Source organism: Geotrypetes seraphini, chromosome 14 (assembly GCF_902459505.1).
Source record: "Geotrypetes seraphini chromosome 14, aGeoSer1.1, whole genome shotgun sequence".
Lineage (NCBI taxonomy): Eukaryota > Metazoa > Chordata > Amphibia > Gymnophiona > Dermophiidae > Geotrypetes > Geotrypetes seraphini.
In genome coordinates this window covers 59,685,438-59,889,153 of record NC_047097.1, presented here as the reverse complement: position 1 = coordinate 59,889,153, position 203,716 = coordinate 59,685,438, and the positions used below count along the sequence as shown (strand labels likewise).

The window sequence follows — 203,716 nt, the reverse complement described above, 5'->3', positions numbered from 1 at the left end:
CAGCCCATGAGTTCTGGGTTGCAATACATCCTAAACATGGATACAGCTTCTCCACAGCGTCATAAAAACTAATAGAATGCAGAATGTCAGCCAATTTCAGCACTGGTTTCTATGTGTTTCATATTTCCCCTTTTCCTCTGTTTGCTTAATGGTATTATTACAGAGATAGCACAGGCATGCTAGACAACCTCGTTTTAGTAAAAATAAGAGACTTGCACCACCATCATTTTGTGGTTTTTTTTAATTTGAATACAAACACTTTTTTATATATATAAATCTATAGTCCACCCTAAATCTGCCTGCTGCGCAGACATCAGTCTTTCCTCTATTCCTGTTCACACCGTCCATAATGGAGCACTGGATGCAAAGAACTCTCACTTCTGCATCTCACTCATAGATACGTCGGGGCTCAGTCAGTACAACGCCGCCCTCCTTCATGGCATTCCGGAATCGTTGCACCTGCAAGTCCAAGCCATTGTTAAAACAAAACATAATATGCCAAAAAACACAACTATTAAACAATCCTGCTCAAGCAAGCACAGAATCTGGCCTACGTAGTCCAGTGACTGAACACAAATTGTCCTGTTGCTTCATGAACATAAGAACGTGAGCGGACCGCTGGGCATGACGGATCCCTGGTCTGACCCAGCAGAGGCATTGCTTATGTTCTTATGCTGGGTCAGACCAGGGGGTCCATCATGCCCAGCAGTCCGCTCACGCGGCAGCCCATCAGGTCCAGGACCTATATAATAGCCCTCTATCTTAAACCCTTCTATCCCCTTTTCCTTCAGGAAATTGTCCAATTCCTTCTTGAACTCCAATACCGTACTCTGCCCTATCACACCCTCCGATTGCTTCCTCCATCTTCACTCTATACATCAGACACAAAAAAGCAAACGGGGGAAATGACATGCGTTCTGGTGATAAAACTAGAAAGCATCCTTCACTGTTATAAACTCAGGACCATTTCCAAGGAGGGATCCTTTTTTTTTTTTTTTTTTTTTTTTTTTTTGTATACAGGAGGTTCCTTCCCTCTCATGAAACTGAGGGACTAGTGGGCCTGAACAAGATTTAGGGCTCCTTTTACAAAGCTGCGTTAGGGAAAGTGCGCGCTACACTGCCCCGCGCGCTAGACCTTAACGCCGGCATTGAGCTGGCGTTAGTTCTAGCCGCGTAGCGCGCGGTAATTTCCTGCGTGCGCTAGTGCACCTTAGTAAAAGGAGCCCTTAGTTGGCAGAAAATGCACAACTAGGCCAGAGCAAGACATTTTCTGGGTAAGAAATCTTACTTTCAGTCAGGCAGTGTTTGTAAATGTTGGAAGTTTGTGAAATTCTTAATTCTAAGGTCATTTTATCTAGATGATATCTAATTTTACTATGTTTTTGTTTTCTGTATTGTAAACTGCTTGGATTTCTCTCATTTCAGATAAAATAGTAGGTCAATTATACTACTACTAGTGCCGAAATGCATGGTTCACAAAAGGCACAATGGATCAAGTTGCACCTTCTTGGAAAGAAGCATTTCGTCCCTCATCACAACCTCAAGGGTATTCTAGAGCATTTAGGATGAGTGAAATGAAAGCGAGACATGTTGCTGTGGGACTCTCGGGAGACAGCGACTGACTATGAGTGTTAAGCCTCTACCTCACTACATACACTCTTATTTGGCAATAATCGTATTTATTAAAAATCAACAAGCAAAAGGACACTTATGCTTTGAAGTTGTATATTACCAAGGTTAAATTCTTTAGACATGAAACTACATGCAGCATCGAAAGATCCCAGTACAGAGCTGCCTCAGTTCCATTGCTGAGATACACAACAGAGAGCTAACCAATAATTTAAGATACTGAAGTGGATAGACTTAGTAGATAAGGAGAGGTTGTTCACCCTCTCCAAGGTAGGGAGAACGAGAGGGCACTCTCTAAAGTTGAAAGGGGATAGATTCCGTACGAACGTAAGGAAGTTCTTCTTCACCCAGAGAGTGGTAGAAAACTGGAACGCTCTTCCAGAGTCTGTTATAGGGGAAAACACCCTCCAGGGACTCAAGACAAAGTAGATAAAGACAGGTTATTCACCCTCTCCAAGGTAGGGAGAACGAGAGGGCACTCTCTAAAGTTGAAAGGGGATAGATTCCGTACAAACGTAAGGAAGTTCTTCTTCACCCAGAGAGTGGTAGAAAACTGGAACGCTCTTCCAGAGTCTGTTATAGGGGAAAACACCCTCCAGGGACTCAAGAAAAAGTAGATAAAGACAGGTTATTCACCTTCTCCAAGGTAGGGAGAACGAGAGGGCACTCTCTAAAGTTGAAAGGGGATAGATTCCGTACAAACGTAAGGAAGTTTTTCTTCACCCAGAGAGTGGTAGAAAGCTGGAACACTCTTCCAGAGGCTGTTATAGGGGAAAACACCCTCCAAGGATTCAAGACAAAGTTGGACAAGTTCCTGCTCAACTGGAAAGTAAAAAGGCAAGGCTGGGCTCATTTAGAGCACTGCTCTTTGACCTAGGGGCCACCGCGTGAGCAGACTGCTGGGCACGATGGACCGCTGGTCTGACCCAGCAGCAGCAATTCTTATGTTCTTACTTCATATTTCTGGGAGAGCTTTATGACTTACTGTAAATGGTATGCATGTATATGGCAACAGATGGAAGAAAATCTCGATGGGGCACGTATCATCTTTAAATTGAGCCGCATTTACTATAGGTCAAGTTCTGCAATATCTGGCTAAATCTTTTTACATATCAGCACAAAGGTGTCCTTGTAAAATCCATCTATTTCTAGTTGTAAATTTTAAAAATATCATGAGCGCACACTTTCCTATCAGGCCGCTACCTGGGATAAGGAGTTTAAACATCTATTATTATCTTCTGCTTCTTATTTACATTTTAGGAAACAATTAAAAACTTATTTGTTCTCCAAATACTAGTAGAATTAGTAATAGACTTTCAAGTTCCTTCATCCATTTGTAGTCTTATTATTAATCTTTTGTTAACTGCATAGATTAACTTAACGGTTATATGGTCTAGATCAGTGGTTCCCAACTCTGTCCTGGAGGACCCCCAGGCCAGTCGGGTTTTCAGGATATCCCTAATGAATATGCATGGAGCAGATTTGCATGCCTGGCACCTCCATTATATGCTGATCTCTCTCATGCATATTCATTAGGGCTAGCCTGAAAACCCGACTGGCCTGGTGGTCCTCCAGGACAGGGTTGAGAACCACTGGTCTAGAAATTGCTTTTATGTTATGTTTTACTAAAGTTCAGTGCGTGCTAAAATGGGCTTCTTAGCATTTACCACACTCTATTTTTCTTTTTTTTTTTACACACATATATGTTACATTTCAAAAGTTCAACCTTATAAGCTGCTGTGATGCGCGAATTTGAAAGATGACACAACAAATCCATAAATCAACTAACTGAAATCTTGCAAAGGACAAGGCAGACAGGTTTTTGTTGTTTTTTTTAAAGTACTTGCCCCCTCATGATGGAATTCACAGGGGATGACACTATACACCATGTAGCTGATGCCTGCCTCCAGGCAGCGCTGGGCCAGCACACGCCCCACACTCTCACTGGCTACTGCGTCCCGGGTGCTGTAGAGATGTTTCTTCACAGCCCATTCTTGAGTAGAGGCGGATACGACCACATGGCCGTCACAGTGCTCCACAAATGCTGTCACGTGGTTTTGAGTGCGCTCAAAGCGCAACCTGAGGCAAGAGATGCAAAGAAACATTAGTCGGGTTGGGAAAAACCCAAAAAGTGAAAGATACTACGGTGAAGAATAAGCTGGAAATTGAATGCTGGATATATCTGTGAAAAATGGGCAGGCTTTGTGGATAAACAATGTTATCCATACAATGTAGTCAGAATAAGCAAGGGTCAAAGCAAGTCAGCCCTCAGGACACATCAAGCCAGTCAGGTTTTCAGGATATCCATAATGAATATGCATGAGATGAATAGTCATACAAGGAGGTAGTGCAGGCAAATTTATCTCTTGCATATTCATAGTGGGTATCCTGAAAACCTGACTGGCTAGGTGTGTTCCAAGGACTGGATTAAGAACCCCTGGGTCAGAGGGATGTGAGGCTGTAATGATCTTGAAATTCCAGCCTCCTGCTCTGCTGGGATCAGGGGACTCCCCTCCTCCCCCAATCCTCAAACTACTGGTTCCACCAGACCTCCAACATAGTCATGGCTCCCAGTGCGGCCCTCACGATGAAAAGTGTGCTCACTTCTCTCCTATGAAACCCAACATGTATCCATATCGCAAGGATTGCATTCCCTTTGTGCAAAAATTGACCCTCTCCACATAAAATTTAGGTTGCAATTAGGAACCCAGGCTCCCAGTGTGTCAAGATCCTCCAATAATTTCTCATAGTCTTATATTTTAACCACTCTGAATAGTAAAAACAGCAAATGACAGTAGAAGTTGACAATGCAGCCTATCCCATCTGTCCTTATCCTACATCACCTGCAAATCTGGCCATGTCACTCATGTCTCCTTTTCCCAGATCATTAATTAATGTGTTAAATACCAGACCCAATAAGAGCCCTGGGACATGCCCCTATTTACCTTTCTTGGGAGAGCTGACCATTTTAAAGGATATTAATCAAAGAATAGGACTAACCAATTACTAGTGCACAAAAGAACTGTTTTTGACCTCCTAGTGAATCTTATGAAGGAGTTTAATCAAATGTTTACTGAAAAACCAGATACACTGTGTCACTTGGCTCCACCCTTATTGTAGGAATGTCACACAAGAAACACACACGCAGTCTTAGAGTCGGGATGGAGGCGCTCTAAATGGATGGTCTCTCCCCCTTTTATTGAGAATCATAGCTCCATTAATTACTTAGCTAATGCTCTACAAGGTTATAATTTCATAATGTATTTACAGTGAGGATTAGACCAAGGTAATTAATTGTTTACATATTTCATGTGCTTCTCAAAGCTACTATCTCAATGAATACATATGAATACATAATAACAGTTACAATAAAGTGATTCCCAATGTGTACATTTCTGATATGTCTCAAATCTTACTATAGCATGTGACAGTCCAAAGGTTATAATGCATGCTCCTTAAACTCTCTTGATTAGCCTAACTCAGGGCCTGCTCAGGCAAAGTCTGATTGTTGCCCATATAAGGGATGCTTAAACAAGATAAGAGATAAGATAAGGGTAAACCTGTGTCAGATTAATATGTGTCAAGAGTCTTGTGACAAAAGGTAGAGGGATAGTTTCTAGATCATATTTCTCTTTAGCTATAAATTACAATATTATTATTAAGACTTAGCTAAAAGGAAAGATTTATAAACTATAAAGAATTTTACCTCATGCAAAATTTTTTTAATAAGACATTAACTACTTTTTCTGAGGCCCTCCAAGTACTTACAAATCCAAAATGTGGCCCTGCAAAGGGTTTGAGTTTGAGACCACTGGGCTAGATGCACCTCACAACAGATGCACGCAGAGACAGCAGGTGCTATCAGATGCACGAGTACAGAGCACAGGGGCAGTCAAAGGCTGAGTGGTGGATGAAACCGCAACCAAAGACACTGCCACCTGAAGACAGAGAGGGGCAGTGGGAAAGTACAACATGGTAGAGGTGGGGGATGGGGAAGACCCCACCACTTGAAGATTGGAGTTACTGGCTACAAGCAGATGATAGGAAGTTGGGAGGGAGCTGAAGGGGAGAAAAGAATGGATGAAAGAAATGGTGCCCCTACCATCATTACATAAGCACTGGCAAAGTAGGGAGGGGGTAAGCTCTTTTCTATTTATTTTCTCTCTAGATACCCTTTCATTTTTGTTTATTAAGTAAATCTTTATTTTATTTTTTTAAGGAAGCAACTTTTCACAGCACTTGTTAGCCTTGTTGGCAAACGTATGGTCATCTTTTGAACCAATGCTACTTAAGAATAGATATTACCAGCTGGTGCCATGTAAAAGCAGGCATTACTCACCTATGCCAAAACTTTCGGCTTGGCCATAGCGTCGCCCAACCACGATCTTTTCTCGCCACTTCCATGCGCTCCAGATTGCGTGGATTGCGGTTCACAAAATGCGAGCTCACTACCTCATTTTCCCTTGTGTCTACTTTGCTTTCGGGATACTGCTGTACATTAGCCCCAGCTGCCAGGAAGCGAACTTATGAGACAGAAAGAGGGAAAAACAGAACTTTTTTAAGCCAAGTCCCTGCAAGTTTTGGTGAATTCATGCTCTATAAGGACACACATTTCTCATAAAATACAACATTTGCATAGCCCAAATTAACCAAACAGTGCTGCAAAAATTCCCTGTCTATGCTGAACTGCCAATATTCAGCACAACCACCTAAGCTAACCAGATAAAGGAGACTACATAAATTGCAGTCCTATCTTTATTTCGATTATCAGATAAATGTTGAGCATTGTACATAATTGGATAAGTGCAGGCAGGCCGCACATTACCATATATGGACATGGCCCAGCATTAAACATGTTACATTTATTAGCTTAATCTACTGCCTTCCAGACAAGCCATAAAGGCAGTTTACAAAACTAAAATCAGGAACAGAAAAGAACTCTATAATATAAATAGGATAGTGACACAGTGACAGAATTCATCACCGTTCCCGTCCCCGTCTCCACGGATAACCATGAGAAACCATCCCCATATCATTCTTTAAGGAGAGAGGGAAGAATCAGAGTATGAATGGGCCCAGCCACTGACCCTCAAGCCTTGCATTGAAGAATGCTGGTGTAGAAGGTCTGAGGTTGAGATAGACACTAAAGAATGACAGTCTCTGGTATCCAGAGCAGATATTGTGATGTCATAATGCCTCATTCCACCAATGCCTAAGAGCCAACCTCATCAGTGATGTCACAATGGCTTCATTATCCTATACTTGGCTCACATAAGAATCAGAGTATGAATGGACATAGCCACTGACCCTCAAGCCTTGCATTGAAGAATGCTGGTGTAGAAGGACTGAGGTTGAGAGAGATACTAAAGAATGACACAGGATGGTTTCCTGGAGTAATCCGCAGGGACGGGAACGATGATGAATTCTGTCACCGTGTCATTCTCTAGTATAAAGTTAGGAAAGGGAAAGAGGGCATAGAGCACCATGGGTATATTCAGTCAGTGGTTTAAAAAAATGCTGACCACCGCTGGCTGAGTATCTGCTCCATTGGGTATACCAAACCCTATATTACATTACATTACATTAGTGATTTCTATTCCGCCAATACTTTGCAGTTCAAGGCGGATTACAAAATAAATTATCTGGCCATTTCCAGAGGAATGTTGGAAATTACACAGCGGATACATTTCTTATTTATTTAACATATTAACATAGTAGATGACGGCAGATAAAGACCCGAATGGTCCATCCAGTCTGCCCAACCTGATTCAATTTAAATTTTTTTAATTTTTTCTTCTTAGCTATTTCTGGGCAAGAATCCAAAGCTCTACCCGGTTCTGTGCTTGGTTTCCAACTGCCGAGATCTCCGTTAAAACCTACTCCAGCCCATCTAAACCCTCCCCAGCAAATCCTCCACCAAATGGCCATATACGGACACAGACCGTGCAAGTCTGCCCAGTACTGGCCTTAGTTCAATATTTACTATTATTTTCTTATTCTAGATCCTCTGTTCATCCCACGCTTTTTTGAACTCCGTCACCGTTTTCCTCTCCACCACCTCTCTTAGGAGCGCATTCCAGGCATCCACCACCCTCTCCGTAAAGTAGAATTTCCTAACATTGCTCTTGAATCTACCACCCTTCAACCTCAAATTATGTCCTCTGGTTTTACTATTTTCCTTTCTCTGGAAAAGATTTTGTTCTACGTTAATACCCTTCAATATCTGAACGTCTGAATCATATCTCCCCTGTCCCTCCTTTCCTCTAAGGTAGACATATTCAGGGCTTCCAGTCTCTCCTCATACATCTTCTGGCGCAAGCCTCCTATCATTTTCGTCGCCCTCCTCTGGACCGCCTCAAGTCTTCTTACGTCTTTCGCCAGATACGGTCTCCAAAACTGAACACAATACTCCAAGTGGGGCCTCACCAATGACCTGTACAGGGGCATCAACACCTTCTTCCTTCTACTGTCTACGCCTCTCTTTATACAGCCCAGCATCCTTTCTTATTTCTACAAAATCAATAATAACATACTGTAATCAACTACAAGCAATCGGTTCTTTTTCCACGAACTTGCAAAGGTTCCTTCAGCATTCACATCGCAGGGAGCTCTTCCCTCATAATTAATCAACAGCTGAATCATGATTTTCTTAAATGCCCCCCCCCCCCCAAGACTTTCATCAGATTCATCGAGGCGTTGTTACTTTTTGCTCTTCCTGTACTGTTCTTTTGCTGACTGTGATTCCATGTCTGGACCATTTGCCATTTTAATCAAAATCATGATTTTCTCTAATGCCATTACCCATGCTGGTTTCCTGGAGTCTGCCGGTGGCAGCCAGCAGCTGCCTGTTGCCCCTCAACAAGGCCATCCCGGTAAACATTACCCAGAGGGATAGCGCACTCTACGCTATCACCACCCCCAGGATGTCTATTTTCTCACTCTAGCTCCCTGCAGGCCGCCATAGGCACGAAAGACACCTTCCGGTTAGCCAGAACCCGCGAGCCAATCGGCTGCCGCGCTCAGTGCCGCCATCTTTATTCGGGGCACGCTCCCTGCCAGAGCAACTTCCGGTCCGGCAATGCGGACACTGACGCGGATTTCCCGGCGACGTGGTTGTTGGGGGTTTGTGGTTTTTTGGTTTTTTTTTACCAGCTGGATTTTGACCCGTTTTCCACGCGAGTCAAAGAATGATGAGGTAATTCCGAAGCGGGAATGGAGAGAGTATAAGAGGGGCTGCCGGAATTAGGTGGAAGAGAGTTATGGGATAGCCTAGGGAGGGGGGAGTGCCTACATTTCCAAAATTTTGGGGTGCGCTAAACACCATACAAATTAATGTTTTCTTCACCTCCTTCGAAATTCTATGCCACTGCCTTTGTTCTCATACAAAATGTTGGTGTCCCCCCCTCCCCCCACTTCATCACCTATTCAGGTATCCACTCTGCCGAAAGTTTTGGGTGAAGGAGGGCAATAAAGTAATTATCGGCATGTAGAAAGGATGGATAAAGTTTTTGAGGGGTTTCAGGAGAATGACTCAATGCATTGGGAGTGGAAGAGTAAGCCAATGGTTCTAGCTGATGACTGGGGAAGCCCAATTCAAAGCCCAATTCAAATGTGGTAAAATTTTAGAGCAGCTAACCTGTGAGTTTGATTCCCTTCAGCTCTTTCTTGCTCCAGATACAAAATAAAGTACCTGTCTAAAATATATAAACTGCTTTGATTGTGACCATACAGAAACCCCCTCAAACAAACTGGTATGTCAAGTCCCATCCCCTTTACACCATGATCAGGCACCAACACTGAATATCTTGTTCTGTATGGTAGGCTATCATTTATCCAGGATAGGACTGCGTTATTTGCAGACCTCTTTGTCCGGTTAACTTATCCAGTTGTACTGAATATCAGTACTTAACTGCATAAGTGATGACTCTGCCTCCCACATACCACCTACAAAATCACCAGCTTTTTGTTTTGCAGTTAGTGCTGATTCAGCTTCACTAATGGTTAAGTGCAGCTGTCAGCGGGTAGCCCTAGTTAAATTGCTTTTAATATTGACCCGTTAGATTTATCATTGTCTCTCCAAAATCAGTCTGAACATAAGAATTGCCGCTGCTGGGTTAGACCAGTGGTCCATCGTGCCCAGCAGTCCGCTCACGCGGCGGCCCCCAGGTCAAAGACCAGTGCTCTAAATGAGTCTAGCCTCACCTGCATACGTTCCAGTTTAGCAGAAACTTGTCCAACTTTGTCTTGAATCCCTGTAGGGTGTTTTCTCTTATAACAGACTCTTGAAGAGATTCCAGTTTTCTACCACTCTCTGGGTGAAGAACTTCCTTATGTTTGTATGGAATATATCCCCTTTCAACTTTAGAGAGTGCCCTCTCGTTCTCCCTTCCTTGGAGAGGGTGAACAATCTGTCTTTATCTGCTAAGTCTATTCCCTTCAGTATTTTGCATGTTCCGATCATGTCCCCTCTCAGTCTCCTCTTTTCAAGGGAGAAGAGGCCCAATTTCTCCAATCTCTCTCTGTTCAGCAACTCCTCTATCCCCTTAACCATTTTAGTCGCTCTTCTATTTGAAAGCCTCCAAAAAGTCTCATTGACGCCAGGTTGTTAGCCAAGTGTCCGCAGATAGGAGGCAGGCTAACAGACTATTGGAGGGAGTGGGTGCACATCAGTTCCAATTGGTGGGTGCCAGACATGATCCAGAATTTATCAATTCAAGTTCTGGCACTCCCTTAGCAAACCATTTTGTGAATTCATCGACCAGACAACTGGAAAATGCAGCCAAAGTCCAAGCAACAGTGCATGGGCTGTTAATAATTTAAGGCATAAAGCCCATGCCGCCTGAAGAATTAAGCTTGAGCAGATGCTCTATATATTTAGTTGTACCCAAGAAAGACTCACAAGATTGGAGACCGATTCTGGATCTAAAGTCAGTGCGGCCTTGAAAGTGTCACAGTTCTGCATGGAAACCATCCGATCAGTCATTGCAGCATTCATCCCAAGGGAATTCCTGGTATCCTTGGCATACCTCCACATTCCAATTTATCCAGACTTCCGAGATTTCATGTGCTAGGGAGTGCTTTGTGAAATTTGAGCCTTCTTACATGCTGACTTTATTTCAATACATCCATGTTAGTCTCTACACTATTCATTTAGATAAATTAGAGCTGCATTCTTCCACATAGCTAAGAACATCGCTGTTTAAAAGACAGCTTTTCAACTTGGCTACTTCTCCTTTATGGAATTCTTTGCCAGTAAGAATTAGATGCAAGACAAATTATCTGAAATTTCAAAAATTGCTGAAGTCTTGGTTATTTGAAAAATAGATTAGGTTCCTAAATTTATATTATTTTGTTTGTGAATCTATTTTATAATATGTGCATAATTTGAACTTATTCTAAACTGTTTTTGAGCCATTAGTATAGATGATATATAAAATCACTGTTGTTGGAGCCCTGCTGCTGAGCGCTGACTGCAGTGCCACTGATTCGGCTCTGCTTCTAGGCAGGTTTTGTAAGCAAATATTTTGTTTTTGGTTTTTTTTGGGGGGGAGGAGGAAAGTCTTTTGGGTTGAGAGATTATATGTTGGGGCCACCAAGCCTCTCTTGGCTGTTTTCTCTGGGAGTGGGAGCATCCCAGCCTCAAAAACAAGAGGGGCTTCGCAATCCCAGCCTGTCACCTCCAACTGAGAGATGATGTGATGGAGCTGCCAAATCCCTCTTGCTATATCTTGGCTAGAATGACTTCAAGAAAAATTGTGTGGGGGCAGTGGCTAGTGGTGACTGCTTGAACTTTTTCTTTGGAACAGATAGCTGTGGACTACTTCCGCCAATATCACCCACTTGGAGACGTGGAAGCACAGCTGACGGCAACATTTCCACAGATCACCACTACCACCTCCATTTGAATCGACATGGGAGCAGAGCAGAGAGCAGCCTTTCTCCAGCACCATCATGTTCACTCACTGAATAGCTGTGGGAGCAGAGCAGAGAGCAGCCTATCTCCAGCACCAGCATCTCCACTCGCTGAATAGATGCAGGAGCAGGGCGGATTTCATCCCCACCCTACTCCATAACTATAAATAAAGGGCCATCTTGTTTGATGTGACCGCTGTTCTTTTCAAAAGAGTTTAGGCACTGCACTTCAGGATGGCACGCTGCAGTTACTCTACAGAACACTCAGATGTTAGCAGCAGTGATAAAGATGAAGACATTGTACAACATTTGATTAAAGTTCCTTTCTCTAGCTTAAATGTTGAAGAGAAACAAAGCATTATTTCCAAAGGAAGAAGCACCCCAGATCTTCCGAAGTTAATGCAGGATGGAAAAGAGTTTGTCCGCCACTTCCAGAGAAGTAGGTATGATGCAACAGAGTGGTTAACAGGAAGTGTTACTCTGAATAAACTCTTCTGCTGGCCTTGTCTGCTTTTCAACATTGACAAAGGAACGTGGAACTGCAATGGATTTTCTCAACTGAATAATTTGACAAAATCATGCCAAAAACATGAATGCTCTCTGGCACACTTACGAGCTACTTTGCAGCTCAAAATGTTTGAGCACACTCGTCTTGATCTTCAACTTGATGAACAGCGCGCGCTTGGAATTCTGAAACACAATGAGAAGGTCCAAAGAAACCGAGATGTTTTGAAGAGATTAATTGATGTGATTTGTTTTCTCAGTCAACCAGAACTAGCATTTCAAGGTCACAATGAATCTGCACAGTTGCTCAACAGAGGGAATTACATGCAATTACTTCAATTTTTGTCAAATTATGACTCCATTTTGTGTCAGCACTTGGAAACAACTACGGTTTTCTCAGAAACATCGAACCATATTCAGAATGACATAATCTCGTCAGTTGCTGCAGTGATTGATTCTTCTGTTAAAGAAGAATTAAAGAACTCAACATTTGTTGCTGTCTTGATTGATGAATCTTCTGATGTAGCTAATCTATCTCAACTTTCTGTATCTGTGAGATATGCTACAGATGACAGTGGACCAAAGGAGAGATTTTTGGGATTCATCAATGTGACAGATAGAAGTGCACATGGAATTTCAACACTTATCCTCCGAACTCTTAAGGAATTCAAGTGCTTGGAAAAGCTTGTAGCACAAACATTTGATGGCGCTCCAGAAATGGCTTCAGATTTGTGTGGCATGCAATCCATGATTCGAAAAGAAGCACCGGATGCAATATTTGTTCACTGTTATGCACATATCTTAAATTTAGTACTGAGTCAAAGTGTTGGATATATTCGTCAGTGCAAAATTTTCTTTGCTACTCTACGTGGAATAGCTGCATTTTTCACAAAATCAAATAAGAGAATTCAGTTATTAGATGAGCTTTCAAAAGTAAGAATTCTTACAATGTCTGCTACAAAATGGAATTATAGTTCACAGATTGTCAACATTGTGAAGGAGAATAAAAAAGGATTACTTGCGCTGTTTCAAGATATAATTAATAATGCTCAGGATTGGGATGGCGAAACTGTATCCGCTGCATCAGGTTTTCATCACAGACTTAATGATTTTGAGTTTTCCTTCCTTTTGACAATTTTTGATGCAGTTTTTGCTCGCACAGATGTTTTGTTTTCTGTCTTACAAGCAAAAAGATTTGATATTTCATATTGCCAACAAAAGGTAAAAGACGAAGAAGAATTTTTAAGTGGTCAGAGAGAAAAGTTTCAGGATATATATGAAAGCTTAGAAGAGGACATGGGCCCTCCAAAGAAACGAAGTTGTGGAGCTAATTTTGAAACTAATGCCCAGTACAAATGGTTGTTCTATGAAATAATTGATTGCTTGTTGCTCCAAATCAGAGAGAGGTTTTCTGACATGGTTAAGCTGAAATTTATAGCTCTTCTAGATCCTTCTAAATTTATAACACATGCTAAAGCTTTCCCAGAGGGTGCATTCTCCTCTTTGAAAGAAACATACAGTCGGCATTTTGATTTTGTCAAGCTTAAGAATGAGCTGTCCGTGATGTATACATCTAAAGAGTTCCAAGGGAAATATCCACACGAAATCCGTAAAGTACTAAGAGATACTGGGTTAGGTTCAGTTGGCTTCAGTGAAACTTACAAACTTGTCACACTAATTCTTACAATCCCGAGCACTACAGCTACAGTGGAAAGATCATTCTCTGCTTTAAAAAGGATTGAAAACTATTGCCGGAATACAACAGGGCAGGAGAGACTTTCATCCCTGGCAAAACTATCAATTGAAAAAGAGCTGCTCCTGACGTTAAAGTCAAATACAAAATTCTATGATGATGTCACGGAACATTTTATAAAAAACGAGAGGAGGATGGAATATCAGTTTAAATGAGCATTTTCTGAAAGCTCTTAACTCTACGCATACTTCAGCCCAGGCCATCATTTACTGACAGCTTCTTAACTGGTTCTGTTTCGGGATTTTCATGGATGTTTCAGGCTAATAGACCAGCAAAGCAGCCCAATGCCCTAGTGTTTGCAGTCTTGTTAACTGGTTCTGTTTCCAGTGTTAAGGACATTTTCGTGGATGTTTCAGGCAGCTGTGCCATTGGTTTAGCCCAACGTGACAAATGACTTTTCTTTGTCTACTCTCACTTCTATGTGAGCATGTACTGAAGAAGGAATGGGTGACAAGGCAAAGCTCATTTTATTTTGCTGCATGCACCCTGGAGGTCGTGTGTCTGTTGCTCCTTACGTTTGCATCTTGTTTGTGGGTACATAGTACCATTACTTCTTATCATTTCTATAACGCTTCTAGACATACGCAGCTCTGTACATCAAAACATAGAAGAGCCAGTTCCTGCTCAAAAGAGCTTACAGTCTAGTCAAGACAGACAAACTGGACACATTGCTCCTAGTGGGGGAACCATATACAGCTGCATTATGAGGTCATCAAGAATTCTGGGCATGACCTAGCAAGATGCATTGTGATGTCACTGAACATTCAGACAGCTTCTACTACTACCAATCATTTCTATAGTGCCACTAGACATACGTAGCGCTGTACATCAAAACACAGAAGAGACAGTCACTGCTCAAAAGAGCTTACAGTCTAATCAAGACTGACAAACTGGATAAGAAGGTGCATCAATATATAGTGGTCAGGTGGGGGAATTACAGTTACTTGACAACTTGCTTCAGCTTCAGAATATCACAGAACGTCTGTATTACTCAAAGTTTTTGATAGAATCTGCAGTTCTACACCATATAATGCCAGTCTGTGTATAACTCTGAGGGATACATTTTGGAAAGGTGGTGGTGATGCAGAGCTTCTGTTTCTTCACATCAACACAGAAGGCAAAAGGAGAAGTGGCACATGTTATAGGTGACTCAGAAAGAGACCAAGAAGTGACCAATAGTGAGTATATTAACTTTGATTAAAGGTAGATATTGCTCCAATGTTTAGCATAAAAACATAAGAATAGCCTTACTGGGTCAGACCAATGGTCCAGTAACCTGTTCTCACGGTGGCTAATCCAGGTCACTAGTACCTGGCCAAAACCCAAGGAATAGCAACATTCCATGCTACCGATCCAGGGCAAGCAGTAGCTTCCCCCATGTCTTTCTCAATAACAGACTATGGACTTTTCCTCCAGGAAATTGTCCAAACCTTTCTTAAAACTAGCTACGGTAACTGCTTGGTCCTCAAGGGCCACAATCCAATTGGGGTTTCAGGATTTCCCCAATGAATATGCATGGAAATCTATTTGCATTGCATTGCTTGCAGATAGATCCCATGCATATTCATTGTGGAAATCCTGAAAACCCAACTTGGCAAAGGCTGGTGTTGGACACCCCTGGTTTAGCACATCTACTGAATCCCCTGCTATAAATATCACCATACACCACTGTTTCTCATCTTTAAAGTTTCAAGTTCCATACTGATAATCTACAACTGCATAACCTAATCAGTAATGACAGAATTTGATAGGTTTTTTGTTTTGTCCTAAATTCCTCTTTATATTTTAATGTGGGTTTTATTGCCAGCCTTTATTGCTGTATCAGATTATATACTATCCGCTTATATTTTATGCATAATTTTAATAAAAATTTGTTCCAGCTGTAATAGATCAGTAGTTATCAAATCCTATCTAAGCTGATTCATTCCTTATATGAGAACATAAGAATTGCCGCTGCTGGGTTAGACCAGTGGTCCCTCGTGCCCAGCAGTCCATTCATGCGGCGGCCTTCTGGTTAAAGACCAGCGCTCTAACTTAGACTAGCCCTACCTCCGTACATTCAGCAGGAACTTTGTCTTGAGTCCCTGGAGGGTGTTTTCCCCTATGACAGACTCCGGAAGAGCGTTCCAGTTTTCTACCACTCTCTGGGTGAAGAAAAACTTCCTTACGTTCGTACGGAATCTATCCCCTTTCAATTTTAGAGAGTGCCCTCTCGTTGTTCATTTTATATCAGTGGTGATAACAAAATACATGATTGAATTGATATTCACTTTACATTCTGTTATCAGTGGAGTATCTCACCCTATGCTTATGCAGACCATGCTTCTTTTACCAATTTGTGTATTCAGTTTCAAGAAGATGCAATACAAAGATTTAGAGTTTTTTCATTTGCTTTTTTTGAATGACTAATCTAAAGCTAATTTCCATGAATGTCAATGGTCTAAATCCCCCAGTAAAAAAAAAAGTACATTTCTTTATAACTTAAGAAAGAAAATTCCAATATAGTTATACTGCAAAAATCACATATAAAAAGAATATCAGATTTAAACCTGAGTACCTAATGCGAGTCATAAGAAAATATCTACCATCTTGTTCTTTGAGGTCTGAATTAGAGAATGACACGGTGACAAAATTCATCACCGTTTCAGTCCCTGCGGATAACTGCGGGAAATAATCCCATGTCATTTTCTAGTGTCTGTTTCAGCCTCGGTTCTTCTACACCAGCATTCTTCAAAGCAAAGCTTGTGGGACAGTGGTTGTGGCCATTCATACTCTGATTCTTATGTGAGCCAAGGATAATGAAGCCATTGTGACATCACTGATGTGATTGGCTCTTAGGCACTGGTGGAATGAGGCATTATGACATCACAATATCTGCTCTGGATACCAGAGACTGTCATTCTGTAGTGTCTGTTTCAGCCTCAGTCCTTCTACACTAGCATTCTTCAAAGCAAAGCTTGCGGGTCAGTGGTTGTGGCCATTCATACTCTGATTCTTATGGGAGCCAAGGATAATGAAGCCATTGTGACATCACTGATGTGATTGGCTCTTAGGCACTGGTGGAATGAGGCATTATGACATCACAATATCTGCTCTGGAATGTTGCTGCTCAATCTCAGCATTCTTCAAAGCAAAGCTTGCGGGTCAGTGGTTGTGGCCATTCATACTCTGATTCTTCCCTCTCTCCTTAAAGAATGACATGAAGATGGTTTCCCGCGGTTATCCGCGGGGACGGGAACGGTGATGAATTTTGTCTCCGTGTCATTCTCTAGTCTGAATCTGTCATGAGCTTAAGCCTTGAGCATGGGTGTGAGGTGCATTATAAAAAAAGCATTCTTTAAAGTGTTGAATATATTTAATTTTCCACATTCAGGGCCTGATTCTATATATGGTTCCTAAAAAATCAGCACCGACTAGAACAGTGCTTACCTTTTATAGAATCGCACTCACCTCCTCTTTTACTAAGGTGCACTAACCGATTAGCGTGCACTAAATGCTAAGGCATCCATAGACTAACATGCATGCGCTAAATCGATTAGCGCACCTTAGTAAAAGAGGGCCTAAGTGCCAATGCATCGTATAACTTTTAGGTGCACCCATTTAAGGCAGGTAAAACCAGGCCTAAACGCCTGCTCCTAATTTGTATGCTGATCAGACATATTCTGTAATAACGAGCATAACTTTTAGGATTGCCTATAATTTTACCCATGATCCTCCCTTGGTCATTCGTGTACTGCGACTGGCGCATACTTTTTATAGAATTGCATTTTCCAAATTGTGCATATAGCTTTAAGTTAGTGCCGCTGCAATTGGTGTCAGTTACAGGTTTTAATTGCCCATTATCAGTGCCAGTAAGGCCAATCAATTTGCGCACAAAACTTAAGGCACCATATACAGAATTTGGGGGTCAGTGGATATTAAAAGGTGTTTGGATTAAGGATTTAGATATAAAATATGATGATATTGAATGTCTTTTTTTTTCTGGTCCAAAGTATATAGGCCAACTCACTCCACCAATATGACTCGGTCCCTATATGTTTATGTTTATTAAGATTTATTATACCGCTCTTGCATATCACTGACCTAAGTGGTTTACAATGCAACAATTGATTAAGGAAAGAAACTCAATTGACGATAGGAAAGATAGAGATAAGATACGTAAGCATTCAATGAGGATGAAAACAAAGATTACATTAAAAATAAAAATACTAGTTAATTATAAATTAAAAAGATTAAGAAATTAAAATTAATTAAAAAGCGGCCCGTCCCGGAGAACGTACGGAAGACAAAAAAAATTTATTTATTTTTTTTAACTAAACTAATGAAAACAAAATAAAACGGCGATTCGTGAAGAAAAAACACCAACCGCGGTCGTAGAGAAGGCAAAAAGTGAACGAAGTTGAACGCAGAAAGTCAAAGAAGGACTTCTCGGCTCCGCAGAAAACTAAGAACCGAGGAGACGCGCCCTGTGCTGGGCGGGAAGGCACTCGCGCATGCGCGGTGCGGGCGACTCGAAACTTCTAGTTTCTTCAAGCAAGTCTGCTTGTGAGGCGTCTGCATCGGAGCTCCGTCGGATGACGTCACCCACATGTGAGAATAGGCTGCCTGCTTGTCCTGGGATAAAGCACAGTTATCCACCTCGCTATATTCCTCTTTCTTTCATCCCCCCACTTGTAGGAACAGCATCTGTTCCTCCCATCGGTCTGGGTCTGGGTCTGGGTCCCTTCGGTCGGTCCCTTTCTTTCCCCACCCCCTTCTTTTCCTGGTTATGGGTCCAACATCCATCCATCTCCCCTCCCCTGCACCCTATTGAACCTGCTGGACACCCCTCCCCCCACACACACATTTCTGGTCCACCTCTTCTTCCCCATCCCCCACAGTCTGCCCTCCCTCCCTCCCTCCACGCAGGTCTGGCCTCCTGGATCCCCCCTCACTTACCGAAGTAGCAGTGGTGGCAGCTGGTGCTGCTGCTTCAGATAAGGGAGGGTCAGGGGGGGTTGCGGCTTAGGATTGCTACCGCTGCTTCGGGGCTGGAGGGAGGACTGGAGGGAGGGGGGTCATCGCTCATGACTGCTGTTGCCGCTTCGGGCCTTGCTTTGGGGCTAGAGGGAGGGGGGGTTCACGGCTCAGGACTGCTGTCACTGCTTTGGGGCAGGAGAGAGGGAGGAGGGTTTGTGGCTTAGGACCACTGCCACTGCTACTTTGGGGGCTGGAGGGAGGACAATTTTTTTTGCCAGTTGGGTGTGAGTGCCGGTTGCTTGAGTACCAGCTAATTGGGATTCTACTGTATATTTCATTGTACTACAGAATTATCACTTTAATAAGATCAATGCACCCTCAACTTGATATGCAAGAAAAAGATCTCAAACCTTGTGATATTTTAATCTTTATTGTCTTGCAGATGATTTTAGGTAACTGGAAAAATTCACATATGTTGGATGTTACATTTTGATGGAATACAGTCTGCATGATATACAAATTTGAATTAAAATCTGCTGAAAAAAGCAACAACTCGCATGCCATCCTTAAGACTTGCAAACCTTTGGAACTTTATTTAAAACAGGACTTGTTATCATATTGACATTCTTGATATGGATATACAAAGGATCAAGGAGATAAAGTGATCTCATTTTTTCACCTTCTGACATCAAGTGAAACTTTTGTATAGTGTCTTTTTTTTTTTTTTTTTTGAAAATGTATTTGAATCCGTATTGTTCATATCAATTTATTGATGCATCATTTTGCATAATTGTATTATAATTTTATAAAATTAAATGAAAAGATTGGAACTTAAAACTATAGCTAATGGGTCAGGTTTCTTAATCCCAACACAACCCACATAAATGAGAAATATGTTCTTTTTCTTTTACATTTCTGTGTAACAGAGGAACTTGTGTGTTGATTTGGGGCACACTATATACATAAAATATGAATTTTAAAAAACATGCATTAATTTGAGATGAATAATTGAAACTTGAGTATTTAACCATATTATATTTACAGCCATAGTTTTTGTTTTTGTTGATACAATTCAATTTTTTTAATCTTATCCTTATTGCCATTCTCTTAACACTTCAAACATTGTCAGCGTTTGAAGTGTGTTAAGTTTAAGAGATTTAAGGTTTCCTTGAAATCAAGGTGACTCGGCTTTCTGAAGAAGCGTCAGTGAAACACGGCTCGTGTCAAAGCCGAGGTTTATCCCTGTTACTTCACCAAGCTAACATATTTATAAATGATCTTGAAATCGAAACAAGTAAGGTGATTAAGGGCTCCTTTTACTGAACCGCAGAAGAGTATTTACCTCGCTGGCCCACGGTAAGAAGATCTTCCATGGTTTAGTAAAACCCAGCGTAAATTTGCGGATTACACAAAATTAATCAAAGTTATTAAAACACGTGGATTGTGAAAAATTACAGGAAGACCTTAAAATTGGAAGGCTATCAACCAGCTGGTGGATCAAGGGTGTCAAAGTCCCTCCTCGAGGGCCGCAATCCAGTCGGGTTTTCAGGATTTCCCCAGTGACTATGCATGAGATCTATTTGCATGCACTGCTTTCATTGTATGCTAATAGATCTCATGCATATTCAATGGGGAAATCCTGAAAACCTGACTGGATTGCGGCCCTTGAGGAGGCCACCCCTGTGCTAGATGAAGTTTAATGTGGACAAATGCAAGAATAATCCAAAGCATAGTTATCAGGTGCTAGGGTCCACCTTAGGAGTTAGACCCAAGAAAAAGAACTAGGGATAGACAATACACTGAAATCTTCTGCCCAGTGTGTGGCAGCAGCCAAAAAAGCAAACAGGACGTTAAGAAATTAGAGAAGGGATGGTAAATAAGACCAAGAATATTATAATACCTCTGTATCACTCCATGGTCTATATTGCATTCATTTCTACACGCTAACCCATTCATAGAGCTTGCGTTAGTGCACCCTAGTAAAAGGAGCCCATAGTGAAATACGGTTTAAAGAAGAGCGAACAAAATGATAAAGGGGATGGAATTTATCTCATATAAGGAAAGGTTAAAGAGGTTAGGGCTCATCTGCTTGGAAAAGAGACAGCTGAGGGGGGATAGAGTTGAGGTCTACAAAATCCTGAGAGGTATGGAATGGGTAAAAGTGAATCAATTTTTGTTCTTTCAACAATTATGACGACTAGAGGATGCCCAATGAAATTACATGGAAATACCTTTAAAACAATTAGGAGGAAATATTTTTTCACTCAACAAATAGTTATGCTCTGGACCTTGTTGCCAGAGGATGTGGTAATAACAGTTAGTGTATCTGGGATTAATAAAAGATTTGGACAAATTCCTGGAGGAAAAATCCATAGTCTGCTATTGAGACAGACATGGGGGAAGTCACTGCTTCCTCTGGGTTTGGCAGCATGGAATATTGCTACTATTTAGGTTTCTGCCAGGTACTTGTGACCTAGATTGGCCACTGCTGGAAACAGGATACTGGGCTAGATGGACCATTGGTCTTGCCCAGTAGGGCTATTCTTATGTTCTCTAGAGCAGTGATTCCCAACCCTGTCCTGGAGGAACACCAGGCCAATCGGGTTTTCAGGCTAGCCCTAATGAATATGCATGAGAGAGATTTGCATATGATGGAAGTGATAGGCATGCAAATTTGCTTCATGCATATTCATTAGGGCTAGCCCATCCCTGCTCTAATGGCAGTCTCACATTACTACCAAAATACCTGAGCAGGGATTTTGCCTCTGAGGGGGGGTTGGAGGGAGGAACTCAGAAAGGGGCTATGCACTTTCAGGGGGAGGGACAGATGATTATAGGGGGGCCTTGATCTTCTTTGAGGGGTGGAGAGGGATTGGAATCGGGGGAGTAGAAGGCACCTGTATCTTTTTTCATGGGTCCGAACCAGTATTCAGCTGGGGCCTGCATAAGTGTTTTATGTGAGCCCTGGTTGAATAATAGCTGGGACTTGCATAAGCTCTGGCAGCCAGCACATAAGAAATTAGCCCCAGATATTTGATGCCAGTGCCCAGATATGACTCGGCACGGAATACCCAGGGCTAATTCTGCCCACGGTGGTCAGAATTTTTTTAAAATGCTGCATATCTATGAGTCTATTTTTAAGTGAGCCTTGAATTTAATGAAAGAGGCTTCCAATCTAATGTATAACGGTAATAGAATGCCTTAGAGTAGAAGCAGTAACGGTAAAAGTGCTAGGGATGGTGAACAGTAATTGTTGTGAAGAACAAAGCGATCTGACCAGAACATACAGAATTCGACAACTATTAAAAAAAACTAGGTGTGCTAGAATAAACCTGGTGTGTAGTGACAAGAATCTTATAAGAAAGATGATAAGATATTGGCCAACAATGCTTGCTAATGTGGTCCTACATACATTTGTTATATGTGTACAGTAATTTAATAGCAGTTGGAGCACAAGAGAAATGGGAGACCCTGGTTCTGAGAAGCAGAAGGAGATTTTAAACACAGTGGCTTCAAACCCTTCCCTAATGTTTTGCCCATTTATGTTCTTTTCTTGAAAATTGCATTTCTACCCTTCCCCCCCTTGCAAGTTTGTCTATAGACCATATTTGTTATTAAATGTTACGATAAGTTTTTTTATTGTTAATCGTTTAGAAATCTTTTATATAAACGTTTTATCAGATTTTAATAAAAACTTGATAAAGAGAACATCCCTGGGATCTACGAAGAGAAGAGGACAATAGTGTTTTCCATCTGGAATATACCATCTAAGAGAAATAAAGAGAAGTCTCGCAGGCGCCTGAGCTGCCAAGGAGGCCAACCTCCTCTGTGGGAGATTCAGAGTCTACTTCCAGTCCATCTGACCTACCCACATACTCCTTTCTGCTCCGCACATTGCTCTGTCTCTGGCACAGCCAGTTGGCAGCCAGAAGCAAAAGGAGTTGCCTCCCCATGCCGCAGCAACAGGAAAGGCCTTCAAAATAGGTCATTTCCTGCTGTCCTGGGATTAGCAGCAGCAGGAAATGACCTTTCCTGAAGGCCTTTCCTGCTGCCATGGCATGGGGAGGCAGCTGGAGATCACAGTTTATTGGTTGGAGGGTGGGAGAAGACCCGCAAAAGCGGGAGATGTGGCAGGTGGAGAGTCCTGAAGGAACAAATAAGTGATTGTAAGTGTTTACTATTACTTCTTTTAATCTGGCTATAGTTTTGTCCCTTGTGATTTTTGTTCCTTATGCTTAAAAACTATTTTAAGTAATCCTCTTGCTTCAGAACCCAGTGTCGTAGCCAGATATCCAATTTTGGATGGGCCTGAGCCCAAGGTAGGTGGGCATCTCTCTCCCCCATCTCCAGCCTGTACAGCAGCCTCTCTCTTTCCCCCCCTCTCCCCCCCCCCCAGCCTGTGCAGCATTTCTGTTTCTCTTCAGATTGCCGGTATCAGTTTCTATACAGTGCTGGTGGCTGACCCGGAAGCCTTCCCTCTGACACAACATAAGACTTGCCATACTGGGACACACCGACAAGCCCAGTATCCTGTTTCCAACAGTGGCCAAACCAAGTCCCAAGTACCTAGCTAGATTCCAAGTAGTAAAACAGATTTTATGCTGCTTATATTAAGAATAAGCAGTGGATTTCCCCAAGACATCTCAATAATGGCATATGGACTTCCCTTTTAGGAATTTATCCAAACCTTTTTTAAACCCCGCTAAGCTAACTGATTTCACCACATTCTCCGGCAACAAATTCCAGAGTTTAATTACACATTGTGTGAAGGAATATTTTCCTGGATTGTTTTAAATCTACTACTTAGTAGCTTCATCGCATGTCCCTTAGTCCTAGTAGTCACTCATAATTGTATAGACCTCTATCATATCACCGTCTCTTCTCCAAACTGAAGAGCCCCAGCCGCTTTAGCCTTTCCTCATAGGGAAGTCATCCCATCCCTTTTATCGTTTTTGTTGCCGTTCTCTGTACCTTTTTTAATTCCTCTATATCTTTTTTGAGATATGGTGGCCAGAACTGCATGCAGTATTTGAGGTGCTGCTGTATTATAGAGCGATACAAGGGCATTATAACATTTTCATATTTGTTTTCCATTCCTTTCCTGATAATTCCTAACATTCTATTTGCTTTCTTAGCAGCCACCACACATTGAGCTGAGGGTTTCAACATATCCTCAACAATGATACCTCTCAGAGGGAAGACTTTCAGGTCAGCCCGTAGCAGTGTGTAGGAAGTGAAACCACTGCCAGCGGGCTGTGGCTGCTGGTTAGGCGGATATAGGCTCAAACTGGGTGGACCAAGCCTGCCTGTTGCTACACCCCTGTCAGAACTGTAGTTCTGGCCTGGACTAAGGCCCAAATTCACTAAGCAAACCAAAGATTGGCCTAGGAGCAGGAAGGTCCGGGCACCCCTCCTGCTCCCGAAGATGGGAGCCTTGTCGGATGGAGCAGGAGGGACCGGGCAACCCTCCTGCTCCCAACTATTTTAAAGGTACCAGGGTGGGTGGGTGGGCCTGGGCCGACCAGGGGTGGGAGGCCTAGGAGCAGGAGGGACTGAGCACCCCTCCATCTCCCAACGTTTTGGTGTGGGGGGGTGGGCCATGCCAGGAGGGGAGCGAGGGCCGTGCCAAGCCGAGGGAGGGCAAGGGAGAGATTGGAGCAGAGCAGGGCAGGTAGGAGAGATTGGGGCCTGGAGGGGGGGCCAGTGTGTCGGGCCGGTGGGTGGGGCTAGTATAGGCTTTCCTGTCTGCCCTGCTCTGCCCCGATCTCTCTTGCCTACTCGCCGGACTCTCCTGCTCTCTGCCGCTGTTCCCCACAGCGCAGGCCCGCTTTAAAACCACGGGCTTGCACTGCAGGGAATGGCGGCAGAAAGCAGGAGAGTCCGGCGAGCAGGCAAGAGAGATCGGAGCAGGGCAGGCAGGAGAAATCGGGGCTGAGCCCTGACAGCAGTGACAGGAGGCTGCTTCTCCTGTCACTATTGTCAGGGTGTGCGCATGAGCGGGGATCGCTCTCTAGTGATCCTGGCCGGTGGTAGGGGTCATGTTAACGATCGTCCCCATTTGCATGCAGGCCTTTAGTGAATTTGTCAGCCGGCATGCAAATGGAAACGGATCGCACACTGTTTGAAGGTTTAGTGAATCTAGGCCTAAGTTACTGAGTGCCAAAGGTTTGCGTAGAATGTGGAATGTTTTGCCAGTGGCAACCCCAGTGATTGCAAGACACCCCCCAAAAATTACCAGTAATATATTTTAAGTAAGCTAATGTTGCTTGGATTACATTGGAGTACACATCCTCAGAAGGGGTGTGTTCAATAGATCATATGAGCACTATGAACAGTAATTCAGAAACAGAAAGCTCCTAGTGAAAGGGAGAAGATCCGGCTCGGCTGTAAGCAGGTAAAGACATTTTAATTCCTTCAAAGATCAAAACAAATTTAGTATTAGGTGGAAGCTCTGGACTGATAGTGGACAATAAGTAAAAGGAATTATTTTAAACTCTTAAAGGTAAAAGGCAATAAATCCTTAGATTCAAGGTGCAGAAGTGAGCTTTACAAAACGTCTCAGGATTAAAAAGCTGGGAGGATAATAAATATCTGGAATAAACACCAGCAGTGGTGATTGAAGCCAAAACTGTGAAAGAGGTTTGTTACTGAGAGAACAATAATATCTTTGAGAACGTGAGTCTATGAAACATGACCTAAGTCCAACAGCAAAATGTCCTGCAGCTAATCAGTCTTTCCAGGCAGGACTATTGTAACTCCATCTAAGTCTGACCAAGAAAAGCCTTCAAAGACTTCAGCAGATCCAGAATACTGCGGCTAGGTTGATCTTCGTAAAAAGCAAATTTGATCATGTTTCCCCGCTTCTGTCAAAACTTCACTGGCTTCCAGTAATTTCTAGGGTTCACTTCAAGTGTGCCTGCTTAACATTCAAGATCCTGCATGGCATTCTTCCTCCTCTAATTCTACTATCTTGGAATTCTACGAGACCTGACACTACCAGATCCATCCAAAAACTTAAACTTTCTTTCCCCTTGCTAAAAGGCGTTATCTATGCTGGAAAATTAGGGGAATCTCTTTTCTTCAAAATCACTGAGCTTTGAAATAACCTTCCTGTCCTGCTGTGGAATCTGGGCTCCTTCCAATTATTCCGAAAGCATCTGAAAACTTGGCTAGTCTCAAAAATATAAATCTCACTGCCCTCTTTATAACTACTAATTCTTATTATGTTTTTCTTTCCTTAGTTTAAAGTTCCTGTAAACCGTGCCAAGCTCTATCTTTATAGAGAGGTTGCGGTATATAAACTTAAGGTTTACTGTAGTTTAGTTTAAGGGATTGCTGAAACTAAACCTGTTCTGCTCTTAACATCGAAGACCAGTGCTGTAGTAAGGGGAGGGCGGTCCATGGGGGCGCCAGCACCTGTCTTCTCCACCTCCCCCCCCCCCCGTTCCTTCCCCACCTCCCCACTACCGCTTGCGCCACTTCCCTTTCCCCGTACCTCAAACATTCATGGTGCGAGTAACTCCAACCTGTTGCTCATGCCAGCATTGGCTCTTCCTCTGATGTCACTTCCTGGACCCATGCCTAGGAAGTGACGTCGGAGGAAGAGCTGGCGCAAGCAGCAGGTTGGAAGGGAGGCCTGATGGACAGGGGGGGGCAGGAAAGAGGTGCTGATGGACCGCGGAAGAGACAGGGGGGGAGAAAAAGGAAGGGAGGTCTACTGCTAGACAGGGGGAGTAGGAAGAGGTGCTGATGGACAGGGGGGAGGTAAAACAAAGGGAGAAGGGCTGCTGTTGGATAAGGGGAGCAGTGAAGGGGTGGTGGTGGACACAGGAAAGGTGAAAGGAAGGGAGAATGGGCAGGGGGAGCAAGCAAGGGGTGGTGGTGGACAGCCAAAAGAAAGAAAGAAAGAAATACAGAAAGAAAAGCGGCTAAGGAGAGAGAGCGAGAGAAAGAAATAAAGACAGACACACACACATATATTCTAGCACCCGTTAATGTAACGGGCTATAAGACTAGTCCGTATATAAGATTTTTAAAGTAATATCAAATAAAATAAGTAATATAGGGATCCTTTACTAAGCTGTGGTAAGCACTAGCATACGCTTACCATGGCTTACCACAGGATGCGCTCAGGTGTCCTGCGGTAATTTTGTGATCTGTGTGCACAAGCCACATACTAAAAAAATATTTTTTATTTTATCTTGGAGAGCTATGTCTGGGGGTGCAGAGTGAGCGTGTTTGCACTAATCAATTAGTGCAACAATACAGCACACTAACTGATTAGCACGCATTTAGCGCATGAGCCCTTGCCACCTACAAGATAGATGTCAGAAATGCTCACATACTCATTTTTTTATAGTGACCATAGTAAAGGCAACATTAACGGGTGGCCATTAATTGAACAAAATGGAAAATCAGACATTTTACTGCGGTGGTGAAAATGTCATGGCGTGCATGAAAAATCTGCTAAGGGACACTTTATACTATGGCTTAGTAAAAGGACCCCATAGTAATCTTAGAAGAAATTCAGTCTACAAGGAGAACATTAAACCCCTCTCCCCCCCCCCCCTTTTTTTTTATCAAGCCGCATTAGGGTTTTTTATTGCAGGCCACGGCAGTAAAAGCTCCAACGCTCATAGAATTCCTATGGGTGCTGGGAGGCTCAGGGATTCGGAGGCTCCAAAGCAACACTGCAGGTAACTTGGTCCTGTGTGGATGCGAGATTAGAGAGTTGCGCGGGGACAAAAATGCCACCCATCCCCGCCCGTCCCCGCCAGGATCCTCTCCGTCCCCACCCATCCCCGTCAGGATCCTCTCCGTCCCCACCCATCCCTGCAAGGAATTACCTCCATCTCCGCCCGTCCCCATAAAAAGCAGCAATTACTTCTGACAGGATCATCAATTCCACAGTTTCTTTTGTGTTTGTGTTTCCTTGTGGAATCTCGTTGGTGGAACCCTTTTTTTGTTCTCTGTTCAGGTAATTAACTTATAAACCCCCTCTTTTACTAAGGCTGACGTGTCCGTTATATTACCCTGTTTCCCCGATGGTAAGACACTGTCTTATTTTTTTTGGAAGGCCAAAATATGCTCTAGGGCTTATTTTCGGGGGGATGCCTTATTTACATTTTTTTCTAAAAAGGGGGGGGGCTGTCTTATTTGACGGCTGAAGAATCGGTCGGCCGAAAAATCGTACCGTGTATGGCCAGCTTTATCCATCATACCATATATTGTACCATTTAATGTCCCCAATGTTCTCCATCAGGGAAACACAGTAAAGAGATTATTCTGTAGTGCAGCATCAGAGGGGACTTGACAATGTGAAACCATTGTTTATGTACCGTATGCATTTTAAACAGGCTTTATATACAGTAAGTGGTATTGCTCACAGCAAAAGAAACCTGTCTGCGTGTCTCACTTTTGGATGTTCTGGCCGTGAACAAACTCCTGCAGTCTCCGTTAGGGAGGGATGAGGGAAGCTGCCTGTGTTTCCTTGCGCGGAGTCACGTGCGCGCGCTGCAGTCCTGTCACTTCCTCCTCTTCACTTCATGACGAGGCGCGGCACGCAGCCATGGAAGCAAATACGGTAGACGGAGGGACCACATGGAGTCACCCACCGTACCACCCGATTCGGGTAATCGCAGGTATCGGTGGGTGGCTTATTTGCGGGGGGGGTGCCTTATTTTACATTTTTTTCTAAAAAGGGGGGGCTGTTTTATTTGATGGCCCTGCCTTATCATCTGGGAAACACGGTATATGGACGAACCCTGCTTCCAAAGCCTTCCATCCCTGTGGGAGTCCCGTTGGCTAGAGGGGGGTCTCCATGGGAGTCCCGTGGGCCAGCGGGGGGTCCCTGTGGGAGTCCCACGGGTTAGGGGGGATTCCCGCGGGATTGCCGCGATCCTCGTTCCCGTGCAGACCTCTATGCGAGATGGTTCCTAGGAGACCTGTGGCTGTAGTAATTCTTGTTTTGTCAGCCGGTGGAGCTATTCCGAGATGATAGATGGTCTGGGTTGCCTTCTTGGAATTATACAACTGTACCCAACTTCTCCTTTACTCCTATACCCCAGGAGTGGGTATAATAGGTTCCCTATTTCCACCTATTTCCATTACCCCAAACATTGTGAAAAGTTTAAGCAGCAAATTGCTCCAAAGTTTCCCATAATTAGGGGTCTGGTTTGAGTAAATGGAACTCTTTTCTGTAGGGGCCATTGGGTTGGATGGGTCTCCCTTCACATGCAGGTCAATGACAGAGGAAGCAGGAGACAAAGATTAAGATTTGAGAAGGAAAGGGAGAAAGGAATCATGAAAAAGGCATTTAAATACCTAAGTGGTATAAATGCACAGGAGGTGAGTTTCAATTGAAAGGAAGCTCTGGAGGGATCATGGGCTGAATGTAAAAGGGGATAGACTCAGAAGGAACCTCTTCACAGAATACTTCTTCACAGAAAGGGTGGTGAATTCATGGAACCGTCTCCCGGTGGAAGTGATAGAGGTGAAAACAGTATCTGAATTCAAGAAAGCTTGGGACAAGTGTTTAGGATCTCTTAGGGAGTGATAGGGAGAGTTCCATAGATGGCATGGATGGGCAAACTGAATAAGCCTAGAATGGTCTTTATCTGCCTACAGTTTTCTCTAGCTAGTTCCCTCCAAAACTAATCCCATTCCCCGATCCTCCTTAGACTAGAACAAGTAAACTAAAAGTAAAGAATTTGTTGCTGTATTAGAGCCTCTAGGTATCACTGCAAGTACCCTTATGGCAGAAACCTAGGTCTCAACATATGTTTGTCCAATACATGTGGTAAGTCTTTCTCATGCATATATGCTCCATGACGACCTGTATCTAACGTGGGGACAAGAAACATGCGATAAATACACCATATGCTTTTAGAAAGTGATTACAGAAAGCGAGTTACACACGTATGGATTAGAAAGAAGCACATTGAGCAATCCATCGCACACTTTTGTCTGTATGCGTACAGTTGATTTCATTGTTTCTCCATCAGATAATCAACTGCATTTTGGACTGAATTCCTGGCTCTTTGTCTGCTTTCAGATGGTGGAAACGAGGAGATGGTAAGAAGCTGAAGCATGGAGGACCAGGAGGTATCAAAGTTCAGGTCGAATACATCACTGGGACAGAGGTTCTCAACCCAGGCCTTGGGACACACCCAGTCAGTCTGTTTTATAAGAAAGCCACCTTAAATATACACAAGATAGATTTGTGTACAGTGTAGGGCGTGCAGGCAAATTTATCTCATGCATATGCATTGTGGGTATCCTGAAAACCATTGCACTAGAGCCCTCTTTCCAAGAGAGCTTTCTGTTAGTACCAGGGCTTGTGCAAGCATTATAACAGTGCATTGAAAACTATGTTCCTCCTGAGATTTCAGGTGTGCCACGGCACAGTGGGGAGGAGGAGAGGCATGAGCTATAGGCAATCAGTTGGCACTAGCGCCTCTCCTTCTCTCCGTCCCTCTTCCCTACTGGCAACCCCCCCACTGGCATCTCAGGGCCTGTCTGAAGGGCCTTGGCGCATGCGCAGAAGTCAACGTGATGACATCAAACATGCGCGTGGTGACGTCCGCGCACTTTCGGATGCCTCGAGCCGCAGCCACTATGTTGAGTGTGCCGCAGCTGAAGAACGTTTGCGGGACACTGCATTATAAGCTTATAGAGAAGTGTATACATTTGCTAACCTTGCTCCTCAGCCCCTTGGCTCTACTTGCTATCCACTTACCTACTCCATGTCCTTTATACTGCACATAAAGAAACTGAACTTCATAAGCACATAAGCATGGCCTCTGCCGAGTCAGACCATAGGTCCATCATGCCCAGCAGTCCGCTCCCGCGGCGGCCCCCCAGGTCAATGACCTGTAGTGATCTATTACTCAAGAGCATTTTGTCTTGTATAGTAACCCTCTAATTGTACCCCTGGATTCCCTTACCCCTCAGGAATTCGTCCAATCCCTTTTTGAAACCCAAAACCGTACTCTGCTCAACCACCCCCTCTGGAAGTGCATTCCAGGTGTCCACCACCCTCTGGGTAAAGAAGAACTTCCTAGCATTTGTTCTAAAACTATCTCCCTTCAATTTTTTTGAGTGTCCTCTAGTTCTTGTTGCCCCCGCCAGTCTGAAAAATCTGTCTCTCTCTACCTTCACTATACCCTTCATGATCTTATAAGTTTCTATCATATCCCCTCTAAGTCTCCGCTTTTCCAGGGAAAAGAGCCCCAACTTCTCCAGCCTCTCAGCATACGAGAGGTTTTCCATGCCCTTTATCATTTTTGTCGCTCTTCTCTGGACCCTCTCGAGTATCGCCATATCTTTCTTTAGGTACGGCGACCAGTACTGGACGCAGTACTCCAGATGCGGTCGCACCATTGCCCTGTACAGCGGGAGGATAACTTCCTTGGTTCTGGTAGTGATACCTTTTTTGATAATGCCCAACATTCTGTTCGCCTTTTTTGAGGCCGCTGCGCATTGTGCTGCCGGTTTCATTGTTTTATCCACCAAAACCCCCAAGTCCTTTTCTAGGTTGCCCTTTCCCAATGTCATCCCCCCCATCATTTTCCAAATCCCATAACATTCTCAAGGCCCGACAATGCCTAGTAGTGGCGGCGTAGGGGTTAGAGCACTAGGTTTGATACTCCTTGTGACCTTGGGCAAGTCACTTAACCCTCCATTGCTTCAGGTACCAGATTAGATTGTGAGCCCGACAGGGAAATACCTACTAAATCTGAATGTAATTCACTGTGAGCTACTATTGAAAAAGGTGTGAGCAAAATCCAAAAATTTAAATAAAATAATGTAGGGGGAAACGTGCAGGGACTGGCAGTTGTTCCTGTGCAGCTCTCCTTCTGCCTATCTTCAGCAGGCCCAGGAGAGGGTGATGCAAGCTGCAGTAGACAGTCAGAGAAAGCAGAGAGGACCAGATGTAAAATGCAGAGGGAAGAACATAAGACTAGCCATATTGGGTCAGACCAATGGTCCACCCAGCCCAGTATCCAGGTCACAGAATCTGGCAGAACCCAAATAGTAGCAACATTCCAGAGTTTAGATTGTGATGTCATAATGCCTTATTCCACTAATGCCTAAGAGCCAACTTCATCAGTGATGTCACAGTGGCTTGACTGTCCTAGACTTGGCTCATATAAAAACATAAGAATAGCCATATTGGGTCAGACCAATGGTCCACCCAGCCCAGTATCCAGGTCACAGAATCTGGCAGAACCCAAATAGTAGCAACATTCCAGAGTTTAGATTGTGATGTCATAATGCCTTATTCCACTAATGCCTAAGAGCCAACTTCATCAGTGATGTCACAGTGGCTTGACTGTCCTAGACTTGGCTCATATAAAAACATAAGAATAGCCATATTGGGTCAGACCAATGGTCCACCCAGCCCAGTATCCAGGTCACAGAATCTGGCAGAACCCAAATAGTAGCAACATTCCAGAGTTTAGATTGTGATGTCATAATGCCTTATTCCACTAATGCCTAAGAGCCAACTTCATCAGTGATGTCACAGTGGCTTGACTGTCCTATACTTGGCTCATATAAAAACATAAGAATAGCCATATTGGGTCAGACTAGTGATCCATCTAGCCCAGTACCCTGTTTCAAGAGTGGCCAATCCAGGTCCACATATTAGCTTAAATTTGATCACATGATCACTGATTCCCAGCGAACCCAACACCCTCACCTCTCATACTTTGCCCCACATTCCACTAAGGACTAGATCTAAAATAGCTCCTCCTCTTTTCGATTCCTGAACCAGTTACTTCAAGAAGCAGTCATTTATTACATCTAGAAATTTTAGTTCTTTAGCACTCCTTGATGTAACATATATCCAGTCAATATCGGGATAGTTGAAATCAAAGACACCAAACAATTTTACTCTCCTCTATTGGTGGAGGAGGAGCACTGGCTACCACACTCAATATAGCGGAGAAAAACGGCCTCGCCAAATGAAAGGAGCTTTACATTTCAGCAATCTGCTGTAGCATAGTAAACTCACTGTCATCATAGGCCTAGAAAAGAAAAACTCTACTAAGTCTTAGAGCGGGAAGCATAGGTGGATATCACTAATTACTGTCCAACATAGTCGTTGGAAAGGGGGAGGCCACAGGGGCCATGATCTCCCCAAAAATTGGTGGTCGCTGGTTGGTGCCCCCCCTCCCACCCATTTCCCGATGTTGTACTTTAAATCTGCGGGGCAGCCATCACGCAACGTCAGCGAGCAGGCCTGCCCCCAAACCCTTCATTCTATTTCCAGGGGCAGGCCTACTCGTCGATCTGCCCCGATGATTTAAAGTACAATGCCAGGAGGAGGTAGGGGGTGGAGCCGGAAGCTGGCGACAGGCTGTGTTGCAGGATTCCGCTGGGGCTAGGGCGGAGCTCCTGGGTTCCCCCCCAACCAAACAGCATTCTGCTCCAAAATAATGGGACAAACAATCTATGTACTTATCTTCTGATTGATGAAACGTAAAGCTCCTTTCTTTTGGTGGTCTTTTTTTTCTTCACTATATTGAGAGTGGTAGCCTATGGGGCTCATTTTCAAAGCTCTCAGACACACAAAGTACCATAGGTTACTATGGTACTTTGTGTGTCTAAGTGCTCTGGAAACGAACCCCCCGGTAGAAGAGAGTAAAATCATTTGGTGTCTTTGATATTAGTCCACTCTGCCCTGTGATTGATTTTCTCACAGGAGTTAGCTGAAATCACCCATTATCAAACTGTTATTCAATTTGCCAGCTTTTTTAATTTCTGTAAATATTTCTTCGTCTGTCTGTCCATTCTGTCCCAGTGGATGGTAGTACAGCCCCACCAGTATACTCCTTCCCTTCCCACCTGGGAACAGTGTACGTAGGAAAGATTTTTGAACTGCTGCTGCTGTTTCTGCTCTATGGCTAAATGGAAAACTCCAGTTTTATGTGTTGATTATAAAAATTTTGAAAAAACAGGCTAAAGTCAAACTTATACCCTACCAAACAATAAGCACGCAGAATGGAATGTAGTGTTCTTAATTATAATAGCTGTCTGTTAATGCTTCCTCTTGGAATCCAGTACAGATCATTAACTGTGTGCATCTGTCTTCTTTCTCTGCCTGCAGGATCCATCCCTGGAGTGGGATTACATGGGAATCAAATGGGAAGAGATCCGTAAGTTACTCTCGATATCAGGGGTTTGTAGCTGATGGAATGCTCTGTAGCCATAGAACCAGAGTGTGTGCTTTTTGAAGCAGGTATAACTCTTGTTACCTCAGTGAACATCGGAGGGGGGTTACTTAAAGAGTTTTTTTAGGACTACTTTGTGCGGTCAGGGTCTGACCCAGCAAGCTGAAAGGCACAGTACATCAACTAATTCACTGCATAAAAACAGAATGCTAGGATTGATAAAGAAGGGGATCACGAACAGATCGGAGAAGGTTATCATGCCTTGGTGCAACTTCACCTGGAGTACTGCGTCCAGCACTGGTTACCAGACATGAAAAAGGACATGGTACTACTCGAAAAGGTCCAGAGAAGAACAACTAAAATGGTTAAGGGGCTGGAGGAGTTGCCGTACAGTGAGAGATTGGAGAAACTGGGCCTCTTCTCCCTTGAAAAGAGGAGACTGAGAGGGGACATAATCGAAACATTCAAAATACTTAAGGGAATAGACTTAGCAGATAAAGACAGATTGTTCACCCTCTCCAAGGTAGGGAGAACGAGAGGGCACTCTCTAAAATTGAAAGGGGATAGATTCTGTACAAACGTAAGGAAGTTCTTCTTCACCCAGAGAGTGATAGAAAACTGGAACGCTCTTCCGGAGTCTATCATAGGGGAAAACACCCTCCAGGGATTCAAGACAAAGTTGGACAAGTTCCTGCTAAACTGGAACGTACGCAGGTGAGGCTGGTCTCATTTAGAGCACTGGTCTTTGACCTGGGGTCTGCCGCGTGAGCGGACTGCTGGACATGATAGACCACTGATCTGACCCAGCAGTGGCAATTCTTATGTTCTTATGTCCATTTCCCTTGTTTTGCTCCATTCATAGTTTAGATGTTTCAATTTATAAAATTGAGGCTCATGCCAGGCTGGAGGAAATTTTTTTTTTAACTCAGAGAATAGTTAAGCTCTGGAATGCGTTGCCAGAGGATGTGGTAAGAGCAGATAGCGTAGTTGGTTTTAAGAAAGGTTTGGACAAGTTCCTGGAGGAAAAGTCCATAGTCGTTATTAAGAAAGGGGGAAGCCACTGTTTGCCCTGGATTGGTAGCATGGAATATTGCTACACCTTGGGTTTTGGCCAGGTACTAGTGACTTGGATTGGCCACCGTGAGAATGGGCTACTGGGCTTGATGGACCATTGGTCTGACCCAGTAAAGCTATTCTTATGTTCTTAGTCAGTAGATCCTTTTCTAAAATACATGATACATTGATGTCCATATCTGACATACAGACTTGGATATCCTTATTCTGAGTTGGACACCCTTTCTAAAATTCCATTCAAAGTTACTCCTGCCTCACAGATTATTTGAGAGGTTACAGATTAAAGAAAAAAAGAAAAACAAAATTGTTCCTCAAAGAACAGAAACAGCAAAAAGCAGAACATAAAAAGATAAGAGTTGCCATACTGGGACGGACCGAAAGTCTATCAAGTCCTATATCCAGTTTCCAATTCCAACTGTGGCCAACCCAGGTCACAAGTACCTGTCAAGATCCAAAAGAGTAAAACAGATTTTATGCTGCTTATCCTAAGAATAAGCAGTGAATTTTCCCATCCATCTTAATAATGGGTTATAGACTTTTCTTTTAGGAAATTATCCAAACGTTTTAAAACCCTGCTAAGCTAATTACATCATTATCCTCCTGGCCATCTCCACTTTTTGCTGCTGACGCTAGTTACAGGTACATATGTGTCATTTAGTAAATGCCTTCCCTATTGGAAAATTATCTCCCTCCCTCCCTCCTCCCATGGAGAGTTATATATACTTTTTTTCTCTTCTCCTTACTTCTTATCCTACAGGTGGGGGAGAGGCTGTCTATGAGATGAAGGAAGCTATGGAGTACTTTCAGAATCTTATGAAACAGCGCTTTGACTCCTTTAAGAAGTGCATTGCAGAGCTGCGTCAAATTGCCGATAGCATAGATGAATTCCACTTTGGTGCAACAGTCGCCAGTATCACTGGAAGTGCCGTGAGTGCAGCGGGAGGTATAACCAGTATTGTTGGTCTTGCGCTGATTCCAGTCACTTTTGGGGCATCCCTGATTGTAACAGGGGTGGGACTTGGTGTTGCAGCACTTGGGAGAGCCACCAGTGCAACGGCCACTATCTCGGACACAGTGAAGGATAAAGCGGAAAGAAAGAAGGTGGAGGAGCTGGTGCAGCAGTATGAGAAGGACATGAAAGATATTAATAAGTGCTTGGAAAGTATTGCGCAATTAGTGGAGTGGATTAAAAAGGATTCCGAATTCAAAGTGCAAGATTTCAATTCAGTTGCAGCATTGACAGTGTCCAGGGCAGGAACAGGAGCCATTAGCGTTGCAGAGATTGTGCGGCTGGCGCAGCTCTCAAAAGTAGCTGGAAGTGCGGCCAGAGGCGTCCAGGTTGTAGCTGCAGCTACAGGTGTGCTGGCAGGGATCTTCCTGGTGATAGATGCCATCTATATTACCAAGGATGCCGTTGACCTCCACAAGGGGGCGAAAACGAAATCTGCAGCCAAGATCCGGCAGGCAGCTGATGAGCTAGAGGAAGGCTTGGAAGAGCTGGATAAAATCAACAAGAGGTTTGAGAAGATGTTGGGTCAACATTATTCTTACCATACAAGATAGGCGCTATCATGAACCAAACAGTGAGAACAATCGTCATGTATTTCAAGTCAAATATTTTTTAATGCAATTTTATAGATGACAAACCCTGGCTCTACTGACCTGTCAGAAACCTTGGATTCAGCTGGTAGTTTCTGGAGGAGAACTTAGCTAGAAGCAGGGGAGGATTTGGACCTATTGAAGGAATGTTGCTAGTGGAAGTAGTATATTATTATTCAAAGATGCTTATAATCTCTAAAGGTCCTTGTTAGGATGAAATTGGCAACTTTGTTTTATTCTTTTTTTTTTCCTGGAGAACCTTTTTTCAGGAGAATGCTTTTCGTTTATTCAACCTACCTTTTGTTCTTGCCTTAATTGTTCTTTACTATTCAACATTGTAGTTCTCCCCTCATACCCCAATGTTTAAGTAAGTTGGGGGGTTGTCATGTCTAGGGTCCTTAAATGTATTTATTTATTTATTTATTTATTCAGTTTTCTAGACCGTTCTCCCAGGGGAGCTCAGAACGGTTTACATGCATTTATTCAGGTACTTAAGCAGTTTTCCCTCTTTGTCCCGGCGGGCTCACAATCTATCTAACGTACCTGGGGCAATGGGGGGGATTAAGTGACTTGCCCAGGGTCACAAGGAGCAGCGTGGGTTTGAACCCACAAGCTCAGGGTGCTGAGGCTGTAGCTTTAACCACTGCGCCACACATGTATTGGTTATTGTAAACTTACCATGTATAGGCGATTTATCAAATTTTAAAGAAACTTGTAGACTTGTATATCACATTTTCTGGCATCGAGTTCCCGAGCTTAATTATCCATTGAGTGAAAATATATTTCTTCCTATTTGATTTAAAAGTAAGCCATACAACAGGGACATTATAAGAATTGACATTGACAGAATTCTGCAAGGAGTGATTGTTGATTTTGCCCTTTCATCACGCACGTCTAGGGAGGGGGGGGTGAGGAGTTATTTTTATTTAGTTATGTATAAAGGGGGAGGTTGATATATGTATTTGTCATAAATATAATTTGATAGAATTTAAGTGTTGTTAAAGTGTAAAATGTCTGTAAAATATGTTGCACTTATTTTTGGCTTTAAAATGAATAAAGATATTTTTTAAAAAAGTAAGTCTATGTAATTTTATTGAGTGTCCCCTAGTAGATCTCAATCATACCCCCTCAGCTGTCTCTTTTCCAGGCTGAAGAGCCCTAGCTTCTTTAGCCTTTCCTGGCTAGGAAGGTTCCCCTAATGGTTGCCCTGCTAGCTGCAGACTCAATCCAGAGAGTCTGTGTCTTCTCGCAGTCTGAGCTGTCCCACAATCTGGATACAAGTCCCGAAAATAATAAAAAATGATCTCAGAACCGATCAGAAAACTACCTTCCAACTCACCTGTAGAAGGAACAACTGACGAGGAGCTGGAATGCAGCCCAGAGCAGGAGGAGGAGCCGAAAACATTTTAACTCCCACACAAACTCGCAGGTGGGGGATACATAGCCCAAGACTTGTCAAAATTCCTGTACCATTTGCACCAGAAGTTACAATACATAACCCCCATCCCCCCCCCCCACACACACACAGAATAAACTGTTTACCTTGCCAATAAGTTACAGTACACTAGGTTGTTCCATTTATAAAAATACAGTTACACTTATAGTTAAATCATTTATATTCCACTATTGCCAAATGTCTCTAATCAGAAAGAACTGCAAATGCTGCAAGGATCCACAATGCCCCTCTCTAATTATCAGCTATAGAAATGGTTAATTAATTTATATCTAATATTGTTTTCCCATACTAGTTTCCTATAGTCTGCTGGCTGATGATAGAAGCTTCCACCTGTTTCAAGGGTACCTGAGCATAGTGTGCCTTGCCCAAAATATATCAGGAGAGCTTCAGCTGAAAGCTGCCCATAAGCCCTGCCTCCCATCACCCACCTATCACCCCAGCCAATCACTAACTGAGCCTGCTTAGATAAAAAAAAAAGTCATAATAAAAGCCATCATTGGATTGGTTGTTGACCTAGATATGTGACAATTTACTATTGGCTGATTCCAAAAATTCTGTACCGTTGGCATGGTGTCAGGAAATGGAAGGTAGTTTGATACAGCTGGCAGAGCCATGGAAAATAGGTGGCAATGGCAGTGGGGTTTTACTTATGTGGTCAGTGCTCTTGTGGTCTCTCCTGGATGGCAGTAGACGTGGTTGGTTTCACCGCAAGTTAACAAAATTCTTCAAGCTGCTTCCAGGTCTTGTGGGTTATAGGGTTTAAGTTTGAGTTTTTATTTTCTGTCTTTTATACTATGCAAAACTATCTTGAATGATAATTATTAAGAAAACGGTCTAAAAAAGCTAATACTTAAATTAAATAAGTTCTTAAGTAATGACAAAGCTAGAGCTTGGGCTAGGTTTACTCCATGGCATCTTTGGATTCACAGTTTCAGTGAGTCTAAGTTTATAACTGTAGTGGCAGAAAACCAGTCCTCTGTGTCCCTCCAGACCAGTCCAGACATGTAGATATATGCTTTCCTACTGGCAAATGGAGACTGATTCAAAGTCCTTATCCTATAAAGAGTCCTGTGCTGTCCACAGCCAATATTTCTTAGTCTTCAGCATATGTCATAGGAGTGTCTGGGTAGTCAGTAACAGGCTTATTTTGGAGGAGTTCCTGGGTAAATCAGTATGCTGCCTCATGAAAACCAATAAAGAAAAAGAAGAAAGGCATATATATATGGAGAGGGATAGGTTTGATCATGCTATTCTGTAGAGCAGTGGTCCCCAACCCTGTCCTGGAGGAACACCAGGCCAATTGGGTTTTCAGGCTAGCCCTAATGAATATGCATGAAGCAAATTTGCATGCCTATCACTTCCATCATATGCAAATCTCTCTCATGCATATTCATTAGAGCTAGCCTGAAAACCCGATTGGCCTGGTGTTCCTCCAGGACAGGGTTGGGAATCACTGACTGTAGAGCCTCTCCCCCACCCCTCTCTCAAATAAGGTATCCTGTCGGAGTCCTTGTGTTGGAGTCTCAGATTCCCTTTCCCACTCCCGAGAGGGGGGTCCTTGACGAACAAGTGGCAATAGCTTATAAAAAAAGAAAAAAAAAAAAATTAAAGTTGCAAAGTGCCTTGAAGCAACTGGGACAGTTTGCTGGGTCTTTGGAGGAGGGAACCATTATTGCAGTGTGAGTGCAAAGGAAAACCGTGACTGAGAGACACCACCAGTGAGGCGATGCGAAACGTGGCTTCACAGGTAGAGTATGGTTGGCGCTGCTCAGCCTGTGGTACCTGGGGTGTTGTCTAGCCACCAATGCCATGGCTGCAATGAGGAATGGTGAGAAGGCCTTGGCATGGCTCCAGGAAGTATTATGGGAGTCGGCAAGCTAGAGTGGACCACACGGCAGAGACCCAGACCTGGCTGGTTACCTGAGTTTGGTAGGAACTTCTGCTATTTTAAGGCTGGATTCAGTGAGGAAAGCTCAGGGGGAGAGCCCGCTGATTCTGAGTCCTGTAAACTCCCAGGTATCGCAGCTTGGAGCAGCAGTCAGGACAATACTGAAGAGATAGTGAAAGGTTATACCCCAGAATTTGTACAGTTTATGCAGTGGGCCTTCTGTTTGAAGAATGGTTGTGAGTACTGGATTCCTCTTAAGGGAGGATCCAATAGAAGCTAAGAGACCTTGTCTTTTGGCAGACCAGGAGAATGACAGGGAGTCTAGAGTTTCATTCAGCTCTTGAAAAGAGTTCATGGAGCCCCAGGTGGAATTTGAAGAAGACCTCATGAATGAGAGAAACATGTCTTCCTTGATTTCATAGGTGATGATGGTGCTTAAAATATCAGAGGATCACACAGTCCAGAGACCCTGTTATAGAGGGCATCAAGAAAACATCCATAGCTTTCCTAATGCATAGAGCCATTTACGATATGATCATAGCAGAGTGGAAGATCCCAGGTTCAGGTCTAAGGTTTTGGAAGAAAAGGAGATGCTGTGACTTCCAAAAGTGGAAACAGTGGTGTCGGCAGTGACGAAAAAGACCGCAGATTGGAAGTGCTGTTGAAGCAGTCCTTTGTATGGTGGCCCTTCTGCGGAAGGTTTGTGGCCTGAGCTTGTTTTAGGTAGGCCAAAAACCGGAGAGATCGCTGATGAAGCCTTTGCAGCAAGTTTCAGAAGTGGTACGGCTTCAAATGGGTACAACCTTGACAGACACCCTCTATGACTTGTTCAATTGATATGGCCTCAAAGATCTGCCTCAACAAGTTCCCCTTCAAAAGCAAACAGCTTTGTGGTAAAGACTTGACTAACTTATGAAAGACCTGGGGAAGCCTAAGGTCTGAGGGGGGGGGGGAGGTGGCGAGCAAGGAGGGATAGAAAACTAGACAAAAGAAAGTTGCTTTCTTTAAGGAAATCTTTTTAGATTCAGCTGTATTTGATGTGGAAAGAGGTGAGTGAAATTCTGATTGTTTTGAGGGGGGGGGTAAAAGAAAACCAGGAGTGTTTAGGAGGAGGGGTTTGAGAAAAGCAGGTGAAAGGATTGATTCTTGAATTAAAAAAATCTGCTTGGTATGTGACCTTCCCAAAGAGTGTCTCTGTTGCCAAGTAGGAGGTGAGAGATTCTTTGGGTGTACAAGTAGAGAGGTTGAGTGAATGGAGCTAGAGGACCCTGACCAAAATGTGAGGGAGTGTAGTGAAATAAAGGGAGATATAGAACAGAAGTGGGGCTTTTGGTTATCCTGATTTCCTTCAAGAGCCCAAGTATCAAGAAACACTCCTGGAAGTGCTGACAAAATTCTGAGTGGTGTAGAATGGGTATGAGGGACACTCAATGAAATTATATGGAAATACTTTTAATACAAATAGGAGGAATTGTTTGGGTTTTATTCACTCAAAGAATAGTTACTCTGGAACTCGTTGCTGAAGGATGTGGTAACAGCAGTTAGTGAAGTTGGTTTTAGGAAAGGTTTGGAGGAAAAATCCATAGTTTGATATTGAGACAGACATGAGGGAAGCCACTGCTTGCACTGGGATCATAGCATGGAATGGTCCTCCTATTTGGGTTTCTCCCAGGTACTTGCGACCTGGGTTGACCACTGCTGCAAACAGGATATTGGGCTAGATCAGTGGTCTCAAACTTGCGGTTCGGGGGCACATGCAGCCCGCCAAGTACTATTTTGAGGCCCTCGGTATGTTTATATAATCACAAAAGTAAAATAAAACAGTTTCTTGATCATATGTCGCTTTTGCTATAAATTATAATATTATTATTAAGACGTAGCCAAAAGGAAAGATTTATAAACTATAAAGAGTTTTTTACCTCATGCAAAATTGTCTTTTCTTTAATAGGACATTAACTATTTTTTTCTGAGGCCCTCCAAGTACCTACAAATCCAAAATGTGGCCCTGCTAAGGGTTTGAGTTGGAGACCACTGGGCTAGATGGACCATTGGTCTGACCCAGTGTGGCTGTTCTTATGTTCCTAAGAGAACATATGGTTCCATTATGTACCTCATGGGAAAGATTTTGGAGTTCTGACAGGAGGATCTATTAGAACATTTGCCTTGTTTTCTAAGTATTAATTGTTCAATGCCACAGGAGTCAAAGGAGATATTTTCCAGCAGTACCTGATTAAGGCCACCAGATGTCTCCACTCAGCATGGTTTAACACCCTGCCCCACATCACAAAGGAACCATGATTTAACATGGCATAACCACTTTTGCTAAAGCAAGAGGATTAACCCTTCCTGCTGGAAGATTAAATAGATTGAAAAAAAAAAATATTAGCAGAAAACTAGGTCTGAATCAATGACACATAGCACTTGGCCTAAACTCACTAGTTGGCAGCTGGACTGCAGGAAAGGCCAACCCCCAACCACAAATAAGCCGTGTGGAATAGCAGAGTTTGTTTCTCAGTCTATTAAAATACAAGGAGCTGCCGCTCCTGAAAGCTAGTGGAGAAATGCATTATGTTAGTTTCCAAAAAAATGGTATTTAAATGCATTATGTTAGTTTCCAAAAAAAATGGTATTTAAATGCATTATGTTAGTTTCCAAAAAAATGGTATTTAAATGCATTATGTTAGTTTCCAAAAAAATGGTATTCTTTTCTCTTTGGTTAATCTTAAATTGCACACTTTCGTATCATCTGTCAACAGGGCAGACCCGACAGCTTTCTCAGCCTCCACCCGATCAGCTGCTCTGGTGTCGGAACCAATAGGCCCCGCCCACCGCGGCCGAACAGGCTGAAAAGCGAAAGTAGAAGTTGAGAGAGGGAAGAAAGCTGGATCAGCTGCACCGAAGTAAGTCTTTCAATGTTAAACCTGATTTTGGTACCTGTTAGAGCTCAGGGAATTGGTGGAGAGTCTGCAAAAGGAACTTTTGATCGGATGTTCCCAGATTCCCCAGTTGTCTGAAACTGCACAGACCTCGCGTACTGAGCAGATCTAGGGTAAGAAAATATGAGGAAAGAGATATTTACTAAGGGTGGAACAGCCACCGCATATCTGTAGGTGAAAGAGGAGAGAATGAACACCATCAAGGAAGTGAAAGGACCAAGTTAAACTTAGCAGTAGCAAAAAGTGTCTTAAATCTTCCAAGGTTGTTGAGCTGTAAACAAATATTCTGTCTCCAGTGCATTGTTTTTTGAGGGTTTTTTGTTTTTTTTTTGTTTTGAATTATTATTCCAAACACAATTGCTGTGTTTCACTTTATGGACAGATTGTTTTCGGTTTTTTGCACACACACATTAAAAAAAAAAAAAAAACCAACAACAACCCAACCAAACCTGTTCTGTTGTGGGATATATGTCATCTTTGTTTACTAAAATATTTTCGCATAAAATATGTGCAATAAAACCAAACATACATGTGCACTTTATTAATTTCGGACCAGCTTGCACTCTTTCAAAACTCGGTCCATATTTTTTGTCAGTTTTGAGTTATATGACTAATTTCACTTATCAAGGCAAGATTCATTTACTGTACTTTATTCCTGTGCCAGAATTCATAGGCTTAGGGCTCCTTTTATCAAGGTGCGGTAGGTGGTTAACACGCGGAATACCGCGCGTTCAACCGCCTGCCGCGCTAGTCGCTAACGCCTCCATTGACGAGGCGTTAGTTTTTTGGTTTGCCGCGGGGGTTAGCGCGTGCTGAAATGTCCGACGCGCCATCCCCCGTAGCGCGCCTTGATAAAAGGAGCCCTTAGTGAGTTTTGCTACAGGAATAAGCTACAGTAAATGAATCTTGCCTTCATGATCAAAATCTACTGTAATAAAATGCTAAGCGCGCATGCACACTCTTACCGCCGTGTTCCCTGATCCCTGATCTGTAATTCTGTGGTCGGCAGGAGTGCGCATGCGCTCTTACAACGCATCTCTCTCTCGCAGACCCCCCAAGGAGATGTGCGGCCTTGCCGGCTCCGGATCCCTTACACTTCACGGACTGCTCAGCACACACAGCACCTGCACTGGGGAAGCGCGCAGGTCATCCAGCCAGCTTGAGGAGGGGCTACCAGCTTCCACCTCGGGCTCCACGTCGCCTCCTGTCACCGCGGCTGCCGCCTCGCACTTAGGTAGTTCTCGGTGGCGAAATCTACCCGTAGGCTCACCCTTTCGCATGAGGAAATCAAGGTGCAGACGGCACGCGCATGTTGAGCCCCAGCTGGCACAAGAACGCAGGGTGGAAGAGGCGCTTGCGGTGGGTAGAAGGGGCGCTCGCGCTGGCCTTTTTATCAATAGAGCAGGAAAAAAGAAAAGGTGCCAAAACCAGGTGATAATTTTATTAAGAACTTATATAAACTAAAAATGAATCGCTTGTGTTTGGAGATATACATGATCTGAAAGGGAATTAAAGCTTTCTGGGCTCATTTTGAAGCTTGCCTAGGTGCTTTTTGCTATATAGGGTTGGTGCTTTGCTTTGAAAGTATAATATGAGCCTCGATGCAGGTGTATACACTGTTCCCTGTAAGCTGTAGTCCTATGGGACTGGGAAGCAGATGTTGTTTTACTATTACGTTTTAATAGCGAGGAACTGGCAAGCTCTATAGAACTCTGGGGAACCTGCCTGTTCCTCGCAATTGAAAACACAATAATGAAGGCCCCTCCCCCTTCAGCAGCATTGTAGGTTGAGGGCTCCACTCAATTTAGAGTGCATAGTGAACGTATAGCCAAAAGGGTCTAGAATGGTTCATCGCGGCCAGATTAGCGTGGTTGTTTCAGTGCACTGAACTAGCTGCAATGAAACCAAAGCAGAGGATCACCTGCTGCGGGTGCCTCGAACCGGTCTCTTCAGTGATGGGCTCGATGGAATGGGACTAGCCAGGGAAGAAGGTCCATGTGGAGGAAACTGCCTTTGGCCTCTCTCACGGTGCCTGCCCTCGTGCGCCTGGTGCGTGGAGTTATGAACGGTGTTGGTGCCCCGATTCAGCATGTGGAGGGGTGATGCTTCACCCACACCCCCTAAAATTGTTCCCTCCTCCTCTCCCCCCCTGGCCGTGATCCAGAGCTTCTCCTTCAAGCATTCCCACCGGAAGGGGAAGATTCAGTGTGGCCGTTTCATCACAGCCGTCCTGAAATGGCCCACGATGAAATGGCCACAGTGAATCGTTCCGTTCCGTAGGCAAAACAGCCATTGCCGGGTCTTCTCAATCATGGTCACCTATGTGGACTTTTGCTATTCATCTGTGCACCCTTGGTTTAAGTAATTTTTAAATAAATGTTATCATTTTCATCACTTAATTTTGGCACCTCCTGCTTTCCTCTTTATTGTTGGCCTCCTTAAATTTACTGCAGAGTCTGTTAACTGGACAATGTAACTGCATATACGATCGGGGTCTGCGCAAGGATGTTAGGCAGTCCTTCGGCCTTCTATCCCCTCTTGCCCCCATCCAACAATTGTGATCAGCCTAATACTAACTGTCTTAGAATAAGCTGGGCCTGGGATATTTGAAAACTGCCCACCATCCTACTGGTAAAAGAACTTATTATTTCTTTGACTATATATGAAGTCCAAGTCTGTTTTGTGCTGTTGCTTTGACTCCAGCTGCTCTTTGGCATCCACTAGAATGGTCTTATCTAACCTATCGGCCCTCCGTGTGCTTTTTTTTCTGACCCTCGGAAGCTTCATAATTCATGTAGTACTTATAGCACGATTTCTGCTTCTCCACCTTGACTCAGATCTCTGTACGTTTGAGCCGAGCAGCGCCGGAAGTTTTGGATTGGTCTCGTGGTTTCAAGTCTTGTGAGTCTTGAAACCGTGAGACCAACCTGAACTTCTGGCAGCTCAGACGTGCGGAGAGCCAAGTCAGGGCGGGGAAGCAGGAAGCCCGTTGTTTGTTCTGCAGCTCAAGCCAGTTGAAGAGAAAGAGACTGGGTAAAGCCTGAGGAGGGGGAGGTACATGAGAGAGAAAGCAAGTAGACTGGATGAAGGCTGCAGGTAGACAGAGAAAGGTGAGGGAACGATACACTTGTGTTTTTCCTCATTTTGACAAAGCATACGGCAAACCACAACGGTGCATGTTTTGGCCCTCTGAATGTTATGTAAAATGTGGCCTCTGATGGAAAAAGTCTGGATAGGCCTATACTAGAAGCTGCTTCCCTAAGCAACTGGTAGTTCTGCCATCCCTATCTCCTGCACTGGAGCAGACAATCATCCAGCTGAATCCTGTGTGCTTCTGGTGTTCTTTTGCCAAAGCTGCCTGATCAGGGGAGCCAGATACATGCAGGACAGGCTCTGTGTTGCTGCCCGTTTAGAGGCACAAATTCCCTCTACTGCCAAAGCTGTGTACCATGGGTTATAAAGAAATGGGAGAAAATGTGTTTTCACTCAATGAATAGTTAATCTCGGGAACACATTGTGGTAATAGCATATAGCGTAGCTGGGTTTAACAAAGGTTTGGACAAGTTCCTGAAGGAAAATTCTATAAACTGCTATTAAGGTAGAAATAAGGAAAGCCACTGATTATATCCCTGGAATTAGCAGCATGCAATGTTACTACTCATAAGAACATAAGAAACGCCTTCACCGAATCAGACCTTTGGTCCATCCAGTCCGGTGACCCGCACACGCGGAGGCCAAGCCAGGTGTTCCCCGATGAAGACCTGTTTACCCATATCCCTCAATGTGATTTGCAAGAAGGTGTGCATCCAACTTGTCCCTGAAACCCGTCACAACCTCCTCCGGGAGAGCATTCCAAGCGTCCACCACTCGCTGCGTGAAACAGAACTTCCTGGTATTTGTCCTGAGCCTGTCGCCTCTCAACTTCAGTCCATGACCTCTTGTCCGAGTCACATTTGACAACGTGAATAACGATGCTTCTTGCTCTATTTTGTCGAATCCTTTTATTATTTTATAAGTCTCTATCATATCCCCTCGCAGTCTTCTCTTCTCAAGGTTGAATAAGCCCAGTTTTCTGAGGCGTTCTTTGTAGCTCAAATTTTCCATACCTTCTACTCTTTGGGATTCTGGCAGTACTTGTGGCCTGGATTGGCCCCTGTTGGAGTCGGGATACCAAGCTACATGGTCTGACCCTGTATGGCTATCTTTATATTTTTAGGGGTCTCCTAATCCTGTGGGCCCAACCAATATTTTTTGCTGCCACCAGTCTCTGCTGCAATTTTGTACAATACAGCTCTCCCTCCAGATTTGCGGTTTCACTACTCGCAAATTCGATTATTCACAATTTTTTGCAGGCTGCCCGAACCTCCCCGGACTACTTTTTGCAGGCTAGTTTATGGGCTGTTACACTCAAGTTTGCTGCAATGTTATGTTACTGAGCTGATGCGGTTTGAATGGGATTATCAGAAAGAATCCTAAAAATCCTGTTTGCCCGAGCTGATCCTGTAGTACAGAATATAGCACTTACTGGTGTTCTAAGCTGTTGTCTTGGTGGTCTAGCGGTGACGCGGGGCAGGAGCGAGCTTTCTATGCTCCTGTCCCGTGCAGAGCCGTCATCAAAATGGCTGCCTTGAGTTCCCGTTGTAGTCATCAAAATGACTGCCCTGAGTTCCTGTTGTAGTCTCGAGACTACAACGGGAACTCACGGCAGCCATTTTGATGACGGCTCTGCACGGGGCAGGAGCATAGGAAGCTCGCCCTTGCCCCGCGTCACCGCTAGACCACCAGGTAAGGTCGGGGACACAGGAGGGAGGCGGGGGTGGGTCAGAGCCAGCCCAAAATATTATTCGCAATTTTTCCATATTTGCGGGCCGGCTTTGCCCCTAACCCCTCATACAGAGGGAGAGCTGTAGTTTACATTTTATTCTCCGCCTTCCCCCACATTCCATTACTATCCTGGGTCGGAAACCTACCCTGTGTGGCATGGCCCTCCTTGAGCTCCTATCCTGCCCACTGAGTCACAGCCATGCAGAGAAAGCAATGGACAGGACTCAATTTTGGAGTCGCTGCCTCCTTTATGTCCTGTGTGGCTGCACTGACCACACATAGCTTGCTATGGCCCTGCCCTTCACACAATATTCTCCTCAACACCCCCCCCCCCCTCACACACACACACACAAATTCAGAATAAGTTGGGGGTGGGGAATGAGATGCTAGTAAGGCTGAGAAAGGGACGGAGTAGTAAGACACAGGTTAAGGTTGGGGGGGGGTGAGAGAGAAATGAGTGGAAGTCATGGGACAAAGAAGGAAGAGATTGATTGCGACAGAGTAAAGGGCGGCTGGGTTCTGTTGCCCCCTATGTGGCTTTTTCACATCAGATGTTTTGCACATGCCAAGCGGATATGATGACAGAGCAGATCAACACATATCTTATGATCACGGGGGTGCACATCTTAGAGATTAGGCTTCTGTAGTTCTTGGTGACACATGATATGGAAACTGAAATTGATCATGTCTAAGTGTGTCTGTAGGAGAAGCAGTAAGAGCAGCAGCGGGAGACTGGCACAGTGAAAAGGAGCCAACTGCTCTGGGGACAGACACTTAATGTGTATCACAACAGATGTTTAAAGAAAACCAAAAAAACTCTGTGGAGTGACGATGTTCCCAAATAGACTTTATTTGAAAGTATCAAAGTTCCAAAGGTACACTAAAATCATCCACATAAAATAATTCCATCCACATAAAAGTAAATCATCCACATAAGAGCCTTAAAGGACCTAGTCCGCTAGGGATAGAGGACCCAACACGGTCCGCGTTTCGACAAAAGTCTTCTTCAGGGGTCCCTGGGGGTCCTATAAAGGTGAGTACATGGGAAACAATTGTGTGGTGCAAGCAGTGTCTCACTTCCGGTTCACCACACAATTGTTTCCCACATACTCACCTTTATAGGACCCCCAGGGACCCCTGAAGAAGACTTTTTGTCGAAACGCGGACCGTGTTGGGTCCTGTATCCCTAGCGGACTAGGTCCTTTAAGGCTTTTATGTGGATGATTCATTTTTATGTGGATGAAATTATTTTATGTGGATGATTTCAGTGTACCTTTGGAACTTTGACACTTTCAAATAAAGTCCATTTAGGAACATCGTCACTCCACAGAGTTTTTTTGGTTTTCTCTGGATTTTCTTTTTTATGGATATTTCGGGGTCCATTCCTTTTTTTTTTTGGTGTAAAATTCAAGGCAAATATATTGCAAGCAGTGTCTCACTTCCGGCTCACCACACAATTGTTTCCCACGTATTCACCTTTATAGGGACCCCTGAAGAAGACTTTTTGTCGAAACGCAGACCGTGTTGGGTCCTGTATCCCTAGCGGACTAGGTCCATTAAGGCTCTTATGTGGATGGAATTATTTTATGTGGATGATTTTAGTGGACCTTTGGAACTTTGATACTTTCAAATAAAGTCCATTTGGGAACATCGTCACTCCACAGAGTTTTTTTGGTTTTCTCTGGATTTTCTTCTTTGTGGATATTTTGGGGTCAATTCCTTTTGTTTTTCACAACAGATGTTTAACATTTCCCTTGTCATTTCAAATGAATGCATATCCTGGTATCCTCTTATGTTTTTTCTTAATCTTCAATGTTGGGCTAATATGTGCTACTTTAGCACAGATCCCATTTCATGCAATGAGATGTAGTTACTGATACTTTGGCGTTAAATATGTCACATATTAACTAGGCGAGAACCAATGCAAATACTGCTATTACCCAGCACTACACTTCTACATATAAGCCCAGACAACTAGAAGGGCTTGGGTCTCAGAAACGGAGCCTACGCACAGCAGTGACACTCACCAACTGGAAGAAATCAGCGTAGTACAATCGCTCCAACTCCAATCATTGACCCCCATACATATTTTTTTAAAGCATTTTCAAAAAGCACTTAAAACAGCTAACCCACAGTCGGGTTGCAAAAAGGAAGTGTAAGCTAGACACTGAGAAAAACAGCAACCAAATTACTTAGCTTTTTAGTGGTTGACTTTGCTGATTTAACTTTATAAAGGAGTGCAGTCACTAGTGTAGATTTGCCCAGGACATTCAAGAAGTCAAAGCTTCAATTCCAGCACTCGGTCACAGAATTTCAAACTATTAACTAGGCACCATCAATCCACAACGGCATATAATAAACTTCAAAGTGCCTAATTTCTAAGTGATCTTTTTTTCAGATAATACCTTTCTAAGTACCTCTATGGTCTTCAGTGCACTATATTCTATGTTTTGTGCCAAACATAGAATATAGAGCACAAGCACTTTAAAAAAACTAAGGTCTGATGATGAATAAAAGCCAGAAAGAGAAACAAGCCTTCAAATAATTTGGCTGGTGGTTGGCTGGGACTGAAGACCATAGAGGTACTTAGAAAGGTATTATCTGAAAAAAAAGATCACTTAGAAATTAGGCACTTTGAAGTTCATTATATGCCGTTGGGGATTGATGGTGTATATTACATAGACAACGTCATAAACAACATTGGGCTATTTTTAATACATATTAACTAGGAGCACAGCTACGAGTGGGTCTAGATGAGTACAGGCGCGCCCATTTTTAGCTCAGGCCCATGGAGTCTGGCAGCCAGTCACATGCTGCTTTTGCCTTAGGCAACTCTCCCCACGCTCTGTGGATCTGGTATTTCCCGTATCCCAGTGTTCTTGAGTCATAGAAACACAGAAACATGATGGCAGATAAAGGCCAAATCCAGTCTGCCCATCTGCAGTAACCATGAGGACCAATATAGAGAATGGCACGGTGACAAAATTCATCACCGTTCCCGTCCCCGCGGATAACCGCGGGAAACCATCTTCATATCATTCTTTAAGGAGAGAGGGAAGAATCAGAGTATAATTGGGCACAACCATTGACCCACAAGCTTTGCTTTGAAGAATGCTGGTGTAGAAGGACTGAGGTTGAAACAGACACTACAGAATGACAGTCTCTGGTATCCAGAGCAGATATTGTGATGTCATAATGCCTCATTCCACCAGTGCCTAAGAGCCAATCACATCAGTGATGTCACAATGTCTTCATTATCCTTGGCTCCCATAAGAATCAGAGTATGAATGGCCACAACCACTGACCCACAAGCTTTACTTTGAAGAATGCTGGTGTAGAAGGACTGAGGTTGAAATAGACGCTACATAATGACTGTCTCTGGTATCCAGAGCAGATATTGTGATGTCATAATGCCTCATTCCACCAGTGCCTAAGAGCCAATCACATCAGTGATGTCACAATGGCTTCATTATCCTTGGCTCCCATAAGAATCAGAGTATGAATGGCCACAACCACTGACCCACAAGCTTTACTTTGAAGAATGCTGGTGTAGAAGGACTGAGGTTGAAATAGACGCTACATAATGACTGTCTCTGGTATCCAGAGCAGATATTGTGATGTCATAATGCCTCATTCCACCAGTGCCTAAGAGCCAATCACATCAGTGATGTCACAATGGCTTCATTATCCTTGGCTCCCATAAGAATCAGAGTATGAATGGCCACAACCACTGACCCGCAAGCTTTGCTTTGAAGAATGCTAGTGTAGAAGGACTGAGGTTGAAATAGACACGAAAAAATGACATGGGATTATTTCCCACGGTTATCCGCGGGGATGGGAACGGTGATGAATTTTATCACTGTGTCATTCTCTAGACCAATAGCAGTCTCCGGAGACATCTGTTTTTATTTATGCCACCATGCCTCTCTACTCAGGCTCAGGACAGAAAGGGGAAAGTGGATGGGGGGGGGGGGGCAGGAATACCCACGTTCTTGAAGGACAAGGCATTTCTCAATAGACAAAAGAAAATGCATTTGGAAATGCTCATGCCCGTGACCTTGAGGATACTCCCCAATGAAGTTTGAAGGTGGGCTGGTGGGGATGGGTGTCATCAACACACACCGGTCAGCAGTGTTGCGGCCTCTCATGGGAAGATATTTGGAGGCTCTCGTTCAGCTCATTATCATCCATAGTGGCGCCAACTTAAAAATGAATGAAAACTACTTCTTTATTCCGCGAAGGTCCAGTATCTCTCCCCCTGCTCTTCAAATGTGCATGGTTTTTTTTTTTTTTGCCAACAGTGGTAAAGTCAAACTGCCTCTGCCCAGACCAGGGGCCTACCGTCTGCTGCAGCCTGCTTCCTTTTGCCACACGGGTGAGATACAGCAGAAGAAGAGCCCTAGAGTTGGTCAGAGGCTGTTTGGCTTCATTGCTGCTGGTGAAAAACATGCAAGTTTGAAAGGTAAGAGAAACACCAGATCTGCAAGGAGGCAGAGGGAGAGACATTTAGTATCCACTACTGGTCTTAACGGTAGCCTAAATTAATAGCGTCCTCCCTTAACTTCCACATTTTATTTATATATTCAGTTCTCCCAGGGGAGCTCAGAACGGTTTACATGAATTTATTCAGGTACTCAAGCATTTTTCCCTGTCTGTCTAATGTACCTGGGTCAATGGAGGGATTAAGTGACTTGCCAGGGTGGGTTTGAACCTCGGCGTGTTGAAGCTGTAGCTTTAACCACTATGCCACACACTCTCCAATCTCTTCTTTGTTGGCCTGAGAACTTTTCAGCAGTCCCTCCTATTGTGATGTCATAATGCCTCATTCCACCAATGCCTAAGAACCAACCTCATCGGTGATGTCACAATGGCTTGGCTTCCCTATACTGTACTTTGTGCCCATTTACTAGATGCATTTGCTTCACTAAAACGAAGTATGTCAAAAGTGTGGAATAACTTGTAAGTTTCATGACTCCACATCATTCTCTTCTTGGTTGGGCTGAGAAGTTTTCAGCAGCTCTTCTTACTGTGATGTCATAATGCCTCATTCCACCAATGCCTAAGAGCCAACCTCATCTGTGATGTCACAGTGGGTTGGTTTCCCTATACTTGTGCCCATTTACTAGATGCATTTGCCTCATTGAAATGAAAAATGTCAAGAATAACTTGTAAGTTTTTCACGGCTCCACATTATATTTATTTATTTAGTTTTATATACTGAGCTCAGAACAGTTTACATGAATTTATTCAGCATTTTCCCTGTCTGTTCCTGTGGCTCACAATCTATCTAACATAGCTGGGGCAATGGGAAGATCAAGTGACTTGCCAGGGTCACAAAGAGCAGCGTGGGTTTGAACCCACAACCTCAGGGTGATGAGACTGTAGCTTAAACCAGTACACCACATATGCCACACTACTTTTTCCAATCTAAACACAGTCAGTTGCTCTAAGAAACCGAACAGGTTCCACCCACAGCAGCCAGGAAACAAAGTGCAAAGAGAGCTCTCGCTTTGCTGGCCTCCTTTCCTCCTTTCTGAGCTTGCAGCGACTCAGAATTGACAAGCAGGACGAGTTGGTCATTGGTACCATGGATGGATTAGCTCTGCTAAAGCTCAGAAAAGCCTAGAAGCCCGGTGGGTGGGGGAGCAAATCCCTTCTTACTCAGATGCTTCAACCTATGTTGTGGTTAATGGATGGGGAGGAACTCTTTCATTAGACTGGTTTAAAAAAACATATATTTTCATGGTTAAAGGTGTGAGGCTACTTAATTCATGCAACTGTGGAAGATACCTCAATCACCAAAAGGCCTAACATAGCCCCGCTGGTATATATCTTCCATATAACATCACCTCAATACTATATATGTGGATCCATGTAGAGCAGGGGTGCCCACACTTTTTTGACTCGCGAGCTACTTTTAAAATGACCAAGTCAAAATGATCTACCAACAATAAAATTTTAAAAAAACACAACGCACACTGTACCCATAGAATTGTTAATTATCATTCCTATTCCGGGGTTTTTTCAAAGAGGTCAAAGCAGATGACTATGTGCACTGTCACCTCAGTAACAACCATACAAAAATAGACAAATACCCACCCCCTCCCTTTTTACTAAACTACAATAGCAGTTTTTAGCGCAGGGAGCTGCACTGAATGCCCAGCACTGCTCTCGACCCTCATAGGCTCCCTGCGCTAAAAACCACTATTGCGGTTTAGTAAAAGGGGACCATATTGTAAAATATAGACAGCAGATATAAATTCAGACACATTTTAATCACTAAATTTAAAATAAAATCATTTTCCTACCTTGTCTGGTGATTTCATGAGTCTCTGGTTGCACTTTCTTCTTCTGACTGTGCATCCAATCTTTCTTTCAGCCTGTATGCTTCCTCTCCTCCACACCTCATTCCCTCCCCCAACTTTTTTTTCCTCTCTCCCTGACCTTTCTTTCTTTCTCTCTTCATGCCCCCTTTCTTTTTTTCTGTTTCTCTTCTTTCCTTCTGTCTCCCTGCCTGCCCCCTTTCTTTCTCCCTGCCCTTCCCTTCCCCAAGCCACTGCCACTGCCATCGGGGAATAGGACCCAAACCGCCACCAATGGATAACAGGCCCCAAAGCTGACGTCGCCGACGCCCCATGCTCTCCCTGCTTCGGGCTGACCAGCAATCCTCTCCCCGACGTCAATTCTGCCGTCGGAGAGGAAGTTCCGCCCAGCCAGGCAGCGATTGGCTGGCCCGAACTTCCTCTCCGACGGCAGAATTGACGTCGGGGAGAGGAAGACTGATCGGCCTGATAGATTGCCAAGGCAAAGTGAGTCCTGGGTGATCGACTCACTTTGCCTTGGCGAGCTACCCGTCGATCGCGATCGACCTATTGGGCACCCCTGATATAGAGCCTTATCAACAGAGCCATATGTATAGCTGCACTGACACTCACCATCCATCCTCATATTCTTCCCATGCAATGATATTATAGTCACTGCTAGCTCAAGGGAAGCAGCTTTTCCCCCGTTGTCACGGAGGCTAGTCCTGTAAGGCTCATGCTACACCCTTTAATGCATAACGCTATGAAAGGAAGGCGCAGAAGTTTACAAAGCAACAGTAGATGTACGGAAGTGGGTGAGGTCACCTAATCAGCATGACATGGTATAAGATTTGATTGTAATCCCTAAGCCAGAGAGGGATCCTCTAGAGGTGTGCAGCTATAGACCGATATCTTGGATTAATGTTGATACAAAAATTGATGCAAAAGTTTTATCAAGCCTTATTGCGCCAGAGCAGACTGGCTTTATTTCAGGGCGTCATTCTGCAAATAATACGAGACTTTGTTTCCAATTGCCTCAGATTGCAGAATCCCTTGAATCACCTGCTTGTATGATATCTTTAGATGCTGAAAAAGCATTCGATATGGTAGAATGGCCCTATTTGATGAAAGTGTTAGATTGGTTTGATCTAGGGAAAGATTTTTGTAATATGGTTGGAGTTCTTTATGTGTCCCCATGTGCAAGACTGTATGTTAATAATTGCCTATCGGATAGTTTTTCCTTACATAAGAACATAACAATTGCCGCTGCTGGGTCAAACCAGTGGTCCATCCTACCTAGCAGTCCGCTTACGCGGTGGCCCCTAGGTCAAGACCAGTGCTCCAAATGAGTCCAGAGGAACTAGGTAAGGTTGCCCTCTGTTTTTTCCTTACACAGAAGAACTAGGCAAGGTTGTCTCCACTGTTATTTGACCTGGCATTAGAACCACTGTTGTTGGCAATCCAACAGGATGTTATGACTGAAGGTATCCTGTTTAATTCCAAAACTTACACCCTTAATGTGTATGCGGATGATATATTATTATATCTTACAAATCCATCTAATTACATTCCCAACTTATTGAATGTTATAAATGAATTTGGGACGTTTTCAGGATACAAGATAAATTGGTCCAAATCGGAGCTTATGCCTGCCAATGTATTTAGTGTTAAAGAACTTTTTGCAGATTTTCCATTTAAATGGGCACCAGGGGGTTTTAAGTATCTTGGCATGCAAATATGTTCCTCATTGTATGAGACTATTAAGGTAAATGAAAAGAAACTATTGCTTATTGTTAAGGAGTTAATTAGAAAATTTTTTATTTTTTAAAATCTTTATTAATTTTCTAAACTAAATCAAAGTACCGTGAATTTTACGAACAGTAATAATCAACCTAAGCACTTAGATTCCATCAATAACAATAAAGAAGAAAAATATCCCACCCCTTCCTTCCAACAATTCAATCAAAAAAATAAACCAAAAAGATATCCCCCCACCCGAGAAGAGTGGAAACTGTAAAAATGACAATATCGCCTACTATTATGTACTGTTTGAACATGATTCTTTTCAGCATCATTATATAAAGAATTGGATAAGGAGATCAGTAAATTTATTTGGCAAAATAAGCAGCCGAGGATAGCATTCAAGACCTTGCAGCTAACTAAAGACTATGGAGGAGTGAATTTTCTTCTTTTCTTTAAGTATTATTGGGCTTTTATTCTAAGACAGGCCATGTATTGGCCAACACCTGAAAAGTTTAACTTGGCAAGTTGGTGTTCTTTGGAACAAGATTTGTTTTTCCCACTTCGTTTAACTGATTCAATAGGAATTGAATTACCTAAGCGATTGAAGTCAAATCCAATTATTAGTTCCATGCAAAGAGCACTTGTTGATTTTTATAAACAACTGGTCATCCCCTATGGAAACACGTTTAGATGTCCATTGCGGAGTAACAAAAAGATTCGTATTGATAGTGAAGCCTTACTATGGAAGAATACAGTGGAAAATGTCATGATATCAGACAAGCTGAAATCTTTTGCGGAATTAAGAGCTAGTCATCAAATTAAATTCACTCATAGATTCATTGCAATACACAGGTTGTATCAGGGGCAATGAAACCAGCAGATGTAAAGACCAAAGACTTCACTAACTGGTAAGCAATGTTTCCTCTCCTGGTTCAAAGCATGAAAAAGATGTTGTAAAAGGTACACCAGTGTGTGTGTGTGGGGGGGGGGAGGAATTTGAGAGGCCAAGGGATATGCTAGCTGGGGAGAACCACTGGGGAAAGGGAGGACAAATGCTGACTCTTTGACAACTTGGATATCAGATACACTTTCCCCATTTGTGAACACTAGATCCAGCATCGTTTCTTCCCTCGTGGGTTCTGTCACCATTTGCCTCAGGAGAGCATCATGAAAGGCATTCACAATCTCTCTGCTTCGTTCCGATTCTGCAGATAAAACTTTCCAATCCACATCCGGCAGGTTGAAATCACCCAGCAGTATAAGCTTCCCTTTCTCTCCCAACTTCTTAACTTATAAGTTGCTCAGATTGTGTCGGAGGTCTATAGACAACTCGCATGTAGATAGAAGTTCCATCTTCTCTTTTCAAAGCTATCCATATCACTTCCTCCTTTCCTCAGGCCCCTTGCATTTCAGTCGCTTGGTTATTGTTCTTACACAGAGTGCTGCTACTCCACATTTTCGGCCATCCCTGTCCTTCCTGGTATACATCCCATCCATGGGAATCACCAAACCATGTCTCTGTGATAGCAACAACATCTGAGGCTGCCTCTAACATCAGGGCCTGCAAATCATGGACTTTGTTGCTTAGACTGTGAGTAGAGAATGACACAGTGACAAAATTCATCACCGTTCCCGTCCCCGCGGATAACCGCAGGAAACCATCTTCATGTCATTCTTTAAGGAGAGAGGGAAGAATCAGAGTATAATTGGCCACAACCAAGCTTTGCTTTGAAGAATGCTGGTGTAGAAGGACAGAGGATGAAATAGACACTAGAAAATTACATGGGTTTATTTCCCGCGGTTATCTGCGGGGACGGGAACGGTGATAAATTTTGTCACCGTGTCATTCTCTAACTGTGAGCGTTTGTGGTCATTGCTTTCCAGTTCTCTTTTCAGTAGCACCATAGTTTTTTGCCTAGTCTCACTTCCTACTGCATTGCTAAGAAGTGAATTGCTAAGACTATTTACATTGCTATTGCTATCTTTACTGCTGTGTCATCCTGCCTTTTGCTGGGAGTGGTCACCAGGAGTGACCTGCATCCGTATGCCAACCCCACCTTCTAGTTTAAATGCCTAGAGACATATTGTCTGAATTTCTCAGCAAGGATTATTTTACCTGTCATAGTAAGATGCAGCCCATCATTACAATATAGTCTCTTGCTTTTCCATGTATTTCTCTATCCTCCTATGTACCTAAAGCCTTCTTGATGACATCAGGCTCTGAGCCACCTATTGAAGATCTTGGTATGTATGTATGTATCTTTCTATCTCTACTTCCTATTTGGCATTTAGAAAATTTATGAAGACTGATCTATTTGGTAAATATTTTAATTAATTAATTGTGTTTATAATTTTTGTTAACCGCACAGAACCGCGAAGTAGCTGTGGTATATAAGAAATTTTGTTATGTTTATGTTATTTTAGTATTTGGTACTCTTCCCTCTCCTTTTCCATAAGTAGGCAGTACTTCCGAGTTCCCGAGAAGCTTTCCACCCAGCAAGTGGCGTATTGCTGGCTAGGTCATTTGTTCCCAAGTAGATAACAACATCAGCTTTAGAATTCTTAGTTTCCTCTCTAATTATAAACGGTGTCAGGTCAAAAGCGCGCCGGGACAAAGGCGCATGCAGACAATTGAGCGCAGCGCGGAGGCGTGCGCCGCAGAAAATTACTGTTTTTAGGACTCCGACGGGGGGGCGTGGGGGGGAACCCCCCTCCCACTTTACTTAATAGAGATCACGCCGCATTGTGGGGGCGTTGTGGGGGGTTTGGGGGGTTGTAACCCTCCACATTTTACTGAAAACTTCACTTTTTCCCTGTTTTTAGGGAAAAAGTTAAGTTTACAGTAAAATGTGGAGGGTTACAACCCCCCAAACCCCCCACAACGCTGGCGCAATCTCTATTAAGTAAACTGGGGGGGCTCCCCAACAAAAAACCCCGTCGGAGCACCTAAAAACTGTAATTTTCTTCGGCGCGCGCCTCCGTCTTGCGCTCAGTTGTCGGCGCGCGCCTTTGTCTTTCGCGGGGTTGTCTATGAACCATTATAAACAGCATTTGGTTGGTCCTCCTGGTAGCCGAGGATCCTGGGAGACACTTTACTGTTTTAGGCTCCTTGACTTGTGTTCCAAGGTTAATGCCAATGATAATGGAATCCCCCAACGGTTTGAGCTTTCTTATTCTTCCTTTGGGGGTGCTTTTCTTCATGAGTTACTTTCACTGGTTTAGGAGAGCTAATCCATCCTTGGTGTCATTGGGATGAAATTACCCATGGGTAGCTGACATCCTGTTGTCCACTGAAAACTCCTGTTACAGGTAAGTAACCGCACTTTCCCCTCCACTTTGCCACAATCCTGTCTTTATCTACCTGAGACCAGACCAGAATCCCTGGAGGTCTACAGAGGTTGTTGGGACAGTTAAAAGATGCCCACAGAGAGCACTGTTTATAATCAAAAGATGTACCTTTTGTTTCTTGGAAAACCTTTTGCACAGATAGGTTCAAGCAATCAGAAACTGAGTACCGTATTTTCACGCATATAACGCGTGCGTTATACACGGTTTTTACAAACCGTCATAACCTTGCGCGTTATACGCGTGAGTGCGTTTTACAAATTTTTTTTTACATAGTTCCCCCCCCCCGTGACGTCCGATTCACCCCCCTGCAGGACCGCTCGCACCCCCACCCCGAAGTACCGCTCGCACGCACCCGCACCCCCACCCCGAAGGACCGCTTGCACGCACTCCCACCCGCACCCGCACCCCCACAGCCTCCCGACCCCCCCCCCCCTCATCATGTAGAAGCTCCTACCGGTGTCCTGCTGCTTCCTCTTGGCGGTCCCGGCCCTTCTGTGAGCCCTGCGTCTGCGCTGCTTCGTCTTCCGATGTCTTCAGATGTCAGAGAAAGGGCGGGACCGCCGGAAGACGAAGCAGCGCAGACGCAGGGCTCACAGAAGGGCCGGGACCGCCAAGAGGAAGCAGCAGGACACCGGTAGGAGCTTCTACATGATGAGGGGGGGGTCGGGAGGCTGTGGGGGTGCGAGCGGTCCTTCAGGGTGGGGGTGCGGGTGCATGCGAGCGGTCCTTCGGGGTGGAGGTGCGAGCGGTCCTGTGTGTGGGGGGGGTGAATCGGACGTCGGGGGGGGCATCAGGCTTTCAGTGTGGGGACAGGACTTCAAGGGGGAGAGGAGAGTCGGGGCGGGGGAAAGGAGAGTCGGGGTGGCCAGAGGAGAGTCGGGGCGGGCGAAAGGAGAGTCGGGCGGCGACGGGAGAGTCGGGGCAGCATGCGCGGTATACGGGTGTGCGCAGTATATAAAATTTTTTTTACATATATGTTGGTTTCCCGTGCGCTATACCCGTGTGCGCGTTTTACACGGGTGCGTGTTATCTATGTGAAAATACGGTAGTTAGCATTTTTAAAGTGATTTCCCTAAAACATAAATAAATTTAGCTGGTCAAGGAAGGGCATCTTTGTTTTCCTGTAAACTTGTAAGTTAATCATAGTTTTCATCTCTTCAACTGCTTTTCCTTTAACATAGAAACTGGTGGCAGTTTGTTGTTTTATTGTTGCTTTTGATTTTAGGATTTAAATGATGGAACACCATTAAATGCACCAATGCAAATAAAACAGGATAAACCCTGGAAAAACCCACTTCTAATATTCGCTCACCCCATTCCTGGGTTGTCTTGTATCTTCCACTCAGGTTTTGTGCCTTTTCTGCAAAAACAACCCATACGTAAGTGGGTACTCAACCAATAGTACCCGTGTTGCAAAACCGTCAATAAACTGTAAACCTTTGTACACTCAAAAAAATTCCTACTTAGCTGGAGACATTCAAATGCACAGATTATAGACACCTAGGAGTAGAAGCCCTAGACATGAGATGTTGAGAGCAGATAGAGTTGATGCAGCACATCAGGAGAAGATAACTGAAAAGACTTTTCCAAGTAGCCCGGGCACAAGTGTCAAAGCTGGTCCTTGAGGGCCGCAGTCCAGTCGAGTTTTCAGGATTTCCCCAATGAATATGTATTGAAAGCAGTGCATGCAAAGAGATGTTATGCAAATTCATTGGGGAAATCCTGAAAATCTGATTGGATTGCGGCCCTCGAGGAGGGACTTTGATACTACCCAGATGAATCTGTAGGTTTAAAAATCTTTTCCTCCTCCAGTCAGCAATTAAATTTTAACCGGCCAACTTAGCTGGCTGCCTTGAAAGAACAATGCAGATGCCTGTGGGGTCTTCTTAAGTGTACCCACTGTCTAACCGTCTTGATTCAGTGTTTTTGTTAATTATCACTAACTGTTCATTGTCTATTGCAGAGGTGGGGAATGAGGGCCGCAATCCAGTCGGGTTTTCAGGATTTTCTCAATGAATATGCATGCAATCTATTTGCATGCACTGCCTTCATTTTGTATGCAAATAGATCTCGTGCATATTCATTGGGGAAAATCCTAAAAACCCGACTGGACTGCGGTCCTCATTCCCCACCCCTGGTATTGATGTAATCTGCCTAGAACTTTGGATCATGCAGAATAGAAATATGGAAAATAAATAAAATGTTCTAGGGATAAGGGTTTGACTTGAGCTTCTGTAGATAGCGATGATATTTCTGGCACATACGCACCCTTCACCAGCTTTAATGACTCTCTGTAAAGGATATTATGCTGTGCTTCCTTGAATCTTAGCTGCTTCCTGAAGGTCTCTGTTGTTAAACTGGTTTGTTAAATACTTATGGCATATCTTCTGTTACTGCCCTCGTACAGTCAGGTGGTAGAAAACTAAGAGAACTGGAAAGAAGATCACTGTGCACCTGTCCCATACTTTGTCTCTCTGCTCTTTGCTTACAGTTTGATGTAACCATTTTTTTTGTTCAGATAATTGACCTCGTCGTGGACTGAATTCCCAGCCCTTTGCCTGCATTCAGAGAGTGGAAGCAAGATCATAAACTGAGCCATGGACGACCAGGTATCGAACTTCATTTTGTATATATTACCAGGGTACCCTGTACAAGAAAGCTTCACTGCTAGTATCCAGGTTTGGTACAAGTACAGTACTCCCCTGATATTCACGGGGGTTCCGTTCTAGGAACCCCCACGAATCTCAAAAAAACGCGAATACAGTTTTTCATGGGGGAGCCTGAAGAGGGCAGCCGGAGAGCAGCCGGAGCACCGCAAGTGCAGGAAATCATTCGCAATATGCTCCGACCGCCTCTTCATGCACTAAGTCGAGCCTTATCCAATCAGGAGCTGCGTGTCAAAGTAGCTCCTGATTGGATAAGGCCCGACTTAGTGCAGGAAGAGGTGGTTGGAGCGTACCGCGAGTGATTTCCTGCACTCGCGGCGCTCCGGCTGCTCTCTCCTGCATCTCCCGCTGCCCTCTCCTTGTCGGCGGTTTGCGGTCGGAAAATACCATGAATGACCGAGACCGTGAACCGCCGACCGCGAACAACCGGGGGAACACTGTATATTTGTTAATCTAGACAAGCGTACAGATATGCCAGTATAGGGTTACCAGATGTCCGGATTTCTGCGGACATGTTCTCCTTTTGGGGATATGTCTGGGGGTCTGGACAGCTTTTCAAAACCCGGCACTTTGTCCAGGTTTTGAAAAGCTTCCTTGAAATTGCGGCGGGCAGGAGGACATCTGCGCATGCACGAATGTCCTCCTACCCGACGAGAGCAGGCAGCGGTGGGCGGGGCTAGGGCAAGATTGGGGGCGGGACTGGGGCAGGGATGAGTGGAACTGGGCAGGCCTGGGGGCAGGTCTAGGTGATCCGGATTTTATTAAAGTAAGATCTGGTAACCCTATGCCAGCATTCACCACTAGCCCCTGGCTCTTCACGCACTTACCTCTGTCTTCTAGCAGCATCAGTTTGTGATATTGTGTTGTGTGTATGTGCTTTCATCTGTGTCTGTGGGTATAATATTTTGAGGTGATGAGACCTCAGTATAACTCCGAGTATGGCACAGATTTGGAGCCCCATTTTATACAGAACGTAGAGACTGGAACTGAGATATCCCAGTCAGGATGTGCTTAATTCAGAAAAGGATCTGCCAGCGTACCTGCACTAGCAACTCTATTGAATGTCTGTGTCAAACTGTCCATTGTAGCTTCTTGGGTAACTGACCCAACCTCTTGTAATGTAATCCGACCTTGAACTGAATAGGTAAAGGCGGAACAGAAAACCTGATTAGCATAATATAGTGTGCAGGAATGCATATATGTTTACCAATGCATGTAGTAGCAACAGCTAGTTTGCAATGTGGAAAAATGAACGGAGGAAACTCAGCAACTTACATGAAACATACATGTGTAGATTTAGGACCCACCTAGGACGAGACCACACCCCATCCCCAACACTCCTTTCCAATTTCTTCATAAGGCGTAGGGAGACAGACTTAAAGATCTCAATCTGTATACTTTGGAAGAAAGGCGGGAGAGGGGAGATATGATAGAGACGTTTAAATACCTACGTGGCATAAAAGCGCACGAGTCAAGTCTCTTTCATTTGAAAGGAAGCTCTGGAATGAGAGGGCAAAGGATGAAGTTAAGAGGCGATAGGCTCCGGAATAATCTAAGGAAATACTTTATTACAGAAAGGGTGGTAGATGCGTGGAACAGTCTCCCGGAAGAGGTGGTGGAGACAGAGACTGTGTGTCTGAATTCAAGAAGGCCTGGGATAGGCAGGTGGGATCTCTCAGAGAGAGGAAACGATAATGCTTACTGCGGATGAGCACACTGGATGGGCCATTTGGCCTTTATCTGCCGTCATGTTTCTATGTTTTTCGCCCTGTATTTGGTGCTCCTAATTGCGCGTGCAAATTTGGGTATGCACCCAATTTGCATATGCTATTTAATTGATAAGTGAGACAGATAGTGCTGATAATTTGGTGCTAATCAATTAGCACTAATTGGCATTCATTCAAATTTGCACATATTGAGGCGCCAGGATTGGTGCAAATATTTTGTGGATTTAAAAAGGGGGTGTGGCCATGGGAGGAGCTAAAAGCCTACTTTTTCAAGGCTGCTTTTAACTCCTAGAGACACCACTAGAAACCAGAGAAATGTTCTTATCAAGGAAGAGAGAATAGGATCAGACTGGGCGGGAAGGGAGAGAGACCAGAACCAATGCTGACCACCCACAGCAACCTTTTTTTTTTTTTTTCTTTCCTTAAATTTTATATTTCTGTTAATACCTGAGCCAGTTGCTACTCAGGCATTGACAGGAAAGATGTTATTTGCAACAAGCACAGCCCCCATTTTTTAATGAGGAAGTAATTTGCATTCTGATTGCATACTGCATAGCTCAACATCGATAAATCCTGTGGCCTCCTATTTCCTATCAAAAATAGTGAGTCACTACTAGGAAAGATTTTTATCAAATCCACCCCTATAAAAATCAAAACAAAAATAAAATTACTGGGAGTAATCATCGATAAGGACCTTACTTTCCACGATCACATCAGCTCGGTGGTAAAAAAACATATTTTTACAAGCTTCGACTTATTCGTTCTCTAACTTCTATACTAGACACGGACGCTATCAAAACTTTGGTCCACTCCTTAGTTATCTCCCACCTTGATTACTGCAATTCTCTATATAACGGAATTCTCCAAAAAGAAATCCGACGTTTACAGTTAATCCAAAACACGGCAATAAAACTTATATACAAACTAGGTAAATATGATCACGTCACCCCTCTCCTGAAAGAAACGCATTGGCGTCCCATTACACATTGTGTTATTTATAAAACCATCTTGCTGACCTTTAAAATTAAACTCTCTCATCAGCCTTCCTATCTTGATAAGCTTCTCATTCCACAATGCCCAACACGTACACTTAGATCAGCTGACCAGAATTTCCTTTCAATTCCCTCTATAAAGGATTTTTTTCTACACTAGAAAAACAAATTTTTCAGTAGTTGCCCCAACATTGTGGAACGCTCTACCACATCAACTCCGCCATGAAAAACAACTTGATAGATTCAAGATTTCGAGATGCTTTCATCTGCTCTTAAAGCATTTCCTTCCTACTCAACCAACCGCTTCTATGAAGCGATCCCACCCTAAATGTTTTATCCTTTCCCTCCATTTTTCTTTCAATCTTCATATCTTTTTTTTTTCTTCTTTTCTTTTTCTCTTCTTCTCCTAATTATGTAACTTTACTCCTCCCTTCCCCTTTTACCATCACTTTCAAGTTCGTCCAGTTCATGTCCTTAATGTACACTTTTATTAACTCCTTTTATAAATATAATCTTTTAACCCTATTTTTAACATTTTACTGTAAACCGGCTAGATACCAGTTGATGGTCGATATATTAAAAGTTAATAAACTTGAAACTTAAAATTCAGTGTTGTGGTTTTGCTAATTTCGTGGTAGAAGCTGCATGTTAAGCTGGCTCAAGCTTGCGTCTTTCTGCATTAGCCTCTGGGCTCTACAAAAGGAGCAGATCCATTCACTTTCTTAATCAGGCAAAGAAACACTTCCTCTCCCTTTTTGTTTCTTCAGTAGATATCGGACTACTTCGCTGTGGTAGAGATAAGATGTAGATGCAGATGCTTCTGCTTTCTGCTCCTTAAGACCAGAATTGTTCTGCTTTCTGTTTCAGAGAAAATGTGCAGATACTTCTACTTTCTACTTCCTAAAACAGGAATTGTTCTGCTTCTGGGTTTCATCCTATGCTTCAAGGATCCTGCTTGCTTAGCTTGCAACCCTTCTCTTCTTGCAAAATGCTTACGTTTCCCCCCTCTGTCACTTCTCCCATACTAATGGGCAAGGTTCAGAAAGGCACCTTATACATAAAAGATAAGCAGGGACTTCATATACTTCTTTTGATATGTAGAGTAGAGGTCTGCATGGGAATGGGGGTCCCGGGACTCCCACGGGGATGGAAGCAGGGTTTGACTTGCTGAGGCCTACTTAAATTCCGACGCAGGTGAGAGACCAGTCTGGCGCCGTGGCAGAAACAGCCATGCTGAACAGTGAGCTCGGCACGCATGCAACTGAAAGCCTTGCTGATTGGTCCGGGGGCGGGAACAGCAAGCAAAGTTCTCAGCTGATTGGTCGGCAAGTCTAGAGCGGGAAGGCACAGGATGTATTTAGTGATCCGCCCAGCACCCCGAAGGCCCTGATACTGGCGAGACTCAAACTCGAAGAGGGTGACCCGAGGAAGCAGGAGACATGGAATTAAGCAATTTTTTTTCAGACCCGAGAACTTTCCTTATCTTTTTCTCATGCTCTAATTCTTCCATATCCCGTCTCACTTTTACTTGGTCTCCTATTCCCCATGACCACATTCCTATCCCCTGTGTTCACTATCTTCCTCTCACTCATGTCCTTTCTATTCCCCCAATAACCACATAGTTCTACCATTTTCACTTCTCTCCTCACTCCTTCTCTAGTAGCTTTACATGTCCTTGTTTCTTCCCCTTCACCCACCAACATCTTTTTCTCCCATCTCTTTCCTCCTGCCCCCATCTTTCCTTCCTTCCATCCTCCCTGCTGTCCTTCCCTTCACACCCATTATCCAGTATGTCTTCAGAGAGGCAGGAGGATTCGGCAGCTAGCGGAGGGGATCCTGGCGGGGACGGAGGGGATTCTGGCAGGGACGGGTGGGATTTCTGTCCCCACGCAACTCTCTGGTTTCTTCTCCAAACTGAAGAGCCCTATCCGCTTTAGCCTTTCCTCATAGGGAATTCATCCCATCCCTTTTATCGTTTTTGTTGCCGTTCTCTGTACCTTTCCTAATTCCACTATATCTTTTTTGAGATATGGTGACCAGAACTACATGCAGTATTTGAGGTGCGGCCGTATCATAGAGCGATACAAGGGCATTATTACGTTTTCGTCTTTGTTCTCCATTCTTGATAATTCCTAACATTCCATTTGCTTTCTTTAGAGTCTAACTAACACTATGTTCTTTCCATGGAAAGAAGACAAAACACTTTCCTCTCCTATATCTATTAAGGGCATTCCTTTGCAAATGGCCAAAAACATTAGAATCTTAGGAGTAATTTTTGACAACAAATTATCTTTTCATGATCATATAAGCCAAGTGGTCAAGTCAACTTTTTACAGACTCCGTCAGATTCGATCTATTTCAAAATTTTTATGTACACAATCTCTGAATATTCTACTTCATTCTCTTGTAATTTCTAAACTTGACTATTGTAATTCCCTATTCATTGGTTTGCCACAAAAAGAGCTTAGACAATTACAGATAATACAGAACGCCTCCATTAAAATTATATATAATGCTAAAAAATTTGACCATGTGTCACCTTTACTCAAGAAAGCACATTGGCTTCCGGTAGCACACCGTATCATTTACAAACAATGCCTACTCACACATAAAACCTTAGAATCTAAAACTCCTGCCTTTATTTATAGAGTATTAATACCGTATACTTCCTCTAGATCTCTCAGATCACAGGATCAACATCTATTAGCTATTCCCTCATTGAAAGTCATCAATACAAGACGTACCACAATCTTCTCTATAACAGCCCCTCAGTCCTGGAATAACCTCCCACTTTACCTAAGACTAGAAAAAAATTTAGGAAAATTTAAAGCTCTTCTTAAAAGCTTCTTATTTATAGATGCATTTAATGATTAAGTCTACTACTGACTAAATCTCTCTGCTTTGTCAATTTAATTCTTTGAATTTATTGTTTACCCCTCCTAATGTATTTCCCTTGAATTTTTAAACATAATAACTGTATGTAACCCTCGAATTAAATAACTTTCCTTATGTTTTAGTATTGTTAGTTATATCCCATTTAAGGTTTAATTTTTCTTTTTTGTGTTTGTTTTTAATGTAAATGATATATTAATTAACTTTTTGAATAATTTGTACATCGCCTAGAAATGTGAATAGGCGATAAATCAAGACATTTAATAAACTTGGAAAACTTGGAAACTTGGAATGAGTTACTTTGGATGAATAAAGATATTGGATTAATCAGATGAGTTGAAAGACACTTTTTGTGCACCATTCTGATTGGATATTTCCACCTTGGTTTTGCTCTCTTGTATTTTGTGGATTTGTTTCCCCTGTTCCTGTGTGCTTTCTTAGCAGCCACCACACATTGAGCTGAGGGCTTCAACGTATCCTCAACAATGACACCTGTCAGAGGGAAGGCTTCCAGGTCAGCCGCTGGCAGTGTGTAGGAAGTGAAACCACTGGCAGCGGGCTGTGGCTGCTGGTTAGGCGGACCTAAACTCAAACTGGCTGGGCTAGGCCTGCCTGTTGCTACACCCGTCAGAGCTGTAGTTCTAGCGTAGACTGAGTTTCTGAATGCGTAGAATGTGGAATGTTTTGCCAGTGGCAATCCCAGTGATTACAAGACACACCCCAAAAATTACCAGTAATATATTTTACGTAAGCTAATGTTGCTTGGATTACACTGGATTACACATCCACAGGAGGGGTGTGTTCAGTAGATCATATGAGCACTATGAACAGTAATTCAGAAACAGAAAGCTCCGAGTGAAAGGGAGAAGATCCGGCTCATCAGTAAACAGGTAAAGATATTTTAATTCCTTCAAAGATCAAAACAAATTTAGTATTATGTGGAAGCTCTGGACTGATAGTGAACGCAAAGGGCTAGATTTCACAAAGCAAACCCATCGTGTACCGATCGGTTTGCGACCCGATTTTACTCTGGCCCGATTCACTTACCTCTCTGCCGATCCGATTCCGATCTGCGCATGCAAATGAGGGGAACGGCATGCAAAGTAGGCAGGGACGCGATTCACAAAACAAATTTTGCGAACCGACTGGGCTGGCCGATCAACCCAAGAAGCGGCTGATGGGGACCAGTCGCAAACGTCCTTTCCCATTCTCCAGCTCCACTGCTGCCCTGCTCTCTGCCCTTCTCATGCTTTTCAGCCTCACCGCCCCAAATTCCCCCTGCTCTCTGCCGCCCAGACTGATCTCTGCTGCCCCAACTTTCCTGCTCTCTGCCTCCTTCCCTGCAGTGCAAGCCCAAGTGTTTAAAGCAGGGCTGCCCTACGCACTGAAGCCCCACTTTAAACATGTGGGCTCGCACTGCAGGGAAGGTGGCAAAGAGCAGGAGAGTAGATAGTTGCACGGGGACAGAAATCCCACCCATCCCCGCCTGTCCCCGCCAGGATCCTCTCCGTCCCCACCCATCTCTGCCAGGATCCTCTCCGTCCCCACCAGGATCCTCTCCATCCCCACCCATCCCCGCAAGGAATTACCTCCATCCCTGCCTGTCCCCATAAAAAGCAGCAATTACTTCTGACAGGATCATCAATTCCACAGTTTCTTTTCTGTTTGTGTTGCTGTTTTCCATGTGGAATCTCTTTGGTGGAACTCTTTTTTTGTTTTCTGTTCAGGTAATTAACTTATAAACCCCCTCTTTTACTAAGGCTGACATGTCCATTATATTATATGGACGAACCCTGCTTCCAAAGCCTTCCATCCCCATGGGAGTCCCGTTGGCTAGAGGGAGGTCCCCATGGAAGTCCCGTGGGCCAGAGGGGAGTACCCGTGGGAGTCCTGTGGGTTAAGGGGGGATTCCCGCGGGACCCCCGTGGGACCCGCAGGATTCCCGCGATCCCCGTTCCCGTGCAGACCTCTACAGGAGAGTCAGGGCCAGTGAGTTTTAGCCGAGCTTCCTATCCAATCCCCATCACTTACATGAAACCCAGTAGCAATAGAGAAAAGGACTCTTGTGCATGGAGAGCGCCTGGCACTCATCCCAAGCAAACTGTTGCAAACTTTTTGATCGACCGTCTCTGTCATATGGAGCCCGAGGTTGGACAGGGGGAGTTTTAGCCAAGGCTGCTGCCGCTGGGGATCGCCCTTCTAGACAACTTGTTGAAGAGACAGGAAAATCAGGGCCCCTCCCCACAAAAAAATACAGCAAAAACGAATACGAACGCATGCGCAGACCATCTACAGGGAAAGCAGATGGGCTCAAAGAAAATCCTAGGACTAATCCTAGAACATGCTGAGAAAAGTTAGATCCTATTTTCGCCAAAAGCATTTCACCGTCCTTGTACAATCCATCATCCTATCCAAACTCGATTATTGTAATGCCATCTACTTAGGCCTAACGAAAAAAAGTCTTCGCAGACTCCAGCTTATCCAGAACACTGCGGCTAAGCTGATTTTTGCTAAACGCAAATATGACCACGTCTCCCCTCTACTTACCAATCTTCACTGGCTCCCAGTACTTTCCAGAATTCATTTCAAATGCTCCTGCCTGGCTTTCAAGATCATTCACGGCATCCTTCCGCCCCTAATCCCTCTATCCTTCCTCGCCCCGACACCAACTACCACCAGATCTGCCCACAGACATAAACTATCCTTCCCCTCTCTACACGGCATCCTCCACGCAGGTAAACTGGGTAGATCCCTCCTCTCCAAAATCACCGGCCTCTGGAACGACCTCACTGTCCCGCTGCGGAACCTGGACTCCCTCCAACTATTCCGAAAACAACTGAAAACCTGGCTTTTCTCTAGCATATAATAATCTCTTCTCCTGATTACATCCCCTCTTTTTATGCTTTGTAAACTCTTTCTCTTCTCTCTTCCCATATTTTTTAAACTTTGTAAACCGTGTCGAGCTCCACTTCCGTGGAGAAGATGTGGTATATAAACCTAAGGCTTTGTTTAGTTTAGTTTAAGCAAAAGAAATTGCTTTCCATGCTTTTCAGTTTCTCTAGAGATGTCGGGAAAGATCCAGTACACACCAAACTATTAAAAAAGGAAGTATTACAATATTTAAAACAAGCAAACACAAAAAAGTTTTGATAGCAAATATTGGTCAGTGACAAAAAACCAAAATCACTATCGTACTACAATCCAAGTGTTCCAAAAGAACAGAAACCTTCTCTATGCCTCCTTACGAGAGGCATAGAGAGATATGGGTGACTAAAATTACACCAGAAGTACACCTGGCTGGGCCTCCGTGTGTGTGGATCGCCGGACTTGATGGACCGAAGGTCTGATCCGGAGATGGCAGTACTTATGTTCTTATGTTCCTGATCTGGAGATAGGTAAATAACGCTTCACAATTGGTAGAATTGAAGCTTCTGAAATTTTAGCACTCCTATCATAAATTTCTGAAACATCATGTAGTTAAACTCTGGAATTCATTGCTGGAGAATGTGGTGAAATGAGTTAGCTTAGCGGGGTTTAAAAAAGGTTTGAAGAGATTCCTAAAAGGGAAGTCCATAGGCCATTATTGAGATGGCTTGGGAAAATCCACTGCTTATTCTTAGGATAAGCAGCATAAAATCTGTTTTATTACACGGGATCTAGCTAGGTACTTGGGACCTGGGTTGGCCACTGTTGGAAACAGGATGCTGGGCTTGATGGACCTTCAGTTTGTCCCAGTATGGCTATTCTTACGTTCACCAAGTATAGGACAGTCAAGCCATTGTGACATCACTGCTGAGGTTGGCTTTTAGGCATTGATGGAATGAGGCATTATGACATCACAATCTCAGCTCTGGAATGTTGCTACTCTTTGGGTTTCTGCCAGGTACTTGGGAACTGGGTTGGCCACTGTTGGAAACAGGATACTGGGCTTGATGAAAGGGAATGGGGACTTGTATACTTTGGCATTTCAAAGCTGACATTCAATGTGGTGGGCACTGGAGGATTAAGTGACTTGCCCAGGGTCACAAGGAGCAGCACTGGGATTTGATCTCACAACCTCTGGGTGCAGAGGCAGCAGCTCTACCAGTGAGCCACATCTTCAGTCTGTCCCAGTAGGGCAATTCTTATGTTCTTAAGTATGGGACAGTCAAGCCTTTGTGACATCACTGCTGAGGTTGGCTCTTAGGCATTGGTGGAATGAGGCATTATGACATCACAATCTCAGCTCTGGAATGTTGCTACTCTTTGGGTTTCTGCCAGGTACTTGGGACCTGGGTTGGCCACTGTTGGAAACAGGATACTGGGCTTGATGGACCTTCAGTCTGTCCCAGTAAGGCAATTTGTATGTTCTTATCTCTCACGGGGACACCATTGAAGTCTTAAGAAGAGCTTCTCAAGTTCAAAATTACAACTCCTAATGGTATTTTCCAGAGATTCAGCCTTCGTTCTTAAATTAACCATCTGGCCAATATTCAAAGCTTGGATTGCATATGCTTTTGTGGAGAAATTGAGAACTTCTGTTTTTATTTGTTGATTAGAGAATAAAAAGAGGATAGAATGAAGTTGGCTTTATATAATAGCTGCCTGTTTTTATTCCTTTTGCACCCCAGTGCAAACAGATGAGTAACTCTGTGGATTTATCTCATTTCTCTGCCTGCAGGATACCTGCCTCTTGGATTGGGACTATACGGATGTTGAATCAGAAGAGATTGGTATGTTTCCCCGTCAGAAGTGCATGTTGCAAGGTGTACTTAGGCCCATCAGCTTATGCCTGCCATTGACCAAACATAAACTGTCATGCCTAAGTGTCGGCGTGCCAAAACAGCTCTGCACTAGTATTCTCTAGTGGGTTGGGTGCACCTTAATGCTGTCAGAGAATTGGCCCTAAGCAGGCTTCAGTGCCATGCCTGCGTTTAGATGCTACTTTATAGAATTCTCCGCTTGTATTTTATTAGTACTGTGTGTCCCCGAAAATAAGACAGTGTCTTATATTCATTTGGGGCCCAAAAAAGGCACTAGGTCTTATTTTCGGGTAGGGCTTATATTTTTCATGTACATGATCATCTCTCCCTTCCTCTCCCTCACCCCAATTCTTTCCTCTTTGCTTTCCCCCACATGTGCAACATCTTTCCTCCCCTCTCGCCCATTCCCTTGTGCCTTCCCTCTGCAGAATCTTTCTATCCCTCCCATCCCTTGTGCAACAGAGCCCTTTGCCCAGCTTCCAGCCTTCCCTCCCTCCCATCCCCTTGTGCAGCAGAGCCCTTTGCCCAGCTTCCATCCTTCCCTCCCCTCCCATCCCCTTGTGCAGCAGAACCCTTTGCCCAGCTTCCATCCTTCCCTCCCTCCCATCCCCTTGTGCAGCAGAGCCCTTTGCCCAGCTTCCATCCTTCCCTCCCATCCTTCATGCAGCAGAACCCTTGAGCACCTGTCCCCACCGCATAGCCGAACCGCCGCTGATCCTCCATCCTTCCCTCCCAACCGAACCCTGCCGACTGCGACCATAAATGCCTTTCTGCAGAGGAGCATCGGGTCAGCAGCACTCGCAGGCGGGGGCAGGGGGGTGGGGAAGCGAGGCTGCCTACGACTAGGGCTTATTTTCAGGGATAGGGCTTATATTAAGACCTACCCCGAAAATCATGCTAGGGCTTATTTTCGGGGAAACACTGTAAATACAATATATGTTATATTGCCTTCACACAAGGGGTTAGCGTGTGCTAAATGCTGCATGGGCTCTCTTGTTTCTTAGCGCGCTTTATTCTTTAGTAAAAGGGCCCCATAGTAAATAGGGCTTTCATTGATAAACATCTGATCCTTTACTCATCAACCAGAACCTCATAGGAATTCTTTCCACTTGCGAAATGTTCTTTGATTCCACCCGAAAGGCCATTTTCTCAGGCACCGCTACTACACTTACCCTCCACATCGAGCTAGAACCCTCGCTGCAACAATTCAAATCCAAAATCAAAACCTTCCTCTTTTAAGGACGCCTTTAACACCTAGAGTCCACTCTGCTTTCTAACAAAGGACAACCTTTCTGCCCAGAATAACAAACGCTTCTTTAGAAGTGACCTCCCCCCCCCACCCTTGTACTCTCCATTACCTACTCCCTCCCCTTTTAATTTATTTTAATCTCAATGTACTTTTTATCCCCTTATGTCCTTCTCCTCGTGTCCAATGAGTCTTGTCAGTCTTGTCTACTCCCCCTCCGAATTTAATTTTAATTGCCATTATTTTATTCTATTTTTACTATGTATATTTTTACTTGATATTCATTGGAAACCGTTTAACTATACAGTAAACCCCTGCGGTTCGAAAATCGCAGACTCAGTAATTTGCAGTATTTTCTGACCGACTCTTCCTGGTACTAAAGTCATGGTTACACCAATCAGGAGCTGCTTTGACACGCTATCTGGCGTATCAAAGCAGCTCCTGATTGGTGTAACTATGACTTTAGTACCAGGAAGAGACAGTTGAAAAATGTGCCCGGCTTCATAAGTACAATTTAAGCCCCCGCCGGCACCCCAGCTGCCCTCTCCTGCCTTCGATCAGCTGAAAAATCGTATTCACGGTTTTTTGTTGGTTTTTTTTTTAAATTCGCAGGTGTTCCTGGAACGGAACCTCCGCGAATATCAGGGGAGTACTGTATTATGATTAAACGGTATATCAAATCTGAAATAAACTTGGAAACTTGGCTAAAGAAGCCGACGTACTAACCGAGCCAGTAGCAGACCCTGTTCAGGATTTCCCCAAAATTGTCTTTGTAACTTAATAGCCAGTCGGGTTTTCAGAGTGTCCACAATGAACATGTACTCTGGGAACAATTTGCATACATCACAACCCATCACCAACTCTCTTGTCATAAGCCGCCTTTCCCCTTTGTGCAACCCTCTTTTTAGATCAGTGCTTCTTGGCCCTCCCCTGGAGGCATGCAACACTGAATATGTATGAGATAAATTTGCACATAATGGAAACCTGTCATATGCAAATGTGCATGCAGATTTATCTCATGCATGTTCATTTTGGATATCCTGAAAACCTAACTAGCTCTTGGGGGATCATAAGTGTAGTTGCCTGCTTACTTTGAAGGAGGTAAAGAAATCCATAATGACAATGAGGGAGACCTTCAGCAATAACATCTGCAACATTTGGAGAGTGACCCATCAAATGCAGGCGGGACATTGGCACGCCGACATTTCCACGCAAGACAAATGCGCACTGCCCCCTATGCCTTCCTGTTTGCACTCTGAGGGAGGGTGTGTGTGGGGGGGGAACCCCCTCACTGCAATCGCGCTCTCGTTAAGGGGGATGCCGACGCGCAGATTGCCGCAAACCCCCCCCCCCACACACACACACACACACTAAACTTACAATTTGATAGAGTGGAATTGTCGGGGCGCAATTATCCTGCGTGCTGTTGATGATGTACCATTTTGGAGGGGTGCTGTTTTCCAATGGCTACTTCCAAATTACTCCTATGGTGGGGGGCATCAGGATAGGCTTAGGAATTAGTGCTCTGTTTACTTGTTACTATGGCTTGTCATATGCCTTCAATTTTCTTTTTGCCTTGTACTTAGAGGGGAAAAACACAGAAATAAAGTGTTCCATGGAAATGCATTGGGTAAGCTAATATGGAGAATAGATGGCCTTTACAGCCTTATGTTCTAGGTGGGAGCAGAATTTGGGGTTACTGGTATTAATTCTTTGTCCATGTGAAGGATGGAAGTTGTGAAACATTAAATTGCTTTGGATACTCGTAAGGCAGTTTAAGATGTGGCCTTGTTGACCGGAGGGTTGGATTTACCTTTTGCTTATCTTCTTTCTTCTCATCCTGTAGATCTTGTGGAGGCTGTGCAGGCGACAATGGATGGCATGAGACACTTTGTGAAACTCATGGACAGGCACGCTGACTCCTTTGAGAAGTGCATTGCTGAGCTGCGCCAAATTGCCGAAAACATAGATGGCTTCCACTATGGTGCAACTGTCGCCAGCATTACTGGAAGCGCTGTGAGTGCAGCTGGAGGTATAACCACAATCATTGGGCTTGCGTTGACGCCTGTCACCTTTGGAGTATCCCTGATCGTAACGGGAGTAGGACTTGGTGTTGCAGCACTGGGGGGAGTGACTAGTGCAACGGCCACCATCTCCGACACAGTGAAAGATAAAGTAGAACGGAAAAAGGTAGATGAACTGATGCGGCAGTATGAGAAGGATATGAAGGGTATAGATAAGTGCTTGAAAACCATTCACCACTTGGTGGAGCGGATAAGAAATGATGAGAATTTCTCTAAATTCAAGATGGAAGATCTTAAACCGTTCATGACGATGGCCATGCCCAGGGCAGGAAGAGGAGTCGTTAGCGTTGTAGAGATTGTGCGGCTGGCGCAGCTCTCAAAAGTAGCTGGAAGTGCGGCCAGAGGCGTCCAGGTTGCAGCTGCAGCTACAGGTGTGCTGGCGGGGATCTTCCTGGTGATGGATGCCATCTATATTACCAAGGATGCCGTTGACCTCCACAAGGGGGCGAAAACGGAATCTGCAGCCAAGATCCGGCAGGCAGCTGAGGAGCTGGAGAAGAGCTATAAAGAACTCTGCGACATCAGTGAGATGTTTGAGGAGACGCTAAGCCAGGCTTAAAACCACCAAACAAGAAAGGCTATGTTATGTCCCAAGGTTGCCATAATCTTAACAATGAAGGCAACTGTACTCCCAGTCCAGATTAAAGTTAAATGAAAGTCTAATTCTAGCTCTTTACTATAATCGTATCTAATTTAAGATTGCTGTAAGAGTAACAGAGCTGTCTTTCCTTATGATTCTGCACACAGTAGTAGTAAGAATATCAAAATATTGTATCGGATGAAGTTAGTTCTGTCAATGATAGGTCTGTAATCGTGTGAATTGAATCTCAATCTTGAAAATTACAAAGCTGCTTTTTAGTCCAGTGTCTAAAATATTTGTTTAATGAATTCTTCAATAAGAAGCCGTCAATCCAACATATTTAGAAAAGAATTTGTGATCGCCAAAGATTCATTTTGACTCCTAAAGAGAGCTTGTTCCAGGTTAGAGTTCAATTTTCAAACTCCTAATAAGAACATATTGGGACAGACCGAAGGCCCATCAAGCCCCAGATTATATGTACTCGATCAAATAGAGACTACTGAAATAGAAACCGTTGTTAATTAGGCAGATGACATTGGAAGAAGTCTTTTAAAATACTGCCACAGTTTCTGCACCGTGGTCAGATAGCCGAATACAGACAGGAAATGATGCATCTTAGATGTTTTTGGCTAAGAAAGACTATGTGTGACTAAAGACTATGCTTGGAACAAGTTTGTGTTTGAAGGGCTTGACGTGTTTAATGTTTGCGACTCTTTCCCCAGTCATGCGCACTCTTTTGGCCCCTTTTCCAAAGCCATGGTAGCAGCTTTGTAAAAGAGGCCCTTTGTAAATAGTGCAAGTCTCCTCAGTCGTGCACACTCTTTCCATAAACAACATGGCGCTCGTTCATCAGCTGTTGTCAGTGCTGGAAAATTGTTAGGATATGCACGCCTATATTTATATTTGATTTATATATTTGATTTTACAGTCAATCCTCGGTTTATGATTAACCCGGTTTGTGAGTGTTTTGCAAGACGAGCAAACTGTAACTCGCAAACCGAGCATTGACTCGATTTCCGAGTACCCACCGGACCCGACCCGACTGCGGGAACCAACAGTATTGCTCCCCCCGAAGCCACCGGCGCTGCTCCCTCCCTTCACGATTGTCTCTTCCCCATCTGCCGACCGGCCCTGTCCTTACCCGTGTGCCACCAGAGTTAGAAAGGGCCTGCCGCCAGTCTGCTGCTGAGCCTTGAGCATCTGCGCATGCTCAAGGCCTTCTGGATCTCATCCTCACCGAGATCTCATGAGAATCTCGGAGAGGGTGAGATCCAGAAGGCCTGAGCATGCGCAGATGCTCAAGGCTCAGCAGCAGACCGGCGGCAGGCACTTTCTATCACCAGCTGTGCAGGGGTAAGGACAGGGCCAGTCGGGGAGGGGGGAGAAGAGGCGATATCAGCACCGGTGGCCTCGGGTGGAGCATGGGAGTCGGGGTGCATCCGGCAGGAGTGAGAGTCCCGGCAGGGGGGTAGTGGCATCCGGGGGGGAGGGGGGAGCAGCGTCCGGGAGCGGCAGAGCCAACAGTGTCCAGTTGGGCTCTGTGGCAGCAGTGGTTTGCTTACAGCCAGCACCACCCGCAGTGAGAGGCAACGAACAGCAGCAGAGGAGGAGAACTGGAGAAGCCGTGTGGATAGGTCTGTGGCAGAGGCAGCGGTGGAGGCGTCGCTAAAGGTAATTAAGTTTTGGGGATGTGGAACGAATTGTTCTAGTTTACACTAACTCTTATGGGAAAAGTTGCTTTGATATACGAGTGTTTTGGTTTACGAGCATGCTTCTGGAACGAACTATGCTCATAAACCAAGGTACAACTGTATATCTGTCCTACATGAACATTTGAGGCCAGGGATATGTCAGCCAGTGCAAGCATAAGATGGACTGAAGGCTCTTTGGTAAACAGTGCTGGAAATGTTCAATATTTGCCTTATTTTGAAAAAGAGGTTTGGTGGCAACTTTATAATCATTTGGTCTGTCTCTTTCTGAATTAACATTACTGTCAGCCCAGCCGAAGCTTTCAGCATTTTCTGGTGGCCTTAGCGATGTCAGCAAAGGCCTATGGGAGATCATATCATTCATATCTGACCTTAGGGCATGTCAGTGCAGACAGCCTCAGATTGCCCCAGAATGCCTAAATTACATCAGTGGTTAAAGGTAACAGAGAACCTTGGTACAGCTAAGATGTGCTAAGATATATGTTAATGTCTGGTGCTTAAGATGGACAGCTTGAGTACCTAAATGTAAACCACTTAGACTATAAGTGGTATATAAATGCTTAAATAAATAAATACAGTAAGCCCAGCTGCGTGGTCTAACACAGATAGGTAGGGTTAATCAGAAATCATTGTCAGAGTGATACTGGAAATTACATTCAACTCTAGTCTGTGAGGGACAGTTTCTCCCTCTTTTCTTCTCCAGTCTCTCACACCCCACTCACCTTATTCACCATTGTTTCAAACGGTTTATTTTTAGAACAGGTCTCAAACTTATAAATATGAGATGAATTTTCCCTGAGGCTTGCGCATTGAGCCACCAGGAGTGCAGCAGAAATTAATTTACCTGTGCCAGCCCCGGATGCACTGCACGACCCTGGCAATCCAAACAGCAGTGGGAGGAAAAAGGAAGCTTGGAGGGGAGAACTGAGCTTAGCTGCGTCAAATTGAAAGTTCTCATACCTCTCTGAGCCCCTCCTCCAGCTGCACCTCTCTACAGCCACAGCACTATATATAATGTGCCTTTGAACTTCCCATTAGACCTTGATAAGATTGGCTGCAGACCTTATCATAAACAAACTGACCTCGTGACAGTCCACTTGCTGTTATAATTTAGGTTTATTAGCAATAAACAAAAGGCAGCTCACATGAAACAACATTATATAGCACATTGGGCTAAAAGGATAACATACATACAAAGTGTCCAGCTTCTGTTCATGGATCCGTTCTCCCTCTCTCTTCCCCCTGTCTCTTTGGGATATGCCAGCCGATACGCCACTTATATACTTTTAGTTCAGTAGCCTAGGGTACCACCTAGTTACAGATTACATACTCACTTTCCATTGGTTTGTCACATGCATCATTTCTATTGGCTATATGGCCTATACACTTATCATGGAGCCATATTGAAGCATGCTATCACCTAGTGTCAAAACTGACCTTTCTATTTCCCTGACACTACATTCTTAATACTAAGGCAATAATTGCTGAGGACAGGCCTCCTCTGTCCTGAGCTTGATTGTAGTTCTGTCAATAGTTCTAATAATTCTTTGGTAGGACATTGTATCCTGTACTGTTGCTTGAGTTTATCCAATGATGTCACAGTCTGAAGATTTCTACCAGTTACTAGAGCAAAGGTGAATCCCTCATAGAGCATATCGTCTCCTGCTGACAGGCAGAAATATGATTGTCCAGAGGCTTGAATTCATAAGCACAATGTCTCTCTTAGAAGTATAACTTTATTTTTTTAGGGTCTCAGGGGTCTTCGCCTACATTTTCTTGCAGGTCGTATTCCTGATTCTTTCTCAACCTGGTAGCTTTGAAATTGAAAGTATTCATGACCCACTCTTTCACCACCACCCCCTCCCCCCCCCACACACACACACTTACAGGCACAGCACTTCAATGTGCAGAGGGGGGAGAGAAACATAGAAATAGAAACAATTAAGAGTATAACACCAAGCTTTATTTCTGTTTCTATACCTAAAATAATTCCTTTCATGCAAAGAGGGGTGTAGTCCAGTCTTTTGCACTGTCTCACATGTTTAATGATCTCTCAGTGGGTGAGAGGTCATGTATGTGTACTTGATGCAAAAAGCTCCTTGCACTCAGGGGACAAGTGTGATTCCAGAAGGCTAGAGTAGCAGACTTGGAGAAACTGATCCCATCTCCAGTCTGGCAACCTCTATGCTGCCATGAAGGAAAACCAGTGATCTGAAAGGAGAGCATCACCTTGGAGAGGCGGGAAATAATCCTGTAGCCCAGACCTGCCTTCTAAGGGATGCAATATCCTCTCATTTTAGGGCTTTCAGATACTGTGACTTGGAGTGGCCGCTCTTGGAAACAGGATGCTGGGTTAGATGGACCTTTGGTCTGATCCAGTACAGCATATTCTTATAGGATACTGATTAGCTGAATGGCAATAATGGGTAACTTTCAATCTAATCATAGATGGCGCTGTTGTCACTAGAAGTCGACATAACTGAAGGGCTTACCTAGTCTTGCCTTTTCTGTTTTCTTTTCTCCAAATATTGTAGTTCTTACCCTTCTCCCTTATGTCTACATTCGTCTGTGGATTAAGTTATTTGTTATACTAATAATCCCTAGTGATGTCTCTCATTGTTCATTTTTAACATTGTTTTATTAAACCTGAATTTGTATCTTTTTTTTTTTTTATTGTACACCGGCTTGAAGTCTGATTAGATGGTATAAGACATCTTAAATAAACTTGAAAATTGACGATTTGCATACCACAAGTAGATATGATAGATTATAGATGACCCAAATAGTTTTAAATTGTAGTATTCATTATTCTCTTCTTATTGTATAGTTTTAATTTGCATGATTTCTTGGTTTTTACTATATATATATCATTTAGTTTTATTGTATTCTAAATGCTTTTGCTATAGGCGTTGTCTATGTTTCATGCTGTGGTTGTGTTTTGTTTTTATCTTTTGTGCGATTATTTATGGTTTCGCTAGGCTCTTGCTAAAGGCGATTCCTGCCGAAACACTGTCATTGATAGTTGCAATAGTTGACTCGACACTAACGTTTCTCCTGATTGGCCCACGCTTGACATCTCTCCCTCACGGCTCTTGTGTTTGGTTTGCTGCTTTCGTCGTAAAGGTCTCTTCGGCTTCTCTCCAGTGTTTTCACACCACTGGAATACTAATATCAAGATCTTGAATTTTATTGTACAAGCAATGCATAACCAATAAAGCAGTGTATCGCAGCATACCCATGTGCCTCCTAAGATTTCAGGTATGCCGCGGTACACTGGGGAAGAGGAGAGGTGCAGGTACCGGAACCTCTTCTCTTTGCTGGTTCTTCTCTCAGCACAAGGCCAGTTTGAAGGGCCTTTATTGAACATGCGCTGACGGCGCGCTGAAGGGTGGCTCGAGCTGGGGACACTAGGTTTAGTGTGCCCGGCTCACAAAACTGTACGAGACACTGCAATAAAGATTCACTAATGGGCAGAAAAAAGTTGAAGGTAGTATTGAGAAATCAGCACTCGGCCTTCTTCTAGAAAGGGCACGCCAGGATGAGCACCCAGTGGCGTAGTAAAGGGGGGGACGGTGAGGCGGTCTACCCTGGATGTCATCTTGGGGGCATAGGCACCCCTCCTTCTCTCTGCCCACTCCTCCCCCCATGGGTGCAAGTTGGTGATGCTGCTCCCACTGGGAAAGTTAAAGAGGTACGTAGGAAGGGGTGTGCGACAGGGGGTGGAGCGTGGGTGGAGAAGTGGGCAGGGAGGGGCGCCACTGCCTCGGGCACCTCTCATACCGCGCTACGCCACTGTGAGCACCCTTTATCTAAGAGCACCTGGAATTTGCGTGCCCCAACAAAACCTCCAAAATCCTTGGGGGTCCTACTAGACTCAACCCTCTCCTACAAACCCCAAATCTCTAACATACGAGAAAAGACCTTTTATAGCATGAGACAACTCTGACTGATCAGACCCTTCTTCCACAGTCACCACTTCATGATATTGACACGGATGCTGGTACTGTCCCAACTAGACCACTGGAACTCACTTTATGCAGATGTAAACACGAGCCTCACTGATTCAAAACATGGCAATATGGCTAATTTTCAGACTGAAAAAAATATGACTCCATTTCTCCATACTTTCAACAAACTCCACTGGCTACCAATCGATGCTCACATTAGTTTCAAAATATCTTGCATTATGTACCACATCTTGTATGCAAGCTCAGCTACACCTGTCCTATATCTCTTCACCAATTCAACCAGAAACATCAAGACACTCCTCTTCATCCTTCCATCCCCTAAAGGAGTAAAATACAAGCGCACACATTCACCTACCTCAGCACAAACCCTCAAACAAACTCCTGACAGCAATCAGAATCTGAACCCAACTATCTCAAATTTTGAAGAAAAAAACCCAACACCACCCTGAAGACTTCTCTCTTCGGGACAATGCATTCCATTGATCAGTAACCTGCACAGATTAAGATTTCAATTTCTTCAATGTAAATGTTTCGCTAGATTCTCCTCTCTACCTCATTTTAGAAGACCTTCCCTATCCTCTCCTGTCTCTTCTCTCCCCTCCCCCCCCTCTCTTCTACTGCATTACTCAAACTGTACGTCACTTTGAACCTACTTAGGCAAAGAGCGACTCACAAATTGTAGATAATTAGACTAGAACTTTGAACATGAGAATTAGTCTTATAGGGTCAGACCAATGATCCATTAAGCCCAGTAGCCCGTTCTCACGGTGGCCAATCCAGGTCCCTAGTACCTGGCTAAAACCCAAGGAGTAGCAACATTCCATTTATCTCAGAGAGAAGCAAGATTCCGGAATCCCAAAGAGTAACAAGATTCTAAAATCCCAAAGAGTAGCAACATTCTATGCTACCGATCCAGGGTGCAAGGACTTACACCAACTGAAACCTGGTGTAACTACTGGTATGCAAGTTGGGCACAGATCCCCAGAATTCTGTAACCCTGGGCACCTCATTTGTGAATGCCCCATACCTGTCTATGCCCCCTTATGTGTTGTCCACAAGAAGATTTGGATGCCGAGATTTACAGAATCGAGTGCAGATAGATCCATGCTCAAATCCAAATTGGTGCCAATAATTGCTAGTTAATAGCCAACTATTGATTGTTAACAGCTTGTTATGTAGTTAATTTGCATGCAGATCTCAGAAACACATGCAAATTTGGGCAGCATTTACAGAATCTGGGGGTTTTAGCTTGGTATCCCTTAAATTTGCAAAATCTTTGGTTCTATTCTACAGTATTCCCAGACCACATAGCTTGCGATATTTTAGTCTATTGTATAAAACTGAAAGGTGAATATTAGAGTCAACTTAACCAAAAATATAGTCGCAATAATATATAAGCTAAAAATTGGCATCAAAAGAAAAAGTGCACCAAAAAGCATAATAAACACCACAGCTTCCATGATAATCACATATCAACGCTACGGAAAATGACGTTTCCTAAAAACATTTACATAATTTATGTGATATAAGCACTGGACCAAAAAAAACCCAAAACTCCTGCAAATGACATATCAATTTGATTCACAAAGTGCTATACTGTAGCCTCTAGCAGGGGTGTCAAAGTCCCTCCTTGAGGGCCGCAATCCAGTCGGGTTTTCAGGATTTCCCCAATGAATATGCATGAGATCTATTTGCATGCACTGCTTTCATGGTATGCTAATAGATCTCATGCATATTCATTGGGGAAATCCTGAAAACCCGACTGGATTGCGGCCCTCGAGGAGGGACTTTGACACCCCTGCTCTAGTGATATATGTTAATTAAACTAAAGAAGCTACTACAATGACATTCCTATACTGACAATGTTTTGGCCATTGCAACTGTAATGAACAGTTTAATAGTTAATTAAAACAGGTTTCTGTTGATTACAGTTGCATGCATACAAGGCTCTGAAAGAAACCTCAGCCTCTGAAACCTGACCACGGGCACACAAAATTGAGAAAAATCTTCCGTTAGTTGCAAGTGAAGATTCCTGGAGCTAACTGAACTTCAAACTTCAAAGAGCAAGAGAAAACTGCCATGCTGAAACAACTAAAAAAAACTTGCAGGTTGGCAGATTATACTGGACATCACAAAATCAGCAGTAACACCAACCTGTCTATAATTATAATTATAGGCAAGTTGGTGATACTGCTGATTTTGTGATGTCCATCTCAAGAGCATTTTAGCAAAGCAGAAATTATTGCTGCAACAGATTGGCACTGATTGATGTGTTGAAATTATAATCCAGTTATAAAAGAAGCGAGCAAAGAAAGTTATGATATTGGAGTTTCTCCAGTATCAGTTGAACTTCAGCATACGCCCATCCTCTTTCCTTTCTCACATCAAGATTCTGTGTCATCCGTAAAGATCCTTTGTAGGATTTCTTTAAAGAACTGCGCAGATCTTTGCCTTCTGCGATTTCCAAGATAGAAATAAACAAAGGGGTTGATGGAACTGCTGACTGTTGACAGCAGAATGCAGCAACTGACAAAGATTTCACTGGGTGAGTCGGCAAAATAGTTCTTGACGAAGAGGATGATCCTGAATGGTATGGAACAGATAAGGAACAAAGTGACCGTAACTACGATGATAATGTAGAGCTTTGGTGGCTGGCGTCTCAGTGAGCAGCTCTGGACTTTGCGTACAAGAGTCAAGCTGGAAATGACCATGATGGGCGTGAAGACCATGAAGGTTAGAAGGAATGTGAAGATGGAAATAGCATGGCAACCATATGTCTGTATTTCTGGATATTTCAGCAAATATAACTTGTTCATGCAGATGAAATATTCTGTCCCAGCCAGAAGGAAGGCGAGAGCCCACAGGAGAGCACACAAGACAGTGGACAGATGTTTTGGGCGATGGCAATGGTACCAGATTGGGTAAAGTATGGAGAGACACCTCTCGACACTTATGGCTGTCAGGAAATATTGGCTGGTGTTGTAACTAAAGAGATATAGGAAGAGACTCGCTATTAAAACATGTTTAGAAACCTTGGAAGAGAAGACTAGATTTTCCAAGTAATAAAGAAGTAATGGCACTGAAAGGCTGAGGAGGAAAAGGAAGTCAGCTGTGGCCAAGTTCAGGATGTAGATGGCAAACTTGTTCCTCTTAATCTTGAAACCAAGGAACCAGAGGACGATTCCATTCCCAACCAAGCCAAAGAAGATGATGATTGGGATAACAACACACTCTATAAAGAAAACTATTAAATAGCTGGTTTTATTCTCTGAAAAATTATCAGGGTTTACTGTGGTGACCATAGTGTCCCTTAAGAAAAATTCTAACCAGTTCTCTGGTTCTTCTATAGGTTGCACCCATATCCATTCCTCTAGCATCGACTTCGCCTTCATCTTTCCCCAAGGCTCCGTCATCGCCAATGGGTCTGCAGTGCTCAATCCAATCATCATGGGAACTCACGGCTGTGAGAAAAGATCTCAATTCCTGCCAAGAGAGAAGAAATTGCACTGCATAAGAATCATTGGTAGACAGTGGAAGAATGACTTAGCATGACAGCAGAGTGAGAGTGAGGGAGAATTACTGTATTCATCTTTACAGTGTAATGCAAGGAGCATAATGAATATTATTTCATGTACTGGTAATCCTTAACAATTGCAGTTTTACCTGAGCATCTCCGCTGGCAAAAACAACTGAGTCATGGTGAGCTCTTTACCCCATCATTACTTTATTTCAATGTATAATTCCTAATATATTGTTTGCAAGTCTGAAACTATAAGAGAAGTGTACATTAAGGTACAAGAGGTATTTTTAGGTCCTTTGCATATCGTTCAAACTCCTATTACTAACCTACAAGTGTGTTCATTCTGCTGCCCCTCAATATCTCTCCTTGCTTCTCTCTCCTTATACATCCCAGAGAACTCCGTTCCTCAGATAAGTCGCTCTTAGCATTACCCTTCTCCTCCACTGCCAATTCCAAACTTCATTCTTTTCATCTAGCTGCCCCCTATGCCTGCAATAAATTACCTGAGTTTGTCCGCCAAGCCCTCTTATTCGGTTTTGTTGTTATTCAACTTTTAAAGCATTTATCGTTATTGTAAACCAGCACAATACAAGTTGATACTTGGGACAGGGGTGAGTGGAAAGAGACTCACTTTCTTCAGAATTGTCCCTTGCTGTGTGTCCTCTTCGTGTTTCTCTGTCCTCAGTCCTCGGCAGTTCTTGTCTCCTGTTCTCGACCTGTGAGAAGTGGCCAAAAAACTGTAAGAACATCTCTGCATAAATAAGAATGATCTCTTCATTGTCATATGCTCTCCTAGATAACATGTCCATCAGTGGAAGATACTGTCTCCGTGTTATACCCACTGTATCTGATCAAACTTTTCAAATGTCAGATAACATTTACACGACAAACTTATGAACAGCTGATCTGCCATTATCTCACCCTCTTTACTTCTTAACGGTCACTGTGTGCACCATCGCCTTTAACCTAATGCTACCAACAGAAATAGAGAGTATGATGGGAGATAAGGACCAGAAATATCATCCACTGTTCAGCTTCCCTTCTGGTACAGTTCCATAAACTTAAATAGATACTTACGGCTCCTCTGTAATTCTTCTCCATCACCTTCAAGGGTGGTAGCATGCAAAATATCCCTATCTATGCAATGGTGGAAAAAACATTCTGAGCTCCTGCTCCGGAAAAATGGTGCCAGAATTCAATGGTAGGAGGTTTATTCTGAGCAATGGCCCAATAATATTTGAACATAAGTTTTTGGAGAGAAAGAGAAAGCCCTATGTGCAGGGGAGGAATCAGGTTCTTCTTCCCCTGAGGGGATAGAGAATGACATGGTAATAAAATTCATCACTGTTTCCACCCCAGTGAATAACCTTGGGAAACTGTGTCACTCTCTGCTAAGAGGTTCTTCCCCACCTAAAGGGAGTCCAGATAAAAAGGATGTAGAGGAGCAATGGGTGGTGAAGGGGGAGGGGAATGGGGGCTTATATACCACCTTTTGGTGGCTTTGGAATTCAAAGCTGACATTCAAGGTGGTGGGGCACTGGATGATTGAGGGACTTGCCCAGGGTCACAAGGAACAGTACTGGGATTTGATCGCGTAGCCTCTGGGTGCAGAGGTGTGGCTCTACCAGTGAACCACACCTTCCCCCTCACCTGGTTCTTCACAAGAGCCTTAGCTCCCCGCCCAACAGGCTTAAGAGAGATGGAAAGAGGAGAACGTCAACACAGCATGCCAGTCTGCTAATCAGCTGTTCCCTGGAGCAGTGATAAAGGTTTTCCACTTTCAATCAACTGTTCAGAGAGGTCAGTCTTTCTGAGGCACAGAGAGCCCTACAGCACCAGGTCTGGTAAAGGAGAAATTGTATCTCAAACCTTACTCAAAGAGAACAAGGGTTGACCCTGCTGACTACAGACCGTCCCACACGGGGAAAGGATTGAAAGCAGAAAACAATGGAACCAGTGAGTGCATACCACATAAAGCAACAGGGGATAAACCAAAAACAGTGCTAATTTATCTATCCCGTCAAGGGAAAGGGACTTGTATACTGCATTTTCTGTAATTTTACAACCATTCTCAAAGCGGTTTACATACGGGTACTTCAAGCATTTTCCCTCTCGGTCCCATTAGGCTAAAAATCTATCTAACGTACCTGGGGCAGTGGAGGATTAAGTGAGCAGAACTAGATGGGCCACCGGTAGAATCTATGGCCAAGGTGGTGATCTGGGAGTGGCAGGAAGGGTAGATTACAAGGGGGTGCTGAAAAGTTCTGTGGCTGCTATGCTGTCATTCACTGTTGAAGTTTAGGATAATCAAATTTTTTTTTGGGGGGGGAGGGCTACCTGAGTCATGATAGAGATGTCTGACAAGAAGAGAACATAAATGGAGAAAAGCTGTGTGAAGGGGCAGAAGTGGAAAAAGGGAAAGAGTGGTATGGAGGAGAGAAGGGCAAAAATGGAGTTGTCGAAGAAGAGAATGGGAAAGAGGTGGCTGAGAAGGGAATTATGGAGAGATGGGAAAGAGTGAGTGGAACAGAAGAACGTGTGCAAGGAGGAGGGAACAAGGGTGTATGTATAGAATAGAAAGGGGATGAGAGGAGAATGGAAGCACGTAGGCAGGGTATTTTGAATTAGGAGGGGTGGAGAATAGGGGAAAAGAGAAAATTTTGTGCTCACCCACTTTGGGCTCAGGCCCACCCAAAATTAGGTGTCTGGCTATGCCATTGGTTATACCTGGGAAGTCATAGAGAATGGTGCTGGTCAATTCAGTGCTAACACAATTTTCAAATTCTCCATGTGAGAAAATAATGCTGGCCTCGACCAGAGTTGGGTGTAACATATTACAAGGATGAAAAAGAAAAAACTGCAGAAATGTTGCACTGGAAACAGGAATTTTATTGAAGGTCAACACATGCTATTTTCCGAAGAATGGTTCTTGTGGAAAAACGCCGGGACCCGACATGGTCTGTGCTTTGAAGAACACTCCTTCCTCAGGGGTCCCGGTTGTGAACCATACCAGGTGTGAGAAGAACCATATGGAAATAGAAACCATAAAACATCTAATTCTTAAAAACGCAAGATTCAAATAGGCGGGTATGGGATCTTCTGGAAGCAATGGATGCAGGCAGGCATTTGTATATTAGATGATGTTATAGCTAATGGGAAACTGCTTGATTTTTCACGACTGCAACAATCATATAGGTGGTTGCAGTTGAAGCAGGCCATTCAGAGTGGGTTCCCTGATTGGCCGAATCTCAAAAATCATTATAGCTTGCAGGTCCTATGCTTCCAGACAGATTTGCTGGGGCATCAGGCCGCCCAGTGGTATAAATTAATTCCTGAATTCTTGAATAAGAAACCAAAAAATGGTCTTAGAGACAGTTGGAGCATTGAGATAAAACAGTATATTTCTGCATCTCGATGGCAACGAATTTGGACTTGGAGGATGCATCTATGAGACAAACATGTTTTTTTCTGATACATAGATCTTTTTGGACCCCTATTAGGTTACATAAGTTAGACAGTTCTAAATCTAATGGATGCTGGCACTGTCATTTAGACATTAGGACACTGGATCATCTGTTGTTCTGTTGTCCTTTGATACTCAACCTTTTGAAGTCAATATGGGGACAGATTAACCTCATACTGGAATCAACAATCCCTTTGACATATGTGGAACACTGCTGCATATTAAGCCTCCCATGGATCGCTACAATTATGACAGGGATCGCTATCCAAATGATAACCTGCAATTGGAAAAATTGCAATCGCCTCAACTTTTCGTTTTGGTGGGCCAGTTTATGTTTAGGTTACAAATATGAAAAGATTAATGTGGATATGTTGGGGCATAGCAATTTTTTTTAATTTGGTTTGGGGCCCGTTGACATCTTTTGTTACTTCAACATAGTTGTCTTTTATTTTTGTTTATTTTTATACATATCCAGGATGGGATGAGGTGGGGGGGGGGATATCTGTTTGGCTTATTTCTTAATTAAATTGTTGGATGGGAGGGGAGAGATATTTTTCTTCTGCATTGTTATTGATGGAATTTAAGTGCTTACGTTGATGAATGTCTTTATAATTCCTGGCACTTTGTATTAGTTTTGAAAATTAATAAGTTTCAAGTTTATTAAGTATTTGATTAATCGCTTACTCAAATATCTAAGCGATGAACAAATCATTCAATTTACAGATAATACAGGGGTGATAAAAGAAAGATGGACACTAAACAAAACATATTAAATTAACGACTAACAGAATAAACAAAAAAAGAAAACAAAGGGAAAGGCAGGGTAATGAAATACAATAATAATGATAGAAAGAAGGACGATTATGGTAAAAAAAAACAATAGGAGGGAAATAAAAGAAGTAGCCTTATGAAAATAAGCGAAAATAGGCTGGGACTCCTAAATCTCATAAGCGTCTTTGAAAAGAAAGCTCTTAAGTTTACTTTTAAATTTATCTAAGTTCTTTTCTTCTCTGAGTTCCAAGTTTGAGGAGCTGTAACAGAGAAGATAAAGTACCGCCGTGTATTAATAACTTTAAGTGAGGGCGTAACTAATAGATGTTGGTCAATAGATCTCAGCAATCTGATTGGGGTATAAGGGATCAGTAACTTGTAGATGAAAGCTGGGGTTTTATATAACAGGGATTTGAAAGTAAGTAGATTTAGTTTATATTGAATTCGATGCGCTACTGGAAGCCAGTGCGCTTTCTTAAGAAGAGTGACGTGATCAAATTTCCTTGCTTTCATTATGAGTTTATTTTTTCTGTAACGGCTCCTCAAACCTGGAACGCTCTCCCAATCTACTTAAGGAATGAGCAGGACCTGGGAAATTTTAAAAGTAATCTAAAAACATTTCTTTTTAAAGATGCTTTTAATATTTAATTAAACAGTTCTTAAACCAACGAGTTTATTATATTATACTATGCTCTGTGGTTACTTATTTCCCTATTGTATTTTCCCTTTGTTTTGCTTTCTTTATTAATTGTATTTCAAACCCATATCTTACCTTATGTTATGAGTATAATGTATAATGTATCTACCTAATGTTGTTATTTAAAGTTTGTAATGTTTTGTCTCTATCTGATTATATTTTAATATGTTCATCGCTTAGAATTTGATTAAGCGATTAATCAAGAAAAATATTAAACTTGAAACTTTTAATTGAGGTATTTTGAATGATCTGCAAACGTCTAATTTCTTTTTGAGCTATTCCCATAAGTAAAGCATTACAATAATCAATTTTCGAAATAACCAAAAAAAACCCTAAAACCCAAAAACCCCGCAGTGAGTAGCTTCAGTAAAATTCCTGTTTTCAGTACATAATTTCTGCAGTTTTTCCTTTTTCGGTCTTGCGACTTGATCTCCACTGCAGAACGCCAATCAGCACCGATTAGGCCTGTTAATTAAGCTGTGTGTACGCATTGGCTGTGCACACCAATCTGTGCGCTGTACTTAATGGACCATGTGCAGAATTCAGGAGGTATTCTTTAAATGATGTGATTCATTCCTTCCAGTCTTTCTGCTTGACTATCGATTAGAGAATGACACGGTGACAAAATTCATCACCGTTCCCGTCCCCACGGATAACCGCGGGAAACCATATTCATGTCATTCTTTAAGGAGAGAGGGAAGAATCAGAGTATAATTGGGCAGAACCACTGACCCGCAAGCTTTGCTTTGAAGAATGCTGAGATTGAGCAGCAACATTCCAGAGCTGAGATTGTGATGTCATAATGCCTCATTCCACCAGTGCCTAAGAGCCAATCACAACAGTGATGTCACAATGGCTTCATTATCCTTGGCTTACATAAGAATCAGAGTATGAATGGCCACAACCACTGACCCTCAAGCTTTGCTTTGAAGAGTGCTGGTGTAGAAGGACTGAGGTTGAGATAGACACTACAGAATGACAGTCTCTGGTATCCAGAGCAGATATTGTGATGTCATAATGCCTCATCCCACCAGTGCCTAAGAGCCAATCACATCAGTGATGTCACAATGGCTTCATTATCCTTGGCTCACATAAGAATCAGAGTATGAATGGCCACAACCACTGACCCACAAGCTTTGCTTTGAAGAATGCTGGTGTAGAAGGACTGAGGTTGAAATAGACACTAGAAAATGACAAGGGATTATTTCCTGTGGTTATCCGCGGGGACGGGAACGGTGATGAATTTTGTCACCGTGTCATTCTCTACTATCGATCATTTACAGAGACCTTAGTCTAGTGTCTCTCAAACTATGTGCCAAGGCACAGTGGTGTGCCCCAAAAAGATTCTGGGTGTGCCATGAGAGATTCCAGAATTTAAAAAAAAAAAACTCCCTTCATAAGTATACACTAGAATAGATGACATGTGCGTTGCGTACGCAAGAGGCTGTCAATGTTATGAGCGCCCAGACAAGCATCATTCATTGACGTGATTGGTCCTTGAAAACTCATGGCAAGTAATTTTAGGTATATTTTTTATGCAGTAGTTATCCTAACTTGAGCAACAAAGCAATTGTTACCATTTTGGATCTTCTTATCTTTGCAAACTTGGATTTTCAGCTCTGACAGAAATTAAATTTAAAAAAAATAGAATGAGGTAAGGAGGGGGGTATTTTATTATTACATATATCATAGGTTGCCATTCAACAAATCACATATAATTGGAAAGACTGGAGGAGATTAAATTATAACTTTTGGTGGAATTCTTTATGCCATATCTATAAAATGGAAAGATTTATTGCTTTACAAAAGGGATATTTTAAGAAATTTCAGGATGTGTGGAAACCATTAACAAAATATTGTCATGATTAAGTAAAATTATTTTCCTTATGTTTATCAGTTTATGAGGTAGGGAGGGGGGCATTTTATTATTACATATATCATACAATAATGGAGTATATGGTTGGGAGGGATGGGCGAGGGAGGGGTAGGGATAAGAATCTATGTAATATACCAAGGATTGTTTATAAGTGATGTATTTATTGTTACTGTGAATGAAAATAGTAACACTTAATGTAATTTGTGAAAATGAATAAAGAATTATAAAAAAAAAAGAAAAAAATAGAATGACTGCAGATGATGGATGATGAAATGCGGGTTTGCTTGTCGACTATCGAGCTGTGTTCTGAGTTAATTTACACTGAAAAACCAGCACATCCTGACATAGCTTAAAGAACTTTAAATAAATAACTCTCAAATTTGATTTTTTTGTTGGTTTTGCAATTTTATAATTTCAATTATAATGTGTCACGAAAAACATTTGTTCTGTTTAGTGTTTCAGAGCTAAAAAAAAGTTTGAGAAACACTGTCTTAATCCTTACTGGTGCTTTCTCTCTGAGGAAAAATCTCCATTTTGGACTCAGAAAACAAGTCACAACTTCACTCACAACCATCTCCGCAGTCACTCGCTCTCCACCCATTATTTTTGTCACAGTTTAACCATCGATCCAGTCAGCAATTCAACTGAAATAGCTACAGAGACTCACCCTGCTTGTATTGAACCAGAATCAGTGCAGCATTTTTGGTTTCGGTTTATTTCAAATAAGTAAACCATAAAGTGTCAGAAATTAAGAAAGCCGGTGTCCTCTTTGGATGTTGAACTAGTTTAGTTTATTGTTGAGTAGTTCATGGAGAAACATATGAAGACAACAGTATACAAAGACTGAGGAAAAGTAGATTCTCTGGTATTTCATCAGGAATGGGAAGATTCGATCAATCTTGTGCTCTTCTGCTGGCGTTTTCAATGTAAATTGCTTAAGAATGAAATTATAACTTTTAAATATGAGATTTTTTTGGGGGGGAGGAGGGGCATTATCATATGACACTATGTTATTTGGTATTTCCATGAGAGCCAAGAGTCGAATCTCTTCTAATAATAATAAACTTTGGCTCATCATGACAGGGGTTGCCATACAGCAAATTATGAAAAACTGGAAAAATTGGGATCGGCTGAATTCTAATTTTTGGTGGAATTCGTTATGCCACATCTTTAAACTGGAGCGGATAATAGCCATACAGCAGGGGCATTTTAAGAAATTTAGGGATGTTTGGGAGCCATTAACAAAATATTGTACAGAATGAATAATATTCTTTCCCTTTGTTCATACACGTCCAGGGTGGGGGGGGGGGGAAGGTATAATTTATGATTTCTTATGCTTAAGTACAATTGTTGTGTATAAGGGGGGAGGGATATTTGATGTGAGTTAAACTTTTATGGTATATTAAGTGATGTTAAAGTATAAAATGATTGTATCTTATGTTACACTTATTGAAAGTTTTAAAAATGAATAAAGATTTTTTTTAAAAAAAAGAAGAGATTTTTACATCCTCTCACACAATTCTGAGTTGTAGATGACACAAACTGACAATCGCATAATTAGTCAAAATCACAGATCATAATCTGCGGACCAGTTTATCTCTAATCATGACTGAAAGAAAGCAAATTTTGGAGAGGAAGCAAGCTTACCTCCTCGCAAAGGCGGTTAATAAATCCCAATTAAGAAATGAAACATCTTTTACAAACATCTGCCTTTCCCTATATATTTGTTTGATTATATACCTGTTGCCTATGGAAAGTGGACTCGAGTCCAACTAAATTCATCTGAGAAACCTCATCTGCCTCAGAGCTACAGTAGACAATCGGCCAGACAACAAACCCAAGCCAGAAGACTAAGGCCCAATATCGAATACTTATTACAGTCTGTATAAGCCTGATTAAGGTGATCTATAATACATTACAAATCACATCTCTCTCACAGAAAAAAGCAATGGGATGGGATGATTCAGCACGGCCTTTCAAAGCGGTCCTTTCAGCATCTCTTAATATTGAGACACCCTGGAAGTCTTCCCTCTGGACAACTTTCTGTTCCTATATAAAGGGAAACCTGATTGATCTGTGATAATTGCCACCCCCCCCCCCTTTCAAACCTTGAAGCCACTAGATGATGCGGAGGCAGGAAAAGAAGATCACAGGTGGGTAAAGGGAAAGGAAAGAAACATGGGGGGGGACACGAGGGGGGGGCAATATCACCATCTTTCAACCTCGAAGTCACCAGATGATGCGGAGGCAGGAGAAGAAGACCATGGGTGGGTGAAGGGAAAGGAAAGACGCACCAGTGGGGTGAGGGGCGCTATTCCCCCCCCACACACACAAACACACACACACTCTCTTTCAAACTTCACAGCTTCAGCAAGGTAAATGCTCACAATTACAACAGCTGCGATGAAACAGCTGCAGCTAAACTTTAATGCTAAGAATGCAGCTAAATTTAATGCTAAGAAATGCAAGGTCATGCATTTGGGCTGGAAAAACCCAAGGGAACGGTACAGTTTAGGGAGTGAAGAACTTATGTGCACGACAGAAGAGTGGGACTTGGGTATGATTGTATGTGATGAACTTAAGGTGGCCAAACAGGTTGAAAAGCTGACATTGGAAGCTAGAAGGATGCTTGGTTGCACAGGCCGGTAGGAAAAAGGAGGTATTGATGCCCCTGTATAAGACTCTGGTGAGACCTCATTTAGAATATTGTGTACAATTCTGGAGACCACACCTTCAAAAAGATATAAAAAGAATGGAGTTGGTCCAGAGGAAGGCTATTATAATGGTATGTAGTCTTCATGATATGGGGACAGACTTAAAGATCTCAATCTGTATACTTTGGAGGAAAGGCAGGAGAGGGAAGATATGATAGAGACATTTAAATACCTACGTGGCTTAAATGCACATGAGTCAAGTCTCTTTCATTTGAAAGGAAACTCTGGAATGAGAGAGCCTAGGATGAAGTTAAGAAGCAATAGGCTCCGGAGTAATCTGAGGAAATACTTTTTTACAGAAAGGGTGGTAGATGCATGGAAAAGTCTCCCAGAAGAGGTGGTGGAGACGGAGACTGTGTCTGAATTCAAGAAGGCGTGGGATAGGCATGTGGGATCTCTCAGAGAGAGGAAGCAATGCTTACTGCAGATGAGCACACTGGATGGGCCATTTGGCCTTTATCTGCCATCATGTTTCTATAACCATAAAGCTCTATGACCTCATATAGTAAAGCAAGTGTTTAAGAGTCTTAGCCTATAACAATAATGCTCTATGACATCACAATGTAGGTGTAAAGAGCTTTAGCCTATAGGGAGAGAAGGATTCTGTGGATGGGCAGACTGGATGGGCCATTTGGCTTCTATCTGCCATCATGTTTCTATGAAAACAGCCATGCTGAACTGGTTGTACTGAATCATCCTAGACCCTGGGCAAAGAACCTTATTGTTACACTATAGAACTTTGGGTATAAGAAGAACTTCAGAATACATTCAGATTCTTTTTCTCATGACTCTATTGTCATGATTCTGTTTCATCTTTGAAGACTCCTTGTAAGACTTCTGTAAGGGACCGTTGGGCTCTTCTTCTGCTCCGACGCCCAAAACAGAAATAAACTAAAGGGTTAAGACAACTGTTGACTGTGGACAACATAATGCAGCAACCGATAAAAAACATACTAGGGATTGTCTGATTATAGTTGCTTAGGAAGAGAAAGACCCTGAAGGGTGTGGAAAAGGCAAGAAACAAAGCCACAGTAATCACAATGATAATGTAGAGCTTCGGTGGATGGCGTCTCATCGAGGTTCTCTGGACTTTAATAAGAAGGGTCAGACTGGATGTGATCATAATGGGAGTGAAGACCAGGAAAGTTAGGAGGATTATGACAATGGAAACGATACGGCAGATTCTGAGCTGTTTTTCTGGAAATTCTGAGAAACCAGTATCATCTAAGCAAAAGAAATAGTCTGTCCCTGCCACAAGAGCGGCAATAGCCCAAAGGACAGTACACAAGACAGAGGACAGATGTCTTGGTCGCTGGCAATGGTACCAGATTGGGTAAAGTATGGAGAGACACCTCTCAGTACTTATGGCTGTCAGGAAGCACTGGCTGGTGTTGTAACCAAACAGATACAGGAATGCAATGACTCCGACATATGTGTCACTGAAATTCAAATACCCCATTAAGCTCAGGATACAAACTGACATTAACACCATGTAACTGAGGAGGAAGAGGAAGTCAGCTATGGCCAAGTTCAGGATGTAAACAGTAAATTTGTTCCTCTTGATCCTGAAGCTGAGAAACCAGAGGACAATTCCATTCCCAACCAGTCCAAACAGAGCGATCACTGGGGCAACAAAAACTATTAAGATGCTCCATATGATGGAATTCTCGAAATCGTTACTCGATTCTGTTGTCCAGTCCAATGATTCGATGAAGTTCATTGCATCTGTAGACTCGCCAGCCTCTACTGCCCAAGCCCTTGGTTCTGTCACCATAGCGTTGCTCAGTCCCATCATCATGAGAAGTCAGGGTAAGAGAAAGGATCTTCCTTCCTGCCGAAAGGGAGGAAATTGCATAGTATAAGAATCGTTGATAAACACAACGGAGGAATGATGTAGTACAGTGTATCACAAACTGTGTGCTGTGAGATGCCAGCATGAAGGAGAGGCACTGGCTGCTTACTGGATGTGCCTCTTGCGGCCGAGAGGCGCGTCCTGCAGGCAGTCAGTCGGCGCCGATGGCTTCTCCTTGCTGGCGTCTCTCCTCCCCTCCTCCAGGATCCCCCACCAGCGAAGTGACAGGTTCAGGGTTGCAGACAGCGGGCCTCCACGCACGTCGACGTGATGTCAGGCACGCACGTGGCGTCGTTGCGTGGACACCCATGCGCTTCCAGCCGCAGCACCGGGTTTAGCATGCTGCGACGCTGGAAAGTTTGCGGGACGCTGAAGTAGGGTAAAGGGCAAAAGGAGAGTGAGGGATACCAATACCATAGGGTTTCAGAAAAAGGAGGATGGATTGGTTTTACTTCCATTGCTTTCATAAAGCGCTCGCTATTACAGCGGCTCAGCAAAACCATAGAGTTCATCAAAACTGTCGGGTCTAAGCCAGCAAGGAGTAAGTGACCCAAAGCACAGCAGTCCCCCCCTCCCTGCATCACAATAGACAGGAGAAGAGAGACATTTCTTTTCCTTGATGCCTTTGAGACCTAACTGTCCTTTTAAGGGCAATTGAGTGCAAATACTATCGAGATTAACGTTATTTATAACGGCCCCTCCTATTGTTTTTTCCTTAATTGTTCTCTTTTACTTTGACTACTGTAGTTCTTGCCTTTTACCTTTTATTCCTGTTTGTCTTTGTTTTTAAAAGTCTTTACAAGTCATTAAAAGTTACAGTTTGGTGACGTAATGTCAGCTTAAACTTGTATTTTAGTTAAAGTTTGTTTTCTGTTTTTATGGATTTGTACGCTGCCTAGAAGGCTGATTGGGGGGGGGTATAAGAAATTTTAAATAAACTTGAAACATGATGAGGAAGGAGAGAGTGCCCAAAGCAAAGCAAATATAAAGAAACAGCATTGTTTTGCTATGAGTTATTTCATGATACGTTGTTAATATATTGTCAACTGCTCAGAATGGCAAGATAGAGCAGGTTACAAATTTTGAAATAAATAGATGTGTAAATCTAGTCCATACTTCTTCTGTAGGCAAACAAGTGTTTAACTGCATAAAAAAAGGATATTTTAAAATGGTCCCTACCCGAGACATGTAAACGTTCGACGACTGTTCAGAGAGCTCATATTGTGCCTCTTTTGCAACGCCGCGGTAGCGAGTTACGGCGCAGCAAATGTGACGCAGCCCATAGGAACTGAACGGGCTGCGTCGCATTTCCTGCACGGGAATCGTTACCGCAGCTTTGTGAAAGGGCCCCGTTGTTATCCACAGACAAATAAGGGCAGGGTTGGATGGAGAAGGGGAAATCCACGCCTAAACCGTAACTGCTTCAAAGCAGTTCAAAATATGCAGGAAGCAAATGACATGCATTCCCAGTTTTCCAAGGGAAACTGCGTCCATGGATATAACAGTCCCACAACTGGTTTAGAAATGCTTCCCTTTATGAATGACAAAATAAACAACTAGTGAGAACCATTCACCAAAAAAGATCAAAAAGGTACATACATGAACATACATGATACAGACTTATAAAATCATGAAAGGCATAGAGAAGGTGGAGAGGGACAGATTCTTTAGACTAGCAGGGACAACTAAAACAAGAGGTCATTCAGAAAAACTGAGAGGAGACAGATTCATAACGAATGCAAGGAGGTTCTTCTTCACTCAGAGGGTGGTGGACACCTGGAACGCGCTTCCCGGAGAGGTGATAGGACAGAGTACAATTCTGGGGTTCAAAAAGGGACTGGATGACTTCCTGGAAGCGAAGGGGATTACAGGGTACAGATAGAGGTTTACCTTACAGGACATTGAGCGAATAGGGTATGGATATTTTAGGTTAGGTAGGGAACATTTTCAGGTCATGGACCTGGAGGGCCGCCGCGGGAGCGGACTGCCGGGCGCGATGGACCCCTGGTCTGACCTGGCAGAGGCCACTCTTATGTTCTTATGGTACACTGATTCTAAATTCTAAATCTGCTTATTGAACATTTAATGTATTGATTTCAAATAAACTTTAGATCTTATAAATATTTAAATAGTTTAAATAATTGATAAGGGGACAAGCCTCAGATTTATTCAAGAGAAAAATAAATTCATCTCTTGCCTCCTTATAACATCAGCGGCTTGTTCCCCACCTCCCTACCAAAACATTTATTTTATTACATTCATTTAATAACTTATTGACTTTTAATCTTATTAAAAACTAATTTGATTATCACTGTTTAAATAATTTAATTCAATACAAACTTATTCTTAAATTAGAAAACTAAATTCATTGTTGATAACTTTTTTAAAGTGTGAGGTTCACATGGGTGTCAAAGTCGGTCCTCGAGGGCCAGAATCCAGTCGGGTTTTCAGGATTTCCCCAACGAATCTGCATGAGATCTATTTGCATGCACTGCTTTCAATGCATATTCATTGGGGGAAATCCTGAAAACCCGACTGGATTCCGGCCCTCGAGGACCGACTTTGACACCCCTCTAAATACCTAACTGACCTTTTCTCATTCTCGGCTAACAAACACAAGAGAAGCTCGCACTCGAACTTTGTTTCTCCCCCAGTTAGAGGATGTAAACTGAAAAAACACCATGAACACCTTCTCTCACGTCAGGCAGCACTATGGGGTAAAGATCTAGAACAATTACTTTCGCCCACTACTTATGAGGAATTCAGGAAGCGCCTAAAAACATACCCGTTCCTGAAATATCTAGACAGCTGACCCGTACTTCTCTTTCTCCTCAATACGGTTCTCTTGACCTATTAACCACTTTCTTGCACCTCTTTAAGTTCAATCAACTTGTAACGTCTTTTAATCTTTTGTAAACCGCATAGAACTTCACGGTACTGTGGTATATAAACTTATTATTATTTGTTTATTTTGTCAATATATTACCATTCGATTATTTGTCCCTTTATGAATGTTCATATTCAATGTCTTGAAAACCATACCTGTGCCTGGCCCTTACGGATAAAACATACCACCCGCGTTCTAGAACCAGTTCTGCGTTCATGTTTAATTCTCTACTAAAAGGCGGCTTGGTATGCAAAAGAGACTGAGACAGGGAGAGAGAAAATGAGACATAGATAAAATGAGAGCTAGAAAAGTTGAAGGAGGAATCACCAATCATTCACCAAGCTCTGTCTGCTAAACAATGCTTGCCGTTCCATGTTTACTGTGGTGGGTTTTATCATGCTACGTGTCATATTGTCGTGTCATACTATGTTTGCCATACTATGGGCTCCTTTTATCAAGCCGTGCTAGCGTAATAGCGCGCGCTAAACCACCAGCCGCGCTGGCCGCTACCTCCTCCTCTTGAGCAGGCGGTAGTTTCTAGGCCAGTGCAGGGTTAACGCGTAATGAAAAAGTCCTGCGCGTTAACCCCGCTAGCGCACTTGATAAAAGGAGCCCTATGTTATGTCATGCTATGTCTCACCATACCAGCTGTATCTCTGACGTATTTCCGGATATACCTATCCTCTCTCGGCCTACTAATGGAATCGAAGTTTGTTACCAATGTACTTGACAATATTTTCTGTAACATCGCTGTATATGTACAGTCTCTTCCTCTGTTAACCGCTCTGAACTGCTTGTGGTATTGCGGTATACAAATAAAGTTATTATTATTATGTTTTGTCATATTATGTTTTTACCATGCTTTGTTAATTATGTTTTGCCATCTTTGTTAGACAATGTTCTGCTATGCCATCACTTTGTATAAATACACTTTTTTATACAGGTATATGTAAACTTGTAACCCATTCGGAGCTCTTCTGGGAGGACGAAATATAAAACCAAATAAATAAATACCAGAGAGGTAAAGGGAACAATAATAATAATAATAACATAACTTTATTCTTTTATACCGCCATAATCAAACAATTTCTAGGCGGTGTACACAGTAGAAGACTGGACAATCAATGAAAACCAAATAATTAAAATACAACAGTTTTCCTAATATAATCACTGTAGAATTTTGATTAACAATAATATCCTCATTTAAGAAATAAATTTATCAAACAACGCTGCCTTAGTTACTTTTCGAAATGCACCATAAGACAGTAGAGATGGAGACAAAGAGTGAGCAGAAAATCTCACTGCGAGGAAAGAGCTCTAATGAAATTCAGACACAAAGTCCACGCTGAGAAGAAAGGAAAGCGACTCACTTTCTCTGGAACCGTCACTGGGTGTGTTCTGTTTTAGCTGGGTCCCTTCTCCGCGCTGCCTCCCTCAGTCTCCACTCTCCAACAGTCTTGTGTCCTGTTCTTTCTTGATCCCCGAGACTAAATGCATGCTATCTCTTCATCATCACATGCTCTATAATGATAACAACCATCAGAGCAGCCACCAACGGTTGCTTTTGAGACTTTTTGTAGGTATCCAAACAAACATTTTATGCTTTCTAACCTATGTAGTGGAAAGAAGTGGGTATGTAGCTTTGGGGAACCATGTGGACAAAGCCCAGAATGGTTGGTGGCAAAGGAGTTAACATTGGGGGTGCTAAAATTGAATACATTCCTTGACTGAAAGAGTTAAATTTTAGTGCAGAAAACAGGCACCAATGTGTGCTTTCATTGATGGCTTTGCTCAGATTTGCACATGTATTTCTCACTCCCACTGCTTAGAGGCTTGCAGGGTCTTCCTTCCACTTCCAAATTCAATCAAAACTGGCAGATTTTAAGGGAAAAAAAATCATGGGCCATCTTCTCTTCAAATACCCCAATGCCAGCTTCAAACTGGCATTAGGTTTCCAGTGGTAAAGGCAGCTTTACTTGTGTTCTGTTCTCATTGGAGAGGGAATAGGAAATGACTTCATTAACATAACATAAATTTTTACTTATATACCACGAATGCCTTTCGGTTCTAGGCAGGCGGTTTACAGAAAAGTGGATACATCAAAGAAGAAAAATTGTTAGCATTAAAAATTAATTGAGCCATTTGTGTATATGGTATTAGGCACATAGAATTTCCTTATATGTCCCAGATTGGGATCGCAATCTAAGCCACTGATTCCCAACCCTGTCTTGGAGGACCACCAGGCCAATCGGGTTTTCAGGATAGCCCTAATGAATATGCATGGAGCAGATTTGCATGCCTCTCACTTCCATTATATGCAAATCTCTCTCATGCATATTCAAGTGTGTGCAAGTCCGTTGATTCACCGAAGTAACGGTCAACTTCCACCAGAGGAAGAAATCAGTATTTGAGTCCTGAAGCAGTCAAAGACAGGCGCATCCCCAAGCGATCCGAGCGCAAGCCCACCAAGGCATAAAGGGCCTACCAACCAAAGACAGCAGGCCGAGGAGATATGGCAGGCCACAGAAGGTCCCCCAATGTCACTATCAACACACTGCTGGCGATCAAAAGCCACAGAGACATCCATTAGACTACCTTTAAATACTATTTGCACTAATCTGTGATGTTACACATTGTTTCCTGCTATAGAGCCCTCTGTATAGATTAATGCCGACACTTGTCCAGCACTAATCAGTTCTAACTTCTCTGAATCCACAAAGAATAATGCTCCTACACTCATCCCTCTCTCATCTGGAAGCCACAACCATAACTGCAAAAGACCAAGCACTTAGCTTAGGCATACTTCTGCACGCTACCTTTCACTCTCTGATCACATTTCCCAAGAAGATTCTTCCTCGTTCTACTATCTCCAACAGCTCAAGAAAATAAGGAACTACTTCTCTGAACCTAACTTAGCCTAAGAAGACACTGACTCTAGCCTGCATTCATCCAGGGGGGTTAGGGTTTAGTTTCCTTTCATTTGTTTAAAGATAGGATAGCAGCAAACATCTGAATCTTCAAAGGAGCTGCTGGTTCTAGACAGGAGATAGGATACCTCAGTGGTACCCCATGCAAGAAAGTGGCGATACTGGTGAAAAAAACAGGATTTAAAAAATAAAATTTTGTGTGCTCACTTATATATATATTTGTTTGTATTTTATTGAACTTTGGGACTAAGAAACACTCTCTGGTTTTAAAAGATTCACCTAATCAAATATTTACCTGTGGTTCTGGATATCCTGAAACAAAGTTGATATTATGTTGAAAGGCATAACATGTTTAATTCAGGTTTGAATATTATCACTAACTATAATGGTGTCATCAATGTAATCTTGATTACATGTGAATGGTAAATTAGCTTTGCTATTCATTTATATTTAAATTTTAATTTACTTTGTTTAAACATCTGATAACAATTGTTGGACATACTTATTTAGTTTTCTTTCACCCTCAATTGTTATTGGTTTTTTCTAAGTTGCAACAAGTAAATACAAATATTCAAATGTTTAACCTCTGTAATGGTGTGAATTGAAGGTGAAACCTATTGAAACATCTGACCATTATAATAACATCTCATACAAGAACGTACAGAGTTAAGATAAATGATACGAAATCTAACCCATGGTCAAATCCATGCGGAGTCCCGCAAGGATCTCCACTTTCACCCATTCTATTCAATCTCTACATCTCCTCCCTTGGTACCACTCTAGACAACCTAAATGTAACATCATTCACCTACGCAGACGACATAACTATTCTCCTCCCCTTCAAAACCCAAGACCACACCTCAACAGGACACCTGGAAACAATACTGGATGAAGTAGAAAAATGGATGACAAACCACAAATTAAAATTAAACTCGGACAAAACCAAATTCTTAATACTTGAAATGGAAAAAAACCCATCCATAACAGACCTGGAAATTAAAACAATCAAATACCCAATCCAAACCTCCCTCAAAATCCTGGGAGTGTTGATAGACAGATGCTGCACTATGCAGACTCAAATCAACAAAACTACCCAAAAAGCATTCTTCACAATGCGCAACCTAAGAAAGATAAGGAAATTCTTTGACAAAGAACACTACAGGATCATTGTACAATCCCTGGTACTAGGTCTTGTGGACTACTGCAATATCCTATATCTACCATGCCCTACAAACATGATCAAAAAACTACAGACCGTTCAGAACACAGCTCTCAGACTAATCTACTCCCTCGGAAAATTTGACCACATCACCAATGCCTTCCTAGACTCACATTGACTACCGATCCGAGCCAGAATTCAATTCAAACTATACTGTCTAATCTTCAAAGTAATCAACGGTACAGCACCTGCCTATCTAAACGATCGCCTAAACCGTAACCTTCCACCCAGAACAAGAAGAACACTGACACCATTCTCATACCCACCACTCAATGGCACTCATCGTAAAAAACTTTATGATAACCTCATAGCAACGCATGCAGCAAAACTCGAACCCTCCATCACCAGATTGTTAACCTCAACATCTGACTTCAAAGCATTCCGTAAAGAAATCAAAACGCTGCTATTCAAAAAGTATATGCAATCTACCTAATCTCCCTCTCCTCTTCCCCTAGAAATCAAAACACTACTGTTCAATACCATTACAATCTTCCTATTCTCCCTCTCTTCTCCACTTACACCAACCAGGTTCTGCACACTCCCTGGCATCATACCCTCAATCGACCAATAAAAAAAAACCCAAAAAAAAAAACAACAAAGCCACCTGGAACCTATATCATCCTACTGAAACCGATTACCTACCAACGTATGGAAACAGACAATTTGCTATGTAATGTAATGTAACCTGATTTATCTTCCAATGTTATTATGTCTATACACTCATTCTGTTATTAAGTCTATACCCTCAATCTGTATTCTCCAATGTCATGTACCCTCCTGGAAATGTCCAGTTCTCTTCTTATGTAATCCGCTTTGAACCGAAAGGTACAAGCGGAATAAAAATCACTAATGTAATGTAATGTAACATATAACTGTAATAAATTGTAATGTAATTGCACCACATCACCACTAGGGAATTTTCCAGGAAGGAGAGAACAATAGAGTTCTTATGATAGAGACAATAGGAGTCTCTTGACGTCACCCACAGGATTACCAGAAAGCTCTTGGTTCTCTCGGTCAGGATGAGCCAATCCTGGTTTTACTTCCATTACATTTAATTGGGGAAAATTCAGTTGCTGACTCCATCTATCCCGGCTGTCCTGGAGCTGTCTGGGTAGTTATTTTGGCACTGACCCCCAACCCCCAGGGAGAAACACTGTCCAGCATCTGTCTTTTCCCTCTCTTTCTTCCCTCCCCCAGTGCACAATTCCCCTCTTTCCTCCCTTCCCTCCATGCATATGTTCAGTATCACCTCCTCTTCTTCCCACACACTCGCTCAGTATCACTCTCTTCCCTTCTTCCACATTCCAGCATTTTCCCTATCTGTCCCAGTGGACTCACAATCTATCTAAAGTACCTGGGACAGTGGAGGATTAAATGACTGAGGCTGTAGCTCTAACCACTATTCCACACTCTCAAGGGTTACATACTACTCCATCAGTGAGCCAATGCAACAGAATCCCCCCCTTAAACATCAGCTTTACTCTGTCATACAAACCACAATTATTGGGTTATTTGGACCCAGACACAGGACTTTCTCATATCACAGTGAGACAGACAATACCAAAGGCAAGTACGAGTTTCTATAGGAGTTACAAATTAAATTAATAAAACCATTTTGCTCAGTCAAAAGAATTGTTTTAATAGGTTGTTTTTATTACAGAGAAAGTTCCAAAATTATATTCTTTCTAACAAAATTGAATGAGAGATACAAGACATATGAAAAGTTGTAAATGACAAACAAGTCTCCAAGTAGAGCAAAACCTGCAGCTAACAGTAAAGAGAGCCATGAAAGAACATCATTATGAAAATCTCACACATCAACACAAATTTTTAAGATGAAATTCTGAAACAACAGTGATAGTGCGCGTCTAAAGAGTCCATAAATATCAGGATTTGTGACATGGAAAGCAGCTGATTAATGGTTCAGTCCTTCAATGCCATCAGGCACCACTTGGCTGTTTTCAGTCTCTTCATTTTGGCTCTCAGACATCTGCTCCGTGCTGTTTCCATGTTCCTTCTCCTGGCTGGAGAGATGTCCTTCTGGTCCGTGGATGGGAATGGCTCTCTCTTTGGCAGCTGGCAGTGCCAGGCGTGGAGCCTCAATGTGCAGCTGCCCCTCTTTGGACAGGAAGCAGAGCACTGCCTCAGGATTCACATCTTCTGGGAGCTCAGCTTCTCTTCTCAGCTCTCTGTACTCATGCAAGCAGCTCCCATCCTCAGCTTGCCTTTTCTTTTCATGCTTTGCCATCGCAATCAGCTTTCTTCCTTCTGTTTTCACCATCAGTTCCTCGGGAGAAAACTGACTGACGTCCAGGGAGAACTGGAATTTCTCCTCTTCTCCCCTTGGCATCCCACTCCTCGACTGTGCAGCCTCTTTATCTGGACACACTCTGTTCTCTGCAGGCTTCCCTCTGCCCTCAGTCTCCTTAGACAGGATTTGATGAGCCACATTCACAAGGTGCTGTCTCTTCTCCATCTCCTTCAGGTGACTGAACAGCTCCTCTTCCAGCTGCTGACAGATGCTCAGGGTGTCAGGCACAGGCTTCCTGCAGGTACACAGAGGGTTAAAGGAAGGCTCCTCCAGGACTCTGAAGGACAGCATTTTCTTCAGCTTTTCTCTCTGGCTTGGAGCAACTCAGCTATTGGGAATCCGCCTGCTTTAGGGATCTCAGATTTCTTTGCTTCTCTCTGACTCAGGGACTCCCAGCTGCAGCTTTTATATTCTATACTGAGGCTTCTAGGGATTTCCTGACACTTCGGGCTGCTTTCCGTATATGGTGCGGAGGGGCGGGGTCTCTGTACACATGGTGAATAATACAAGTGGATTCGGGGGCGGAGCTCCAAACAGGTTGGAAGCAGAAAGTGACATCATACAGGGACTGACCCACGTCTCTTTCTGTCATCTGTGCTGGCGATTTCCAGCAGTTTCTTTAATTTGGATTTTTATGGAATCCCTTGGAACCTGTATCATAGGGAAATAAATGCTTGCATCCTTGATAAGTACCATAAGTAGTAGTAAACTTTGCAGGTCTGAAAAGTTTAAAAAAAAAATATTGGGGTTTTTCATCTGCACCTTTCTGGAGATGTTCTTCTGGTGAGATTGGGAAAATAATGAGCAGCGACTTCAATTTTTAATCGATACGTCTTAATTTTCAAAGAACATTTACTATCCCTTCATAATATGGTAGCATTATCTGAACAAATCTAGATGCAAAAGCTCATGGGCACTTGAATCCAAAAATAATTTTAAATTCTGGGGGTAAGACTGTCTAAAGCAGTTTGAAAAACACTAGTACAGCGCCTGTAATTATCTTTAAATATAACAAGTCCTAATAGTCACTGAAGTTTGTATAGTGTATGAAACGATTACATGGAAAATAGCATAAACATCAATGGGGAAAAGAATAAATAGTAGAAATTTAACTGTGGGATATTGAGAACACATAGAAGAAAATCCTTCCCGTCACTTCGAGAGCTTTCTGGCAAAATTCAGCACAGAGGGCAGAGACCAACGTGGCTCCACCCACTGCTGATGTCACCTCTAGCAGCTCAGCAACTTGCAGCTCCGCCCTGTGTTATTAATCATTTTACATTATTCACCATGTGTACAGAGACCCCGCCCCTCCGCACCATATACGGAAAGCAGCCCGAAGTGTCAGGAAATCCCTAGAAGCCTCAATTTAGAATATAAAAGCTGCAGCTGGGAGTCCCTGAATCAGTGAGAAGCAAAGAAATCTGAGATCCCTAAAGCAGGCGGATTCCCAATAGCTGAGTTGCTCCAAGCCAGAGAGAAAAGCTGAAGAAAATGCTGTTTTTCAGAGTCCTGGAGCCTTCCTTTAACCCTCTGTGTACCTGCAGGAAGCCTGTGCCTGACACCCTGAGCATCTGTCAGCAGCTGAAAGAGGAACTGTTCAGTCACCTGAAGGAGATGGAGAAGAGACAGCACCTTGTGAATGTGGTTCATCAAATCCTGTCTAAGGAGACTGAGGGCAGAGGGAAGCCTGCAGAGAACAGAGTGTGTCCAGATAAAGAGGCTGCACAGTCGAGGAGTGGGATGCCAAGGGGAGAGGAAGAGAAATTCCAGCTCTCCCTGGACGTCAGTCAGTTTTCTCCCGAGGAACTGATGGTGAAAACAGAAGGAAGAAAGCTGATTGCGATGGCAAAGCATGAAAAGAAAAGGCAAGCTGAGGATGGGAGCTGCTTGCATGAGTACAGAGAGCTGAGAAGAGAAGCTGAGCTCCCAGAAGATGTGAATCCTGAGGCAGTGCTCTGCTTCCTGTCCAAAGAGGGGCAGCTGCACATTGAGGCTCCACGCCTGGCACTGCCAGCTGCCAAAGAGAGAGCCATTCCCATCCACATCAGTCACAGCCCAGAAGAGGGAGCAGGAGGACATCTTTCCAGTGAGGAGAAGGAGCCTGGGAACAACACAGAGGAGAGGACTGAGAGCCCAAATGAAGAAATCGCAAGCAGCCCAGTGCTGCCTGATGGCACTCAGGAACTGATCCATTAATGAGCTCCTTTCCACTTTGCACAATTTGATGATTCCTTTAATTTTGCATTGTATATTAAACATGATCTGTTTCAATAATTTTACATGTTTGAGATTTTGTATTTTCTAGGATTCATGGGAAATTTTATATAGATAGATTTTTAATGAATTTGGACACTGTTGGGTTTAGAATTTCATCTTTTACTAAAGGTAGACTCAAATATTAAAAGTTTGTTTTGATGTGTGGAGATTGTAATAATTATGAATCTCTATCTTTGCAGAGAATTGATCTCTTTATTGGTATCTGCAGATTTTGCTCATGTCAGTCACAACATTTTATATGTTATGTTATACTCATTCAGCGTTGTTAACAAAGAAGGCTAAATATAATTTTGGAACTTTCTCTTTAATAAAAATAACTTATTTAAACAATTCCTTTGACTAGAGAGTGAAATGTGTTAAACAACAAACATATAACAATGTAGAAATGACAATAGTTATGTGGTTGGCTCAACCTATAGACCCGGTGAGGCCCTGGCCTAGGACGCTGGTGATAAATGGTACCAAAATTCCAGTCCAGCATCTCTCCCTGCCCCTCTGATGACGGGAGGAGAGAGATGCTGGATTGGTATTCAGGATTTTGGTACCCTTTATAACCAGCATTGTGAGGGGGGGGGGGGGAGCCTTGAGATAGAGGGGTAGCTACTGGATCATGGGTGAGGTCAGGGCAGGATTAATTCGTCGAGGGCCCCTAGGCCCACACTGGGCCCCCTGCCCCGCCCAACCCCACCATGCGCCCAGGCAGAAATAGGAAGCTGTGTTAGAGGGAAGCTTTGGGCAAGCAGCACCATTTGCACAATTACAGTTCCAGTTGCCTTTCTTACCCGCTTGTCTTATTTTCCGTAGATGGGGGGGGGGGGGGGCCCGCGTTGCTGATCGATGCTGGAGGGGCCCATCGCTGTTTGGAAAAAACAATGTTGATGCCCTCCTTCATCGGGCCCCCCTGACCATTTTGGGCCCTAGGCACGTGCCTACTTGGCCTATTGGTTAATCCTGCCCCGGGTGAGGTGGGGGCGTTGATGCAAAAGTTGGCTCGGGATGCCACAATTCCTTGAGCCAGCCATGGTTACAGCTGGTGCTTATTGTCTCACTGTGTTATGAGGAAGGCCTATAACGGGGCAGCGTAGCCCAGGATGTCATGTCAGGATGATGCTGATGTTTACAGGACATCGGAGACTGCTGTCAGCATTACTCCTGAGACTGGCCCTATATGGATCAGTAGAAGGTGCAACAAAAAAGGTGGGAAAAGCCACATAGTATCCAGATGGTACTAGGAGTTCACGATTAAAAGTACTAAAAAGTATTTTTATTAAATGCCAAAAAGGTGAGGTAGCACGTCAAATGTTGAATGGTGTGCAATAGGACCCAACACCTTCTGTATTTTGGCAAAATCTGCCTTCCTCAAAAGTCCTTATTAGAGAATGACACGGTAACAAAATTCATCACCGTTCCCGTACCCGCGGATAACCGCGGGAAACCATCTTCATGTCATTCTTTAAGGAGAAAGGGAAGAATCAGAGTATGAATGGCCACAACCATTGACCCGCAAGCTTTGCTTTGAAGAATGCTGAGATTGAGCAGCAACATTCCAGAGCAGATTTTGTGATGTCATAATGCCTCATTCCACCAGTGCCTAAGAGCCAATCACATCAGTGATGTCACAATAGCTTCATTATCCTTGGCTCCCATAAGAATCAGAGCATGAATGGCCACAACCACTGACCCGCAAGCTTTGCTTTGAAGAATGCTGGTGTAGAAGGACAGAGGATGAAAGAGACACTAAAAAATGACAAGGGTTTATTTCCCACGGTTATCCATGGGGACGGGAACGGTGATGAATTTTGTCACCGTGTCATTCTCTAGTCCTTATTTCACATAGCGCATGTCGTGTGCACTCTCTTCTCACCTCATAGCTTCCAATATTTTATTGTGCAATACAACGTCTGTTGTCTTATTTCTCTAAGGACTCCTGAGAGAGGCAGATTTTGCCGAAACACGGCTGTGTTGGGTCTTCATGTACACCATTCAACATTTGTGACGTGCTACCTCCCCTGTTTGGCATTTAATAAAAAATACCTTTTAGTACTTTTAATTGTGGACTCCTGGTACCATCTAGATCAGTGGTTCCCAACCCTGTCCTGGAGGAACACCAGGCCAATTGGGTTTTCAGGCTAGCCCTAATGAATATGCATGAAGCAAATTTGCATGCCTATCACTTCCATCATATGCAAATCTCTCTCATGCATATTCATTAGGGCTAGCCTGAAAACCCGATTGGCCTGGTGGTCCTCCAGGACAGGGTTGGGAACCACTGCCCTAATGAATATGCATGAAGCAAATTTGCATGCCTATCACTTCCATCATATGCAAATCTCTCTCATGCATATTCATTAGGGCTAGCCTGAAAACCCGATTGGCCGGGTGTTCCTCCAGGACAGGGTTGGGAACCACTGATTCTAGATACTGGGTGACTTTTTCTTGTTCATTTTCTTGTGTGGTTTGGCTATCCCTTTGCTTTCTTTGTCAGTAGAAGGTGCAGCATTGAACATTATTATATTACATTACATTACCGGTTGAAGCACGGGTTAAATTTAAGTTTGGCGGTATTTGTTGTAAGGTATTAACAGGTCTAATCCCAGAGTATTTTATGGAATCTTTCATCGATCAGAGACAAGAAAACTTCATTCAAGAAATGGAAAAGGTCAAAAACGGATGAAAACTGGATCAAGCACAAACAACATCAACGTAGGTGCCATAAGGCAGTAAAAGGGGCCAAAAGAGACTATGAGGGAAAAATAGCCAAGGAGGTGAAGAACTTCAAGCCATTCTTTCGATATATTAAGGGGAAATAACCTATGAAGGAAGCGGTGGGACCATTGGATGACCATGGAATAAAGGAGCGCTAAAAGAGGACAAAGCAATCGCTGACAAACTGAACACATTTTTTGCATCTGTATTTACCGAAGAAGATGTACACAGCATACCGGAACCTATCAGGCTATATGCTGGAAACAAAGACAGAAAGCTGCCAGGATTGACGGTCAGTCTAGAGGAGGTGTGTAGGCAGACTGATAGGCTTAAGAGCGATAAATCCCCGGGACCAGATGGCATCCATCTGAGGGTCATCAAGGAACTGAAAGGGACCATAGCTGAACTGCTTCAACTAATAGCCAATCTGTTGATCAACATTCTAGAAAATGTTGATTCTAAACATTCTAGAAAATCTCACTCACTCTTCTTGTTTCCTTCTGCAAAAGGATGCAAATATAAGAAATTCCAGGAACGATTGCTGTCCTTCCAGGCAGCCTCATGGATTAGGGATCTGACTCACATATTTACACTTTCAAATTTGTATCAACAATTTTGACGTGCTTTGAAGACGCATCTTTTTATAAAATCTTTTGGAAGTTAGACATTGGATGTTTATTCATTTGTATTGCTAATCTCTGTGAACCGCATAGAATTTAATGGTATTTGCGGTATACAAGTAAGTTTTTATGTTATGTTATTCCGCCAAAGCCCTTATGAGTTCATAGCGGATCACAGTAGATTTAGCTACCAGAAACAAATCCAGTTAAACATAATGAAATAATAAAATGATATATGAATAAGTATACATAATCATCAATTTCAAATTAAAAAATTCACCCATCTGGGAGTATATGCTGCCTGCTTGACCTGGGATAAACTATATTACAGTGTTCTTCAACCATGGACCAGTGCCGGTCCACAGAAATTTGCTGCCGGTCCACAGGGCCAGCACGTGCATCAGGCCCAAAACAGTATTCTTCAATCGCCGGTTCACAGTGCGATCGATGCGGCGTTATCTTCGAGCCAGCTCCCTCTTCCTAACTGATTCAGTGCCCAAACCACGGGCAGTGACTCCTACGGGCATCCTGCGCCTGAACCGGAAGCCTTCTCTCTGACGTTGCAACGTCAGAGGGAAGGCTTCCAGATGAGGCACGGGACGTGCAAGGTGCAATTAGTACTATTATGGGGGCGGGGTCTGGGGTGGAGATTGGGTAGAGATGGGCGGGGTCTGGCCCACGACTTAGCCCAGTGTTCTTTAACCGCCGGTCCACAGAATAATTCTTTTATTTCTGCCGGTGCATAGGAGTAAAAAGGTTGAAAAACACTGCTATATTACAGTAGTCCATCAAAGAAAATATAAGTGACTGAACTACAATTGCAAACACTGCTGTATCAAAATACTTATGTACTACCCTCAATTTCCTTAAAAGAACGAAGGCTTTCTTATCAACAAATTTAATCTAATATTCCATAGTCAATAAATTATCTAATTGGACTCCCAGAATTCTGGTTTTCATATCAAAAATATAATTACTCTGACCTATAGTTGACATGTCTGTTCTACCTAGATTCTGGGGACCCAAACAAAAAGAATTACTTCCCCTTTTACATAGCTGCGCTAGGCTTTTTTTATTGCCGGCCACAGCGGTATTAGCTCCGACACTCATGGAAATTCATAAGAACATAACATAAGAATAGCCTTACTGGGTCAGGCCAATGGTCCATCAAGCCCAGTAGCCCGTTCTCACGGTGGCCAATCCAGGTCCCTTGTACCTGGCCAAAATCCATGCTACCACTGCAGGGCAAGCAGTGGCTTCCCCCATGTCTTTCCCAATAACAGAGTATGGACTTTTCCTCCAGGAACTTGTCCACACCTTTCTTAAGAGCTATCCGCTCTTACCACAACCTCTGGCAACGCATTCCAGAGCTTAACTATTCTCTGAGAGAAAAAATATTTCATTCAATTGGTTTTAAAAGTATTTCCCTGTAACTTCATCGAGTGTCCCCTAGTCTTTGTAATTTTTGATGGAGTGAAAAATCGATCCACTTGTACCTGTTCTACTCCACTCAGGATTTTGTAGACTTCAATCATATCTCCCCTCAGCCATCTGCTTTCCAAGCTGAATAGCCCTAACCGTTTTAGTCTTTTCTCATACAAGAGGAGTTCCATTTCCTTTACCATCTTGGTCACTCTTCTTTGAACCTTTGGAGCTAATACTGCTGCGACCAACGATAAAAATGCTTAACACGGCTTTGTAAAATCCTAAGTAGCAACATTCTAGAGCTCAGATTATGATGTCATATTACCTCATTCCACCAATGCCTAAGCTCTGTCCTCATCGGCACAAGCCTCCAGCACTTTAAAATCATAAGAAGCAACATTCTAGAACTCAGATTGTGATGTCATAATTCCTCATTCCACCAATGCCTAAACTCTGTCCTCATCGGCACAAACCTCCAACACTTTAAAATCATAAGAAGCAACATTCTAGAGCTGAGATTGTGATGTCATAATGCCACATTCCACCAATGCCCAAGCTCCGTCCTCATCTGCACAAGCCTCAAACACTTTAACATCATAAGTAGCAACATTCTAGAGCTCAGATTGTGATATCATAATGCCTCATTCCACCAATGCCTAAGCTCTGTCCTCATCGGCACAAGCCTCAAACGCTTTAATATCATAAGTGTTCGAGACTTGTGCAGTTAAGGCAGAGCTTACAAGAATGGGGCAGGGACAGTGACAGTGACAAAACTCACAGGGACAGGGAAATTGAGTTCCTGTGGGGATGGGGACAAATTTATCCCCATATCATTCTCTATTTGTGTATATGAATTACCTGCTACTGGAATGTATTTGCTTCTTCCTTAGGGGACAGGATACACAACGAGTGCAACCCAGCAGCACTGCACAAACGCATTCACAGAGTCTGTTCTAGTCACAATAATACCCAGCTGGCACTAGCAGATGCTTGCAGGAACAGCTTTTGGATTGAGGCCTGACTCTAGCAATCATTGCTAAATACTTTGATCTTTCTGGGTCATGAGAGGAGACAGAGCTAATAGGATTCTCTTGGAATCTCTCCTGTTCCACCTTCCTGCCATCAGCCTCTCCATTGCTCACTCTCAGAAGCAACAGAAAGCAGCCCTAAATCTCTACTGCTGTCCCTCAGTTGACTTCCTCATCTATGCTTCGAAGAAATAGTAGCACTGGAAAGGAGCAGCGTAAAGAAGATAAAAAGGGGGACGATGAGGACCCCCAAAAAGCCAGAACTCTTTCAAAGACGGAACAAGCAGAAGCCAAGCAGAAAGTGGAGAAAGATAGCCAAAAGGGGAAAGAACATGAAAGCAGCAGAAAAGGGCCGAGAGAGGAAGAAGAGAACAATAAGACAAGGAAGGGCTCCCATGCCCACCACGGGCATGGACATGGTAGTGCCCGTGCCCACAGCAAGAGGCACAGTGACACTCAGTCCATCGGCACAAAAACGTGCTCACCCTTCCTCAATGCATTGTTCAATAAGGTAAGATAAGACTGGGGTCCTACCACAGTGGAGGGTGGAGGTTCAGGGATCAGTGCCACCGAACCGAAGAGAAATATGAGGGGTATGAGAAAATGAGGGGAGGTAAGACTAGGGAGAAGAGACACAAAATTCAGAGACAATACAAGGGAAGGGAGAGAAGGGAAGAGGAAAGGCTCAGGAAATAGACTCAGAAGCGGAAGAGAATATGAGGGGTATGGGAAAAGGAGAGGAAGTAAGGCTAGGGAGAAGAGACACAAAATCCAGAGACAATGCAAGGGAAGGGAGAGAAGTGAAGAGGTAAGGCTCAGGAAATAGACTCAGAAACGGAAGAGAATATGAGGGGTATGGGAAAAAGAGAGGAAGTAAGGCTAGGGAGAAGAGTCGCAAAATCCAGAGACAATGCAAGGGAAGGGAGAGAAGGGAAGAGGAAAGGCTCAGGAAACAGACTCAGAAGCCGAAGAGAATGAGGGGCATGGGAAAAGGAGAGGAAGTAAGGCTAGGGAGAAGAGACGCAAAATCCAGAGACAATGCAAGGGAAGGGAGAGAAGGGTAAATAGTGGGGTTCTTTCCTATATAAGCACCGAGAGGCAAAAGCGGACCGGCAAAGACAGCAGGAGATTTACTACACCTGTAGCACACAATCAAAGCCCCGCCTAAGCCAAGTTCTTTGCTTTGTATTTTGAAGAATTTTGAATAGTGAATTAAGAGAGCATTGAACAAATTTTACTTGGCAGGAGGGGGTGTGGGCCAACGAAGTTTCTTCCCTTTCCAGTGCAGTTGTTTGGTTAACATATTCACAACGCATGGGGATCTGAGGCCCCTTCCCCTTTAAGTAATTAAATCATATGTTTGAGACAAGTTTAAAGAAAAGAGCATTCATCGCTGTTTCTGTTGAAAAAATCATACTAAGAGTTAGATAAAAGAGGTATTTTTTTGAGTAAATAGTGGGGTTCCTCAGGGGTCTGTGCTGGGCCTGGGATCACTGCTTTCTAACATATTTATCACTGGAAAGGGTATTATCAAGGTAAGAACCTAATCTCTTTTTACCATGTACACACTTGGTGAAAGGGCGACTTGGGGGCTTCCAGCTTCGTTAGCAAAAGTCCTTTGGGTTCCTGATTCGGATATTGTAAATGTCTATGTTAAGAGCTTTTCATTGTTCTGAACCATTTCTATCTTTTTTTTTTTCTCCCTCAGGAGAAAGAGCTGGCCCCGGAGGAAATGGATGGTAGGTTCTGCCATTTCAGGCAAACAGTAGTTGAACCTAGTCCTCAAGGAAACTCAGCCACTCTAGAGACCAACCCCACCCCCACTCCCAGCACCAGCATTAACACTATGGGGCGGGGCTATTCTAGAACTGGGTCCCTCCTTCTAGGCACCCCAATGTTACACAGGGAGCGCCAATCCGGGTGCTAGGATTCCGCCTTTCCAGCAAAAACATTCTTATTTTTGTTCCCGACTCCCAAGGGATGCCAATACGAAAGATTCCATGGCAGGACACTATCCTTCCAAGCTGGCATCTGGAACAATACCCTAAGCAGCCTTCTCCTAAATTCTCCATCATACTAATCTTTCAGAAAATCTCTGAAAACCCACTTATTCGACAAGTTTGTCTGAACTTCCAAACTTCTCACCCAGACTAACTACACCTCTTCCTACTCCCTTTACATTTCAAGACTCCACTGTCTACCCATCCCCTCTCTATACCAATGATGTCATCTACCTGTACTCCTGGACTCAGTTCACTTGTTTTGATACCTGTTCTCACGGTGCCCACATTGTGCTTCTCCTTTACTGTATACCGCCTTGAACTGAAAAGGTTTGACGGGATATAAATAAAGCTATTATTATTATTACTAGTCTTATAGCCCGTTACATTAACGGGTGCTAGAATATATGTGTGTCTGTCTGTCTTTTTTATTTTTTCTCTCTCCTTAGCCGCTTTCTGTATTTCTGTCTGTCTTTTTTTTTTTCCTTGGCTGTCCACTACCACCCCTTGCCTGCACCCCCTGTCCATTCTCCCTTCCTTTTACCTCCCCTGTGTCCTCCACCACCCCATCACTGCTCACCTTATCCAGCAGAAGCCCTTCTCCCTTTGTTTTATCTCCCCCTGTCAATCATCACCTCCTTCCTGCTCCCCCTGTCCAGCAGTAGGCCTGTCTTCATTTTCCTGCCCCCCTCCCTGTTCATTAGCACCTCTTCCCCTGTCCATCAACCCCTTTTCTGCCCCTCCATTTCAGTGTGTTGCAGCATTTCCCTCCCACCCCACTTCCCTGTGCAGTATTTTCCTCCCCCCCCCATACCTTCCTCCTAAACTCCATGCCCTATTTATGTCGACATCCGCCTCGGGGGGGGGAGGAAGAGAGAGAGAGAGCTTCGGCGCCCGACATCCGACTTGGCCGCCGTGGCCGACATCCGACTCGGGCAGCCACGGTCGACATCCGCCTCAGGGGAGGGGAGGAAGAGAGAGAGCGAGTTTCAGGTGGCCAGCAGCCACCGCAGCCGACATCCGCCTTGGGCCGCCGCGGCCGACATCCACCTCGGCGGGGGGGGAGGAAGAAGACCGTAAGCCGCGCATGCGCACTTCCTAGCTACAGCTCATGGAAAACGGACGCACGCATGCGCGGCTTACCGTTTTATTATATTAGATAGGATACTAGCATAAACCTGCATGTCATACCTAAAAGTAGTTGGCCCCATTTATTCCAGATCCCTGGCAGGTGTAAATGGGTACACTTTAATGCAGCATGCAGTGCATAGCGTACGGTGGCCCGTCATTCGTGCGCCGGACAAAAGCGCACCGACAATCCCATGCAGGACTTATGCGCGCTGGATTAAAACACTTCCTGTTAGCGCTGTGAGGAGGGGGAACTTCCCCCTACACTAAAAACTGCCGAATGCCAAAAAAACTAAGGAAAATGGCAGTTTTCAGTGTAGGGGGGCCCCAATCCTCCCCCCAGTGGAAGCGCAAACACTTGTAAGTTTACTGGGGGGGTTCCCACACACATACACCCTCACAGCGCTAACAGGAATGTTTTAATCAGGCGCAAATAAGTCCTGCACGGGATTGTCAGCGTGCGATTGTCGGTGCGCTTTTGTCCAGAACGCGACTATTACGGTACCATAGTGTACAGAATTCTTAAAGCTCTGTGTGTAAATGACATGGCATTGTGAGGGTGAGAGGCGCCCGGGGGGGGATGGCACCCCTCCCTCACCCTCTTCTACACCCCCCACCCCATACGCTCCATCCCCGCCCCCTCCTGCCACGCGCACGCATGCCTTTTCCCTCTTTAATGTTCACAGCGCTTGCAGCAACCCCCAAGCTGCTACTCGCGCTAGCGTCGGCTCTTCCTCTGTTTCAGAGCTTCAAGTCCTAAAATTAGGTGAAAAATTGAAAAGGTGTAACTGTACTTTGGATCCCTTCCCTTCCTATCTTTATGGTAATATTCCTTTACAGGCCATCACTTGGTTGACATCCTTACTAAATCATACTCTCAGTAATGGCCATTTTTCATCGGAGATGGGTAAAATAGTTCTAACACCTTTGTTGAAAGGGGTTGACTTGGACCCCTCAGTCTCTTCCCACTATCGTCTCATTGCAAATATATCTCTACTGACAAAAATGTTGGAATCAATTATTTCCAAACAACTTTCCAACTGTCTAGAGAAGTTTTCTATTCTATTACCATTTCAACATGGATTTAGACCTAATTTCAGTACAGAAACTCTTTTGATATCTTTAATTGCAAAAATTCAAAATCTACAGTTACAGAATAAATAGGCAGTATTATTCCAATTTGACTTGTCTGCCGCATTTGATGTGGTTCATCATGATATTTTGATTCATATATTGGCAGACATAGGACTAACCCATGTGGTTCTAGATTGGTTTAGTAAATTTCTTTTGCGACGTTCTTATAAGGAATGCTTAGAGGGCCAGGTCTCATCTTCATGGATACCCAAATGTAAGGTGCCGCAAGGTTCTCCTTTGTCACCTATTTTATTTAATATCTATATGACATCTTTAAAAAATTTCTGTCTTTCGCCTGCAGAATCTATTTTTACCAATGCGGATGACATTTTTATCTTATTAGAAGTCAAACATGATTTCAGTGACCTGGTTACAGGCATAGATAGCTGTATCTCTATGCTCCAGAGTTGAGCGAATTCCATTCAAATGAAACTGAAAGCATCAAAAACTAAGTTGCTTTGGATCGGACCTAGATTAGTTAATCTCCCAACTAATATTGCATTGACATCAAATATTATATTACAACTTGACTTCACTTCTAGAGTTTTGGGTATTATTCTGGATTCCTCTCTCACTTTTAATGACCAGATAAATTCCTTAGCAAAGAAATGTTTCTTTAGTTTGTGCATGCTGAGGAAAGTCAGGGCACTATTTTATCAAGAACATTATTTATTACTGGTACAATCCACTGTGTTGGCCCAGTTGGACTACTGTAATTCTATTTATTTTGGTATTAAACATGGCAGTTTAGATTGTCACCAGTTAATACAGAATACAGCGGCCAAACTTATTTTTGGAAAGAGAAAGTACGACCATGTTTCCCCATTGCTGAGAAAATCCCACTGGCTTCCGGACTGTCATAGGATACAGTTCAAGTGTGCATGTGTGGTTTTCAAACTCCTTTATGGAATATTTGACTCTTTGATTCCCCTTAGTGGGAATTCCTTTAGATCCTGCTATTCAAAAATTACAACAATTCACAAATTAGCATTTCCTTCTCTGAAAGGTATTAAATGCACTGGGAAGCTTAGTAAATCTTTTACTTTTAAATTGGTGAGAATTTGGAATGGACTTCCAGATTCTCTAAGACTCTCTAAGATCAATTATTTCAATTTTGAAAAAGTTAAAAAACCTGGTTGTTTTCACAATAGTTAATTTGAGTTTAGCTGTCGTATAGTAATTTTAAGCAATCCAACATACTTTTTTCTAACTTTTTCTATCCATCTAATCTAACCAATTTCTGTTTTTATCCCACAGTTTTTACTTGTTATGTTTCATTTTTTAACAAACTATAAACCGAGCTCCTTAGGGAGTAGATTCGGAATATAAAATGAAGATTAGATTAGATTAGATTTTCAGTAGAAGGCATGGAGACAATCATCTTGACCAACCAACTAGAGTTGGAAAATTCCAGAGGGATTACGAGCCCACTCGATTAGAGTGCAGGAGTCCTCATAAGGAGAATTAGAATCTGCCTAAAGGAAAATGGCCTTGCCTCTGTTGTACCCCTTTTGTAAGTGCCTCAGTGTCAGTAAGCTGGTCTAGAAGGATTTTACTGTAAATATAGGAATCCTGGGAGCTATCATGGTCTACTTGGTGTGGGTACAGTTTGAATACATCCTGCTCATCTGTACTGGTCTGGCATGGTTAAGGAAGGTGAAATTTGGACTTACCTGTTAATTTCCTTTGAGTCTTGCCACATCAGCCTAGAACCCACATATGAAAGCCATTATAGCCTAGAGCTCTCAGTCTGACAAATTCAAAAAGCTAACAAGGAGTATGTTTTTATCCATTCTCAAAGTAGCCTTACTCATAGTATATGAAATTAGTGACTATTAAATGATGTTTTTGACTGCATCAAGTTTGGCTTTGGTGATGAACTGGAAACCCCAATCATAACAATTACCATCAGTTAATGGGATACTGAAAAGCTGAAGGCAGCACCAAAAAGCAATGAAATCAAGTCTGAGTTTTCTCTTGCGCCTTTTGCTGGCGGGAAGACATAATCCACTCATCTAGACTGGACTGGAAGGACTCAAAGGAAAGAAATTAACAGGTAAGGTCAAATTTCACCTTCCTATATAGTTTTATGTCATTTAGAAGTGAAATAACAAAATCTACCATCATGAAATAAATCATAGAGTTTGTTTTAATTTCTGTCATTTAAAAAGTGATATTTGTAACTAAAAAGGGAAAAATATAGTAGATGCAATAAACACGGGAATTAAATTAAAAAGGAAACGAAATGAAATGTTTTTGCATCCACACCCCTTTCAGTGATCCACTCTGGAATTAGCTGCATGCTAATCTGTGAAGAGCTTAAAGTGTAAAGTGCCCTGAGATCTTCTTTGGAGGAAAGGTGCTAAGTTACTGTTGTAGTTGACTACAAATGTTTTCTCTTTTGCTATCTGTAGAACTGCAGAATGCTTTTAAAGAATTTGATACAGATCAGGATGGATATATTGGGTACAAGGACCTGGGGGAGTGTATGAGGACCATGGGGTACATGCCTACTGAGATGGAGCTAATTGAGATCTCCCAACACATCAAAATGAGATGTGAGTGTTTAAGAGTATCACTATGCTTATCTTATTTTGTAGATTTGTCTTACCAGTCTCTTCCATACTCCAGCAAGGTCACAGCAAGGTCATAGCCACAGCCCACTCCACTCCTCCAACAAGGAGATCCTACCGCTTATAGACTACCCAGTTTTCTGCTACACCAAGGTGATTCCAAACCCTCCTAGATCACCCAATCCACTGCTCCATCAGACTGTTGAACCCTCTGCTCCAATAAAAACATCACAATCTTCAGAGACCACTCAAACCTCTATTCCACTAATTCTAAAGCAATCGTAATCTTGGAAACCACTCAATGTTCCAACCTTCAGAGACCACCTAATCCACTGTTACTTCAAGGAGATTCCAACCCATTTTTCTGATAGTGGAATTTCCCAACTCTCATTCAACCTCGGCTCAACCCTATGGTACCCAATGAGACTTTCCTGGAGAGTATTCTCTTTGCTTGACTGAAATGGAAATTAATTTTCAATCTTCATATCTGGGCTTCTTTTCCCATGTAGTCTGTTAGTGGAACCTAACCATGTCCTAGAGGCCCCTCCTTGTTTGTGATCAAGGTCTCCTGAATGTCAGGCGTAAGTAATCCTTGTTATTCCTTTACAGTGGGTGGACGCATAGATTTCGAAGACTTTGTGGAGTTAATAGGTCCCAAGATGCTAGCAGAGACTGCACACATGGATGGGGAGCATGAGCTGAAGAGTGCTTTCAAACAGGTACATAAGGAAGGGTAGATCATAGAAAGTACTAGGGAGAAAGGGGTATACTACATAAGAGAGAAGTGAATGAGAAATGGACAGGCAGGTAGCAAGTGTAGAGGATACTGTATCTCATCTCCCTCTCATGTCCTCCCAGTTTGATGTTAATGGTGATGGCGAGATCAGTACACTGGAGCTGCTTGATGCCACGCAGATATTCTTGGGGGAGACGCTGGAAATAAAGGAGGTGGAGGAGATCATCCGTGATGTGGACCTGAATGGAGATGGGCGTGTGGACTTTGACGGTGAGAGGGACAGATCAAGCACTCGGTGCATCTCTGCATCATTTAGGTCATCAAAGGAATACGCCAAGAAACTAATGGCTCAGTGTTCCGTCATTATTGGATGGTATTGCACCTTCCTCTAGCCCGATCTATTTCTGCCATGTCTTGCACTTCTAATGAAACTAGCAAGTTGGTATTGAACAGACAAAGAAAATTGTCTGATAAGAGTTTTCTTTCTTAGCCGTGGGAAATCTCAGCTGATAAAAATGTCTCATTTGATATTAAGAAAGAGGATTATTCAATAAAGTCGCTAGATTAGTAAAGTAATTTGGGGCATTTCCCATCAAAATCTTTACAACAGTGAATCCTAGCTTGTAAAGGTAACCAATGAAGTTTACTAAAATAGACACTCAAATTTGCAAAAAACAAATATTTGTCTTGCAGCTGAATTTTGGGTTCATAGACAAAACCGCGCGAGACAACGGCGCGCAGACAACTGAGCGCAAGGTTGACGGCGCGCCGAAGAAAAGCACTATTTTAAAGGGTTCCGACGGGGGATGTTGGTGGGGAACCCCCCTATTTTACTTAACAGACATCGCGCTGGCGTTGTGGGGGGTTTGGGGGGTTGTAACCCCCCTCATTATACTTGAAACCGAACTTTTTGTTTGTTTTTAGGGAAAAAGTTCAGTTTTAAGTATAATGTGGGGGGTTACAACCCCCCAAACCTCCCACAACGCCAGCGCAATGTCTGTTAAGTAAAGTGGGGGGGTCCCCCCCCACCCACCCCCGTCGGAGCCCTTTAAAACAGTGCTTTTCTTCGGCGCGCCGTCAACCTTGCGCTCAGTTGTCTGCGCTCAGTTGTCGGCGCGCCGTTGTCTCGCGCGATTTAGTCCCGTCACCGAATTTTGAACCAGTTATAATGGGTTGATAAAAGCTATAGAACAAATGATGAATCCTAAATTGCAATAATCTATTCTGGAAAAAATCATATATGGCATTAAAATTTGGAAATATTTTCTTAAAGATCTCTCTTTCCTTAATATCAGAGAGCATTGTCTGACCACATATTGTACAGGATAAAGCATGGACAGATTATCTATTTCTACCCCCAAAATGTGTGAGTGCAATTCCAGAGGAAAGTCATTCCCTTCTATAGAAATAGTTGCTGCATATGTTGGGTCCTTCTGAGAACCCAGCCACAAAAAACTTTCCCCCTCTTTTACGAAACTGCGATAGCAGATTCTAGCACGGGGTCCGGGCATGATAGAGGCGGCTCATGGGCGGGGTCAGAGTCAGGGTCAGGGTATAGATGAGGCTATTCTAGCACCCGTTACTGTAACGAATGTAACGGGGCTAAAACACCAGTGATTTATATTCATAATTTTTTTTTCCACCAAATGTTCTTATTTTCTAAGCTAGGGTGTTGTCTCCAATAACGCTCAACACGATGACAAAATATTTTTTAAAGTTAGTAACTGAATCAAACCATGTTTCTGAGGCTCTAGGTAAAAGTAATGAAAATTGGTGAAATTATTACTTTAGTAAAAGTAAAAGTCAGAAATATTATCCTGTACTTATTACACAAGTAAAAGTAACAAACTTTACTACACTGCGTCAAGGCTCCTTTTACTAAGGTGCGCTAGCGTTTTTAGGGCACGCAGGAAATTACCATGTGCTACGCTCAATGCTGGCGTTAAGGTCTGGCACGCGTTAGACCTAGCTGTGCGTTAAAGCCCTAACGCGGCTTAGTAAAAGGAGCCTTTAGTGCCACTGAATATGCCCAGTTGGGTCTAGACAGGTGATTTAAATGGCTAGGACCTCTCCCGGCCATTTAAATTGGTTTAAACATCGGGCCCTCTGGTGTTCGTAGTCTTCGTTTTCCAGAATTGTTGGAGGTTTGCGAGTAATACATTTTTAAATAAAAATAGGAAATGGACCAGTGAACATGTGCGGTTTCTCTTCCTCTCTGTCTCTGGGATCGTAGTAGGGATGCAGAAAGCTGCCTCTGGAAGTTTCTCTGCCTCTCGCACTTCACACTTCAATGGCCTTTTGTTTTCCAGAGTTTGTTATGATGCTTTCCTCCAAATAACTTCCTCTTCTACTCATCAGACCTGCTCGCAACAGAAACTGGAATATCATCGAAAGATCTTCATAGAATGACTTTCCCCAGATCCTGTTTCCTGCTTATTTGGGGTTGCAGCTGGCAATGACACCACAAGCTTTCATATAATAATATAATCAATACTCGAGTATTATTGGAAGAATAAAGAATAACCTGATTGTCCAGACGGTTTGAAAGACATCTTTATTTGTTGCACCTTATCTTTATTGGACAATTCCACTTGTATTGATTATTCTATCTTTTGTGGATTTGTTTCCCCTGTGTTTTGCGCACCACAAGCTTTCATTCACAACCACTGGGGGAGGTGGGAAGAGGTTCCGCTCCCCCTTTATAAACCCCTCTGCACACTTAAGAACATTTATGTTTGGTTCATCCGGAAAGATTCACATCTGGTGGAGAGAGAGCAGCCACTGCCTGGACTCTTCCTCCTTCCTCCTCACTACAGAACTATTTAGTTGTCAATTATGTTCTACCAGGCAATAAACTAGTTTCCAATTTCTGATGTCTCTGGCTTAATTTTCTGGTTCATTATCTCTTCTTTCCTTTCCCATTCTCTGCTTGTCTCGGTTCCTTTTCTGTGTCTCTTTGGTGTTCTCCTTCCTTATTCTTTTCACTTTCAGTCCTTTCGGGGGAGGGGGGTGTCGTCTCTTTAATTTTGCCACGTTCCTCTCTTTCTATTCCTTTCCTTCTCCTCTTTACATTTAGGGCCTGATTCTAGATATGACACCTAAAAATTAGGCCCCGACTAGTGCAACACTAAGGGGTCCTTTTTGCTAAGGTGCGCTAGTGCGTCTTGGCGCGTGCCAAATGCTAACGCGTGGCAGCGTGTCCATAGGATATAATGGACGCGTTAGCATTTAGCACACACTATCACGCCTTAGTAAAAGGACCCTTAAGTGCAATTCTATAAAAGTTGACACACTTTACGGTCTGCGTCTGTGTATGGCCGTTTGGAGGAGGATGGGCAGGGGAGGGCTTCAATGGCTGGGAGGGTGTAGATGGGCTGGAGTAAGTCTTAACAGTGATTTCGGCAGTTGGAACCCAAGCACAGTACCGGGTAAAGCTTTGGATTCTCGCCCAGAAATAGCTAAGAAGAAGAAAAAAAAAAAAAAAAAAATTTAAATTGAATCAGGTTGGGCAGACTGGATGGACCATTCAGGTCTTTATCTGCCGTCATCTACTATGTTACTATGTATAGAATCATGCTTAGTGCATCTTAATCGTGCTAAATTTAGATGCACCCTATTTATGCCAGGGTTTTCTTGGCCTAAATACCTGGGCCTAAGTTAGATGCCTACATGCAAAACATGCCCACCCTCTACCCCGCCTAACCACACCTACTTTGTCAGGGGCTTCTGGTAATTTTTGGATTTTAGACTCAAGTAGAAGCCAAGGCAATTACATAAGAATTGCGGCTGCTGGGTCAGACCAATGGTCCATCGTGCCCAGCAGTCCGCTCATGTGGCAGCCCCCAGGTCAAAGACCAGTGCTCTAAAATGAGTCCAGCCTCCCCTGTGTACACCCAGTTTAGCAGGAACTTGTCCAGCTTAGTCTTGAAACCCTGGAGGGTGTTTTCCCGTGCAACTGACTCCAGAAGAGCGTTCCAGCTCTCCACCTCTCTCTGGGTGAAGAACTTCCTTACATTTGTACGGAATCTATCCCCTTTTAACTTTAGAGAGTGCCCTCTCATTCTCCCTACCTTGGAGAGGGTGAACAGTCTGTCTTTCTCTACTAAGTCTATTCCCTTCAGTATTTTGAATGTTTCTATCATGTCTCCTCTTTTCAAGGGAGAAGAGGCCCAGTTTCTCTAATCTCTCACTGTAGGGCAACTCCTCCAGCCCCCAATGAATATGTATGAGATCTATTTGCATGCACTGTTTTCATTGTATGCTAATATATCTCATGCATATTCATTGGGGAAATCCTGAAAACCCGACTGGATTGCAGCCCTGAGGAGGAACTTTGACACCCCTGCCATACATCCTCTTATAAGACAGTGGTTCCCAACCCTGTCCTGGAGGAACACCAGGCCAATTGGGTTTTCAGGCTAGCCCTAATGAATATGCATGAAGCAAATTTGCATGCCTATCACTTCCATCATATGCAAATCTCTCTCATGCATATTCATTAGGGCTAGCCTGAAAACCCGATTGGCCTGGTGTTCCTCCAGGACAGGGTTGGGAATCACTGTTATAAGAGACATGTCTTCCTGTTGGACTTCTTCAGATATATCCTCCAGGTTGTTTAAATTTTAGGAAAATATCCTCTCTTTCTTTATGTGCCTATGGCCAACACACCTACCCACATAATGAAACCATCTCTGGCCTATTAGTCAGTCTAGATCAGGGGTGGGCAACTCCGGTCCTCGGGTTTTCAGGATTTCCCCAATGAATATGCATGAGATCTATTTGCATGCACTGCTTTCATTGTATGCTACTAGATCTCATGCATATTCATTGGGGAAATCCTGAAAACCCGACTGGATTGCGAGGGACTTTGACACTGTATGAGGACACTTTAATCGTTGCAGGGTGGCCTCCATGCAGCACGTCGCGAGAGATCAGACCCGACGGCAGGGAAATAAACCTGTCCCGGCTCCTGAAGATTTTTGGTGTAAAACGAAGAACATTTTAACCCCTTTTTCGCGGGGTTCCAGTTCCAGAGCACAAGGTTCTTCCCTGGAATTGTACGAGCAGAACGTCAGGCCTATTTCTTCCCCCCCGTCAATCATCTCGCTCCAGCTGCTCCGATTGGCTCCGCGGGAAGCAGGTCACAGTGACGACAGCAGCCTGAAGGACAATGAGGAGGAGAAGGGAGGGGCGGAGGGAGCCGGCACGAGCTGCGCCTGGTGACTCGGGCCTCGGACGACTCCGTCATCTCGCGCAGAGCCCGGAGAAGGGCACCTTGTGGCGCGCGGGCAGCATGCTAGATCAGGGAGCCGGCAGGGACGGGAGCTCGGCGCTCGCTTCCCCGTGATGGAGCGCCCCGAGGACGGGAGGGATGAGGATGGCGGCCGGTCTCCTGCAGCCGGGCTTCATGCCTTGCCCACGGGCGGTCCGCAGCATGCCCTCCCCGCGGCTTCGTGGGAGAGAGGGAGGATGAGAAGAGTTGGCCATGGAGCTGGTCGAGATCACAACCCCCGCTGAGCCTGGCACTGGAGTGGCCAGCAGCTGGAGGTGGCTGCCTGTGGTGGTCTCGGGCACGACCCTGGTGCTGAGTGGGGTGGGCATTGCCAGTTTAAACAAGTGGGTGTTTGTGGGCTGCGCCTTCCCCTTCCCCCTCTTCCTCTCTGCATTGCATATGTTGAGTGCCATCCTTTTCAATGCTGCCCTGCTGCGCCTGGGACTGGTGTGCGGCCGGCCTGGCTCGCCACCGCCGCTGCGGGCACTGCCACTGGCTGCCAAACGCCGGGTCTTTCTGCTCAGCCTGACTTTCTGTGCCAGCATAGCCTTCGGGAACCTGGCGCTGAGGCATGCGGAGATAGCATTTGCCCAGGTCCTCTATGCTGCCAGCCCCTTGGTGACCATGCTGCTATCACAGCTGCTGCAGCGCAGAGCCTATGCTGCTATGGAGTACGCTGCCATGCTGCCTGTCTGTCTTGGCGCATCCCTCAGCGTGCTCGGGGAGCTTAGATTCAACCAGATTGGATGTATCTTCATCTGCATCACTATGGTCCTGCGAAGTGTCAAATCCATACAACAAGGTAAGATGGAGTAGCCATGGGTAGGCCCAGGTGGGCATAAGCCCATCCACTTTGAACGCAGGCCCACCCGGCAGCAACATAGCTGTGCTGTGGATGGCAGGGATCCCCCAAGCCCCCGCTATCTCTCTCTCCCTTCCCCCAGGCGATTGGGATCTCTTAACGCCACTCTCCCAAACTCCTGGCACCTTTTAAACTCTTCACTCACACATTGCTGGCACTGACTCCAAGCCTTTCCTCTGACGCAACTTCCTGTTCATAGGACCAAGTATGGGTCACTGCATGCTGAAGGATTTTAAAGGTATCAGGGGTTTAGAGGAATGAAGTTAAAAGACCCCTGTAACCTAGGGAGGGGGGTGGAGGAAAGATGCTAGGTAGGATTATCATACCCACCTATTTTCGGCTCAGGCTACCCAAATTTGGGTGTCTGGTTACTCACCTGAGCCGGTTTGGTTCCAGAAGGCTACAATGCCCCATAAACCAACTAGGTAGTGATTGAATATTCTCCAACAAAGTTATAAGAGAAAAACCAGCAGGCTATAATTTCTCATAAATTAATCCAATTGATGCTAGTAGGGTTGGTGGTGATCAGGAGGGTCACAAAGCCCTATTTTCAAATGCTTTTGCAAATGTGTTGCTAATTTTAGTAAAAAAAAGCACAGGGGACAGATTTAAAGATCTCAATGTGTATACTTTGGAAGAATACAAAATTTTCAGTTGCATAAAATAATAATAATAATAATAATATTTTATTTTGTATACCGCCATACCCAGGGAGTTCAAGGCGGTTCACAACAGATAGATGAATTACATACAGTGCGATTAGAAAAAGAGGAAACATAACAAAGCAATCGTAGGGTCAAACTCGTTTACAATAACAATTTAGGTGAGGGAAGGGCCAAATACGGGTACATACAGAGTGTGCTGTAGTAGGATACAATTAAGTTTAAGAGAGGGGGGGAACCCAGCATATTAGCTGGGAAAAAAGGGGGGGGGCGGAAAAAAGAGGAAGAGGAGAGGGGGGGTGAGATGGGGGAAGGGGGCGTTAAGGGATAGGTCTGTTGCAAAGTACAGGTGTGGAGTCTCAATTGGGAGAGAAAGAGATTGTAGAGCTGAGCAATTGGTGGGATGGCCATATGGTCTATATCTGCCATCATTATTCTGTATTTTTGTGCTTAATATTATTTTTTAATCAATTTTTAATTGATTCTTTTTTGTGCACTGCTTTAATCCTGGTTATGAAAGATGTTTAATCACATTTAATAAAAAATATTATACCACTGTTAATACCAGCAAAAGAAATAAACAGAATTAATTGTGACAATTTTACTTTTCTTGATAGCGGTAAGACTGTCATAAAACTTCCCTACACATAGCTCTGCCAGTGCACCTCAGTCTTGCACTGCACCACTCCCTGTTAATCCGGTTCCTAGCCCCATACACAACTCTGCCAGTACAACCTGTTCTACAGTGTACACTGCTCCTGCTATTCTGTGCCCCACACACAGCTCTGCCAGTGTACCTCATTCCTGCCCTGCAGCGCTTCCTGGTATTCTAGTTCAGTGGTTTCCAACCTTATCCTGGAGGACCACCAGGCAGTCAGATTTTCAAGATAGCCTTAATGAATATGCATGAAACAGATTTGCATGCCTGTCACCTCCATTATATGCAAATCTCTCTCATGCATATTCATTAGGGTTATCCCAAAAACCCGACTGGCCTGGTTTGGGAACCACTGTTCTAGTTCTTAACGTATCACACAATGCAAAGGAAAAAAATCACAACCCCTAATGTGAAATATAGGCCCTAGGCCAAAAAAGAAAGTGGGGAAGGGACACAATCAAGCAACTGCAGGGACAATCAATTTATTGAAACATCATAAATCAATAAAAAACATATAGCATATACATAAAATGAAGCAGGCATAAAAATCCTTATTATATACTGGACCCCAACACAGTCCGTGTTTTGGCTAATGCTATATACAGTATTTGTATACATCTGCATTTAGTGTATTTATGATTCTATATTTTATTTTGATTGTACATGTTTGTAGACAGTATATATGTTTATGGTTCATTTTACTGTTCTGTTCTATAGGCTTCTATCATACACCCCTGAAGAAGGTTACGTTAGCCGAAACAGACCGTGCTGGTGTCCAGTATATAAAAAGGATTTTTATGCCTGCTTCATTTTATGTATATGCTATATGGCAGTGGTTCCCAACCCTGTCCTGGAGGAACACCAGGCCAATTGGGTTTTCAGGCTAGCCCTAATGAATATGCATGAAGCAAATTTGCATGCCTATCACTTCCATCATATGCAAATCTCTCTCATGCATATTTATTAGGGCTAGCCTGAAAACCCGATTGGCCTGGTGTTCCTCCAGGACAGGGTTGGGAATCACTGCTATATGGGGTTCATAATCAAAACGGAAATACATCTAAAAACTGGCCTAAATCGGCACTTAGACGATCAGTGAGACAAGTCGTCCAAGTGCTGACAATCGAACCGGGTTTTATAAAAACTCTCTGGATAGAACATTAGCATTTCAAGCAGGGAAGATGAACTCCTGGGTATGTCCTTTGATTGTTCAATCTCGATCTTACTTCAAATGTAGGAAATTGTTGAAAACTTATTTATTCGACAAATTTGTATGTTAACTTTTAACAATATATTAGTGATGTTGTATTTTAAAAGGTATAAGTATTTTATTGAATTGTATTTCTTCACTGAATTGTTTCAGGTTTTCCTTGTAAACCGCACAGAACTATTAGTAGGGCGGTATATAAGAAAATAAATTATTATTATTCTTCTAGTTCTTAACCCCACGCATAGCTCTGCCAGTGCATCAAGGCTGGCTCAGCACATTTAAGTTGTATTCTTGTTATCTGATTCTCTGTCCTTAGAGGTGATAACATTAACCCTCTCTCTCACTTTCTCTCTTCTTAGGAGTGTTGCTGCAGGAGGAGAACATTGACACCATCCTGCTGCTTTTCATCATGTCCCTCCCCAGCTTTCTTCTGCTCCTCTCCTGCACACTCCTGTTTGAGAGCAGGGCATTCTGGGAGCTGCTCACACAGGGCACCGCTCGGCTCTGGATGTCACTGCTGCTCAGTTGCAGCAGCTCTGTCTTGTATAACCTGTCTGGCTTCTATGTGGTGAAGCATACCTCCGCCGTCACCCTACACCTGCTGGGGAACCTGGTGGTGCTGGGAAACGTGCTCACCTCTCAGGCAGTCTTTGGGGGCCCTGTCAGCAAGCTGGGCGTAGCAGGAACTGTCCTGACCCTCATTGGGGTCCTGGTGTATCAGAACTCAGATGCTGTGACACACCTGGTGATCCTGTGGAAAGCAAGGTGGAGAAGGTGACAGCAGGAATATAGAAGAAGAGCTATAAGATGCTCAAGGATATTGGATGTGTCAGGATGGCACAGCCGATCACTGTTACTGCCCTCCATTTGTAGGTATCCATAGAAAAGACACTGTCAAATAAAAGTATCCTGTACTGTTAGCTATTAAGCAAGATTTTCTCCCTAACAATACTGTCTAAATTTTATATCCAGGGCAGTGGAACTTTTATGGTTGGAGATGCCAAACAAACTAATCTCCAGCCTCACCCCTAAGCACTTTAGCCGCCAATGCTGTGTGCAGCAAAATGTTAGTCATGTCCTGACTCCAGGAGCCCATCTTATTCCACTGCCTGTGCTCTACAGCAACTGATTCCCCAGCCGGTCCTGGAGTACCCCCTTGCCACTCAGGTTTTCAGGATAGCCACAATGAATATGCATGAGAGAAATTCATATATAATGGAGGCAGTTCGTGCATATTCGTTGTGGATATCCTGAGAGCCCAACGGTTCATAGACAACCCCACGAAAGACAAAGGCGTGCGCCGACAACTGAGCGCAAGACGGAGGCGCGCACTGAAGAAAATTACAGTTTTTAGGGGCTCCGACGGGGGGGTTTTGTTGGGGAGCCCCCCCAGTTTACTTAATAGAGATCGCGCCGGCGTTGTGGGGGGTTGTAACCCTCCACATTTTACTGTAAACTTAACTTTCTCCCTAAAAACAGGGAAAAAGTGAAGTTTTCAGTAAAATGTGGGGGGTTACTACCCCCCACACCGCCCCCACAACGTGGCGCAATCTCTATTAAGTAAAGTGGGGGGTTCCTCCCCCCACACCCTCCCCCTGTCGGAGCCGTAAAAACAGTAATTTTTTGTGGCGCGCGCCTCCACACTGCGCTCAATTGTCTGGGCGCGCCTTTGTCCCGGCGCGCTTTGACCTGACACCAGCCCAATTGGCAGGTACTCTGGGACTGACATGAGAAGTCTGTTCTACAGTATGTGGGTGGCTGCAGGCATTGAGATTTTACAAAACCATGAAAGCTGTTTTTAGCGCAGGCCGGCACGCTGAATGCTCTGCGCTGCTCCCAACGCTCATAGGAACTCTATAAGTGTCGGGAGCAGTGCAAAGCATTCAGCATGTTGGCCTGCGCTAAAAAACACTTCCATAGCTTTGTGAAAGGGGGGGGGGGTAAATTACTAATTTATTCTGCACTCCACATTTCCTCCAAATTTGCCCCCTTTTCTACGAAATCACACTAGTGGTTTTTAGCGCAGAGAATTGCGCTGAATGACATGCGCTGCTCCCGACGCTCATAGGAACTCTATGAGCGTCGGGAGCAGCGTGGGCCATTCAGTGCGGCTCTCTGCGCTAAAAAAACGCTAGCGCAGTTTCGTAGAAGAGGGGTTTAGTATCCTGTCAGAATAGCTAAATTTATCCTGTTCCCTAGAGTTCATTTTGAAGTTAGATGTTTCATATATCCTTTGGCTGCCCATAGCAAATAGAATTAAAATCCCTAGTGGTTAAATAATCTGTAGAAACCTGCCCTGCCTTGCGTGGCAGTCTTCTGAAAAACTAGCGTTTCTTTTTCTCTCCAAACTTCTTCTGTCTTAAAGAAATTCAGATTGAATCACCCTGCTTCTAGACAAGAGACCGTACTGCTGATGAGATCGTGTACACTTTGTGAAATTGTGAGGTGTGTAGCCTTCCTCTGGACATAGAGTGCCCTGAGATCTAGAAGTCACATTTCTCTTGGCCACAAAACATTTTGATATAATATAAGCACAATACTTCATCTGAAAATAAAACCCATTTTTTTGTAACTTGTCTCCACCTTAAGTTTTTACTTTTCCTTGGGGGGGGGGGGGGTGTCTGTCCTTTTCATGGTTTTTTCCCTGCAAATTTGGAAAGAATTATACAAACTAGGTTGTATCTGGCAGTAAAATAACTCTCTAAGGGGTCCTTTTACTAAACTGCTTTAAGTGCTAGTGTGTGCTTACTGCACCTTAAAAGGGCTTCCACCATTATGCGCTGAAGTGTTCTGCAGTTAGGGCTTAATTCTATGTATGGTGCCTAAAAATCAGTGCTGACTAGAAAGGCGTAGAGGAGTGGCCTAGAGCTGTTGCCTCAATACCCTGAAGCTGTGAGCTCAATCCCAGCACTGTTCCGTGTGATCCTGGGCAAATCACTTAAGCCTCTGTTGTCTTAGGTCCCATAGCCAGATTGTGAATCTGCTGGGACAAATGGGAAAAAAAACCACCGAGGGTCGTTTTCTACAAATGGCACTGGTATCGATAGGTGCCTTAAAATGGCTGCCCATCATGCACTGGCGCCATTTGTAGAAACGCGGCTTCGTGAAAGGTAGGCGCTGGAAATGTAGGCCAGGGTTTTCAAGGCATACCTTTCCAATGCCTAAATCGCGACTACAGAGGTGCTTTACGACACCTAAGGCCAGTCCAATGTTAACCACGCCAACAGTGTCATAAAGCGCCTCTGTAGCCATGATGTAGGTGCCTACATTTTTTAAGGCTTTTACTTATTTTTTTTAACAGCATTTTCCACTTAAATTAATAATAATAATAACTTTATTCTTCTATACCGCCATAATCATGAGACTTCTAGGCGGTTCACACTGAAGAGAGCTGGACAGTCAGCGAGTTACAATATGTTGAAGTCCAGGATACAGTATATAGAAACTTACAAAAAGCATATAGAATCTTACAAAAAGTCCGGGATACAGCATACAAAGAGCATATAGAGTCTTACAAAAAGGCAAAGAAATACAGCAAACAGAATCTTAAAGGCAGCAAAATATAATGTTAGACATTTCAGATTTAAAAGCAAGAGTGGACATATGTAGTGTTAGGTGCAGATATTTTTTTTTAGGTGATAATTCTGTTGAATAAGGCAGTTTTTATGGCTTTTCTAAAGGCATTATATGTCAGTCTTGCTCCATTTATGTAGCTGTCTAACCAGTGTTGTTTGTTTGCTTGGTACATAAAAGTTCTATCCAGGAAGGTTTTGTATTTGCAGCCGGTAATGCTTGGGTATGCAAATAGGTTGCTGTTTCTGGTTTGTCTCGTAGGGCTGTATAGAATGAAGTGAGGTAGCAGGTATGTAGGAGCTAGTCCCCAAATCAGCTTGAAACATATGCAAGAGAACTTGAATATTATTTGTGCCTCCATTGGTAGCCAGTGAAGCAGTCTGTAGTAGGGGCTAACATGGTCGCAGGCTGAGGAAGTGACGGCGATGAGCTGGAAGGAAGCGTAAGCCCGCGGCTCCCCGACCGCTGGAGTGCAAACTGAAAAATTCTCTGGTGATGGTGATATTTGGCGTGAAGAAAGAATTACTTTTATTTTGAATATTAATGACCTTTTGAAGAACTTGGTACATGAATGAGTAAGAAAAAGATCCCCGATTTGAACGAGTTTGCTTACCCGGGAAGTAGTCAGGCAAGATGAGAGGAGGAGAATATGGCGTCTGCCCCTGAAGAATTGGGAGTGGAAAGATGTGCGGAGGCGGCTTGTTCTGGGGGGAAGGAGAGTGTGAACTGTATGGAGGAGTTACGTGGATGGCTTCAGGAATTGAAAGCTGAAATTGTGGCATCGAGGGAGGACCTAGCAGCAATGAAATCTGAACTTAAAGCGTATATAATTGGACTGGGGCAACGAATGGAGGAAATTGTGGTTCGAATGAACTTAATTGAAGAAAGACACTTGCAACGAGAAAAGCAGGTAGTTGAGTTAATGGACCGAGTAGAAGAACTGGAAAATAGGGGTAGGAGACAAAATCTTCATATTCGGGGCTTGCCCGATACAATGGAATATAGGAATTGTAAAGTAGTCTAGAAACTTTCAGCATTTGTTTTGGCCCAAGCCCAGATTGTAAAGCAGGCGGATCAAGTACTTATTGATTGTGCATAGTGGGCGTTAGGAGCCACAAAGCCCAATCAGTATAAAGACATTATAGTCTGCTTTCATAATTATGTACAAAAGGAGAAAATTTTATCTGCAGCACGGAAACAGGAGAAAATCGTTTGGGATACGCATGAACTATCCATATATGCAGATGTTTCTCCTATCAGTTTAAGAAGACAAAGGGAATTTCACCCTTTACAGCAAAATTAAGACAAGAACAAATTTCTTATAGATGGACGTTTCCATCTGGATTACAATTTAATGTGAAGGGAACATCTTACGCATTTCAACTAAGGCTGCTGCCTTACAAACCTTTCCATTTCTAGGATGGGGAGAAGAAAATCCAATTGTAGGACAGGAGAAGAAACAGCAACAAACAACTCAAGTATTGAAATGGCAACGGGTTGGTGCAGATAGGGGCAGACTTTGGTCTGCCCTAAACAAATATGATAACTTTGATTGATAATAATGAGAAATAGACTTATTAATTTTTATAAGGACTAATAGAATATTTTATATGAATATTAAATGAGATGCTTTTGAGATAAATCTATATGTACCATAATCGCTAGAGAATTAAGATGGAAAAGTAGATTAAAAAAACCCCAGCAGAGAGGGGGTTCCTTCCAGAGAGGCCTTTGAGTTGGAGTTAGAGGGGAAGGGGAAGTGGGGGGTGGGGAGGAGGGGTTGATGGGAGGGAGTGGAGAAGGGTTGGGTTTAAAGGATGGATGGGCTTTATTGTATTTGTGGTTTGGTGATTTTTTTGTATGTATGTGGTGGGATTGGGAAGTGCGGGTGTATGATAGGGGTATCGGAGGATGTTATAGTCGAGAATACTTCTGAGATGTTTGAATTGAATGTGGTAAGTATTAATGTTAGAGGCCTGAATTCCCCCTATAAAAGAAAATGTCTAGAGAAAGAGGCGTTGCGCTTAAAAGCATCAATTTGTTTGATTCAAGAAACACATTTGAAGAAAAAACATCAGTATTTATTAAACTCTAGGCATTTTCCTATTTGTAAAGTAGCATCCCACCCTTTTAAGAAAATATCTGGGGGGGAAATTATGATCTCTGGGAAAATTCAGGTCTCGATTATAGAACATTATGTGGATGTGGAAGGTAGATTTGTGATACTTCATGTATCCTTATATGTAAAATTATATAATATAGTATCAGTCTATGCACCAAATGAAAATCAGATAATTTTTTTATCAATTACTACAAGATAAGATGATGAGTATGCCAGTTGGAATATGGACAATAGGGGGAGACTTTAATGTCACTCTATTCCCACCATTAAAATATGGGGTTGTTTGATGCATGGAGGCAGGGTCATCCGGGCAAAACTCAATTTATGTATTATTCACATATACATAATTCGTATTCATGAATTGATTTTATTTTTTTAGATAAACATCTTTCCTCAGCCATGAAGGAAGTAGAAACTGAGGCGCGGTTACGGTCAGATCATGCACCAGGAGTTGTATGACTGAAATTGAAGGACTTAGATAAACCTCTTCAATTTTGGAGATTAAATGAAAGTGTATTCAATAATGGATTAGTGCTAGCTGAACTTAATCAACTTATCCCGGAATATTTTGTTATGAATAACACATCTAAACTGTGCACCTAAACTGTGTCCCTAGTGGGCTCACAATGTAAGTTATGCCACTTGATACCTGTCATCTGACATACCTGACCTGGGAGGCCTTGTTTTTGGTGGAATCATTTCAACACGTACTGTAGGTTCAGTGAGCTACAGGCCTTAGTAGCTGATCCACCTTACACTATATTTTACAATAAGTGATTGGCTTTGTACGCACATTCTACGTTCCTTTTTAAGGTAGTGCCAGTTTTCCATCTTAACCAGTCAATTGTTCTGCCAATGTTTTTTTTCCCAAAGCCACATGTCCATCAAGGTGAAAGTGCATTGTATATACTGGGCTGCAGGAGAGCCTTGGCCTTCTATCTAGAGCGGACTAAAGCCTCTAGTTTCCAGATTTTTGTCTGAAGAAACCCAGACACATGACCCCCACCTCTAGCCCCCTCCCTTCAAAAATTCATTTTCCAGGCTGGAGGGTCTCTGAGCATGTGTGGATGTGTGCGATGTCATCAGCGCATGCTCAGAGGCCCCCCAGTCGGGGCTGGAAGTGTCCTGAGGTACTCCTAATCCCTGCTGGTTCCAGATGTGAGAACAGCCAAGGCATTGCAGGTGTCCAGAAGCTCTCACCTATTAAATCCACCATGGAGCACGGGATCAACATATACATTGGGCTGTGCCAAGCACTTGAGGTTTACCATTGGACGGAACAAGCTTGCTCCCACTTGCTAGAGGCTGGAAGTGCTGCAAGCGCAGTGCTTGATAAAGAGAAAAATGACCATCTGCTCTAACACTTCTACTATTTCCCCCCTTCAAACATTTGTGAAACTGCAGCACTTTTCCTCAAGCACATTTACAAAGAAGCCCACTTAAAACTACAAAAATCCAAGTGACTGTTTAGCACTGTAGCGCAGGGTATAGAGCTCATGAGGTCAGGGTCCCAAGCCCCAGTGGAAGGTTGAATCCTGTGTTCTGCTCGCAAAATTCACAGCAACATTTCAGGTCTTAATTAAAAGATTGGGGGACAGAAGACACTAGTCCATGTTGTGGTCATGAGCTGTGCTGCTTGTTTGTAGCCTACTAGATTTTTTTTTTGGGGGGGGCACTTTTATGTTTTTATATTTAAGACAGCCAAGGACCCCTATAAGACCCCCGAGGAAGGCATTTTTATTTTGCCGAAACATGGCCCGTGTTGGGTCATGTTTATTGTATACATTACAGTGGTGCCTCGCATAAAGAACGCCTCGCACATCGAACGCTGCACACAACGAACTTCATGTCATGATTCATACAACGAACTTCGTTTCACACAACGAAGTCGCCCGAGCTTCCACGATCGCTGCCGATGTATTGCATCCTTCCGCGCAGGCACTGCAGGCAGTCGTTAGTCACTGCGCTTAACTTAAGCACGTATCGCGGCAATCGTTCTTCATTACGAATTAAATCACGCACGCACGCACGTATCACGGCAGTCGTCCTTTTAAGATAAACTCAATATTTTTTATATATCATGGCTTCTAAAAAAAGCAGGAAGGTGATTTCTGTTAAAATGAAACGGGAAATAATTAGAAGGAGTGAATGTGGGGTAAAACAGTGTGACCTCGTCAAAGAGTTTGGCCTCAGCAAGACCACCATTTTCACCATTTTGACAAATTTATCTTTTTTTATGTCATCTTAGCATATTTTATGCTACAGAACGAATTTTTTTTTTTTAACATGTATTGTTATGGGAAAACGCGTTTCACATAACGAACTTTTCGCATAACAAACTTGCTCCTGGAACCAATTAAGTTCGTTGTGTGAGGCACCACTGTATTTGGTTTCTATCCTGTGGGTCACTTGTGGATCGTTTTTTAAGTTACTTGTGGATCGTTTTTTAAGTTACTTGGACGCTTATTAAACTACAGACTGGTCCATCCGATCTTCTGTTCCACCATCTCTTTTGTTGTTTTGCTGCTTCATTTCCTTTGTGGAACCTTTTGGTGCTATTTGGATTTTGTTGTTTTGACTGTCACAAGGCACGTTCCCAAATCTACATTATCTCACGCCATGTCTCATGCTAAGATCGCAGCTGGGGCTAAGACCAGTTATCTTCGGGGTCAGAGGCAGGCAACGCTACCTGATCAGCAAAAAAAAAGAACTGTTCTTGTTGCTCGTCAGTCGATACAGGTCTCTTTTTTTCAATGATTATTTCTCTTACACCATTCTAGAGTCTGGAGTTAAGACTGCTAGACTTGGCGTACTTTCTAAACCTCATGCCTGGCTGAGCACATTGTACCCACTGCAGGAAGTAAAACCTGCCACATCGATGCTGGACCATTACAGGTCTTTTTGTAAAGCGCTAAAATCTTAGCTTTATCCATGTCAGAATAGTGGCTATACTGGGATAGAGGCAGGGTTTTTACACTGATTTCATTTGATAGGAACAAAGGGGTTAGGTTGAGGGAACCAGGAAATGACAGGTTTTATTGAGGGTAGGAATGGGAAGGTTTTGAATGATTTTTATCTGTGAACAGCTTTGTTTTCCTTAACATGTAGATGGAAACTATGAATTAGAAACTAGAGAATGACACGGGGACAAATTTTTCCCCATAGGAGCTCACTTTTCCCATTCCATCCCCGCAAGTTTTGTCGCTGTACCTGCCCTATTCCTGTAAGCTCTGCCTTAACCGCACAAGCTTCAAACACTTATGATTTTAAAGTGTTTGAGGCTTGTGCAGATAAGGATGGAGCTTGTAGGAAAGGACAAGAAAAGAAGTCACAGCGGGAGGGGATCAGAAAATGAGTTCCCGCGGGGATGGGGAAAAATTTATCCCCGTGTCATTCTCTATTAGAAACCTCTAAAAAAGAAGGCATCTTCACCCCCTCCCCCTTTCAGTCTCCTTCCTCCTCTCCCCTGATTGTTTCTTAGCTGATATTTGATTTTTGCAGGTGGTGGTCCCTCCGTGCCCCAAGGAGCCCTAAATGCGTCGAGACCTTTCACGGAGGTTATATTGGCCCAGGTATTACCATTCAACATCTCAGGAACAGAGGCAATTCGAATCACATTAATGTTTAATTTTCAAAACAGATTAAACTATTAATTCAATTGTTGGAATGAAAGAAAAAAAGGGTCAGAGGTAGTGCTCCTAGCATTGCAGTTTATGTTTCTTGCTCAAAGGCACCGTCTGTGAAATCATGGCTCAGGAATTCAAGGGTGCCTTGAGATGCGGATTAGCAATAGCGCTGTCAGACCTCTGGAAAGAAAAACTCACTGCATTCAGCTACAATCTGATGCCACATGCAGGTTTCCCCACCTGTGGTCCTATTGAAAACATTAGCTCATGGTGAATAGCAGATGGAAATTACACATAGTTGAGTGTCCTGAGGCTCCCAGCTGGGATACTTAATAATTCCAGGGTATCCAACATTGGTCCTCGAGGGCCACAATCGAGTCGGGTTTTCAGAATTTCCACAATGAATATAGGAAGAGCCAAAGTTACCAAGAGAAATGAACAAAGGGCAAAAATCTAAAGAACTATGGGCTGGATTCACTAAACTCTTTTTTTGGAGCGATCCGTGGCTGAGTCTTGCTCGGCGACCGATTCACTAAAGAGTCCCCATGCAAATGATCTGATCGGATACATGCCCATAATCCCATGGATTGCTGCAGAGCGAACCAGATGCATGCGCAGACCATCCTCTCTTCCTGGAGATGCGATCCACGCATACGTTTGCAAAGCTCGCTCAGCTCGAGGTCAAAACAAAAAGGGGGGGAGGGGGGAAGTTGGCTGCACTCGCTGGCCCGAGAATCTAGCCTTAATCAGACTGGAACAACGCCATAGTGCAGCCCTGCGGCCGAAAGCAGGACTTTTGTTTTGCACAAGGGAGATGTTTTATTTTTATGGTTTCAGGGCGGCAGAGAGCAGGACAGTCGGCAAGGACGCGAGCGACTGGTCCTGAACAGTCGCTTCCGTTTGGATCGGCCAGCCCAATCGGTGTGCCTTCTTCTCTTTAGTGAATCGAGGCCCTTCCTACTTTGCATGCCGTTTCCCCTCATTTGCATGGGCGGAAGGTTAGTGAATCGGGTCGGGACAGGATCGGCATGAGGTGAACACAGTACCATTGGCTGAGGAAGTAATATTCAAGGTGCCGACACAATTGAAAGTAGACAACATAAATGAAAAACATCCCAGCTTCTAACCATAGCGCTGTGTTCAGCTTATACCTTTCCTTTTAATTGTTACTTTTTTATTACTATTTTATACTGAGTGAAATGGTACGGTGGCTGTATCAGTCCACTCTTCAAAGTAATAAGTTGAAGTCAAACACAAACATAAAGGGGGAAAAAAACCTCCCATTACTTTTTTTAATGGACTAACTCAGGGGTGTCCAATGTCGGTCCTCGAGGGCCGCAATCCAGTCGGGTTTTCAGGATTTCCCCAATGAATATGCATTGAAAGCAGTGCATGCAAATAGATCTCATGCATATTCATTGGGGAAATCCTGAAAACCCGACTGGATTGCGGCCCTCGAGGACCGACATTGGACACCCCTGTCACTAACTGCATTTTATGAAGTAACTCCTTCTTCCTCAGTAAAGTAGTCAAGCAGAAAAGCAGCTTTCGAAGGTAACCCCCTTCTGATCTGAGGAAGAAAGGCTTACCTTTGAAAGCTAATCATAAACTATATCAGGGGTAGGGAACTCCAGTCCTCGAGAGCCATATTCCAGTTGGGTTTTCAGGATTTCCCCAATAAATATGCATGAGATCTATTTGCATGCACTGCTTTCAATGCATATTCATTGGGGAATCCTGAAAACCCGACTGGAATACGGCTCTCGAAGACCGGAGTTCCCTACCCCTGAACTATATTAACCCCCACCCCCTTTTACAAAGTCGTGCTCTCAGCTGCTGCAGTAATCGCTCCAACGTCCATTGGGAATTAATGGACGTCTGCACCGCTTTGTAAAAGAAGCCCCGTGTTAGTCTAATACAGGGGCAGGCAATTCCAGTCCTCGAGAGCCAGAGCCAGGTCAGGTTTTCAGGATATCCACAATAAATATGCCTGAGATAGATTTGCATCTCAAGGAGGCAGTGCATGCAAATCCATCTCATACATATTCATTGTGGATATCCTGAAAACCTGACCTGGCTCCGGGTCTCGAGGACCGGAGTTGCCTACCCCTGGTCTAATACAAAAGGTAACATTTTTTTCCATCATGTTTTTGTTTTATTTCTACATATTTTCTATTGTAAACTGCTTCACTGTCACATACAAGAGGCAGCACATCACAAATAAAATAAACTATACTATAACCAGGAGATCTACTTGCACACATCTACTCGCACACTGTATACAAATAGCTCTCATACATATTCATTGTAGAAATCCTGAAAACCCAACTAGGCGAGGGCCAAGGTTGGACGTCTCTCCCTCTTACAATGACGGTTTGGCCCAGGAGTGGGCAACATTGGACTGCGAGGGCCACAGCGCAATCATGTTTTCAAGATTTCCACGAGGAATAGGCCTAGACAGTGGTTCCCAACCCTGTCCTGGAGGACCACCAGGCCAATCGGGGTTTCAAGCTAGCCCTAATAAATATGCACGAGAGAGATTTGCATTTAATGGAAGTGACAGGCATGCAAATCTGCTCCATGCATATTCATTAGGGCTATCCTGAAAACCCGATTGGCCTGGTGGTCCTCCAGGACAGGGTTGGGAACCACTGGGCCACGAGAGTTGCAGCCACTGTGTCTATTGTATGCAAATAGATCTCACGCATAATCACTGTGGGAATAGTGAAAGGTCAACTGGATTGGGGACGGTGGTTGCCCAACCCTGGCTTGGGAATGTCAAAACTATCCTCCCCGACATTTAAACAAGCAAAAATCCACTCAAAAGCAAGAACATGACCATTTCAACTAAAGCAGGATTTCCATTAGTGCAGGCGGCTTTCGAGATTTCTTCCCGATTGGCATGCGCTCAGTTAGAACAGCAGTGCTCAACCCAGGTTTTCGGAATCCCGACAATGAATATGCATGAAATAGATCTGCATATAAAGGAGGCAATTAAAGAAAATCAGTATTATGTATATTTATTGTGAGGATTCTGAAAACTTGACTGGCTGGGTGTGGCCAGAGGACTGGGTTAACCCTTTCAGGACCAAGGGACATATTTGTCCCATAACTTTAAAATCCTTTAAATTTTGATTGGGATAGTCTACAGTTCTAAATTTGATATGTACGGATTCCATATGATACTGCCTTTATGTAAACAAACTGGTTCCGACATTCATTCATTAGCGTCGTTGCCAGATTGACGAGAAGATTCACTTGCCACACTGTCCATAAGCCAGAAGTTTGATTTTTTTTAAAAAAAATAATGATATTTCACAAAAAAAATCAATTTTTTGGCATCTGCAAGCCCTTTTTACCATAAAAATGTCGTCAAAACCACAAAAATTGGCCTACGATCCTTATGGTCCTGAAAGGGTTAAGAACCACGGCTTTGGACCCTGCATGTCCAACACTTATTTTAACAAACGCTAATTAAACATATTTCTACTTTTCTCTTATTAAAATAAATTACATATTTCACCTCTGCTACAGACAGGAGCTCTTAGTATTGTGGCATGACCAATCTACAGTTTATGGAAAATTGTCCCATACTGAAGACACAGCCCTGCAAGCACATCAGAGCACACACAGCAACTAAAGGTCACTTTAACATTCTTCTGTACAATTCACTTCCTGGACTGAACTCTTCCAGTAAGGGGGTAGAAGAAAGCACAGGAAGGATCCTGGCTTTAGGAATGAGGCTCATTCCTGTCACGATAAAGCATGCAACAAACTACAGCTAAGAAAATGTTTTTGGAACTGTGCACAGGTTTTCCCGCTACAGAATCCATATTTGCTAATCTGCATCAACCAGAAACCCAAACTTGATGGCAGCTATTGGTTCTTCCAGGGTTTCTGTGTTTCTGTTCACTAGACGCATCCCTTGTGATCAGACAGTAGAATGGGTGGGGTGGGGTGCGCATTGAAAGGCTCAAAACTGGCCTGGGAATTAGAGACAGGACTAATTCTGAGGAACCTGAAAACACTTCTCATCCCTTAATTCCACTTCTAGACCCCTGTATAGTTCACATTCTTCTGACCCTGCTCAGTGATTGTTCTATCTATGTCAAGTGCATAATAATTTTAGTTCCCCAAAAATAAGACCTACTCTGATTTTTGGAATAGGTCTTAATATATGCCCTACCACCAAAATAAGCCCTAGTCCTTGGATTTTCCAGCAGCAGCGCTTCCCCCCCGCCACCCTCCCCCTGCTGACTCTTCCATCTCTCCCTCCCGTCCGAACCCCGCCGACCTACTGACCGCAAGACCTACTACCTCTCTCCACAGAGCAGTGTCAGCAGCACTCTAAACAGGCTGCTTTGCGGTCTTCTCCCACTGGGGTATTCCCTCTGCCGCATCACTGATGATGTCATCAGCAATGTGGCGTATGGTAGGCCCAGGTGGGAGAAGGCCACAAAAGAGTACTGTCGACGCTGCTCTGTGGAGGGAGGTATATAGGACTCGCAGTTGGCAGGGTTTGGATGGGAGAGCTGGAAGGATGGTATGGCCAGTCGGGGTTTGGCTGCATGGCGGGGGTTCTGCAGCAGCTGCATGGAAGGGAAGAATAGCAGCTGGGCAAGGGTTCTGCTGCACGAGGGATGGGAGGGATGGATAGAAAGATGCTGCAGAGAGAAGGCACAAGGGGATGGGTGAGAGGGGAGGAAAGATGCTGCATATGTGAGGAGAGAAAGGAAAGAGGAAGAATTGGGGTGTAGGAGAGGAAGGGAAAGATGATCATTGTACTTGAAAAAAATAAGACCTACCCCGAAAATAAAACCTTGCCTTTTTTGGGCCTAAAATTAATATAAGACACCGTCTTATTTTTGGAGAAACAAGGTATATACATAATATTTGATGGACAGCAGGACTGCTATACAAATTAATGCCACATGACCACTTTCTGGCTTCTCTGCAAGCAGTCTTGGCAAAGGCTGGTGCAAACATTTTCCTGGGTGGCTGCTTTTTAAAAAAAATAATAAAAATAATATTTAGCTTATCAATTAGCCATTTTGAAAATTGTAATCTTCATGTGCATGGTAGCACAACCTCTTCTCCCATTTTTAATGGATAGGCTGAGGAGGGAACTGTTCTCTCTCCTTCCCTTACTAGGCACATCAGGTGAGATATACAGCAAACAACCTAATTTGCTAGAAACATACTCTTCTTTTTCAATGGTTTGCTAAGGCACTGGGAATTCTGTCAAAATAGCAAAACGGGCAGCAGTTATGTTTTTACGCTACATCTGTTTCAAGGACTGATTCCTCTCAGCTTAATGTTCACAACCACAAATCCCAAATCTGCTCATAACATTCTGTAAAGTAAACATGACATCAGTGTACAATAAAATGTAGATAAATCCTCATTAAACAGTCCAGTTATGCTTTTTTTTCCAAGGGCTCGGCAGAATATGTGGACATGGAGGAAAGCCAGAGGAGCCCTGGGCAGGCACAGAATATAATTATACACCTGCTAAGACCAGAGAAATTCCATTCAAGCACGACAAGAGCCCAGAGGCCGAAGTCCTGCACCGGAAGGCTCTTGGTGATCTGTCGTATGCCCCTTTAAGACTTGCGATGGCTCCTTCACCTATAGCTGAGAACTGACAGCAGAGGTATCTAGACAGGGGATAAACTTACACGAGTGAAAATGTGTATGTATTAAAGTGGCTTCCTTTGATTTGTGCAAATATAAAGTTGACACCCTTGTAACTCCATTTATCAGAGCAGGCACTTTCACAGCTTAAAGCAAAGTGGGGTTCTTGCTTAGCATGTGGCATTACTCCGTAGTGTGTAGAATTACTTAGTCGACTTGCGTCAGAAAAGCAAGCTCAACAAGGTAAAAGTCATTGATTGTGTTGTACTAACAACTTCCAGTATAGTGGTGTAGCCAATAGTGATGGAGAGATGGGGAAAGAGTAGAAGAAACCTAAAGGACTTGAATTCCATTTTCTACCTCCCCTCTCTTTGCTAAAAGAAAAAAACAACAACTTTATCCTAAGGCAGTGACTGTCTTGTGCATGTCAGTTATCTGCATAAAATTCAGTGGCATCACCCTCAGCTAGTTCAAGATTGTTCAGACAAGTCACTGAAAATCTCTTCTAAACCGACAAAAATCCTTCTTGGAGAACTTTAGAAGCTTATTCTGGAAATGTGGAGGAAATTCAATTATGAATCAACGTTTGCAAACGTACTACTTTGCCTAGCTGCTAGAAACTTCCACAGTCAGGGAAGGGCAGAGAGGTGGCTCCATCCACTTCCTCCTCTTAATTCTCTTCTTCCCTACAAGATCTGGGAAATCAGGTACCTGGGCAAAATAGACCCAATTTCCAAGAAAACATGGCTTATTCTATGCAAGTTGCACCAAGAGTCAAAGAACCATAATACAGCTTGCTTCAGTTGAAACTGGGGTGGGGGAACCTCAAAATAGAACAGAGATCCACAAGGGTCCCATCTCTGTCTCTATCCACAGAGTCCCACAACAGGGAGATGAGAGGCAGAGGGGGAGGTGAGGGCTCTTCACAGCTTCCAAAGGTCACTTTTCAAAATAAGGCAGATAGAAGAACTGGAACCCCTTCCGGCCTTTCACAGCGCAGTATATAAATATCACATGATATACTGTCAAGAGAAGAACATAGGCAAATTAGAATACAGCTTCCAAAAGTCCTCTGCTTCCACAAACCTCTCTCAAAAAACATAGTACAGTGGTGCCTCGCATAACGAACGCCTCGCACAACGAACGCTGCACACAACGAACTTCATGTCTTGATTCACACAACGAACTTCGTTTCACACAACGAACTTCACACAACGAACTTCGTTTCACACAACGAACTTCGTTTCACACAACGAAGTCGCCCGAGCTGCCGATGTATTGCATCCTTCCGCGCAGGCACTGCAGGCAGTCGTTAGTCACTGCGCTTAACTGCCCTCTCTCACTGTATACAGTCGTCCTTTTAAGATAAACTCAATATTTTTTATATATCATGGCTTCTAAAAAAAGCAGGAAGGTGATTTCTGTTGAAATGAAACGGGAAATAATTAGAAGGAGTGAATGTGGGGTAAAACAGTGTGACCTCGTCAAAGAGTTTGGCCTCAGCAAGACCACCATTTTCACCATTTTGACAAATTTATCTTTTTTTATGTCATCTTAGCATATTTTATGCTGCAGAACGAATTATTTTTTTTAACATGTATTGTTATGGGAAAATGCGTTTCACATAACGAACGTTTCGCATAACAAACTTGCTCCTGGAACGAATTAAGTTCGTTGTGTGAGGCACCACTGTATATTATATACAAAAATCCACAATCCTGCCCCCTCGAAGCACTTGAACGTCATGTTCACGTGGCTGTAACCGTGTTTCATTCCTGGAACCTAGCCTTGTTCCAACAACTTGCTGATGCTCTTGTGAACTGATTGTACATCTTACCTCCTGGGATGAGCAGTAAGAACCCTGGTACAAAACAGATGGCACTGGAGACACCTACGGAAGGCAAAAGCACATCAGGTAAGTTTCAAATAATAAAATATAAGTTACTCCACCAGAGTTACTAAAGAATCTCAGTCTTTTTGAGCATTTAAGGACTCGGTCATATTCTTGGATGCTTTTGGTAATTAATTTACTTTAGGGTTGATAATCCACAATTTGCTCCGTAACATGGTATGGGGCGGCTAAGGATGCAAGGTCTGCTGAGGCTAAAGACACACAGCGTCTCTCTTCCTGTTCCTAAATTTGAAGTTATAGCGTCTTGGTTTCCCCTTCTATTAGTTATTTATCATTTCAGTTTTGTAAATTGCCAAAGAGGTCAATCCAATTGGCAATACACCAAGTCTACAGTTAAACCTGAACTTTAATCTGAATCTCGCTGTACCAAGTCCCCTATCCCACCCCTCAAATACTGCAGCTGCTGCCAGAAAACAAGCCCTCCCCCATAACCACAGCTTCATACCAGTGCTCCACAATATCACACCAGACGTCACGACATATATTCTGTAATGGCCCCCCAAACCTGGAATGCCTTGCCCTTACATGTAAGAGAAGTCAAAGATCTCAATAAATTCAAAAATATTTTAAAAACATTTTTATTTAGAGATGCTTTTAATGTTTAAAATAATTCACTTTATTTAATATTCAATGTTTAAATAATTCATTTTTATTAATTCCAATCCCTTTCCTCATGTTTTTTCCCTATTAGTTTTTCTTTTCCTTAAAATTAAGATAAATATTAACATTGTAACTGTTCCCTCTTACTTTCTATTCCCTTATGTATCATGTTTGCTTGTCTCGTCTGTTTGTTTTTATCCCACCTCAATGATGTACAATGGATTCTTGATCTATCTGAAATATTAATTGTTACTCGCTTAGTATGTAATAAGCGATTTATCAAATTTTAATAAACTTGAAACTTGAAACACTTAATTGCTTATGAGATAGCAGGCTCTATAAATTTGGATAGTCAATGCTGGTGACTGGACATGGCCTAGTATTGAATATCCAGGAATAATGCCAGCATCGATTTAAAAAAAAAAATGCTCACCACCACCAGCTGAATATCTGCCCCAAGGTTTATGACCGAGCCAATCACATTTTCACCATCTCACCCCTCTCTCTTTCATTCTCATCCTTCCGCCCCCACCATACTCAGCATATTTCCCTCTTCATGTCAGAATCCTCCCACCTCCTCTCATGTCTATTTTTCCCATCCCTTCCCCGTCTGACATCTCTTCATCTCTCCCCTCTCTTCCCTTGTCCCTCCATCCAGCATTATGCTCACCTCTAGAGAATGACACGGGAACAAATTTTTCCCCCATCCGCACGGGAACTTATTTTCCCGTCCCGTTCTTTGCCTGTCCCTGCCCCATTCCCGCAAGTCCTGTCCTAATTTGCACAAGCCTCAAAGACATAATCATAAGTGCTTGAGGCTTGTGTGGTTAAGGCAGAGCTTTACAAGAATGGGTCAGGAACAGGGTCTGCGACAAAACTTGTGGGGATGGGGAAATTGAGTTCCTGCGGGGACAAATTTGTCCCCGTGTCGTCCTCTACAAAGGACCTTAAGCCTGCGCCCACTCCCCTTGCCTCTATGATGCAGATTTACAGTGAAAGAAGTGGGGCTGGCAGTGACTGAGCGTGGGCACAGGTTCAAAGGTCCCATTCTGTTTTTATTTTACGCCTACCTAGAAAAGAGGTGCCAAAAAAGCCTTGCATATGCCTTTGCACCAACCCTGCGATACATCCGCCCAGGTCCTTGCAACACTGACACCCCGGTTCAGAACTGCTGTTTAGACCAGTGGTTCCCAACCCTGTCCTGGAGGAACACCAGGCCAATCGGGTTTTCAGGCTAGCCCTAATGAATATGCATGAAGCAAATTTGCATGCCTATCACTTCCATCATATGCAAATCTCTCTCATGCATATTCATTAGGGCTAGCCTGAAAACCCGATTGGCCTGGTGTTCCTCCAGGACAGGGTTGGGAATCACTGGTTTAGACTAACCAATTTCAGATGTGAGCTTCAGAGAAGGCAAGAGAAAATAAATCTTTGCTTAGGAAGGAAATCTTCAGCTTTAAAGGTCAGGAACAAGGGCCAGAACTGCCACATATATTATGTGGTCACCAGCAGAGCAAAAATAGTTACTCCTCCCACTGCTCTGTTCCTGGTCATATCACATCTCTTCATATCCCAAGAGAAAAGTGCCAGACATAAGTGAAACATTCAAACTTACCCTGCGATGGATTGACCAGTAACCCAACACCAACCAGAACGAGAACTACAAGAGTAAAGAAAATCCAAGTCGCAGACTGGCTGATATTCAAAAGCTGGTGTACAGTTCAAAATCAACGATTTCAATAGCCAGATATTTCAGTGGGCTGGGTTTGGGGGGGGAGGCAAGGGCAGGCTTACAAATGATCCATTTAGTGGTACGATGGCCACACTATCTAAATGTTTAGCAGCACTAAAAACACATTATAATTTAAAGCACTATACTTTACATAAAAATGACAGCACCGTAAGCTCTCTAGGGCTGGAGCTCTCTATACTGCTCTCGCAGGGGCACCAGAGGTGCGTGGGAGGATGTGGAAAATTTTTATTATTTATATTTTATTTTTTTTTGGGGGGGGGGGAGGGGTGTTGGGTTTCGATATCATTTCTTGACAGTGGGCTATAAGAGTCCAAGCCTGCCTTTTGGTTTCCCTTTCTTTCTGGTACAGGGGGTTGGGAGTGGGCTGGGTGAGGACGGGGAATGACACGGTGACAAAATTCATCACCTTTCCCGTCCCCGCGGATAACCGCGGGAAATAATCTCATGTCATTTTCTAGTGTCTATTTCAACCTCGGTCCTTCTACACCAGCATTTTTCAAAGCAAAGCTTGTGGGTCAGCCCAATTATACTCTGATTCTTCCCTCTCTCCTTAAAGAATGACATGAATCTAATCTAATCTAATCTAAACCTTAAGTTTATATACCGCATCATCTCCATGAGAATGGAGCTCGACACGGTTTACAAGAACTTAAAATAGTGGGTAGAGAAGAAGAAAAAGGATTACATGAACTTATGTGTAGAAGGGAGGAGAGAAAGGAGGGAAGGATAGAGCTACAATTTGCTGAAAAGCCAGGTTTTCAGTTGTTTGCGGAATAACTGAAGGGAGCTCAGGTTCCGCAGCGGGGTGGTGAGGTCGTTCCAAAGACCTGTGATTTTGAAGAGAAGGGATTTTCCCAGTTTGCCTGAATAGTGGATGCCGCGTGGAGAGGGGAAGGCTAGTTTAAGCCTTTGGGCAGTTCTGGAGGAGTCGGGACTGGAGGAGTTGAAAGACAGTGGGATAAGAGGAGGCAGGATTCCGTGAATGATCTTGAAAGCCAGGCAGGAACATTTGAAATGGATTCTCGAGATTATTGGGAGCCAATGAAGTTTGGCAAGGAGTGGGGAGGCATGGTCAGACTTGCGTTTTGAGAAGATCAGTTTGGCTGCAGTATTCTGGATTAGCTGGAGTCTTAGAATACTTTTTTTTGATAGATTTAAGTAGATGGCGTTGCAGTAATCTAGTTTGGAGATGGTTTCCCGCGGTTATCCGAGGGGACGGGAACGGTGATGAATTTTGTCACCGTGTCATTCAGGATGCTTTGTATTTGGTTTTCTTTTATTGTTTTTTGGGGGATATTGGTGTCTGTCGATTGGATTTTTTGTTGGAAAATAAAAAATTGATTCAACATAAAGCACTATACTTATATTAGTGCAGTCACCACGACAGCTTAGCATCAACCCAGAGAGCTCAAGACTAAACGAAATGGCTATTATGGCATTACACCTGCTCCTTCCTCGGAATCTACACGATAAAATGGCCTATACGTCCCTTCTTTAATGGGAAATCCCAAGCACGATGGGAGATGTAGAGCAGGCCAGGGATCTCACTACGGACATTATGGCCTCTCGATTCAAAAGGGCACTGGGGTAAGGGTCTACCACTTACTTATGCCCAGAAGCAGCAAGATGAACGAAGCCACCACAACTTTCCAGTTCTTCTGGATGAGGGGGTGTCGGGTCCAGCTAGTGGGTGGAAGAAGGGAGAGAAGAACGTGTGAACAAAGAACACCAGGACCGAAGCCATATAGTAAGACTTCAAGCAAGAGGAAAGCTGCCAAGGAGATCTCTCTCGGCGTTATTTCGGCCGCCTCACAGACTCAAGAGGTTTGAAAAGTCCTTGTTCATTTGGAAATGAACCCTCCCAAGGAACAATGTCCCATACAAATTACAAGTTTTCTGTACACATGGAAGTGAAAACAAGAAACAAAAAACATTGTTTTCTTCCTCGAAACAACAATGTTTTCAACTTTAAAAATGTCATTTGCCTTCTTGCTGGGTTCCTTTCATCCCTGCCTCTCCCATATACGTTTTTAACATAATGTTCACCGCGGTTTATAAAATTTTTCAATAAACTTGAAACTCTCCCTCGTGCTTAGTAATCTCTACTTCAGCGCAGTGGCATAGCCAGACCTAATATGGGTGGGCCCACAGTTAATTTTTTTTTTTGGGGGGGGAAAGGGGGGATTCTTCCAACCCCCTTCCCCTTAGCGCAACATTTGCTCTGCCCTTCCCAACCCTCCTGCCGCCTCTCTGAATCCCCTGTCCCTCCCTGGTGTACCTCAGGGGCTTCCCAGTGGCTGCAATTCATCACAGCTTGTGCCCGCTCTTGCAGGCTTGCCTCTGTCACGTCCTGCCAGTAAGGAAAATAGGATGCAGCAGAGGGAAGCCTGTGGGGGCTGGGGTAGGCCATAAAGATGAATCAATGTAGCCGCTGGAACGCCTCTAAGGTACACCAGGGAGACAGAAGCCTAGCTGCTGGATGAGGTGAAGAAGAGAGGGAAGTGAGATGCCATCACTGGCCCACCCAGGCCCATCTGTAGCTATGCCGCTGCTTCAGTCTCCTTAATTGATATGTATGGATGGCTCAAGGGATTATGCGTCACCTACAGGTTGGCAAGAACCATCACAATAGAAGCAGAAGACCTCAGTTCACTATCTCCCCTTGGGCATTCAGGTCCATAATGCAGGAGATCTAGGGTCTGATCCTTCCTGTAGCTCAAGCCGCACCTTTTCTTTAAATTCTGTAGCACTCTTTGCAAAGGTGAGTCAAGTTTCAAGTTTATTAGGTTTTTATATACCGCTTATGCAGATTATCTAAGCGGTTTTACAATCAGGTACTCAAATATTTTCCGTATCTGTCCCGGTGGGCTCACAATCTATCTAACGTACCTGGGGCATGGAGGATTAAATGACTTGCCCAGGGTCACAGGGAGCAGCACGGGGTTTGAACCCACCACCCCAGGGTGCTGAGGCTGTAGCTCCAACCACTGCGCCGCACACTCCTCAAGTGTGTGTTTGTCTCTGTCTGTAGCATTTAACCTATCCTGGGGGGGGAACCCCCAGCCAGTCAGGTATCCAGGATATCCACAATGAATATTCATGAGAGATTTGCATGCAGTGGAGGAGGTGCATGCAGACCTCTCTCACTCATTGTGGATATCCTGAAAATCTGACTGACTGGGAGTTCCCCCAGGACTGGTTTGGGGCCCACTGATGTATCTTTATCACACACACATTCTCCCTCTTGCCTCAAGCGCTCTCAGCGACAAAGTGTGCATGTCTCTCCTTGTCAATTTCATACAGTGAATGATGGCAGATAAAGATTACAATGTCCAATGTGACTCGAACAAGAGGACATGGACTGAAGCTGAGGGGGGACAAGTCCAGGACAGATATCAGGAAGTTCTGCTTCGCGCACCGGGTGGTGGATGCCTGGAATGCTCTCCCGGAGGAGGTTTGCGGAATCCACCGTTCTAGGATTCAAAAGCAAACTAGATGCACATCTCCTTACAAGAGGCATAGAGGCATATGGGTGACTAAAATTACGCCAGGTGTACACCTGGCTGGGCCTCCGCGTGTACGGATCGCCGGACTTGATGGACCGAAGGTCTGATCCGGAGATGGCAGTTCTTAACTTAAGATCAAAATGGCCTATCTAAACTACTCAGCAAGGCGTTTAGGGTTGTACCCACTGTTCATTCCAAGTTACCCTCTCTCCTCCAGTCTTCTCAGATGATTAATAAAGTCATTACAGTGCTCTTTTAATTTTATGTAAATTCTCCCATCTTCTTGCTACATAGGGATTCTCAGTTTATCCTACACCTTTTGGGTTCCATTACTATTTTTGTCTCTAGGACAACATTCCGGGCATTCACGTGCTTTTCTGTGAAAATAATATTTCCTGATGTTATTCCTCAGTCTCCTTGTAGTGTCTTACCCCATTCCCTAGTTCTACACTTCTCCCTCCGTATTCGCAGTTTCAGCATTCGCGGTTTCGATTATTCGCGGTTTTTAGCTTGCTGGCTCCTCCCCCCAAATTACATCAGCTTGCATAGAGAAATCGCTGATTCCAAGTGTTTACAGAGAAAAATCGCCGATTCCCAGCACGTTCTTCGCCGTGTTTTGCCTCTCCTTCAGGAACAGGCCAGGTCTCCCACCATGTTATTCGTGGTTTTCACCATATTCACGATGGTTTTTAATAGAAAACCACGAATAACACATGAAAAAGTTATTTGCGGTTTTTCTGTATTCGCGGGTCTGTTAATCCCCTTTCATAGCGAATACGGAGGGAGAAGTGTACTTCCTTTCCTCTGAGGAAGGCTCATTAACACTGCTAAAGTATTTATGCATCTGTTATCACCCGCTCTCTAGGGGGTATTCATATTTAGATCCATTTTGCTTGTTTTTTTTTCTGGCTCTTTTATATCCTTACTGAGATACAGCCACCTCAACTGAATATAGTATTAAAAGTGAGGCCTCATTAACCACCTATACAGGGGCATCATTGTTTTTTTCTTTTCTGGCTCTAGTCACCACTAAATCACACTATTTTGCTACTCACGTCATCAAATAGCGTCACTTGATGTCTCTCTCATGCACATTTATTTATTTTATTTTCTATACCATGCTCAGAACAGTTTACATTAATTTATTCAGGTACTCAAGCATTTTTCCCTGTCTGTCCCTGTGGGCTCACAATCTATCTAATTTACCGTGCCTGGGGCAATAGGGCTTGCCCAGGTTCATGAGGAGGAGCGTGGGTTTGAACCCACAACCTCAGGGTGCCGAGACTGTAGCTTTAAACAACAGTGCTACTCTAGAAATCAAAATGTAGTGAAAGTGAGCCAAGTATAGGACAATCAAGTCATTGTGACATCACTGATGAGGTTGGCTCTTATTGGTGGAATGAGGCATTATGATGTCACAATACCAGCTCTGGTTATCAGAGGCTGAAATTTTTCACACTATTTATTTATTCAGTTTTCTAAACGGTTCTCCCAGGGGAGCTCAGAATGGTTTACATGAATTTATTCAGGTACTCAAGCATTTTTCCCTGTCTGTCCCCATGGGCTCACAATCTATCCAATGTACCTGGGGCAATAGGGGGGATTAAGTGACTTGCCCAGGGTCACAGGGAGCAGCATGGGTTTGAACCCACCACCTCGGAGTGCTGAGGCTCCTTTAGATTTCTGCACCCCAAATGCATCACTCTTGTGAGACTGGCTTAATGGACTATAGTCTCCTGTTACAGAGTCAGCAGGGGGCGCTCCGCTCCTTAAGCTTTAATGCAGAGAAATGCAGATTGTAACAGCCAAACTATTGACTTTAGGCTTTATTTCTATTCTATTTCTTGCTCTTTTTTAAATTATTACCCATTTTGTCTACTGTGGGTGTCCAAAAAATACCTTTCTTCTAACCCCTCCACAATCTCACTCAAAAATATACTGAACAGAACTATCTCCAAGAATAATCCCTGAGATGTTCCTCTACTCACCCTTCAAAAGAGAATGACGCGGGGAAAACATTTGTCCCTTAACTTCCGGTTTTGCTGGAATTTACATTGGAAGGAGGGAGCCAGAGGAAGGTCCCATTGCAGGCCTATGATGTTGCCTCTTTGTCAATGAAGCTTCTAAGAGGCTGGTAGGCCTGTGGCGGGAGGTGCAAAGGGGCCAAGGGAATCACAGGATTTGGGGTTTTTTTTTGCAAGTTTTGACCTGCGATTGGGGGCAAGGTATTGGGAATGTTGAACTTGCGAGGGGGACGCTGCTGGCCAGGAGGGGTGTGGAGGGAGGTGACTCGCAGCAGATCCATTACTGTGGGGACAAGGCCATTTACCGCTCCACAGGGTGGTGAAAAGCCTTCCTCCCGTACCCGCGGCAAACAGCCGATTTTTCCCCCGTTCCTGCAGGTTTGCTGCAGCTTACCACAGGAAACAGTCCCCGTGTCATTCTCTACTTCAAAATGAATTCCATTCAACACCACCCTCTGTCATCTATCAGTCAACAGGTGTGTACTCCAGCAAATCTCTCTGCTCCATCCCCCAGCAGTTGTTTATTCAAGAACCATCTAAAAAGCTTTGCTGAAATTCAAGTAAGCTATGTTCAGCATGTGCCTTCAATCAAATTTCTTTAGTCACCCCCCTTTAAAAAAAAAAAAGGAGATTTATCTGACATCATCTTCCTCTGGCTAAAAATATGTTGCCTGCCTCAGATCTTGCAACCCTTTCCCTTCAGCATCTCCAATACATTTCCATACCACCAAGCATACTTTGCCCAGTCTGCAGTTTCCATTCCTCGCTCTGTTACTGTTCCTATGATGACAGATCACAATCACCCTTCTCCAATCCCGTGGAACTGTTCCTAGCTTACCTGAAGCACTCATGGTAAGAAAGCTGAGTTGTGTTACTGATGGTGCTGAAAGACCACTGTGAGCTCCGTGTGGACAATCGCCCAGGGTCTCTGCAGAGTTAAAAAAAAAATTCAAAACATGTTGAAGGAAGCTCACCCTTCACCAGCACCCCTACTTTCTTCACACACCCAGGTAATTCTAGGGCCATCATAAATGCCCCTCTCATATGCAAGGAAACAGGAAGCCTGCACCCCTCCTCCTTCCCTCCCTCCCACTCAATGTAGTTGGATGGTTACTGGGCACCTCCTATCACATATATATTTATAGAGGTGCAATAAAACGTTAGACAAACACCCTTTTCTTGTGCTCTCTTAAATACACTTCCCCTAATTACTCACTTGATTTTGAGGCCATCGGGGTTTTTTCCATTTATTTGTGGGCCACTGTCCTCATCATTCTCCAGATTCTAGCACAAAGTGAAAATAAATCATCAGTAAATTTATACTTGTCACCAAAACCCTAGAATAGTGCAAGAGGGCGGAATGAGGGTCAGAGCACCCCTCTCTCAGGGCATGCATCCAATAAAGAAGACAAGCCGTGAAAATGGAATGATGCAAACCCCTGTGACTCAGCTCCAGGAAGCACACAGCATACCTGGTATGTTCCTGCGTTTGCCAAGATAGAGGGGAGAACTGGAAGTGAGAGGCATGCCAGTCTGATTTCCTCTCATTTCTTAAAGCGTAATCATACAAATATGACAGATGGATTGGGCATAAGTTTACAGCCCAAGAGCGAGCTGATATGGTTGCCAAAATATTTCATAAGTGAGAGAAGCTAGATAGATGGGTGCATACATAAGCCAGTGCCACACACCTGGTACTTCAACCGGGACTGCTTTTCGCAGTCCTCGCCATCCTCGCTCTTTCCTTTGCGGTCAAAATGCAGTGTGCCAAAGCGGGGTGTCACGGTGCCCACGCTGTCCTCCCGTTCCTCCAGTGACATTTCGAAGGCATCATCAATGCTGAAACTGGGCCCCACCGCAGACATGGCTTGTGAAGCTCAAAGAGCCAGGGCTCCACTTATGGAGAGAGTGGCACAGAGCACACACACACACACACTGGCACTTCAAGCAGTGCCCAAAGAGCCACTGAGGCAGGTCCCCTCCCCCCCCCTCTTACAAACCTAGTCAGCAAACAAGCAGAAAGACTTCCCTTGCAGTCCTGTTTGCTTTCACTGGCAGTCAGGCATTTGCTGGGATCCATGAGTCAGTAAAGAGGAAACAGAGAGCAGACAATAGCATGGCAGGCCCTTCTCCCAGCTTACACCCAGGGCCCTGGCTGGGCACAGCTGGCACCCATGCAAGGCTCAGGAGAGTCTGCAATGCCTCTAGGCGTGAGCCTGCACCTTGCACCTCGCCCTCCCTTCCCCCCCGCCAGACGAATCCGGCGGCCCCGTGTTTTCAGAGCAGCCCTGGCTCCTGCCTCTTCCCAAGTCCTCGTCCTCCCTGCTGGACGCGTCAGAAGCCGCGCAACGCCCCCCAGGGCCCAGGCAGCACGAGCAGAGCCCGGAACCTATCGATCGCCTCGCAAGCTGGCTCCATTTGGGAGGGAGGACTCGGTGATCCAGTTCTGGTTTTGCACCATTTCATGCCTGGGCTTGTTGGGATTTGTTTTTGTTTGGGTTTTTTTCTCACTGCGTTGGAGTCTAAGTTCTGTGAGCGCAGCCGCGTTAAAGCAAGGCTGGATCAATGAATTAATCAATTCCAAATTGAATTAAAATGAGACGACTGAGGAGTGGAATGGGAAAATTGATTAGATGCCTCGCGGGTCATCGGCTTTAGTGCAGTGGTTCCCAACCCTGTCCTGGAGGATCACTAGGCCAGTCGGGTTTTTGGGATAGCCCTAATGAATATGCATAGAGCAGATTTGCATGCCTGTCACCTCCATTATATGCAAATCTCTCTCATGCATATTCATTAGGGCTATCCCAAAAACCCGACTGGCTTGGTGGTTCTCCAGGACAGGGTTGGGAACCACTGATTTAGAGCATGTGGGGGGACATGAGTCTAAAGTAGGGGCGTCAAAATCCCTCCTCGAGGGCCGCAATCCAGTCGGGTTTTCAGGATTTCCCCCAATGAATATGCATGAGATCTGTTTGCATGCACTGCTTTCATTGTATGCTAATAGATCTCATGCATATTCATTGAAATCCTAAAAACCCGACTGGATTGTGGCCCTCAAGAAGGGACTTTGACACCCCTGAACTAGAACTTGTTTTAGGCCCACTGCAGCTGTTCTATATAGAATCCTGGCCCTAGGGCAGGGCTGGGCAACAAGGGCCAGAATCCAGTCGGGCTTTCAGGATTTTCTTAATGAATATACATGCAATCTATTTGCATGCGCTGCCTCCCATTGTATGCAAATGGCTCTCATGCATATTCATTGGGGAAATCCTAAAAACCTGACTGGATTCCAGCCCTCGTTGCCCACCCCTGCCCTCGAGTTACCATATGGTTCCAGAAAAAGGAGGCCGGATTGAGACATCCCACTTAGATTTGCCTTCTGGTTTTATATTTGCGGTATATTAAATGAATTGAACTTGAACATTGCTTTCAATGGAAGTAAAATCCAGATGTCTCAACCCGTCCTCCTTTCTCTGGAGCTATTTGGTAACCCTACGTAATGTACAAGTTGTCAGTAGAGAATGGAGTGGGGACAGGGACAGAGCCCATGGGGACAGGGACAAACTTTGTTTCTATGTCATTCTCTAAACTCGAGCCTATTATCAGTATGTAAAAACTTTAACACTTCTTAGACAATTGGCATCTGAATTCATTGGATTTAAAATGAACTACTGTTAATTTTAAATGACATCATTTGTGTCTTTTCTGCCTTTGACATGGCAACAAGAGTCTTGTCTGCTGACCAGACTCCTACCATCTGCAACGCCCTTCCATCATGTGCCCAGCATCTTATTGTGGTACTGCAGCAGATTTATTCATGGTTCCTGGCATCAAGTATAATTTCCAACATTTAATAGACACTTATTTTCCAGTTCATCCACTACACAGTTTAGGTTCTCTTCTACACCCCATGTCTGAAAGACAATCCAATTACCTTCCCAGATGATGTAAAAACATAGGCAACTGACTCTTTGGGAAGGTTGTACCAAAACCAGATCAAAATGGAAGGCTCTATTTGTGATTTAAACAGTTGTACAGAATATATCCCTTTTTATACTTTAATAAAAAAATTTAAATATAAAATAATAAGTGTTCAAGTTTCATGCAACTAGGGACAGAGCTTGCGGGGATGGAGCCTTTGAAGATGGGGATAAACTTTGTCCCCATGTCATTCTCTAATTTAATCTAAGTCATTAGAACAACAGTGTTCTGCTCTTAGCTCACACCTTGCACTTAGGGGCCTTTTAACCTCACAGAAATGTGTTTAAAGTGTTTTGTGGTATTTTGCCTGTTCACACATGGTAACCTAATTTCTAATATAGCAACCCCCCCAAAAAAAAAAAAAAAACAATGAACAGGGACTTGTCTTTATTGACCCAGCATGAGCCATGTTTCTGCGTGTATGGTTACCATACATCTGATTTTACCTTGACATGTCCTGTTTTTAGAGGACTGTCCAGGTGTTCAGATGGTTTTCTAAAATCTGGCAGTTTGTCCAGGTTTTGGACTCTTTTGAGTCCAACCTAGATTTTTTTTTTAAACCTTCAGACAAGCAGCATTTAAGGTTTTATTAAAGGACCCAATACAGGCTGTGTTTCAGCAGTATGCTGGCATCAGGGGTCTGATATGAAGCATGGGGGTCATATCTAAGCTCACTGAGCTTAGGGTTACCATATGGCTCCAGAAAAAGGAGGACGGATTGAGACCTCCAGGTTTTATTTCCATTGCTTTCAATGGAAGTAAAACCCAGATGTCTCAGTCTGTCCTCCCTACTTCCATTGAAAGCAATGGAAGAAAAAAACCCGGAGGTCTCAATCCGTCCTCTTTTTTTCTGGATCCATATGGTAACCCTAGCTGAGCTTGACCTATAACTCAGATAATATCTTGACTCCTCCAAGCATATTTAGCACCTCCATCATTCGATTCTCCCTACAGTGGTAGCAGTAAATGTGAAAGACTGAGGAATGAAATTAATTAGTGTCACCCCCCACTGCTCCCCCAAATTCAAAGCTATTTACCCATCTAGAAATGGCCACTGATCAGTTAAATACCATTTAACCGGCTAATCACAAATATTCAGTTCAATATAACTGAATATTTGCAGTTAGCAGCTAAAATTTAAGTGGCTATATCGTGCGAGCAGCTGAGTTTAGTGGGCAAATTGGACTGCTTAAATAACAGTCCTATCTTTGGACGGTATAACTTAACCAGTCAGTGCTGAATATCGAATTAACCAGTTGAGTTATAGACAATTAAAGAAGAAAACAAAACAGCTATTCAAATATTGGTCACAGAAAACAGCCTGGCATTGAGTATCCGGGCTCACTGCTGACTGCGGGACTTAGGTGGGCAGCATCTCACCATCTGAATATCTCAGGCTTATGGTTTGCGCAAAAATAACCTATGTGTAGGCATTGCCCCTGAGACAATACAATGAAAGGGATCAACAGGGAGCACAGCATAGAATTTATCAGCAAGGTGGTAGAAAACACTTGTCTTCCCAAGTCTTGCATGAGTACCTTCATGTGATGACCCGCAGTGTAAAAGATATACCAAATCTCAGCAAGCTGACATCACAGAAGAAGTAAAGGGCCATAGATTTGCCTTTTTGTGGGACCCACTGTTGCAGAAGATAAACCAAGAAACGAATGAAAAAGAACTAAAAACTGACAGATTTAATGGCGCAGTAAAGGGGGCAAGGACGCGTACTGCCCCAGGTACCATCTTGATGGGGGTGCCAGCACCTCTCTGCCCCGTCCCGCCACACCACGCTCACGCCATCCCTCCCCCCACCCTGTACCAGCGCCAGCAACTTCTCCTGCCTCCTGTTGCTCGCACCAGCATGGTTCCCCTATGAGTCACTTCTGGGTTGCAGGAAGTGATGCTTTTGTTTATTTATAATCCGACTTTTACAAGGCGAAGTACATCAACGCATTCATAAAAATACACAAATAACATTACAATCATTTTACAAAAAAATTAAAAACACCACCAAATTACATGACAAACTAACATAAGAACATTAATCTCTCCAGGCAATCTTCCCATCCTAAACAGATTAGCTCAATGAACATGCCATAAAACAATTACAGCAGACGGAAGCTCAACGCTGGCACGAGTGGCATGCTGGAGAAGCCACTTGCGTTGGTGAAGATTTACAGAGGTACATGGGAGGGAAGGGAGAGCGCAAGAGTGGAGTGGGCGAGGCACGGAAGGAGCAGTGGGGGGAGAGGAGGGCGTGGGGAGTGCTACCACCCCAGGCGGAGGAAGATATCTTCTTTTTCAAGGGTCCCACGACAACAAGAGGACATCCGTTGAAAATCAGGGGCGGGAAACTACGAGGTGACACCAGGAAATTCTTTTTCACTGAAAGAGTGGTTGATCGCTGGAATAGTCTTCCATTACAGGTGATTGAGGCCAGCAGCGTGCCTGATTTTAAGGCCAAATGGGATCGGCATATGGGATCTATTCACAGGGCAAAGGTAGGGGAGGGACATTAAGGTGGGCAGACTAGATGGGCCGTGGGCCCTTATCTGCCGTCTATTTCTATGTTTCTATGTTACCCTCGCTATGCCACTGGATGGATTCTTGAAAATTAATGGTGTAGCTATGAGTGGGCCTAGAGGGCAGAGTCCCACTCACTTTGGGCTCAGGTCCACTCAAAATTGGCCCACTCTTGCTCTGATTGATTGGGATCCCCAGGTCCCATCAACGGAAAATCCTCCTGGTCAGAACTCTTCAAGGTGAGTAGCTGGACACAGTATCCTGGAGTAGTCCAATCCCCCCCCCCCCCCATCCATAAAATTCTGAGTTTTCATGCATGAACAAAAATAGAGCATACACAGGGGCAATGGTGGCTTCTCTAATACTGCAGTTGGCTATCCCGCTCCAAAGAGTTCTGGCAAGGCTTGGGGATCCCTACCAGCTCAGGCATTTGTATTTTTAGTTGGGAAGGGAAGAGGAGCAGGGGCAGATAGAAATATTTGTGCCCACCCACTTTGGGCTTAGGTCCACTTAAAATTAGCCATCTGGCTACACCACTGCTGAAGAAAAGAACCCCCCACCCCCCTAAATTCTAGAAACCCTGTATCTGTTATTTACACAGATTTTAATATAGCTTTGTCCTGCTTCCATTTCTGTACTTACAGGGCTCCTTTTACTAAGGTGCGCTAGCGTTTCTTAGCGCACGCAGGAAATTACCATGCAGGAAATTACGTGGGAAAACTAACGCCAGCTCAATGTTGGCGTTAAGGTCTAGCGCACGGGGCAAAGTAGCGTGTGCTATTCCGCACGTTAAAGCCCTAACGCAGCTTAGTAAAAGGAGCCCGCAGTTTTTGTTATGTTAGGATTTATATCATATCTATGGTATAATGTTGTGCTATTTCACTGTTATGACTTAAAATTTCAATTAAAAAAAAAAATAGACACCCTGTATCTGATGCACTGCCCTCTATAGAATAGTTAATGTGCAGAGCAACAGATATTATGGACAGTGGCCAAAATATCTTGTTTTTATTTCTGGAAAAAGAAATGTAAAAATCAATTAAAAAAAAAAAGATTAAAAAGTTCCAACTCCCTCCCCCCCAATAAAACACGCAAAAAGAAATTCAATGGGGAAATGGGAGAAAATCTGAGGTATTTTACTTGGCATAAGCTTTGTTTAACAACCGTCGCTGAGAATATTTTGCTCAGCATTATTTGGAGGGAAGACGATGGAGGGGAGCAGAGACACTGCAGGGTCGTTTTGATAAAATGCTTTAGGAAGAGTGGTCTCCTTTTACATAGCGGCAACAGCGGCGGTAATTGCTCCAACACCCGTGGGGGTTTAATGGGCGTTGGGACGTTTGCCGCCACCGCAGCTTTGTAAAAGAGGGGGGAAAGGCGGGACTTTTCCGCATGCTAAGTTCAAGTCTAACGTGACAATATTTAAAGCAGTTTTCACATTTTTTTTCAGGTCATGAACTAATGTTCTCATTAACCCACATTACCTGAGGATATGACAGATAAAAGGGATGACAGTAGAAGAGATAGTGCGGAGTAGATGGATGGGACAGAGGTGCAAATTAACACTAAAGCATTTCTGATATGTCCACCTTCATCAAAATACTCCCCCCTCCCCACCCACCCCCCCCCCCCATCACTTCTGGTACACACTTCTCAGAACACAGTAGGTAGGGTTACCATATTTTGGGCCGCAAAACCCCAGATACATAGCCCCCACCCCAGCCCCACCTCCAGCCTCATTCCGCCCCCACAAGGCCTCCTCTCTTCTTCCCTGACGAGCTCCTGCCGCATCGGGAGGGCCTGGAGCGTGCCCGGATGTGTGTGACGTCACCCGTGCACGCTCAGAGGCCCTCTAGATGCAGCCGGAGCTCGTCGGAGCTTTCAAAAACCAGGACAAACTGCCAGGTTTTGGAAAGTCCATCCGGGCACCTGGACAGTCTTCTAAAAAGAGGACCTCTCCGAGTTTTCCCGGACTTCTGGTAACCCTAACAATAGGTACAGTTTTACTTCTTCACTTTCCCTGGAGGGACAGGGCTCTTGCACTCCCACCTAAAGGGAAAGAAATTTTCATCTCAGAGACTCTTTCTATCCACAATAATGATTTAAAAAAAAATGGTTAAGAATTACTGGATACAGATTCTAAAATTGAACTATGGCAGGCGATATAAAGTCTTAAAATCTCTCTCCATTCTACCAGGATACCCAGTTGCCAGCTCTCCTGTCCTTCCTTATCTCCACCGATAGGACCCCGAGTGCTGAACCCTCCACTTTGACACTATTCTTCCCAAAAAGCTTCTTCTCATAGGCTACCAGTTGGTGCCAGAAGCCAGCATTGGGGCAGATCATGGGGCGGCGAGACTTGACCCAGTTGTGGGCCTCCCGTAGGCTTATGCCCTCATATTTCATCAGATAGGCAATACAGAGGGTGGCTGAGCGGCTCACGCCCGCCATGCAGTGCACCAGTGTTCTCCCATTGCGTCGTTCCACCGATCGGATGCGATCTGCCACCATGTCAAAGTAATCAGAGAGGCGAGCGTGGGGAAGGTCAGCCACAGGCACACGCATGTAGTCCATACTGGGCCAGGTCGAGGGTTGCACGTCCATGCTAGCGTTGATAATGCAGGTGATGCGCTTGGCAGCTACTACGTTGCGATTGCGGGCAGAGGTAGCATTACTGAGGTAGAGGGATGGTGTGATCTGGTCCATGCCAGAAAGCACGCCCATCGTGGCAGGGAGCAGCTGGCGTGGTGGTGAAATGGAATAAGTAGTCCTTTGGTAAACAGGGGAGCGCCTCATGGAAAGGTGAAGTTTTACTGCAGCAAAGTCTGGATGCTATGATAGGACGCACTCCTTCCAACAGTCCTGAGAAAAGAAAGCAGAGAAGGTAAACATAGAGAAGCTCCACTGGCTTCCGATAATCGCCAGGGTCCACTATAAATGCGCCTGTTTAGCTTTCAAAATCCTATATGGTATCCTCCCTCCCTTTATCCCTCTTTCTTGGAATTCCTCAAACCCTAATACCACCAGATCCTCCCACAAATTAAAACTATCCTTCCCCTAGCTAAAAGGCATTTCCCACACAGGAAAGCTAGGGACCTCCCTCCACTTCAAAATCACTGAGCTCTGGAACAACCTTACCTCCCCTCTTCGGAACTTGAGCTCTCTCCAAGTTTTCCACAAACATCTGAAAACCTGGCTTTTCTTAAAAAATGTAAGTCTCCCTCCAACTTAGGAATCAAGGAAACTCTTATATCTTGGCATCCCAAGTCCTGTAAATTTTCTTCACACTTCTACCTCTAACCCTCTGTTGTAGTTCCTTCCTATTTCTCCTACTGTAAACCGCGTCGAGCTCTACGAACGTGGAGATGATGCGGTATACAAACCTAAGGATTAGATTAGATTAGAAGGGAAGAGGACACAAAGAGAGAAAGTTAGATTAGGGGAAAGAAGGTAAAGCAGGAGTGTAAGGGAACAGAAAGTGCAGAGAGGGTAGGAGGAGAAAACAGGCTCCTTTGGATGGTGGGAGGGAGGGGCTCACTGGAATGTTACAGGATCCAGGATATCCCCAATAAAGGTTTTTGTTCTGATAAGTTATTTAATAGAATATTTCTTTATGAAAATCGCCTTTTCATTTGCTGAGGATATTCCTATTAGAATTCAGCTCTTTAAAGCAGTGGTGTAGAAAGGCAGGGTATTTTGGGTGGACCTGGGCCCAAGGTAGTTAGACATACAATTCTCTCCTGACCCCCTCACACATGCATTCTACCCCTTCCCCTGCAACACTCAGCAAATAAAATGTCTGAGCTGGAGGGGATCCCCAAGCCCTGATGTCTGGAAGAGATCCTGCAGCAGCCAAAACAAGTCATTTCCCTCTTTGCTGCAGCAGCGGTCTCTTCCTTTCTACACATGTTCAATTTTTGTGCATGCAAGACAACCAAGCATGCACCAGGAGGAGGTGGAACGAAGTTAATGCGTAGACAGTGCCTCCAGCTGTAGCAAGTAAGGGAATGACCTCTTCCAGCAGGTGGGGCTTGGAGATCCCTACTAGCAATAACAAAGGTGCCAGAATTTTGTGTGGGCCTAAGCAGGTCCAGGTCCAGCTGTGGCTATGCCATTACTAAAAGACCATATTCAGTGACCTTATAGATCACCTTCAATATCTATATCTGTATCTTTTCGGGGATCTCAGCGGTGCCACCCTTAATGATTCAAATTTTCCTAACTAGTAGGGTTTTATGCACCAAATCGTCACCCATCCCAACAACGTTTAGATTTTTGGGTATCATAAATATTATTTCATCTATCAATCTTCAAAACACTTATCACTTAAAGAATTTTCAAATTTTACTTAGCTTATATATAGCCAGGGACTTGGTATCAGCCCCATATCAAGTCATTGTGTGCACCTTAGCTCTTGTGAATCTCTTACTTACTCTTTCCAAAAGAACATCTACCCATTCCACTCCATTCAGTATTTTCTACGGTACAATAAAGCGATTTCTAGATTGCATAACCAAATAGTTCAATGCGGTTCACAAAAGATTAACATTAAATATACATGGGAATGAACAAATGTGATAAATATTAGTTACCTATGAACGTATTAAAAAGGTGAGTTTTTAATTGCCTTCACTCTCTAAAGTTGAAAGGGGATAGATTCCGTACGAACGTAAGGAAGTTCTTCTTCACCCAGAGAGTGGTAGAAAACTGGAATGCTCTTCCGGAGTCTGTCATAGGGGAAAATACCCTCCAGGGATTCAAGACAAAGTTAGACAAGTTCCTGCTGAACCAGAACGTCTATTCTCAGTTAGGGCACTGGTCTTTAACCAGAGGGCCGCCGCGTGAGTGGACTGCTGGGCACAATGGACCACTGGTCTGACCCAGCAGTGGCAATTCTTATGTTCTAAAACGAAGATAGGAGTGAGACGTAGAGAACAAAAAATCCTTGTCATATGTAGCAGCTTGAAAAGAGAGTAAACTCTAACATATCTCTTTACCCTGTCCACATTTTGGTTGTCCTTCTCTGTACCTTTTCTAATTCTGCGATATCTTTTTTGAGATGCAGTGACCAGAATTGCACACAATATTTGAGGTCAGATTGCAGCAAGGAGCAATACAAAGGCATTGTAATATTTCCTTTTTGTTCTCCATACCTTTCCTAATAAGCCTTAATTTTCTGTTTTCTTTCCTACCTGCGGTTGCACATGGAGGAGATGGTGCACATGGATGGAGAGGAGGGGAAGGAGATGGTGCACATGGACATAGAGGAGGGGAAGGAGATGGTGCACATGGATGGAGAGGAGGGGGAGGAGATGGTGCACATGGATGGAGAGGAGGGGGAGGTGATGGTGCACATGGATGGAGAGGAGCGGAAGGGCAGAGAGGGAGGAGATAGTGTACATGGATGGAGAGAAGGGGAAGACATGGAAAAGTACACAGATTGAGAAGGAAGCAGAAAAATAGAAGAAAGTTGAATGTTTAAAAAATGAACACCAAAGATGTATGTAGGGCAGAAAGTGAAGGAGAGAAAAACAGCAAATGGATAAGATGATCCTGGAAACAAAGTTAAGAGCACAGACAGTAGGAAGTGTAGCCAGAGACTGGGAAAAGATGATTAGAAAACAAAATCACCAAACAAAGGTAGGAAAAATGATTTTATTTTCAAATTAGTGATTGAAATATGTCAGTTTTGAGAATTTACATCTGCTGACTATATTTTGCACTGTTTAGGAAGAAACACATGTCTTTATATTTCTCTGGTGTTGTACGGCATGCAGAGTCTGGCATCATGGGTTTCAGTTGTGTATATTAGTACTTTTTGCTTGTAGTCCTGTATTTGCATAGGGTTTATCTGTGTTCTGCATTGTGTGACCAAGGCCAGGTGTTCTGGGAAGAATGTCAAGAAGTGTTATTGGCATCATGCCCCAAGTAGGAAGATATTTGTTAGCTCTCCTTCACCCCTTTTGGGGCCAAAACAGTCCTCATAAGAACATAAGAATAGCCTTACTGGGTCAGACCAATAGTCTATCAAACCCAGTAGCCCGTTCTCACGGTGGCCAATCCAGGTCACTAGTACCTGGCCAAAACCCAAGAAGTAGCAACATTCCATGCTACCAATCCAGGGCAAGCAATGACTTCCCCCATGTCTTTCTCAATAACAGACTATGGACTTTTCCTCCAGGAGCTTGTCCAAACCTTTCTTAAAACCAGCTACGCTATTCGCTCTTACCACACCCTTTGGCAACACGTTCCAGAGCTTAATTATTCTGATTTCCCTGTAACGTCATCGAGTGTCCCCTAGTCTTTGTAATTTTTGACGGAGTGAAAAATTGATCCACTTGTACCCATTTTACTCCACTCTCCTCCTTCTCTCTGTCCTTCCTCTGAAAACAAAAAGGGTTAAAAAAAGTGCCGGATCCCAATGGTGGAGAGGGGATGATATTCTGCACAGGCTCTGCGGGCCACCCCAAAGGTCTCGAAGGACCGCTATTAGCTCACAGGCCTTGCAATGAAGACCACTGGCTTAAGCAATCTATAAGAATATTCTGTGGTGTTATGGCACACTCTGAATATACTACTGGATATCTAGCACCGGCTAAGGAGAGAGAAACTCAGAGGATATGGAAACACTTTGGAGGAGATAGAAACACTGGTGAATATGGTTACAGGGAGGAGGGAGAGAGATACTGCTGGAAATGGGCTGGGGGACAACGACAGAACGACTAGAGACAGAGGTACTGGTTGAGATGATCTTAGGGGAGAAACCTGTGTTTATAGGCTGAAATTGGAGGCTCATATCATTTAGGGGGGGGGGGGGGGAATATTGAGACAGACCAATACTCCTAAGTGGGTGGAGATAAGTTTGCATACTCCTCTCTTTCACAGCTCATTCCTTTTTCATTTAACCCCCCCCCAAAAAAAACCCAAAATGTCTTGTCTAAATTAGATTGTAAGCTCTTCTGAGCAGGGACCGTCTATTGTATGTTAAAATGTACAGTGCTGTGTACGCCTGTCAGTGCTTTAGAAATAATAAATAGTAGTAGCAGTACTGAATACACACTGACTATGACCTGCCCCAACAGTCTCTTCTGCACATGTGATGTGTCTTATTAAAAATCTTACCAATCAAGAACTGTTAAAAAGACAATTAATTTCAATTCAAAACGAAGGCGTCATTTAATAATTTTTATTGAAAAATCTTTATAATAACTCTTCAGATAGGCAAAACTTCAACATATGAGAATTTACCAGACTAACGACACTTACAGACTATATAAATCAGGCAAAGGTGTGACTAGAAAGTTGTAACTTGCAAGTTTTTAAGAAGAAAAAAAAAATCTCTAATAAGAACAAAGGGCCCAACAATCAGGATGAATTAAACAGGCTGGATAGGTTCTGAGCAGTCCAACTGCTTTATTTAGTATCTCTTAATCCCCCCCCCTCTTTTACAGACGCAGAGCGCGGCTTTTAGCGCCGGCAGTGGCGGTAACTGCTCTGACGCTCAAAAAATTCCTATGGCACTCTCTGGTTACTGCCGGGGCAGTCTCAGGGCGAACCCAGACGTTATGTGGGCGCCACAGACATTCAATGCTAGTGCTCAAGACAGATAACTGGACATGTCGGACCCCCATTTAATGGAGTCCTGACTATACCCGGTTAGCTATGGCCCTGGTGACGCCCAGAAATTATCTGGTTACAGCTGATTTTCAGTGCCAATAAATAGATAAGAGCTGGCATTCATATCTATGCTTAATTCTGCCCATGACAATCCGCGCTGTCAAAAGAGGTGATCACCTGATTGTCACCCAGAAAAGAGATCAGCTCTGTGGAAACACAACTATAGAGACACTGACAGCCTATGAAAATATCATTCACATATAAACATTATCCACACACACCCTGCAGTCCTGTGACAGAGATGGTGAGTGCATGGAGCAGCTCGGACAGACATTATATTACTAAGATAATATAAAAATGTTAATCTATGTCAATAAACTAGATATAATTAGGCTCCCTGTTCAAATAGTCCTCTGGATAAGGTGTGTAATGAAGAGATAGATTATCTCAGACTATGAGAAATATAAAGCAGTTCATTAATGGTTCAGTCCTTCAATGCCATCAGGCACCACTTGGCTATTTTCAGTCTCTTCATTTTGGCTCTCAGACATCTGCTCCGTGCTGTTTCCATGTTCCTTCTCCTGGCTGGAGAGATGTCCTTCTGGTCCGTGGATGGGAATGGCTCTCTCTTTGGCAGCTGGCAGTGCCAGGCGTGGAGCCTCAATGTGCAGCTGCCCCTCTTTGGACAGGAAGCAGAGCACTGCCTCAGGATTCACATCTTCTGGGAGCTCAGCTTCTCTTCTCAGCTCTCTGTACTCATGCAAGCAGCTCCCATCCTCAGCTTGCCTTTTCTTTTCATGCTTTGCCATCGCAATCAGCTTTCTTCCTTCTGTTTTCACCATCAGTTCCTCGGGAGAAAACTGACTGACGTCCAGGGAGAGCTGGAATTTCTCTTCCTCTCCCCTTGGCATCCCACTCCTCGACTGTGCAGCCTCTTTATCTGGACACACTCTGTTCTCTGCAGGCTTCCCTCTGCCCTCAGTCTCCTTAGACAGGATTTGATGAACCACATTCACAAGGTGCTGTCTCTTCTCCATCTCCTTCAGGTGCCTGAACAGCTCCTCTTCCAGCTGCTGACAGATGCTCAGGGTGTCAGGCACAGGCTTCCTGCAGGTACACAGAGGGTTAAAGGAAGGCTCCAGGACTCTGAAGGACAGCATTTTCTTCAGCTTTTCTCTCTGGCTTGGAGCAACTCAGCTGTTGGGAATCCGCCTGCTTTAGGGATCTCAGATTTCTTTGCTTCTCTCTGACTCAGGGACTCCCAGCTGCAGCTTTTATATTCTATACTGAGGCTTCTAGGGATTTCCTGACACTTCGGGCTGCTTTCCATATATAGAGCGGAGGGGAGGGGTCTCTGTACACATGGTGAATAATACATGAGGATTGACAGGGGCTGAGCTCCGAGTAGCCGAAAAGCTGGAGGTGACATCATCGGTGGGTGGAGCTAAGCAGGTTTCTGCCTTCTGTGCTGAACTTTGCCAGAAAGCTCCGGAAATGACAGGAAGGATTTTCTTTAATAAATGTCTCAGTGAAAGAAGTTAATCTACGGGTTTGGCCATTTATTCTTTTCCCATTAGATGCTCCTTTAGTTTTATTTTGATTTTCCTGTAATTGTTTCATACACTATACACAAATTTCAGGATGACCATTTAAGGTCTTTTTATATTTAAAGGCATTTGGGGCTCCTTTTACTAAGCTGTGCTAGTGATTATAGCGCGCGCTGCATTACCGTGCGTGCTAGACGCTAAGGCCAGCATTGAGCTGGTGTTAGTTCTTGGCGCATAGTGCGGGGTTAGCATACGCGACAATGGAGCGGGCGCTAAAAACACTAGCGCACCTTAGTAAAAGGAGCCCTTTGTGAATGTAGTGTTAACATATTATGAAGAGAAAGTGAATTTTCAATTGAAAATTAAGACATGTTTTCCAATCTCCTCCCCTAACTGCAGTGAAACGTGCATGTACAGATGAACACTCTTTTAGTAGGGAGAGAATTTTTCAAATATGCAAAATGACCCTTGTTCACGTAAATAGCTTGAAAATTCTCCTCTGAGAATGTAATTTTTTTCCGTATGATAGGGATTATTTTTAATTCCAAAGGATTTTATATTAATGCAAATTAAAGAAACTTCTGGAAATCTCCAGGGATTCTCCAATACAAAGATCAAAGAGAGATATGGCTCCGCCCTCTCATTATGTCACTTTCAGCTTCTCAGCCACTTGGAGCTTCACATTCCTCTTATATTATTCAACATGTGTAAAGAGACCCCTCCCCTCCGTGTCCATATATGGAGAGCAGCCAGAAGTGTCAGGAAGTCCCTAGAAGCTTCAATAAAGATATAAAAGCTGCAGCTGGGAGTCCCTGAATCAGTGAGAAGCAAAGAAATCTGAGATCCCTAAAACAGGCGGATTCCCAACAGCTGAGCTGCTCCAAGCCAGAGAGAAAAGCTGAAGAAAATGTTGTCTCTCAGAGTCCTGGAGCCTTCCTTTAACCCTCTGTGTACCTGCAGGAAGCCTGTGCGTACCCTGTGGCCGGTGTCTGACACCCTAAACATCTGTCAGCAGCTGGAAGAGGAGCTGTTCAGTCACCTGAAGGAGATGGAGAAGAGACAGCACCTTGTGAATGTGGCTCATCAAATCCTGTCTAAGGAGACTGAGGGCAGAGGGAAGCCTGCAGAGAACAGAGTGTGTCCAGATAAAGAGGCTGCACAGTCGAGGAGTGGGATGCCAAGGGGAGAGGAAGAGAAATTCCAGCTCTCCCTGGACGTCAGTCAGTTTTCTCCCGAGGAACTGATGGTGAAAACAGAAGGAAGAAAGCTGATTGCGATGGCAAAGCATGAAAAGAAAAGGCAAGCTGAGGATGGGAGCTGCTTGCATGAGTACAGAGAGCTGAGAAGAGAAGCTGAGCTCCCAGAAGATGTGAATCCTGAGGCAGTGCTCTGCTTCCTGTCCAAAGAGGGGCAGCTACACATTGAGGCTCCACGCCTGGCACTGCCAGCTGCCAAAGAGAGAGCCATTCCCATCCACATCAGTCACAGCCCAGATGAGGGAGCAGGAGGACATCTTTCCAGTGAAGAGGAGCCTGGAAACAACTCAGAGCAGAGGACTGAGAGCCCAAATGAAGAAATCGCAAGCAGCCCAGTGCTGCCTGATGGCACTCAGGAACTGATCCATTAATGAGCTCCTTTCCACATCACACATCTTGATGCTTCCCTTAATTTTGCATTTAATATTAAACATTCTCTTTTCCAATCGTTGATTACATAGGACATTTTTAAATATTCTAGTATTGATGGAATCTTTTATATACCGTATGTATATTAGATTAATTTGGTTACTGTTTGAGAATTTCATCTTTTATCATAGATGGACTCCAATATTAAAAGTTTGCGTGGACTTGTAAAGTACCCAAGTCTGTATTATCATTCCCTCTGAGAAATTCCCTAACCCCTATTTGTCTGTTTTAATTAGACAGTAAGTATTATTGAGCAGGGATTGTCTCTTATATGTTTTAATGTACAGCACTGCATACGTCTAGCAGCGGTATAGAAACGATAAGTAGTAGTATGTGTGAGACTGTAATAACAATGATGCCTCCGTCACTTTTTCCATCAGCGCTCTTTGGAGAGAGTTGAACTCTACCTGCAGATTTTGCTCTGCTTGGAGACCTGTATGTCGGTCACCTTTATGTTACTCTCGTTCAGTGTTATTACAAAGAAGACTAAATATAATTTTGGAACTTTCTCTTTAATAAAAATATCCTAGTTATACAATTATTTTCACCGAGAGTGAATAGTTTATTGCTTGTGGAAAATGGAGTAGATGTCTTTGGTTTCAGCCACTGATTATCATCCAATTATGTTTGTTTATTTAAAAACATTCATATTCCGCCTTTGGCCAAAGAGACTCACAACTGACATACACTATCTTTAAATATACTATACATAAAATCTTAAAAATTCACATCACAAACAAGCGCAAAAAGAAGACAGAAGTCTAGGTTTAAGGATTGTCATCCACATTCTAATAAAGAATTAGATGTTCAATATAAAATAAGGTACAGCTAACAGAAAACTGCTTGTGCAAAAATTTAAGTTTGCAACAATTTTCTAAAATGCAGCAAATTTCCACAAAATCTCAGTATGCCCGTTAAAAGCATTCTAAAGAAAAGGTCCCACCGTGGAGAAACAGGACTTCTTTGTTCGCACATAACTGACTTGTGTTTAGCATGCCCGTATCGAGTAGCAGGTGTTAAGAGAAAGGCCTGCTTTAGAGCCAGCAGAATCCAGTAACTGTGGGACATATGGCAAGGGGACGCTGATGTTTGTAGGATGTCAAAGACTGCCATGAGCACGTCTGTTGCACCAGACTTGCACAGCACAGTAGAAAGTGCAGCATTAAACATTAAAGGGTCCAGGCCAATCCTCCTCTCATCGCTGCTTGTGTCACTACTGCCTCTAGGCCCCCAGCAACAATCGAAGAAGCATTGGTAATAAGCGCTATGAGCCTTGAGCCTATGTGCTTATGCAGGCCCTGCTTGTCCTATCCTATATGACATGTATGGAACATTTTAGAAGGGAGGAGTCTGGTAGGGTCTTTATTAGCTCTTGGGCTCAAAGGCTCCTGGTTCTTATTATTGCTGCCGAGGGCTCAGAGGTAGGGCAGTGGCAGCAAAAATCACAGGGAGGTTAGAGGTGAAATGCCAAATGTGGGGGAGAGGGAGGACGTATGATCAGATCGGTAGGAGAGCGGGAGTAATAATGAATATTGGGAGAGAGGGACAAGAAGGGAGAAAGAATGAGCGATGCTGGACTGGAAGGGGGAGGGGTCTAGGACGGGTTATCGTGGCCAGTTCATTGCAGCTGTTTCAGCATAATCAATTACCTCCCCCCCACCAAAATTAATCTTTCCTTCGCCCCCCCCCCCAACTCCTTCCCCCTGGAAGAGGAAGTTGATCCAGCCCCACTGAAACCACCTCACCTGCACTCCCTGCAAAGAGGAGTTCTAGCCAGTGAGACAGCAGTACAGGGACAAAGCAGAAGTATAGGACGATTCATCATGGCCGCGATGAATCATCCCATTCCTGGGGGCAGAGAGAAGGGTGATGTTGTTTAGGTGAGAGGGAAGACAAGGGGTGATTCTGGACTTGGGGAATGAGAGATAGAGGAGGTGATACTGGAGGGAAGAGAGAAGGGGCAATGGGGCAAAGGGAAGGGAGAGAGGGGGGATGATACTGGACTGCTGGTTGGAAATTAGGGGAGGGAACAGGGAAATGCTCAACAGTAGAAAGGACTGATTCTGCCCAGGGGCTGCTTTAGAAGCCAAATCAACTATGCTCTAAGGATAGACCTAACCAATCTTGGTTCTATCCCAACTGAATGCAAAGAAAGTAAAGCCAGGACTTACTCATTCTGGTCCCGATGACCAGATTTCTGGTAATCCCATTGGTGACCCCCGTATCTTGTTTTATCCCTCTCCCGCTGACCTATATTCTCAATACCACCCCTCCTTTTTCTTTTCAATTGCTGTTATCTTGATAATACTGCTTGCCCTGGATCAACAGTATGGAATGTTGCTACTATTTGGGCTTTTGCCAGGTATTTGTGACCTTGATGAAGAAGGGATACTAGGCTAGATGGACCATTATGCCAGGGGTAGGGAACGAGGGCTGCAATCCAGTCCAGATCTATTTGCATGTACTGCTTCCCATTGTATTCAAATAGATTTCATACATATTCATTGGGGAAATCCTGAAAACCTGACTGGATTGCGGTACTTATTCCCCACCCCTGTTCTTATGCTCTCCAGCATTTATTCCTTCCCATATTTGATCTATGTCTGTATCTTGCAAGATCTTTTCTGGTTAACAGTATATTAAATGAAGATGATGTATGAAATGTACCCCCACCCCACCCTCATGCCTATTTTAAAAGTGAACCAAGTCTTTCACCACGGCTTTGAGCTGATGTAACATATTTTTAGTTTCCCCCACCCCCACCTATGTACGTTAGCAGAACTACTTACATAATAACCCTGATCTCCAAGGTTTTCCTACTGCACACAGGATTGTGAACCCAATTAATAGAAGACTGGACTAGCCCCAGGCCAGCTGCACCACTGAATGGACATTTTTAGTGGCAGAGATGATCACAACAGTGAGGGTGACTGGCCAGGTTTTAGACTATGGGGCAGATAGACTAATTAAGAAAGGAAAACTTACGTCCCGCTGTTTGCAGGGTAACAAACGGCTACTGAGATATTTCACAGGGAATCTCTGACCAGCTCTGCCTGCCTGTTGTGATGCTTCCGAGCGTGGACACCGAGAAGAAAGGGGACGCACTGGACTCCACAAAGATATAAATACTGTAATATTCTGAGCTGGCAGCTGTGCTTGACATCAGTGACAGAAAAAACCCTCCCAGCTCCTCCCAGAGGAGAGAAAATGGAAGCTATGAGCTATCACAGAATTATTCGGATGATGATGAGAGACAAGGAGCACAGAGCCCATCTTGTCTCTGCCTTTTTATCTGTCTTCTTGAAATACTACAAAACAATGGCATATTTCAGTGGGTTCATGTTTTATCAAAACTCTTACTACACCACCTTTCAAATTACATCAAAGTGGTGTACAATCTAAATATATAAAAGCATTCCAAAATTTGAAATTCACATAATAAAACATAAATAATATCTTGGTTTAGGCCTACAGCCCACTGCCAACATCCCACATCACAATCCCCCAGTACATTTTAACCAAAAGCCAAACCAATATAGTAAGTTTTTAATACATTTTTGAATTTCTTAAAATTCAGGTCAGCCATATGATATTGCGGCAAATTATTTCAAAGTACTGGAGAAAAACAAGAAAAAAGTAGATGTCTCTTAAAAATATCTAATCTGACTTGATTAAAGGATGGAAGGGTCAAAAAATTTGGGGATAAAAGTGTGCAGTGTCATCTGTGGGGTATAAGGGAATCAATAAATCACACAAATAATCAGGAGTGGTACTATAAAGTTCAAATAATTAATAAATACAATTTAATTCAGCAGCTAACTGGCAGCTAGTGATGTTCTTTTTTTTTTTTTTTCAAAACAGTTTATTGGAAAAATAAAGCAAGAGACACACAAGCAGATGCAACATTTGTAATTACAGAACATAACAACTCCTAACCATTAGAACATAATAAGACTATCAGAGTCCAGGTTTGGGTTCTTATAACCCAGACTCAGCCAAATATCTACCCCCCCCCTGGAAAAAAACCCATTCCCACCCCTCCACCCACTGTAATCAGCGATGTTCTTTTAACAACAGTGAAACATGATTGAACCAAACCAAAAATTAACTCCCCCCCCCATTTTACAAAAGCTTGGAGGGGCATAATCGAAAGGAACGTCTAAGTCCGTTTTCATCTAAAGTAAAAAACAGTGTAGGACACATTTTCGAAAAATACGTCCAAAAAAATATTTGTTTTCAAAAATCGTCTAACTATACGTCCAGTCGCCTGATCGTCCAAATCATTAAATCGTCCATCTTTATACCACATTTTCACCCAACTTTTCCTCCAAGTCAAAAACGCCTAGAAACAGACATTTTGGACGTGGGAGGGGTCTGCAAAGTGATGGACATGGCACTCAGACATGGCACCTAAATAGTGGGGTACCTTACAGGGTACTTTTGTGAACTTCACAAAAAGGGTCCCACATAATCATCTCACTACAGCTCCCTTATAGGTAATGGTGGGCCCCCCAAAACCACCTCCAGAACTCCTAGACCCACCTATCTACCACCCCAATAGCCCTTATGGCAGCTGGAGCCACTTATAGGGCAGTACTAAAGGGTTTGAGTTTTTTTTAGGGGAGTGCATGTTTCACCATCAATGTAGTAATTACAGTGGTCTCTTCTCCATGGGTCCCTAACCCACTCTCAAGACCACTTAAGATGCCTCTGTGCAGTGCGACTAGGCTTTCCTATGCCAGGCTACCAGGTGCTGATGTTCTGGAGGCAGAATTTAAAAGTTGTGATTACGATTTTTATGGGGGGGTGGGGGTTGGTGATCACTGGGGTAGTGTGTGTTTGCAGTGCTTATCTGGTCACTTTAGGTTGTTTTTTGTAACTTAGACCATGTTTTAAATGATAAGTCACAACATCCAAGTTTCGTCTATGCTGTATTGTAAAACTTTCGGTTATACATGCAGTACAACTAAGTCTAAGCCGGCCCACATCCCACCCTTGACACTCCTCCTGAAACGCCCCGTTTAGCTCTTGTCGTTCAGCGGCACTGTGAAGGCCTAGGTCTTTTTAAAATACATCCAAAACAGAGTTTTATTATCGGCACTTGGACGTATTTTGACAATGTTCGTCCAAGTGCCGACTTAGGCCCTTTTTTGGACATCTTTCACTTTCGATTATGAGCCCTATAGCATGATTTTTAGCTCCAACGTTCACAGAATTCCTATGAGTGTAGGAGCTGTTACCACTGTGGCTGGCGCTAAAAAACGCAGTACGCTTTAGTAAAAGGGGGAATTAATTGCTGTATTCTGAATTAACTGCATATGGTAAGGTTATTTAAATTTACAAGTTTCAACTGATCTATAGAAACACTAGTATAAAAAAAAGTCTTAGGATGCAAAATTGTTTTTAATTGCCTCTGCTGAAACTTGATTTTTGAAAGTGAGTTGGGCATCAAAAATAACTCCTATGATTTTCAAAGATTTTGACAAAGTTAATACAACTGTACATTATTTTCTGTTATAAAAAATATTTTGATCGATCTTTGGCTTATCAAGCAAGTAAAGTTCAAGTATGGTAAGATGACCCGATTCAACAATCTGCATCTTATTGCACCTTTAGAAAATTGGTTAAGACCTATTTGTTCAAAAAATTTGTCACTTGATCGCTGACTATATCAAAGTTTCTTATTGTATTTTTCACTATTGAAAAATTGTACTACTTTTTTCAGTTTGTTTTGTATCATCACTGGAATGTCCAGTCTTCTTATTCTGTGAACCGCCTAGAACTTTTTGGGTGTTTGCGGTAAAGAAAAATAAAATTAATATTATTATAAAGTTGTTATATTTATTTATTTTAAAAAATTTCTATCCCATCTAAAACTTAGGCAAGTTAGAAGCATAAAATACACATAAACCACACATAATACAAGGCCCCACTTGGAGTATTGTGTTCAGTTTTGGAGGCTGCAACTGGTCAAGGATATTAAAAAAAAAAAAAAAATTAAAGCAGTCCAGAGGAAAGCAAAAAAATGGTAGAGGGTTTGCACATAAGAAGTACGAGAAGAGACATGAAGACCTCAACATGTATTCTCTGGAGGAGAGAAGGGACAGGTGTGATATGATAAAGACATTGAAATATTTGAAAGGTATTACTATAGGAGCAAATCTTTTCCAGAGAAGGGAAATTGGTAAAACTAGAGGTCATAAATTGAGGTTGAAGGTGACTTAGGAGTAATGTTAGGAAATTATTTTTCACAGAGGGTGGTGGAGAGGAAAACTGTGATGGAATTCTAAAAAGCATGGGTTGAACACAGAGGATCGCTAATTAGAATATGAATGGGCTTTTTCACAGTCTGAATCCTGCAAATGAGATGGTTTGGATAGGCTGGAGTGAGCTTCAACAGCAGCTCCAGTAGTTGGAAACTAAGCTCAGTACCAGGCAGACTTTAAAGGGCATATTCTATAAACGGCATCCCAATTGTAGGTGGCGGTAGGTATCCTACCGAAAAAAAAACCATCGTAGGCATCTATCACGGTTGCGGGAGATGTGTAGGGATGCTTACACTCACCCATGGTTATGCCCGGAAGTTCCGGCAGGAAGAGTGCCCAATTCCTCCTGCTGGAAGCCCCCCCCAACCGCGATAGACAGGAGGGATGCCCATTCCCTCCTGCCAGAACACCTCCCCCCCCCCCCGAAACACCCTTTAAACTGGAAGGGGCAGGGTGAGCATAAGCCCTTAGGTAAGAAAATCACTGAATACCTCTACACCAGTGGTCTCAAACCCAAACCCTTTGCAGGGCAACATTTTGGATTTGTAGGTACTTGAAGGGCCTCTGAAAAAAATACTTCATGTGTTATTAAAGAATTGACAATTTTGCATGAGGTAAAACTCTTTATAGTTTATAAATCTTTCCTTTTGGCTAAGTCTTAATAATAATATTGTCATTTATAGCTAAAGAGACATATGATCAAGAAACTTTTATTTTACTTTTGTGATTGATAGACATACTGAGGGCCTCAAAATAGTACCTGGCGGGCCACATGTGGCCCCCGGGCCGCGTGTTTGAGACCACTGCTCTACACGGATGGAAAAAGGGGGCAATGACTGAAAAGCGAGAACTCGCAGCAGCCTCGAATGGAGCAGGAGAGCAACTCCATAGTACTCCAATTCAAATGGAAGTTCTAAAGAAATACTCAGTTACTCATTACCCATTGAACTCCAATCTGTAACTTTCCCCTCTACACTATTGTATTATATTTAGACTCATTGTACGATACTGTATTTAGACTTATGTATGGTGTTGTCTTTAGACTTATTGTATTGTATTATATTTAGACTCGTTGTATTATATTGTACTGTGTTGTATACAGACTCATTGTATTGTATTGTATGTTGACTTATTGTATTGTATTGAGACCTCTTGTTATTCGCTGAATGTCCAGCCTTCTTACAGTGTAAACCGCCTAGAAGTCACCTGACTATGGCGGTATAGAAAAATAAAGTTATTATTATTATAACTAGATCGCTCCTGCTCCGTGCACCGGCTGGCTACCAGGGACCCTTAAGGCACATGAGGGAGGTGTGGTTGTCATTTTCGGCAGCCACAGGAAGCAGAAGGGATTCCTCCTGTCCCTAAGGCTATTCTTATGCACAAGTTTGAAACGTGTAAGCAATAATGGTAAAATGATCAGTATTACTGCTCACTGGTTTCAAAGTTAGGAAGGGGTGGCATTCTCCTATTTTGTCTTGTTATTAAAAAATTTTTTAAAAAAACATCTGGAAATGACATCCATAAATGTAAGGAGAACCCGTCAACTGGAGCACGTGACACGTTCCCGCCAACTCCTCCTCTCGCGTCCCAGAGCGACGCGCACGCGCGGCGCCCCAGTCCCTCCTGCCGGGAGCAGCCGAAGTTGGCCGGCTCTCTCCGGAAGCGACCGAAGCGCCTCCCGCCAGCGTCTTTAGCGCCTGCGCGTCGTGGGCGGCTGCGATGGCGGACGATCGGGCGGCTCTGCTGAGCGGCAACGGCCGCACGGTCGGCCTCGAGAAGCGCCTGCTTCAGCCAGGCCGCGGGGAGCTCTCCGAGTTCCGCAACGGCACCAAGGTGACGCGATTCGGGGACAGCTGGCGGAGTCGTGGTGCTCCGGAATCCCTAGCACAGTCTCGACGCCTCGGGAAGGGAAGTGGCTCTAGTCCGTGAAGAAACTGCCGTTTAATTAGCGCTGCTTCGCTGAGGGGCGGGACCTGTATGCAGGCTCCGCCCATGTCGACTTTGATTTGCCAGCCGCAAGTGATACACGATCTTATTTTTGTGTTATGATGAGCCTGCCCTTTTCTCTTAGCCCCGCCTCCCTGTGTTCTAGGTAAGTCCCCCCTTGCCGGTCAGGTTTTCAGGATATCCATAATGAATATGCATGAGATTGATTTGCATACACTGCCTCCATTGTATGCAGATCTCTTTCATGCACAATAATTGTGGATAGGGTTGCCATATGGCTCCAGAAAAAAAAGAGGACAGATTGAGACATCTGGGTTTTACTTCCATTGCTTTCAACAGAAGTAAAACCCGGATATCTATCTGTCATCCTTCCATTGCTTTCAGTGGAAGTAAAACCCGGATGTCTCAATTGCCCTCTTTTTTTTTGGAGCCGTAGGTTAATCCTAAGGTAGCATTACCAGACGTCCAGGAAACCCCAGACATGGCCTCTTTTTAGAGGACTGTCCGGCTCCTGGATGGACTTTCCAAAACCTGGCAAGCTCCGGCCGCGTTTGGAGGGTTTCTGGACTTGCGTGGGTGACGTCACACACATCCGCGCTTGCTCCAGGCCCTCCTGATGCAGCTGGAGCTCGTCCAGAAGAAGAGAGGAGGTTTTGGGGGGGCAGAGCTGGATGAGGCTGGAGGCAAAACTGGGAGGGGCTGGAGGTGGCAGGGTCATGTGTCTGGGGTTTCCTGGAGAAAAATATGGTAACCCTACCGTAAGATATCCTGAAAACTTGACTGGCAAGGGGGTACTCCAGGACTGACTGGGGAAACACAGTTCTAGGTTGTACATGGATTCTTCATCCTAGCTCCTTAATTTAAAGAGTACACTTTTCCCTCCGTATTTGCAGTTTCAGCATTTGCCGTTTTGATTATTCACGGTTTTTAGTTTGCTGGCTCCTCCCCCCAAATTACATCAGTTTGCATAGAGAAATCGCTGATTCTCAGCACATTCTTCACCGTGTTTTGCCTTTCCTTCAGGAACAGACCAGGTCTCCCACCATGTTATTTCACTCTATTCACGATGGTTTTTAATAGAAAACAGCGAATAACATATGAAAAAGTTATTCACAGTTTTTCTGTATTTGCGGTTCTGTTAATCCCTTATCACAGCGAATACGGAGGGAGAAGTGTACCTTTTTTTGTCTGGTGTGAGAGTTGTCTTGATCTTCACGTATTGTTCTTGAACATATATGTAGGATACCATTGATGTTTGTTTTCTTGTGTGGGAGGTTGCAGCATACTACTGGGAGAACCTTTGATACTCATCATATATTGTTCTACTTCTATATTTGGAATTTAATTATTTAAGATTCCTTGTATCATTCGTGTATATTTGGGGATACCATTAATGCCCATTATTTTCTGTAGGAGGTTGTGGTGTGCTCCTGAGAGTATTTTGCTTCTTTGTTTTGGGCTACAGGGAGGCTGATTTCTGTTACGCCAGGGGTGTCCAATGTTGGTCCTCGAGGGCCGCAGTCCAGTCGGGTTTTCAGGATTTCCCCAATGAATATACATGAGGTCTATTTGCATGCACTGCTTTCATTGTATTCTAATAGATCTCATGCATATTCACTGGGGAAATCCTGAAAACCCGACTGGACTGCGGCCCTCGAGGACCGACATTGGACACCCCTAACATTCACCCCTAACATTGGCCATTCCCACTAACATTCATTTCCCACCCTAGGCAACTTTCCACTTTCGGACATTAAAATGTGATGAAGACCAGTCTTTTTTAGATGACAGCAGGACCCGTGGAAAGCCCATGGAGCTGATCATTGGAAAAAAGTTCAAACTGCCTGTCTGGGAGACCATCATTTCCACCATGAGGGAAGGGGAGCAAGCAGAGTTCCTGTGTGATGTGAAGGTAAACCTCTCGGGATAGCTGGCGCTCAGTCCGCACGCAGTTTTATCCGGTAAAGCAAATGATTAGAGGTCTTGGGGCTGAAACAATCTCAATCTAGTCTCAAACTCTAAATGGGTAAGAAGCCCGGATGGCTGGCTTGGAATGTGAGCACCCAGTGGGTCACCTTTAGTCAGCAGAACTGGTGCTGCAGGATGAACCAAACGCCGGGTTAAGGCACCCAATGCCTACGCTCATCAGACCCCAGAAAAGGGTCTATGTTCTACTTGAACTGTGCACACACTTGTTCATGGCATTTATCAGAGAAACCATCCTGTGTGTGTGTGTAATGTGTCTTGCCTTCTCCTTTTTTCCTTACAGATGTAAGTGCACAAGGGGCACTAACTCACTTTTGAATTCAATTGATGAACACAATAAAATAGAGATTTTTTTAAAACTGATGATGGAAAATATGCAATCAACTGAAGGACTTATGAGTTCTTGGAATGTATTTGGGTTCTCCTAAAAATTACATATTACATGTGGTGGTGTAATAACTTTGTGAGAGATACACTGAGCCTTGATTTAGCTAGTTGGAATGTCATGTCAGATATAAAGAGAAGGTGCCGCATCAAAGAAACAATTTTATAAACATGTTGGGGGATACAAAAACACTCCTTGTCCTTTATAAGTATTGTACACTGCCTCTGCCTGGGGGGAGGGAGAGGGGGGCTTTGAGTCTGTCTTTATAATTTGTTGAAGCCTGTTTTAAATTCTTTGGAGATAATAATAGTTTTGTAATCATCACAGAAAGACGTGGCTGTGTTTCACCCCAAGATCTTTCCAAATGATTACAACATTATTAGAACTGAGGTTCAGTAAGTACCTTTCCTGTGGAGCTTAGAATCTTAAGTGGGTGCTTAAGGCAATGGGCTTGCCCAAGAGCACTTGAAGTGTGATTTGAACCTGCTTTCCCTAGTTCTCAGCTCATTATTCAAAACTGCTAGATGACGACGACTCTTCCTTCGTCCTGCTGCATAAATTCACATTACTGAAATAGATTCTGTTGTCCTTTCTTTTTAGCATGTGGTGCAGTACCCACAGGTGTCCAAGAGTCTGCGAAATATTGCAGTGGGAAAGGACCCCCTGGAGGGGCAGCGGCACTGCTGTGGCATCGCTCAGATGCATGAGCATCATTCGCTGGGCTACACTGATCTGGATGAACTTCACAGGAACCCTCAGCCTTTGATCTTCCAAATCGATATGCTGAAGGTAAACGGGGGAAGGAGAGAACACAGAGTTGTGACTGAGCTTAGTAAGCAAGCTTGAGAAGAGGGGTGGGTGCAAGTATGAGAGTGTATTGTGCAGGATGCCTATTTCTACACGCGAGAGAGTGAGTGAGTCCCGATTTTTCTCTTGTTTCCAAGGTGGAAGAGCCGGGCTCTTACCGGCAAGACCCCTGGGCTATGACAGATGAAGAAAAGCTTCAGGCTGTGCCCCTGATCCACGAGGAAGGAAATCAGCTGTTCAAGAAAGGCAGTATCCAGGAGGCTGCAACCAAATACTACGATGCTATCGCATGCCTGAAGAATTTGCAAATGAAGGTTAGGCCTCTGTTGCCATAGCAACCCCACCTTCTTTCTATTTTGCTATCTTAATGTTTTCTCACTATTTCTTTTCTCTTTCCTGCTTTCTTTTTCACTCTTCCATCTCCGTATTTCTGAGGTTGTCCTTATGTCTCTCTCGCCCCTAATTTCCTCATTGTAGGAGCAACCAGGATCTTCAGACTGGATACAGCTAGATTTGAAAATCACCCCCTTACTACTGAATTACTGCCAGTGTAAACTTCTGCTGGAAGAGTATTATGAGGTGCTAGAGCACTGTAACTCAATCCTCAACAAGTATGAAGGTTAGACTTGTCTCCTTTCTCTTTTTTCTCTTCACATTCCCTTCTCTCCTTTTTGCTGTGTCTGTCAAACTTTTTCCTCCTTTCGACTCTTTTTCTGGGTTTTTTCTCTTCTGCATACTTTTCCTTTCTTTCTTTTCTGCTTTTCCTTTCTGCTTCTGTGATACTGAAATCACCCTCATCCATCTGTCCCTTGGCTGAATGAGAGGCATAAAAAAGCAAGAATTCTGCCTCAAATTTCCAGAATACTAATTCTTGATAATTAAAATACATATGCAATGGTAAGATTTTGATAAACATTTAAAGGATTGTTTTGAAAGGAACAGTGTTCCGTGTATTATGATGGAAATCTGAGATACATTCACACATTTTCATGATCATTTTATTACCCTTCTTTTTTCCTATAATGATTTTATATTAAGGGTGAGATGTTAGTTTGAGAGCCTGTGACTGACTTTCTACTCTTATCAAATCTAAAATGTTCAAAAGACCCAACATGTATTACCTTCATTTCTCGACAATTCTTTTGTAATCCGCCTTGAACCGCAAGGTAATGGCGGAATAGAAATTACTAATGTAATGTAATATTCAGCAGGAGACAGACGTCTCTCGCACTGAATATCTAGCTTCGCAGATTGGCCATGTCTGGCTACATGCTTTACTGAGTTAGTTTAGTGAACTTAACATCTTGTGGCTGGTCCAGGTTTCTGATACCCTTAGATTTATTTATTAAAACTCATTTGTAGGGACAGGCGATTGCCTATTTAAGAGGAGTTTTGCTGCCTTATGTGCCTGACTTCCAGTTGCAGTGCTGTGGGAAGGGGCTGCTAGTGAACCTTTCTTTAAAAGTGACCCGTGTTTATCAGAAATGTTTAATTGTCTCGGTGATAGGTCCAGCTTTATTCACAGAGTTGCAGAAGAAGCCTGGCTATCTTAGCAAGCTGGTTAAAGCCTTTGTTTTTAGTTAGATAATTTAGGGTTGTCCTGTTTGGTCTCTTGTGGGGTGTGAAAGGGTTTTATTTGTAGCTTTTTATTTATTTATTTATAAGATTCTTATACGGTATTTATTTTAGTTTATTTATCTTGATATATTCCGCCTTTCAAAACTAGAATCAAAGCAGCTGATAATATTAAAAAAAAAAAAAAACCAACACAAACACTTGAAAGGAACTCCAACAAATGGACAGGTCAGTTTGGTAGAAATACATGTGTATGTGAAAGAGGGGTGTTCAGATGATTGATGTGACTTCCTGTTTCTGATCAGGCAGAACTAGTGGCAGCATGAATATGCTGACACTGCTGTTTTTTCAGACCCGGAGAAGCAAAGTCCTCAGGTGATCACGTTAATCTCAATTAAATTTTTAAAAATCGGTGTTAAAGATTTAGTGCGTTGATCGCATTAACATGCTAAATCTGCAGCCCTAGTCAAAACCAAATTTTAGTACACCCAGCCCAGGACCAATATAGGAATTATCAGAGGTGTCTGATGTGAACGTTTGAGCTTATGTAGGTCCTCTCTTCACATCTGGCGCTCTCGGCAGTTGACTTCCTTTGTGTGTATGCCATGCGTTATTATCTTTCTCTCGCACGTCATCCCTGTCTCCATTTCCACAGATAACGTGAAGGCATATTTCAAGCGTGGAAAGGCACATGCTGCTGTCTGGAATTCCACTGAGGCGCAGGCTGACTTTGACATGGTTGTACGCCTGGACCCCTCACTAGCTCCTGTTGTTACAAAGGAGTTAAAAAATCTGGAGGCCCGGATGAAGGAGAAGGATCAAGAAGACAAGGCTCGATTCCGAGGCATCTTTCTGTAACTAGGCAGATGTGATGAGCGAAGCGTTCTATCAGGGCCGGCTCAGTTTCATATCACGTCTTGTGAAAGCTGGTTGAGGTTTGACCTCATTGGAATGAGCTTGCCAAGTCTCAGCTCGTTATTCAGTGGGCAGCTGAACATACAAAATTCAGCATGGTTTATCTGTCTCCGATCAGGAGCCAATTAATATGGACAATGAGATGAGAGTCCAACTTCATCACTGGTTTCAGAAGAGAGTGGGTACTTGAGGAAATTAAATCTGTCTGTCCATAGAATAGGCACAGCATGGGTAGCAAGTATACGAGCTTTGTCTAATACTGCTCAAGCAGTGTTTATATATTTCTTTTCTAGAGTAGCTAATTTTGTAGTGAGAGATTAGTCGCTCCCGGGTTTTGGCCAGGGCTGTGTGTTTGTGCTTAATAAGTCAGTTGTGCTGGTTACTTGGATGAAGCTAACGCTGGTTTATTGTCAGAACTCTATTTCCTTTTAACTTGGGTTTGGTTCCCCACCCACGGGAAGTATTCGTTTTCCAAAATGTGGCAGAAACCAAAGCTGTATCCAGTATTTATGGAAAGTTCCATGCCCCTCCTCTTTGCCATGAATTAGATAATGCTTTTGACTTGGCCTTTTTTTTTTTCCAAGATATCCCTAATGAATATGCATGAGAGAGATTTACATACCATAGTATTGATGAGCAGGCAAACCTATCTCATGCATATTCGTTAGGGATATCCTGAAAAACTGGCTGCATTCATGGCCCTTGAGGACTGAAGTTGAATAAGCCTGCTTTAAGTAGTCGGAGGAGTCCATTGATGTGGCCTTTGCAGATGACACTAAGGGAAGGGATTCATCAAAGTGTGGTAACAGTTCACCCTTTATTGCAGCTTGATGCCCTGCGGGATTTAGCAACCTGTAGTATTCTAGTACCATAGGTTGCAGAATCCCATCTTGCAAGCAGCATTATTCCTGTGGCCCAGGAGCATTAGGCCTTGCAAAGCCGTGCCCAGCTATTCTGGGCTGTAGCAGTGAATCACCCCCTGCCCCTAGTAACTACCTGCCAACTCATTGGTCGTCCTGGGGGGCGTCTGGTGGGGTATCAGCAAAGAGCGATACCCAATTGCTCCTGGTAACTCCCATAATGACCTCAAATGGAAATATGACCTCTAGCAGTAATCACGCAAGACTGCTGCTAGGGGTGCCATTTTGAGGTTGGTGCCAAAGTGGCCAAGGGCAATTGGACCCCATCGGATTCCCCCCTGGACCACCAATGAGTTGACAGGTAGCCAGTAGGGGGGGGGGACACACTACCTTAGCCCGGAAGCATTGGGCCACAGCTTTGTGTGGCCTGATGCTTCTAGTCAGTAAAATAATCCCAGCAAAAAGCTGAGGTTATTTTACTGTGGTTTTTGGCTCTTAACTTGATTTGCAGTTAGGACATTTACATAGTAATGAGATGCAAAACATATATTTGCATATTTTGCATCTCATTACTCCCTAATATGCAGTGACTTTGATATTGCTGTGCTATTTTTAGAACAGCGGATTTCGGGCTGTTTAAGTCGCATTAAGGGTCAATTAACATGACTTCAGCCCTAAAGCAGCTTGATGAATTCCCCATTAAATGTTGTAATCTGATTCATCTGCACATAACAGGGTGCCTATATCCCTGTATAAATAGGGACAATCTAAATACCAATCAGTGGTGAGAATAAACACATCCTTATTAAACAGGAGGAAAAAGCCTCAGAGATCCCCTTGTAAAGTTCACTTTGTTTGTCTTAGGAATTAACTTTCACTCATTGGCAAAAAACCTCCTGACTGTTTAAAAGAGTGTATATATATCCAAGTTTATTTATTTAGAGTTTGATTAATCGCTTAATCTTATTTCAAAGCGATACACATTGTTAAAATCTTTACAACTTTCTGGGGGAACAAACACGCAAACAATACTTAACGAACATGACATACATTACACAAAGGGAAAAAAGGGTCAGAAATACAATAATTAATATATGAGAAACAAATAAGGGATTAAACATTAGGAGGGAATAATAAAAATAACAGCATAAAATTCAAAGGAGCAGCCCAAATCTAAGAAATTATTCAGTCAAAGGTCTCTTTAAAAAGAAAGCGCTTTAACTTGCTCGTAAATCTGTTTATAAGACATTCTTCTCTGATCACGACACCAGACTACAAAACTTTTAGGAAAGAAATAAAAACCCAGCTATTCAAAAAAATCCATCAAGACAAACCAACACCGCAGGAAGCATTTCAATCCCCCGAAGTAACCTGCTCAACTCTGTACCAAGTTTCAAGTTCAAGTTTAATAAATTTTGATTTTACGCAATATCCAATATTTCAATGCGTATTACATAATTGTAATGTACAATAAAAGCCAGGGATGACAAATACAAATGAGACAAAATTATACAGACTAATCATTATGTTCTATTAATACAAACTGGAACAAGTAGGTAAAGGGTAGAAATGTCCAGATAACCTCTTATGTAACCCGCCTTGAACCGCAAGGTAATGGCAGAATAAAAGTCACTAATGTAATATAGATAATGGGCAAGGAATTCCACGTTTGTGGAGTTGTGATGGAAAAATTATACTGTCAACGTGTACTATTCACTTTGCAGGCTGAGTAAAAGAATATATAAATAAGCAAGCACTTAATTATTTATATATTCTTATACTCGGCCTGCAAAGTGAATATTGTTGGGTTTTTTTCTTAATAACTTTTATTTAACATTACAAGTAACATATAAGTAAAAAGCAAAACAAAATTGTTATAAACAAAAATATCCATATTCATCCTATCAAGCCCACATTATGAGGTGTGGAGGAAAAAAATAAAGAAAACAATAAAATATTTGAATTACACATTAGCAGGCCAATTCAGTTTTAACCCAATGAACCTGTACTTGGAGAGGACACTCATTTCTGTAACTTCTCCTTATTCAAAATAAATGTTTCCAAATGGGCTGGATCTTAAAAAAAAAAACCCAAATGAATCTGTTCCCCATGTTACCAGACATTTACAGAGAAACAAACCGCCTCCTTTACCAAAGGGTAGCGTGGGTTTTAGCGCCAGCAGTGGCGGTAACTGCTCCGATGCTCATAGGAATTCTTTCGAGCATTGGAGTAGTTACCACCGCTGCTAAAACCCACGCTACGCATTAGTAAAGTAGGGGAAAGTGCAATATATGTACACTTTTGAATTGTCAGGAGGATTTTTGCTGATGAATGAAAAGTTAGTCCCTAGGTAGTGCATGAGACAAATAAACCCCCCCCCCCCTTTACGAAACCATAACTTGGTTTGGAGTGCCAGCCATGGCGGTAACAGCCCTGACGCTCGTAGAATTTCTTTGAGCGTCAGAGCTGATCCCGCCGCGGCCTGCGCTGAAAACCATGCCACAGTTTTGTAAAAGGGGAGAACGTGAGCTATGCACTGGGATCTCTGAGGCTTTTTAGGCACTTACACGTGGGTAACACATGTACACCTGCTCTGAAGAGGGTGTAAATCAGGGGTGTCAAAGTCCCTCCTCGAGGGCCGCAGTCCAGATGGGTTTTCAGGATTTCTCCAATGAATATGCATGAGATCTATTAGCATACAATGAAAGCAGTGCAGGTTTAATATTTTTATTAATTTTTTCATATAACAAGTGTATCATAAAGATTCATACAATTACCTTAAGTATACACTTGATATCTCCATAACATACTATACATACAACATATCTTATATAATCCTTACTACAATTTTAGATATCATGTAAAATTTAATAATTTTATCAACTATTATTCAGTTTTGAATCCCTTTCCCTCCCCTTATTTTATTAGTTGCACACAATATAACAACTCTTATGATAATTTATTTATATTTTATGATAAAGAGAATAAACCTACCCCCTCCCCTCCTTTATCAAGTATCTTATTATGGGAAAAATTTATATCAATCATTACAAAAATCTGTTAATGGTCCCCAAATCTTCTTAAACTTATCGAGATATATATATATATATATGCAAACGTATTCATTGGGGAAATCCTGAAAACCCGACTGGTTTGCGGCCCTCGAGGAGGGACTTTGACACCCCTGTTGTAAATGGATATGTGCACTTCATGTGATCAAGTTTATTAAAATGTATTATCCCGCTTATCACATTTCTAAGGGGCTTATGGTTCAAGAATGTAATAAAATGGGTGGGCTATACATTGACTCTGCCGTGGGAAATCCCGTGCCCTGATTGTGTAAAACTAGGCGCAGTCTTGCAGTGCTTCTACTTTCACTTGTATAGCCACATGTATTTTATAAGAGCCACTTTCTGTATACAAAGCATGCATTCATAATATGTAAGAGGCTTTTAAAAATGATCCCATTATGTCTGATGTCATTCTCGACATTGTTGTCATTGTGAATCAAGTGTCCTTGATGTCAGAAGTGACAATGGTGAACATGCTCTTAAAAAAAGCTTGTTAATGAAGTCCAAAGCGATCCTATAAAAATTCCGTTTTCTATAGGGTGGGTGTCTTATAGGATTTCTGTAGAAGTCTGTGCCCTGGATGTTAAAAATTAGCCAGACTTTATGTACTAATAGCTGTGTACAGAGTTGAAGAGAGATTTCATGTCCATTTGGTCTCCTGAAGCTGGAAACTGGTTTCCAGATTCATCTTTCTGGCATGAAGCTTCTACAGCCATCTGATACTTTTAAAAATTGTGTTAGGATGTTTCTATTGTCATTATTTGTCAACTAGATTTCTGCCATGCCGTGCTTGTGCTTGGATGGTACCCTAGGGAAGGATGGAGCTCTATTGAAGCACAAAAATCACTGATATCTAGAATCAAGGGTCCCCTTACTATTCTGTTTTTTTAAATTACTTTTTATGTGCTTTGGATGTGTATATGTATATATAGTTCTCTACTTACGTATATATTATATTTATGCACAGATATATGTATTTATAGCTAGAAATGTTTATTGTATTCCTGAGCTGTTTTGCTGATGATATGGGCTCCTAGTTAGATACACAAGAACATGACCTGGTGGATAGTGTCCCTGTGCTTTAAGAACTCATCCCCACAGGTATTTCTCGGGGCCAGAAGTTTGCAGAGCTAGATGAGCATTTTCTTTGCGATCATCATATTTGAAAGGGTGCCGACTCGCTCCTAGCATTATATAGCCAGGCATATTAGTATTTTTTTTGTTGATTTTATAATCGTGGCTGCTACCATAGTACAGGTTTTTAAAAAAAGATCTAAATCTCATGCTTCCTGTTTCATTAAGGGGTGAAGGGGACGGGGAGGTTTATATGGCAAGGAGAGCTGATGATCAAAGGGCTCATGCCACTTAAAGCCCACTGCCCACGTTTAACTCTGTCTGATCCTGCCTTTACAAATCTCATTTGATACCAGTTTGATGTAAGGATTGGGTTAGCAACACCACCCATGCCCCCCTCTCATTTTTTGGAAATTAATGGTTCAGAAAGGCAGATGCTTGAGAGAGCGAAAGAAAAAAGGTGCCTACAGCCCTTGCAAGGCAGGCAGCAGCGGTTGTGCCATTCACATCTCCTCCTCCCTCCACCCCCCACCCAAAGTTTTCCGCATCCTGTTTTCCTTCCAGCAGCATTAGAGCAGGAACCTTCCATGTTGTAGCAGGGTCACTTGAGCAGTATGCTGCCTTTTTGCTGTTGTGAATCGGTCTCTTTTAAATGCTTATTTTCAGTTTACTGATGGGGAACAATCAAATATACAATAAGGTCTACAAAAGCTACCCTAATTTTTCTGAAAAGGGACGGCTTGGCATGAAATTCTCCTTTCACATGGCTAGTTTAATACTGAGGTGTTTTGCATTCTTCCACTATGATTGTAATGAGAGAGTAGACGAACCCCTATCCCACACATCCATAACACTTTTTGCTTTTCTAGAAAAAAATACTGCCTCCAATGTTTATCTTTAAATCTTTTTAAAAATTCATTGAAAGCTGTAAATGTAGCTTTTTTTCTCCCTCTGGAGGATGGTAGAATGTTAACCCAGCCATGGATGGTTGTTGGCTACTACAATGCTCTCAGCCATCATTAAGCCATATGAGATGCTTTGAGCAAGGTCCCGTTTTTAAGATGGAATATGTGGATGTGCAGCATTATGCCACCCAGCATGTCTAGAGATGTGTTAAAAATCTCAGGATTAACAGGTATCTTACAGTTTAATGTTATGTGGAGGCTCTGGATTCGGAGAAGCTCTTGAAACAATAAAGCTTGGTGTACAAATAATTCTTGCATACTCTTGACGACACTTTATTTTCTCCGAAGACATGCAGGACAATGTTTCTTACATCTGGGTGATGCCATCTGATGAAGCTGCAGTACAGATGCTACCCAGCATTCTGTGCCTTTAAAAAGTTTTCGACTTAGTCAAAAAAGATATATCAGGGCAAGAAAATCATACCAAAAAATACAAATGGGGTGTGAAAATATTCAATATATATTGCCAAAAACACTACCCACAAAGAATAATAACAATCTATCAATACCAGCTTTACATATGATAAGATAGCTTAGAGACATGGAGGGGCATAAAAGGAGAGAGAACCCTCCAACCACCTCACCACCCAATCATTGCTTAATCCTTCATACTTTTAAGCTGATTTTTATAAATTTTCAAAAAATACTATGGTGAATATCTCAAACTTGTTAAATATGTTCAAAAACTTAGCTAAAAACTTGATTTCTGGTTTCGACGTGGCACGTTTCGTTACTCTGCGTCAGGAAACCAACCAGCAGGAACAGCAATGAACAGTATATTTCTCTTAAAAAGAAGGGCATTCCTCAAAGACACTGCTCCTCCATGTCTCTGAGCTATCCTATCATATGTAAAGCTGGTATTGATAGATTGTCATTATTCTTTGTGGGTAGTGTTTTTGGCTATATATATTTTAAAAAGTTTTCAGTAGCATTCCACTGGGCATGTCATTCATTTTCTGCCAAACAAAGAGGTTGTGCTTCTCCATTTCTCCTCAGTTCATTTATGCTTTGTTTTAAAATTTTTCTTCTGGTACTTGTAATTTTTCTTTCTCCTTCCCTTGCTCTATTCCTCTGTATTTTTTCAGATTTTGCAGCAAGTTCTGTTTGTTTTATTTTTGGTGGTTCTTTAAGCCTGAGTACCAGTCAGCACACTACTTTTAAAATTATTTTCCTTGTGGGTTTTCCTTCTTCACAACTGAGCCATTGGATTTACCCTTCATGTCCCAGAAAGTTCCCAGTGACTTTAAGCAGCAGGTGCAGCAGAGTCATCTCTGGGACTGTTCCCCATAGCTGGTGTCTGTTTTGCCTAGGCCCATATCACGAAACCTCTTAGCAAAAAAGCAGTGTGAGAAACAGGTACATAGACTAAAGTGTGCTTTTGACTCGTCACCTGAATTCGAAGTACCTTGGGACCTACCATAGCAAGCTGCTTGTTTCAGGAAGCTACTGTCCCAAACCAGAATGGCATCACAATGCCAGCGCCTTCTAGAACTTAACATAAAAGTCCACAGCTTCAGCTTAAGTCCTCCCTGGGCTAACTGCCATGGTAGAAATTGAGGGTTAAGCCCTTTTCAGGAGCAGGCGTCGCTGTATAGCATTCTTTAAATATTCTTCTCTGGCAAGGATAGCAGCTGATTGCCCAACTCTCCTCAGGATCCATGTGAGCATATGTAAGCCCTCAACTACCAACACCAAATAACTTTGAAACTTGATGAAATGTTCAGTGATGAAGGAATAAAAGGGGGGGGGGTAACCCATAATTCTCTGAGTTAACCCCTCAGTACTCTTTTAAAATTGCTTTTTCTATTTTTGTTACAGCTGAAATTAAGCTAAATTCATCCCCTGCTCAACTAGGACAGGCTCTCCAGCTGACTGAAGAGCATCAATGACCAATCAGTTAGTCTGTCACAATTTGGCAGGAGTCATAGAAATTCTGAGGAATTAAGGCTACATGGCTACCTTATGGGGCAGAGCTTTGAACACTTTTCTCTCCTGCTGGTTGGCAAATCTAATCTAATCTAATTGAGCGTCACTCATACCAATACAGGTAAGAGGGGAGAGAAAGAGGAGGTGGATAGGTAAGAGGGAGAGAAAATGAGGGGAGAGAAGAGGAAGGGAAAGGGAGAGAAGAGAGGGTAAAGGAGATTAAGTATCAAACAGATGTGTTTTCAATTTTCTTTGGAAGATGATGTGGTAAGGTTCAGTTCTAGTCTTTTCTGTAAGGCCATTCCAAATTTTGACTCCTAGGAATAAGCATGGAGTGGAAAATTTGTTTATAGTGAAGATCTTTAGTGGATGGGAGATTTAGTAGCATCCGGTTGAGGGTTCTACAGGAAGTAGACCATGCTATTGAGAAGAGTTGGATAAGTGGGGCCGCAGAGTTTCCATAAAGTATGTGGTGAATGATGCAAGATATTTTGAATGTTATTCGTGATGGGATGGGTAGCCAGTGCATTTGTTTGATGAAGGTTGTGAGTGAGTTGGATTTTCTCAGGTTGAAGATAAGTCTTACAGCAGTGTTTTGGATGAGTTGCAGTTTGTGAATTAGAGCAGTGTTGATTCCCATGAAGATGGAGTTACAGTAGTCCAGTTGTGGTAGGATCATCAGATATAACCAACTATCAAAAGAATCCTGGGAAGGGAAGACACTAATTCCTCACAGTAAGTCCAAAACCCAATATGTCTTTGTGTCAAGTGGTCAGTTGAGCTCCCCAAAAGCCATCAAATGGACCTCAAAATCCCAAAGGATCAATACTCATGGAGTATACAACTCCGTTAAAGAGTCTATAATAATAAAATGCTAAGCGTGCATGCGCACTCTCACCGCGTGTTCCCTGAGATCTGATCTGTCGGGATGTGCCAGCAAGAGTGTGCATGCGCGCTTACTACATCACCACAGGTGAGCAAAAGCGGAGTCCTGCCGTCACCTTCCCGAGCCTGCTACTTACTGTTCCCCCCTCCCCTCAGAGCAGGCCGCACCGCGCCGCCCCTTCACAACGCCAGCCACAACGGTAATGTCCATTGGCTGGCTTGGCGGTGGGTTGGAGACAGCGCCGATCCTCAGGTCCCCCTCCCCCCCAGCCGACAAGAGGAGAGTCGCAGGTGGCCCGACTACTTCAGAGTTTATGGTAAAGTGGGTCGGCCTCCCATCCCATGTGTGTCCCCCTCCCGACATCGTTGACATGGTGGAATCCTGATAGTTCCCCAAAGCTGGCAGGTATTGACCGGGGGGAGGCTGCGAGGACAGAACGATCCAGGCTGTGAAGAACCCAAGCCCCCCCCTCCCGCCGCACTCCAACATTCCCCCCCCCCCAGTTCAGCCTTAGATGAGGTAAGAAACGCCTCCTTCTCTCCCCCCCAACCTGGGCAGAGGCGCAGCCGACAGAGCCCCTGATCCGAGTGGAAGGACGTGGCGACAGAGACTGGGGGGGGGGGGGGGGGTTAACAGCCGTGATGTAAAACGTACCCGGAGCCGAAACTGAAACAAAACACCGAGGAAGGTAAGCAGGGTTCGGCCCGGGATACCCTGGCACTCTGGCACCACTTTGGACGATGGGGAGGGGGGAGTTTTCTTAAAAAAAGGAAAAAAAAAAAATGAAAAAAAAGGTTTGTTGGAGGGACAGTTGATCCTCAGCCATCCCTGCCTCTTCGGATTTTTTTGTTTCGTTTCGGCCCGCTCTTCCCTTTCTTTTGCCACTTTCCCCCTTTTGTGAGGGATTCCTAAAAGTGGATCGGATGAATTGTTAATGTTAGACTTTTTTTTAGGAATATAAAGCAGAACAGATATACTGTATATACACCATCCCACTCACCCCGGCCTCCTCCTCCTCCCGCAGATGTGAAAAAAATACAGAAATGCTGAAACAGGCTAAGCACAGAGAGAGAAAGAAATAAATACAGACACACACACACACATATTCTATCACCCGTTACAGACAGAAAGAAAGGGGGCAGGGAGAGAGACAGACAGGGGGCCAGGGAGAGAGACAGAAAGAAAGACAGACAGGGGGCCAGGGAAAAAGAGACAGAAAGAAAGACAGACAGAAAGAAAGGGGGCAGGGAGAGAGACAGAAAGAAAGAAAGAAATGCCTAAGTCTACACATCTATTCTAGCACCCGTTAATGTAATGGGCTAAAAAACTAGTTTTATAATAATAGGTCCGCTCCGGAAACACCAGAGAGCAAAAACTTCCCCAACCTTCTTTTTCTCCATTTTTTGGTGTGTATCTGTAGTGGCTGCCCTTTATAGCTGTATGATGTTTTTGATATGTATTGTGGGTGAGCCTATATGAACCAGTTCTTGGCATACTGTAAGAGGGTGCTGTGCTGCAGTAAGCCTTTGGACTCTGAATCCACCTCTCTGAAGGGAGATAACACGGACCAAAATCTTTCACAGGTGAATTCATGTGAATTTACTTCATTTCATTTGCTAAACAGAAAACACTCATTTGCTTCTCACTTTTATAAATTAACATTTTATTATTTTAACCAAGATTATACTGGAATTATTTACATCGCAAAAATAAACTCAACAAGTGCCTGTTTTACCCTGAAACCTGTTAATTCCTTACTTTGAACTTTAACAATTAAAAGGGAAATGATCAATATGAGCTATCATTAAGATGTGTCATTTTACTCTTCACCCCAGTTGAGTAACTGGGTCTCATTGCATACAATGGGGGCTCTGGTAAAATGACACCTAACATTAGCCCACATTGATCATACTAAAGGAGGAAGTTAAGAGTTTCAGCCTCTGGCAACCAGAGCTGATACTGTGATGTCATAATGCCCACCAATGCCTAACAGCCACCTCATCAGTGATGTCACAATAACTTGATTGCCCTATATTTGGCTCACTTTTATTATATACTTCTAGAGCAGGGGTGTTAAAGTCCCTCCTCGAGGGCCACAGTCCAGTTGGGTTTTCAGGATTTCCCCAATGAATATGCATGAGATCTATTTGCATGCACTGCTTTCATTGTATGCTAATAGATCTCATGCATATTCATTGGGGAATCCTGAAAACCCGACTGGACTGTGGCCCTCAAGGAGGGACTTTGACACCCCTGTTCTAGAGAAATGTCTTTTTTTAGGGGAGGGAGGTATTAACATGGTCTACCGTTAAAGATGGGTTGTTTTACTAACCCCAGTTATTAATAACTAGGGGGTTAATTTTCAAAAAAGATAAGACATCCAAAAGACAGCACAAACCAGCATTTGGACGTCTTACTAATGGGCATTCTTAAAACAGGCTTTCTAGGCGTCTTTCTGGTTGTTTTGTCTCCAGTCTGTCCAGGGCGTGTTAGAGGTGTGTTTTGGATGGGCTTAGAGCGGGCTTAGGACTTGGATGCTCCTCAGGCATAATCAACCCTTTAACAAAAGGTCCTGGGCTTTTTTTTTTTAAGACATTTGGAGCTAGACCTGTTTTAAAAGCGTCTAAATGCTAAAAAGATGCCAAACTGACCAGATGATCACTGGAGGGATTAAGGCATGACCACTTGTCACCAAACCCCTCCCACCACCCAAAGATGTTTAAAAAAAAAAAAGAAAAAAATACATTCTAACCTGTATTACAAGGGGATGCTGAAAAGTTCTCAGCCCAAGCAGCTTCAGATTTTAACACAGACATTTGAGCCCAGAAAGCAGAGAGGCACTTCTAAGAATTACTGCAGTGAATTTCACATTAAAAGTTCCAGGTACAGATGCCACTTTTCATTTACTTCTGTTGTATGGTGAGCCCTCCAAAACCTACTGTACCTACCACTGTAATGATCCTTTCTCTACCCAAGCAGGAAACATTGGTTGGGGCCTTTGAGTACAATTGCAACGGCCTGTAGCTCTTGCTGCAAACTTCTTGTCAGAGAGGGTGGGATGTGGCCAGCCTTAAGTTTATAGAAGCCATGCCATCTCTCCTTCCTAATAGGAAGCACAGCTGAAAGGTATGCAGTTGTAATATCAAACTAAGGAGGGCTCAGAAGATATAGATTACAGAACAGTGCACTGCACTGGAAAAAGCAAATAGTAGTGTAGGAAGGGGGGGAGGGGCTCTATCTTGGTAAGGTGCCAGCATCTCTCCTCCCCTCAGTGATGAATGAGGTCTTTTAAATGCATGTACCACTCTCTCCCTCTTCACCCAACTGCACCCCAACACCAGAGCCTGCACCATTTCAACTCCCCCCCCCCCCAAGCGGGGATCCACAGACCTCTTCAGCTCCCACCTCTCCCCACCTACTTCCTCCCTGGCTGCTGCATTGAAACTTCAGAACAAAAGTAGAACCCTGAATCTAGGAGGTACAAAAACAGGTAGGAATACAAAAAACCCCCCTCACCCCAAGAAGTCTACAAAGATTAGGGGAAAGAGATGAAGTCCGACTCTGGACTGAAATAAGTCCAAAAAGAAAATTACAATTTAAAAATTATAAGTATTAAACGGACAAGCCCTCAGTCACACAGAAACCTCTGGAATCTCCAGGGAAAAGCTGTTGCGGGTTTACACCCAGAAAGGTGTTAACTGCGAAACATCCCCGGGCTTGTTCCGGATAATATTACGAGTGCCTATAAAGTGCAATGTGTGAAAAACTCAAATAGAAAAAACACACATAATCAAAATGGAGAAGGAATTCATCTCTTGCCCCTAAGCTGGGGGCCAAACAGGAAAGTAAGTGTCCAAATCTAGCCAAACTCAAAAATACACAGTCTGAAAGAACTTAGCTTCTCCGTGTGTAGTGGAGGTGTAAATCAACAAGCAGCAAGCAAAATCTTCGTCCAACGGACTCCGTTTCGGGGGTAAGCGCCCCCTTCTTCAGGAACCGCACTGCTCACAGACCCTCAGATTCATAAGTAAGGCAGGGAAGAAATGGCACTAACCTGGAGAGGACGCCCTCATTTTAAACCGCAGAAACAGGTGAAATAAAATAGTCAAGTGACCAAACACATGACCTGAAGATCTTACAGAGGGTTTTGAAGCCAATCCTTTAAAGAACCATCCACGAAACCACTCACCTTCAGTAAGTGTATTGCCACTCAATATAGTCATTCAGACCCTTAGGGGTTAAAGTTTGTAACTCAAATATCCAGTATTGTTCTCTAAGTTGGAGGCGAGTCAATCTGTTGCCCTGGTAGTCCTCAAAAACTTGTTCCATGACAAACCATCTGAGATCTTGAAAAGAATGGTTAGCTTGTATGTGGCGTCGCTTTATTGACGATGTCTTCTGCATTTGGACGGGTCCAGCAGAGCTATTACCTCATTTTCTCAATTGGCTCAACTCTCTAGATTGCAATCTGAGATTTACTATGGAGTCCAATGCCAGACAAATATCATTTTTGGATGTGACAGTCATCAAGTCTCAACATACCTTAGTGACTACTCTGTATAGAAAATCGGTTGAGGTTAACAACTACTTGGATTACACGAGCTGTCACCCGACTAGACTAAAGCAATCTCTCCCCATAAGTCAGTTTTTACGGGTTAGACGGCTATGCACTGATACGGCGGAATTCCGTAAACAAGCTCGTGAATTGTTCATCAGATTCCAAGAAAGGGGTTATCCCTATTCGGTTTTACAGAAGGCCTACCACCGGGCACTTTATGCCAATAGGGAATTATTATTATCCCCTACTGTTTCCACACAAGAGGAGCCTGGGTCTACGTGTGTTTTGAGATTTTCTAACCATGCTAATAGGGTTGCATGGAGTATCCGCAGACACTGGCATGTTCTTCAATTGCATTCCATTTTTCAAGATCCTCCTAGGATTGCATATTCTCGAGCCAGAAATCTGGCGGACCATTTGGTCCATTCCAACTATTCTAGTAACATTACAAGGAATACTGACACGGTTACAGCCCAACATATTAGATGTAATGCAGCCTGTGACATTTGCACTTCTACTGTAGAAGGAAAGAGTTGGCAACACCCGGGAACCAAAAAATGTTACGATTTCAAATCATTGACTTCTTGTAGCTCCAAATGGGTGATATATGTCATTTCATGTCCATGTGACTTGTTATATGTTGGACGCACTCAAAGATCGATCAGGACCCGTCTCATAGAACACAGGTCACGCATACACACTGGCTCCGTCACTGCTCCTATGGTTCCCCATTGTATACAAGCTAACCATTCTTTTCAAGATCTCAGATGGTTTGTCATGGAACAAGTTTTTGAGGACTACCAGGGCAACAGATTGACTCGCCTCCAACTTAGAGAACAATACTGGATATTTGAGTTACAAACTTTAACCCCTAAGGGTCTGAATGACTATATTGAGTGGCAATACACTTACTGAAGGTGAGTGGTTTCGTGGATGGTTCTTTAAAGGATTGGCTTCAAAACCCTCTGTAAGATCTTCAGGTCATGTGTTTGGTCACCTGACTATTTTATTTCACCTGTTTCTGTTTCTGCGGTTTAAAATGAGGGCGTCCTCTCCAGGTTAGTGCCATTTCTTCCCTGCCTTACTTATGAATCTGAGGGTCTGTGAGCAGTGCGGTTCCTGAAGAAGGGGGTGCTTACCCCCGAAACGGAGTCCGTTGGACGAAGATTTTGCTTGCTGCTTGTTGATTTACACCTCCACTACACACGGAGAAGCTAAGTTCTTTCAGACTGTGTATTTTTGAGTTTGGCTAGATTTGGACACTTACTTTCCTGTTTGGCCCCCAGCTTAGGGGCAAGAGATGAATTCCTTCTCCATTTTGATTATGTGTGTTTTTTCTATTTGAGTTTTTCACACATTGCACTTTATAGGCACTCGTAATATTATCCGGAACAAGCCCGGGGATGTTTCGCAGTTAACACCTTTCTGGGTGTAAACCCGCGACAGCTTTTCCCTGGAGATTCCAGAGGTTGCTGTGTGACTGAGGGCTTGTCCGTTTAATACTTATAATTTTTAAATTGTAATTTTCTTTTTGGACTTATTTCAGTCCGGAGTCGGGACTTCATCTCTTTCCCCTAATCTTTGTAGACTTCTTGGGGTGAGGGGGGTTTTTTGCATTGAAACTTCAGGCAGGCTAGCAGTGACGAGGGAAGCCTGCTACTGCCAGCCTGCTCCACAAGCCGCTTCTACAAGTCCCGCCTATGCAGGAACAGGAAGTCGCTACAGAGAGTGGCTTCTGGGGTAGGCCAACGGCAGCAGGATTCTCTCGTTACTGCTGCCGGCCTGCCTGAAGATTCAATGCAGTGGCTGGGGAGGAGGTAGGTGGGGGAGTCAGGAGAGCCGGCAAAACCTGGACAGATTCCCCCACCCCCTTTTAAAATCAGGCACCCGGACAGTCCTCTAAAAGGAGGGCAGGTCTAGGTTTTCCCGGATGTCTGGTAACCCTAGGCTATGGAGGGTTAACTGACTTGCCCAAAATCACAAACGGCTACAATGGGAATTGAACCTAGTTCTCTATGTTCTTAGGGCACTGCACTAACCACTAGGCTACTCCTCTAAATGGGCCTCTGAAAATTTACTAGGCCCGAGTGCCTAAATTTATGCTACGACTTTTGCAAAACTCTTAAAATTAGGAGCATGAAAAGTGGGAGGCAACAGAGGCCGAGGCAAAGAAGTTAGGCACTCGGCACTGATTTTCAGGATTGAGCTCATATATCTAGCCCTGTGAATGAAGATCTAAATTTTTAAGCCCCATGTGTGCCACTGGGCTCAGTAGAATCAGGGACTACAAATAACACACTATTTCAAGATGTAAGTTGGCAGCTATGATGTACCAGAAGATGCAGGAAAGCATCACTGCAGCCCTGCGACGGAGTTATTGACTGATGGGGCCCCAAATCCTGGTGTCTTCCAGCAGGTAAGATAAAAGGTAGGAATCATACGTCATTTGATGGAGTTCTTCTAAGTCTTTTTTTTACTTGTTTTAATTTTGTCAACCACTTTGGTCTGTTAAGCAGCAAGTGAAATTTGTATTAAACATTTACCAGTGATTAGCACCTGTATATCCTCGTTACCACTGAAAAAGAAATTAACAGGTTCCAGTTACTATCGCATTTGTTTCAATGGACTCCATTGTAACCACTTTCCTCAAAATCTTCGGGGAAACATGCAGCAAATACTTATGTACAACAGGAATCTATACACAGTGCAGTGCAAATATTACAACACATTTCCATAAATAAGCACCAGATGATCTTTAAATAAAATAGTGCCCTGTATCCCACCCCCACATTGTATTATGGATAGGGTTACCATATTTGAGAATACAAAAAAAGAGAGGACACAGACAGATATTAACAGTGCAGAACCTGAAACTGCAGAAACCAAACGAGAGAGGGAAGGGCCAGTACCTGACAAGGCCACACACACACAGAAAAAGCCTGTGCATAGCCAGTAGATCAGCACCCACTCCCGCAGTCTCCAGGATTCCGCTTATCACCTTTTGATTCTTCCAGCTCGGCGCGCAAAACCTCGTTCTCTTTCCTCTGAAGCTACTGCTGTAACAACAGAGGGGCCGAGCACCATCCCGATGCCAAAGCTGAAACGCCATTATCTCATTCCCTCATTGGCTCGGCCGTTTCCTCCTCTTGCTGCTGCTTCTGATGCGGGACCGCTCTGCTGAGGCACGTGCTGTTGGCTGTGCCATTCCTCTTCCCCCTTAACAAAAGAACATAAGAATTGCCGCTGTAGGGTCAGACCAGTGGTCCATCGCGCCCAGCGGTCCGCTCACGCGGCGGCCCCAGGTCAAAGACCTGTACCCTAACCGAGACCAGCCCTACCTGCGTTCGTTCTGGTTCAATAGGAACTTGTCCAACCTTGTCTTGAATCCCTGGAGGGTGTTTTCCCTTTTAACAGACTCCGGAAGAGCATTCCATGTCTGTACCACTCTGTGGGTGAAGAACTTCCTTACGTTTGTACGGAATCTATCCCCTTTTAACTTCTGACGTCAATTTTGGTTCCGGGGCAGAAGTCCAGCACAGTCCACGCTTCAGCAGAGGAGCCCTGCACATAATTTTTCTTGCTGGCCGAAATCCGGACAAAAAACAAAAAATAAGAGCCGCCCAGACGCCTGACGGAATGCTCAAAAAAAGGACATGTCCGGAGAAACCTGGACATATGGTAACCCTAATTATGGACATACATGTTGCTGTTACACCCCAAGTTAAAATGAAAGTACCATTGCCTGTCTGTTCTTGACAATTATTTCAAAGCAAAAAACAAAAAAGGAAAGCAAAGCTCCAGGCCCACGAGGCTAAGCTGAGATAGTCCTGCTTTCACCTCATTACATCTGTGAATCTGATGGTTCAGTTTCTCTAAGAAGAAAATAAGGTAATCCCAGGACAAGATCAATTTATCCAGAAGGACATGGACTGGGTTGGCGCCACCATTAGGCCAAATTGGCAGTAGAGAGCTGCACAGGAATGGAGTTTGTGGAAATCCTGCGGATCTCGCGGGTTTCCTGCAGATATGGAAGAAGTTACCATGGGATTCCCATAGGAGGGAAGTCAAAATCTCTGGTGACTCCAGAATGAGGCTTGGAATGCACTGAGAGAGGCAATTAGAGCACCAGAATAAGGCTTGGAA

General features: G+C 43.5%; 14 protein-coding genes across 22 annotated transcripts; 7 read left to right on the top strand and 7 right to left on the bottom strand.

Moving 5' to 3' along the window:
• Window positions 1-223: 223 nt before the first annotated feature.
• On the bottom strand, window positions 224-8,626 carry MRPL18 (mitochondrial ribosomal protein L18). Its single transcript, XM_033920611.1, has 4 exons — window positions 8,431-8,626; window positions 5,969-6,152; window positions 3,477-3,708; window positions 224-459 (listed from the first exon to the last, which is right to left on the bottom strand). The coding sequence occupies exons 1-4, from the start codon at window positions 8,507-8,509 to the stop codon at window positions 388-390; spliced, it is 567 nt and encodes a 188-aa protein (XP_033776502.1). The 5' UTR covers window positions 8,510-8,626; the 3' UTR covers window positions 224-387.
• A 77-nt stretch (window positions 8,627-8,703) lies between these two features.
• LOC117348422 (apolipoprotein L3-like) lies at window positions 8,704-37,099 on the top strand. 5 transcript variants are annotated; one of them, XM_033920563.1, is made up of 4 exons: window positions 13,962-14,976; window positions 29,811-29,830; window positions 33,870-33,918; window positions 35,765-37,099. In XM_033920563.1, exons 1-4 carry the CDS (start codon window positions 14,880-14,882, stop codon window positions 36,568-36,570), a joined length of 972 nt encoding a protein of 323 aa, XP_033776454.1. In that variant the 5' UTR covers window positions 13,962-14,879; the 3' UTR covers window positions 36,571-37,099. The 5 variants fall into 5 exon arrangements, 2 of the variants coding, with proteins under 2 accessions (XP_033776454.1, XP_033776455.1); XM_033920564.1 differs by having other exon boundaries at window positions 14,860-14,976; window positions 29,811-29,860; XR_004536981.1 differs by lacking the exons at window positions 29,811-29,830; window positions 33,870-33,918; window positions 35,765-37,099 and adding exons at window positions 8,705-8,824; window positions 19,200-19,596 and having other exon boundaries at window positions 11,440-14,976.
• A 1,494-nt stretch (window positions 37,100-38,593) lies between these two features.
• LOC117348424 (apolipoprotein L2-like) lies at window positions 38,594-76,704 on the top strand. 3 transcript variants are annotated; one of them, XM_033920565.1, is made up of 5 exons: window positions 38,594-38,649; window positions 42,707-42,850; window positions 61,622-61,712; window positions 72,041-72,092; window positions 75,215-76,704. In XM_033920565.1, the coding sequence occupies exons 3-5, from the start codon at window positions 61,701-61,703 to the stop codon at window positions 76,009-76,011; spliced, it is 861 nt and encodes a 286-aa protein (XP_033776456.1). In that variant the 5' UTR covers window positions 38,594-38,649; window positions 42,707-42,850; window positions 61,622-61,700; the 3' UTR covers window positions 76,012-76,704. The 3 variants fall into 3 exon arrangements, with proteins under 3 accessions (XP_033776456.1, XP_033776457.1, XP_033776458.1); XM_033920566.1 differs by lacking the exons at window positions 38,594-38,649; window positions 42,707-42,850 and adding an exon at window positions 42,863-42,999; XM_033920567.1 differs by lacking the exons at window positions 38,594-38,649; window positions 42,707-42,850 and adding an exon at window positions 45,976-45,996.
• Window positions 76,705-83,697: 6,993 nt separating this feature from the next.
• Window positions 83,698-85,023, bottom strand: LOC117348702 (mas-related G-protein coupled receptor member H-like). The gene has a single exon (XM_033921111.1). It carries the CDS (start codon window positions 85,009-85,011, stop codon window positions 84,094-84,096), a length of 918 nt encoding a protein of 305 aa, XP_033777002.1. The 5' UTR covers window positions 85,012-85,023; the 3' UTR covers window positions 83,698-84,093.
• A 10,324-nt stretch (window positions 85,024-95,347) lies between these two features.
• Window positions 95,348-103,096, bottom strand: LOC117348453 (mas-related G-protein coupled receptor member H-like). Its single transcript, XM_033920640.1, has 2 exons — window positions 100,860-103,096; window positions 95,348-96,581 (listed from the first exon to the last, which is right to left on the bottom strand). The coding sequence occupies exon 2, from the start codon at window positions 96,546-96,548 to the stop codon at window positions 95,547-95,549; it is 1,002 nt and encodes a 333-aa protein (XP_033776531.1). The 5' UTR covers window positions 96,549-96,581; window positions 100,860-103,096; the 3' UTR covers window positions 95,348-95,546.
• Window positions 103,097-105,254: 2,158 nt separating this feature from the next.
• LOC117348023 (heat shock protein 30C-like) lies at window positions 105,255-107,285 on the bottom strand. Its single transcript, XM_033919608.1, has one exon. It carries the CDS (start codon window positions 106,238-106,240, stop codon window positions 105,554-105,556), a length of 687 nt encoding a protein of 228 aa, XP_033775499.1. The 5' UTR covers window positions 106,241-107,285; the 3' UTR covers window positions 105,255-105,553.
• Window positions 106,502-108,561, top strand: LOC117348022 (heat shock protein 30C-like). Its single transcript, XM_033919607.1, has one exon. The coding sequence runs from the start codon at window positions 107,444-107,446 to the stop codon at window positions 108,146-108,148; it is 705 nt and encodes a 234-aa protein (XP_033775498.1). The 5' UTR covers window positions 106,502-107,443; the 3' UTR covers window positions 108,149-108,561.
• A 5,543-nt stretch (window positions 108,562-114,104) lies between these two features.
• On the top strand, window positions 114,105-124,351 carry LOC117348437 (calcium-binding protein 2-like). 2 transcript variants are annotated; one of them, XM_033920608.1, is made up of 6 exons: window positions 114,105-114,519; window positions 115,717-115,747; window positions 120,685-120,828; window positions 121,453-121,562; window positions 121,702-121,849; window positions 123,938-124,351. In XM_033920608.1, exons 1-6 carry the CDS (start codon window positions 114,187-114,189, stop codon window positions 124,036-124,038), a joined length of 867 nt encoding a protein of 288 aa, XP_033776499.1. In that variant the 5' UTR covers window positions 114,105-114,186; the 3' UTR covers window positions 124,039-124,351. The 2 variants fall into 2 exon arrangements, with proteins under 2 accessions (XP_033776499.1, XP_033776501.1); XM_033920610.1 differs by having other exon boundaries at window positions 123,889-124,096.
• A 2,392-nt stretch (window positions 124,352-126,743) lies between these two features.
• On the top strand, window positions 126,744-131,508 carry LOC117347989 (solute carrier family 35 member E4-like). The gene is made up of 2 exons (XM_033919534.1): window positions 126,744-127,653; window positions 130,603-131,508. Exons 1-2 carry the CDS (start codon window positions 127,065-127,067, stop codon window positions 131,019-131,021), a joined length of 1,008 nt encoding a protein of 335 aa, XP_033775425.1. The 5' UTR covers window positions 126,744-127,064; the 3' UTR covers window positions 131,022-131,508.
• Window positions 131,509-144,315: 12,807 nt separating this feature from the next.
• TMEM134 (transmembrane protein 134) lies at window positions 144,316-157,424 on the bottom strand. Its single transcript, XM_033920842.1, has 7 exons — window positions 156,688-157,424; window positions 156,213-156,280; window positions 155,835-155,924; window positions 151,073-151,149; window positions 149,329-149,373; window positions 147,036-147,089; window positions 144,316-146,220 (listed from the first exon to the last, which is right to left on the bottom strand). Exons 1-7 carry the CDS (start codon window positions 156,859-156,861, stop codon window positions 146,138-146,140), a joined length of 591 nt encoding a protein of 196 aa, XP_033776733.1. The 5' UTR covers window positions 156,862-157,424; the 3' UTR covers window positions 144,316-146,137.
• Window positions 157,425-163,227: 5,803 nt separating this feature from the next.
• On the bottom strand, window positions 163,228-175,436 carry LOC117348692 (dual specificity protein phosphatase 14-like). 2 transcript variants are annotated; one of them, XM_033921093.1, is made up of 2 exons: window positions 175,335-175,436; window positions 163,228-164,362 (listed from the first exon to the last, which is right to left on the bottom strand). In XM_033921093.1, the coding sequence occupies exon 2, from the start codon at window positions 164,294-164,296 to the stop codon at window positions 163,691-163,693; it is 606 nt and encodes a 201-aa protein (XP_033776984.1). In that variant the 5' UTR covers window positions 164,297-164,362; window positions 175,335-175,436; the 3' UTR covers window positions 163,228-163,690. The 2 variants fall into 2 exon arrangements, with proteins under 2 accessions (XP_033776984.1, XP_033776985.1); XM_033921094.1 differs by lacking the exon at window positions 175,335-175,436 and adding an exon at window positions 166,093-166,135.
• Window positions 168,702-170,404, bottom strand: LOC117348691 (heat shock protein 30C-like). The gene has a single exon (XM_033921092.1). It carries the CDS (start codon window positions 170,275-170,277, stop codon window positions 169,594-169,596), a length of 684 nt encoding a protein of 227 aa, XP_033776983.1. The 5' UTR covers window positions 170,278-170,404; the 3' UTR covers window positions 168,702-169,593.
• On the top strand, window positions 171,404-172,890 carry LOC117348690 (heat shock protein 30C-like). The gene has a single exon (XM_033921091.1). It carries the CDS (start codon window positions 171,572-171,574, stop codon window positions 172,289-172,291), a length of 720 nt encoding a protein of 239 aa, XP_033776982.1. The 5' UTR covers window positions 171,404-171,571; the 3' UTR covers window positions 172,292-172,890.
• A 4,785-nt stretch (window positions 175,437-180,221) lies between the features above and the next one.
• AIP (aryl hydrocarbon receptor interacting protein) lies at window positions 180,222-188,605 on the top strand. The gene is made up of 6 exons (XM_033920686.1): window positions 180,222-180,451; window positions 182,298-182,477; window positions 183,537-183,725; window positions 183,881-184,057; window positions 184,221-184,362; window positions 185,974-188,605. The coding sequence occupies exons 1-6, from the start codon at window positions 180,338-180,340 to the stop codon at window positions 186,174-186,176; spliced, it is 1,005 nt and encodes a 334-aa protein (XP_033776577.1). The 5' UTR covers window positions 180,222-180,337; the 3' UTR covers window positions 186,177-188,605.
• The last annotated feature ends 15,111 nt before the right edge of the window (window positions 188,606-203,716 follow it).

Coding starts and splice junctions, on each gene's coding strand:
- MRPL18 (XM_033920611.1), bottom strand. CDS start 8,509: ATGTTTACCGGGATGGCCTTGTTGAGGGGCAACAGGCAGCTGCTGGCT. Junction 3,709..5,968: donor AGCCGAAAGTTTTGGCATAG/GTGAGTAATGCC, acceptor CTCTTGCCTCAG/GTTGCGCTTTGAGCGCACTC. Junction 460..3,476: donor GTGAATTCCATCATGAGGGG/GCAAGTACTTTA, acceptor TTGGACTTGCAG/GTGCAACGATTCCGGAATGC.
- LOC117348422 (XM_033920563.1), top strand. CDS start 14,880: ATGCAGAGCTTCTGTTTCTTCACATCAACACAGAAGGCAAAAGGAGAA. Junction 14,977..29,810: donor AGACCAAGAAGTGACCAATA/GTGAGTATATTA, acceptor GTCTGCTTTCAG/ATGGTGGAAACGAGGAGATG. Junction 33,919..35,764: donor AATCAAATGGGAAGAGATCC/GTAAGTTACTCT, acceptor CTTATCCTACAG/GTGGGGGAGAGGCTGTCTAT.
- LOC117348424 (XM_033920565.1), top strand. Junction 72,093..75,214: donor TGTTGAATCAGAAGAGATTG/GTATGTTTCCCC, acceptor CTCATCCTGTAG/ATCTTGTGGAGGCTGTGCAG.
- LOC117348702 (XM_033921111.1), bottom strand. CDS start 85,011: ATGGTCACCACAGTAAACCCTGATAATTTTTCAGAGAATAAAACCAGC.
- LOC117348453 (XM_033920640.1), bottom strand. CDS start 96,548: ATGATGATGGGACTGAGCAACGCTATGGTGACAGAACCAAGGGCTTGG.
- LOC117348023 (XM_033919608.1), bottom strand. CDS start 106,240: ATGCTGTCCTTCAGAGTCCTGGAGGAGCCTTCCTTTAACCCTCTGTGT.
- LOC117348022 (XM_033919607.1), top strand. CDS start 107,444: ATGCTGTTTTTCAGAGTCCTGGAGCCTTCCTTTAACCCTCTGTGTACC.
- LOC117348437 (XM_033920608.1), top strand. CDS start 114,187: ATGCTTCGAAGAAATAGTAGCACTGGAAAGGAGCAGCGTAAAGAAGAT. Junction 114,520..115,716: donor TCAATGCATTGTTCAATAAG/GTAAGATAAGAC, acceptor TTTCTCCCTCAG/GAGAAAGAGCTGGCCCCGGA. Junction 115,748..120,684: donor GGCCCCGGAGGAAATGGATG/GTAGGTTCTGCC, acceptor TGCTATCTGTAG/AACTGCAGAATGCTTTTAAA.
- LOC117347989 (XM_033919534.1), top strand. CDS start 127,065: ATGGAGCTGGTCGAGATCACAACCCCCGCTGAGCCTGGCACTGGAGTG. Junction 127,654..130,602: donor TGTCAAATCCATACAACAAG/GTAAGATGGAGT, acceptor CTCTCTTCTTAG/GAGTGTTGCTGCAGGAGGAG.
- TMEM134 (XM_033920842.1), bottom strand. CDS start 156,861: ATGTCTGCGGTGGGGCCCAGTTTCAGCATTGATGATGCCTTCGAAATG. Junction 155,925..156,212: donor CCCGATGGCCTCAAAATCAA/GTGAGTAATTAG, acceptor TTAACTCTGCAG/AGACCCTGGGCGATTGTCCA. Junction 149,374..151,072: donor CTTGCTGCTTCTGGGCATAA/GTAAGTGGTAGA, acceptor TTACTCTTGTAG/TTCTCGTTCTGGTTGGTGTT.
- LOC117348692 (XM_033921093.1), bottom strand. CDS start 164,296: ATGAGGCGCTCCCCTGTTTACCAAAGGACTACTTATTCCATTTCACCA.
- LOC117348691 (XM_033921092.1), bottom strand. CDS start 170,277: ATGCTGTCCTTCAGAGTCCTGGAGCCTTCCTTTAACCCTCTGTGTACC.
- LOC117348690 (XM_033921091.1), top strand. CDS start 171,572: ATGTTGTCTCTCAGAGTCCTGGAGCCTTCCTTTAACCCTCTGTGTACC.
- AIP (XM_033920686.1), top strand. CDS start 180,338: ATGGCGGACGATCGGGCGGCTCTGCTGAGCGGCAACGGCCGCACGGTC. Junction 180,452..182,297: donor AGTTCCGCAACGGCACCAAG/GTGACGCGATTC, acceptor TTCCCACCCTAG/GCAACTTTCCACTTTCGGAC. Junction 182,478..183,536: donor AGTTCCTGTGTGATGTGAAG/GTAAACCTCTCG, acceptor CTTTCTTTTTAG/CATGTGGTGCAGTACCCACA.